The 287,500-nt window shown below is 46.9% G+C and overlaps 8 protein-coding genes, 1 long non-coding RNA gene and 1 other non-coding gene across 12 annotated transcripts; 5 read left to right on the plus strand and 5 right to left on the minus strand.

Moving 5' to 3' along the window:
- Positions 1-8,602: 8,602 nt before the first annotated feature.
- LOC146198993 (uncharacterized) lies at positions 8,603-15,406 on the minus strand. The gene is made up of 3 exons (XR_014704740.1): positions 15,254-15,406; positions 13,918-14,100; positions 8,603-8,875 (listed from the first exon to the last, which is right to left on the minus strand). It is a non-coding gene; the product is annotated as an uncharacterized LOC146198993 (long non-coding RNA).
- Positions 15,407-51,531: 36,125 nt separating this feature from the next.
- Positions 51,532-77,363, plus strand: LOC146198994 (cytochrome P450 1A1-like). The gene is made up of 9 exons (XM_084592689.1): positions 51,532-51,731; positions 55,326-55,505; positions 56,753-56,850; positions 59,279-59,430; positions 61,052-61,260; positions 73,254-73,379; positions 74,068-74,172; positions 75,479-75,610; positions 76,916-77,363. The coding sequence occupies exons 1-9, from the start codon at positions 51,575-51,577 to the stop codon at positions 77,263-77,265; spliced, it is 1,509 nt and encodes a 502-aa protein (XP_084448815.1). The 5' UTR covers positions 51,532-51,574; the 3' UTR covers positions 77,266-77,363.
- Positions 77,364-88,043: 10,680 nt separating this feature from the next.
- On the plus strand, positions 88,044-133,543 carry LOC146198995 (cytochrome P450 1A1-like). 3 transcript variants are annotated; one of them, XM_084594462.1, is made up of 10 exons: positions 88,044-88,197; positions 94,461-94,659; positions 105,037-105,216; positions 113,300-113,393; positions 118,771-118,926; positions 122,191-122,399; positions 126,043-126,168; positions 127,987-128,091; positions 129,764-129,895; positions 131,666-133,543. In XM_084594462.1, the coding sequence occupies exons 1-10, from the start codon at positions 88,177-88,179 to the stop codon at positions 132,016-132,018; spliced, it is 1,575 nt and encodes a 524-aa protein (XP_084450588.1). In that variant the 5' UTR covers positions 88,044-88,176; the 3' UTR covers positions 132,019-133,543. The 3 variants fall into 3 exon arrangements, with proteins under 3 accessions (XP_084450588.1, XP_084450590.1, XP_084450589.1); XM_084594464.1 differs by lacking the exon at positions 88,044-88,197 and adding an exon at positions 92,486-92,573; XM_084594463.1 differs by lacking the exon at positions 88,044-88,197 and adding an exon at positions 94,240-94,375.
- Positions 133,544-135,444: 1,901 nt separating this feature from the next.
- On the plus strand, positions 135,445-137,688 carry LOC146198996 (uncharacterized). Its single transcript, XM_084592017.1, has 2 exons — positions 135,445-137,310; positions 137,664-137,688. Exons 1-2 carry the CDS (start codon positions 136,508-136,510, stop codon positions 137,686-137,688), a joined length of 828 nt encoding a protein of 275 aa, XP_084448143.1. The 5' UTR covers positions 135,445-136,507.
- A 102-nt stretch (positions 137,689-137,790) lies between these two features.
- LOC146198997 (uncharacterized) lies at positions 137,791-154,757 on the plus strand. The gene is made up of 4 exons (XM_084592018.1): positions 137,791-138,835; positions 152,370-152,517; positions 152,986-153,015; positions 154,720-154,757. Exons 1-4 carry the CDS (start codon positions 137,879-137,881, stop codon positions 154,755-154,757), a joined length of 1,173 nt encoding a protein of 390 aa, XP_084448144.1. The 5' UTR covers positions 137,791-137,878.
- On the minus strand, positions 145,109-145,181 carry TRNAS-UGA (transfer RNA serine (anticodon UGA)). Its single transcript has one exon. It is a non-coding gene; the product is annotated as a tRNA-Ser (tRNA).
- A 5,673-nt stretch (positions 154,758-160,430) lies between the features above and the next one.
- On the minus strand, positions 160,431-172,753 carry LOC146198999 (uncharacterized). Its single transcript, XM_084592690.1, has 5 exons — positions 172,550-172,753; positions 170,894-171,045; positions 170,386-170,453; positions 166,656-166,742; positions 160,431-160,660 (listed from the first exon to the last, which is right to left on the minus strand). Exons 1-5 carry the CDS (start codon positions 172,664-172,666, stop codon positions 160,524-160,526), a joined length of 561 nt encoding a protein of 186 aa, XP_084448816.1. The 5' UTR covers positions 172,667-172,753; the 3' UTR covers positions 160,431-160,523.
- A 12,748-nt stretch (positions 172,754-185,501) lies between these two features.
- Positions 185,502-201,450, plus strand: LOC146199000 (doenitin-1-like). The gene is made up of 4 exons (XM_084592691.1): positions 185,502-185,571; positions 186,196-186,375; positions 187,500-187,529; positions 201,186-201,450. The coding sequence occupies exons 1-4, from the start codon at positions 185,502-185,504 to the stop codon at positions 201,389-201,391; spliced, it is 486 nt and encodes a 161-aa protein (XP_084448817.1). The 3' UTR covers positions 201,392-201,450.
- Positions 201,451-231,668: 30,218 nt separating this feature from the next.
- Positions 231,669-233,327, minus strand: LOC146199001 (uncharacterized). The gene has a single exon (XM_084592019.1). It carries the CDS (start codon positions 233,325-233,327, stop codon positions 231,669-231,671), a length of 1,659 nt encoding a protein of 552 aa, XP_084448145.1.
- A 15,441-nt stretch (positions 233,328-248,768) lies between these two features.
- On the minus strand, positions 248,769-275,860 carry LOC146199002 (uncharacterized). Its single transcript, XM_084594465.1, has 3 exons — positions 275,488-275,860; positions 254,440-254,709; positions 248,769-253,664 (listed from the first exon to the last, which is right to left on the minus strand). Exons 1-3 carry the CDS (start codon positions 275,591-275,593, stop codon positions 253,315-253,317), a joined length of 726 nt encoding a protein of 241 aa, XP_084450591.1. The 5' UTR covers positions 275,594-275,860; the 3' UTR covers positions 248,769-253,314.
- Between the last annotated feature and the right edge of the window lie 11,640 nt (positions 275,861-287,500).

Genomic DNA, 287,500 nt, shown 5'->3' on the forward strand with positions numbered 1-287,500 from the left:
CGGCGAAGTCGGTCGAGAGAGTCGTCGATCCGTGGCAGCGGATAGACGTCCTTCTTTGTCATACTGTTATGCTTCCGGTAGTCAACGCAGAAACGAAGTGTTCCGTCTTTCTTTTTAACGAGGACTACAGGCGACGACCATGAGCTGCTTGAAGGTTGAATGACGCCATCGGTAAGCATCTCCTTGACTTGCTGTTGGATATCGTCTCTCTCCCGAGGAGACACAGGATAGGGCGGCTGATTGATGGGTCGAGCGCCTTCATGCGTGATAATCCGGTGTTTAACGACCGACGTTTGCTGCACTTTAGATGAAGACGTGAAGCACGCACGGAACTCCAGCAATAGAGCCTGCAGTTGCCTCTTCTTAGTGGTGGAAAGGCTATAGAATTGATGTCAACAGCTTGTACGGCATCCGGTTCGGTGCTAAGCGCAACTTCCTCGGAAGCAAATCATTCGGCAACTTCCTGCAGATGGTCGACGAAAGCAATGGTGGTGCCACGGAACAGATGTCGATGTTAATTGGAGAAATTTGTGACAGGCACCTCCATCTCACTGCCACGAAGAAAACAAATACTTCATGCTACAGAAACCCCAAGGTGAGTGAGAGGGAGACATTAGGCTCAACAACCCGGATGCTGTGTCGTGGCGCATCGCAGATAACTCTGGCGAGGATATGCTGGAGCGTGGTGGCACTGTGAGGTTATCGTCGGCGACTCGCAGCACGGAGTGGGACCCGCGGTAGTCATGCTTTTCTGTGGCCAGTTTGGAGGAAAATGTCACCAAGCGATTTGGGAAACCTATAGTGGCACCGTGCTCACGAAGGAAGTCGATGCCAAGAATACCATCGCTAGAGAATTCGCGTAGAACAAGGAAAGTTGCGACAAACGTATAGTCTCGCACCGTAACCCGGGCTGTACACATACCCAGTGGAGCAACCACATGTCCGCCTGCCGTACGTATGTCTGGTCTGTGCCATGGCGTCATAACTTTTCTCAGTGTCCTTGTAATCCGCCCGCTAAGGATAGAACAATCGGCTCCCGTATCAACTAAAGCATTGACCTCTCTCGTGTCGACGATAACAGGGATGTCCAGGGAGACCCGGCCCCGACCAGGGCCTGTCGACGTCGGTTTGGAGTACAGCGAGCGGTGCGGCGGCAGAAACTGGGCGGCAGTTGTGTTGTCTGCGTCGGGGCGATTTAAGCGACACGGCGGTGATAACTAGTCGGCGATGAGGACGATGTCGAGGCGATCTGGTCTGTGCGGTGAAAACTGGACGGGTATTCGGCATTCGACGTCGGGGCGAATGGAGCGGTGCGCAGGTGGAAGCTTTGCGGCGAATCGGTGTGCGGCGGCCTCGCCCCCAAAGGTCGCCGGAGCTAGCTTTCCCGCCGAGGGCTCGAAGAGCCATGGTGTGCAGCAGTATAACGTGCCCCAGAGGTTGAAGAATGGCGAGGCGAAGGCGAGTGCAACTCACGATGAGAAGAATGCGGGGAACTACGCTGGCGGGTGACGTACTCAGCAATGTCCTGAGGCCACTGACCAGGCCGTGGACGAGAGCTGTTGGGAGAAAATTCTCTCAGGCCCATCTGGCGATAAGGGCACTGCTGGTAGAGGTGACCTGCCTCGCCACAGTGGTAGCATAGAGGGTGGTTATCTGCCGCGCGCCAGAGATCATTCTTTCTGGGAATCTGGCACCAATCTGCCCAAAGGGGTAGCGGTTCCGCAGTGTACACAGCGACCTCAGGTGCAGTGTAAGCCGAAGGAGTAGGAAGCAGGGCTGGGCGGCGTGTGACTTCAGCATAAGTCATCGGCTGAGTGAGGCTGGGGGCGGCGGTTTAACGACTGCGCTTATCGGTAGCGTAAGTGCGTTCTGCACCTCCTCACGGATGGCGCTGGCCAGAGAAGCCGTACCAGGGGAAATCTTTTGTGCAGTTGCTGCAGCTCCTCGCGAACCACGGTGCGAATGAGGTCGCGAAGGGAGCTCAGATTTGCCCGGAGATAGTAGTCGCGGTGCGCTCAGTCGACTGTAGTGCGAAGATGAAATTCAGTGGCTGAGCGTAATGGCTGCATCGCTGCTGTAGCAGTTTCTCCATAATCACAGCTTCAGCCAGAAACGTCGCGACGGTGGTGGGCGGGTTCCGCACGACGCCGCAGAAAGGCTGGTCTTTGATGCCGTGCATCAGGTGCCGAACCTTTTTCTCTTCACTCATGGACGGGTCGGCGCGATGACAAAGACGCATAACGTCTTCAACGTACATTGCAACCCCTTCGTTCGGACGTTGGACTCGAGAGGTCAAGGCACGCTCCGCGTTCTCCCGGCGGTCATTGTTGGCGTACGTACCGAGGAGCTGGCTTCGTAAGGCCGGCCATGTAGAGAATGTGGCTCGCGGTTTTCGAACCATGTCCGAGCAGCGTCTTCAAGGCTGAAGTAGACGTTTCGCATTTTTGCAGCGTCGTCCCAGCCGTTAAACGTCGCGACCCTGTCGTAGTGAGCGAGCCAGTGCTCAGCATCTTCGAACTGCTCACCGACTGCCTCGCACGAACTCTTGACACATCATCGTTTTTTCCGCTGAATCGAAGATGACGTAAGTGATTTTAAGGTGACGGCATGCACCGTCACACTGCAAGGAACAAACGCCCACTTACGTCGAATCCGTGCATGGCGCATAACCTCGGAATTTTCTCCCTTCATTGTCTCCTACTGGTCTACGTTGTACAGAGGAAGCCGTATTTATAAGGAGGAACTCCCGAGCTCCCGAGAAAGAGCCAATAGAAATTGCCCGCTTCGATCATCATCTATATTCTCTACATGTGTCAATGTAATATAGAGACATACGTCATATGGTGTGTTCTGCCCTGGGAAGGGAACAACCCACAAGCGGCATCTTGCATTAGTCGTTGCCACGCTCGGCAGTGCGGTATTCTACCGAGAGCCTGTGAGGCTTTTCGTACAAGTTTGGTATGTGCTCGTCCACTTGCCAGTTGGACGGCGTTCCTAAGCAGGGTTTGCTCTATGAACGCGGTTCTAAGTACTCTAGGTGGCAGATAAACCGGTAGGTTCCTTTCGTCGCTCTGTCAAACGGCCCTTATTTTTCGACATGGAGCCGCCACGAGCAGTGAGTGTCCCGGATCTGAAATGTAATGCTATACAACCAAAAACGCCTCTGTTGCTACAGGCAAAAAAAAAAAAATCTATCTGCCTCTTCTGGAGATTAAAATTACTCCGTAAAAACTTTGCCTTGATTATTCTTGGCGAGTCTAACGCTGTGTCGAATGGGCAGCAGAAATCGGCTAGAGGCTACTTCGTCTATTCTCACTGCCTATGGTACTTTCTGGGTGCACCGGAGTGAAGTCGGATGATGTTAAACGAGCCCCTGTGCGCTCGCTTCTCTCCTGGAGGAATGAAAGGGGTCCGTCGGTATTGTGGGCGGCACCTTGGCATCAGGTCGTAGTGAGTTTATGGCTGGATCAATGAGAGGATATGGCCAAAATTCCTAATCGTCGTTTCTGGTCTTTTTCTTTTTTTTTAATTTGGGGGGGGGGGGGACGCTTTACGCGCCTGATACGTTGTATCAGGTTTGTTTCTCCTTGTTTACGAACTGCTCGCCTGTGGATTAATGAAGAAGAGTTGGCTATTGAAACTGGTTTCGAGTGTACTGCTGACCGACAAAGCTTTCTTTAGTGCACTGTGCAAGCTATTTAATAGAATTATAATGTTTCTTTCCCTTCTTATAGTAAGCTTTCCCTTCTGTTCCTTGAGCAGCGTTTTGTAACACCTACTATCTATATATAGTAAGTATGCATATGAAAGGCTACCACTCAGTAGCTCGTCGAGTACCCAGCGATGATATTGCTACGAAGATGATGAAGCGGGCAGTGGCGCGGAGCGGAGAGCTCGCGCTATGCCCGCTGGCGATTAAAGCATATTTAATCGTCATGTCATCACGTCGTTCTGTTTCTGTTGTGTCGCCGTGTTACATCGCTTGTCACTGTCATGCCACCCCGTAACATTTGGTTGGAGGTGCGGTTCATCCCCATCCTCGCCTTGCACCGTCGAAGTCAACCGTACGACGGGTCCATCCGCCGAGAGCCCGTGGAGATCGCCGCCCAGCTCTGCCCCAGCCCTTATTGCCCCGAGCCGATCAGCCGCTCTCCTCAGCCCCGTCCCTAGCCCTGACAACACACACACGACGACCACGAAGTGCCCAAAGCTGACCCGACCGATCCCACGACGAAGCGACCTCACGACCACTCGAACGAAGACAGCACCCCCGCCCAAGCCTTTCGGCGTCTCCATGAACCTTGGCCTTCGGCAAACGGTGAAGATTGGGCTTGATGCTCCGGGACAAGCATTCATCCAATCTTCGCATTCATTGTGATGTCCAGCGTTTCATGTCCTAATCATGTTTCTGTGTTCATCCTCACTTCATGCATTGCGTTTCTAGCAATCGATCGGGACGATCGCTCGGTGGCCCCGGGTAGTGCTACGAAGATGACGAAGCGGGCAGTGGCGCGGGGCGGAGGGCTCGCGCTAGGCCCGCTGGCCATTAAAGCATATTTCATCGTCATGTCATCACGTCCTTCTGTTTCTGTTGTGTCGCCGTGTTACATCGCTTGTCATGCCACCTCGTAACAATATTGATGTATACGACTAAAGGACTTTGAAACAGTTTCCTGTGAAACTTCAGTGGAGATATTCCACCTAGCCACATTCAGCGGCATCATCTTGTTGCCTTAAAAGAGGTGCGGCCAGGAAAGAGCTTCGGATGCGCACACGGTGCCGCTCAAAGAATTTGGACGCGAATGAAGTCGGCCACGTAAAATATTTGACTGTGGTTTAGCTTCGCTTATACCTATGTAGTGTAAAGCGATAGATGAATCGACCATCTGTGCTACTAGTCGCTCACTCCTTGCAGCATCGTCGAGGCGGCGTTTCGTAACACGCTCCTTACGTTGTTCCGGCTTTTCCGCCGCTCTTTTAGCTTTAGCCCCTTCTTTTCTACTTAAAAAACTTTCAACTCGCGGCGTAACGTTATCCGGAACGTCTGATGCAGCCAACAGACGATCGTAACGAGCACGGCTGGTCAGCTTGCTCTTACTCAGAGTCCATGGCAAGGCTCCGACCGAGGCGCGCCTCTACATATACTCGAGAATGACGTCAGCGACCATGTGTATCGCCACGCAGCTGCTCACGCGTTCAGCTACTTCCCACATCAGTTGACTTTTGTCCTTGACCTTTGGTGGGAACATAGTTACCTAAAGTGGTTCAGGCTTACGTTCTAACTTGATCTCGAAGGTGTTTGAAGGTCATCGGAAGCACACGGCGACCTTGGCTTTGCCTTGCGTAGTTACTCTATCGTTTCAAATATGCTGGGCAGCAAACAAGCAGTGCGCAATTTCCACTGCCACCAATACCTCAATTTCCTCCAACCTCCTCCTAACAGCTTAGGAGTGAGACATGGGGCCAGCGTTGCAAAAGACAGTAAATTGACTTGAATGTCTCACGATACCTCATCAGAAACATAATGCAAGACGGCGTTAGTTTACTTGCTTGTCAAAATGTCTAGCCTTATAAAAGTCGGGAGAGCCCATGTTTATCGTAACGTGAGTATTCCAGTGCCTAGCGATACCAATGATAAAGCAGTCAGAGGAAATAGGAAATCGCTTTTTGTGTCCTTCCCGTTCCGAGAGTAGTTCTTACAGCAGTTTGTAAAGCTAGAATTTCAGCTTTTCAGAATGACCACTACGTTACCCGTTGCTGCGTAGTACGGTATCGAAGGAGGGAAACAATTTGGGAAATTAATTTGTCCTTGACGTGTAATATGTGCTAATTGGGTCATATCCAAAATTACTTGATGGAACTGTGCAGCATGAAAAAAAAAAGATTATTTGTGACAATAAAACTTTAACTGTTGCACTGGGATATTCAGTTCGTGAGCTGATTTAGGCCACAGGCTATGTTGCCACGACTCATAGTCCTTCCTGAAAAACGTTGGCTCAAATACGGCTCGAATTTACGTTGTTTCCTCATAATGTGGAATTAGGTGTGGTTGGTCTTTAGAAAATGAAAGGTGTACGTAGGATGAGAGGCTAAAATTAGCGAACGTATAGAAAGTGCTTAGTATGCGTAGTTTTCGATAGCCGATAGAACCCGTTAGGGCGTTTCAAGGGCGCGTCTTGACAAATTCAATGCCGTTTTCGTGACGTAACTTTGGTTTTGTAAGGTAACTTCCAGTTTTGTTGCTGCGTCACTTCAGTTCCGATCACTTACATTACGTAAGTTATGACAGGTCACACGACTCATACAAGCTATTCCGACACATTTCTATGAATAGAATTCAACATTAAACGAATAGTTCATAATTAGGGATGACACGTCTTCCAAGATCCCGCATCGCATGCCATATGTGTAGTATTACGCCGCATCATATCATATAGGAAAGGTAGGAGAAGGAAGAGGCTTTATTTTATCAGAAGGTTCGAAGAACACAGGTCTCCTGGGACCCCGTACAACCCCACTCATGGTCTACATGCTCATGTGGTGTTCGTCCATGACGCATGCGGCCCGGCTGATGGCGATCTTCATCCTGGCTGGCTCCGCTGACAGCAGTGGTGCCTTCCAGTCCTCCGGGTCCAAATAAGCACCACCCAGAGGGTGAAGGCGACGCCAGGATAAGATAACGTGGGTAAGGACGGCCTTGAGGTGGAAGCACAAGGTGCATTAGGGGTGCCAGCTTAAATTTAGAACATTGGCCTGGTGTATGAAGCCTTCTCGTCTGCAGGAGATTCAAGGTTGTCTGTTTTTAGTAGTGGGGAAAGGTTGGGGTGGCGGGTAGATGAGGCGCTTAGCGCGAGATATTGCGATGAGCTCAGAAAAAGAGTGTATACGCTCATTCGATAAATCCCCGTTAAGCCCACCTGTCTTCCCTCGTAAGAGGGTCTTTAAACCCTCTGGCGAAGGATTTGACGGTCTCGTTGCCGATTCCCCGGGTTCGCACGTCATCCATACCCTAATTACCAATCCAATAACTTGTTCCTCTATTATATCCCGCATACTCTGTGATATTCAGTCATCCATATCCTAATTACAAATCCATTAACTTGTTCATATATTATCGCCCGCATACTTTGTAGCATTCAGTCACCCGTATGACAAAGAGCAGCACCCGGCATTTCTATAACGCCCCGCTTAACCAAGCCATTCGAAGGTGCCTGCGTGGATCTATAGTGGTAGCGTGCCTCACTCAGAATTCGAACGTCTCGGAAGGCTGATTCTGATCTCGCACTCGTATCGGAAAGGAGAGGCCCTAGTTGGCACCTTAATTCTACCAACCAAATAGGCCATGTTATAAAGTCGTGTGTCCTCAGTCAACCCTACGACTATTTACTGTCCCGCCATGCCAAACACCATTTTTGCCGTTTTATTTGTCATATCATATAAATTTAAAGAAACGTTAAAGAAAAGAGAAGAAACCCGAACCAGCAAAGCTTTACCGGGCTTTGACAAATATAGGATAAATGAAAAGGAGCTACACGCTACCCATAAAATGCCAAACACCAACTACCATCTGCTAGTTCTGTACCCGTGATTTTAACGCCATATAGCGTTAAAGGCCCCGTTCACCGAAAATCAGGTGACGGTGACGACATCGGCGTTATGAGCGCAAAAACCACGAGCACGGCGCTGGCATGCGGTAGCTAGCAACTGGTGTGGCCGGTCACCGACTGGACGTAGGGTTGCTTGCCATTAGGTCTGGCAAGAGCTTCCAACTCCTGCCTCTCCTTTCGTATCGGAGGCTGATATCAGAATCATCCTACAGTATACTTGTACTCTCGTTACCCCTATGTCGTGCTTCTGCTTTCATACGGCTTGGTGAAAGAGGGACTTTATAAGTGAGGAGGTGGCCTCGGCTATCGCGTCATGTCCGTAAAGCCGGAGCTTAAGTGTCCCCGATAATGTTTTCGCTCACAAGGTCAATGCCCGATTTTCTGAGGAATGGAGCCTTTAACGAAATTTCTTTAAATCGAACGCCACCAAACTAAAGGTGTTAACTCTATCGCTTTAAGTATGTCTAGTTTGGGCGGGTTCTGAAGTTCAGATGATTCCAATGCCTGCGATACTGACTGCTCTCTAGTTGCTTTGTACGAAACAAGTATCATAGTTTTGTTGCGCTTAAAGTGAAGGGGTTAGGTATGCACCTGATGGGGATGCAAAGACTAGAGTAGCCGGCTCTTTATTGCGGTGCTTGCACGTGCTTTGTTATCCATATAAATAATAAAATATTTCCAAGAGCATTAGCGAGAACTTTGTTACTCCTGTTAGCGGACTCTATCCAAGCGTGCCCTAACCAAGTCAGTAAGGACTGTGCCCAAAGAATTAAGGTAATCGTGCACTAAGCTATGGTTATGTGTCCAAACTTGCGTATCCAAGTACGTATATCAATTCGTGTGAATAAAATCTGCTATACAGCCCTTTGTGCAATGCGGGTTAAAATATCATTCAAGATTTAACGCTGAAAAAGCAAGGTGCATTGAGCTCCAACACCATAAAATAGGGTCACAAATTAGGACTCTTAGGAAAGAAGAAGGCTGGAGGAGTTAAGTTCCCTTGCTGTATGTACAAAATAAATGAGTTGGTAGCTTTATTATCCAAATTCATTGATTTAAACCGTTCGTATCGCAATACTTTGAACCGCGATCCCTTTTCCTGCGTTAGAGGCAGGGGGCCTAAGGAATTAAGAGGGATGTATAGAGAGAATTCTGTGTGCCAGTTTTTGCTTGCCTCAGATCCAGAAGAGCCACTTTTCGTAACGGTTTTCTTCGTATAGGGGGATTTTGAAACACGTCTTCACAGTTTCTTTCCGTCTCCTAGGAGCCTGCAAGGAAGCAATGACAGCGCCACAACAGCGATGAGTCTCCCACTCAGTGGTGGTCGGGGAAAGGGGGGGTCTTGGTAGCTAGTAGTTTAGTATATGGATAACGGGATTAGCTGCTAAAAGATTCTTTTTTCTTTCTTTTGTACGCAAAATTATTCCCATTTTGAGCCGAGCGCTTCCTTTTTTTTCTTTCTGTTTGCAACTATTCCCGGAATTCGAGCTTTATAATAACGTTTTCCATCTGTTTCAAGGGGACTGCAATAGATCACAGAAACGTAAAAACGACACCGGTGATATTTATGCTGTACTGACCGGGATATTGCGGTAATCCCCGAGACCTTACTGACAAAGGTCAGCATGAACAGCAGCGCTTGCTTTTCCAGAAAAAGCAGATGACGTCGGCCATTTAGGAAGATGGAATAGCAATCTCATTATTCAGGCGCCACAAGTAAACAACATTCATGTATGCTGAAATGACCTCAAACACAACGCAGGTATTACTGTGTGCATAGCTCCTTATCGGAAACCATCTCGGTCTTTGTACTACTCATAGTATTTACCATAGGAACAAATGCCTGAAACAAAAGCCGCCATAGCTCCTTATCGGAAACCATCTCGGTCTTTGTACTACTCATCGTATTTACCATAGGAACAAATGCCTGAAACAAAAGCCGCCCATAGATCATGGGGGCAAGCGCACAGAGGCGAGCACGACTCTAGAAGCACTGACAATCGATGACTATCGCCATTTTTGTTTCCGCATCGAGCAGGTAAATATGTTGAAATAACAATAAGAAAAATGGACATGGTGGAGGCAGAGGCACAGAAGGCAAGGTACGTTTCTTCACGGAAACGGCGACAGACTGCAAAAGGGATTACAAAACTCTTGATAAGACATCAAATTCTGAAGCAAACAATGAAAAGGTAGTGTCATTCGTGCTGTCTGTTTATCATTTTCTTATGGTTTAGGCTTCCGAGTTTCCACACGCTATTGCGTCTCGATTTCCAGCTAGCACATTTTGCTCAGAAAGTCTCGGGTAGCATTTGGCTACATTGCAACGTGGTGACTAATGTGCTGTTCTTTAGAAACATCTGTGCTCTCGTGCACAGTCCTTGCTGAAAGTGCTGCCGGTTTTGGCTCCACAAATATCAAGTAAATATCGTACTCAATGCCACCAGAGTATTTTTTTTTTGTCGAGTTTTCTAAAGTCTTGTACTTGCGTGCGTGCTTGCTGTTCCCACTATGCTCACACATTTCACCTTTGATGAAGGCACCTAACTCCCTCATGAGTTTACTGCGCTCTTTTCAACTCGTAAAGTGGACAGAAAACATATGGTACATGGTGTAATTTTGTGACTCTAAGTTTTACCGCATTGCACGATACTGTTGTTGGGTATAGCTATTTTCTGTAGAACGAAATTTGGAGTCGTCTTCTACTACTGGTAGAAGAAATTTAATTCTGCGAGGCACAAGCTTCGCTAACACTCATTGTCGACAGGGAAGACTGAGCCTTTCATTCGGAACTTCGGGACATTTATACACTGTATTCTGTACACTGTATGTGGTGCAGAATATAGACACACATTGCACAGAGTGTTTGTCGCGGTTGCCTCTGAAGGAATAACACATACTATAAGCAGTGCAGGAGATTTGCCACAGTCTGGTGCAGATTTAAGCAGGTGAATAATTCTCCCAAACAAAATAATAATAATTTTGATAATACGATGAATTATTCATAGCACGCATTTAATATTCTGGGGGCTCATTTCTGTCGGTTTCTTCTCGTGCACCAGCTTTGTTCCGACGTATAATGTGCACTGTTTATAAAGTCATTGGCGTGCTTTATTTCGGACTGACCAGGGTATTAGATATTGACCGATCTTGCGGGCGCACAGGAAATCTCAGATCTCAGACAGGACTAAAATATGCGAACTAAATTTGAAACACGCGTTTACATTTACAAATTGTATAGTCTAGCGCAGCGTAAATGAGCAGAACTAAGCAGGCAATAATCAAAACTACAGCTCTAATCGGAATCAAATGCGGGAACCCCTTCACGAGCCCGTAGTCATAGGGCACGCATTATACTCCTGATATGTAACCTGCACTTAACGAGTCTTCCGAACAAATATATCTGAAGTCCTCACTACTAGATCCTTTGCGCTCGAGGCTCAACTGAGAACACTAGAAGGTTCAGACAACGGCTCGATCAAACTTACGTTCTGTTTCCTTCTGTTGCCAGCCTATCCGTACACTTTACTCCACTGTGCTTTATAATCGCATTCTTGATTGCACCAATAACAATATTGCTCGATTATTTAGGTTTGCGCAACCGTTTGTGTGAGCTTGGCAGTTTTACTTTACCTAAATGTGTTCAAAGGGTCGCCACTACTGACGCGCGACAGAGTTAAGTTTTGGCTTGAGAGAGAGAGTACTTGGTTCTAAAATGGACGTATCTACGGGTTGATGATGACGATAGTGATGATAAAAAGTGTTGTATGCTCTGTATTTGAAAATACAAACTATAGGTTTCTTATACCTCTCCTCGCTCGTTACACTCAATTTATTTTGTAACTGGTCACATTCTTGTGTAACGTATAACTCTGGCTAAGATGGGGTCCATCATTTTAATATCATGAAGCGGTGGATAATATGTGTGGTTTCGTAATAAAGCGTATAACGTCATGCCTAAAAAGCAATAGGTAATAATTCAATTATCAGAATTCAAAGGAATATGAAATAGCGACTGCGAGTTTGTTCGAAGCTTTTAAGTTTAGTGACATTCATCCTGGCTGCAACTATGGCAACTTTGTAGCTTTGGGTCGGCTGTTTCTGTGCACTAGCCCTCGGGCTCCAACACGAACAACATATTCATACCGTAACGCAATGCGGTGGCTTTATCCCCCTTCTATACGATTTTCATATCAAATTTAATACGTTTTCTCTCTTTCTCTCTCTCTCTCAATATATATATATATATATATATATATATATATATATATATATATATATAGAACACAGGACGTTCCACGTCCGCCGCTATTGTTGAGGGTGGCGCTGGGGAACACTCTCAAGGTTCGTATACAGACAACATTAATACCCAAGAAAGTAGCAGGGGGGACAGCGGCCGATGTAGCTCAGTTGGAAGAGCACCGTACGCGATATTCGGAGGTCGTGGGTACGGTTCCCACCATCGGCACGTTGTTTTTTCTTCTACTTTACATTTAATCTTTCCCCTGAATAGATTACATTACTAATTTATGCAATTACCGAAGTAAACATTAAACAAAGAGACACAAATTACAATGCCTAATACTTTCCTTGGCCTCGCCAACTGTAGGCTTCTTTCCTTTATATATATATATATATATATATATATATATATATATATATATATATATATATATATATATATATATATATATATATATATATATATATATATATATTAAATTTTTGACTTCTTCCAAATTTAGAGAGTGCTAGCTTCCACCTTCTTTACACAAGTCCATAACGGTAATGTGACTTCCAGTGCAAATACACGGTAACCGTTAATAAGGATCCACTACGTTGTATTCAATCACACCACGATAGTTTTTGAAGCTAAAGACAAGAGTCTAACGCTCAAAATATTGGTTGGGAACGCGCAGTTCAGGTCACACAAATATATCTGCGTACTAAGCGATAAGATTGACCGCGAGGCTGACAGTGCACACAGAGACGGACGTCAAGACGGGAGACAACATAGATGATCTATTTTAACCCCTTATTTGTGGCCACTGCCAGTTTGAAAAATTGCAAAAGCTATTCCGAGCGCATGCTGTTGCAAGCCTCTGCACGAAGAAACATGTGTTTCTGTTTTCATGCACGCGACCATGTCTGTTGGCCTATTTCGAGTAGACCTCCGTTTTACTGCGAAAATAGCTGTGTTGAGGCCATTGATCTTTATCTGTTATTTACTCACGGCAATTAGATTATCTGCACGAACAAAGTGAAAGCATTATTATCTGCTTCGCTCCGACGTAGCAGGAATCCAAGGTCACTCACACAGCACAAACTCGGGGCGTAGCGTAGAATGCCGACGATGGTATGGTCTTCAGAACTGCAATTTACCTTACATATATGTTCGCGCATTGCCAGAAGAACGAATTACGGTCGACAGTCAGCGATGGCTCAATGCTTTGTAAATTATCTGTATATATAGTCTTTTTCTCGGCATAACATGCACGTGTAAAAAATACCATGCCTAAAAAAAAATAAAAAAAAGCTTTGCGTGTCCAAGTCGGTAGTGTGTCTCGTTCGGACCCCAGGGGTAGAATACCAACCACAGTCGAAACGTTTTCTTTTCTTCAAGCGCAACAGTAGTAGGAGTATAAAACTTCATTCCGCAAAATCGAAAGGGGTTTAGGGGTTGGGGTCTTGAGCTGCAGCTGGTGTTGCTTGGTGCATGATCGCATTGAAAATTTTCTTATCATGTTATATCGTTTCAGACACGTGGTGGCCTTTACTTCGCATTGAATGTCGTGCTTTATTCACTTTAATTCCGCACGTGACATCACTTAGCATGTGAGAGAGCTGTATGGTGTTTGAAATTCCCGCACGAGGACTTGCGGCCATAACACGACCGAATACCTCGATGACGTCGGGTTTCGTTGCCGATACGCTATACAATGCTATCTATATATACTCACTGGATGGCGAAGGCCTCTCCCATGTTCCTCCAATTAACCGAGTCCTGTGCTAGCTGCATCCACCTGACCTGACTCCTGAAAACTTCTTAAATTCCTCCACACCCCTAGTTTTCTGCCGACCCCTGAGACGTTTTCCATTCCTCGGCTAATAATAATATTAATAATAATAATAATAATAATAATAATAATAATAATAATAATAATAATAATAATAATAATAATAATAATAATAATAATAATAATAATAATAATAATAATAATAATAATAATAATAATAATAATAATAATAATGCTGTCGCCTTCACAAACTTTGAAGATTTCTCCGTCAGTCACCCGTCAAAATAGATCACCTGGTTTGCCGGAGAGCGATCTGAACTCGTGTTTGCGGTTGCCGGAGCAGGATGCGTAGAGGACGGTTGGACCCTTGAGAACGACCATTGTCGGCTTTTCTCGTACTTATTTTGGGAAGGTGTCTCCATTTGCTTTCGGAGCAGTCGGCCGCCTTTCGGATAATGTCCTGGCTCTGTCGGTCACTGCACCAGGGAAACGTCGAAAGGAAAGGAAACAAAACCACGGTGAATCTAGCCCGGAGCTGGGTAATCCAGTAATCCAGTAACCCTCGTCCTTTGCAAAGTCCAGGTGAAAGGCATGTTCTGCCCTGCTTGCACTTATATTATTGTTAGGTTAGGTTTATGAAGGTTAACGTCCCTAAGCAACTCTCACTATGAGAGACGCCGTAGTGGGGGACTCCGGAAATTTCGAGCTCCTGGGATTCTATAACGTGTACTGACATCGCACGGCACACGGGCGCTTTTGGTCTCCGTCGAAAAGTGGCCACCGCGGCCGGGATGCGATCCCAATTCCTTGGGTACATCTGTTGCTCAAAAATTCTGGGTTTCAGCCTGCGAAACAAAATTCTTTCGTGTGGAATAAAAACCTGGGATGAAGCATAAGGCGATTTATTCGTAATAAAATCAAAACAGTGCTCCTAAAGTAGCCTTTGAAGAGTACAAAGCTCGAAACCATACCATACGCCGCACAGCTGTGATATATGTCCTGCGCAGTGAATGGAGGGCTCGAAAAAAATGAACGCAAAGGAGCTCGAAAAAGGGAAAATGCTTGTCTGTTTTTTTTTTTTTTTTTCATTTGTGCGTGTGACGTTGAAAAAAACAACAAAAAAAAATGAGCGTGGTCTGGTGGCTCATTTCTTTCTTTCTTTCTTTCTTTCTTTCTTTCTTTCTTTCTTTCTTTCTTTCTTTCTTTCTTTCTTTCTTTCTTTCTTTCTTTCTTTCTTTCTTTCTTTCTTTCTTTCTTTCTTTCTTTCTTTCTTTCTTTCTTTCTTTCTTTCTTTCTTTCTTTCTTTCTTTCTTACTTTTCGGCATTCAAAATTTCCGAACAAAGCTCTGTCCACTTCCACGGTTCACCATGAACACTTCCTTATAACGCGCTAAATTTGGGTCTCTATATTGAATTTTCCACAAAATCACTACGTTGCAATCGGAGCACGCGTTGGCACAAGTTATCCTCAGTAACGCTACGCGGCGATGGGGAAAACTGCGTCTGCACTTGATGAGAATTATTCTCTACCGCACTTTACGTTAAATGCCAGCTGTCAGGTTTGCAATGAAAGGCTAATGCTTCTCTGAGACTTATTCTCTGCTGTAACGAGAGATCCAAATGACTTACCACCGAAGGCATTCCCCACGCCGTTAGCTGAAAAGGAAATAGGGCATTTTGCTTGACAAACACTTCAGGTGAGGCATCAGACTTGTCGACGAGGAGTCAACTGCGAGTGTGACCCGACCTACGTTCACAGAGAGAAATGCCTGGCATATCAAGATAAGCGATTCGAGCTGTTTCTGCCCGGAGCGGCGCGATAATGGCTGACACGAGATAAACCGCTATAAGCAGCCTGACAGGACTAGACATACACGCCTCGCCTGTGAGAATGGCTGTGGGGCGTCTTGTTAGGCTGTTCACTTTTGTATTCATACACCAGCCTCAAAAGTTTACCGAACGCAATGAGAGTAAGCGTGATACTCACACAGTGCAATGGCGCATGGACTATAAGCTCAACAAAGGGAACGCAGTGATGACTGACATGACTAACAACAGGTTCATTTCGAACGCCAGGTATGTGACCCTCCGAGGAAAATAAACAAAAAACATGTAAGGAAAAAAAAAACGTCAATGTAAGCAGGAGATCCGGAGATTAACCATCAGCAAAATATGTCCGTGCAATGAACAGCGTTCTATTATTTTAAATACCTCCCTCCTCGCTTGACAGTCCGAGAACATAAAAAAAAGACAGCTTGGGTACTGCGGCCTGCCCATGAATGCGTCATCGACTGACGTTTGGTTCGCATACTTCCGTTCATCGCACCCCCCATTTTCCGAAAATGAATTTTCTCTTCCCCCTGCCCCCTGGTTCGTCGGTAATTGCTTTTTATTTTTTTCTGTATACCTTATCATCTGCGTTGACCGCTCAATTGGACCCGAGCTCGAATCGCATTTGCTGGTATTCATACGGCGATGGCCATTGGCAGGGCGGACTCGACTTTAAGGAAACGCAGGAACTCAAAATTGAAGGTGTAAATTTCAGCATATACGCGGGTGACGTAAACCTCTGGATTAACAAGGAGAACGACGCGAGCATAGAAGAGCGTTTGCAGGAGGCAGCGAATACAGTAGTTGCCTACGCCGCCGATCATGGACTTCTCGTGCTCACCGCAAAATTCAGAACTATTGGTCTACAATCCTAGATCCCTTAAGAGAAACATACTCAAAATTTGATATTAAAGTCGAGGGTAAAACCGTTCCTAAAATAGAACAAATCAGAATCCTGAGTTTTCTATCTAGGAAAACGGATACATTGACAGCGTCATAAAAAAGCTAGACGTCTACGCGTCGCAAAGTTCTAGGCATCTTTAGGAGAATCTCCCTTAGGGGCAGAGGCCTTAAAGAAAGAAGCCTATTGAATCTAGTGCAGGCTTACATCTTTAGCCGAGTGTGCTGCGCTATACCCTTCCTAAATCTTAGAGCGGATGAAAAGAAGAAATTAGACTCACTCATCCGAAGATGTATCAAGAGAGCCCTAGGACTCCCGACGTGCACCTCTACGGAGAAACTCCTCTCCATAGGGGTGCATAATAAGAATACGCAGAGGCAGTTCGCATGTCTCAGCTAGAGAGACATAGCAGCACCACCCCTGGCAGAGCCATCTTGCAGATGGCCGGCTTGCAGTCTGACCGCAGGCTGCACCCTAAAACTAATGTCCCCCCTAAATGTAGGGAGACAATAGTGATACCCGCACTTCAGAGGAATATGCATCCGGAGCATAATACCGAGAGGAGGAATAAGAGATCCGAAGTGCTAACAAAACGCTAGGGAAAAATGGATCCCGGAGAGGTCACCAACGTGAACGCAGGTAGTGGGAAGTCTGGCGCGGCGGTTGCCTCAGTAGTCAACGGGCTAGGAGCCCCCAAGTTGGCAGCCACTATTCGCAGCCGCAACATAGAGACGGACGAAGAAGTTGCTATAGCGGTCGCTTGCGTTGAAACGGAAGCAAAATTTTAATCAGCGATAGTAAAACTGCTATCAGGAATTTCATGAAAGGTAGAATCTCGCCCGAAATGGCGAGGATCCTGGCCGGCAAAAAGTTGACTCGCAATGTCAGCCTAATATGGACCCCAGCGCATGCGTCGGTTCCTGGCAATGAAGCGGCACACGAGTTAGCCCGAGCTATCTATTTCCGGGTAACCGTAGAACCGCCGGATTGCCAGAACCTGGATTAACGCGCGCAAACATTGTTAAATCGTTGAGAATTATAGATTAAAGAAAAACTACTGCCACCACCGGATAAGACAATAAGTAATAGAGAGGCGACCGCATGGCGGCGGCTGCAAGCTGGAAATTTCGTTAACCCAGCCGGGGTGATGCAGCGGTAAGACACCCGACAACTGTGCCCGAGTATCCGAGTTCGAACCCTACCTCGGCGGCTGCGTTTCGGTGGAGGCGAAACGGAGTGGCGTCCGTGTGCTGTGCGATGTCAGTGCACGTTAAAGAACCTCAGGTGGTCGAAATATCCGGAGTCCTTCACAACGGCGTCTCTCATAGCTTTAGTCGCTTTGGGACGTTAAACCCCACAAACCAAACCAACCAACCAGTATTGGCCTTTCACGTACTACCAGGGGAACAGGAAAATGATCTTAGTAAAGCCTGTGGGGAGAGGGGTACTCCCGACCACATTATATGGGAGTGCGTCGACTCCTCTAGAGTCGAGGAAAATATCAATAGCAGAGAGAGCTGGGAAGCCCTGCTGCGGAGCGAAGACCCCGCTCGGCAGCAACAAGCCGTCCGCCTGGGGGCCGAGGCCGCGAAGAGACAAAATCTCTTTGTTAGCCTTTAGTCGCGGAGGATCCAGCCCCCATCCCCTAGGCCTGTGTGCCGGGGGTGGGGAGTAAGGGGCCTCCAATAAAGTGGAGAATAAAAGTTGTCATGCATTCATCCATTCGTCCCCGCATATATGAAGCTGATCCCGCCTGGCATTCCATCCCGGCGTCCTTGCGGCACCTTTCATTTGGCGCTTCCTCGAACTCCGCATCATAGAGCATGACGCAGTACAGCAGGCATCAGCGGCGTTTAAGTTGGTTGACAAAAAAAAAAAAAGGCGCAGTATCTGTCACAGTTCTAGTCAATCGCAAACGGTCTCGCAGTCAATGCCTAAGCAGCGCGGCGGGGCCTTGAAGCACTTTAGTGAGCCAAAGTGCCCCTGAATGCTTTTTTTTTTTTTTCGAAGCGAAGAGCTTCACCACGAGGGTCGGAGCCAAACTTCGTGGGGCCCGTAAGCTGCAAGAGCCATATTTTGCCCGAGGCCGGCTGCGCAGCCCCCTCGTCAAGCTCTTCCGGCGTTGCCTAGCAACGCTAAGGAGGTGTGCGACTCCTCCTCATTATTAGCCTTCATCCGGGAATCAAACATCCATCTCTTGGATCCCCAGGCGAGCGCTTTACCGCTGTGCCACGCCCCGGGTCGTGAAACTCTCTTCATAATTCCGCTTGTCTACCGTGAGGATGATAGCGGAATTCCGCGAGTAACAGATACTGCGATTGGCGCTCAATTTGAAAGTACCAAAGACTAAAATAGTTAAGTCAGTAAATTAGGGTGACGTCAAGGATGTGATGTCACCCATCTGGCGTCAGCTATGAGGACCAAGCGGGAATGAGTGCACTCCAACGCCGCCGGGTGGCGCTTCTTGCCTTCCACGAGTGGCAGATGCTGCACCTTTTCTTTCCTTTAAACGAATTATAGAACGCCGGTGAACTTAAACACTCTCGACATGGAAGCCAAGGAGAGTTTAGCAGCTGGCGAATGGCGCAGAAGACTGAAGAAATTAACTTCGTCTCATCCCGAGGTAGTCACTGCTTTTCGCTACGACTATACAGGCATAGCAAAGCTAAGCCATCTTTAATTTTCTTTTGTGTGGCGCTCTTGAAACGCGATCTAAAGTAGAAGTGCGCGATGTTGAAGCTGGCCAGCTCGTGGGCTTTTCGCATTCAGGCGCCAGTACGCACCTTCAGTCCTCAGAGTCCGCAACTATTAATTCTGAACGACTCGACACGAGGCTAGGGAGGACCCCTACCGTGGTCGCCAAGCTCAGGGGTTAACGCAGGGCGCGAGCAGACGACCTTCGCAGAAACCGGAAGTGTGTCCGTAACGTTGTGGCCGTCGTAGCTATGGCTACGGCAAATGGCAGCCTCAAGTGGTCTGTCACACAGCATGACATCCACCGTACCCGTGATGTCAGCAGTCTAGAGAAACAGCTCCAAAATCCGCCACCATGCGTCACCCTATCACCCGCACATTTAAAGAAAGAAGCACTGTTTTTAAAAATTAATATGAACTCGCTGGCTTCGTTCTAAGAAGTTATATTTTGGACGAATACTCAAGAGAACTCGCTTTTACTTATTGAGCGCGTTTATCAGTGGACCCTGCAGCCATTTCATGGTCACTTTAATGCTGTACTTTGTGGTATACCATCGTGGTCCCGCCGCAAAAGACGACGACAGTCTCAGCACGCCTGCCAAGCACGCACAGTTCGTTCTTCGTGGCAGCAGGAATGAATGCCGATGGTTCGCTGTCCCGTTCCCGCCTGGCTCAGCGGGTCCTGTCAAATATATTTGTGGAGACTAGACGACGAGTGTGTCTGTGGTTCATCTCCACAAATTTCGTGAACCGGACGTTATTCGAACACGCAACCTTCTGATACCGGTAAATACAGATCATAAGTATATCCCTCCAATTCCTTCCTGCATTTTTTATACCTCAGTGACAGCTTTCCCAGAGTTGTTCGCAAGCGCAGATTTCGCCTCCGTTCAGGGAACGACCAACAAAAATATATGCCCAACTTTTTGGTAAGCGTTAAGCATTCGCGTGACAGCCAGGGGTGCAACGTGAATGCAGGATGCCGTACTTGCACAAAGTAATCAGACCGTTGCCCCGTAGCAGACACGAGAGCAAGGATCAAGGCATGCCAGGAAAAGAAAAAAGACGTTTGTTTGCAATTTGACCCCCCCAAAAAATAGCTTCGACTTATGTCATGCTTTCTTATTATGCTGAGTTAACCCCTCCTTTATGTATGATTGATAGCGAACTTAAGCTGTAATGGAGCCATTTTCTTTGCTTCTAATGCGTCCTTGAAATTAAAAACCTGCTGGTCACAGAGATGAAATTCTTTCTGGTTCATTTAAAAAAAGGCACGGAAACAATTTCGTGTAGCTGCCAGGTTTCAGTGCCGTTCTCGGCAATAACATCGGTAGTACAGCTGCTCGACCGCCGGTATTTAGGAGAGCAGAACATATATAAATAACTCATGTAGAAAAAAACACCTCCTCTTTGCCGGCAGGATGATACTGACGTCATGAAATTCTAAGTAGAGGTCGTGTCGCCAGCTGCGTAACCCTGATATTTGCTGTGTAATATTTCCTGTAACTCGCCGGGGTTTAGTGTTTCTGCATTTGGTTTTTGCGTTACGGACGTCTAGTTCCGAGTGCAAGGTCTAAGTGCAGTGTGCAAAGGCCACGGTGACTATCGAAGGATGACGTACAAAAACACATCTGCGCTTCGCGACACAAACTTGCGTCAACCTCTTTCTCACTTCATCTTTTCACTCCGCCTTGATTCCTTACTTCTGCCACAGTTCGCATATGTTCACCATGAGAGACAGAGGCGAAGCAGTTTTCACTCCTGAGTCATTTCAATAACCCCAATGAGATACGCATCCGAATGGGAAAATACATATGTGCTCTAACAAGCCATATTAATGCAGAGTAGAGCAAACGAATCTTCCAAAATCTATCTGCGATGTCCTGGAAAAAAAAAAGGACGTTTCAGCAGCTGTGTCATCTGCGGCCTCTGTAGGCGCTAAGCCAATTTAGTTAAACATTTTTTGTATTTCTTGGATGTTCTCGAGCCGTATTACGGTACGGAGACGCTGCAACTAGCACTAGATACAATCGAGATTGAACTTCATTCTACAGGCATGCGTCCATCCCCAGAAAAAACTAAATTTCTGGTCATACATCCACCGCCTGGAGGCGTGGACGTCAACCTTCACTTCCGCGGTCAAAGCATCGCACAACCCCCGGAAGGTTATATCCGGATACTTGGCGTTCCCATCAATCAGCATGGTACTGCTAAGGATTGGATCCAACAGCTAAAATCTCAATGGAGGCCAACGCTCAAATGGCACGTCTTTCTAGCACCAAACAAGGACATTGGATACCACAGCAGGTTGCACTCAAACCTATAGACCTCCCTATAATTACCCTTCCTTCTTCGCTCCCGGATAACCTCAGAATAATCCCCATTCCAAAAACGTTGCACCCGACACTAACACAGGCAGACGTTCCGCTCGCGTTTCCAACCATGATCACCCAACAGATTCCACGATCATCTACACAGATGCATCACGAACTAACGTCGGAACGGCTGCTTACTCAATTCAGAGCTGTAGCGATGTAGTGACGCATACCCTCGGTCCTTACATAGATCCTCTTCCTACAGCGACTCTCGAGACCCTACCAATAGTTACCAGTATTCAAGACCTCGCACAAGCACCCCCTAACTCTTCAGGATATACCATATGCACTGATTCAATACAAGCTATACGCGCCATTCACACGGGTCGCATTCCTGAAGAACTACACGATGATCTACACAGAGCTCTTACCAAACTACGTCCCCACACTGTAGCACTGAGGTGGATTCCTGGTCACGCTGGAATCCCAGGCAATGAGGTAGTGCATCGCCACGCCCGCGAACTTCAACACCGGGCGCCTGGGATTCCCTGGCCTTATCCACCAACGTGGGACACTACTCTTCACTACAAGAAAGAAAACAACGTTCACTACGACAACATTAGAGAAACTCTCCGTACACTTCCTCTTCCTGATAAATCTCTCACTACCACGCAAATCCGCATTCTTAGACGCACACAACTAAATACACTGCTTACTCCTGCCCGATCTTTTCTATACAGAATCATACATTCCCCTGCATGCCCAAATTGCCCAGAACACTATGCAAACTTGGAGCATTGCATCTTTTCATGCCCTGTCCCCCTCCAATCTCCTCACTTTCCACACCCTCCTCCCTCAACGTGGCGGAATTGGTTAGCGTCTGACCAGCTGCAAGATCAGTTGGCCTTGGTAACCCTGGCCCAGGACATTCTTAACGCTTAATGTAATGCGTTAAATAAAGTTGTTTCCACCTCCTCCTCCACTTAATCAAACGGCTCAGCAGCAAGAGTGGGGGCGCAGGGACGGAGGTAGCGCGTCGCCTCACCGTCGCTATTCTGCTCACTAAGCTCCGCTACGGTGCCCCTTACTTTGACCTGACCGCAGCCAATTACAAGGCACTTGGCTTACTTTATAACTCTGCCTTGAGGGTTATAACTGGTCTACCCGTACACACGCGCATCACGGAGCTTCACAGATTCGCTCAGCTCCCACCAGTGGATGCACTTATTGCTACGCACCGAGCCAATCATGAAACTCGCCTGCGTCACACACCCAACGGGCATCGCCTCCTCCCTCGAATCTTTGACGAAGCTAACCTACACTTGCCCATATTGGACCACCTTACAGCACCATGGACAGAAACATTGGTAACCGATCCAAAACCCCTTCCAACCAACACCAGAGGGCCAGGAAGAGATCACCGACAACGCCACATAATTGATACACAAGACCAGCACATCGGTTTCCGCATTTATACCGACGCCGCCCTATGTCATGACGATGACACCGGCATCACGTTTGCAACCACCGCTTACTACCAAGAGGGTTCACATCTGCACGCCACTAGCCACAGTGGTCGCAGGTACTGGTCCGCAACTGAACTCGAATTAACAGCCATCGACGAGGCCCTTCAACACTGCACCAAAGGAACAGATCGTTTCATCCACATCTACACCGACAGTCAAGAGGCTATAAAAACCCTGCAAGCCCGTTCTTACAAGACCTCAGTACAACACAGCATCAAAGAGCGCTGCCGATACCTGCGAGAGACCTCACAAGTCTCGGTACGAATTCATTGGACACCTGGACATCACGCACAAGGAACTGGGAACAGAATGGCCCACGAGGCCGCTGGCGCGCAGCTGGAGGAAGACCGCCGGCATAGCCTTGATGTGGGCCCGTCCAACTCGGACCACCCTTACTGTTCTCCCGTCTCCTTCGTCATACCGGACTCTGTCATCACGCGGCTTAAACATGAGCGGAGGGGTTTGTTGCGGGACCTTGTCCCCGATATTACTCCTCCGATCCCTTCCGGCCTCTCTCGTCCAGCCCAAGTTCTAACTCACAAGGCGCGAGCCGGTGCAGCGTACACACCGGACATCCTGAGTCAATGGCGCCGAACCAAGATCAGCTGCCCCAACTGCCCTGCTGACTCCGTTGACCTGCATCACTTGGTCTGGACCTGTCCTGGCACGGCTGGCGTCCGCGCACGCTACACATCTGCTCACCACATTCAGAGTTACGAAGACTGCCCAATACCAACGCCAAGCGCAAGCTTAGTGCCCTGCTAGACTTCATGTCGGAGTCTGGCGCCCTCAACCTCACCTAACCCACACCCTTCCCCTCTAGGCCTCAGGTCATCCTCATGAATAAAGGTTTATGAATGAATGAATGAATGAATGAATGAATGAATGAATGAATGAATGAATGAATGAATGAATGAATGAATGAATGAATTATTTCTTGGATTTCCAGTGACTTGAAGTATGATCAACGAATCTCAATGTTTTTAACCTCCTGACAGCAAATGTATACTTACTCAAGCAGTGAAATGTTCCTTTTGAGGACCGCGAAGATTTTTGAATTTTGCTTTTTAATCTACGTTCCTAAGCTACAAATCACATCATGCATATATGCTAACGGCCTTTCGTCTAACGATATTTCATTGATTTTTCGTGCTCGCTCCACATTCGCTTGAAGCAGCCATTAGCTGTCCATGTCGACGATTGACGTTAAGGGTGACAAAAAAGGTGCGTCTTGGCACTGCTTCCCTGTTCACACCCTGGCAAATGGACGGTGCTGTAAGGAATAGGCTGGTCTTGATGATAGCTTTTTTTTTTTTTCTTTCTTTTTTTCTTTCTTTTTTTTTTCGACCTGTGGTGTTTTACGCATTCTGATTCCATACATAGCCCGTTTCGTTCGGCTCTTTTAGCAATGGTGTACGACATATAAGACCTGCGCGCTTGCGTATAGCAGTCAAATTTCTTACGGGAGAAAAGTAAGCGGAAAAAAAGACAAACACAAGAGAGGTGACAGTACAGATCAGTTGCCAGTAGCGCGTTGTCTTGTCTCCTCTCTTGTGTTTGTCTTTTTTTTGCGCTTACTTTTCTCCCGTACGATCATGTACCAACTAGCCCAGCAACAAGTTTTACTTCACTTAAGTTTCTATATTGCTTTGTTTTTTCCTGACGTCTTAGTTTAATGTAATTCAACTATCTTTTTTAGTAGCTAAACTTTTCTTTTATGTCCTCCTTCTTGAGATAAATTCTTATTAAATATCGTATGTTTTATTCTATTTTAGGCCAGACTTAAGAAATTTCTTTATTGCAGTTTAACGTCGTGAACCCACCCTACGGAAAAAATTTGGATATATGGGACCTATTCATACCGGATTATTGAGCATGGGAGTTATATAATTTGCAGGATATGGAGGTTGTGGTATATAGGGATTGTAGGATGTACGGACACGCATTCCGTAATAGAAGCTGCAATTACAGACGTAGTCATGCACGAATCTTTTTGCGCTAGAAATGTTTTCGGTAGCATAATCAGCTCAGCGATGTTTCTTTTAAAGCGGGAATACCACTTCGAGTGGTTTTTAACCGGCTCACCATTTTCTGAGTCGTCGAACTGATAGGCCCTGCCAACTTGTACTTCGCCATTATAAGATCGGAGAGTGAAATAAGGATCCAGGACCTTGAAAGACACGCTACTCATATGCCACGCAGACACGTTAGCACAACATGGTTAAAGCGGAGCTTTATATCTGTGTCGTTCGTGGCAACATGATCAACATATATCACAGTCCTTTTCGCGAGCGTGCCTCACGAGGAGAAAACGACAGCGTCAATTAGAATCTACCATGTCAAAGTGGGCGATAACGAGAGTAGTAGTAGAAAATATATTATTAGGAAAAATGGGTTTTAGGTTACGGGCGGGGTTGGTCCGGTCCTCAGCCCGGGATTACATTGGCTGAAGCCGCTGCAAGAGCTCTCGCAAGGAAGGTCCCAATCCACTTCCTAATCCGCCCGCATTGGGTTTTCTTTACGAGGTATGGCTTGGTTTTGCTGGGAGGCCCAACCATATATGGGTAAAGGTCTGCTTTCACATCGCAGAACGTGCATGCAGCTAAGAACGTACCCGGACTAATTGCGTGCAGTCTAGCTGGGCTGTTGTAGGACAATGTTTGTAACCGCCTGAGGTGACACTCTGATTTATCGATTCCTTTAGCAGGGGCTGAGAATATTTGTCTCGCAAAGCGGATGTATTGCAGTATCTCGCGACATGTATAGGGACTGGGGTGGCCATGGGAGGGGAGGGACAGGTTTCCCGGGAGAGGAATGGTTGGTTTGTAGGGTTTAACGTCCCAAAGCGACTCAGGCTATGAGAGACGCCGTAGTGGTGGACTCTGGAAATTTCGACCACCTGGGGTTCTTCAACGTGCACTGACATCGCACAGCACACGGGCCCGGGAGAGGAATGCTCGGGCTGCGGCGTGTGCACACTCGTTTTCCTATACCCCTTGACGACCAGGTACCCATATTAAGTCGTTGTCTGAGACCAGGCATCTGGCCTGGGATAAAATCTTCAGGCCAGGGGACAAACCCGGCCTCGCAGTTTCTGTAGGCGGTGTGGGAGTCGGTAACACGTAAACAAGAGCATATGTTTACCCGATAGCGACTTTATTCACATGAACTAGGAACATTTGAACGTAAGTTGATTATCGCATTTCACTCCATGCACATACGTGAAATTAAAGTTCTTCGAAATTTAAGCTCGTTCGGTGCAGTACAGTTTCTTGAAAACGAATGTTTTCGATTGTTTTGAAAACATTAGTAAAGTGGAGTGCTGGGCTAGCTGGTACATGATTTACAGGGAGGCATAGCGTTCGTCTTGTGTGCCTCTTGTCCTCGTCTGTCTCGCGCTATGCCTGCCTGTAAATCGTTTCGAAAACAGCTTGCTGGTCTGGCAACCGTTGATCGCCGACATCACCACGGAATATCATCCTCTTGACGCCTGCTATTCGCTGCTTGCATGCACGCCGCAGACGGTGGCTACTGATAAAGTTTTTTTCTTAGTAAAACGAAGGTATTGCGTTTTTTTTTTTTCCTTTGGAAGCATTACTATAGCATCTAAGCCTTAGTGATCTTCGAAGAGGGGCTTGCTCAGGCCTTCCGTCTAGAGATTATCGGGGAGGCTGAAATCGAGTGGCATACAATCTAATCAGAAGCATATTGTTCGTGTGCTATGAGAGTTGCCTTGTTTAGCAATCAACGCTCCCGTATATGAAAAGCTACGTGTCGAATGTTTGCTTCCGCCACGTGCGCCTCGAAAAAAAAAAGTGTGTGTGTGTGTGGGGGGGGGGGGGGGAAGGGGAGGAGCGTTGTGCTGCTGATTGCTGAGTTATTGCCCACCACTCTTTCGGTCCAAAACTTAACAAGAAAACCCAAATAAGCGTCACCGACCAGCAGCCGCCGCCGTCTCGCCTTTCCCGCAGCTTAGGGCGTGCGACTGCGACCGGCTCACGAGGATGCACTTGTTTTTTTTTTTTCGTACTTTTAAGCAAATGACTCGTGTATACACTTTGTGAGTGTTTGAACGTAAATTTACGATATTTAGTTAGTGTTTAGTGTGCGCAAAACTGCCGCAGAATTACGCCCATTACGCGCAGGATTACGGCTGTCGCACCAGAATTCGTTTACATAGCTTTTGCGTATAAATTGCCATATGCCACTCATTCGCACGGCATAAAATGCATGCTTATGTAGCATTATCAAAAACAATCTATCTTTATTTCACACTAGTAGCAGTTTCATTTATTTACAAACTGCGACATTGCTGCAAGACGTGCCGAGGATGCTTGCTCGCCAGACAGGGTCACATCGGTGCTCCCGGCTCAATGTGCACGTGTTCCGTGATGTATGCAGTCGTCCATTTGGGTCATTTTTGCCAGAACCACGCTCGATAAACACAGACAACCGCTAAAGCTTGTGAGTGCGTTCTATGCAATCGCCGAAATTGCGGGCCAGAATCCCGCGGACTCATAGGCCTACCAGTCGCGGAACGGGCCGGCGCCGATTGAAATTTCTGGCATTGTTGATGATTGTTATAGAGTGAGCATGTTATGGTCGTTGGCTACAGAATACGGTTAAGCTGCAGACAAGCGCTGCTGTTACGAGCGTTGGCTCATCGGGCGGGAACATCTCGCCCGGCCTCCGATCCGACCAAAACAGATACGGCGACCATCCAGTGATCGGTTCCGTCGGTGTGGCGGGGCCGGAAAACTACGGCGATAGGAGACCGTTGGTCGTGCTGGCGTCATCGTCGGGCGACGATAATCAGTGTGACGATAAGCTGAGCGCACAGCGGCTACCACGCAGAGCAGTGACTGTAACCGTGCTTTAACTATACTGAAGAAAGCATACCTTACTCTATCGTTTTGATGTTTACAGATTTCTGTCCGCCGGCCGCGTCCGCCGACCGCGTCAGCAAAATCGTGTCCGCAGCAGTTGTAATTGATTGAGCGGTAGAGGTTATTGAGTGGTGTGAATCGATAGAGGGTGACGTAATGTTGTGTCTGAAAAAATAGTTAGACCAATAAGTTAATTAGGTAATTATTAGAGGCAAAAGTATAAAATTTGTGCGGAGCAGTTGTAACTGAGAAGTGGTAGAGGTTAATGAGTGGTGTCAATCGATAGAGGGTGCCATAACGTTGTGTTCGAAAAAATAATTAGGCCAGAAAGTAATTATGTAATTAATTAGAGACAAAACACACAAAATTGTGTCCGCAGCAGTTGTGAGTAAATGAAACGTGGTAGAGGTTAATCAGTGCTGTCAATCGATAGAGAGTGACGTAATGTTGTCTCCGAAAAAATAATTAGGCCAATAAGTTATTAAGCTAATTAATTAGAGGAAAAAATATAAAAGTAAAGGCGAAAATGGTCTCATTAGCCAATGACTTGGCGCCATATTTGAACGTATGAAATACTAAAATAGTTAATTAAATCAGTCAGTTAAGGTGACATCAAGGATGTGACGTGACGTGATGTGATGTGACGGATTGGTGCGCAATTTGAAAGTACCAAAGACTAAAATGAATAAACAAGAAGTGAATTAATGTGACGTAGAAGATGTGACGTCATGCAACCGGTAGTGGAGCCGAAAAAAGGCATAGGAAGGGATTGGCGCACAATTTGAAAGTACCGAAGACTAAAATGGGTAAACAAAAAAGGAACTAAACAACTAGAAGCAACTAGAAGCAACCAACAGCAGCATCCGTGCTTTCGCATTACTCCAATGCAGATTGTGCAGTGCTCTTTAATGTTTTGTGCAGTAACATGTTCATCAAACACTACTGCATGAGGGGAGACCGCTACTTCAATAGCCCGAGAAGGAAAAGGAAAGATCTTTGATATTGCAGCCTGCATTGCAGACGACTCTCCGCCGTCAATGATCTTGTGACGTCACAAGAGCATTGACGGCGGAGAGTCGTCTGAGCATTTCAAGATGGCGGTTGCTGTCGGTGGGAGGAGTTTCTCGATTTCGATTCGTATCAACTTTTTTTTCCGCTCCGCGCACCAGGCACTAATGCTTTGATTGAATATTTTATGGGAATCCCCCAAGGGGAGTAGATTTCAAATAAGGGAGTATACTCGTTGACATCCACCGAAGCGCAGCCATGCGGCTACAGAAAGCTACACAGCTTTCTCAGAAACCTCGTAGTTAAAGAAAAAATAGCTGCGGTTTAACCTTGGTTAAAGCTGGTAGGTTGCGTAAGCAAAGCCGACGTAGATTCTCTTTCGGTTCTTTCTTTATTTTCCTCTTCTTCTCTTCTTTCTCTTTTTCTTCCTTTTCTTTTCCTTTTTTTCTTCTGTTCTTTCTGTTTTTCTTCTTCATTTGCTCGTTCTTCTACGACTTATTTTTATTTCACTTCTTTTTTTTCTTCTTCTTCTTGTTCTGCGGCGCTCATGGTGACGGCAGCGCCCCCACTCGGCAGCTGCGCCGCTCCACCTGCTGTGTACCGTGGCTACCGGCCGCGGCCACGCGACGACTTGAGTTGGGAGCCCAGTAGTATCTGCTCCTGTTGCCATGGCGACGGCAGCGGTGCCGCTCCATCTAATGCGCACCATGGCTACCGGACGCGGCCACCCACCGGCTTGAGCTGGGAGCCCAGCGGTAGCCGCTCCTATTGCCATGGCAACGACAGCGACGTCGCTCCATCTAAGGCGCACCGTGGCTACCGGCCGCAGCCACGCGGCGACTTGAGCTGGGAGCCCAGCGGTATCCGCTCCTGTTGCCATGGCGACGGCAGCGGCGTCGCTTCATCTAAGGCGCACCGTGGCTACCAGCCGCGGCCACCCGATGGCTTGAGCGGGGAGCCCAGCGGTAGCCGCTCCTGTTGCCATGGCGACGGCAGCGGCGCCGCTCCATCTAAGGTGCACCGTGGCTACCGGCCGCGGCCACGCGAGGACTTGAGCTGGGAGTCCAGCGGTATCCGCTCCTGTTGGCATGGCGACGGCAGCGGCATCGCTCCATCCAAGGCGCAACGTGGCTATCGGCCGCGGCCACCCGACGGCTTGAGCTGGAAGCCCATCTGCAGCTGCTCTGCATATCACCGCGGCTACCGCCGCGGCTACGTGACGGACCTGAGACCTGGAGTAGTATTGCTTACACAATAAAAAGTCGTCCTGGTCCAGGGATCGAACCCGGGACCACCGCCTTTCCGGGGCAGTCACTCTACCAACTGAGCTAACCAAGACAGTCAGCAGATCAGATGGTAGGACGACAGCGAACTGATCTATAACTCGAAGGGGGAATGGTGTCGATCGAATATTTTAGGGGACTGCCCCAAGGTGGAGTATATAGATCTGTAATAAGGGAGTAATTGCTCATTGACATTCACCCAAGCGCAACCATACGGCTGCAAAGGAAAGCTACACAGCTTCTCAGAAACTTCTTAATTAAAAAGAAATTTCGCCCTGGTCTAGGGATCGAACCTGGGACCACCGCCTTTCCGGGGCAGTCGCACTACCAACTGAGCTAACCAGGACAGTCAGCAGATCAGATGGTGGGGCGACAGCGATTTGATCTATAACTCGAAGTGAGAATGGGTTTGGTAGACTATTTTAGCGGAATCCCCCAAGGTGGAGTAGATTTGTAATAAGAGAGTAATTACTCACTGACAGCCACCCAAGCGCAGCCATACGGTTACAAAGAAAAGCTATTGCAAAGAACAGCAGGACGAATTTTTCTTTAACAAGTTTCTGAGAATAGCTTTCTTAGAAACTTCTCAGAAACTTTCTCAGCTGTATAATTTTAACAACTGGCAGAAGGACTATAGTTCCCGGTGTCAAATAATACGCCTCGCTTCTTTCTAGCATAACGTCCTTATCTGCTCGTTACCACTTTCGTTTATTTCCTTACCCTGCGAGCTGGCACTCGTGTGCAGGGGAGAGAGGGGGTGGACACACCGGCTAACCTCGCCACCTTCCCGGTCATTAAAATGTATTTTAGCGCAGTCAGAACAACTAAGACAGTGTGTGTCGAACTCACCAAATCATGCAAATATGCTTGCAATCAATTGCAAGCTGAGAGTTGCAAAATAAAGGACAACAGTTTGTGACAAGGTTGGCCGTGCTGGAATATTTTGTACATTGGCCATTATTACATTCGGCTTTGGCTTTGCTTTGTCTCTTTAAGTACAGCCCTCTTTGTACTCTTGGAAATAACATTCCTCTCTTCCTCTCTACGTGACAGCTGACAAGCGGCCGGCAGCTTTCCAGTAATAGGATCAGTAAAGCACAAAAAGGTAAAAATAAATTTTCATGCTCAATGCTGGAATGTGCGTGCCAGTAATCCCGATTCTCGCAGGAAGATTCTATCTGGGCCTTTCAAAGCTTGTAGATGCCCTTGCATTATTTTTATAGAGCGTTTTTTTTTTTTTTTTTTGGTATCAAACGCATATTTTAGATACTTTTCTTATTGCTCAGTTGAATTCGAATGCTTCGTAAATAGGAACCACTGCCGTCAGTTTGTCCTTGTTACATTCCATTATTCTCACAGAAGTTCTGGAATGAAAAAAAAAAATACAATGAAAATTAGATGCCTAGCTTGCCCATATGGCCATTCCAGACCTGTAGCAGCGAGACAAATGAGGCAGTTCATGATTGGCCAGCTCGAGTTATCCACTTGTCAAGGAAGTTGCGCATAGAAATATTTTTATCTGGGCCTTTCAAAGCTTGTAGATGCCCTTGCATTATTTTTATAGAGCGTTTTTTTTTTGGTATCAAACGCATATTTTAGATACTTTTGCTCAATTAATGTGTATACCCTACAAAGGGAGTTATAAAAAGCGCGTCAGAAAAACTTTATCGCCATTCAGAGAAATAGCGTATGCGAAAGCTCAGCCCAGGCATGCATGGGGAAAATATGGAACTAAAAGTACTCCAAAAAGAGGATTCGGTTCACAATTCAAGAGGCAAGAGTGGGGGCGATTTACGCTGCTGCTCTTTTATTTTGAACGTTCGCAGTCAGTCATAGAAAAGCCTTGTCCTGTCCTCTTCTTTCCTGTGTCTCGTCCTTTGGCTGGTTAAGTATGAACCCCTACCAACGTGCCCAGTCGTCAACCTTAGAAAAGACATGCCGCACCTTTGTCCTCTTGCCGACCTCTTTCTTTATTAACGAAACTTGAAGCCCAGAAATAGTTGCCTCTGCCTCAACAGAATGCTGGTTTCACTTATGTATGGATAATAATTAAGAATTATGAATAATTAAGAAGAAGAAATGGGCATGGGCAGGACATATAGTGTGAAGAGAGGATAACCGATGGTCGCTTAGGGTAACAAACAGGATTCCAAAGGAAGGAAAGCATAGCAGGGGGCGGCAGAAAGTTAGGTGGACGGATGAGGAAGTTCGCAGAGGTCAAGTGGATGCAGCTAGCACAGAACCGAGTTAATTCGAGCAATATGGGAGAGGCCTTCGCCCTGCTGTGGGTATAGTCAGGATGATGATGATGATGATGATGATGATGATGATGATGATGATGATGATGATGATGATGGATAAAAAATTAGTGGAGCTAAGCTTGCCGGCTTGGCGCATTAATCAAGGTGAGTTGACTGGCATTAGATGCCAAAAGTTGTAGAGTGTTACAATGCTCTGGCATGGCAGCTGTTTGGCTATGTGTCTAGCTCCCTTGACAACATCCACGGCACAGCGTAGACCACAAAGCGGCAAACGCCCGCTGCGGGACATGCTTACACAAGTGGCTCGGGTTACGCGCTCGCCCGATGGATTTTTAGTCTTCGATGAGGCCGATTGGCGTCCCTGTCTGACACCAGCCGCCATTTTCGTCATGGCCCGTTGTTCGAGGGCAAATGGTGCGTGCCGAAATGCTTTCGCGGCTATTCGGCCGCTGACACGCGATCGTAGTCGTCCCGCCGCGCTCGTCGGCAGGGAAGTGGGGGCAGCGAGTGTGCGCACGGCGCTGACAACTCAGGGGGCTCTCTCGACCTAGCGCTCTCCCTCTCTCGCCCTGGAGGGACTTCCGTACCTGAGAACTTCATGCCCCATTGCCTCGTAATTAATTGTTTATGCCTCGCTGCGTCACTGATCGTGGTCGCAGGCAGAAGCTGGTTAGAGGTGAAAAATCTTAACGCAGTTTATTTACGCGGCAGAAATTAAAATCGCAGCTGTCGCGTTTTTATACGCACCTTACCGTCTAGAAACGTGCATGGGTCCTTACGAAGCTCAGTATATATAAAAAAATTTACCCTACACTAGCCAAGGAAACTGTCTGCTACTATAGAAGGGGCCCGCCTCTCACACACAGTGGAACTTTAGTCTGGGAGTGGATGGACTTTCTCGCGGATGTCGTGAAATTCGATTGATCATGAGGATTCACAATGCGCGTTTCTTTCGGATTACGCTACTTACGGCGAATGGCGAAGAAAAGGCCTCACTTCGACACGAGATCAGCCTTAGTTGGGAAGTAATTCGACGACTTTCGCACTCGGTTCCCGCAGCTGAACTGGACACCAACTGTCGTGCAGGCTTCTTCAAGCTGCAGAGAACCTTCCTCCCTATGTGCAATTATGTTCTAGTCAGGTATATTATGCCAATCAGGGGACGTCAATTTAGTCGAATTACAGGGCGACGAGGAGAGAACAACCTAACATGTGCTCCCGCAGAGACCCACCTTTCTTTTTGCGAGAAATTCTCCGAGAGCTGATCTCTACCGTTGAACCATTCCATTAGTTTTCCGCGCGGTCCTGGTGAATACACTCGTGCAATTAAAACCAAGCCGTGTAAACCTTCGGCGCAATCCTTGTTCTATGGTGATCATTGGGTGTGAGCTAGCACATCCCCTCGACTGCGAAATTTGTCTTGGTGCCAAAGATCCCACCGTAAAGCCCATCAGAGGTGGATGAGAGGGGGATCATCAAGAAGGCCATCAAGTTATAGCACACATTATTTCATCACAATTAACCATGTAAGCATATGCAATGTGCAACACAGAGTGCTTGGTTAGAGGTGTTTAACTATACACAAAGCAACTAAGGCTATGGGAGGCGCAGTATTCGAGGACTCCTGAAACTTCGACCATTCGGGGTTCTTTAATGTGCACTGAAATAGCAAAGGACACGCCTCCTTTTCTTCGCTTCCATTGAAAAGCGGCTGTCGCGGCCGGGATTCGATCCCACATCGTTCGGCACAGAAGTTGAGCGCCCTAAACACTGCACCCCCGCGGCAGTGTGTTGTGGAAAGGAAAATGATATGTGTAACATTCAGAAACAGGAAGCCTGCAGAGTGGGTCAGAGAGAAAAGGTTGGTTGGTTTGTGGGGTTTTACGTCCCAAAGCGACTCAGGCTATGAGAGACGCCGTAGTGGAGGGCTCCGGAAATTTCGACCACCTGGGGATCTTTAACGTGCACTGACATAGCACAGCGCGCGGGCGCCTTGCTTTTCGACCCCATCGAAAAGCTCCCGCCGAGGCCGGGATTCGATCTCGCGTCCTTGGGAACAGTAGTCGAGTGCCGTAACCACTGCGCCACCCCGGCGGAGCATTGACATTCCGGTCGAAATGAAGAAGAAATGGGCGTGGGCAGGCCTGAATTGCGAAGGCGACATAGTCGTGGCCGCTGAGGTATAAGAGAGTGGATTCCAAGGGAAGGCAAGTGTAGTAGGGAGCGACATAAAGTAAGGTTGCTGGATGAGGTTAGGAAGTTTGCAGAAATCAAACGGGTGCAGCTGACACAGGACCGGGTTGACAAAAGGGAAGGACCGTTGCCCTGCAGTAGCTTTTGTCAGGCTTATATTGATGGGGACGATTATGACGATGATGCATCTGCCACGAGAAGACATCGTGATAACCTTTATCGCGAGCCGGGATAACGGTAAAACGGATCACCATTGTGGTTTTGATCACTATTGGGATCACAACCACAATGGTGATCTGCTTTATCATCATCCTGCCCCGCGATAAAGGTTATCACGATGTCTACTGTTGGCTTGTTGCGCTATACCGTGCTTGGCTGCGCATGCGCCGGCAGTTCTCGAGGTATTTAACCATGCGCTGATCCATGTACCGTGTTTTCCTCGCTTGAGACTGCCGGTTGGGCACCTCGTAATAAACTTGCCAGTTCTCAGGCTCTGTGCCTGAATACATATGGCGACGAGGGTAGGACGCGCGCCTCTCCTTTAAGATGGCCACTACCGTCGGGACGCTACCGGAGTTCCAGCCGGACAGTGGCAATTTCGAGGTGTGCCCGGGACGCTTCGAATTATTCCCTGGTACCAACGGTATCAACAATGACAAAAGGCTGCAAGTTTTCTTAACTGTTATTGGTGAGAAACCTAATGTCGTGGTCCGGAGCTTGCTGTTGCCGACGGTACCCGCAAAGCCTTCTTTCAAGGAGGTCGTAAGTGCACTGAAGAAGCACTACGCCCCCAGACGCTCGCTTGTGATCGAACGATATCGGTTCAGTCATTTCAGGCAAAAAAAAAAAAAAGCGAGAGCATCGCGGACTTCATAGTCGAGTTAAGAAAAGAATTATGTCATCCTGTAAAATTAGGAGCATTTCTGAACGAAGCTCTGCGGGGCCGGCTCGTCGCTGGACTACGCGCCGAAGCTATGCGCTGGCGGCATGCTGGCTCTTCTAGACAGAGAAATAACATGGGAACGCGCACGTAGCGTTGCCATAGCCATGGAGCTGTGAGCCACGACACTGAGGCCATGCTGCAACCCCCAAGCAACGTAAGAGCATCGTTGGACAGCACCGAAGTTTACTGCAAACGGCAGACCGCAACACAGAGCAATGTATAAACCAGAGAAACCGTTGTCAAGGAACAAGCCAGAACAAGCGCTGTTCGGAAAACGTCGCAAGGTACAAAAACACTGTCACCGATATGATGGGCAGCACTCACCAATGAGTTGCCCTTTTTTTTTTTCGAAGAGTCGCTGCTACAAGTGTAAACGGAAGGCTCACGTTGCAAATATGTGCAGAACTAAAGAGCGCACTGTGTGGAGCCAGATGACAGCAGTAATCAACTGTCGACTTTGGGTCACAAAAACCGGAAGGCTGCTGCGCCTCCTATTATTATGAAGGTTAGCCTAAATGGCTGAACGACTCCCATGGCAATAGATACAGGTGCAGCTGTCTCATCCGGAATTTGAGTGGCCGAAACACTTACCTGATGCCTGTTTGATTGAAGCGAATGTGAAAGTGGTCAAATACAACGGCACAGAGGTGCCTGTTGCTTGGGTTGTGGACGTCAAAGTGCACTGCCAACTTTTGAGATGCTTCTGGCAATTGCAAAATAAATGGAGGGCGCAAGAATGCCAACGTTGTTCGGCATAGCAAAAATTCTAGAGGGCGCTTTGGACCATCTATCTCCCTCTCTTGTTTCACTCCCACCTTTCTCCCTCCCTTTACGGCGTGGTAAATGTTTGGTTTGTGGCGTTTAACGCCCCAAAGCGACTCAGGCTATGAGAAGAAATTTCGACCACTTGGAATCCTTTAACGTTCACTGACATCGCACAGCACACGGACGCCTTGCTTTTCGCCATCATCGAAAAGCGACCACCGAGGCCGGGATTCGATCCGGCGTCTTTGGGAACAGCAGTCGAGCGCCGTAACCACTGCGCCACCCCGGCGGGTCGCGTGGTAAATGTGTCCGCGGATACTGCGCTTTTTCAATTTCAAACGCCGATGATGCCTGCTGTACTAACGCCTCCTAGACATCTGGACCTGCTTCTGTTTGCTCTGTGGTGCGGCGCTCCAGGAAGCGCCAAAATGAAAGGCGCCGCATGGACGCCTGGATCGCCCGGTGGGGTCAGCTTCGTATATGCATGGATGAATGGATAACTTTTATTGTCCACCTTAAATGGAAGCCCCTTGCTCCCCATCACCGCACGCAGGCCCAGAGGATGAGGGCTGGAGCCTCCGCGACTAAAAGCTATCAAAGAGATTTTGTCTCTTCGCGGCCTCGGCCCGAGCAGGGTCTTCGCTCCGCAGCAGAGCTTCTCAGCTCTCTCTGCTATTGATATTTTCCTCGACTCTAGAGGAGTCGACGCATTCCCATATAATGTGGTCGAGAGTACGCGTCTCCCCACGTGCATTACAAAGGTGATTTGCCTGTTCCCCTGGTAGTACGTGAAAGGCCAATACTGGGTTAACGAAATTTCCGGCTTGCAGTCGCCGCCATGCGGTCGCCTCTCTTTTACTTAGTGGCTTATCCGGTGGTGGCGGTAGTTTTCTGTTTAATCTATAATTCTCAACGATTTCACAATATGTTTTGCGCGCGTTCATCCAGGTTCTGGCAATCCGGCAGTTCTACGGTTACCCGGAAGTAGATAGCTCGGGCTAACTCGTGTGCCGCTTCATTGCCTGGAACTGACGCGTGCGCTGGGCCCATATTAATGGCTCATTTTGTGGGTCAACTGTTTGTCGGCCAGGATGCTCGCCGCTTCCGTCGAGATTCTGCCTTTCATAAAATTCCAGATAGCAGTTTTACTATCGCTGACCGCAAATTTTTCTTCCCTTCCAACGCAAGCCAGTGCTATAGCAACTTCTTCGGCCGTCTCATGTTGCGGCTGCGAATAGTAGCTGCCGACTTGGGGGCTCCTAGTCCGTTGACTACTGAGGCAACCGCCGCACCAGACTTCCCACTGGCCGCGTCCACGTAGGCGGCCTCTTCGAAATCCACTTTTCCGGACCGTTTTGTTAGCGCTTCGGCTCTCTTAGTCCATGAATGAATCGCCTGATGACGTATTGACCTGTCGTGACGGTGCACCATCCGCCTGGCGACTGAGGCCGGAAGCAACAATATGTCTTCACCAGACCTTAGTTTGCGATGATGATGATGATGATGATGGTACACCGTGCGCCCTTTTCGAACACAGCCAAAATTTCGTTGAAAGCATCAAAGTTCACCAGCGTTCTATAATTCGTTTACAGGACAGGAAAGGCGCAGTATCTGTCACACGCGGAATCACGCTATCATCCTCACAGTAGAGAAGGGGAATTATGAAGAGCGTTTCACGCTCCGGGGCGTGGCGCAGTTGGTAAAGCGCTGGGTTGGGGATCCAAGGGATGGAGGTTCGATTTTTGGTGGAGACAATGTTTCTTAATTTATTTTGAACTCTCGCTCTCGAAAGCGTGGCACTAGCTCTGCTGACAACCTTCTGTCGACAACGACGGGGCAAAAGGCTTCTGCCCTAAAACTGCGTGTTTCCTGGCTTCTGTGTCTGGATACAACACTGACCTGCAAGAGGCGCGCGACTTCAGGGCCAGAGCAATCTAAACTCGATTCAACTCCGTCGTGGAAAGGACGATACCTCGAAACTGCCGCAGCGAGTGGTTATCGGAACGCGCTCGCGGCTATTTTGCATGCTGGCTTAAGTGCTCTCGCTTGCGAATTCTGCCGCACACAAACACGCTAAGAAACCCCCGAGCTCAGCTGGCGGCGTGTAAATGAGCCAGCGAGCGTCCGACGCCTAGGTCGACCAGCTCTCACCTTCCGCATTACTCGAGAAACTGATTCCAAGAGGGCGCGAGGAGATCCTCCCCCCCCTTCCCCCCTGCTTGCATCGCTGATGAGCCCCGTGCTGCAGACTTTGGCTTCGTTTGCCTGAGGGTATAAAGTTAGCGAGTCTTGGGATCAGCGTGGTATGGGGCAGCGATTCCTGTATAATTACAAGCGGACGACAAAGTAGGACTTGCGAAGAAAGTTATTAAGCTGCTTAAAGGAGGCCAATTGTATTCGGAGCCGCTGGAAGATTGGACAATCTAACTGAAGCAGGAGCGTAGTCGAGAACAACACGTGCAGACCGCAACGTGCATGCAAATTCGAAATTCGCGACAAATTTGACCAGATAAGTTCCACTTGTTGCACAAAGATTCGTTCGCTGCTGGCCCGATATGCGTGAGGTGAGATGGCTTTTAAAGTGAACATGGAATTACATCAGAAATGTTCTTCGTTCTTCGTTGTAGATCGAACGCCCATTGTTTCTCTCACTTCATTACTTCAGCCTGCAAATAAGTAACTGCTTACACATAATTTTCTGCAGGACAGCCGCTGGTTGGTCTTTCCAGTTGTGAGGTATGGATGCGAGAGTTCGACTGTGAAGACGACTGACTGCCGAAGAATTGACGCGTTTGAATTGTGGTGCCGGCGGAGACTCTTGAGAGTTCCTTGGACTGCGAGAAGATCAAATCAGTCGATATTGTCGACCATAAACCCTGACTGCTCATTGGAGGGTCAAATTCTAAAGTTAAAGCTCAGCTACTTTGATCATCTGATGAGAAGAGAGGAGTCGCTGGAGAAAGATTTGATGTTGGAAAAGGTTGAGGGTCACCGGAGAAGGGGTAGGCAGCGAACGCGACGGTTAGATGGCATCCTCGAGGCGCTGCATATGAAGTCATGTGATGTTATGAAGATAGTGAGAGACTGGAAAGCGTGGCGTGATATGGTCCATAGGGTCACAAAGAGTCGGACACGACTGAACAACTGAACTGAACTGATTTGAATGTTTTGCAGGGACCAGAAAAATGTTTGCAGAAAGTGTCGCATTTGATGTGAATATCGATGTTTAAATGTTGCATTTTATTAGATGTACCCTCAAAAGATGCTGAAAATATCTAATTTTTATTCCGAAGATGCACATTCCACTTGAATCTACGAAAAAAACATAAGCAATTTTGGAGTTAGTACTTCTGCGAAAAAAATTAGGGGGAACCTAATTACGGCACATGCTGACAATGCGATAGCGTTAAGCAGTGTCCCCTCAGAACACTTTTCCACCTTCGCCATTGCTGCTCAATACATGTGGTAATCATGTGCTGCCGCCGCTAACCTATCTTCAGCGAGATACTTTCATGGTCATCTTCTCTGCTTCAGTTGAATTTTAACCACTGTAGAAAACTGTGGCGTTGAATCTATTTGGATTCGAACCTGGTACGGGAAGTGCTTAGAAACATCTGCATGCAGCCGAGCGCAGCTGTCAACGCAGAGCGCCACCACTCTCGGTCATTTCGCGTTACCAGCGCACTTGCCAACTCGTCCATATTATGTGATTTCATGACGCCATATGCCTCGTTGATTAATAAAATAATTTTAAGACAGGTGGTGCCACTACACGCCGCCAGATGCAGGAGGGCGTTTTTTCTGCTGAGGGTTTTCATGATACCGCATTAATACATCTGTAAAAAGGAACTAAAATAGTGGACACCATGTTATCCCTCTTAGTGTTTCGCGTAATGTTCTTTACATCTTTCGCTGTACGACATAAAATACCACCTTGTTTGCATCGCAAAGAGTGAAATTTGAATAAAGCAAACAAATCAGTTGTAAATAAGCCACACTCTCCGAAAATTCTGCAAGTTTTCTTACTAGAAAAATGCGTATATTGTCTGAGAATGAGTAAAACATCTTGCAGGCCCTTCGAGAATGAATGGACGAATGAATAAAGCCTTTTTTTTTTTTTTGAACAGAAGAGACGGCCCTTCAAGAATTAAATAAAGAGCCTCACTAATGACTGCACAATGCAGTAAGATGTGTGCTAGTTTTATTCGTGTTTCTGTTGAAGTTACCCACAAACCCTTCTTGCTTAGCGAAAATTCTCATTAAAAAAAAATGTAGGCCAGCCGGAAGAATCCCACAGTATGCAATTTTTCAACGGATTGCTTTGTTGCCTAGATCATGATAATGGTAACTACCTTTTAGTGAACTTCGGCGCACAATCTCAGCGGGCTGTACGAGGATGCTGCTTTCGTTCCACGTATATTTCATGCGCCACGCCAATAAAATATAACATCTAAAAAACACCGTTACTATACAAGATAGCTTAAAGAATATTCTATCATTTTTGGTTTCTCCTGATGCCCCGAAAACCATTCATTTCACTTAGTATGTCTATGAGCTGGTTATTAGAGCAACATTGTCACTCAGCTCAAGTCATCAGTTAGGCACTTCCTAGACGACGTTTTAATAAAAGAATTACTATTTCATTGCTGCCATTATAGAGGATATATATTTAGAAGCTTCAGCTCACATTTGTTGCGACAACCTGAATAGAATATTCGCAATGGAGCGAAACTGAACAGTCAGCGCGCAAATGTTCGTCTCACTCGTTGATTACGTTGACGATATCTTTTCTTTTAGCAATGCATTAGCAACATGGACTGCGGTATGATGTTTTTTAATTAGAGCAAGGTATGTTATCTGTGCTTCTGGAGATCCGAATTTTCTGAAATGACTGCTTGAAAACTTGGTGATAAATACATCTTGCAATGATACAATGAGTGCGAAGAAACACATAGGAAGTGATAATTACATCATGCAATGATACAATGAGTGCGAAGAAACACATAGGTCTGAACGATTAATGTAACCAAACGAGAATCTATGCGACAAAACAAACAGTTCACAATGCCTCTAACCGGTGGCGCAGATGATTTGTGCTTTCTCCTGCGTATCAGTGGGAGGAACGTTGAGTGCCCCACTCCGATAAAGGACGCGAAGATAAAATGAATGCTATGCAATAGAGCTCTATTCGCTTCCGTGTGTGTTTCGCCACCAGGGCTGTCTACGAGTGCTCATAGCCTTTGGAGTACGAGTTTGACGTTGCTATTCTAAACAGATAACCCTTGGACAGGGTAAGTCGTAGAAAGCAGCAGCTTCCTCTTCTTATGTGTTAGCCTTGTTAATTTTCAACCATCAGCTCAACCGGTCTCTCCACGCATAGGCTTGCCTTTTACTAATATTAATATTTATTTGAAATACAACGTCCTCTCTTTGCTCCCTTGCGTTATTCGCATAACTTGAGAAGAGGCACTATATTCTGAGAAGCATACAAATATAGCATATGTCGTAGCCGCCATTTTAGCGTTCCAAGACATGAGAAACGTAGCACGTTATGGTCAACGTACGAAATACCACACAGGTTCATTCGCTTATGCCAGATGATTTGTGTGCGCGCATATTTGAGAGATGCTGAATGTGCTTTAGTAAATGCTCAGTTAACATACTGTCACGTAGCCGTTTAGGCCCGTAACCAGAAGGTTGGTTTTAATAGGGGGTTGACCTAGAAGGCACAGAAAGAGCAGGTCCAGAGAACACTAAGTGACAGCAGCCGACTTCAGCTTCTTCTCGAACGCCACGGGGGCCACTTCTTCGAGTCCGCGCACGAGACTCTCGATGAGCAGCCGCCTAGCGGCTGCTGTTGCACACGCTACATTACCCCCCTCTCTAAAAAAAATAATAAATAAATTCGAGTTTGATGAGTTCGAAAGCATAGAGACAAAAAAAAAATAAATAAAGCAAGAAACATGCGGTAGGCGGTGCGCTAATTTTCTAGCGAAAAGTACGGTTTCATGCGCACGACATGAACAACCTCGGATTTCTGCTGGCGACGAGTAGAAGAAAAGCCGTCCGGAAGCACTTCGTAAGTCACGTCGCTCAGCTGACGGAGCACTTTGTATGGGCCAAAGTACTGTTTCAGAAGTTTTTCGGATAGTCCCCGACGTCGAATCGGAGTCCAGAGCCACACTCTGTCGCCCGGTTCGAAAGTCACCACACGGTGGCGGTGATCGTAACGCTGGGCGTCTCGACCTTGCTGGCGGTTCCGGATGCGTGCCCTCGCCAGCTGTCGTGCTTGTTCTGCGCGTTGAGTGAACTCCTCGGCGCCAACTTCGAGGTCACGGCCGTCGTGGGGCAACATGGCTTCGAGCATTGTCGAAACTTCGCGGCCATACAATAAGGAGAACGGCGTCATTTGCGTTGTTTCCTGCTGCGCCGTGTTGTACGCGAACGTGACGTACGAGAGGATGTCATCCCAAGACCGATGTTCAACATCCACGTACATGGACAACATGTCGGCGAGAGTTTTGTTCAGGCGTTCTGTTAAGCCATTAGTTTGTGGATGGTAGGCGGTTGACCTGCGATGGGTAGTGCCGCTTAGCTGCATGACAGATTCCAGTAGCTTGGCAGTAAAAGCAGTGCCTCGGTCCGTTATTATAACTGTCGGGGCGCCGTGCCTCAGGACTATGCGTTCGATGAATAATTTCGCTGCCTCGATTGCCGTACCACGCTGGAGGGCCTTCGTTTCAGCGTAACGCGTGAGGTACTGTAACGACAATTATCGACCTGTTGCCGGAATCAGATATTGAAAAAGGAACCAACAAATTCATGCCAACTTGTTCGAATGGGTATCTTGGCACTTGAACAGGATGTAGTAAACGGGCCGGTTTCACAGGCGGGGTTTTCCGTCGCTGGCAATCATGGCATGTTCTCACATAATGTCGTACTGCGGCCGCAAGGTTTGGCCAGTAATAACTCTTCTTAATTCGGGCCAGAGTTCGAGCATACCCCAGGTGACCCGCGGTGGGCTCGTCATGACATGCCTGTAAGATTTCTTCGCGAAGAGACTCTGGTACGACGAGGAGATAATCTCTTCCCGTCGGAGCGAAGTTGATCTTGTTTAAAACATTGTTTCGCATGCAAAACGACGAATGCGTTCTGGCGAAGAGACGGGGAACTTCTGTAGTGCGCTCTTCCAGAAAATCGATAAGTGGTGCGAGAGCCGGATCGTTACGTTGCTGCTGCGGAACAGTGAGCGCGTCGACGGCTGCGATAAGGGGAAATTCTGGTTCTTCGTCTTCCCGCGCAGCTTCGACAGGTGAACGGGACAAGCAGTCAGCGTCGTTGTGCTGACGTCCAGACTTATACACGATGGTCATGTCGAACTCCTGTAGCCGTAAGCTCCATCGTGCAAGGCGTCCGGAGGGGTCTCGCAAGTTCGTTAACCAGCACAGAGAGTGGTGGTCACTCACAACCCGAAAGTGCCGGCCATAAAGATAGGGTCGAAATTTCATCACCGCCCATACAACAGCCAGACATTCTTTTTCGGTGGTTGAATAGTTCGATTCGGCACGGGACAAAGTCCGGCTGGCGTATGCGATAACTCGCTCGGCACCGTCTTGCCACTGGACGAGTACAGCGCCTAGACCCACGTTGCTGGCATCTGTGTGGACCAGAGTCTCGGCATTCGCATCGAAATGGTCAAGCACAGGTGTTGTCTGCAAGCGGTGCCGTAACTCGTCGAATGCCTTTTGCTGTTCGTCCGTCCAGGTGAAGGTGACATCACCCCGGTTGAGACGTGTCAACGGAGCGGCAATGCGTGAAAAGTTTTCAATAAATCTGCGGTAATAGGCGCAGAGGCCCAAGAAACGGCGAACTGTCTTCTTCTTACATGGAGTAGGGAATTTGGTGACGGCAGCTGTTTTAGCGGGATCGGGACGAACTCTTCGATGGCTGACGACGTGGCCCAAAACAGGAGCTCTTCATAGCCAAAGTGACACTTTTGTGGTTTTAACGTGAGGCCGGCAGATCTGATAGCCCGTAGCACAGCGGAGAGACGTTGGAGGTGTTCCTCGAACGTTGGTGAAAACACAACAACGTCGTCCAGGTAGACTAGACACATCTGCCATTTAAGACCAGATAGAACTGCGTCCATCATTCGCTGGAATGTCGCTGGAGCGGAGCACAATCCGAAAGGTAGAACTTTGAATTCATAAAGTCCATCGGGCGTGACAAACGCTGTCTTCTCGCGATCACGTTCATCGACTTCGATCTGCCAGTAACCGCTCCTAAGATCAAGCGATGGAAAGTAGCGCGCGTGGCGCAGCCGGTCTAATGAGTCATCAATGCGTGGCAGCGGGTAGACGTCTTTTTTTGTGACCTGATTGAGCTTACGGTAGTCCACACAGAACCTTAAACTTCCGTCTTTCTTCTTAACGAGGACAACAGGCGAAGCCCAGGGGCTCCTCGATGGCACCGTCATTTAACATCTCATCTACCTGTTGAGCAATGACTTCGCGTTCCCGCGGTGACACTCGGTAGGGGTTCTGTCTGACTGGTCGGGTGCGGTCGTCGGTTATTATGCGGTGCTTGGTCAAGGGCGTCTGTTTAACCGCGGAGGCGGATGAGAAGCAGTCTTGAAACTGAAAGAGTAGCCCGACGAGTCTGTCCTTCTCTGCCGGTGATAGACCGGGATTCGCATCAGGGTCGAAGTTGGGCGTTTGGCTGGCAGACGTGTTGGTCTCAAGAACAAAGCAGTCGTGGGCTGCTTCTGCGACACCTTCAAAGTAAGCTACCGTGGTGCCTTTAGCGATGCGTTGCCGTTCGTTCCCGAAGTTCGTAATCAGCACGTGAGCTAGACCGTTAGTGAGATTAACTATACCGCGTGCAACACAGACTCCATGATGTAACAGAAGCTCTGTGTTCTGCTCGGCAACACCGGCAGCACAGGACTGGTCGTCGCAATACGAATAAAGTTATACTCAACCTGCACACGTTCGCGCGTAATTTAAAGACAAACGGAAGAACAAATAGTGGCGCATTTCTAATCTTTAGTTAAGGCATTCACTCAAATTATAATTATAATTCTATACACCCTATCCCAGGACAGACTCTTGTAGTAATGCAGCTGAAGGCTGTGCACTGCAGCACCTTGAAATGTACCACAATAACATTTAACACGTTTACACACGTGTACTGTTTATTACAGATATACATTGTTCATTCATCTTCCTCTCTCTCACACACAGGCACACACACACATACACACGCACGCACGAACGCACATACATACATACATACATACATACATACATACATACATACATACATACATACATACATACATACATACATACATACATACATACATACATACATACATACATACATACATACATACATACATACATACATACATACATACATACATACATACACACACACACACACACACACATACATATACACACACACACACACATACATACATACATACATACATACATACATACATACATACATACATACATACATACATACATACATACATACATACATACATACATACATACATACATACATACATACATACATACATACATACACACGCACGCCCACACAAATACACAAACACACATACACACATACATACATACATACATACATACATACATACATACATACATACATACATACATACATACATACATACATACATACATACATACATACATACATACATACATACATACATACATACATACATACATACATACACACGAGCGCGCATTCTTTATGTTGCTGCCTGATCTTTTCTCTTCCCCGCCTTCCGTGCCGCATCTTTTTGAATTGTTTTTGCAAAACAACACCTTAACCGATGGATTCTTTTTTACATAGAAAGCTTGTATAGGGAGCTCCCTCAAAGTGGGTCATGCGTGTCGTCAAAAGGAATGGCTTGTCGACTAAAAGGCTGTTAAAATGTTCGACGTTTAGGATTCCGCTTGGAAGCGTTGTTCATTGAACACTGAACGAAAATATTAAAGCACGAAGCAAAAGTGCATCGCAGTAGTCACCCCACAGGTCTCGCTCTTAGATGGGCGATCCCTGACGTAGCGATCAAACCCGCTTTTTGTTGTCTGCATTATCAGGTACTTTATAAATGGGTTTGACAGCCGATTGTTTTCCCTTCAGATAATTCATGCTTTTTCCCCAAAGATACTGCACTCCACAGCTACCACATGCTCTGCTACCGCGTTCGATGCGATGTGTTTATTTCTGATTCATTATATAGTCTCCTCCTTTTTTTTTTAAGTTCGCATTCTCGCTTATGTTAGAATAAACGCAGTTTGAGCAGCCAGCCTTATACGTGACACTAGGGGCCCTATTCTCGACAGTTAGCCCCTTTTGTTAGTTTTCTGACGTACACGTGACGTGTGCAGCAGGGTGGTGTCAGGCTACATAAGCACACAATCAATTTACGCATTCAAATGAAAAAGAAAAAAAGTATTAAAAAAAAAGCGCCGCCGTCTGCTACTATAGATTGGAGACAAGTATGAAAAACATCAATGCTCTAGAAACCGAGCCGCTGAGCTTCATTCCGCGATGCGGACGCCTCCAGCTGCATTGAAAGCGAGTGCACTTTGTTGCAGCGTTGCGTTCTCAGTGTATCATGACATATAAAATTATGTAGTCGGACATTCTCCAGCAGCTATGCGGACAGAGAGGCCGAACGAGTTTACGAGACATGAGCAGTGCTGCAGCTGAATTGCAAGAAAGGCACCGGGATATTCCAAGTGGCTTGGCGCAGAATGGGAGCGGAAAGTGGCATTGCTCCTCATAAGCGCCGATGACATATCATATTCCCTTATTAGCGACATATGAATGTCGGCACTAAAGGGCGTATTCATAATTGTCAAAACGATAAAATGGAAAGCAGTGAAGGGAGATTATTTCCTGGCTGTATTAATCAAAGCAAGCATAACAAAAAGATAATTAACAACATTACGTGATTATAGCGTACCTTCAAAACGTGCTGTGAAGTACTTATTTTTGTACTATGAGAAATAAAACAATCGGTGAGCCTACATGCATACCCGCAGCAAGCATTCGCATGGAGCACATCACACGTGGAAAGCAACATGTGATACACACATCACACCCCATACGTTACTCTATTAAAATAAAAAAGGGTGTCCGCATTTCTCTTTGACTTTTCTATCGTGGGAAGACCTTTAATTTCATCATTCTCGTGAACATTTGAAGGGAATGCATACCACGAGTCAAAACCAGATAACTACCTTCCCGTGCGACACGAGTGAAGACAATTGTGAGATGCAACAAAATTTTGTCCTGTGCGCTCAGAAAATGCCTGCTTGCCCTGCTCTCCACACACTTATAGTGACTAAGGCATAAGTTTAGATATCATAACAAATGTGCACCTACCACAGAACCAGGTGTATGCACCTACCACCTACCAGAATCCTTCAATACGTGATTAAGAGCAATACAAAATGGGTCTTCGTAATAGAGCGAAGTTTATTGCCAGGATGTCAGGAAAGGTGACGTCAGCAATAGAAATATGCCTTCTCCCCCTATTCTACACTGTAGAAAGGCAGCAACATGGAGGTAGAATGACGATAGGTGGAGATGCCATGCTGCATTAAGGCAATGGCCGTGAGGCAAGAAACTTGCTTCATTTGCATAACTCAAGTGATTGCTTTTTAATGCACGCCTAGTCATCAACTAAAAAACGTAACAAATACTGGAACATGTGTCTTGATGTCAAACATCTCAGATGGTCTTGCACGTAATGGTGTCAGATACAACTAAGTGGCACTAATAATGAGCTCGGAGAGAACAAAAACGACTAAACCCAAGAGCCCTGCAAATAAATAAAAAAGTTATTCTGTTTACTTTCATTATTTCAAGGCTTATAATAATTTATATAGACAGTGGGGGAACAGATAAAATCGGCACCCGCTTCTTCACATTTAGTGGTAAGATTGCAGTGATTAGGGCAAGAATATGATGGGAAAGCACAAGCAAGCAGAGTTATGCAATAAGAAAGAAAAAGGCAATAGATTGAAGGCTGATATGGCCCACAACACAATATTTGGGAGGCAGGAATGAAGACAGCAATAATAATTCGGCAAAGGTACTACTGGAACAGAAGTATTGGCAGGCAGACAACTCAAGTGCCACACTCTCACTACTCACGTAATTAACGATCTGTTCAGACATAGAGTACTACATTGAGAGGCTAGTAGTTAAACTAATGGATGTCAAGACTTCACCACAGCGATCATGCCGTGAATCACCGCTTATCTGAGCAACAGCCAGAACACACACAGTCCGAAGTTCGGTTATTTTACAACAGCGTTAGAACATGGACTGATAGCAAGAGTAAAACACACATTGCTCTGAACTGACAATTTAATTTTTATTCACGAAGCGTATCTCTTTTATACACAGCAGTTGATAAAAACTCGACAACCAGTTCCGTCACATACCTTGATACGTCACCCTCTTCCTTCCAAAAAAACCCGTTCTTTCGATTGGAGTAATAGGGAAGTGCTCGAAGTAATAGGAAACATGCGTAAGCAGCACTTCCCTATTACTTCCAGAGAACGAAAGGGCTTTTTTGGAAGGAAGATGTTGACGTATTAGAACATGTGACAGAACTGGTTGCCGACTTTTTAACAGTCGCTGTGTATAAAAAGATATGCTTTATGAATAAAAACTCAGTTCTCAGTTCAGCGCTATGTGCATTAGTCTCTTTCTATTTGCCCGTGTTCTAGCGCTGCTATAAAATAATGTTCAACCAATTCACCCAACAAGCCACTCTGTCGAAGTTTAATGTAGTCCTTGCGGATTCGTCGAGAAATTTCTTGCGCAGCCACCATGCCTTGTCACTCCTCATGTTGTCGCACTCACAAACCGTACACAAAGAATTCGAAAGCATCGTTGTGCTCTCTGAAATGACCCGTCTCGCGCAGCAATGGTACTGTAGCCAAGGTGGAGGATGCAGACTGCCATTGCTGCGCTTCGCAACAACGTCGCGGATCGATTATATCTCTATGCGAACGAAGCGCTTGCAGGGTGTGTGTGCATATAGTACGCTCTTGCGGTAGCAGATCTGTTTGTCCTGTCCGCCTACCCGCCGTGTGTGTCGTCCTTGTGCGCTAGCACCATGCCTGAATTCGTTCACCAACTAGCCCAGTTAAGAGCATTGACAGCAGATCTGCGTCTGCATTACTGCTCCTCTGAATGGTTACAAAGCTGAAAAGTAGACCTATGATGTCTTTTCAATGCTCTCTACAATTCCAACAAAGTATCTCAGCTTACTTCACCACCCACAACAAGTTCTGCCAAACTGCGGTGAGTTCACAGCCGCCTATACTCCAACTCGAATTCGCTATGTTTTTTTAGGCGGTCGCCTCAATGTGTTCCCAAACGTGGCGCCCAAGTTTTGACAATTATGGCAATGTTAGTCCTTCCTTGACGCCATGAACCATATTTTTACATAAACGTGTTATTTTTTTTTATGGCGTATTTCCCGCTACACAATGTCAGCCAGTCAGATTTCCGGAAACGCCCCTTGACAGTCGGCAGTTCCTTCCCCCCCCCCCCCCATTCTTACGACAAGCACAAGTGTTTTCCTTTCTACCGTTTATGCCTTCTTTATTACTCCATAATTATTTTTATTTACCATCAAAGCAGCATGAATAGCTCTCCTAAAAATCCATTTTTAAGGTCACGTCATTTTTATGTCACCGCAAAAAGCCATTTCGAAAGATCACAGTTTGGCACCACAAATTTAAAACACGTGGCTATACTGAAAACCAATCAGAGAAACAATATGGCACCAAGCAGTAGCCATGCGTGTCGAGAATACCAGTCCAGGAAACGTAGCTCCTCCCAGAACTCAGAACTTGTCCTAAAACAGTTCGACAGCTAGTTCATACCGCGGTGAAACTTCCATCTTTGAATGGGCACGCTTCAACACAAGTGTTCAACACAAGGGTGAATCTGTGGAAGACTTCGTAACTCCGCTTCACACGCTTTCCAACCATTGTAAGTACGGCACACTTCTACAGCAACTGGTTCGAGACAGACTGGTCGTCGGCATTCAAGATCAGAAATTGTCATCGAAACTGAAACTTGTACACCGATCTTACTCTTCAGAAAGCGCTTGAGTAAATCAGGCCGGCCGAAAACGTACGTCAGCAACAAGTGGAGCTTCATCCCGGAACACAGACCGTTCAACGAAGTTGCGTCAGACATACAGCACGTTAGGCATCCCACAAGCACTACTCATGTCAACGAAGGCTTATTTTTTTTTTACATGAACAAGCTAAAATACACTACGCAGAACATAAATGATTTCCCAGCCTCCTTTCCGGATCGTAATCCAAGAAAAGCTGGTAAAGCTTCCCGTAGAAAAATATTATTAATCAATATGTTTCCTTCTCGGTAGATGACGATCGTTTTTTGGACATTATTCTGAACATGTATCTCGCAATTCCCAAAGCCAATCCTCAAATAAAAATTTTCACCCTTCAATCAGAGTTAATAAATTTGCAGAAAAGGCCAGGCCGGTAAATATATAAAATTTTAGCACAATGAGTACCGACTCGCCCCCCCCCCCCCAATAAAACGTCTAATCAAATAACTTTAGGCAACTAAGATTCTTTATTGTAAATATAAACTGGCGACGCTTCCTTGCTAAACATACTGTGACATCGATAAGCACAAGTTGCATGGAAACCTGGGCTCAAACAATCTCATGCGTCTTATTTTTCGACTGTTCAGGCATTTGTCTCTTCGACTGCAACCAGGGTGAACACTACATCTGTAAATGGAAACCACAAAGCGCTTCGTTCGCCCACACTGTGAGGGTATCATTCCGACAAGACAGTGCACGGCTCCGCATCTGTATGTTCTGTTCTTTTTTTTTTCTCCCGTAACTCCATTCTCGCCGTGTTCTCTGGTACATTTCAATATTTGTAACGAGTATATGTAAAAATCTGCTGCAAATACGCGCACTCGAAGCTTGTGCACACAGCCGGCGACCGCGTACGCGCTGGAAACGTTGGCAGCGAGCCTTGCAAGGCGCAGCCCAGCCGATGCGCACATCTCCTCCTCCATTGTGCAGTTCCGGCAGCCTGATAAGGACTTGCCTTACCGTTACTGCTGTCGCGAAAGCTTTGTTCGGAGTAGTCGCTATTGTTTGAGGCCTCCTTTTTTTTTTCGTGACACTTCACCGTTTTTTCTATCAGAGAGCTTCAAACATTCCTCCTACGCCCCAGCCAACCGGGTGTACAGCGCTTCCTTCACTTGGAAGGGGCCACCATGAGCGTCCGACTCGTCATCTCCTCTCTTTGGGACTGGCGATGGATCACAACGGCGCTGGTGTTCGTCGTGGCGTACTTCGTGGGAAGCTTCTATCACAAGGTTTCCAAGTACCCCAGGGGACCTTTCCCGCTACCACTAGTCGGAAACCTACTCAGTGAGTGTACATTGGCTAAGAACCTACATTCAGCACCGTGCTACCGGTTACAGTGTTTCTCCTCTATAAGCTTGTTTCCTCTTTTCGCTTTCTTTCGTAATCTCTTTCTTTGATTCTTAACTTATCAGTTGACTCTCTCCTATCTCAGTCAGGCAAATATACTCATTCGATGGCGTGAGAGAGCGTCTTGCTTGGCGATATTTCGACAGTGACTTGGCCTCTCTGTTTTCATTATTATACGTACGGTGATCTTTCTACGCATCACAGCAGGCCACGACGGACGAGGAGCACACGACGCAATTCTAGGCCAAGCTGCGCAAGTACAAGTCTCGCACACACACAGTAGATCGAAGCAATCGTCGTGTGCAATATATGCTTTAAGAAAATCATGTGATGTGGTTTCGGCTTAGTGTAATTGCCGGTTATTGCTAACGCTTATAAAAAATAATAATGTGCTGATGAACACTTCGGATTAGTGATTTTTTGGTATAGCTTTTGAGAACATACCGTTGGCTATATAAAATCAAATTCTATACTCAAGAGTGTGGGGCCCTGCGCCACATATCTGTAAGGCCCATGGCACGCCGCGCATTCGAAGGCCGCGCCACTTCCCAAGGCTCCCTGCGCGGTGCCTGTTTCCTTCTCCCCGCTCGTTCGGGGATAACCGGTCCCGCGCGAGGGGGCTATAAAGGAAGGCACGCGCCACCGTCTCTCCTCTCTTGGCTCCTGCTCTTCGTTCCTGCTTCGCTCCTGGCGCTTCTCCACGGAAGACGACCCGCAGGCTGCAGCCCCCCGGACGACAACCCCGCACCGCCTTGGACGACCCCCTGTGAGATTAAAGATGTTTTGTTACACGGCTCGCTGTGAATTTGTCGTGCGCATCCCTCGGGCAGAGGAATCGCCCACAAGATACATTCGAAGCTTGGGATTCTTGGTTAATATATTTTAGTGCAACAGTAGTGTATCAAACATAAAAGACGGAAAACGACGCAGACATGCACAGTGCTAATTTTCCAACAACTTCACTAACAAAATGTGCACCTAGATGTCTCGACACAGTGAATAATATGTGTAAGAAAATACGCATCTATCCCAATACATCGAATAATGTTTGTAAGAAAATGCGCACCTATCCCGATAGAGCGAATAATGTTTGTAAGAAAATGCGCACCTGTATATCCCGATACAGCGATAACGTTTTAAGAAACTGCGCACCTATCCAAATAAAGCGAATAACGTGAGTGTAATTGGGAGAAGCAAAGGCGAATGTATGTTTTTCTGAATATTGGCAAGGGGTGTTCACGCAACCTCCGTAAATTTCGGAATATTTTCTTCTTCGAAACTATCTACCGCGTGGCTATGGCTATGCTTTTTGACTGAATATTGCTAGGAAAACGTGTGTAAATAGTGTGAGCTGCTATTGGGCACATCTCTTTTATGCAGAAAGAGTAGATGTAGTTGCGCAAGGGACGTAATCGAATTAGTAAAGATGTCCAGATTAAGAAGAGCTTGCGTGCGCTCTCCGACTTCCAATCTTTATGAAAAAAGATAACAGGCAGCTTAGCTCACCAAACTGCGAATTATCGTGCGCTAGCAATCTTGTACCCTGGTTCAGTTTCTTCGCTCCTGTTTAAATCAGCCTCGGAATGAGACCGACACCGGCTGTCCGAAAAGACGGCAACGACACTTCGGCGAAGTGGGAGCCTAAGTGCTCACACTATATAAAACCTCATACCTTCGTTCGGCTCATTGGACGCATGTTATTTGGTGCCCCGGAAATGAAGCATGTTTGTAGATTCGCGTTTTTAGAATACATTTGCTGAAAGTTGTTCGTTTGGAAATTAACGTCCCAGAATGCCTCAGCTAAGAGGGACGCCGTAGTGGGGGAAGTCGCATAATTACGACCTTTTTGAGGTTCTCAAACTTGCACTGACAACTGTACACGGGCCCCTTTACTTTCGACTCCATCGAAAAGCGGCCACCAAAGTACGCCTCGATCCCTGGGCCACTGCGGCGGGGCGTATACGTGTTACTCATCGTTCATCAACCCCTTTCTGTCCAAGCGTTATATCTATTCAGAATTCTATGCTCTAATTCACATGTGTCGCAGTTACCTCTGCTATAGCGTCTACAATGAGTTGAAGGCAATTATTGGCCATTATGCTTTAGATGAACCCATTAAAGTGTACGAAGCTCAGCTCACTAAGTAAACGTTTGCGTACAACAACGGACTCATGCTGAACATGGTTATTAAAAAAGAAAAAGAAAACAGTGTGTAGAAATTACGGAGATTAAATAAATTTGCTCTCAATACAAACGACTAGTTGAAAGTCGTGCTTTTACTGGAAGCAGCGTAATTATATCCTCAAATTTCAATAGAAAAATATGGGGAACTATTCAGGATGTAGTTGACGGAAGTGGCGGGAGTCAGTAAGAGAAGCTAAAAGCTGTTTTTAAAATCTGTACAGCCTGCTGGTTCACTGTTAACGCTAAAATCTACGTAGCTGGTAGAGTTTCGTCGTTGATGGCTCGTTACATGTGCAGCAGAGAATACAGTCGATTACGGATATATCAAATCTGAATACATCGAATTATTGCTTATATCGAAGTTTCAGAATGTCTCCTTGAAAATTTCATGGAAAAGTACAGAAGTCGTGCTAGCATTCACTGAGCTCCCGCTGAGCGGAACATTCGACATATCGAACTACGCGCTGCAACCTTCAATATACGCTTCCTAATGGCGCCCCGCGATCAGGTTTTGCGCGGGAAGCCAGGTCGGCTGCGCAATGTTGGGCACCACCTGGCAGAGCTAATGCTGCAAAATCACTTGATGAGGTGAACGTCAAGTCCGCTTGAAACATGGTACGACACTGCTGTCATGCGAGAAAGACAGAGTTCAACGCACAGATTGTCGTGCGGTGAAGCGAGCCTAGCTGACCGAAGGCTTGGCAGTTGTCATGTAGCTCACTTCGCTGCCTAAGGAGACGGAGAAATTAACTGTACCCGACTGTAACTGAGATTTTATACCGTTCTAATGCGCCAGTAACGTAATTACACCTCTTAAAGTCAGCGGTGGCGTTTCTCAAAGTACTGTCCGCCGCAGCTTCAATGTGAACACCATTGCAACTTCGACGGCACATGGTAGGAACAGCGGGAGTTTCGACGCTCCGATCTGGCTACCATATATTTAGAGCACTCACTCGCGTCCATATAGAAGGCACATGAGCGTGTATCCTCTTTTTGGTGCTTGGTGCGAGCTTACTCTCAGCACGCGGGGGCGCGTACGTGTGTCGCGCAGGTCGCCACGCCCGAGGCGGTCGGGGGCTGCCGGTATACATCGGGTGCAGCGTGTCGCTGCAGTAGGCGTGCCGCTAGCGTGCGTAGACCACACTGACGCTTGTGTGTTACAGCGGGACTCATCTCTTTGCATGTTTTCTATAACGAAGTATCAATATATCGAACTTTTTCACGATAACTTTAGATTTCGGCATAGCCGTGATCGACTGTAATATAGACAGAAAACAATGTTAGAATTCTTTTACACATGTTGTGCACATAACCGAGTAGTCGTCCTTGTTAAACTGCTTCCTCTAGCGCTTAGCAAAGTCAAGTACCTGCACTGTGAAGTCACCGAGTGGTCCAAAAAGTACGGCGATGTCTTCACACTCTGGATGTCCCATAAACCCATGGTCTTCCTCAATGGTCACAAGGCCATTCGAGAAGCGCTGCTCGACAGGAGGATTGACTTTGCTGGACGCTTTCCGACCAAGATGGGTGAGTGCGAATAAGCCATTATACGGTATAACGTCCGAAAACGACACATACGTGCTTGGCACCCACGCACAGCCTTTAATATGCTCACATCGATCCCAGAATACACTCTTGTAACAGCTTTAAATTCGAAACAATATGTACAAGCGACAAAACATATGGCTGTGAACTTCTCCAACACAACTCCATATCGGATAAGCTTGCAGTTATTTCGCAAAAAAGAGAGAGAGAGAGAGAGAGACAGTATTTAAAACGACATTAGTGCGGTATTATTTTCCGAGTGAACAAGCATACACTCATTAACAGATATGAATGCAAATAGGTACGCTTTGAGGCCACCTTGGCACGGCCGTCTGATGATTATTAATTTAGCCTTGAAGGCTCCCATGGTTGCCTCTCAATCTCACATTTCTTCTTTTTTTTTTTCAGAGAACAATGATTCCGAAAATAGAAGGGGTGGGGGTTACTTCTTAAATAGATCTTAAAGTCACACCTGTCCCATATTTGGTGAATATACTGTCATGGGTCACTAGTCAAATGTGCTCAAGTGTGTCATTTCGATCGGAATGAATTCACTAAACCCAGCGCCAATATACTTCCAGCCAAGCAGTGCCAGGGCAATAAGTGATTTTTATCGGTTTCGCTTGGGAATCGCGCGGTACTCAACCTTACATAGGAAAGTGGCTGTTTTTTTTTTTTCTTTTGTAATTGTCAACTTTCTGTCATGTAAATTATTTGACATTGTAATATGTTTTCTTGCTATTTTATGGGCTTATACAATCTCTTTTTACCATTACCATTTATAGATGGCATCCATTTTCTAGTCTTGTTCGACGCTAGGTTGTTTCAGAGAATAGAGATTCGAACCGATAATGTCCGACTTTAGCCAAGACATACGGACGTGCCTATATGTAACCTAAACGTAACTATCTGTCACGTTTGAAGGAGCCGTAGCCCACTCATTTCCGAAGATCAGGCGGATTAAAGCGCCAAAACATATTCCCAGTGCTTAAATATATTTCCTTTATGCCGCACTTGAAAGCTTAGCATCGCACGAGTTTTGAGTTTTGAATGCGTCGCGCGAACGGATCATAACTAAAGGATGATAAAGAGATGCCCTGATTATCATATATGGTACCTTAGACCCAGCCCATATATGTTTGACATTATGCAACTCGTGGCTACTTAGGAAATGAACTTGTAAATGTGAAACAGCAATACAAAGCAAAACTTCCTTTCTCACTTTACAGGTGCTTTGCAAAACCAAGGAGACCATGATATTCTCTTCGAAGATTACACGCCATGCTGGAAAGCGCTTCGAAAGGTCTTTCACCTGGCTGTGAGGCGAGTAATGCCCTAAATAACTGTGGGGGACACTTAAACTCCGCCTTTAAGAGTATGGCGCGATATAGTGTAGGCTATCACCACACACATAAAGCGTTGTTTTAAAAAAAGCCGTATGAGCGTACCTGCATAGCGTAGGGGTAACGTGTCTGACTCGGAATGTAAGGGTCTTGGCAAACTGATTCTGACATCGCCCTCCAACATGAAAGGAGAGACCTGAGTTGACAGCTACTGCAAAACGTAACTTGAAACAATCCCTTCTTGGTCCAGTCATTGCGCGGCATGTCCGCTGCCAGCAAACACCTTCCAGCACAATGCTCGGAATTTTTCACTCACGAACGCCGACGACGACAACACCAACGCCGGGTTTTCTGGTGAAAGGGGAGTTTAACGCTATCTCGTTAATAAGCGGTAATTGATGTTTCACAGCACCCACTCCATCGCCTACCTTGATCACGTGACTTCATAAGGCGCCACTCGACTTCGAGCGTCCTTGCTCAATACACAGGTGGTAGTCACTTTTAATTTTTTTACATGTGTCGTTGATGTGCCGCGTGGAGCCAACAATGTTTTTATGATTCCAACACTCATCAGAAAGACTGCGAACAATTACTGCTCTTTAAAAAAGGTTAAAAGCCGTAGCTATGACCAGAAAGAAAACTAAAGAACACTGACTCCACAAAATGTGTCGAAAATATACCGGACTGTTCAGCCTGCTAGCAATAAAAAAATATTTAAAAACATGCAGTTTTTCACTCGCGTAACGCAGATGTAGAAAACGCTGTAATATACGCGAGCACCTCTGCACTATAATGTAACAAATCGACACAATATTTAAAACGTACACCACACCAAAACATATTCGTCATGAATTAGGGGCGTTCCTTTAGAAAAACAAGGGAAGCGTGTACTCTCCACCAGGAGTGTGGATGGAAATCATTGAGCCTTTCCAGTAATGATTGCGCTGCCCAGACGAAGACAATTTCACTTGTCGAAACGTTGGCTTGCGAAGTGAGGCTCTCCCTCAACGCTTGTTGGGGTTTCTCTCATATTGTTGTAGTGCAAGCCATTTACTGGCTTCGTCTTCAGTCGATCATAACCGAGACCTACAAAGGCTGCAATTTCATGACGTCCATGCGGCAGCCGTGCAGTTGTTTTAGTGTAACAAAAGGCGTCAAATAAAAGTTTGGAACCTATATACGTTTGGCAATGAAGAACAGCCGTAAATTCTGCCCAAAAATATGGTGCCAATGTCATAAGGTGCTTCTGCTGGGTTTGATAAGCCCTTCGTCAAGATATCGCCAGATGACTCCCACACCTCTGAGTTCCTCTCGAAGCAGCAGCGGTCACGCTCAAAACATTTTCCGAAAGTTGCACTTTGTGGGCGCCACACAGGATTGCTCCCATGCCTCCTCTCCCCTCGGAAAAAATAAATGCTTAGAACAATGACAACCTTGACATTTGAAGCTAAGAGAGGTGCGCCTGGTGAATGTACAGTTGTTTTAAAAGCGAAGCAACACACCACCAAAAAACCACACGTAGGCGCAAATGTTTTCGCATTATTACACCTAAGCATGCTTCAGTGCCCCCCAGACTTTTTTGCCGGCCCGAGCCGCTACCCTGGAGGAGAAAAAAAGAAATGTACCGCATACTGGTGGTGTGAGTTATTCAAACCTCCAGCACAAGAGAAACGATTAGGATCATCATGGTTAGAGCTATAGTAACATAATGGTTTTATTTACTCTTATTCCTACCTCCACTACGTAGTGCTTCATTGATTTTTGAATATATGGGAAGAGTGAATTCCCTTAAACAATTAGAGTTCATTTACATTTTTTTCCCATAACAGGACCGCCCCGGCCAGAACGTATGGCGCGTCTTCCGCTGTTGATGGCGCCTAAAGCATACATAACCGCTTTCACGAAGATTGCTGTGGACGGCACGTTCTGAGTGGATCGGCATGTGTGAAGGGGAATATCAACATACCAGGAACCCTGAATGTTCCTTACTGTCTGTTAATGTAAAAGCAATGAAACCCCAATAAACTTCGCCTCTCTAAAAGGTCCTTTAGCGCCAATGACCTTTATCTAAAAGGTCCGAGGAAAGAGGGATTTTTCTTTAACTCCTTTTTTCCGCTGCCAGCCATGGCAGGTACCAGTTGGCTTGTATATAATTCAATTTCAAATGACTCCACTTAATTTAATTGATTTTATTGATTGATTGATTGATTGATTGATTGATTGAATGATTGATTGATTGATTGATTGATTGATTGATTGATTGATTGATTGATTGATTGATTGATTGATTGATTGATTGATTGATTGATTGATTGAGGCAAACAACGGTTGGTTTTATGGCAACCGGGATTCCAATGAGGAGAGTAATGCTTTCGCATAATAATTAGATGTCGTTCTGACAAGTGCAGGAAGTACGCCATCAGCGAGGCTCTGGAGCGACTGTGCACGGAGGTCGTGGACAGCTTCGTGGACTCCATGCAGCACGGGCCGCAACTTATCGACTCTAGGAAGCCGTCCTTCCACATTCTGTTCAATTTGGTAGGGACATCTGTCTACGGAACTGAGTACGAGCAATCCTTTCTTCTAATAAAGCACAGCAGCTCTGTACGGAGCGTTTGTTAACCAAATGCGGCTAAATCTGTCAAGGTGCCGGTCAGAGCCAGTTGATGATTCATAGTGAACACAAAGCGCAGGTAAAACAAATACAAGAGAAGACACAGAGGGACACTTTTCTGTGTTCAATTTTACTGCGATTTGGGACTGCATGACAGCTGATGCGATCACAACGGCGCTTTGTATTGCTTTCACTGCATAAAGAAAAAAATACACGAGCGCCAGCGTAGAATGCCTAGTGCGTGAACGTGAGGAAAGTGACTGGATGACCATAAGTGTTAGCAGGAGTTAGAAAAGTTAACAGTGAAGTAAGCGAATGATCGTTGTAACGGCAGGATATTTTTCCGTCCGAAAAACTTCATCACAACAGACTAACAGGCTCATTGTTAAATGTTTTCTGCATAAATGCGTCAACGTCGCTTCATCTCCTCGTTTGCAGTCAGGAAGCAAGCTTTAATGGTTAGAAAGCGTGTAAAGAGGGTTAAACAACCAATTGCACTGTGAAAAATTCTGAGAGGACTGCCGAGTCTGTGCTCTCGACATCTGTCAGACTGCAGTCAGAATTGCGAAAGCCTGAGTGTTGGTCCTGCACACAGTACATCACGCGCCCCGTGTCAAACACAACCACCGTTTCGTTGAACACATCAAAGTTCAGCGACGTTCTATAATTGGGTTACAGGAAAGGAAAGGTGCAGTGTCTGTCACTCGCGGTATCCTGCTGGCACATCTAGCGAACAACACAGTAACGCGCAGGCTTATGCATTTCTCCAAAGGAGATTCTGCAGTGATCTCGGAAAAGATTTCCTCCTTAGTTGCATTCATAGTGAACCATGTCGAAATGTTTCCTTTTGTTTGTTTGAGACGTTAGTAGGTATTTTCAGGTGTCAGCAACACCCTCTGCCTTCCTTTCCTTCCTTCTTCGTTCAACTGCTCTGATAAGAGTTATAATGTTTCGGTTAAAGGCCCGAAGCGAGATCGGCTGTGAGGGACAACGAAGAGGTGGGCTTCGCATTAATTTCGACCACATGCATTGTGTACCTTTCAACGTGCGCTGACATCGCAAAACACACGGTAGTCTTACGTTTCTCCATCGTCGAAACGCTACCGTCGCGGCCGGGGATGAATTCGTGTCCTGGGCTGAGCAGTCTAGCGCCCTAATCTCTGCAGCACCTCTATGGGAATTAGCTTAAATTTAGAAAGAAAAGTTTCTTTTGTGATGCTCTACATGGATTTTTCGTTTCTCGAGATATATATCTACGCTGTAGTGATTGTAGTAAGCGTTTACGATCAGCTATGTATGTGCTGGCAGCATGGCAAAATTAGGAACGGTTTTCTCTTTAAAAATTGAAAATGAAATTTTAGCTGGTTATGTGGCTCTTTATTTTCGATGATTTCAATACCAAAAAGAAATCTGCAGCGGGAAAAAAATTAAAACGATGAGCTGTCGTTTCTAAAGTAATAAACGCAGTCTTAAGAAGTATTTGTGGCTATGGGCGCTACTATTTCAGCTGTTTTACTGCATCCGAAGAACAGAGGATTCCGTTACTCTACATAGAGTTTTTTTTTCTACAGGGTAGACAATAAGAGCAACGATATCCGACGGCTGGAAGAGATTGGCCAGGAATTTCATACGCTATTTCCCAACGGCTTGCCAAGTGATGTTGCACGCTTACTGGCAGTTGTGGACCGCCGGAGGGAGAAGAGGGTTGAGTCCATATTCCGCGAAGCCACAGAAATATTTCGCGGCCTCTTCGTCAAGGCGAGAGCCACTTATGTTCCAGGTACGTGCTCACTTGCCTACAATCGGCTACTTTTCTCCTTCACGTCACAGTGCCCTTTTTGAAGTGCAGAAGGTGTTGTTCAGCTAACCTCGAGATATGAACCCTAAATGGACCTATAAGACAGGCTTTGTAAGCCTGTTGTTTATAAACAGTTCACAACACAGAGCCTAGTTTTACAAACGCACTCATAACACAGAGATAGGAAATGAAAGGCATTCAATTTTAACCAAACGCAGAATTTATACGAGTTGAAACTTGCTAATACAAGATTTCCTGCATATATCGGGCGTGGCCATGCGAAATATCACCGGAAATCCGTTTCCAATAACATGCAGTGTTTAGCTTGAGTCTTGTCGCGTGAGAGGACGCAGGTGGTACACAGACAGGAGGGCGCCGCGAGGCGCTGTGCAGAGCACGCAAAGCCATTTAGAATGACGAGCGTTACTAGCTGAATGACAGGCAGAGAGTCTTCGAAGAGGGAGACATAGACGGCACTGTGCACACCAGCTTGAGCGAGCCGTCTCGACCCCGCAGTCGCAGGTAAGACGCCCATTTACCCCAGCACCTGATGAAATGTGGTGGCGAGCACCTAATAATGGCTGTGGCGACAGGTGAGCGGTGGCAGAGCCACTGACCGCTCTTTTCGTTTTCTCTCTATTTTGCACTACTAAGCCGGAGTGGTGAATGTGGCAAGTCACTGCAGGCGAGGGGTAATAGACGGCGGCTGTCGGCCGGGAGACAACATTACTCATTGACTACAACGTTGTAAAGGCCAGGTGCACAGTGTAAGGCAACGCTAATAGAACTAAGATCAGTTGCCAAACTGAGAGCTGTTTCGCGGCGCCGCCACCGCTGGCTGCTTTGAGTGGCGCTGCAGTTCTACCAGGCTCTCGTCGGCCCGAACGACGTGGGTTGAACACGTGCAGTGCGGGCAGCTTGAGTAAGTACAGTGCGTTCCCTACTCGGCTGCTGCAGTGATCGTTTTTGTTTTTTTGCTACCTGTGCTAGCAAGCAAAGTTGAAGAAAGTTGAAGGGGCTACAGTAACCATGCCGACGTGCTGCGTGCCGGGCTGTGCGAGCGGTTACAAGAGCGACAACACAGCAAGGCGTTTTTTCTCGGCTCCGCGTGACGCGGCTCTTCGTGCGGCGTGGGACCGCGCGATTCCGCGTGTTGACAGGAAACTTTCTGACAAGTCACGTGTGTGCGATCTTCATTTCTACGATGAAGACATTCTGAAGACGTACAGTCATATCATTAATGGCAAGGAAGTGAAAATCGATAGGGGCAAATGGAACCTCGCTGAAGGATGTGTTCCGAAGGTTTTCCCTAATCTGCCTGCATACCTATCAAAGCCACCGACAAAAAAGCGAAAGCTTCCAGACAGGAAGATGCAGCCAGTGAAGAAAAACGAAGTCAATACGGTCTGCTCTGAAGAAGCAGCCTTACACTTCGATGTTCCTGTGACGGACGGCGAGCCCTCTTTAAAGGACTTCGAGAATGTTTCTTTACCTTCGTCACGCTGGCGAAATATAGCAGAAGGTGATGGCGGAGACAGGTTTGTGGCATATTTCGTGCTCAGAATGGTGCAGAAAGTACTGACAATAGATAAGTGTGTTATTATCACAGAAAACCGATCTGTCACTGTTAGCGCACGCGGTCGTGTTTTGAAATCTTGCAGAACCATCGGCACTGTTTTGCAGCTGGCTGAACTCCTGACAAGTGTGGATCGACTTGAAGTGTGTCTTGGCTGTCAAAATGCATGCGCTGGCAAGCTCCCAAATGAAATAAGAAGCAGTCGATGTGAAGTTCTTGCAAAAAATGTACACTGCAGCCCCTGCCTAAAACTTGGTCTGAAGTTGTCAAAGAAAGCGACTGAAGAACAGCGCAAGCAGAAGCAGCAGAAGCAGAGGCTGAACATCTTTCAAAAACGAGCTGTACGTGCAGCACTCAGGAGAACAAAGCTGGTGAAGGACGTGAAAGATTTAAAAGCGAAGTTGGTGACTGATCCACAGGACAGTCTCACAGAGACCCTCGGCAGGCTGCCTCCACTTCAGAAAGAAGCTTTTCTGTCATCAGTAAAAAAAGTGAAAGCCAATGGTCCTCAGGGCATACGCTACACAAGTGCATGGATCATGAACTGCCTCCTGTTGCGAATTGCAAGCCCAAAGGCGTACAAGCTCATCCGCTCCACTCAGCTGCTGGCGCTTCCAACTTGCAGTCGCCTCAACCAAATCCTGAGAGGAATGCCATGTGAATATGGCTTCAACAAGGTGGCACTTGATGCAATACAAGTCTACTTCTCCACCAATACAGATAAGATGAATTCTGGCACATTGTTAATTGATGAAATCAAACTCCGACAGTGTGTGGAGTTTAACCCCTCCACATACAAGTTTGATGGCTTTGTTAACTTTGCTGGAACAGCACCAAGTGAAGATGGGATGCTGGCTGGCCATGCACTTGTCGTGATGTTTGTTCCCATTTTTGACTCCTGGGTCCAGCCTGTTGCCAGCTTCGCAACCAGAGGTGCTGCACCAGGAGTTGTGCTGGCGAAAATGGTGATAGAATCAGTTCTTCAGCTTGAACGCCATGGAGCAGCAATTGTGGCAGTTGTTTCAGATGGAGCAGGAAACAACCGGTCCATGTGGACTCACCTGGGAATCTGCGGTAAGCTTGACAAGGCCAGAAACAAGATTCCACATCCATCTCTAGAGAAAGGGCGATTCCTACATTTTTTATGTGATGTGCCTCACATAATCAAATGCATCCGTAACCATCTGCTGACTCACACATATGGCATGGTAAGTTTTTTTTTTTTTTTTTTTTTTTATAACTAGTGCTTGTTTTTTGCTCTCTGGCTTGAGGACATAAATGACTACATATCTTTTTTGTTCAGTTCATCTTGACATGTGATTTCTTCTGTTCTATTTAGGCTGGCACGCACAAAGTCAACTTCAGTGATTACAAGCAGCTATACAAGATAGAGGAAGACAACCAGCTAAAAGTTGTGCCCAAGCTCACAGCCTCCCATGTCAATCCAAGCAATCTTCAGAAGATGAATGTGAGGCTGGCGACACAAGTAAGTATCGGTCATTCGTTTTGTACTGACATAAATTTAGCACACAACTAGCTACAGGAAGTTTGCACGGTTGTGCAATACTTTGATTTCAACATTGAGCCTGTTCCTTCATTTCGTGCTTTGACAAGGAGCTGTACGTTTCAATATGTATTAATCTTTTTTGTTGCTTGTCTTTTATTCCAGCTTTTCAGCAGAAGTGTTGCAATTGGCCTCAGCTTATACAGAGAGCAAAAGACGCCTGGATTTGAGAATACACATGGCACAGAGAACTTTACATTGCTGCTCAATAATTTGTTTGGTGCCTTAAATGCAAGGACACCTGCTGAAGGGATTCGAAAGAACTCTCCAAAGATTCAAGTAAGAAATGTCGTCACACACAACTCGCTAATAGCCAACAATATATCTCATTGCATGGGGCCATATTATTTCAAAACTGAGCTTTGCATATGAGAACAATGCTGTGATGAGAGATGTCTTTCATGACATATGCATATGCATGCTAGCAAGAGCCATTACACATAACCAATCCTTATTACAGGTAATCAAGGAGTTCCTTCAGCTGCTGAATGCAACAGAGGAGGCTTGTAAACATAGTGGCAGTAGGATGTTTGCCTCTCAAATGACAGCCGAGTCGCTGCGCGTCACTCTGCTTTCTGTTCTTGACATCACCGAGCTTCTTCACACTCAAGGGGTACCATATGTGCTTACAGTGAAGCTGAACCAGGATCCACTGGAGGTATGCATATTTTCCTCTCTATTATTTTGCACAGACATTATTTTTACGCTGCATAAGAATCAAGTACAGAGAGCGGTGAAATAATGGCTCGGATTCATTTCTTAAATATAAAATGAGTTGTTTTCTTTTGTTTCAGCGCTTCTTTGGGATAGTTCGAACGTTTGGTGGCAACGAAGATCACCCAACAATCACAAATTTTACCCAGATATTCCGTCTCCTAAGCTTGCATACACCACTGAAGATGGCTGTGAGGGGCAACAACTGCACAGGTGTGGTGGATCCTGTGCTGATTTCACTGGAAGAGACATTGAGGAGCCAGAAGAAGGTAGCTTTCATTGAAAAGCAAGCAAGAAATGAAAAGCTTCATGACCTGCTCAAGGCAGTAACACTTAAAGAGCACTCTGAGAATCCCCGTGATCATGGCTACAGCCGCCCCTCCACTAAATTCACGGTCATCTATTATCTTGCTGGCTATGTTGCAAAGAAGGCTGACAAGTTTTCCAAGTGCACCAAGTGCAAAGAAAGCATGACAGATGTGGAGAATGTGCCTGCAACTGCTCTTCTAACTGAAAAGCGCTCATTTGTCCCTGGAGTGCTCAAGCACCCTTCAAGCTCCCTCACTGAACTGGTGACTGGCACTGAGTCAGTGGTCGAGCGACAGACAAAGACAGAAAAAGTTTTTGGAAATCTGTTTTGGTCGATTGTTGACCTGCTTTTGAGCAGGAAGCTACCCCGAATAGGTTGTAGCCTGCACTCTGAAGAGTTCACTGTGCAAGTGATGAAGTTTTATTTGGTAATGCGGATGCATTTTTACACACGATTCCTATCCGAGAGGAGCAATGTGAGTAGTCAGGTAAAAAATGCAAGGAAGAAGTCTCGCCTGCTGTAATTTGTGCATTCAGTAAAATGTGAAAAAGTGCTGTGAATAAAATGTAAAATTACATTTACTTGTGTGTCTATCTGTAGCAAACTGCGTGAAAGGTCGCAAAAAAAAAAGTACTTGCGACGTGGGCGCAGGCCAGTAACGATAAGCCCACAGTTGGGAATCCCAAAAAGACTAAATTTTATTGTCTCGAGTTGTTGGCGTCTAACCTCCCCTGTAAGCTCTCTTCTCTTGCTGGAAGAAAGAAACCGACAACTCACGAAGCAGAGGTTCGCTCTTTTCGTGGCACAGATTGCGCGCGACGCTCGGCTAAAAGTCACATGAATGCTTATTGACGAAATGAATGCAATGCGCAAAATTCGCTTGTTCCGTTAAACTGCACCACAGACAATGCGGCTCTTTGCTGCAAAAGTGCTGGTATTTTTTTTTTTTTGTTGTTGTTAAACATATGTAGATGCATGCGGTTGAGCAGAAACTGCAGAAATATACTTCGAACTGACAGCGAACCTTGCAATGATCATATCTCTAACATTATTGCACGTGTCTCATATGCCACATCGGGAAGAAGCTAGCAAAACAACTTTCCTAAAAAAAAAAAAATCCAACTGTAGCGTTGCCTGAGCAGCGCTCACCTGTATCGCTCGAGTTGCTGCAGTAAAGTTTTGCAGCACACACGGTTCAGACTTGATTGGTGTGTGTGAATAATTAACGATAAGTACGGCATTTAGGACACCAAGTAATTTAACATTACCAAATGCTACATGCTACGCCGAACGGCCGGGCCCGCGGCGTTTGATTGTGCTTCGACAGCGGCCAAGCAGCGGCTAGATAGAGCCTGTTTCGACGGCAGCGCCACCTCGCGTTAAAATTGACGCGCCGCTTCAGCAGCATGGAGAACCCGGGGAGTTTGGCAACTGATCTTAGTTCTATTAACGTTGGTGTAAGGTAGGAAGGACGTAACCCTACGGGTTTTGCTTTCCTTTTTTTTTTTTCTTTCAGTGAGCTAGGGATGGTTTAGTCCTCTTAAGGTTGACATGGGAGCTAACTGTACGTCGCAACGAACCAATGAGGTTGATGCTGGTTTTGATTGGTCGTTGCGGAAATTAGGGCTGGACCTCAGGGGGGTAAAACCGAGCCCGAGGGCCCAGTCCAGCGCTCTGGGCGAGGTTAAGATGCTTTGCCTCTTCGGCTATGCCGAGGTGGAAATATTTTCCTGTTAGCCAGTTCCACCTTGTATCTCTGTTGTACATACCATTAATGTTTGCTGAGTATATAAATATTAAGTTATTCTTCTTGTAAACTCCTGTACTGAAGTCTTCGCTACATACCGTCTCCGACGGCGCGCCTCTGGTGCAAGGAACCTCCGCTGCAACACGGATACCGTCTCTGACGGGGCACCTCTGGTGCACAAGGGAAAATGAACAAACAACGGAACTTTACTCCAAGTAAAACTGAAACGTAGTTTTTGCCATATACACGGGACGCATTTCCTCTGCAATGGAACAGCAGTCTAGATGATAGACTTCTTTATTTTCTGTCACAATATTCCTTCTAAAATTTTGTTTTCACTTTGTAATTTTTGTGTTCACTTGTAGTAATAAGATCCCAATTTTTAAATAAAAATAATTGCTGCTCCTAATCCCTTCACCAAATCTGAATAAAAAATTGGCAGGGGTTATCACCGTTAAACCAATTATAATAAGAAAACACGATTTTTTTTTTGTCGCACTTGTTTTAACTCAGTGTTGTTGCTGTTTTCTACACAATAATTACCTGATACGAACTTTCTCTGGCTATGAGACTGGTGAGGTTCAGTTTCAGGAATACATTAGCCGCCACCAGGGAACCGCCGCTTCAAATAGCGGAGATTTAACCCTGGTTCCCCGTAAGCTTCCATGACGGCGCTAATGGTTTCAGAGGCCACGGGTTTAATCCTACTTGTGGCCAGAGCTCTTTAATATTACCTATTGCGAAACTTCCCTTAGGTCCCATGTATTAAAAAACGGCGGTTTTGATTGGTCAAACTTTGGGTGTTTACGAATAGTGGCGGCGCCTGCGGCCATTTAAAGGAAATTATGTTAAATTGCGTGCTGACGCCGAGCTGCGACTGATCATCGACCATCTTGAAGGTGGGCACCCTACAATACCCCGGTATCTAGCTCAGGGGCTATCGTCGTACAGCCTCCGCAATGGGGTGCTTTATAAGAAGAGTTCTACTTCGAGTGCAAAAACATACCTGCTAGTCATACCGGCTGATCTAAGGCACGAAATCCTCCTGGCCTGCCACGAAGAACCAACTTCCGGACATCTTTGATTTACACGCACCCTAAACCGAGTCCGGCAGAACTATCACTGGCCACATCTTTCTCCGAGCGTTAAACGCTACGTACAGACTTGTCGGCAATGCCAGTGGCGAAAAAGCCCTGCGCTCAAGCCATTCGGCATGTTGCAATCTATCGAGCCACCCCTCATACCCTTCGAGCGAATGGGCATGGACCTTTTAGGCCCATTTCCTTTATCCTCGAACAGACACAAGTGGATCGTAGTTGCCACACACTACTTAACACGCTACGCTGAAACGAAGGCCCTTGCCCGAGGTACTGCCGGCGAAGTTGCTCGATTCTTTATGAATGCTTAGACACGGTGCACCATCGACCATCATTACTGACCGAGGAAAGGCGTTTACAGCTCGGCTACTGCGGGACACCTTAACTCTCACCCATAGCGAGCATCGCACAACAACAGCTTATCACCCTAGGACAAATGGCCTAACGGAACGACTCAACAAAACGTTGGTGGACATGATCTCAATGTACATCGACGTTGAACATAAAATGTGGGACGAGATCCTGCCGTATGTCACCTTCGCCTACAATACGGCGCCGGAGGAAACCACGAAGTTTACGGCGTTCCGTATCGTATATGGCAGGGAGGCCCGCACGATGTTGGACGCGATGCTCCCGTGCGGTTATGGATCGGTCGAACCCGATGCCGCCTATTTCGCGGAACAGGCTGAGCAAGGCTGTCAGCTGGCCCGCTTGCACATCAAGGAGCAGCATGCCACCGACGCTCGACACTATAACCTTCGGCACAGGGAAGTCCACTACGAACCAGGGGACCAAGTGTGGGTGTGGACCCCCATGCGCCACAAAGGCTTGTGCGAGAAACTGCTCCACCGGTATTTCGGACCCTACAGAGTCCTGCGCCGCTTAAACAGCGTTAATTACGAAGCTATTCCAGATGGAACTGTGACCGTCAGTGTTCGGCGTCAGCGGCCTGAAATTGTGCATGTGGTGCGCTTAAAGCCGTACTTTTCGCGTGACTGAGCGCTGTGTCAACGTCGCGTTTCGTAACATTGACGCTTCCTGCAAGTAAGACCTTGAGTTATTGTACAGTACACCTCACATCTATTTTTTTTTTTCTCTCACCGTGTCATCGGAACGATGTTTTTCTCCCACAGGGGGGGGGGGGGGGGGGGGGATAATGCTACGTGGCTAGCGCCGCGTGGCCGCCGTGCTTGGTGCCGACGACGACGAAGCGGTTTTTGGCTCGAGAGGCGCGCTGGTGCTGGACTACAGTGAACCAGTATTCTAGTTCACTGTAGCTGGACTCTGTTATCGGAGCTAGAAGCCGACCTTAATCTCGGGTTCTCGTCTACGTATACCTTCACTGCTCACCATGGCTTGAGTTGAGACAATATTTTCTGATTGTTGATAAATGAACAATCACCGGGAAAATAAGATGTTCAAGAGCTGCAGTAGCGAAAATTCTTGAAGATACTAGCCCTACTAGTAATTGAAGCGAAAAAGAAGAAGAAACAAACATGGTTTAAAGAAATTTATGACGGCAATAACATAAAGCTTCTATTGACCGCTTCTAGATGGCGCTATCTCATAGACACGAAAAATGCATACTAAAACCGGTCACTTTTTGAAACAGAGTTTCCTAACAAGTATGATCCAAAATCTCTGCTCATGGAGACGTCTATAGGAGACACAGCTTCAAATGAAAGATATTCAACCCTACTAAAACCTGATTTTAGCTAGAGAAGTACCCGCCGTGGTGGCTCAGCGGTTACGACGCTCGACTAGTGAACCCGACTACCCGGGTTCGAACTCTCGACGGGTTCGAATTCTCTGCGATTGCTTGTTAAGGCGAAAGCCTTTTATGGCTTGTCTTGCCGGCGTGTCCGTCCGTGCGTCCGTGCGTCCGCGGCAGCTGTTAATCACCTTCAGAAGGATTAGAATGGTTTCAGTACTGATAGTTAATCAATGAAGAATGTAGTAGTGTATAAACATTAGTAACGATAATTAGCTCACTCGTCAATCATAATTAGTTAATGATATTGTTACGTATATGCCACCGAAGAGGACGACGATAGAAAATAGAGGGAGAGACGACGAGGCTGAAGAAACCGTTGCTGTGTTCTCCTCTGCTGTGCTGTGAACACTTGCTCATCACCTGCTGTGGTTTTCTGTGCTAGCCTTCTGCCCCGTATAGCCTTGGTGAAGGTGAATCGAGGTCCCCGTACGGACCGATTAGCCAATTTACGCTGCAAAAAGCTGGATTTGCGCAGCGGCCGCCACCTACCTGGGATTCCAACGACGCCACAAACAGCCACGATGACCTCTGAAGCAGACCCTACCACCACGGGAACATCGCATCAGCCAGTTGTGCTCACAAAAATTCGCCACCCTCCCATCTTTAATGGCTACGACCACCCAGACGTTGACGACTGGCTAGATGAGTATGAGCGCTGCAGCCGCAACAACCACTGGGACGCAACCATCATGCTCGCTGATATCATATTCTATTTGGCGGGAACAACTCGAACATGGTTCCAAAACCACGAACAAGAGCTTGTTACCTGGGACATCTGCAAGCATAAGCTTCAGGACTTGTTCGGGAAGCCTATTGGGCGGGCTCGCTGCAAAAACGGAACTTTCTTCTCGAGTTCAATCCCCCACAGAGTCCTACCTCGCCTATATACAGGACGTTCCTGCGTTGTGTCGCAAGGTCAGCAGCTCTATGCCGGAAAGTGACAAGTTATGGGATATCCTCAAGGGTATCGCGGATGATGCATTCAACGTCCTATTCTGCATGGATTGTTCTACTGTCGACTCGGCGCTTTAAGTCTGCCGAAAATTTGAGCAAGCAAAACAAAGACGTCTCGTACATCACTTTGACCGTCTTCTGAACACGGCGGCTACATCATCCTGCGATGACCTGGCCCTTTTGCACCAGCCCTCCCATCCCACGACCGTGACTTGGATACGTAATGCCACCGAAGAGGACGACGATAGAAAATAGGGTGAGAGACGACGAGGCTGAGAAAACCGTTGGGGCTTGCCTGAACACTTGCTGCGTTCCGCTCTGCTGTGCTGTGAACACTTGCTCATCCCTGCTGTGGTTTTCTGTGCTAGCCTTCTGCCCCGTATCAATAATATTTATTTGGTAAACTTTAAGACATTTTAACGACAAGCACTGCGCACGCTCAGTGTCCTCGTGCGCAAACCTCAGCCGACAGCTATAGTAGCCATGACGTCACAATTGACAGTCAGCAGAAATAGTCACCAAACGAACCCAAGCAATGGTCAAGCATAGGGCAGTGACAGTGGTGGTTAAAGGGTTTTGCCTCTGCGCACTTTAGATCAGCAGTGTCCCCCGAATTTTGTTTTAGGATGAAAGCACTAGACGAGGTCGGGGTCAAACCATGGTCAATCATGGGCTGCATCACTCTCTATTTTGGCTGGCGAACTATGAAGACCCATTGGGGTAACTCGTGCAATGGAGGCCACTTAATTGTTAGCTCGCGAAACAGCTTAGCCAATCAGAAAGACGGCGCGACAGCACAAACAAGGTCGGACGAGATTATAGGTCGGCGGTGGTGAACGCATGATTGATTTCGCATTAAAACAAACTTCAGTCATGTAGAACCGTCTCAAAACTCTCAGGAAATCCCTTAACTATTTAAAATGCATCCCCGGTTCACCGCAATCATCGTCGACCCTTTGCCTTAAGTTACGCATGAACCAAGGGTTCCTTCAATGCCACAAGCAGAATCAGAATTGGCTATTTTGAGACAGGGATCCCATTTTATGGCATTTCCTTCCCTCCATCAGTAATTTGTGTCATTGCCATTGGAGATCAATGTCCGGTTTTTGAACGCAAGCTGGCGACTGACATTTTTTCGCCATCTGCGTCGGGTGCCACACTGTCGCCCATTTGGGCAGCAGTGTAGCCCTGAAGTTGGTCAGAGTCGCACACGGATAGCAAAGTTTCAGCGCAGCCTTTGGAACCACTAGGTAGGCGTCGAACGGCTAATCGCGCTCAAGAAATTCTCTAGCCTCTGGACGGAGTTAATTATGCCTTTTATTATGTTTTAGATTGAATAGCGTTTTAAACCAACCTGCTGGTATTAGGGATAGCGGACTTGAAAAACTAAGCATGTGTACAAAACAAGCAAAATTGATTAAAAGGAGTGCATCGTGCAAGTCGTGCTACTACATTCGCTACACAAACACAACAGCTTCAAAATCATGTCAAAACAACACAAGAACAAAAAATAGAAACTTGCGGAATCCTGCACCTTACACAATATGTTGCATGCTTAACGTGAGGGACGGTTGTAAACTTCATCTAAGGAGATTAATGCAATCTGAGTTAATTCTGTTAATAAAAAGAAAGTTTTTATTCATTTATCGCACACACAGAAAAACATCCCTCTACGCATTTGTATGGTTGCATATCGAGAAGAGAAAAGAAACAAATAGGCGAGTTCAGTTTCCAGTTGTATAGCATCCAGTTACCAATGGTCAGACACTGTCTTTGACTGGGAATATTTGTCTCACGCATCAGCTACACCAATGGACGATACTTCCATTGTAACGCCAGACAGAACGTAGTTAGGAGCCATATATCCGAAAAACGCTGGAAAAATAACATTTCTGAGTAATCCATAAACAAATGTGCGCCAACGCATCTAGAAGAAGACAGCAAATTGGCGAGTTCAATTGAGTAGCGTCCAGTTTTCAATAATCATAGATAGTTTCTGCTATTCTCCCACGTATCTGTTGTAGCAGGCGATCTTGCTCCCTCTGCAGCGTCAAATAAACATAATTAGAAGCCATGGTTCGGAGCAAGGCTCGACAAATTATTTCGGAGAGGAATCCACGCATCAATGTGCTCCAGCTGGCTATTACTATACTTATATGCTGTTTATCGTTACGCTTCCTTTGTACTCATAACATCGACCAATCGACTTATCGACCTATTAACCATCTTTTTCTGCCAGGAAGCACGGATAATTTCACGCATGCCATGCTCACTGCACGGGAAGAAGCCATTTTGGAGGAGAAAGGGGACGCTCAGTACCTCACAGAAGGCAACATGGTTCTTCTTCTAAGGAACATCTTTGGCGGTAAGCGCCAACAGGCGTCGGGAGAGTTCGTGCTAGTCTTTTCATTTCTCTTCCTTAAATTTTCAGGCACCTCTTGGCCATTTTTTTTTTTTTTTGTGCCTTGAAAGTGAGCTAACTAATCTCACGGCGAATAAATCTCATAATAAGAGTGCTGCCATGGACAACTTCTCGAGGGGTTGCTGCATTGTGGACGGAAGGTTCGAGGGCGTAGGAGAAAACAAGCTATCTGAAAGAAACATTTCCCGCCCACCTTCCGCCCCATCTTCTGGAAGCTAACACATTATGTTGAATGCTCAATAACGCACGTTCGTATAACGACGTCTTTCCTATACAATGTCGGATGCTCTAAGAAACCCAACAATATATTTTGCTGTGTTGGCTCCTTGATCATATATTCAAGCACATGGTGTGAGCGAGAAAGAACTATATGCATAGGGGCCTCACATTTAGGATAAATTGGGACATGCTTGAACATGTGCGCATGCATGGGTGATGCTTATTCGGTGGGCTGTGGACATGTTTGCATACGTTTAGTGTTCAATGATGTTCCACCGTAGCAATTCAAATGGGCCTCTTAGTGTTTCATTAAGAGTGTCAGTATCCCACATTGGTGCTTTTTTTCTCAAAGCCGGAATAATTGCGCCGGTCTCCACTAATCGATTTTTATACCTTTCATCGCTCCTTACAGGCGCTACAGACACTTCCGCTGGGGAACTACATTGGCTGTTTCTAAGAATGATCAAGGAACCGAGAATTCAAGAGAAAATCCGAAAAGAAATTGACGACAACATAGGCAAGCACAGCGTTTCGTTTTTCCTATCTACAGTGCTTATTAGATAAAGATTTGAAAAAAAAAATAAAGATTAAACTCTGCCCTGTTCGAAGGAGAAAAACACAGTGCAAGAAGAGTAGCCGATAACTCTAAAGCAGCACGGCTGCATTTAATACCGTCAAAAGCAAAACTTGTCAAAATTTCGAGACCTATTTTGGTGCACTAAGACTCAAACAATCAAAATATACGGGCGCATGCCCACTTGCGGCGCATTCTAGATAGTTTCCTGGTCCCAAATTAAGCCCGTAAGTTTCTGAACGAAAATTTAATTGCAGCAATACAATTAAGGGGCATACAGTTTAAGTTTTTCCGTTCGTCCACACAGCGAGCATCACATTCTCAACAGTGCTATGTACGTAAATTCAGGAGGAGATAAAAAATATTCGCGTTAACGCGAAATATCCACCAAACCTACCTCACCTGGGAAACGTGACGCATGAGCATTGCAAAAGAAATAAAATACAAAAGCTTGCTTCGAGATGACGAGAACGCGTGATAGTTCATGATTCAAAGCGGTACACGCATCACTGCTGCCAAGTTGGTACTCAACAGTGGCTCAATGAAAAGTGTGCGGAAATATTTCTTTAACGACAGTGTGCTGCTTCTTGAGTATGCAGGGGATGAGAACGTTGACCAAAACGCACGCATCTCCGAGAGGTGTTTACTATAAGTGTAGCGCGGATAAAACTAATTTTGTTTACTGTTTTTAATGTTGGGAAGTATTAACATCGACGTAAGTTCTCTCAGAGGAATTCATTTAGGAAAAAATAACCGCTGTGGAAAAGCATGCTTGGGCTAACCATAGGAAGGCCGCGGGCAGAGTGAAAAGAAGCAACTGTTAAAATTTTGTTTACGCTGTCATACATAAAGAAAACATATATTTAGTACACGTGCAGAAGAAATTTCGTCGTTCCTCCCAGGTTTTCAAAGACGTCGGGTAGGGCTCGTATTCCGAGTTTGCGTCGTTATCGAAGTGTAACTATCTCACGTTACCTCGAGCCGTCCGATTGGTCGGAGCGCCGGAACCGAATGTTGACACCACGGAACAGGAAGAAGTGGCAACATCATGTCCCAGCATTTCCACCAATCAGATGACTCGAGGTCACGTGAGATAAAGACACTTCGATAACGGCGCAAACTATAGGAATACGGGCCCAGGTCCACTAATGCGCAGACAATATTTCGCGTTTAAATGTGACAGAAACTTCTTTTTTCGTAAGGTACTAAGGAGTGTCCAGAGAATAAACTAATAACAAGTGCGTTCCAGGAAGCACACCTCCCGTTTACAAAGACCGAACCAAGTGCCCGTTCACAGTGTCCTGCCTTTTGGAGACGCTTCGCTGCTACCCTATCCTGCCACTGAGCTTTCCCCACAAGACGACGAAGGATACCAGAGTTGGTGAGCACGCACTTGCCTACCTATAGACAAAATCGATTGAAAGCCAGATAACAGAAGGGCGAAAAGTTCAATTGTGTTACGCGAAATGTTAAGGGTTCTTTATGATTCCTTCCGGAAGCTTCACCAACGGGAAGGAGGAGGAAAATAAGTGTGTTGTGAACCACCGATCTCCTACACGGCTCAAACTGCAATAAACGCAAACATACCACTGAAAACACGTGCTTTAGGTATCTGACGGTTTATTTTTATTCGCATCAGAAAGCCTTGAGGCTTACTTTTCGAATCTTAGTGATGCGAAACCGGAGCTATTGTCGATTAGAATCAAGGAAATTTATACTTTGAGTGCGTGACCCTCGGTATAGAAGCCGGCTGATAAGCCTTTTAAAATAAATGGCGAAAGTTTCTACACTTTTCCTTAATTTTTCGGAGGTGCGTAGATTTAGCCTATGATGCCGATTAGCATAAATGTGAAAAACACACGGAGAATTTCAAGTAAAAGAAATCGAAATCTCAAGAGACAAAAAGATGAGAGACAAATTTAGGCTGTAGACAAACTGTAGACTGGCGTGGCGGTAGCCACCCAATTGAATAAAATTTCACAACATTATCTTTGCTCATACTTCAGTAGGAGTCTCGAGTTTTCTTATCAAGGCAATCAAAATTACAGTGTTTCTTATAGGACTGCGAAATATATTGCCAATTGCCGCACCATTGAATTCTATCGTTCAGGTGGGCCGTTTTACTTCAGTGCGCCAGAGTACGCTGTCAGTTCTTGCGGTGCGCGAAGCTTCAAACGATATACGTAACGAATAAGGGAGCAATTATCTATCAGCACACGCCCAAGCGCTGCCATAGACCTGTAAAGGAAAGCTTTACAACGTTCAAAGAAACTTCCTTCCTAAAAACAAATTCTTTCCAGTCTAGGCTATAGGATCCCTCGCCCCATGTGACTCGGTACAACGGGCTGTATAAACAAAGCCCACTTTTGTAGACAGGTCGCTAAAACCGATTGAAATGATAGCCGCTCAGGCAAAAAAAGATACCATATTTGACATATTATCTGTTAGTAAGCGGAAAGGTACGATCAGAGCGCCTTGGCCGTACAGCTCAGCAGCTGTGCTTCTAGAAATATATACTGTGACGATGTTGTATACGGCTGCTAGGTTATAGAGAAGGCAAATCACTATTAACAAATGTTATCAAATTATTACGTACTTTCAAAATTTCGTTAAAAAGAAAAACTCACACTCAGTAGAAGATTCAAAAAGAATTTATGCTCTTATCCGCGTTCCTTAATTTCCACAGGCGAGGTGTTCATACTCAAGGACACGGGAGTATTCTACAACGTCTATGGCGGAAACCATGACCCGAAGATATGGGATGACCCTGAACAGTTTCGTCCCGAGCGCTTCATTAATCCGGCCACAGGGAATCTACGCGAGGACGCCGAGCCACTGCTTACTTTCGGCATGGGTTCCCGTATTTGCCCCGGAGAGAAACTTGGGCATGTGGACATGTTCTACATCCTCGTTCGACTGATGCAGAGGCTGAGTTTCACTGCACCTGCCGGCCAATCAGATGTGAAACTGGACTGCGTCCCTTCGAGCCTGATTATGCAGCCCTTGAAGCAGAAGATTGTACTCACTAGGAAATAATCGATCGTATTTGTGATTTTATACCATGATATTTCAAAACCTCGAGCACAGACTACTCGCTTCAAAGAGGCACGACAGGATTTCAATAAAAGAAATTTAAGGAAACTGTGTGCTAGCATTTTTGGATTGGTCGCACTGAAACCTCGGCCTGTACTGCAAATGTGTAGCGACGTAATGACCCTGTGGTAAAGCATAACGTTGCAGATTACAAGCAGTTGCTCCAACTGTAGCTCAGGTGGTTCGTGAGGGGATTGATGACATGAAGGCGATGGCGATTATTTTTTAAATGACGAGAACGTGTATTTCTGCGGTTATCCTCTGCATTTATTGGCCCAATGCGTGTGCTTTTCTTGCAATATCATAACATGCAATCATTAGATCATTACGTCAGGGACATGATGCACATGCGGGTAATCTCTTTTACAGAGCACGGTGCTGAACTTGAAATCGTTGCACGTGTTACGTGATCTTCTTGATTTCCGTGGTTGGTTTCAGGAGTTCCATCAAGTGCCCTGATGCGACGTCGAGGACCTAATGTTCGTGTTAAAAGACGTCAGTGTTGCTGTCGGCGGAAAACATGATTTAGCAGAGTCAGATAACACATCATACTGTATTAGGCCAATTTTTTTTCAAAGGCAAAGTTTGGCGGCACCTTGCTGAATCCGCGCGTTCCGTTTGATAAAAATTAGGGTGGGCAAAAAAAAAAAAAGACAACGGGGATCAGTGAGATGCCCCACCTGGTGGCAAAGTGGTTAAGATTTCCAACTACTCTTCCGGAGTACCCTGGTTTGCACACAACTTCCTTTCTACTTTATTGGCTGGTGTCCAACCTCATGTATCTAAAATCCTCCGAAAAGTGGCGTTTATATTGCAGTGGAACTGCGCTGGCATTTTAAGCCTGTTACCTTAACTGAAACTATTCTTGAAAGAGACTGGTGTTCCAGTATTGGCCCTGTCGGAAGCTGGCCTGCCAAGTGGGAGATATTTGACTGGATATGTCGCCCATAAAAAGTGCAGCATAAAGTAATTTCCTGTAGGCGGTGCAGCGCTTTACGTACGATGGGAAATTCCAGATGTTTATTTAACGTTACCGATCTTTGCACGGATGACATCGTGGTAGCGGCTGCGAAAATACAGCTAGGCTTTCGAACTCTTTCTATTGCATCTTTGTACGTGTCCCCGCGGAAAAAGATTGCAATTAATTTGTTTCTGAAGTAGCTCTGCGACAGCTGCCCAGCTCCTCGAATTATCTGTAGGGACTTCAACGCCCACCATTTCGTGTGGAGGGACAGGAACACGGATTCCCGTGGACGCAAACTCGTAGACGTTATTGACAGTTTGGACCTGTGTGTTGCCAATGACGGAAGCCCCTACTCAAGCCTGATTTTAACGTGGAAAAGCAGCCGCCGCGGCGGCTCAGCGGTTAATACGCTCGACTAGTGAATCCGAGTACCCGGTTTCGAATTCACTGTGATTGCTTTTTAAGGCGAAAGACTTTTATGGCTCATGACTCACCGGCGTGTCCGTCCGTGCGTCCGCGGCAGCTGTCAATCATCCTCAGAAGGATTAGTATGGTTTCAGTACTGATAGTTCATCAAGATATGGCCTAGTAGTAGGTGTATGAACATCAGAAATGGCGATTAGCTAATTAGTTAATTATAGTTAGTTGGCTAGTTAACTATAATTAGCATCTTATATTACGACATTAACACATCACTTGACAATGAAATACTTAACGACTCGTTTGCAAATTTTTGTAGATGGTGCAAGGAATGGCAAATGAATATGTATTTCTCTAAAACCGCTTCCATGTCCTTATAGAGGCCCATTTCCTTCACATTTCACGTACAGTTTTTACGGTCAGGATTTAGAACGAGTCACGGTAAAAAATACCTAGGCCTTCATTTCTCTCATGACATGTCATGGTCTAAACACATTCACATCATATGTAACAAAGCTTTTAAACGTTTCGGATACCTCCGTCGTACACTGCTTAAAGCCCCAAAGGATACAAAACTGCTCACATATAAAACACTTATCCGCCCCATTCTTGATTACGGCTGTATTGTATGTAACCCTTATACGAAATCTGATATCAGAAAATTAGAATCAGTTCAAAAGAAATCAGTATGCTTCACTTTTCACAACTACGGAAGATTTTTCCTCTTCTTCCCATTATGCAGATTTAGGTCTCACAGCCCTATCATCTCGCCGACAAATAGAATGCTTGAAGTCTTTGCACATTCTGGTTTACTCTCAGCTCCTTCGATCACTAAATGATTATTTGAACATTAGCAAGCCTCCCATAACTAGAAGTTCAAATAGCCTGAATCTCACCCATTTCTTTTCCCGTACTGAGACATTCAAACACAGCTACGTCCGCTCGCTACCCATTGAAGGATTTTTGACGGCCATTGCTTCCTAGTGCCATTTTTATTTTCTTTGGTTTTATATGTTTGTCTTTTCTTGATACACCCCAGTCGAGAAAAAACTACACTTAATTTTCTGATGTTACGACAGGATTTCTGTGCGGTTTTTGACGGGAAACCTGTTGTGACAAAACAATATTTTGCAGTAACATCAGAAATTTCTGTAGTTACAACAGAAAAGTGCTACAGAACTCCAGACAATAGAAATAGACTACAAAAAACTACAGAACTACACAAAAGTACTACAGAACTACAGAAAAATCGAATAGTTACGACACAACTATAGAATATTTTGTCGTATTTTTGGCACAGTTCTGTAGTTTTTTTCGACTGGGACTTTTCTTTGTTTGCTCACTCTTGCCATATATTAATCGAGGCCGCAGTATGTACAAATAAATAAATTAGTAAGCTTTGAGACATCTTAAAGGCAAGCAATGAGCACGCGCAGTGTCCTCTTGCGCAAACCTCAACCGACATCTATAGTAGCCATCCCAATTGTGCAGCCGCAATGACCTCACAATTGACGGTCAGCAGTAAGAGTCACCAAACGAAACCAAGCAATGGCCAAACAGAGGGCAGAGACACTGGTGGTTAAAGGCTTTCGCCTCTGCGCACTTTAAATCGTCGAAGTGCACCCTGAATTTCGTTTTAGGGTGAAAGCACAAGACGAGGTCGTGGTCAGGTGAACTTGAAAGACCTATAGGGGAGGCTCGCGCATTCGGAGCCACCTATAATAGTGACCTCACGAAACAGATTAGCCAATAGACGGCGGCACGGCACAAACAAGGTCGGACGAGATTATAGGTAGGCGGTGCTGAACGCATGATTGCTTTCGCATTAAAATGTACTTCAGTCTTATAGAACCGTCTCAAAACTCTCACGAAATCACTCAACTCTTTAAGACGTATTACCGATTCACCGCAAACACTCATCGTCGATCATTTGCCTTATAGGTTATGCATGAACCACAGGTTTCCTTCACAGCCACATGTAGAACCAGGATTTGCTACTGTGCGACGTGGACCACATTTTATGGCATTTCCTTTCCGCTATCAGTAATTTGTGTCATTACCATTGGGGATCAATGCCCGCCTTTTAAACACAAGCTTGCGACTGACATAATTTCGCCATCTGCGTCGGGTGCCACACTGTCGCCCACTCGGCAGTGAGCCGAAGTAGGTCAGAGTCGCGTACAGGTAGGAGAGTATTGACAAAAACCGACTCTGTTTCCGCGCAAGCTTTGGAGCTACTCGGTGGACGACGAATGGCTAATCGCGCTCGCAAAATTATCTAGCTTCTGAATGGAGTTAATAAGGTTTCGATTGAATAACGTTTTAGTACAAACTGCTTGTATTATAGCAGAGTTGAAACACTGAGGAAATGTACAAAAGAAGCCGAGCTGTTAAAAGGACAGTACCAGTATACATTGGGCTTCTACATTCGCTAAGCGAGCACATTAACTTTATAATCATGTCAAAACAACACAACAACAAAAGAAATGTTAACTTGAGGAACGCGACAACTTGCACAATGTATGTTACATGCTTAACGTGAGTGATGGCTGTAAACTTCATCTGAGAAGAATATTACAATCTGAGTTAATTCTGGTAATAAAATGTCTTTATGCATTCATTGCGCACACAGAAAATGGTCCCTCTACGCATTTTTATGGTTGCATTTCTAGAAGAGACGGGACAATAAATCGCGAGTTCAGTTTTCAGTTGTACAGCGTCCAGTTACTAATGGCCAGACACTGTCCATGCTATTGTCTCATACATTAGCTGCGCCAGTGGATCATGCTGCCACTGTTACGCCAGACAAGAATAGTTAGGAGCCGTCATTCCGAACAACGCTGGAAAAATAAAGTATGTGAGTAATTCATGGTCAGTGTGCACCAACGTATCTAGGAGAGGACAGAAAATCGACGAACTCATTTCAGTAGCGTCCAGTTTTCAGTCCTCAGAGATAGTTTTTGCTCTTCTCTCACGTGTTGGTTGTAGTAGGCGATCTTGTTTCCCCTGCGGCGAAACATAAAACATAATTGGAAGCCATGATTCATAATAACGCAAAACTAATTCTTATGAGAGGAATCCAGGCACCAATGTGCACAAAATGGTTATTACCATACTCCTATGCGGTATCTGGTCACGCTTCCTTTGTACTCATATTATCGACCTATCGACCGTCTTCTTCTTCTGCCAGGAAGCACAAACAACTTCACGCACTCCATGCTTACTGCACGGGAAGAAGCCATTTCGGAGGAGAAATGGGACGCCCAGTACCTGAGAGAAGGCAATATGGTTCTTCTTCTAAGGAACATCTTTGGCGGTAAACGCCAACTGGCGACGGCAGTTATTGTACTTTTATTTTATTTTATTTTCCTTAAATTTCGACGCATCTCTTCCTTATTTCCTTCTTTGTCTTGAAAGTAAGCTAGCTAACCTTAAGCCATTAAATATCATAATAAGAATGCTGTCATGGAAAACTGCTTCAGGGGTTGCAACACAGGGTGGATGGGAGGTTCAAGGGCCTAGGAGGAAACAAGTTTTCTAAAATAAGCTTCTCGCGCACCCCTTCCACCCCCTATTCAGCAAGCATAATGCATTGTAAATGTTTATTAGGAGACGTTAATATAACGACGTCTTTCCTATAAAATGGAAGATGCTCTAAGAAATCTAAATATATATTTTGGTCTCTTGGCTACTTCATCATATATACAAGAGCATGGTATGAGCGAGAAAGAACTATTTGCTACAAGAAGGGTCATCGCAAATTGGATAAACTGAGGCACACATTAAAACACGCATGTAAGTGCATGTGCATGTAGATCAATCAAGGGGAAATGAGGGTGCTCGTTGTAATGCATGAAGGAAAGAAGCCAACAGTCGGCGAGGCCAAGGAAAGCGTTGGGGATGGTACTTTATGTCTTTTTTTTAATGTTTACTTGGATAATCACAGAAATTAGTAATGTAATCTGTTAAGGGGAAAGATAATTAGACACAAAGTAGAAGAAAAAACAACATGACGATGGTGGGATCCGAACCCACGACCTCCGAATAACGCGTCCGGTGCTCTTCCAACTGAGCTACATCGGCCGCTGTCCCCCCTGCTACTTTCTTGGGTATTTATGTTGTCTGTATACGAAACTTGAGAGTGTTCACCAGCGCCACCCTCAGCCATAGCGGCGGACGTGGGACGTCCTTTGTTACCGCCTGTATCACGTAGAACGTGATCAAGAGCGAGGGCGAAAGCTGTGCTAGAACCCTCTTCCGCTACCTATGGCTTCAAGACTGCCAGAACCGAGACCCCCGTAAGCTACAAGCAGATCAATCAAGGGGAAATGAGGGTGCTCGTTGTAATGCATGAAGGAAAGAAGCCAACAGTCGGCGAGGCCAAGGAAAGCGTTGGGGATGGTACTTTGTCTTTTTTTTAATGTTTACTTGGATAATCACAGAAATTAGTAATGTAATCTGTTAAGAGGAAAGATAATTAGACACAAAGTAGAAGAAAAAACAACATGCCGATGGTGGGATCCGAACCCACGACCTCCGAATAACGCGTCCGGTGCTCTTCCAACTGAGCTACATCGGCTGCTGTCCCCCCTGCTACTTTCTTGGGTATTTATGTTGTCTGTATACGAAACTTGAGAGTGTTCACCAGCGCCACCCTCAGCCATAGCGGCGGACGTGGGACGTCCTTTGTTACCGCCTGCATCACGTAGAACGTGATCAAGAGCGAGGGCGAAAGCTGTGCTAGAACCCTCTTACGCTACCTATGGCTTCGGATCCCACCATCGGCATGTTGTTTTTTCTTCTACTTTGTGTCTAATTATCTTTCCCCTTAACAGATTACATTACTAATTTCTGTGATTATCCAAGTAAACATTAAAAAAAAAGACATAAATTACCATCCCCAACGCTTTTCTTGGCCTCGCCGACTGTTGGCTTCTTTCCTTCATGCATTACAACGAGCACCCTCATTTCCCCTTGATTGATCTGCTTGTAGCTTACGGGGGTCTCGGTTCTGGCAGTCTTGAAGCCATAGGTAGCGCAAGAGGGTTCTAGCACAGCTTTCGCCCTCGCTCTTGATCACGTTCTACGTGATGCAAGCGGTAACAAAGGACGTCCCACGTCCGCCGCTATGGCTGAGGGTGGCGCTGGTGAACACTCTCAAGTTTCGTATACAGACAACATAAATACCCAAGAAAGTAGCAGGGGGGACAGCGGCCGATGTAGCTCAGTTGGAAGAGCACCGGACGCGTTATTCGGAGGTCGTGGGTTCGGATCCCACCATCGGCATGTTGTTTTATCTTCTACTTTGTGTCTAATTATCTTTCCCCTTAACAGATTACATTACTAATTTCTGTGATTATCCAAGTAAACATTAAAAAAAAAAGACATAAAATACCATCCCCAACGCTTTCCTTGGCCTCGCCGACTGTTGGCTTCTTTCCTTCATGCATGTGCATGTGTGAGGCATGTGCGGCGGGCTGCGCACATGTTTGAATATGCTTAGAGCTCAATCATATTTCATAGTTGCGGTTAGAAGCGGCCTCACAGAGTCTCATTAAGAGTGTCAGTATGCCACAATGCTAATATTTGTCAAAGCTGGAATAAGTGCCTGATTTCCACAAGCCTCTTTTATACCTTTCACCCTGCACACAGGCTCTTGAGCCACTTCTGCTGGGGAACTGTGCTGGCTGTTTCTAAGAATGATCAAGGAGCCGATAAGAAAAAATCCGAATAGAAATTGACGACAACATAGGCAAGCACAGCATTTCGTTTTTCCTACTGCGGTGCTTATGAGAAAAAGGTTTTGCAAAATTTAATGATCACAATTTACCCGATTCGGAGCACGCGAAAAGTACAGTGAAAGAATAGCAGCCGACAACTCTGAAATAGTTAAGTTACAATCAATTCCGTCAAAAGCGAAACGCGTCAAAATGGCGACACCCATTTGGTTCACTGAGACCCACACAATCAAAGTATACGGGCACATGCCCCACTTGAGGCGCATCCTACAGAACAACACCGTGTTTACACCGCAACACCGCAGCCGACTGGGGGTGAAAAATAGAGTTAGCGCCCATAGGAATACATGGAACCGAAATATGTCTAAGCAGTTTTTTTTTTTAATTCCACGTGACACCTAAGATGTCCTTATTAGGTGCAGAGTAACTGTACTCGCTTCAAAGAGGCACGACACCATTTCAAAATTAAAGGGCACTGCAGATACTGCATTGGAGTAAAGCGAAAGCATGGATGCTGCTGTTGGTTGCTTCTGGTTGCTTTTAGTGGCTTCTAGTTGCTTAATTCACTTCTTTTTTAACCATTTTAGTCTTTGGTACTTTCAAATTGTGCGCCAATCCCTTCCTATGTCCTTTTTCGACTCTACTTCCGGCTGCGTGACGTCGCATCCTTGACGTAACATTAATTCACTTCTTGTTTACCCATTTTAGTTTTCGGTACTTTCAAATCGCGCACCAATCTCTTCATATGCCCTTTTTTGGCTCCACTTCAGGTTGCGTGTCATCACATCTGTGACGTCACCCCAACTGACTGATTTAATTAACTATTTTAGTATTTGACGAATTCAAATGTGGCGCCAAGACATTCGCTAATGAGACCATTTTCGCCTTTAATTTGTTCATTATTAGCCTCTAAATATTACTTAATTAACTTAGTGGCCTACTTAATTTTTCATACACAACATTACATCACCCTCTATCGATTGACACCATTCATTGGGTGGCTATGAATTATAGCGCCACCTAAAATCGGCCAACAAAAACTATTTCCTATTGCCCTCGTTGTCTTGAAAATCGCTCCTTTTCGTTTTTTTTTTTCTTTCTTAACTATCCTTACGTCTATCACGTCTAATAATTCTGTCCCTACATATTTTCAATGATTCTCTATTCTATTCTTGATTCTCTATTCTCTGAAATAATCTCACTGATGCCCGAGATGCTGCCGTGATAAGGAGCGAAGTTTTTCCTGGCTTTGTTCTGAACGTTGTCTCTAATATTCACCGCGCATCATCAGCTTGAAAACCAGGCAGCCATAGAGCAGGTAAGGTAGATGCGTAGTTCCGACAAAGACAGGCTGCTGCAAGAGGTACAAGTTCACGCTTGGCATACAGGATGACGCTCCCATAAACATCCTCAACTATCAGCCACGAGGACAGAACCAGTGTTAATATTCTGAAAAAAAATAGCGAACTCCTGCTTCCATGCCAGCAATAAGCTTGTAATAAATCAGTGGTAACTAGATATGCGTAGAAAGTTCCCATACTTTTCTGGAATCACCGTTTGCAGAGTTAAAATAAAGATGTAATTGGTTTCCCTAGTCATTCTGTTCCTTTGCCAATGAGACCGCTCGCGCGAAGAATCGCTAAAAAATCGACCGTTACACAATAGAAATCGCTACCTTCCTCTCCTTTTGAAGCAGCAGTAGAGCAAACACTTCCCTGGAAGAAAATGCAGCCCCAGATAGAAATTGCGCTGTGCATATTAGTGTCAACGAGGCACTTTACAGTAATACTTCTAAATGAGATGCTTTGTTATCTTTTTTATTCGTTAACATATGCATATTGGAATCTTCTATAAGGGCTACTAGACACAGTCCACTAATTCAGCGAGGTCATCATCATATTCAATATCATCATCAAGCGAACTACACGAACTGCAGGGCGAAGGCCTCTCCCATATTCCTCCAATTAAACCAGTCCTGTGCTAGCTGCTTCCACCTAACCCCTGCGAATTTCTTAACCTTCTCCACCCATCTAATTTTCTGCTACCTCCAGCTTCCTTCGATGCATATGGCACATACCCACAGTGGGGGATTGGCTAGAGTTCATCGCGGATGTAAGAATAGAATTTATGATCTCGATTTAGACTGTGCGATATATGACTTATTAATTAGGAATTAGTGTTAGTAAAATAGTTTAGAAAATTATAAGGTGATAGGAATAGGAATCAATCAAATAAAGGTAAAAAAAAATAAAAAAATGCAATTTATATTTCTAGGTGTAATTCAGACAGATCAGCGCTAACACAAACCTTCCGGTAGCAATATTATAGCTATGAAGTAACTCTCACACCGGTTTTAGGGCATACCCTTTTACGGTTGCTCCAAGGGAGAGGAGGACAGGACCACTAAACGGCAGTCCTTGGCGAGCAAGAGGAATTTCTGAATAATCTTAGTAGCATACCTCCCACAAGAGAGGATATAATGCTCAATTGTTTCCACTTCATCACATGACGCAGAAAGATTCTACGGTGTGAATCTCCAGCGACATAAAAGCAAGATTGAGGCAAGGAATTCTACAACCCATGAGCGCCATGGAAACCTCACATTGCCTCGAGTTACAGTACCGGATGGCGCAATGGAAATTTAAACGTTCGAAATCCGTATTCGCAAGGGATGGCTCGTGGCTCAAGGAGTGTAATGGAGTGTAATGGAGTGTAATGGAGTGTAATGGAGTGTAACCCAATTTTCTGCCATCCTCTGCTACACTTTCCTTCCTTAGAATCCAATTGGTTACTCTTAGAGACCATCGGTTATCCCCTCTTCGCGCCGCATCTCCTGCCCATGCCCATTTCTTGATCTTATTCGCTGCTTGATGTGAGGTCATCAAGCAGCATATAACCTACAACGATCAGTTGCAGAGCAATAGGATGCAGTGCCGCACTGGCCAGCGACCACTGGGAAGACCAATCAGGTTTGATACAGCGTGCTCTATGGGCGGCGGAAGCAAGTGCAGTCTTGGAATAGGGACACCAACCAGCGCTGAAGGCTCCTCATAAAGGAGGACAAACAGGGAAGTATACTCCCTCAGCAATAAAGTTATTCTGTCAATGGTCTTAATGATTAATCCCCAAACAATAATAGCCTTGCCTGTGTTGCCCCAAGAGGGCATGTCAGTCACGTCTATATATACAGGTATCTTATACGTCTGACGCCTCTTACGAACTCACGGACGCAGTAAGCTCACTCCGTTTACCAAAGGGAGATTGCCAATTTGCTAAGAAATTAAAAATAAACTTTTATGTTTTGTATAGCTGCGCAACGCGTAACCTGTTGCCTGTCATAAAAGCTAAGACGATGATTCTACATTCGAATTAGCTCATCAGAAATGGTCTGAAAATTGCACGGTGTACATGCATTTATTTCGTTAGGCACCATTGTAACCTTCTTTGAGCCTAGCGACACCGTCCGGTACATTATCACCGACCTCAACTGCCCGGGCGAAGGTACTCAGTGATATCAGCGAAGGTCGAGAGGAAGGAAAGTAACCTCAAGGCACTTCTGTCCCAGCCAGTGAAGCAAGAGTTATCCCACCAGGAAGCTCTATTGAGTTCGTTTTATTTGTCTGTATCAACAGGCGGAAAGCATGCATGGGCGATAGAGTGTACACACAAAAGTAGCTGGGGAAAAGGGGGCCTCAAAGTGTAGGCTGCACTTGACGCAAGAACTGACGGAAAATGAGTCTCTTCTTTCTCACGGTAAGTCAGCGATTCCATTCCTCGTCGTACTGAACTCAGCCTACAAATAACTAACCCAATATGACGATGAAACCTCAGTTATCAGCAATATTAGAACCCCATTGAATGCGCTGCTATAGTAGCTCAGAACAATAATTAAAGCTTCCTTTTGCCTCCCAGTTTTCGCTTCGAAAATAACCTCGCAGTTAAGTCATAACAGCTCCAGCTATGCCACATGTTGAAAAGTAAGGTAATAATTCGAATAACGAAAAATAGAAAGCCCTCGTGGAGCCTCATCCCCCCCCCCCTCCCCCTTTATTTCATTCGATCTACAAGCCTTTTCTCATTTATTTAACAACCTCAGTTTTTCTTCTTAACTTATTTTATGCCTTGAGGCAATAAGCAACGTACGTTATAAAAAAAAAAAGAAAGCCCCCGTGATGACGCAGCGGCTCTAACGTTGGTTGCCGAGCCCATGTTCGCGAAATCGAATGCATGGCCTCAGCCCTCGGATGTTAGGTGAATGTGACCCAAATGCAATCTTTCCCGGTGGAAGGGACCATGTTCCTTCAATTCAATGCGCTGTCACCGAGCATCATTTTTCCCCCCTTTGCCAAAACCCCTTTGTGGATGATGATGATGATGATGATGATGATGATGATGAGCTCTTTATTTACTCCCAAAGAAGGGGAACCAGTCGAAAGACTGGTTGCACTACTTAGAGGGATCCCTTGGGACTCTGCGGCCCAAAATGAGCTGGCGCTGTTGGGCGAGCTCGGTGGTACGCAGAAGGGACTCCCACGCATCCACTGTAGCTGTATTGTCTGCATTGTGTCATGTACATGTTCACACCATGTGAATGAATGTGGCCTGTTGTAAGCAGTGTTTGCAACTAGGTGCAATGAGATTTGGGAAAATTTTGCTATATAGCCATGGGTTCGGAAAGGTTCCTGTTCGTATTTTGCGCCAATGGACGGCCTCGCGCCGGGATAGTTCCCGGTGTGCAGAGGGCTATAGACACCGTTCGAGCCGATAATGCTGGAGGATGTCCGTGTATGTAACAAGGCGTAAATGAGTGCCTTGGGGAGTGTCAGAGGAAGCGGCAGGCTCAGGAGGGTGCTCCGCCCGGTAGCTGAGTTCTCGGGCTAGAGCATGCGCCTGTGCGTTCCCGCTGAGCGCCTCATGAGCTGGGGCCCATATGAGAAGACGAGGTGTAGACGGTAAGGGGAGAGATCGGAGGATAGTGTGCGCCTGTCGGGATATACGACCTGCATCGATGTTACGAATTGCCTGTTGGGAATCCTTAACGACTACTTCGATGGAGGGGTCGGTCAGAGATAACGCGATGGCAACCTCTTCCGCGGTGGTAACAGTTGCGGCGTTGAGGCTTCCAGGAGAGATAATGAAAGGATCTCCTGAGCCGGTGTCAAGTTGCACTGTGCAGTTAGTGAGAAAGTTGTGTACATATGCATACGTTCGTTGTCCCACCCCAAGGGTCTGGAGGTTCTGCAGGATGGCTTCGTGCCGGACATTGTCAAAGGCCTTCGCGACATTTAGAATAACTACGACTTTGGTGTCGAAAGTGCTGTGTGTCAGTACCTAATGCTTGAGCAAAAGCATGATGTCTAAGGCCGCAAGGTGTGGTTGAAAACCAAACATCGTGTCTGGAAGTAGGTGATGTTCTTCTAGGTAACAAAGAAGACTGGTCTGAATTACATACTCCAATAGTTTTCCCACGTAGGACGTGAAAGAAATGAGGCGGAGGTTCGAGAGAGTAGGTGGTTTGCCCGGCTTGGGGATGAACACGAGGTTGGTGCATTTCCACTCTTGCGGGATGACTCCCCGCTCCCAAAATTTTTGCAGAACGTCTGTGAGCGCATGAATCGAGGCATTGTCGAGGTTCCGAAGCATACGATTAGATATCCGGTCCGGGCCTGCAGCTGAGTTTGTCTTGAGACGATTGAGCTCGGCTTGTACCTCCGGTAAAGTGATGGGAGCATCTAAACGGACGTTTTCCTTCCCCTGATAAGGAGGGAAAGATTTCACCGGTCCTGGGCGGATGTAGGTGTCTACTAGCTCCTGTATGAGGGTGTCTGAGGTGCCGGGAAATTGGTGGAAGATACGCTGGAGCTGCTGGCGAGCTTGGAACTTGCTCCCTTCAGGGTCGAAAAGGTGATGGAGTAGTTTCCAGGTGCTTCTGGCGTTAGGAGCCTTATCCATCTGGTCACATATATTATGCCAGTTTTGGCGTGTAAGCTCTACGGCATAGTTCTCGATGTTTGTATGGACTCGGGCGAGCCGTCGTCGAAGATTCCGATCCCACTTGCTGGAGGCCCTGATGCAAACTCTTTGTGGAGCTCAGCCACGCAGTGAGTGCCACTGCGCCACAAGCGCCCTCCCGTTGCCGTCTCGACCCGAGTAGCCAAGCGTGAAGGAAAGAGAAAGATGGATGTCGCAGTAACGGATACCCCGACACAAGCTTTCACCATAAATTAGCAGCAGTCGTGAAATCAGCGAGTCCGGCGTGCGTAATATGAGTCCAATTATCTATAGCCAGCCCCGTCCACTTTCAGCGGGCGGCTCGCGCGTTTTCTTGCTTAATTTGTTTCGGAGCCGTCCAACTCATGCTTTCTTTGGACAGCACTATTCAAGGACAAAATTCGGAAGAAATAAGCACTATTGAAGGACAAAATTCGGAAGAAAATACAAAATCGGCGAGCTCTAGAAAGCACCTAGGGTTTCCCTGAGGCTACCGTATGCTGGCCTATTTGCGGTTCACTCGCCGATGCCCTACTGGTCGGCTTCAAAGAAGGCGAATTTATACAAAGTCACTCTAATCTGTCACTTCTCTGTTATTACCTTCCGTATGCTCGAGGGTAGTGGGTCCTGGCCGGCTCTTGGAGACAGAAACCGTCACAGGGGAGCCGCAGGCTGCTGCATCAGGCCGCTGATAGAGAAGAGAGCTGAAATAGCGGGTGACACTACACTAATCCCTAGAAAGCGCGCTATGCAGAAGCTGGTGTGCCTCGCAGCGACCAGCTCATCGACTGCTGCCAGCTATTGAGTACACAGGTCTGGGAAACAATTGTTACTACTTGCATGTGGCACGCATGCACGCACGCACGCACACACACACACACGCACACACGCACACACACACACACACACACACACACACACACACACACACACACACACACACACACACACACACACACACACACACACACACACACACACACACACACACACACACACACACGCGCGCGCGCGCGCGCGCGTACACTTTCTTATTGGGAGCTCCTTGAAGCTGTAGCCTGGACTTAGCCCTCCGCCGTCCTGAAGTTAGCATAGCTGAATTGTTCGTGTTAAACTGCATAGTTGATTTATTTTTTACAGGAAAAAGCTGTTCTTTGCAGCTCCCATGCGATAGGTCATTTTTCACTTTAAAAGGACAGGTTCTGTGTCTTGTTAAATTGTTTGATTGCAGCTTCCTATCGTCAAGCGTGTTTATTGAGCACTCAATGACGTTTCAGTGTATAAGAAACTTCAATAAGCAGTTGTAATCACACAGGTGAAAGATTACTGACGTTGCGAATTGCGGCGTTCTTTGTTGTTGGATAATCGAGGACTCCAGATATTGGCTACGATGCTTTTTTTCTTTTTTTGTCTTCCAATAATTCATGCTTCTTCACAGGTCATATTGTGCTCCGCAGATACACGTGTTCCCACAGGGTGGTTGATGCGATAACACTGTTTCTGACGTCATTTTGGGGCTTCCTTATTCTTCTCTTAAGTTCCCACTATCGCCTATGTAAGAATAATACCTGTTTGAGCAGCGACCATTGTAAGTCACACAAGAAAGTCTCTATTTCGTTCATTTGTCCTTGACGGGCGCCAACTTTTGCCCCAGTTTGTACCCCTAACGTGCGTGGCATACACGACGTGAAGTCAAAGATCGCGAGCCAAATATTCGCTAACTCCCGGAAAATGTATGACGGCAGCGCGGGCTCACCAAGGACTAACAGGTTCTGATAGACGTGATGACGTTGATCTGACGTTGATCGGAACCTTGATATCATCCGACCTTTTGCGAATCTTGTCCGCACGGAGGACGAGCAGAGAAGTGACGGAACGCTTTTGGTGCGTTGGCTGAACATCAATAAAGATAAGATACTGGCCTGTGTGTGAGTGCGTGTCCTTCCTGTATAGGGAACTGAACCTCAAGTTTGAACGCGCAACGGCGACACAGTTTATCTGAACAGATGCTCGGCCACGGTGCAAGATAAATACTCTTGCACCATGTGCTCGGCTAACTTCCTGCCAGCGTGCGTGAAACCAGTTGCACGAGGAGGTATTTGGCAATCACAAAGCTGTCCCGCCTAAGCTAAAGTGAGGTAAGAAGCACTTTTGTGTGGCAGGCTGGGGGCTACAACAGTACACGACACGCTAGATGACGATAATTTCTATGTCCGCCTCTCCGCAAAGGCTTGTATTCCAAAAGAGGTCTCTTTTCGAGATGTCTCGCATTCTTTTTGGGAAGGAAAAAATCCACGTTGCTGAGACATGGATTAAACACTCAGCTGAATAGATGGCAAAACATATAAAAGGTGCGCGCACACGCGCGTACACACACACAGGCAGATGTGTGTGTGTGTGTGTGTGTGTGTGTGTGTGTGTGTGTGTGTGTGTGTGTGTGTGTGTGTGTGTGTGTGTGTGTGTGTGTGTGTGTGTGTGTGTGTGTGTGTGTGTGTGTGTGTGTGTGTGTGTGTGTGTGTGTGTGTGTGTGTGTGTGTGTGTGTGTGTGTGTGTGTGTGTGTGTGTGTGTGTGTGTGTGTGTGTGTGTGTGTGTGTGTGTGTGTGTGTGTGTGTGTGTGTGTGTGTGTGTGTGTGTGTGTGTGTGTGTGTGCGTGCGTGTGTGTGTGTGTGTGTGTGTGTGTGTTCGTGCGTGCGTGCGTGCGTGCGTGCGTGTGTGTGTGTGTGTGTGTGTGTGTGTGTGTGTGTGTGTGTGTGTGTGTGTGTGTGTGTGTGTGTGTGTGTGTGTGTGTGTGTGTGTGTGTGTGTGCGTGTGTGTGTGTGTGTGCGTGCGCGCGCGTGCGTGCGTGCGTGCGTGCGTGTGCTTCCGCTATGTTTTGTCATCTGTTCAGCTGCATGTTTTATCATGACTGGCCGAACTAGCTCAACGTTCTACTGCATAATTGTTCCCCGTTGCTAAGCAATATTTTTGAACAGTACAGCCGACTGAAGCGGTGTCACAGGAACGCGGGAAGAATTGCAGCATCATCGCATTAGAAATCGGCGAGGAATCCCGTATTCTTTCCCTATAATTATAGTCTGAATGCAAATGAAATTAAAAAGAGGCAAGAGAGGAAGAGGAAGGGGGCGCGATGCAGCTGCATAGGAAGAAAGGAATGAAAGTGGCTACTACGTTCTTTACATGAAGATGCTGAAATCCACCCAGCAGAACAAATAACTTTCTCAGCCTCTTATGCGGCTCTTCATTCAAGAACCGCCCGCTAATCTAACTCCTTCGTCGCAACATAGATTTTTCTGAATATATGGCACCTCAAGCTTAACTATTTTCCTCGTTACATCAGTGAAAACAACCTCAGAAAGATGTCCGGGAACGTAAAGTTAGTTTGTATTAAATTTTATGTGGTGAGTAGAGACTCATATATCCATATAAAAACAAAAACAAAGCCCAGGTACCTAAGAGTCTTTATTGAAAATAGAAATTGGCGACCTTCTCTTGCAGATATTACTATAGTATGCTTAAGCGCAGGTTACATTTAAACTTAAGGACAAATAAGCCCATGGGTTTTGTTCTTCTACTGTTGATAGATTCATCATCGACTGCAGCCTGTCTACAAGCCACACTCGCTTCAGCCTCATATCTAAAAATACAAAATTAAAATACCGCATTTCGCTCGCTCCCCCTTTGCACGTATCATTCCAATTGGATAGTGCATGGCTCCAAGCTGCCTTTTTTTTTCTGGTAACTTCATCCTCGTTGTGTTCTCTGGCACACGAGAATGTCTGTCGTGTGCAGCTATGCGCGTTCAAATCTAGTAAACACAGCCGGCGGCAGAGTATACGTGTACGCACAATTGGCACCGAAGCAAGGCACAGCCCAGCAGATGCGCCTGGCTTTCCATTGCTGCTGTCGCAAAAGCTTCGTTCGGACTAGCCGCCATTATAGGTTAAGGCCTCTCATTGATTGCAACACTTGTAAGTTCTCAGTACAAGTGAGTTTCAAACATTTCTACCATATTCCTCGCTAACAGGGCGCACAGAGCTTTCTTCACTTGGCAAGTACCACCGTGAGCGTTCGACTCGAGATGCTCACCTCTTCTCTTTGGGACTGGCGATGGATCACAACGGCGCTGGCGTTCGTCGCGGCGTACTTCGTAGGCCGCTTCTATCACAAGGTGTCCAAGTACCCCAGGGGACCTTTCCCGCTGCCACTGGTCGGAAACCTGCTCTGTGAGTGTACCGGGGCTACACACTTCCACGCGGCACCATGCTGCCCGTTGTAGTGTTCCTCCTTCCTTGGCTTGTTTATATATTTTTTAATCTCTTGCTATTTAAGTTATTTGCTGATAGTGGCCAAGCTAATACACGTTGTATGGCGTGACGGCGATATCTCAGTATTGACTTGGCCTCGCTGTTTTCAATACTATACGTACGGTGTTGTCCTACGCATCACAGCAGGTCACGACGAACGAGTTACACATGACGTCATTCCTAGCCGAAGCTGCGCAAGTACAAACCCGTCTGGCACACACACGCAAGCAAACGTAGTGTGTAATGTATACTTACAAGAACACTTTGTGACATGGCTTAGATCTGATGCAACTGCCGATTATTATTAAAGCTTTCAGTAAATATATATATATATATATATATATATATATATATATATATATATATATATATATATATATATATATATATATATATATATATATATATATATATATATATATTGTTGTACTAATGAACGTTCTAGTTTATATAGTTTTCAGGGTAGCGTTTTAGATTACACTGTTTACTATGAAATGGAATTCGGTGTCCCGAGTTACCGTCGAAACTTTTATTTGTTGATTTATATTTAGACAGCTGCAGCCCATCAAAAGGGAAAAGGCAGAGAACGATGGGGACGCATACAGTACTGATTTTCTAACAAAATAAAAAAAATCAATAAAAAATGCAACAATTGCATTACAGCAAATGACGGAAGAGTAATCGAGAGCAACGAAGACGCAGAAATTTCTTTAGAAAGACTTCTGGTAGGGTGCTAACGCCCTCTGCGTCGATTTCAATGCCCTTTCCCCTTCAAAAACACCTACTCTGCGCCTATTCGTACTCTTTGCGACTGAAACACGCTAGCAGCACGCATGTAAAAATGTAAACAGCCCTTGGATACGTCTCTTTTATTCAAAAGGAGCATATACAGTTGCGCAAGTTAATGTCATCGAATTAGTAAAGATGTCTAGATTAGGAAAGGCTTGCACGGGGACTCCAACTGTGGAAATTTATGAAAGAAAATACCAGGCAGTTAGCTTGGCCAATGCGAAATTTTCATGCGCTAGTACTATTGCGCCGTGTTTCAACTTGTTCCCCGCCTGTTCAGGTCGCCACCGGCAAGGGACTGACACTGGCTGTTGGAAACTCCTTTCTGTGGAGTCTAAGCTCAGACTTATTGCTCTAAATAAACTTACTTATCTTCATTTCTGTTCATTAGAGGCATGCTATTTGACATCCTGGCAGTGACGCGTTTCTGGATGTAAGTTGTTCCTGCAACTTCCTTGAAAATTAGCGCTATGCACTAGTTTAATTAATGGGTTTCAACGCCCCGAAACCCCTCACGCTCTGAGGGCCGCCGTAGTGCGGGGCTCCGAATAATTACCACCCCTTATTTTCTAAATGCGCACTTACATGCCAAAGTACACGGTCGCCTTTCATTTCGTTTACATCGGAACGCGGCCTCCGGGCTGGGGAAGGAACCGGATCGCCAGGCTTTAGTCGAGCGCCCTAACTCCAGTCCTTGTATGTCTATGAGCTATATTTATGCAAAACTCTCTATTCTACATTGCCTCTGTCGCAGATGCCCTTGCAAGGGGCACCTATACGATGAGGTGCATTCTCTTATTGGACAGTGCGCTATGATTTAATTGAACCCAGCCAAAGCTACTAAGCTCATCTCAGTGTCCAAATGTTTGTGTATACAATGCAAGACTAGTGCAAAGTATAGTCATTAAAAAAAATAAAATGGAAGGCACAGATTAGGAAGGTCATATATATGGGTGTGTTCAGATAACGGTAATCGAGGTCCCATGAACATTTTTTTTTTCAATAAAAATTTATGTGTGATGGGCACATCTTTTAGCACAAAGGAACAATCCTTTGTTTTGCAAGATAAGCTTTTGTTTCCGCGGAAAAAAAGACCCTCTTAGTAAAAAAATCTCGCTTACATGTTTCATTATTTCGCTTTCGTGCTCTGCAACGTTCTAAGAGCGTCGTTTCACGTCAACGTTTTTCTTGTTTTTTCACTTCAGTTGATATCTGTACACCATCCCATATACATTCTGAGTCACTTCAGCATCAGCAATTCATTGCAAAACACGACTACTTTTGCACGAGCTTTCTTCCTCACAAACATAAAATTCTTAATTTCCTGGGTCGCCTTCTCTTCGTATACGCCAGCTGGAGCGACGAAGCCCCATTGTTTGTCAGTTTGAAGAAGACGAAATCAATGACTTTAAATACCTTCTATCTGTACCAGACTAATCTTCCGAGACGTCCTCAGTAAGTCTTCAAGCCCATCCAAAAAGCATTCCTCATACACCACACATCCCTCGCATGTGGTGCATGAAGAATGCTTTTTGGTGCTTTTTGGATGGGCTTGAAGACTTACTGAGGACTTCTCGGAAGATTAGTCTGGTACAGATAGAAGGTATTTAAAGTCATTGATTTCGTCTTTATGTGATGGGCAAATTTTTTGGCACAAAGGAACAATCCTTTGTTTTGCAAGATAAGGTTTTGCTTCCGTGGAAAAAAAAAAAAATCATATATTATTAGAGCCGGAAAACGCTTTTTTTTTTTTTGCCATTTCAAAACGTTGCAAGTTTTTAGCCCTGCTGCTAGCACAGTAAAAAATTTTCATGCATTAATTTTACCCAATACATTTACTCAACATTTACCTTAAGGAGAGTTATTAAAAACATTCTTTTCCTGCCGTACCAGACTCCGTAAAAATCGCAAACTTTGCTCCAGGAGCAGCGCTCCGCAAGAAAGTCGATTTTCAATTGTACGTTCTAGCACGAAGAATTGAGTTCTCATTAAAGCTTCTTACCTTGATTATGAAGGCTAAGTTTGATTATGCTTGATTATATATAAGGCTTCATTATAAGGGCTAGATGCAAGAAAATGGCTTTAATTAACTCGCTTTAAAGTGAAAGTTGCATAGATTTACTTAGTAAAAAATAATCTACGACAAAACTTTGGTGTGCAAGCAGCAGCAATCCAAACTTTCAACTTTTGAAATGGCAAAAACGGCGTTTTCACCTTCAGTGATATACAGTTTTTTTCCTGAGAAAACTACAATATATCTTGCAAAACTATAAAGTTCATTCCTTTGTGTCGAAAAATTTGCACAAAAAATGGCTATATGTATCGGGAATATATATTATATATATCGGGCTATATATATCGGGAATATATATATATATATATATATATATATATATATATATTGAAGTGAGTCGGGTTCAGGGGGCGAGCTTCACCGCAGTGGGCTCAGGAGGCGACGATGCATCGAGGCGGAAGATAGCCCAGGGAGGAGAGGCAAAAAGTAAAGTTTATATACACTTTTTACGTACTGAAGAAGGTACAAGTCATGAGAGGAAAACGGAGCTATCTGTCCAAACAAAATCCGTCAGTTAAATATGGTTTGTTATCCCCAGTTCCCTAGCTGGGGACACAAAGTTCATCGATACTATCCAATCAGTGGGGGCAAGGGATCACTCGAGGTGCCGCCCACTGCCGAGGGTGAACCTCCTTGCACATCGTCCGGTGGCGAGGGCAAATCTTCTGATGTCGATGACGATTTTGTGCGGGCGATGGAGTTTTGGTACCAGGGCAAAATGGTCCGAGAAGTCGCCTATTGACGGTGGTCATTCACCCCGCGAAATTCCAAGGGGGCCACCTGCTTGCCTCGAGAATTCGGTGAGCGGGGTCAATGCTGCTCGGCGACGCGTCTCGTGCCCATTAAGCACAAGAATAGGTGCCCTGTTGTCGCCGTCGTGGCGCCACAGGGATTAAGGCTCGAAGGGCAGCTGGTCTTTATCCTGAAGGAGGGGGGGGGGGGGGGGGGGGGAGGGGTAAGGGTTGGTCGTCGAAGCCTGAAACACCTGCCGTCGCCGCCGCTTGGCTGCTTTTGTTCGCGGTCGCTCGCCGGCGTCCGCTAAGTACGCCTCCATTGTCAGCTGCTGGAGTCTGGCATACAAGCTTATCACTCTGATTCTGGACCGCGTATTAGTTCCGTAATCTTTCTTTGTTAATGCTCGATGTCGCGAGTCACACCTTTATGAGCTTCGTTGTAGCGCAAGATGCACCGAGATCTGCCTCGAAGGTTCTGGCCACTCGGGTGTCTTTCCACAATGTTCCAGCCCGTGCTGGTAGCTGTTTGCGACGTTATCTAGATTGTTCTGTGCAGCCTTTAAATTGAGCGTTGACGAGTGTGACGGGCATTCTTTGTTCGACGATCGACCAACACGTTTGATGCTATCGCCGCCGCCGAGTTGCTTAGTTCTTTTACGGGCGCAAGTCAGCCCAATAAAGAGTTTCTTCAGTGCAATCATCGACCCTTCATTTGTGTCGTCGACCTTGTCACCCCTATGTGACATCTGGCGGAGGTGCTGCCTTTGATCCTTCAAGCGAAGACCCAAGCCGTGTTTCTGTCGCCCTGGAAGACCAGCCTACAGGTCACCGAGCCAGCCGCCGACTTCAAGGCCTACAACCCGAACACGGTCTGCCGCCTGACCCCATTCGATCTCGGAAGGCATCGACGCTGACAATGGCCCAGAATACAGCACCGCTTGTTTTCGTCCAACCCCGTGAGCCCCCCTGCACCCATGGACGACCGGATGAAGATGCTGGAGAGTGGATGGACCTTTTCGACCGTGTGGCAGAATGCAACGGCTGGAACGACGCTGCGAAACTCAGGCAGGTCTACTTTGTTCTTCAAGGACATGCCCGAGTTTGGTTCGAAAATCATGAGGCAGCTATGAAGGATTGGGACATTTTCAAGGAAGCGTTTTTGACTGCCTTTTCAAGCGTCGTCTGAAAGGAAAGAGCCCAGGCTCTCCTTCAGTCAAGACTTCAACTCCCTAACGAGCCTGTCCTGGCGTACGTTGAGGAGATGAAGCGTCTCTTTCGCCGCGCCGCCGCGCCGACCCTAATATGACCGAAGGTGACAGAGTCAAATTTTTATTGCGAGGCGTTAAAGAGTCGCTCTTTGCAGGTCTTGTGCGAAATCCGCTAAGAACTGTGGCGGAATTTGAAACAGAAGCGTCAACCATCGAAAAGACGTTGGACAACCGGATGCGACATTACGAGCGACCACTTCAACCGGACTACTTAAGCAACTGCCCCAGCGCATCTGCAAGCGGGGAGGACCTTCGGGACCTCATTCGGGAGATCGTGCGAGAGGAGCTCCGCCGATTGATGCCATCCTCGCAACAACCCTATAGGTGGCGACGCTTGCGGACGTCGTCCGTGAAGAAGTCCAGCAGGCGCTGGGCGTACCTCAAGCGACGGCTGCGACTGTTCCAGCACAAGAGGCAACAGCGATGAACTACGCTGGTGCATTACGTCGCCCTGCGCCCCGACGTGATGACTTTCCGAGCTCTCACCGTTACCGCCCCTTGGCCCCCGCCCGCCAAGCCTACCAACGACCCCCAAGCCCCAGAAAGTGCGACGCTTGGAGGACAGCAAACAATTGACCGCTCTGCTTCCATTGTGGTGAGGCAGGACACATCCTCCGTCACTGCCCGTACAGGCGGATCGGCCTCCGTGGTTTCGCTGTCGACGCCCCACGTCCCCGTCCTGGCGAGCGACCACAGGAAATCAACGACTTCCTGCGCAGTGGAGAGCACTCGTCGCCAAGGCGTCTATCACGCTCCCCATCGCCGTACAATGCCTGATGTGCGTCGCCGTGCCGCAGTTACGTGCAAGGACAGTCTCCTAGGCCCCGTAGGGGAAACTAAAGGCAGGAACCTTTGGAGGTGAGGTTGCTCAACGGCGAAAAGACGAAGATCCTCCGCAGACGACGACCACTACCGACGACGCAGCTATTTCATTGCCGCTCCTCACGACGACATCGACGACCACCCCACCAGAGTGCAAGCCGACACCGCCGCCCAGCGAAATAATAACGGTATGCCCCGGCCATGACCTGAAGAAATGACGGAGCCGAGATCGGACACCAAGGCCCACGTGCAATGCGAGGACGCGAATAAGCGACCTTGAAGTTGATGTCGACGGTCGCAGAGTCACTGTTCTAGTAGACACCGGAGCTGACTATTCAGTCATCAGTGTACCGTTAGCCTCTCAGCTTAGGAAAGTTACCAGCGCTTGGGATGCCCCGTTGATTCGCACCGCAGGTAGCAGCCTGATTACTCCATCGGGACGATGCACTGCAAGAATAATCGTAAATGGGCGTACCTACCCCACCAACTTTGTGGTCTTGCAGCAGTGCTCCCGAGACGTGATTTTAGGCATGAACTTCCTAATTGAACATAGGGCTATGATCGACCTCCGATCCAAGCTCATCAAGCTCTCGGCAGACAGTGCCATACCTGCTACAACGACTTCGACGCAACACGTCGCTCTAAACGTCCTCGACGAAGAATTGACCGTGCCGCCCCGATCAAGCGTCGCAGTCAGCGTAGGTAGCGCAGACATCGAAACCGCTGAAGGCATCGTCGAAGGAAATATCCAATTGCTCTTGGAACGAGGTGTCGGCATCGCAAGAGGCATCGCGAAATTTCAGAGAGGACAAGCTCAGGTGCTGGTAACAAACTTCACTGAAGAATACCGGCATTTCAACAAGGGCACGACGATCGCTTTTCTCGACGAATTGGAGGACCTCAATGATGTATTCACCGTCCACGACCAAACGCTGGAAGACGCACCGAACCTGTTCCGTCAGCCCACATTTGACATCAACCCTGCATTGACCCACAGCAGGAAAGACCAGATTCTCAGTCTGCTTCGAAGCTACGGGGAGTGCTTCTCGTCATCATCGAATGTACGACAAACACCACTGGCCAAGCACCGCATAATAACGGACGCACACGCCCGACCTCTGCGCCAAAGCCCTTATCGTGTATCGCCGCGAGAACGCCAGGCCATTCGCGATCAAGTTGAGGAAATGCTGCGTGATGACGTAATCCAGCCATCGAACAGCCCCTGGACGGCACCAGTCGTTTTGGTGAAGAAGAAAGACAGCACACTTCGCTTCTGCGTTGATTACCGCCGCTTGAATAGCATAACGAAGAAGGATGTCTACCCGCTTCCCCGCATCGACGACACTCTAGACCGGCTCTGCAATGCAAGGTACTTCTCATCGATGGACCTGAAAAGCGGATATTGGCAAATTGAGGTCGACGAAAGAGATCGCGAGAAGACCGCATTCATCACACCGGACGGTCTTTTTGAGTTCAAGGTGATGCCATTTGGCCTCTGCTCCGCACCAGCCACATTTCAACGAGTAATGGACACAGTCCTGGCAGGCTTGAAGTGGCAAATTTGTTTGGTATATTCGGACGACGTTGTTGTCTACTCGTCAAACTTTGAAGACCACCTAAAACGACTACAGACAGTGCTGGAAGCCATCAAGTCATCGGGACTAACGCTAAAAGCAGAGAAGTGTCACTTCGCGTACGAAGAACTCCGGTTCCTAGTTCACATCGTTAGCAAGGACGGTATTCGCCCAGACCCGGAGAAAACAGCTGCAATCGCACAGTTCCCACCGCCTGCCGACAAAAAAGCTGTGCGCCGATTCCTTGGGCTGTGCGCTTATTATCGACGATTTGTCAGAAACTTTTCGCGGATCGCCGAACCGTTGACGCAGCTTACAAAGGCTGACGTACCTTTTAAATGGGAAGCGCCGCAAGGAGAAGCCTTCGACGAACTTAAGCGCCGCCTGCAATGCCCTCCTGTACTTGGCCACTTTAATGAAAACGCCGAGACCGAAATTCACACCGACGCGAGCAGTGTGGGCCTAGGAGCCATTCTCGTCCAGAAGAGTGGCGGACAGGAGAAAGTAATCGCCTACGCTAGCAGGTTCCTCACAAAAGCCGAAGTCAATTACTCAACGACCGAGAAGGAGTGCATTGCGATCATCTGGGCTACTTCTAAGTTTCGTCCATACCTATACGGCCGACCATTCAAGGTTGTAAGCGACCATCACGCGCTCTGCTGGCTGGCTAATTTGAAAGATCCCTCCGGTCGCCTTGCCAGATGGAGCCTACGGCTTCAAGAATTTGACTTGACTGTAGTCTATAAGTCGGGCCGCAAGCATTCCGACGCAGACTGCTTATCACGCGCTCCCGTCGACGCTCCCCCGAAGGACGATGACGACGACGCCTTTTTGAGATCGGTAAGCGCCAGCAGTTTCGCAGAACAACAGCGATTAGAGTCTACCCTGAGCTGAAAGCGCTAGCCGATTACTCAGAAGGAAAGACCACTTCCCCTCCTGGTGTGTTCAGGCGACATTTATCATCCTTCACGTTAAGGAATGTCCTCCTAGTTAAGAAGAACTTCGCAACCAACAAGACCGCGCAGCTTCTTGTAGTGCCTAAAAACCTCTGGCAGGAAATTCTGCAGGCGTTGCACGATGAGCCCACAGCAGGCCATCTCGGATTTGCGCGCACGTTACATCGAATCCAGGAGAAATATTACTGGCTGCGACTGCCTGCCGAAGTTGCCCACTACGTGAAGACGTGTCGTGAGTGCCAACGACGCAAGACGCCGCCGATCAGACCAGCAGGACTACTAAACCCGATTCCGCCCCCAATCCTGCCCTTTCAACAAATTGGGATGGATCACCTCGGCCCCTTTCCATCTTCGTCTATGGGTAACAAGTGGATCATCGTGGCCACTGACTACCTTACCCGTTACGCCGAAGCAAGAGCACTACCAAATGGTACCGCGGCAGAAGTAGCCAAATTTTTTGTCGAAAAAATTCTCTTGCGACATGGCGCCCCAGAAGTGCTCATCATGGACAGGGGAACGGCGTTTACGGCAGAGTTGACGCAAGCCATCCTGGAATACAGTCATACAAGCCATCGACGAAGAACTGCGTACCATTCCCAGACCAATGGCCTTACGGAGCGCCTGATTAAAACTATCGCGGACATGATCGCCATGTACGTCGACGCTGCACACAAGACCTGGGACGCCATCTTGCCGTACGTGATCCAGGAGACGACCGTACGTGATCCAGTCCAGGAGACGACCAGAGCGACCCCGTTTAAGCTTGTGTACGGCAGGGAGCCCACGACGACGCTCGACGCAATGCTGCCGCACGTAACCAGCGAAGACAACCTTGACGTCGCCGCCTACCCGCAGCGTGCAGAGGAAGCCCAACGACTCACACGGCTGCGTATGAAAGACCAACAGCGCACCGACAGCCGACGATACAATTTACGACGACGTCCGCAGAGTACAATCCAGGAGACCAAGTGTGGGTTTGGACACTAATTCGCCGTCGCGGATTAAGTGAAAAGTTGTTGCGTCGATACTTTGGGCCGTACAAAATCATTCGCTGCGTCGGACCACTGGACTATGAAGTCATTCCCGACGGAACGTCAGCATCACAACGGCGACGCGCACGACCACAAATTGTACATGTTGTACCACTGAAGCCATATTACGCGCGTTAAAGAATCTGTGGTGTTTAAACTTTGCAGTGTTTATGTTTCAGTTTCTTTGTTTTGGAACATCGAGGCGATGTTTTTTTTTTAAGGGGGGAGTAACGCCGCGAGACCTTCAAAACTGTATTTGTTGTTTTTTAACAGCCGCCGGCATACGAGCTTATCACTCTGATTCTGGACCGCGTATTAGTTCCGTATTCTTTGTTTGTTAATGCTCGATGTCGCGAGTCACACCTTTATCAGTTTCGTTGTAGCGCAAGATGCACCGTGATCTGCCTCGAAGGTTCCGGCCGCTCGGGTGTCTTTCCACAATGTTCCAGCCCGTGCTGGTAGCTGTTTGCGACGTTATCTAGATTGTTCTGTGCAGCCTTTAAATTGAGCGTTGACGAGTTTGACGGGCATTCTTTGTTCGAGGATCGACCAACACGTTTGATGCTATCGCCGCCGCCGAGTTGCTTAGTTCTTTTACGGGCGCAAGTCAGCCCAATAAAGAGTTAATTTCCGTACTTATATATATATATATATATATATATATATATATATATATATATATATATATATATATATATATATATATATATATATATTAATTTATTTGACTGGGTAGAAGTGGCTAGTTTAAATTGCTGCTTCCATCGGAAGCAGTGTCAATAATGCCACGGATTACAATACTAAAGGATGAGGAAAAATCATCAAGGTAAGTTGTAGGAAGTGGTAGGTATAAGCAAGGAAATCAAAAGACTGGAAACCTGCTGGTTCACTGTTAAGGATAAGATCGAGCTGGCTTGTTTTCCATCTATGCTGCCATATTCTACGCCCAGCAGAGGAGAATAATGCGAAGAGTAAGCATTTTTAGACATATGGCGCACTGTTCGTGCACGTAGCCGAATAACCGTACTTGCCTAATTCTTTCGTGCAGCGCTTCGCAAAGTCAAGTATCTGCACTCCAGCGCCACCGAGTGGTCCAAAAAGCACGGCGATGTCTTCACACTGTGGATGTCCCATAATCCCATGGTCTTCCTCAATGGTCACAAAACCATCCGAGAAGCGCTACTCGACAGGAGGATTGACTTCGCTGGACGCTTTCCGACCAAGATGGGTGAGGACGAATAAGACATTACACGGTATATTGGCTTTAACGATCCAAAGCGACATCAGCTGTGGATTAGGGTACCAAAACCGTTTTTGGTACACCCACGCATACAGCTTTTAATAGCGCAGCAGAACAAAATTGTAGCGGCCTTAATTTGGAAGCAATGCGTGTAGGGAACACGACAATATGGCCACGAACTGTTACAATATAACTCATTGTCTGATTAGAGTGCGTTATACCGTAGAAATAAAAATATTAAAAAGACATAACCGCGTTAGTATTTGTCGTGTTGGAAAGCATATTATCATAAGCAAATATGAATGCAAATATGGTAAGTGCTGAGGTCGTGTACGGGCAACCATTCGATAATTGTACGTAGTCGTCATGTCTCCCGCGTTTCCTCCCTCAATCTCATTTATTTTTGTTTTCAGGAAAAGCAGGATTTTTCAAAAAGATATAGTGGGGAGTTTGTCATTCAATAGATCCTAACATAGGCAGATTTCAGCGCTTCATATGTTTTAGTTAGATTCATGGCTCATCAGCCAAATGTGCTGAAGCATGTCATTTCGCACAGAATAAATTAGATAAATCCCACATCAAGGAGTACCAGATGTATGAATGAATTTTATTGCTTCACTTGTTTATCTAGGAATTGCGGAGCGCAACCCTGCCGAGCTAAGTGACGATTTTTTTTTTTTTTTTTGTTCGATCTTTTGCAACTTTCAGTCCAGTTATAATTTTTTGGCAATCTGGTGTTCCGCCTAAACTATTTTCTCGCTATTTTTTAAGCTTTAATCTGTTCTTAAAAGACGCCCCCCGCAAACCTTCCCTTTTGCTCTTATTACGTCAATATTCTAGCGCTATTGTGATCGTCTCGGCTGCACTTCTGTTAGTTTTGACGTGAAAGCAACGCGAGTCTCATCAGACGGAAGTCCATCGGCGACCGTTATTGGGACCGAGAGTTGGTCCGAAAAAGATGATTCATCACGCCGTCGCCGGGTACAACTCACACGCCCGCACTGCTAGACAGCACGGGGAATGCGGTCGAACTAAGCGCATGCTTTGTGTGAAGGCGAAGCGGGCTACAGGAGGATTAGACGGCGGCGCGTCTGAGCATTGCCGCGGCAAAGAACATTAGAGAGGCGAAGTGCGCTGCAGTGCACTTCTGTCGCCAAACGTTGAGGACGCGACCGTGACTGCGGCTGCACCGGTTGTAGGACATTCTACGTTTCACCATCCCAGTGACGCGCTCAACGTGGCATCATAGAGAAAGAGACTGGCATTCACAAACGCGCCGTTGACAGGCAGGCGAGCGACTATCAGCTAGACGAGACGGAGGTGATGCGACAGAAGCACGCAGCAAGACGCATTGTTGCGGCAGCTCTGCCGCGCAAGAAAAACGTTTCCCCATTCTCACGCGCAAGCAGTCTTGTGTATAACTGATCTTAACTGAAAAGTATTACTAGCTACATTATACGAAAATCTGTCTGGTTTTGTTACGAGCGCTCAATGAAACAAAGATGACAGCCAGTGAGGGTATCACTAACGGGCCTCCAAGTAGCGCCAGATGTTCCGTCTTCCGTATCAACGTTGTTACGAAACCGTTTTTCGGAGTGTTCCTCGTGGTGTAATACCATTTCGATTTTGATTTAGTATGCATGCACTATTCAAGTGAAGGAGATACAGATTCGAACCGGCGGCATATGTACCTCGAATTTACGCATTAAACCGCTCAACACACCATGTGACCTAACTCTGTTGGCAAGTTAGATGTATGAACATATGGTACCAAAGGCTCCATAAATTTCTATACGTTCTGAACATGGTGGCTCATGGCAGCCGCATAGACCCTTGATGCTAGAGGGCGTTTCAAAGTCTTGACGTTGAATTTCGTCACGCCTACGTAATCTATTCCCTTGAGGTTTATGTGCAACTTTTCGGGAACCACCCTACCATGTTTACGAGGCTGTCGTTTTCGGGGGGCATTTCAGCGCTCGATAACTTCTGCCACTGAGACGCGCTCGAGTCCGACTATTTGCGTGAAGTTTGCGATCCAACAAATGTGGCTGGTAAAGGAAAAGGCAAACTAGCAACTCTTCCAGACGGATAAGCTCGGTATATACTTATTTTTATAAATTGTTGCACATATACGTTGCCACAGAATACCCCAAGGTATGACCTAAAAAAAAAATGCTGAGGCTTAGCTAAGGTTAAGCCTAGTCAAATGCGAAGCATATTGGTGGCTAGCCTTGGAAATGCATGTTTTTTTCCTTGGTTAAACTCGGAAATACACGGTTTTCCTTGGTTAAACTCGGCAATAGAATGACTCGTTCATCTCGAAAATACGGTAGTATAACTGTGTTAGCGACACACAACGAACATGACGAACCCCGGGCCAACGTTGATCGATTACCACTACGCGAATATGTACGCGTACCAAAAGCTCTTAGAACATCGACGTGCTGAAGGGATCAACGATTATGAATTTTTCGGCAACAACACGGTCATATGGGAAAGCCTCCCCGTAAACTAACCATGTCTAGCTGGCTTGACATGCAGCAACGGTCGTTTCGTCTTCACTAGGCATGGTTGTGAGGTCACGTCATGTATACCCTTCGAGTCATATCACCGCCACGGTGGTCCTTCAATTACACCACCGAAGCCCATAAAGCGGTCCTTAGGAAAACTGTTCAAAACCGAATCACGCAAAATGTTTTGTTACCTAGACGAGGAAACGATAGGTAGTGCATACGAGCGCGTGCCTCGCTATAAGAATGCCATTATGAGAAGAAAGATGAAACTGCCAGCAAACGATGCCGCTACCAATGACATACCCGATACACAAATGCACAATTGGTTCAAACTGAAGATGACCGACGAACGGTGGAGGTGTTATGCAGACAACCCGGCTGTTTACAACTTGGCTGCAATGTACAAGTTACTCTTGGTTCATCTCGATAGTGACTCCGAAACGTACGACAAGCTTTATCGTATTTTGGACGGAGACAATAATTCAAGCATTTATTACGGCTTACCGCTACCTCGCTTCAACGAACGGTATTGCAAGCACCGGGTAGGCATATCATACGACCCGGAAAACATGGAGTGTTACCGAACGGTAAGGCAAGCAATATCGGAAGATTTTGTGATGGGTACTCTCGTAAGGGAATTGTTTGTCTCTATACACGGTTTCGATGGTTGACACTACCCAGTACCTTACCGATCCGACGAATAGATAGAGACAAACACACGTGTTACTCTGCTTCTTCCTTTATTTTCTCCAAACCAATAAACACACTCTTGTGATCCGTAAAACTATGACTCTTAGTTTGTACATCACTTATTCGGTATTGTTGCCCACTATTCCTGTACAACACCAAATCTAGACTGTTACCCCATTGGGTTGTAGACTTTGGTTGCAGTTCACACAAGTTGAGGCCATATCGTTCTTCAACAGCGCACCTAACGGTAGAAGGGGGAAGCGCATTGGTAGCGACGCCGCGCTCGACCGCGCGAGCCGGCTGCCCATCTCTCCTCTGCTCTGACGTCACGCATCACGTGGTACTCCTTGGTAGCGACGCCGCGCTCGACCGCGCGTGCCGGCGGCCCATCTCTCCTCTGCTCTGACGTCACGCATCACATGGTACTCTTTGGTAGCGACGCCGCGCTCGACGGCGCGAGATGCAGCCCGGTCTCTCCTCTGTCGTGACTCACGCATCACGTGGTTCTCCTTAGCGGCGACAGCGCGCTCGACGGCGCGAGATGCAGCCCGGTCTCTCCTCTGTCGTGACGTCCCGCATCACGTGGTAGGTCATGAAAGGTCAATGGTGGCGACACCGCCGCTCTCGAGGAGCTGAGGCTTAGCTCTAGTTATATGCTTCGCATAAAATAAACCCGGGGGCAACCGCGCAATTCGCAATGCAGTGCCGAAAAATTATATATTCGCGATTTATAGTATTAACCGCAGAAATGTAATGATAACGCCTTCTCAATGGCAACCCGGCTGATGTTGAAGATGAAGTTATACGCACCTTTTTCCCACACGCCAGCCTAATGCCTCCACCAGCAGTTTCCATTTTCCCAGTCGGAAACCCTGATCCAGACCTGGATCGCCCATTCTCAAAGGGAGAACTGCAAGCAGCCCTCGGAAGAGGCCGAGCTCGCGCCACACCCGGGCACGACCGAGTTAGTTGGCAGGAGCTTAGCAATCTCGACTCGGCAGCCCAGGATGCCCTTCTCGACATCATTAATTCTTACTGGGAGACCGGAACGGTACCGGATAACCTCAAGCTTTCTCTTATTCTTCCTATCCCTAAACCTGGCAAAAACCCTCGACTTCCTAGTAATTTGCGTCCAATTGCACTGACTTCACATCTCTGTAAACTCATCGAGCGCCTGCTGCATACCCGGATTAGTCACTACATTGAATACGTCAGTCCTGGATTTCATCCAGCTCAAGCCGGCTTCCGCCCTAACCTCGGAACGCATGACTGCCTTTGGCTTTTGCGAAGAGTTCTGAATAGAGCTCATCGTAAAACGCTACCTGACTATCTCCTGGCTGTCGATATACACAAAGCTTTTGACAATGTTCGCCATGAGGTTATCCTGGAGGAACTCGCCAAACGCTTTCCTAGTAATCGTGTCCAAATCTGGATCCGCAATTTTTTGACATCTAGACCCATTCAGCTACATGGCAAAGCTCCGGGATGGGTGCCCAAAACCTATTACTTGGATAGGGGTGTACCTCAGGGCTCCATTCTCGGACCCATATTGTTCAACTTGGCCATGACACGCGTCGCCGAGAATCTGGAAATCAGCACAAGCGCAAGATTCGCTATATATGCCGATGATATTACCGTCTGGACTGAGGCAGCGGATTACGTAGACAAATATTCTATGGAGACTGAACTTCAGGCGGCCCTTCTTTGTCTTGAAGATACACTAACCAAAATTGGCCTCGAACTCGCACCACATAAAACAGAATTGATTAGTATCGACGGAAAACATAAAACCAACCCCAGTATGCAGATCCATCTTCACATCGGAGGCAACACCATCACCTCCTCAAATGGGCAAATCCGCATTCTTGGCCTGCCCATATCAAGCTGTAACAGCCCCCAGAAATGGGTTCGTCAGTTACAACGCCTTTGGCCAGCACTGCTACATACTATTCGTCGCCTGTCCAACCGGCACGGCGGTGCGCGGCAGCATGCCTACCGTGCGATGGCCAGAGCAGCGGCGGTCGGAAAAATCCTCTATGGCACACCGGTCCTCCAACTGTCGAAGACTGACTTCGCTAAGGTCGAACGCCTTCATCGCGCTACACTACGCACTATTACCGGTCTACCTAAGCACACTCCTATAGCCGAACTTGAGCGTTTGGCCGCTCTTCCACCGCTCACTACCATCGTTACCGAGTCACAGACGCGTCATCGAATACGTCTAGAGAACACTGTCCAGGGGCGTCGCCTGCTGGCCTGGGATGAACAGCGTAACGACAAAACACCAGCCCTATATGCATCACTTCCCCCTTGGGAGATGCCAGTAGTCACACGCGTCCATCGCCGACCTATAAACCGCGATTTTGTCATTCCCCGGGAGCTCCTAGCTGCCCATCACCGACAAGAGCGAATCCCCGATACGACTGACATATACACCGACGCATCCATTACAAGCGAATTCGCATCTATGGCCTGGGTATGCGATGACAACCCTTCCCTTTCAGGCGCTTATGCCTGCCATCTACCTCAGGGTACCCCTCTTCACGCTGAACTCCTCGCGATTTGGGAAGCCTTGTCAGGAGTGCCTTGCACCGGAACTGGGTCACTACGTATTCTTACTGATTCCTTTGAAGCTTACAAGGAAATCGCTACTCCGGGTTCACAAGATGCAACAGCTACGGCTATACAGCGCCTCCTTAAACGCCACCAACTCGCGACCAGAACTGTCGCTATTCACTGGACCCCAGGTCACTCGGACGAATCAGGGGGCAATGCGGCGGCACACGCCGCGGCTGCCTTGGCAGGTGGGATGTCCACATTTACTTCCCCACCCCCCTTGCTTCATCCTTATTCGACCTTGGGCGGGCAACTCACCCCTTCTCTTGCCCTTATGCACTATACTCGGACCAGTCTTCGTAGCCTCAGTCAGCATCGCATGCAGGTGGCCACACCAGACCCACCTTTTACGAGAAGAACCCACCTCACCCGAAGTCAAGAAGTCTTTCTGAATAAGCTCATCGCCCATGCGGCTTACACGCCACGTATTATGGCCCGCTGGCGTCAGTATAAGGAGAAAATGATTACGTGCCCCCACTGTACGACTCTAACCTGCGGCGGCATATCTCATTTACTTTGGGAATGCCCTGCTTTTTCTACTGGACGCCCCGAGATCGAACCCTACCGCCTGAACTACCGTTCCCTTCTAGAAACTGATGCAAACACACAGATGATATTTGCCAAGTATGGCTCGCTTAGTGGCCTGGTTAGAGCAATGTGATTCGAGTGACGACCTAAACAATGAAGATTATGTCTATTCCCCTTTATCCCCATCCATGGTCATGAGCCTTCCCATTCAATAAAGGACATTCAATCAATCAACGCCTACCTACAAAACGTGCGCATAAGTCAAGTAGACAGCACGTGCAGACAAACGCTCACGCGTGTGTCCTGCGGGAAGCGATGTAGCACGACACTGACAAAGAGTTCTCGCTCTAACGATGTGCTACGGTACATCAGCTCTTGGCATGCATGCTCTGAGCTCGGTTTCATAAGCGCCAACCGCTTAGAAAGAAACGAGAAGCGTGCGACAACGGCGCAACAAGACTTTGCGCTGGCAGTACGTAGAACGAGAAAACAACGGACTAACAAAACTGTAAACAATTATACCGTGCACGACGAAAGCTTCGCAGCCGAAACATCATTAGAGAAGCGAGTTTACTCGTACTATTCACTGAGCCACCAGCGAAGGCAGAGATAAGAAACTGATTCGTTGTCTGATTTGCGATCAGCGCCACAAAGCCTGAAAAGTAGCGCTGACAATGTATAGTTATAAACAGGGGGCGCAATAAGTGTGCTGCAATAAAATTGCAGAATTCAGCGCAATGCTTTGAGCAAACCATTTTACGTCTGTGCAAGTGTGTGCTATAGACAGTGAACAACGTATGCCTCTGAACCACCGTCTAGAAGCTAGGCTCCACGTGCATGACAGGCCTCGCAGAGACGTCGAATCCGAAAGGACACAGCAGCAGCGAAGAGAAGACGTCTCTTCGCTTCGCAGCGAGGACACGCGAATATCACCGCTCTGGTGCGTAAACATATGTAGATACATTTGCACCTATATTGAAGCCATGAAGAGTAATGCTTTGGCGTTCCCACACGCAACCAATATTAAATGTCTGATTGGTAATTATTTTCTTTCCTAAAAGCTAGAGCTTCAGGAACGCGGCCTGCTTCTTCTGTGGTACCCGCCGATATAGCATTACTCTCGACGAGCCTGAAGTCTAAACAGTCTGGCAACAACGCTTTAGCGCCACCTGGAGACACCCGGAACCACTGCAAGTGCTGTTGCTATGCTTTCCTCACACTTCGTGCTGAGAAATCCAGGTTGTTGCTGCTTAGAAAGGTTGCTACTGAACTGAATTTAATGTCATTTTTCGTGCTTACGAGTTCAACTATAGGCTATTCACTACCAGTCAGAAGATTGTAAAGTAAGGTAGCAATAATCCGGTCACAATGTCCTACTTCAAAACTCTATATACGGCGGCACCGCATACTTGCTGGTCTGCGAAGACCAGCCCAATTTAAGTGCCTCTCCTCTATCTCTCTGCTACGTCACCATCCTTGTAAGCTTAGCATTTAAAGGGGTTTTAAGTTTTGTATACTTAGCAACAATATATCCTAACTAACGGAGAAAATACAAACCCTGGCTATAATGTCTAGTACTTTGGGCCCAATCGATATCAACGCCTCATAATCAGAACGTCGCGGTTAACTACGTGCGGGTATTTATCAAATTATCCTTTGGTTTTCAAACAGCGCTCCGCGCTCCGTAATAAATTTTAGGCGAAGATTCCTTTCTCTTTTTGCAGGGGCCCTGCAAACTCAAGGTGACCATGACATTGTCTCCGAAGATTACACGCCATGCTGGAAAGCGCTTCGGAAGGTCTTTCACCTGGCTGTGAGGTGAGTAATGCCCTAATAGGCAGCAAACGACGTTTTACAGCACCCACTATATCGCCTCTCGATCAAGTGAATTCGTGTGGCGCCCTGGCGACCAAGGTCCGCTGGGACTGTAGGTCATGGCAGCTGAGCAGCGCCGCCTCCCAGGCCTCCGTAGAAGGGTGGGTAATGAAGGATTTGGAACGGTGGGGATTGGATGGACAGGCCCAGACCATGTGGAAAATGTCCGAGAAGGTCGCTCCACACAGGCTGCAGCCCCCATCAAAGTCTGTATTGAAGTGCTTCAAGACTGCCGGCCACAGCATTGTGTTTATAAAAATTTTGAGGAGGCCTTTCCTCCGCTCTCCGGAGACCTTTACAAGGTTCCGGAAATCGGCAATGGCTGTCCTTATAATATGTGGTAATTTCTTTGAACGTAATAATACACTGAGTGGGCTCGGAGTAGACTTCCCGAGCAAGTTTGAGTGCCCGGGGAGAGAGAGCGCGGGCAGCCTGATTGGCTAACTCATTGCCCAGGAGTCCCTGATATGCCCGGGAGCCCAGATGAGATTGCAATTTTGAGGGTCGCTGGACCGACAGCAATTTTGTAGGAGGTATCTAACCCAGCCCATAATTCCGACAGGCCCCCTTAGAGTCGGTAATGATGTGTTTTACTTGTGGGAGTGAGAGGGCGAGCGCAATCACGATTTCCTCCGCGTATGTTATGTTGTGGTGAGTCCTGCCCCTGTGTTGGTGTTGTGGACCACTGCCGCGGTCAACCACCTCTCACGGTAGGGACCGGCAATGTCCACGTAGTATACATGTTGTTGTCTACCATAATGCCGCCCCAGTGCTTCCGCACGTGCCTGGTGACGGCCATTATGATCGGAGTGTGACATGTTGCGGGGAATGGGTCTGACCCTGAGGGCGCGTCTCCAGAGTTCTGGCGCTCGTACCCGTTCCTTAAAGAGGGTGGTACATTGGATGTGTAGTCGGTCAAGAATTCGGTCACCGGATGGCGTTTGTGATAGGCGCGTGTATTGGCTGAAAAGATGAGCCTCTCGGAGTTCCCGATAGGTGTTGACCATCCCAAAGTCCAACAAACGCTGGTTGGATGTGGCAATTGGGAGGTCAAGAGCCCATTTGATAACTTTGCGATGTATGACCTCGAGTTGGTTCTCGTCATGTTTGCGCATGTGAAGGTAGGGGGTTGAGTAGAGGATTCTACTCGTAACGAATGCATGTGCCAGCCGCAAGACATCTTTACTTCGTAACCCCCCACGCTTATTGGAGATCCGGTGGGCCACACGGCCCACCTGGTCGCCATACATGCGGAGTTTTGTTAGTGTTGTGTCCGGTCTGCGTTTTTGGTGAATAAAAAGACCAAGAATGCCTTGGCCTCTCTAATCGGAGCCGAAGGAAGTATAAGGTGAACGGATGTGTCGTCTCGAGGGGAGGGATGGATGTGGACAAATTTTGATTTGGTGGGGGCACATTTCAGACCACAGTACGCAGCGTAAGCATCCACCACCTCCGCTGGCTGTTGTAGGCATGTTTCCATGTGTCCAAAATTACCTTCGGTTGCCCAGATAGAAATATCATCCGCATATATGGCATATCAGATGCCAGGCATAGAGCTTAATTTTGCGGAAAGGTTTTTCATTACAAGGTTGAAGAGGAGAGAAGACAACACTGCGCCTTGTGGTGTACCCCGAGATCCGATGGTATAGGGTCCATGTTCCGTGTCTTGAATTCGAATGTAGGCGTGTCGACCCGTGAGAAATTGTCATATGTATCGATACGTATTCTGACCACAGTTGGTATCTTGGAGATGATTTAGTATCACTTCATGTTTCACGTTATCAAAGGCTCCTTTCAAATCTAAGGCCAGGACTACCTTGTCATTGTGAGGGAGTTCTTTAGGCTCTAATATGTCATGATAAATTTGTAGAAGAATATCTTGTGCGGATTTCGGCGGTCGGAAACCAAACATATTGTCCGCAAAAGTGTGATGTGTTTCGAGGTAAGTGGACAACCTGTCTCACACCATAGTCTCTCCATCAATTTGCCAACACAAGATGTGAGGAAGATAGGGCGCAGGTTTTCCACATCAATTGGCTTGCCTGCAGCCTTAGGAATAAATATCACTAGGGCTGTCTTCCAATCCTGGGGGAGAGGAATCTCTCCCAGCCAAATTTGGTTGGTAAATTCAAGAAGGGTATGGTACGCTGCATCCGGAAGGTTCGCGAGAAGTTTGGCGGTAACCTTGTCTCGGCACGGTGCAGTACCGTGCTTCATTTTGGCTACGGCCTCCTTCAAATCATGGAGCTGAAACGGGGCATCCAGCTCCAGATTTGCTTGGCCTGCGTATGAGCATTGGAAAAGACAAGGGTCTACTGTGGTACACAGATACGGTGTTGATGGTCTCTACTGTTGCTCTTGGATTGCATTGGCCAGTAAGGCGTGTGTGTTTAGGTTCAGAACGTGCTTTTGAATGGTTTTGGCTTCATCGGCAATACTGTTGGTGAAGCTGCGGAGGTAGCCTGCTTTTAATCCGCTTCTAAGAGTTGTTATAGCTGTTTTACCCTATTAAGGTATTTCTGTTGCTCTGGTACTTTGATATTTAGTTGTGTACGTGCTTTGCTTTTCGAGCACAGAGCAATCCTGTTATGTACCATGCCTGTTTAGAGAAGTGGGAAGATTAAACATTTGTCACTGTGAGGTGGCGAATGTCCCTCGGGCCTCTGGTGTTGAATCTACTCCTGGACCAGGTTCCTGGTAGAATGAAGTAGCATGGCGGGGATGGTAAACTGGAAGGTGGTACACTGGATGGTACAATGGTGCGAAAACATTCGTGCTTGAATGACCTCGACCTCCCGTGTGCGCAGTCAAATGTTAGCTAAGAGCTCTTCTCATGGACTGCTTGGATATACTCCATGAATAACTCCTCTGATGACTTCGGCAGGCGCCGCCACGCAAATAGTTTCTGCGTAAGCCTTGCCTTCCAAATGGCTCCCGCAGTCTCTTCATATGGAGTACTGTCGATAATGATGTTTGGCCCTGTGCGGGGTCTCACGATAAATTTGGAGAAGAATTGGGAGGGCAAAACTTTCTTAACCTACATGCCCTTTTTTCTTCTCATAATTATCTTGTAGTCGGCCTTTGGAACAGGTGGTAATTTCTTCCTCTTCTGAAATGTTCGCTGATGGTTGGCGATGCAGCTGCTTTATTTGGTGTTCCTTTGTCTCAAGCACTTCTTTCGGGAGAGCATAGACTTTTCCTGCAAAAAAATTAACGTATGCTGGTGTTCTGAGCGATGTTTAAGCCTTGAGACAAGAGAAACGGTTAGAATCCCCGTGGTTAGAGTGTTTGTAAAATGAGTTTTCTTTATCTTTCTTCTGCTGTGCTTGCTCACCGCAAGGTAGCCTTTCATTGGCTTGGGCATTTGTGCGAAGGGTTTGTTGTGTGAAACTAATACTAAGCTTTTAGTATTTTTTCCGACATAAAAAGATCGCGCACCCAGTCCTAACATATACAACGCATCATTAGTTTTTGATGGAGACCGGAGTGTATCTATCTATCTATCTATCTATCTATCTATCTATCTATCTATCTATCTATCTATCTATCTATCTATCTATCTATCTATCTATCTATCTATCTATCTATCTATCTATCTATCTATCTATCTATCTATCTATCTATCTATCTATCTATCTATCTATCTATCTATCTATCTATGTATCTATCTATCTATCTATCTATCTATCTATCTATCTATCTATCTATCTATCTATCTATCTATCTATCTATCTATCTATCTATCTATCTATCTATCTATCTATCTATCTATCTATCTATCTATCTATCTATATATATATATATATATATATATATATATATATATATATATATATATATATATATATATATATATATATATATATGTATGTACATACATAAACACACACACGCATATATATATATATATATATATATATATATATATATATATATATATATATATATGAAGGAAAGAAGCCAACAGTCAGCGAGGCCAAAGAAAGCGTTGGGGATGGTACTTTATGTCTTTTTTTTTAATGTTTACTTGGATAATCACAGAAATTAGTAGTGTAATCTGTTTAGGGGAAAGATAATTAAACACAAAGTAGAAGAAAAAACAGCGTGCCGATGGTGGGAGCCGAACCCACGACCTCCGAATATCGCGTCCGGTGCTCTACCAACTGAGCTACATCGACCGCTGTCCCCCCTGCTACTCGCTTGGGTATTTATGTTCTCTGTATACGAACCTTGAGAGTGTTCACCAGCGCCACCCTCAGCCAAAGCGGCGGACGTGGAACGTCCTTTGTTACCGCCAGCGTCACGTAGAACGTGATCAAGAGCGAGGGCGACAGCTGTGCTAGAACCCTCTTACGCTACCTATGGCCTCAAGACTGCCAGAACCGAGACCCTCGTAAGCTACAAGCAGATCAATTAAGGGGAAATGAGGGTGCTCGTTATAATACATGAAGGAAAGAAGCCAACAGTCAGCGAGGCCAAAGAAAGCGTTGGGGATGGTACTTTATGTCTTTTTTTTTAATGTTTACTTGGATAATCACAGAAATTAGTAGTGTAATCTGTTTAGGGGAAAGATAATTAAACACAAAGTAGAAGAAAAAACAGCGTGCCGATGGTGGGAGCCGAACCCACGACCTCCGAATATCGCGTCCGGTGCTCTAGCTCAGTTGGTAGAGCACCGGACGCGATATTCGGAGGTCGTGGGTTCGGCTCCCACCATCGGCACGCTGTTTTTTCTTCTACTTTGTGTTTAATTATCTTTCCCCTAAACAGATTACACTACTAATTTCTGTGATTATCCAAGTAAACATTAAAAAAAAAGACATAAAGTACCATCCCCAACGCTTTCTTTGGCCTCGCTGACTGTTGGCTTCTTTCCTTCATGTATTATAACGAGCACCCTCATTTCCCCTTAATTGATCTGCATATATATATATATATATATATATATATGCGTGTGTGTGTTTATGTATGTACATACATACGTAATCGTTGGTCAATGCACACTTACTGAGAACCCTGAATACGTCTCAGTGGTTGTTACTGCAAAGCATCGAAGCACCTTATCTTAAACATTCCTTCTTCTCTCAATGGCCCTTTATCTCTAATGACATTTATCTCAATTTTTTAAGTAAATGTGATTTCTTTTTCTCAGCTGGCTTATGTATAATTAAATTGCAAATCTCTGTACTAAATCAATTTGATTTATTGAATCGAGTGACTTGGTTTTATGGCGCCATTTTTTTAGGGAATGCGGGTTTCCTTCCTAACCGGAATTGTAACGCTTTAGCATCATAATTAAAGATCGTTTTCCGGAGTGCAGGAAGTACGCAATCAGCGAGGCCCTGGAGAGACTGTGCACAGAGGTCGTGGACAGCTACGTGGACTCGCTGCAGCATGGGCCGCGGCTCACCGATTCCAGGGAGCCGTTCTTCCGCATTCTGTACACGCTGATAGGAGCCTCTGTCTATGGCACCAGGTACGAACAATTCCTTCCTATAATAAAACATGACGACAACGTACCAAAATTTTGTTAACCAGTGATGACTGTAAACTGATTAGTGTGTGGGCTTGGGCTAGATGGTAATTCACAGCAAAGCGTAACACAAACACAAGAGAAGACACAGGCGAGCGCTTGACCGTGTCCTCTTTTCATGCCCGCTTTGACTGCATGGCAGCTGATGTCATCCCAATGGAGCCTTCTATTGCTATGACTAACTGCATCAAAAAGTGCCATTGCCAGCATAGACCGTCTAGTGTATGAACGTGACGAAAGGGATTGGATGACCAAAAGCATTAACAGCAGTTAGAAAAGTGCACAATGAGGTAAGTGAACGAGGAACTTGTCATAACCGCTGAATATCTTTGCGTTCGAAAAGCATTCATCACAATAGAATAACACTCTTTGTTAAGTGTTTATGCATCGAAGCGTTATCGTTGCTTCATCTGATTGCGTGCAGTCAGGAAGCAAGTTTTAATAGACCGCATGGAATATTATCATTAATGCCGTCTGTTGCATCATAGACCGCATTTTATGCGAGCTTTCTGTGATACTTGTGCAGCAGCAAAACAGCGGCCGGTAGCCTGCAGCAATTGGGAGAGCTTAATCGTGATTTTCGTAGTCCAGTTACTTGCACTGATTGCGCACGATGGCAAAAATGTTTATCTTTATTTCTCCTAGACATAATCAGGTATTGTCATATGTTAGCAACCCATTCTCCCTTCTTTTCCTCATTTCATCGCTCAATTTAATTAACAGGTTTAGTGCTATGGGACTTTAAAGTCCAAAAGGGAGAGCGCCTTTGAGGTACGCCGTAGTGGTGGGCTTTGCATTAACCTCGACCACGTCCGTATTGAAAACTCCTGTATCAATTTCATATCAGAATTCGGTATGCTGTTTTATCGTAAAGGCCTAACCGACATGAAACCTAGTGAAGCTGATTCCGGAATTGCCTGTATGGTCGGCGGCCCTCGTTTCTGGGTGAAAAACGGGCTCAGGCTGAAAAACGCATGCAGAGCTGTGAAATAACGCGAATACATGCGAAAAAATAAACATAAACAAATTCTAGAGAGCACATCGAACCACTAAAGTGCGATGAGGCGAAAGCCACTATAGCAGCCCTCCACGACGGCACCTATATTTCCCTCTCTTCTTTTATTCCCATCTTCCTCCCTTCCTTTACGGCGCGGTAGCCCCGCCGGGGAACCCGACATCGGCGGCTGCGTTTCGATGGAGGCGAAACGAAGAGGCATCCATGTCATGTGCGATGTCAGCGCGCGTTAAAGATCCCCGGTTGGTCGAAATTACACCGTAGCCCTCCACTACGGCTCCTCTTTCTCTCTGTCCACTTTCACTCTCACCTACCTCCCTTCCCTTACGGCCCGGTTGAGGTGTCCACAGAAAACAAGTGAGAAAGTTATGCGCCTTTCCCTTCCTATAATTTCATCAGTTTACGGCGCGGTACATGTTTCCGCGGGAAATTGTGACAGTTGTTGTTGTTGTTGTGGCTGTAGGAAGAAGGAAAAGAAAAGTGTAAAGAGAGAAAGAGGAGCCGTAGTGGAGGTCTACGGAGTAATTTCGACCACCTGGGGATCTTTAACGTGCGCTGACATCGCACAGCACATGGACGCTGCCACCTCCGCTGCCTCGCTCAGACAGAAGAGAAAGTAGAGAAGAAAGAAAAGAAAGATGGAAAGGAAGACGCGCGCCGCAACAACAGCCGTCGTCCACCACCGAAGTGGTGGCGGGTGCAATGACGGCCTACAACAGATAAAAATTCGGTGGCAGGCTATCCCCCGCCGCAAGCGGCGGTGACCTACCTGTCCCAGCCCCATCAGGCAAGATGATCAGATACTGAGCCTTCTCTTTTCTATAAATCAATTTGAAACACCGCTGATGCCTGCTTTACTAGCGCCTTGTTGTTCGTGTTGCGACTGTAGGAAGAAAAGAAAATGCACGGACCTGCTACGTACTGGCTCTGTAGCTGAGCCACCTCCGCTGCCTCGTGCGGACAGAAGAGAAAAATAGAAAAAAAAAAATAAAAAGAAGAGGGAGAGAAAGACGCGCGTCACAACAGCCTGCGTCCACCACCGAAGCAGTGGCGGGTGCAATGACGGCCTACAACAAATAAAAATTCGGTGGCAGGCTAGCGCCCGCCGCAAGCGGCGTTGACCTAACAGTCCCAGCCCCGTAGGGCCAGGAACAGCCACCCTTCTCTACCTCCCCGCGTCGACACCTGGTCGACACCTGATGTGCGCCGCAAGGGATGGCAGATAAGGAGAATGAAAGTAGAGAGAAAGAAATAGGTGCCGTATTGGAAGGCTGCGTAGCAATTTCTACCTCCTGCACTTACATCGCACAGCACACGGAAGCCTAAAAATATTAAAAATTCGACAAGTGAAAACCCTTGTTCCGTCATATATCCTTGTTCAATCATATATCCTTAACGGGGGAGCTTAAACGTGCTTCTAATTTTCTTCATCGTGTGCTGATACAGAACACACGGGTGCCTTGCGTTTCGCCCCTATCGGAACTCGAGCAGCACAGTCGGGATCGAACCCGTGTCCTCTGGACTCAGCAGTCGCGCGACCTAACCACACTGAACACCTTTGTAGGGTATAAGTTAAAAATTAAAAATAAATCTTTGTATTGAAATGCTTAGCCTGTTGTTGTTTTTTTATAGTCTATATCTCCACAGTAGCGGAGGTGATAAGCGACTAGTGTGTGCTAATTACGTTTTGGCAGCATGGCAGAATTATGAAGCCTTTCTTTTAATAATAAAGACCAAATAAAATGCTAATAGGCTTTCTAACTCTTTGTTAGAGAGATTTAGCTTACCGTGATCCGCGATCCGCTACAGTGATCCGCCACCGCGCGTTCCACTACGCATGCCCAGATCCCCTCGACACCGATAGATGGCGCCACATACTTGATGTCGGCACATATACCTGCCGCGGCGGCACCAATTAGCTTGTGCGCCCCGCCCACTCGCGGTAGAGGGTCGCGGTGACGGATCGCGGATCCCGGTAAGCTAAATCTCTCTATTTTCGGTAATTCCATGAGCAAAAAATCCTGAACGGGCAAAAATATTAAGAGGACCACCTACCACCTCCAAAGCAAACACAGCCTCAAGAAGTATTCGCGGGTCAGCAGTCATGTAATTCTGACCGCGATCGTCTGAGCTATGTTACTGCGTCCGCAGAACACGAGACTGCATTTTTCTACAGAGAGTTCTTTGCGCAGGTTGGACCATGACAACAAGGATATCCGACGGTTGGAAGAGCTCGACCACGAGTTTCATTCGCTTTCCCCCGACGGCTTACCAAGTGACATCGCACCACTGCTGGCAGTTCTTTACCGCCAGAAGGAGAAGAAGATCGAGTCCCTCTTCCTCGAACGCACAGAATTATATCGTAGCCTCTTCGTCAAGACAAAAGCCACTTATGTCCCTGGTGCGTGCTCACCTCCTTTCGCTCCTTTAGGTCTCCATATTGCCACACTGTATTTTCGAAGTGTAGAGGGTCTTGGCCCACTAACCTCAAGAATTGATCCAGAGACATAAGACGGGCTCTGTAAGCCTGTTTTATAAGCAAGAAAACAACAACCTCGAACCAACGCTGATGGCGGGTGTCTCCAAGCGTGACGTAACTTCCGTAATTCCAGTGCAGCAGTTTAGTTAATCGGTCAGGTCTAAAACAGTCTTCCATACGCAAAACAGCTGCGAGTAGGCGACAAAACTGAAAAGTTGAAAACAATAACATATCATGATGTCCGGCTAACTAATTACTGTACATCATGTTAGGCTCCCTGAAAGAAGTTTGTTTTTAAACAGAAAGTTTTAATCCTTTCAGTTGCTACGTTCTGTTTGACGGAACGCACTGTACGTACAATTTTGCGACTGCAACCCCCATTTAAACATTTCTCAGCTTCTCCAACAAGCGTCGGCCTTCTGGCTGCAAAACACGGTCCATGCCCTATTTCATAATACCTAGAGAAGAAGCCAAAGACACTCAATTTTAATCAATAGCAGGGTTTATACGAATTTATTGTTGCAAATACATGCAAACGTACTTCCGGTTTGCGAAGTTTGCGCTGTTTTGCGAAGTATCTTCGGGAAATCGATTCTCGAACTGAAGCAGCAGTGGGAGAATAAGATTGGTGCCTTCATTGTTGCCGAGGCAGTTGTTTAGACCCTACGGTAAAAGAATTAATCATCAGATATTGCTTCAAATATGGAAGGTTTCGAATACGCAGTGGTTAGGGCGCTCGAGTGCTCAGACCAAGGATGCGAGATCGAATCCCGGCCGCGTCGGTCGCTTTTCTATGGAAGCAGAAAGCGAGGCACCTGCGTGCAGTGCGATGTCAGTGCACGTTTAAGAACTCCAGGTGGCAGAAATTTCCGGAGCCCTCCACTACAGCTCTTCTCATAGCCAGAGTTGTTTTCGGATGTTGAACCTCATAAGCCGAACCAATTTATAAATTCAGATTTACTTATTTATTTATTTTGCACAAAAAGGTACAGAGTAAAGAGTCTAGAGCGTTTGAGCGGTGTTTTTCGGGGCAAATTAAGCGAAATTATAACCCAGCCGCTTTGTCAGGGCTGATGCGCTTTTGCCTGTGCGGTGCGCATGACTTTGCGGCTGTGCTGAGGCGCGAGTATTGTCCGCTAAATCTAGTATATGCCTTAAGATGTCATTTTACCTCCTCCGCGGAGGACTGCTCGAGCGCTGTAGGCAATTGTGATCGACTCTCGCTGTGATCGAGGGGAAAGAAAGTTCCCATGAAAAAAAATGCAAACGGCATAATTTCTGCAACACAAAACAACTCATATAAAAATTACCCCGGCTAACTATTTTCTTATAAGAATGTAAAAGATTTCCTGAACATTAATATGAAGTGGGGCACCAAGCAGCACAATAAATCAGGAATGAACACGTTCATAATACTGTCCCGCCACGGTGGCGCTGTTGTTAGGGCGCTCGACTGCTGGGCCCAATGTTACGAGATCAAATGCCAGCACCGGCAGCCGATTTTCGATGGAGGCAAAGAGCAAGGTGCTCGTAGACTGTGCAATTTCAGTGCCGTGAAAGAAACCCAAGTGGTCCTAATTTCTGGGGCCCTCCGCTACGGCGCATGCCATAGACTGAGTGCCTTTGGAACAATAAACCGCTAAACCGAACCAAAACAAACTCAGTACTTATTTAATTAGAGTTGTAAGGGCCTTTTTAAACTGAATACGATTATTGATTCCAGCTAATAATGCGGATAAGCAATTCTATTCTTTACAATTTCTTGGAAAATATCACTATGTACCTTCTTTGCCAAAAGTAACCTGGCTGCAGGATCTGCTTCTTAGCCATGTGGTAGTAAATTCGCAGCATGTCTGAACCTCTAAGTCTTTGCAATGTGAAGGCGAGCGCCTATCCTCACTTCTTATTTAGTTGTGTATCATCTGGGAATACTTATTGGGGCTTTATAATACAAGGGAGAAGCAAAACATGCAGCCTGGTTACTTTTGGCAAAGACGGCACTGATACGTTATTTTGGTGAGTGCAGCGATGAGAAATGAAGGGTGCTGGCTGAATTCATCCGGAGGGACATTTGGTATGATTGTAGAAAATATTACGGGACAGGCAAACGCAGGCGTGCTTTCAGCGGTTAGCTAGTGAGATGCGATTTAATTTCATTTGTGTGACCCTATCTGAACGATGGTAGTGGTATTTGTGTCGGACTTAATTCCAAGTAAATAAAAATAGTGCCTCTCCCACGTGATCGACATAGAAGTAAGCATTAAAGGGTAACGGATGCAGCGCGTTGTCGGCAGGGGCAAGCAGTCTTCTGCTGTGGCGTATAAATCGAAAAGCGATCGCTCTCCGCAAAACACTTCTCACATCTCCTCTCATCAGGCTCGATTGCTCGGCTTGAGCAGCTGTGATAGTGATACGTAGAGAATTGAAAGTTGCAGAAGCGTACGTGACCACGACGCGACGCAGGCCTGACAATAATGTAGAAAAAGCAGCGCGTTCGAGTGCTCCCCGAACGTGTACACATCCGACTGCCATAAGGAGAAACGCCATGATTTGAAGCCGAAGTAAAAGGCTTAATTCCAAATGCCCAAACACGCTTCGAAATTTTCCTGACTGGACCGGGAGCTTTGGGGGGTCTTGCGCGTGCGTGAGTGTGTGGGACCGTGATGTCATCATTAGAGAGATTTAGCACACCGTGATCCGCGATCCGCTACCGTGATCCGCCACCGCGCGTTCTATTGCGCATGCCCAGATCACTTTGATGCCGATAGATGGCGCCACATACTTGATGTCGGCACATTGACCTGCCACATCGGAACCAATCAGCTTGTGCGCCCCGCCCACGAGCGGTAGAGGGTCACGGTGGCGGATCGCGGATCACGGTATGCTAAACCTCTCTATTGAGGACGGCGCGGAAGCCGTTGTTCCGTGAAGCAACCCTCTCAGCTCTCGGAAAACTCGTCTCTTAAATTTCGCTCCGTGCCGTGATGATCATGCTTCGGCTCCTGGATGACGGGAAATTAGTGCCTATATGACAGGAAATTTGTTCCCGGATGACAGAAAATCGCTGCCCGCACGTTGGCGTTAGAGTTTGGCTGATCATGATCATGACAACGGGAGCTTGCGACAATACGCGGTAGGCAATACTTCGCAATAATAACGCGTGTGAATGCTGAAACACTTCATTTAATAGATTTATTCCGTTCTTAGCTAATCCAGGTAATAAAGAGCATTCAAGCGTTTATCATGCACACGGAAATATTTATAGTCCGTCATTTAACGCATTTGGGTGCGTATCTAAAAGAGGACATCAAATCAGCGAGTTCAGTTCAGTAGCGTCCAGTTTTCAATTATTCAGCTATTATCTCACATATCGGTTATAGAAGCCGATCCCGCCAAATGAAAGATAAGAAGAAGTCATGATTCAGAACAACGCTCAACAAATTATTTCTGAGAGGAACCCGGGAACAATGTACGCCAACTGATTATACCATACTCCTACGGCTGCTGGTTAGAGTTTCCTTGTACTTACGATATCGACCTAACGCCCGTTTTCTTTTCGTGCCAGGAAACACGGATAACTTCACGCACGCCATGCTTACTGCACGAGAAGAAGCCATTTCAGAGGAGAAAGGGGACGCTCAGTACCTGACAGAAGGCAACATGGTTCAGCTTGTCAGGAACATCTTTGCTGGTAAGTGCCAACTATAGTCGGGTGTAATTGTCCTATTATCTTTATATATATATATATATATATATATATATATATATATATATATATATATATATATATATATATATATATATATATATATATATTCCTTACATTCTGGCGCACGCCCTTATACCCCGCTCCGCCCTTTTTTCTTTTTTTTTGGAGGGGGGGGGGGGAGGACAGAGAACTGAATTATCTTACGGTCTATTAATTTCTTAATTCCATGACAACTCATCGAGGGGTTGCTAGCAGAAAGGTAGAAGGGAGGTTCAGGGATCCTAGGACGAAAACGTTTTCTGACCGTTTTGTAAACGAAACGTCTCGCGTCCACTTTCCGCACCATCTACCGCAAGCAAAACGCATGTGTTCAACGCTTTTCAAAACAGGTGAAAATGACAAGCTTTCTCTACACAATTGGGGATGCTCCAGGAAATGTGAAAATATATTTCAGTGTTTTATAGGCTGTTTTATCCTATGTTCCTGAACGTACTATAAGCGAGAAAAAGAAACTACGGACAAAGGGCCGGGGCATCACGTATAGGATAAATGGAGACGCACAAAAAACACGCATGAATGCGTGGGCTCATGTGATGTGTGCGCAATTGCGCGCGTAAACGCCCACCCGCGTTTTCTGATGTTGTGCTGGTATATGGCACTACCGAATTGCCGGGTATCGCTGTGATATTGGTGCCCGGCCGGCTCGCACGTACTTTCTTGAAAATGTTCACAAGTTTATCGAAGTTTTAGAAATCTCGAACATGTTCCCTGGACTGGTTACCAAGGTTAGAGCCCTTGGTAGCGCTTAGAAAATTTTAATGACTTAAAGCCATACTCGTAGGAGTTGGCGGGTTTTATTTTTTTACTGCAATGTATTTTGATTTATGTTAAAGCTTGGCAATAAATTTAAAAAAGTGTTGAGTACGACAGCTCATATTTCCCCGTTGCGATCCACAGCGGCTTCTCAGTGTTGCATTACGAATATATGTGTGTCACTATGCTGTTCTTGTGTGTGTGTGTGTGTGTGTGTGTGTGTGTGTGTGTGTGTGTGTGTGTGTGTGTGTGTGTGTGTTGTGTGTGTGTGTGTGTGTGTGTGTGTGTGTGTGTGTGTGTGTGTGTGTGTGTGTGTGTGTGTGTGTGTGTGTGTGTGTGTGTGTGTGTGTGTGTGTGTGTGTGTGTGTGTGTGTGTGTGTGTGTGTGTGTGTGTGTGTGTGTGTGTGTGTGTGTGTGTGTGTGTGTGTGTGTGTGTGTGTGTGTGTGTGTGTGTGTGTGTGTGTGTGTGTGTGTGTGTGTGTGTGTGTGTGTGTGTGTGTGTGTGTGTGTGTGTGTGTGTGTGTGTGTGTGTGTGTGTGTGTGTGTGTGTGTGTGTGTGTGTGTGTGTGTGTGTGTGTGTGTGTGTGTGTGTGTGTGTGTGTGTGTGTGTGTGTGTGTGTGTGTGTGTGTGTGTGTGTGTGTGTGTGTGTGTGTGTGTGTGTGTGTGTGTGTGTGTGTGTGTGTGTGTGTGTGTGTGTGTGTGTGTGTGTGTGTGTGTGTGTGTGTGTGTGTGTGTGTGTGTGTGTGTGTGTGTGTGTGTGTGTGTGTGTGTGTGTGTGTGTGTGTGTGTGTGTGTGTGTGTGTGTGTGTGTGTGTGTGTGTGTGTGTGTGTGTGTGTGTGTGTGTGTGTGTGTGTGTGTGTGTGTGTGTGTGTGTGTGTGTGTGTGTGTGTGTGTGTGTGTGTGTGTGTGTGAAAGCTGGAATACGTGCACTTGTCTCCGCTATCTCCGCTAACCGCTTTTTACGCCTTTCACCGCTGCTTTACAGGCGCTACAGGTACCTCTGCTGGTGAACTGCACTGGCTCTTTCTAAGGATGATCAAGGAGCCGAGAATCCAAGAAAAAATACAAAAGGAAATCGACGAGAACATAGGCAAGCACAGCATTTTGTTATTTCTTTTTATCTGCAGTAGTTAAGACAAAATTTTTTGGAAAAGTTTAAAGACTAATTTCGGCCGGTTCGAAGCACGAGAAAAACACATTCGAAGAAGAACAGTCGAAAACTGTAAAACATGCAATTATTTCCGTCACAAGTCAAATTCGGGGAATTTGCGGCACCCATTTCGGTACACTAAAGACACCATAATCAAAACCCACTTGAGGTTAATTTTAGATGGTTGCCGGTTCCCAAGCCGACACAGAAAGCTTGTCATTGAATGTGTTAGCGCAGGAATTTATTTAACGGATGCACTACAAGTTTATTTGGCCCGCAGGTCCATTCAGCGAGCAAATGACTGTCTGAACTTGACCCTGTAAATTCCGGAAGAGGTGACATACTCGCATTGAGGCCAAAATTTCTCAGGCAGATTCCTATAACCAAAGAAAGCTAATTGGGCTGGCAATAAAGCTTGGTTCCTTTGAGTGGGCTGGGAAACTAACCTAAGTCGTTAGGTTTGCAAACGGGCAAGCTGCTTGTTGGTTCAAGCTGAATAAAGGGGGGCGGGGCGATATGCACGATGGAACGAGAGAGACTCAATGGTCCGATCGCGTTCAACTCTCAAGCAAACGGTTATGAAGACGGTGCCACACGTGAATTAAACGTAATCACTTTATGAATGCACTATATATACGTAAAACTATTACCCACAAGGTGTCCTCGTCAAGACGCGTTCTGCGTTCGAGCATCTGTTTTAATGTCCACGCTCACGTTCCTACAGTGGCCGAGTATGTTTTTCATGTGCCTGTTTGGCTCGCCGCGTGCATGTAGTCTGTGCGGGTATACCTGAATCAACGCTATGGCATCCTCGTTGCTGTCATCCGCCAGGCATATCTCACCTGGAACACGTGACACAATTGAATAGTAAAATTAATAAAAAATTCTAAAGACGATTACGATACTCCCTAATGTGAAAGCTGAATGCAGCTATTTAAGTGTTCTTGCGATATATAGAGGCAAAGAATTTGGGAGAAGCTTGTATGTATGTATGTATGTATGTATGTATGTATGTATGTATGTATGTATGTATGTATGTATGTATGTATGTATGTATGTATGTATGTATGTATGTATGTATGTATGTATGTATGTATGTATGTATGTATGTATGTATGTATGTATGTATGTATGTATGTATGTATGTATGTACGTACGTACGTACGTACGTACGTACGTACGTACGTACATATGTACGTACGTACGTACGTATGTATGTATGTATGTATGTATGTATGTATGTATGTATGTATGTATGTATGTATGTATGTATGTATGTATGTATGTATGTATGTATGTATGTATGTATGTATGTATGTATGTATGTATGTATGTATGTGTGGGGGGGGCGCGGCTCAGCCACAGTTAGGGCACATAAGAGCTGCGCTTTAATAAATACTTGCGCCGAGACACTGAAAACAGGCGATGCTTCATGTTTCCACGTCGAGCACGCTACGTCGTCGCTGCTGTCATTTGTAGCTCGAAAAGCGTCGCAATGAAAGCAGTGCCCGAACGTTTCTTCAGTCACCGAGCCATCTTCATAGTTCCTCGCGTTTGCATGGAATCCGAAATACTATATTCAGCGAGAGCATTCATAACATGTCATTTCTAGGAAGCACACCTCCCGTGTACGGCGACAGAGCCAGGTGCCCGTTTACGGTTGCCTGCCTGCTGGAGACGCTACGGTGCCGCCCTATCCTACCCCTCAGCTTACCCCACAAGACGAGGAAGGATACCAGAGTCGGTAAGCACTCACTAGCCTATCTATCGACAAAAGCGAACCCAAACCAGCTGCCGGAAGAACAAAAAATGACACCTGTGTTACGCGCAACGTTAAAAGCCCTCTTTGGTCTCATTCTGCAACTCCAGCACCTGATAGCGGAAGAAAATGAAAAGCGTTGCGAAGCACCGAACTGACCTACGGCACTCACTAAAAACAAATCTACCACTGAAGACACAAGCTTCAAGCATCAGGCAATTTATTTTTCTCCACATCAGAAAGACTCCACTTTACATGACAGCACTTAATGATGCAACACTTGCGCAACCAGAACCACCGTAGGTTACAATCATGGAACTTCGAGCTTTGATCCCGCGACCCTCAGCATCGAATCCGGTGACAAGTTTAAAAGGAATGAAAAAGTCTATATATTTTTTTCTTGCTTTTTCGGAGGTGCGCAGATTTAGCTAATGATACCAGTTTGCGCGTATGCGAAGTAACCTGGAGCGTTTCGAGCAAAGCGAAACACTTAAACTTCTAGTTCCAAAAGTTTGAGAGAACAATTAGGTGTCACGCAAAACGGAGAATGTGGTTTGCGGTAGTCTGCCGATTGAACTGTATTTCACAACATTGTCTTTTTTCTTGCCCTAACAGGAGCCTTGAGTTTTCCCAGGTCAGTCAAAATTGCAGTGTTCCTTATAGGGCTATGAAATGTATCGCGAATTGTCGCACTATTGAATTGCTTCCTTCAGGTGTGCAACATACCCTTATATACCTCAGAGTGCTTTCTTAAGCTGCATGCCCTTCCGGTGTGTGAGGGTACAGCAAACATGCACTTCCGGTATATGAAGTTTCAACCGGCACGAATAAGAGGTCAAATATCGATTAGAATAGGCCCGACGCTGTCATAGAGCTGCAAACAAAATCTTTACAACTTCCAAAGAAACTTTGTTGCTGAAAAGAATTCGTCCCGGTCCAGATAGGCTACGAACTAGAGACCACTACCTGAACGGGACAGTCACTCTGCCACCTTAGATAAGCAACACGACTATAGACTGAATATCTCTCTCATGCTGTGATTCCCGGTTCGTACTCTGGACCAGGGCGATTTTTTTTTTTTTTAATCAACGAAGCCTGTGTGAAAACTCTGCAACCGTATGGCCGCACTTGGTGAATGCTAATAAAGTGATTTCACCCTTCACTGAACTAAATTTCCATAAACTTTGCACCAGTCACGAAAATAACCGGTTGGTATGCTAATCGCTTCTAGTGAGCGATTGCAAGAGTTCCTTTATGTTATTGATATCAAGCTTCCTACATTAATTGTTATTCCTTCATCCGCGGTACGAGACAGGGTAGATGAGTTTCACTTAGTTATATGAGGTGTTATGCTACATAAGCAGTAGATGCGTTTCAGTGCATGCGGCTGCGTTAATAGCAGCCTGCCTTATCTCTACAAAGCCTTTGTGCTCTCCGGCGCCCCCCCCCCCCCCCCCTTCTAAACCTAAGAAGGTTTTGATAAGGCACTAAGATCTCTCTCATCAACCTGGGACTCAGTATGACGGGCTGTTTTTTTTTTTTTTTTACCCAAGCTTCTTGGTCGTACAGCTGAACATCTTACCTTCTGGAATCGTATATTTTGATGGTATTATGCTGTGTTACAGAAAAGGCGAATCGCTATCAAAGGAATGTTACGACTTTATTATGTGCCCGGGAAGTGGCGTTGCAAAAAAGGTCACACTCAGTACAAATCTCATAAAGAAGTTATGCTCTAACCTTTGCTTCGCTCCACAGGCGAGGTGTTCATACCCAAGGACACGAGAATTTTGTACAATGTCTACGGCGGAAACCACGACCCGAAGATATGGGATGACCCCGAAGAGTTTCGTCCCGAGCGCTTCATTGATCCGGCCACAGGGAATCTACGCGAGGACACCGAGCCACTGCTCACTTTCGGCATGGGCTCCCGTACTTGTCCCGGAGAGAAACTGGCGCATGTGGACATGTTCTACATCGTCGTCCGACTGATGCAAAGGCTGAGTTTCACTGCACCTGCCGACCAATCAGGTGTCAAACTCGACGGCGCTGCGTCGAGCCTTATTATGCAGCCTGTGAAGCAAAACATTGTGCTCACTAGGAAGGACTAAGCTTCTTGCGACAATCGTATTTGTGACTTTATACCAGTATATTTCGAAATCTAGAACACTGACTACACGCTTCAAACAAACACGCGACCATTTCAATGAAGGAAATTTAAGAAAACTGTGTGCTAGCATTTTTTACTGGTCGCACTCAAGCATCGGGCTGTATTACAAAAGTTTAGCGACGTAAGAAACCCAGGAAACCAAAGTCCTTATAAATCTTCTCAGGTTTTGTCTCTACCGAGACAGTAGTTTAGACCGCTAGAAAAGGCGTGAGATATTTATTCGGAAAAACTTTGGAGCATTGGTAGGTGTCGTAGATTATGCAACTGGTGCTGCCTAGTTTGTGATGTTCGAAAAAAAAATAGTAGATGGGTGGTAGTTCGAAAGAACTGTTCTGCATCAGGTGAGTGAGAAGAAGACACCAACTTTAAATATCAATTATGCAGAGTGGTTGACTTCGGCGATTCCACGGACTTAATGTGGACATTTTTCCAAGGAACAGATTTTCGCCAGTCATTCTCAAATACTGCCAAAACAAAATACATCTCCCGATATTATTTTTACCATCTGCGCCCGGATACTCCAGAATCTGTTGCCCAAAGTGGCGCCCTGCTAACGGTTTTATGTTCTGAGATATTGTACCACCTATAGCCTCAACAGTTCGATGCCAAATCTGCTCAGGCTATGCTGTAGCGGTAAAAGAGTTAAAGAGGGGGTCAGGTAACAAACATAAGTTAAGGATCGTAGTTAACCTCAATCAAGACAACACAGCAGACAAGAACCTATCCATCTTGTCTGTTAAATAACTATGAGCATGAGCAAACCATCCCCGCAACGCATATTACTTGTGTAAGTTAATGACGTTGTAGTCAAAGTGAAGGAGAAGGAACGGGCAAGGCCTGCAATGGGAAGGCATATTTGTCATTGACAGCCTTCTATTTGTAACGTATGCTGCCGTGCTAGTTGGTCCTGCATTTTAAATTTAAAGCGACAAGGTGCTACACGTAAACACGCACAAAAAAAAAAAAAAACGAGCAAACGGCGCCTGCCCGTCGTCTACTCGTCTTTTTGTGTCTGTGTGTCTGCATGTAGCCCTTTGTGTCTGTCAAATAAAAAAAAAAGCCTTCAATATTGCAAAGTAATATTCTACTTGAAATTAAAATGATGAATACGATCCACTCATTCAGCTCTTGCACGGATATCCGCTTTGCTGTACAACCCACGTACAAAGAAAATGTCGACAGCCTTTAAACATTCGTTATTTTAAAATAGCGCTAGGACTCGGACAGATAGAAAGAGACAAACACACATTGCGCTATCTATCTGTTCGCGTTCTAGAGCTGTTTTAAAATACTGTTCAACCAACTTGCCCAATATGCCACTTTGCTCAAATATTTGGTGAAGATAATGAAAAGGAGGAACTGTCACTCTGCATTTTGACACGTCTACCACGTGGTTTCCTAAAATATTTGTAAACAGTTCATGTAAATAAAGGATATATTTTCAGTGTAATAAATACCATGCTAAAAATGACCTTAGTGCTCATACGTTGCGCTCCCGCCTGTCGCGCAGTGGGCCTGGGTTCCAACCCCAGAGTCCATCAATTTACTTTATTGAATTACTTCTATTTTGCGGCCGTTCTACTCGCCGCCATTTTTATGAGTAGCATCGAGTGTTGACAACGCTACCCACAATAGGTAAACCAAGCTGATTTTCTTATTACGGAGCTAGTAATGCTTTGCATTAATATTTCTTGAACTAAGAATTTGTACATGTAAAAACGAACCACCCCAGCTCTGTGCTTATCGACCAGAAATCGATCATTTAATTAGTCCTCGTCTTACCGCTCAACCATGATATGCTAGGATGAGCACATGCTTCACCACTCCATATACATCGTTCGCACCCCTGACCTCGCTGAACCCTATGGCATCCCTTTCTAAATATTCGCTAGTTTCGCTCACAACCTTGCTGCAGACTAGCCGCACTGAGAGTCACTTGATAAAGTTTCAGCGCTAAACGCTGCCGAGCTCGGTTACCGGTGTCCGCTGGTTTGTTAGCGCCCTCCACTACGCAAAAGGTGACACCGCAACCCTTATCAGTTGGCGGCTGATGACGGCTGAGGGCAGAGGGCTATTGGTGCACTCATGAGGGGGCAGGAGCTGCACAAGAGTGGCCAAATCCTGCTCTGGACAAAAGATGCGCTTGAATGGCAGAACGATTTCAGTGCGAAAACGATATACTCGCCCCATTACAGAAAAGCCAGCGACATACACAGAGTATGGTACTGTTGTGCCTGGCCAAAGCCGCCTAGAAATTCAGCCGGACGCCAAACTTCTTCGGCGAACGCCTCCTTCACAAACTCTGAATACTTCTCTGCAAGGCACCAGTGCACTGGAGGCGAGCCGTACCAAAGGGACAGAAGCGACGTGTTTCAACATGCGCTGAATGTCCAGACAGCACGGCGCGCCGTGGCCCTGACGGTGAACCCCTTCTCGCCCCGCGGCATATTTGAAGCGAGAGCGCAGCAAGCTCTCCCAAAAGTGCCCTGCGAAAGTGCTGCCGTCGGATTGGACCATTTTGAGCGTCAACGGTTCTCGGAAACGGAGTCTCAAGTGCTTCCGTTCGAGACTCCGAGTGTGAGTTCGTCACGAGCGTCCATCGGGAGCATTTCGCCTCCTGACAGTGCGGACGCGGCGGAATCTCCCCGGCCGTCGCTGCGCGAGAACAGTCGCGTACGGCTATGTTAGCTTTCGGCCCCAGAGCCGATCTTGTTGTGTAAATACATGTAAATAGTGTATAAAGCCTTTTCTTCATCTCACCAACGCCGACTCGGATTCATCGCTACCGCCCAGGGAGCTGACAGCCCTCGTTCACGAAACGGGTGACGAGCGCTGCGTTACCAACTCCTTGGCACACCCTGTTGACGGTGGGCTACTGTGTGATAACCCCACCGGCACAACATTGGTGGCAGTTGCGGGATCCACTGGCACAACATTGGTGGCAGCTGTGGGATCCACTGGCACAACATTGGATGGCAGCTGCGGGATTGACCGGCGTCAGGCACCTCGGCGCGGTGAGTACCTGAAGTTTCCCTCAAACGCCAGACTTCTCTAACACACAGGGTAGCTTAGAGAAAGGCTGAGCGTAGCATTGTGTTAACCTTGCGTGTTTCAAGCCTACAGGAAGTGTTTTGAAAACCAGGGGATGCTGAGAAGGGAATCAGTGTGAGAAAGGCTTGCGCATCTCTTGCTAGGAGCGAGATAGCGAACGTATAGTGCACTATTCTAAAAAGGCAAACAACAAGAGGCCGGTAAAAGGATGGAGAGTTACAAGGTCAAAGAACTTCTCCAAATTTGTGAGGAGTTGGGCATCGATGTGTGCTCAACGAAAAGAAAAAAAAGCGATCCTTGAGATCTTGCAGACTAATGACGTGACGGTTGAGGAAGCCGCAGAGGCCTGGGCTGAAGTCAGTGAACGTCGCGAGAAGGCGGAGGAGAAGGAACGTCGCGAGAAAGAGGAGGAGAGGGAACTTCGCGAGAAAGAATTGCGGGTGCGTGAGGCAAATATACAGCTGGAGCGTAAAAAGATAGAGTTGGAGCTTCAAAAAGGCTCGCCAGCACCTAGCTTAGCTTCTGCGACAGTCCTTTCTAACAGTCCCAAAATCCGTGATCAACTACCGCCTTTTGCTATTGGCGAGGATATGGCTAAATTCCTCGTGAAATTTGAGCATGTGTGCGAACGAAATGACATCGAGCCATCCCTCTGGGCACAGAATTTGTTGGCTTTGCTTCCTGGGGAGGCATCTGACGTAATCACGTGCCTGTCGAAAGAGGCTTTCGAAAGCTACAGTGATGTCAAGGAGGCACTACTGCGGAAGTACAAATTGTCGCCTGAGGCCTTCCGGCAGAGGTTCTGATATGCTCATAAGGGTAAGGAGTCGCATGTTGACTTCGCGTTCCGTCTGAAGGCCGACCTAGTTGAGTGGCTCAAGGGCGAAGAGGTTTACAACGATCGCGATAAGCTCGTGGAATGCATCGCATTAGAGCAATTCTACCGTTGTATCGATGATGATGTCAGGCTCTGGTTGCTAGATAAGCTAACGGAGGTTAAGCTAAACAAGGCAGCAGAGTTAGCGGAAGAATATTACGCCCGCCGAAGCTTGCACAACAAGGCAGTGCGCGTAGAGAAAACTGACAGGAAAGATGGCTTTCCGAGGAGGCCCGACGAACGGAAGCCATTCACGCGTCGTGAGTTTCGTAAAGACTCGTCTCTTATAAAAGAAACTGTAAGGGAGGGGCAGAATGAGTCTCAGAGGGCTAATGATGTTCCCAAACAGGGCAACGATGCGACACGTTCATTTGAAAAACGCAAACCGTTGAAATGTTATAACTGCAAAAGGGAAGGGCACCTTGCAGCGTACTGCAAACAGAGAGTTGTGTTGGCGACCATTCGGGAAACAGACAAAAACCTGCGTCTGTTGGAGCCATATATGCAGGAGATTAAGGTAAACGGAAAAAAATGCAGAGCACTTCGAGACTCGGCAGCAACTATGGACGTTGTCCACCAGTCTTTGATATCCCAGAGTGAGTTTACGGGAGAATGCGCTTGGACACAGCAAGTGGCCGAGCAGCAGAGCGTCTGTCTACCAATTGCGATGGTCACCATCGAAGGAGAATTTGGTAAACTAAACACAGAAGCCGCTGTGTCTGCCGCCCTCCCGGAGCAATTTCCCTACCTCTTCTCAAACAGCTCGGAGCAGCTTCTTAAGGAACAGGGCAAATCTTTCTTTGCCGACGTGGCGTACATGGCCCTCACGCGATCCAAAGCGCGCAATCTGTCGAGGCAACTTGATCTTGCATCGGTGAGCGAACCGCGCTGCGGCACACCGGACGAGCAGGGTAACTTGAGTGGTGAGACGGCAGGGCAGGGAACGCGGAGCGCGGGAGAAGGTGTGAGCGAGCCGTGTTTGGACGTGGCTGAGAATGATGCCTGCGCTGTAGACGCGGCGCCGCCAGGCGATGCGGGCTCAACTCTCGCTCCGATTTCCACCGGCTGGCAAGCGCTGGCTGCAGTTGAGAAGGAAACTCTCATTCACGAGCAGCAGGAAGACTGCTCGATCGCCGATTTAATGAAGAGCGTCAAACTGGGTGCGAGGAAAAAGGGAGTTGAATTTTATGAGAGATCAGGCTTATTGTACCGCAGCTACACAGACAAGCAGGGTCTCAAATATGAGCAGCTTTTGATTCCTCGGAAGTATCGCGGGCAGTTACTGGAACTCGCGCACGAAAATGCGTGGGCAGGACATCTTGGCTTGAAAAAGACCAAAGCTAGAATTGCTCAGGAGTTTTATTGGCCGTATTGTTGGAAAGATGTTGAACAATTCGTGCGCTCTTGTGACACCTGCCAGAGAGTGGGCAAATCCACTGACAAATGGAAGGCGCCAATGAAGTTGGTGCCAGTCATAACAGAACCCTTTCGGCGACTGGTGATCGATATTGTAGGTCCTCTGTCGGGATCAACGAACGGTTGCCGGTATGTTCTGACTGCCCTGTGTGTCGCGACCAGGTTCCCAGAGGCGGTACCACTTAAGGAGCTAAATTCTCCCCAGGTCGTGGACGCTCTGCTCTCAATTTTCGCACGCGTAGGGTTCCCTTCCGAGATTCAGTGTGACAACGGCAGCGTATTCACCAGCTGCCTAACTTCCACCTTTTTGGATAAATGCGGAATCAAAGTGGTGCACAGTTCGATCCATCACCCGCAATCTAACCCAGTGGAACGAATACACTCGGTACTCAAGCGAATATTGAGAGCCCTGTGTTTTGAGCGCAAGTGTGATTGGGAGGCCTGCATTCCCGCCGCTATGTTCGCCTTGAGATCTGCTCCCCACGAGACCACAGGTTTTAGCCCAGCAGAGCTTGTGTATGGCCGAAGCTTGAGAACTCCGCTGCGCATGCTGCGAGAGTCTTGGGAAGGCGGCGATGAAGACTCAAATGTAGTCTCATACGTCCTCAACCTACTTCAGAGGCTGGGGAAAACAAAGGATATTGTAGAAAGCCATATGAAGGCGGCGAAAATCTTGTCGAAGGAGTACTACGACAAGTCAGCAAAAAAACGCACCTTTGAGGTAGGCAGCCAAGTGATGCTTCTTCGGCCATCAAAGAAAAACAAGCTCGAAGTTCAATGGGAAGGGCCCGCAAAGATTGTATCGAAGCTTTCTGATACTAACTATGAAGTGAAATTGGGAAGACGGCCCAACAAAATTTATCACAGCAACCTGATGAAACCATACATTCAGCGTCAGGCAATTGTAAACTTGACTTTGAACGCGGCCGATGAGGAAGGGGAGGAAATCCTGACGACGGCCGACATGAGAGCGTGTGGTTTAGAGGTAATATTGGATCAGTTGATGTTGGACGCACGTCTAGGCGCCACCCAAAAGGAAGATTTAAAGGGAATCGTTTCAGAATTTCAAGAGGTTTTTTCGAACCGTCCCGGAAAAACAACGGTCGTAGAGCACGACATCGAGCTGACATCGCAGGAACCGATTCGTAGTAAACCGTATCGATGTTCACCTGTGCAAAAGAAAATCATGGCTGAAGAGATCCAGCGCATGCGTGACTTGGGGGTTATAGTACCAAGTGAGAGCGACTACACATCGCCCCTAATACTAGTCCAGGTTCCAGGAAAAGATCCGAGGCCATGCGTCGATTATCGGCGTCTGAACGCGATAACCCGAGATCAGACATATCCAATACCGAACCTGGAAGAAAGGGTGGAGACAGTGTCGAAGGCAAATTACATCCCTACGCTAGACCTAGTGAGAGGCTATTGGCAAGTACCTCTTACAAAACAAGCTAGCCGTTACGCCGCATTTGTTTCTCCATTCGGAACGTTCCGCCCAGTTATGCTGAGTTTTGGACTCAAAAACGCGCCGTATTGTTTCTCCAGTCTGATGGATCGAGTGCTTCATGGCTTGGGCGATTTCGCGTTACCATACCTCGACGATGTGGCCATCTTTTCAGATACTTGGGAGGAACATGTGGAGCACTTGCGAATCGTGTTGAGCAGGTTGAAAGAGGCGGGCCTTACTGCGAAACCGGCTAAATGTCACCTAGGTTGTGCGGAAGTGACTTATCTGGGCCATGTGGTGGGGCGCGGCCTGTGTAGACCTTCAGACATCAAGGTAGCAGCTATTGTGAACTATCCCCGGCCAACCACTAAGACTGAGATAAGGGCCTTTTTGGGTTTAGCTGGTTATTACCAACACTATGTGAGAGACTACTCTGACCTTGCCAGCCCGCTAACAGACGCACTCCGGAAATCTGAGCCCGTCAAAGTGATGTGGGACTCAGAGAAAGAGAACGCGTTTCAGAGGCTGAAACAAGCCCTGAGCAACAAGCCAGTTCTAACGGCGCCAGACTTTTCCAAGGGCTTCATTATTCAGTGTGACGCGAGTGATCGCGGCATGGGAGCGGTGCTATGCCAAGAAGATGCTAATGGTCATGAACGACCAGTTTTATTCTTGAGCCGCAAACTCAGTTGTAGAGAAGAGGCGTACAGCACCTCTGAAAAAGAGTGCGCCTGCCTGGTGTGGGCCGTTCAAAGGCTCGCCTGCTATGTCTCCGGTTCTAAGTTTATTGTGGAAACGGATCACTGCCCGCTGACATGGTTAAGTAACATGTCGTCTAAAAGCGGCCGTTTGCTGAGGTGGAGCATGACACTCCAGCAGCACAATCTCGTTGTCCGCTATAAAAAGGGGAGGTTGAACGCCAACGCAGACGCTCTAAGTCGGGCCTTCTAGGCCGCGCTTCCTGCAGTAACTCCGCGTTTCTTACCTTCTCTTGCTTCGCGACGGACTGTTATGTTCGCGGGCAGACTGGGAAAAATTAAAGGACCTCCTTGCTTCCTCAGTTATGGTCTACGGTCCAAGCGATTTCAAGGAGACTCTTTTTCATTACTGATTGATAATTTTCCTTGCTACTTAATGTATTTTTAATATGCAAAATTGTTGTTTGAACCTTGTGTACTGCATCCTATACACTTGTCTCTTGTTGTAGTGGGAGCAAAAAGGGGACAACAATTTAGCTAATTGAATTTGAAATTTTGACTCTGTCTGGTGTTTGACGGGTGACCGAGGGTACTTGCTTGTGTTGGGTGTTGCCTGTTGTCGGTCGGTTTCGCAAGCCGCAGAACAGTCTACCGTTACCAGTGGCGAGTGGCAAGGGCATCGGAGCGACCCGGGCGAAGTTGATCGGCGTGCCCCGGCAACAAGGCTGTCGGCAGAGATCCTGACCTGGCGAGTGGAACCCGAGGCACGTGAGGCTACCTGGCGCCCGGACACTGGACGTGAGCTTGGAGGAACCTGGCGAACGAGCGCGCCCGGCATCCGAGCCACATGCGAGCAGCTCGTCTTCCCGGCGCATTGTCTGATGGCGGGGGTGCTGTTGTGCCTGGCCAAAGCCGGCTAGAAATTCAGCCGGACGCCAAACTTCTTCGGCGAACGCCTCCTTCACAAACTCTGGATACTTCTCTGCAAGACACCAGTGCACTGGAGGCGAGCCGTACCAAAGGGACAGAAGCGACGTGTTTCAACATGCGCTGAATGTCCAGACAGCACGGCGCGCCGTGGCCCTGACGGTGAACCCCTTCTCGCCCCGCGGCATATTTGAAGCGAGAGCGCAGCAAGCTCTCCCATTGGCCCTGCGAAAGTGCTGCCGTCGGATTGGACCATTTTGAGCGTCAACGGTTCTCGGAAACGGAGTCTCAAGTGCTTCCGTTCGAGACTCCGAGTGTGAGTTCGTCACGAGCGTCCATCGGGAGCATTTCGCCTCCTGACAGTGCGGACGCGGCGGAATCTCCCCGGCCGTCGCTGCGCGAGAACAGTCGCGTACGGCTATGTTAGCTTTCGGCCCCAGAGCCGATCTTGTTGTGTAAATACATGTAAATAGTGTATAAAGCCTTTTCTTCATCTCACCAACGCCGACTCGGATTCATCGCTACCGCCCAGGGAGCTGACAGCTCTCGTTCACGAAACGGGTGACGAGCGCTGCGTTACCAACTCCTTGGCACACCCTGTTGACGGTGGGCTACTGTGTGATAACCCCACCGGCACAACATTGGTGGCAGTTGCGGGATCCACTGGCACAACAGTACACAAAATGGCGAGCATGTCTTTGGCAGGTGGTGTTTGGCAGCTGACAAGGATAGAATGCTCGGAATAGGCATTCCTGTATGTCTGTCTGCCCGCTCCTCCTAACGACACGGGGTAGGTGGCAGGTGACATGGCATGTCACTGATTGGGCGGCTCTTTCTGTGACGTCGCGAGATCACATTTTATGGTCGAATTCGCAGGAGCTGCCAACCTATAAAACACACCACGACCCCCGGATCCTGAGTCTGATAATCGACTCCCATTCCACGCAGGCGCCTTCATAAAGCTTGGTCGGTTAAGGTGACGCTTATATTGTCACGACCACATGGAGGGCAGTACCACAAACGTAAACGGAGAACGTAGGTCGAGTTTTAATCTCAAGCTTTCGCGACCGTGACCCCGATTCGTCCTCGTCGGGGCTCAGTGCAGGTAGCTCAAGTCCGGTAAGTGGCATTATCTATGTACGCTTCTGGTAACTTGGACAGCATACATCGCGGTGCACCTCACGAGCATCCCTTTGACAGGTGTCTGTTGGCAGGTGACATGGCCAGGAACTGATTGGTGGACAGGTGTCTGCGGCACGAAATGTACCACGAAGTATGCAAGAGATCGTGCACGAATGAACCGTAAATTTCTATATAACAATAATTCAGAGTCATAGACATTGAGAAACGTAATTTCACTCAGCAGTTTACCGGCAACGTACGTTAAGGTGTAGAGCATGTAAGAACATTGTGTACAGCCATGACCAATAAGGCCCTATAGTGCTGTTGTGTTTTCAGATGTGAGCAGTTTTAGGTGTCGGTATCGAATTTATTAATGTTTTGGTCGCGGGACAGGTCTTCTATAAAATCGAAGTTACATATGTGTACTACGCACAGTTTATGTGCATAAGTCGTCACTGACACGTTGGATGGTAACGAGAATCCGAGAACAAGATAAAAATCGTATATTATTTTGAGGGCTACTGCGATGCCTCCTCATAACAGCGCAGTTCGAGACACCGACGCAGTATGAAAACAAAAACGCGTGGCAAGACAACAGCCAGAATTATGATGGCTGGGGGCGCGCTGTGACCGTGAAGCGTGTAAAACCACGAACGAAACTACGCGCCAATCGGCCAGGAGGTCGACAAGTGATATCAACCGCAAGAAGAGCGTCGATGGAAGACAATCCTTGCATTCTTGGGGGAAAATTCATTAATGCAATCTTACACACACCTCATCGTGCGTAGTCGCAAAACGAACATTATCTGCAAGTGCGTTCACTGTCCGCAAGCAATGTAAGTACTACATTAAGCCAATACAGTGTGAGCGTGGAAACTGATATAGCAACAGAAAAACACTAGTAGGTTTAGAACGAACACACACACACACGCGCGTATATATATATATATATATATATATATATATATATATATATATATATATATATATATATATATATATATATATATATATATATATGAAGGAAAGAAGCCAACAGTCGGCGAGGCCAAGGAGAGCGTTGGGGATGGTACTTTATGTCTTTTTTTTTTTTGTTAATGTTTACTTCGATAATCACAGAAATTAGTAATGTAATCTGTTTAGGGGAAAGATAATTAAACACAAAGTAGAAGAAAAAACAACGTGCCGATGGTGGGAACCGAACCCACGGCCTCCGAATATCGCGTCCGGTGCTCTTCCAACTGAGCTACATCGGCCGCTGTCCCCCCTGCTACTTTCTTGGATATTTATGTTGTCTGTATACGAACCTTGAGAGTGTTCACCAGCGCCACCCTCAGCCATAGCGGCGGACGTAGAACGTCCTTTGTTACCGCCAGCGTCACGTAGAACGTGATCAAGAGCGAGGGCGAAAGCTGTGCTAGAACCCTCTTACGCTACCTATGGCTTCAAAACTGCCAGAACCGAGACCCCCGTAAGCTACAAGCAGATCAATTGAGGGGAAATGAAGGTGCTCGTTATAATACATGAAGGAAAGAAGCCAACAGTCGTCTTTTTTTTTGTTGTTAATGTTTACTTCGATAATTACAGAAATTAGTAATGTAATCTGTTTAGGGGAAAGATAATTAAACACAAAGTAGAAGAAAAAACAACGTGCCTATGGTGGGAACCGAACCCACGGCCTTGTGTTGAATTATCTTTCCCCTAAACAGGTTACATTACTAATTTCTGTGATTATCGAAGTAAACATTAACAAAAAAAAAAAAGACATAAAGTACCATCCCCAACGCTCTCCTTGGCCTCGCCGACTGTTGGCTTCTTTCCTTCATGTATTATAACGAGCACCCTCATTTCCCCTATATATATATATATATATATATATATATATATATATATATACCTATATAAGAAGCAACACCGACGAGGCCAAGGAAACCTTATGTCTAGTTTCGATATTAGTTATTGCTGTCATTACGTAATGGGTGACAAATTAAATACAATTAAGTAGGAAACAGCAACACGTGGGTTCGCATCCCCCAGCAGCGTGTTGTTTTTCTTTCTTCTACTTCGCATTTAAATATAATTTGCCCACAATATGATCCCAATCAGAACTAAAAGAAAGACTGGTTTCCTAGGTCTGTCAATTGGCTTCTTTCATATGTCTTCTGTAACTTCCCCCTCGTTTTCCTTACATCTGTATGCTATATACATACGTATACATTCGATCTTGATTCACTTTTCCAACTGAGCCTTTGAAATGGCATTAACTTGTGTTAATATGAGCATTGTCTTCTTAGAATTCCATTAGCACGCGTCAGACAGCCACGGCATCCCTGTTTACAAGAAGCAACACAGATGAGATAAGAGCGGCATACTACTGGCAAGGACGGAAAACAAGTAGAACACGAACGCCAGAATTCGATTTATTACGAAAGTATGGAATAACAACTGTCACTCTGTGACATTATCTAGTGTTAAACTAAATTACAGCTTTCAAAAAACTTCCTTAAAACGTTTTTGTGCACGTGGCTCAAAAGAATCGCTCCCTTGCCCTGACGAATACAGAGAACGTTCACAACAGAAAGTGAAGGACAATTGCCTTGGACAAGTGGGTCCAGAACAGCACAGTCCGGGACAGCTTAAACGTGGTGGTAGTCGTGCTCTAGTGTTGGGATCTCCGTCATCTGCCACTTTTCATTTCCCAACTTTTCATAGTGGCCGACACCGCGGTTGGCTACTTTCGCTGTTTTTGGTGTAACGCAACCGGCGTAACCACGGCGTGCTTCTGAAGAAACCGCCATTCGCAGTATATGTAACGCGAAGGTGGCGTAACTATTAGTCAGGATTAACGGACTGGATAGCAGCGTGAGGAAGAACGTCGGGTAGGCGGACGTGCATCGGAATATTGGTGGCCAAGCAGTTGGAACAAGACAGGGTTAATGGAAGGATATATGGGAGAGGCTTTTTCCTGAAATTGGTGCAGCTATAGCTATACACAGTCATCGAGCTCATACGGATACATAATAAACAAAAGTAAACTTATAAACATTTTAAGAAATTGGAGTAGTTTAACCTTACTCAATAAACCTGTTTATAACGAAACGAAGCATCCGCCGCGGTGGCTCAGTGGTTACTGAACCTGAGTATACCGGGTTTAATCGAAGCGGGCCGCTTCAAATCCGCTCCGCTAGGATAGCTTCTTTTAGTGTGAAAGTACTACTCGCGGACTAACTATATATGTATATATATATATATATATATATATATATATATATATATATATATATATATATATATATATATATATATATATATATATATATATATATATATATATATGCGAAGGAAAGAAGCCAACAGTAGGCGAGGCCAAGGAAAGCATTGGGGATGATGTTTTATGTCTTTTTTTTATTTTTATTTGGATAATCACAGAAGTGAGTAATGTATTCTGCTTAGGGGAAAGATAATCAAACACAAAGTAGAAGAAAAAACAACGTGCCGATGGTGGGGACCGAACCCACGACCTCCGAATATCACGTCCGGTGCTCTTCCAACTGAGCTACATCGGCCGCTGTCCCCCCTGCTACTTGCTTGGGTATTTAAGTTGTCTGTATACGAAATCTTGAGAGTGTTCACCAGCGCCACCCTCAACCACAGCGGCGGACGTGGAACGTCCTGTGTTACCGCCAGCGTCACGTAGAACGTGATCAAGAGCGAGGGCGAAAGCTGTGCTAGAACCCTCTTACGCTACCTATGGCTTCAAGACTGCCAGAACCGAGACCTCCATAAGCTACAAGCAGATAAATGAAGGGGAAATGACGGTGCTCGTTATAATACATGAAGGAAAGAAGCCAACAGTCGGCGAGGCCTCAAGGTTTCGTATACAGACAACATAAATACCCAAGCAAGTAGCAGGGGGGACAGCGGCCGATGTAGCTCAGTTGGAAGAGCACCGGACGCGATATTCGGAGGTCGTGTGTTCGGTCCCCACCATCGGCACGTTGTTTTTTCTTCTACTTTGTGTTTGATTATCTTTCCCCTAAGCAGAATACATTACTCATTTCTGTGATTATCCAAATAAAAATTAAAAAAAAGACATAAAACATCATCCCCAATGCTTTCCTTGACCTCGCCGACTGTTGGCTTCTTTCCTTCATGTATTATAACTAGCACCGTCATTTCCCCTTCATTTATCTGCTTGTAGCTTATGGAGGTCTCGGTTCTGGCAGTCTTGAAGCCATAGGTAGCGTAAGAGGGTTCTAGCACAGCTTTCGCCCTCGCTCTTGATCACGTTCTACGTGACGCTGGTGGTAACACAGGACGTTCCACGTCCGCCGCTGTGGTTGAGGGTGGCGCTGGTGAACACTCTCAAGGTTTCGTATACAGACAACATAAATAAATACCCAAGCAAGTAGCAGGGGGGACAGCGGCCGATGTAGCTCAGTTGGAAGAGCACCGGACGCGATATTCGGAGGTCGTGGGTTCGGTCCCCACCATCGGCACGTTGTTTTTTCTTCTACTTTGTGTTTGATTATCTTTCCCCTAAGCAGAATACATTACTCATTTCTGTGATTATCCAAATAAAAATTTAAAAAAAGACATAAAACATCATCCCCAATGCTTTCCTTGGCCTCGCCGACTGTTGGCTTCTTTCCTTCATGTATTATAACGAGCACCGTCATTTCCCCTTCATTTATCTGCTTATATATATATACATATATATATATAAACCACCACCAAAATGACTAAGTCTAAGTTTGACCTTAGGCGGTCTTGAACCTTATAGTATACCCCACACAAAGGCTCAAGGACTTGAAGAAGACGATGTGAAGTCTCGTAAACAACTCAAGGTCACTCACCGACACTGGGTGAACTCGAGAGTTGCAGTTCTGAGATTGTAGCTTCCGGTCTAAAAACGAATCGAGTGAGACTTGGTGCTCAAAATCTCACAAAAACGTAAGAGGCTACGCATTTAAGGGTATGATGCGAAATCGGTAATAACTCCTGTTTGAAGCTTTCTTTTGTATCTTCGTTCGCGTACACGCACAACCTGCCTGACTTCGTTATTATACACTGATTCTATTGTATAACATATTTTAGGTAACTATTATTTGTTCTCATTGCTTCATGCATTTTATGTACTCCAATAAACTTTTCTTTTTGTTTTTGTAGGTAGTGAAACACCGTTTACGAATACGTTCTGGCAATGATTATTATTGCTGGTTAGTTTCTGCCAGCGTAACGTATGTTTGTTTCCCAATGCTGCCTTATGTAACCCGGGGTTGTGCGTGTTTCAAGCTACCATGTGAAGCTTCCCTCCCCCCACCCCCTTCCCTGTTGCAAGCCGTGGGAAATAAATAAAATGAACGTCTCGCATATTTCACAGGAGTGTTTGTATCTGTTTGTTTGTTTATTTATTTATTATTTCGTTTGTTTGTTTGTTTGTTTGTTTGTTTGTTTGTCTGTCTGTCTGTCTGTCTGTCTGTCTGTCTGTCTGTCTGTCTGTCTGTCTGTCTGTCTGTCTGTCTGTCTGTCTGTCTGTCTGTCTGTCTGTCTGTCTGTCTGTCTGTCTGTCTGTCTGTGTCTGTCTGTCTGTCTGTCTGTCTGTCTGTCTGTCTGTCTGTCTGTCTGTCTGTCTGTCTGTCTGTCTGTCTGTCTGTCTGTCTGTCTGTCTGTCTGTCTGTTTGTTTGTTTGTTTGCTTGCTTGCTTGCTTGCTTGCTTGTTTGTTTGTTTGCTTGTTTGTTTGTTTGTTTGTTTGTTTGTTTGTTTGTTTGTTTGTTTGTTTGTTTGTGTGTCTGTCTGTCTGTCTGTCTGTTTGTTTGTTTGTTTGTTTGTTTGTTTGTTTGTTTGGTTGCTTGCTTGTTTGTTTGTTTGTTTGTTTGTTTGTTTGCTTGTTTGTTTGTTTGTTTGTTTGTTTGTTTGTTTGTTTGTTTGTTTGTTTGTTTGTTTGTTTGTTTGTTTGTTTGTTTGTTTGTTTGTTTGTTTGTTTGTTTGTTTGTTTGTTTGTTTGTTTGTTTGTTTGTTTGTTTGTTTGAAAGGTAATGGCGCAATACCTTCCCGACGTCTTAAGGTACCGCTTGCAGCATCGGCTGAGCAGATACCTTGGACATTTCACTTCCAGAGAGGCATTAAAATTTGTTAACACAGGACCCAACAATATAATTGGCCAAATATTTTCGTGAATTTTTCCTGTGCAGCTAGATGAGACCTTGTTGGCTGTTTCCTCTTTATAGAACTATGCGGCCCGTCTTACAAATGTTTCTCGGAAATCATAACGCGGATGATATTACGTTGTACCCACTGATGAAAACCCAATGTATGAAAACCCATTGTACCCAATGATGATTTGGTGTTTGCTATCGTCTCGTCAGGTCTTATTCTAATTTTAACAATGATTTATATCATACTATACTCAGGCACTATTACACGCATCCATCAACTCCAATAATTTCGGCACATAAGCTGGCAGAATAAGCGGAGGCAGCGGCTGCCAATTATAACACCGCGCTCAAATAACAGCTGGTAAGGCGACTACTACCTCACTCCAAGAAATTTCCTAAGTAATTAATTAATTCCTATTATATTCATTCACAAGTCGCGCCGTTTTTGACAGGGTGTCAATCATTCTTGAATATCTACTTTTTGTTGAAGCTAACTCCACGCAGGCTTCGTTTCGTTCTTACTAATTCCGACTTTATAGGCTTCAAGTTACTTTCGCCTGATCTTAGCGACCCCTACTTGGTACTCATTTTGTCAAGCAATTTAAAATTATGCGTAAAAACGTTAAGTTGACGCAGTTAACAATAAAATTTCACATTTCATTGTTGATATTCTTTCGTGCACCGGCGCATATTAAGAGCCGAAGAATGGGGATACGAATTCACTAGTAAAATAAATGAATGGATAAAGCATTTAAATGAACGAAAGCGATGGCTTTCGGACGTTATTTGGAGAGTTAGGGAATTAGGAGGAATAGGCATGTCGTTCCTTCTCTTCTCGGATCGAACATCTTCACGGTTCTTCACATCCTGTTGACCTGAGCGTTATTACTCGACCTATCTTAGCAACTTAAAGCCGGCAGCTCTCCAAAATAAATAATGAGAATATTAAAACAGTAAAATAAACACAAGGAAAATAAAATTTCTTATGTTGACATGCATAGCAAAAAAATCTCAGCTTGCTCTAAAGCTCCCAGCCTGCGCTTATACTGGGGCTGAGTGAGAAAAGTGAGACAGAAATCTCGAGACAGGCGTCTCGAGATTTGTCTCACGCTCTGATCTGGACTCCGAGTCACACGGCTCTAGAGGAAAATTTTCAACCGGCGCATGCATGTTCCCGCGCTTTTTCTGACCGGGCTGATCTCCGACTCCATTTTGACTGTATATGTGCATCAGATCTTTTCCGGCATTTTTGCGCGTTTTCCTTCCCAAAGCCACCAACACCCCTTGCTCATCCTCGCCTTGGTAGCACGTAGTCCGCTTCTGTTCGCCAATTTCACATCGGTTATTATTACACTATCATGGCCTTTACCCCACACCTAACCATGCCAAACGTGCGTTATCGGTACACCATGACTCTCTACACCGGGCTTTTGGCCAGCTGCATGTGGCCAGCCGTAGAGCGTGTCTTCCGGTCGCCTGGTCTAGTCAATCAACATCACCTCGTTATCCATGCTGTCGTGTCCACCGCAGTCTTTAGTGGCTTAAACTAAGGGCTACACTTTCATACCGAGGTCCCACTCAACCTTGCCTAATAAAGACTTTTTTTTTTTTTTGTTTACACTACCTCCAACGACGCAGAAACTAGACGGCTCCCGGAGATGTTGGAAGACGAACGACGAGGACTGGATGTCAGACTACATCTTCTGAAGCTTCCATCACATCCATCAGTTGCCGTAGTTCGTTGACGTCAGCCTGACAAGCCAGAACTCAGTGAAAGGATTCCAAACGCAACTTTTTATTGGACTTACTTTTGACCTAATAAGATTGAACAGGTCGGCACTGGCCCAGTCATTAATCGTACCCAGGCATTCTAACGAAGACCTCTCGAGATAAGAAGCGGAAAGCGCGTTCGACAATCACGAAACAATGTAAAATCAGTTGCATGTGGCTACAAAAATGCAAATAAATTTGGTAGCAGCTCTCGCAATAAACCAGGGGGTGGAGCGGCATACCGCGGCACTGGACACCAACAAATAAACATTACAAAGCCTTGTGACATCTACTTAGAGTCCTTGGCTGTTCTCGGCGTGTCATTGTAACCTTTGCTTAAATATATTTTGTGAACGTGACGAGAAAACCAAACCAGACACGCAGGAACTATTACACGCGAAAAAAAAAAACGCAGACACTACATGCACGTCCCAGCGCGGAGAAAAGCACTTACGAGGGACATAGCCCCCGAAGCGGGAAATTCTACACACCAAAACGAGGCTTAATGCCCCCGCCCTTTTTTGTTGTTGTTTTGTTTTGAATTTGTGCAATAACACATGTTGGCTTCTGGAAACAAGGTTACCTGCCACTTTTCCAGAGGTCGACAACGTGGTTCAAATACGGAACCATGCAGCACTCAACTAGCCCCTCCAGGGGCCACTCATGGTTCGCCTCTGGCTAGAGAGCCTCTGGAACGCAACAAAAAACGCATCACAAGGACAGCAATCACTGTCCAAAAAAATTATTGACTGCAATGTTTTCACGGAGGCTGCTTTGGTCATTTCTTCATAGCGGTTTAAGGTTGATCTCTCGCACAGTGTATTTTGTATAAATATCTGCTTCCCTTCATGCGCTTCGCTGCATACCGAAGTCGCGTAGCTTTTGCAACGCTGTCGCTTTCCATGTCACACTAGCTACAGGTGGTTGCAAAAGGAAGTGCGATTTGCATAAGCTTCTGCGAAGGTAGGTTAAGTGAAATGAGGGGGGTATTGCAGGTCTGGCTAGTTTTACACATCGATTTGAACTCCCTTCTGTCTGCACGCGGCATACTGACGTAGTGAGGTGAAATTTTAACGAAGTGGACCTCCACTGATCGGCCGTACAACGGGTGTCACGAAAGTGACAGATGTGGGTGGGGATTCGTCGCGTCTTATACCAAGCCAGCTGCCGGATGGCAAATAGAGAGGATTAAAGTCATCGGCTCAGCTAAACGGCTCCAAAGATGGTAGTGAATGATCCGCTGCGGCTGAAAGCTAAGAGGTTTCACGCAGTGATCCCCGCACGCTATCGCATTCACTTCTCATCGAAGTTATTAATGCGCTCTTAAATGTTTAGTGCCAAAGCGCTAGTCCAGAAGCTCCTACATCGAATAAAATCTGGTCTTGCTTGTGGAACAGCTGTAAATGGTCAACAGCTGCATAGCAACGCATTGCAGAGGCAATGGCAAGTGCGGCAGCATGGCCCTACAGTCGCGCAACCAAACAATACAATTCGTGCTCAGAAACAACTACCTATCACCTGTACACATTTCCACTCTCAGTTAAACGCTTGAAATGCCAGGAATATATTTTAAGCACTAGCAACAGGAGCTTGTGAAAAAAAACTCATTCATTCGCTTCCCAGTTTATAAAGAGAGCTGTTTTCGAAATTTATAATTGGTTATCCTAGGCACCGTATATTCAGTACTGTACGATCATTATGATTTCAGAGAATTTTTCCCTCTTAACCCAACATGTCGAGTTATGTTCGCATTGACCTGTGGCCACTGGGCACAGTAAGCGAAGGTAGCAAATTAACAAGACCGCATGGCTGGCATGTGGTTTATTAGGTTTTCTTGGCTGCTGAATTTATAAGAACTCCGTCAGCCAACGCAATTAGGCCTCCAGAAAAATTAAATCGAGCTTGTTTCATCGTTCCTGGGTCGTACGCAGAGACCACGTTGGTGAGGAATAGACGCTACGGGAGGCGTATTGTGCGCTTAAGGTTCGCAGAGCCATGGACATGTTTACGAGGTGGACCGCTCGCAGGCCGCGGCGCATAGCATTCTTCGCGAAGCAGTAACTCTGCCGCCCTCTGAACAAAGGCTCGAAGCGAGGCCAGGATCGACCAGCCTATGCGGCAATGCCGGTGCCGGGTTCATACTTTCGTTGCTCCGCGCTCTGGGCCACAGCCGTAACCGCACTCCTCACCGGTGAGCTCATCATTGCAGTGATTTGTATACTATATAATAGCTGCGACCGAGAGCCTCGCGTGACAGATTCCTAACGCAGGTACCGGTATACCACAGCCTTACTACAGGCTTTGCTGGCAGGTCTCACACAGCTGTGTAAATGTAGAACATGAGTTTTTATGGAGACAAAGGTGTTTGCCTATTAATCTGAAAGGCAACTTTATGCTTGGCGTTGGCAAGGTGATGAAAAATGCACCAGAAAAGAGAAGTGGCTTCTTCAGCAGTGTTTGAAGCCAATGGCGGTCCATTAAAACCTGGCATTTGTCCAGCGCATTCATCCGAAGTGTTAATGACTACGCCCACATTCTGTTGTTCTAGACCGCACTCTGAGACCAAAATCTTTCAAATATATACTGTAGCTTTTTCGGCTAGCCATTCGTCGTGAAGAGTAAAGGGTGGAGTTATTCCCATTTCATAAATTTCTGGCTTGGAGTTATATGTGTCGCATACCTCTTGATGTAGATTTGAGGCCCCATTAAATGACACAAGTTTGCGCGGTCCCAACGGTCTCGAGTCCGCAACTGCGTGCGTCAGCCTGCCCCGTCGTCGACGGTCACATGCAGCGTGCGCTGCGCTGGAGCCCGAGTGACTGCAGCCCCTGGAGCGGGGTTCGTGCGGAAAGCTGCACGGCCGCTTTTTCTACAACGCCAGCGCCCGGCAGTGCCAGGAGTTCTTCTGGTTCGGATGTGCCGAGAACGCCAACAACTTCGAGAACCGAGAGGACTGCGAGAAGGAGTGCCAGTGTGAGTATAGGCACGGTAGAGACATTACACGTATAGGGTGATCCTATAGGAAGCGTCACATTAATGAAGCGTCTCTTTCTGTCGAGCATTTCATGTCAAGTGTGCCAAAGTTGCCCATGAAAAGGTTATATCGTTCGAGTAGTTAATAGCTTCATGGTCACAAACGCATCGTTTAATTTAGTTTGGTTACATTTGATGCAACTGCCTAAACACAAGGGCGCGAGATTGAATTTCGATGGAGGCCAAAAGTAAGACGACCGTGTACTGTGCGATTTCAGTGTACGAGAACTGCTGGTGGGCGAAGTTTTCGGAGCCTTTCATTACAGTATCCCGCAGCCTGAGTTCATTTGGGACGTTAAAATCTTATAAGCCTTAGCTGATACTCAGCCACATACAGAAACCTCCAATATCTAAGCGCCCAAGCTCTTTAATTGAATTTCTTTTGTTCTTTTTTTTTTTTTTTTGCAGACACAGGAACACCACTTCCAAGGCCTAAGGGTAAGTACATTGGCAGATTTGTTCTTACAGAGATATAAATTTCCCCCATGCGGCGCATCAATTTTGCGCTGCTTAGACAAGAGATGACGTAGGACGACCTTACAGTCTACCTCATATATATCGAAGCGGATGAATCAAATTAACGCTTATATCGAACTCTCAGAATATCACCTTTTAAATCCCATGAAAAAACTATAGGAGTCGTATTCGCATCATGGAACTCCCGCTCGACATAGCATTTCATAGATCGAACTGCGCGCCGTGCTCCTGCAAGGTGCACATCAACTTTCGCGCGCGGAGACGGGTAGGCTGCGCTGCCTTGTGCACGTCGTGACAGCGTTAACGCTATAAAACTGCTTGATGAGGTGAACGCTGAGTCCGCGTGAAAATTGTTCTGTTTGTCGCACTTGTTTTCAACGTAAAACTGCTGTCATGCGAGAAATCCAAAGTTCAATGCCACCGGTTGTAGTACAGTGAAGCCGGCATAGCTGACCAAAAGGATGCGGCGTTTGTCGTATGGCCTGCTTCGCTGCTGAAGCAGGCGAAGATATCAGCTATACCCTATTTTACTTAGTCATTACAGCGTTTATAGGGCGCCAGTAACAGAAATACACCTCTTATTGTGGACGGTAGCGTTTCCCAAAGCACCGTCCACCGCAGCTTTGATGTGAACCCCAACCCCAACGGCGCATGCGTCATGCGGCTCCAGACTCTGGGTGCGAGCAGCGTGAACTTCTACACTTCGATTTGCACGCGCTCGCGTCCAGGACGCGGCCCGTGAAGGTCATCATCATCATCCGGATAATCCGGTCTTACGCGAGCTGCATACATTTGACCCCTGCGAACTTCCTAACCTCATCCGCCCGCCTAACTTTCTGCCACCTCCTGCTAGGTTTCCTTTCCCTTGGAATCCAGTTTGTTACCCTAAGCGACCATCGGTTATCCTCTCTTCGCGCTACATGTCCTGCCCATGCCCATTTTTTCTTCTTGATTTCCACTAGAATATAAGTAACTCGAGTTATTTCCCTCCCCTTCCCTATCTCTTAACGTTAGACCTACCGTTTTTCTTTCTATTTTTAAACTTACGTAAAACACTTTTCGTTAGACTCCGATGCGTGTCTAACGAAAAGATGCGTGTGTACTCGACGGACGAAATGAACGCGAAGTGCGTAACAATCACAGGTCTAGCTAACAACACAGAAGAAGCTTGACACCATGAGGTTACAGTAACATACCATCACGCAATATACCACCAGAAATACTCCAAACGCGATTATTTTGCCGTTGTTTACAGCTGCTACTGTGCAGCAACCGCCATCTTCCCACCATCTACGTTGCCAGGTTCACACCTTGTCCATCGGCCAAATTTAGCAAGTATAAATCATCTGGCAACACTTAAACAGTATGATGATGGGGTAATCACTCGGTCACCCCTGCAGTGCATTTGCTGACCAGGCAGCTTTCCTCTAGAGTTTATGTATTATTTATATGCCCTTGAGTGCTCAGCGGGTGCCGTGGCGCAACTATAGCGCGTTGCACAATTACCGGCGCGCTGTAGAATGCTTCTCCCAGCTAAACCGCAGAATACTCGCAACTAAAATTTCGCACAGAAATGGCATTTTGTCGTTTGTATTCTTTAATTCCAAATTTGTTTGGGCTACTCGTCTGATTCGATCAGAAGTTGCATGTTCCCATCGTATGCAGCGGCGGCGATGCAAAAGAAGCCGCTGCTCCAGCGCTAACACCAGAGGCACCGCCTTGTGCTGCTTCCAGCAACTCTGTCACAGCACAACGAGAGGCGACAGAACATTCTTGCACAAGATGGCGCCACCAATATTAGCGTTGGGGCAGTGGTTTCTTTTGTTTCGTCGCCGCTAAGAACATCTGGCTTATCTTGATTGAATCAGGCAAGTGCCCCAGCACATTTGGTATTAAAAATGTTAACAACGAAATGCCATTTCCGTTCGAAATTTGAGCTGCGAGAATTCCGTGGTTTAGCTGGGAGAAGAATTCTACAGCGCGGCGGTGCAACGCGCTGTACATAAGCTCCCTATTAAAAAAAAAAAAATTAAATAAATAGGGTGTGCGCGGGCACGCGTATGTGCTCCGCGCGGTTCACCACGCCTGAGGAGAGCAGTAGGCTGCCTGCACGCCGGCGTGGAGCACATCACTGCAGGAAGCGTGCCGCTAGCTTGGGTGCACTGTATTGACGCTTCTGGGTTACAAGAAATGCTCATCTCTTGGGATTTATTGATATATCGAACTATATCGCAATCCCGTTCGAGTTCGATATTTCCGGGATCGAGAGTAGAGAGGTGCAGCAAAGAAGCCTCTCATATACTCTTACCAGTCCACCTTCCCTCTTTCCTGCTTAACACATTTCATCCTACGGTGACGCAATTTTCTTTCACTATAACACTTCTTATCAGTCGAGCGGTCAGCCATAACCAGTCGCCATGTTTGTCGTGTGCAAAACGCCAACATTCTACGAATGCCTTCAGGCCTTCTATTACTGGAGTCTGATCAAAGTCCGAAGTTCACTTTTTTGGAAGTGCGCCTCAGACTTCCGTACTCAAAAATGCGGACTTCACTACGAGGCTGGAACATTTTTTTATTGATAACGAGATGTTACCTAGTACAAAAGAGTATGGTCATAAAAAGGAAAAATCGGAAGCAATAATTTGTTGATGCATATACTACACATAGCCAGCGCTGGTGAATATCGGGAGTTCCAGCGAACACTTTTGGAAATTCCTACGCAGTTCGAAATTAAAAGAAAAATCAACTTTTCAGGAACGAATTGCCAGCCTCGACGTGCGTTAGATAGTGTAAAACAATTATATTTATTTACTTGCATTTTTAAATTTTAATTACCTTTTTCTGGCGGAGTGTCAATGGGGAATTCGAGGCGATGGACAAAAAGATGCGATATCAGTATTTGAATCGTAGAAAAACGTCATTAGAGAGAGAGACACAGTACTTACTTTTATTTCTCCAACAGTTACTATACCGCTCTTCGGGGGTTAGGCCCGGAAGGTGGGACAGTCGCCTTAGTTGCAGGTCGGTAGTTCTTGGACCCAGGAGGGATCTTCGGCAGTCGAACAATTTCTCTTTGGGTTTTCGGTCTAAGCTTCGCAGAAGGATCTCCCAGGTGTCGTTAGTTATATTTTTAGCCCTGTCTGGTGACTTCGTACATTCCCATATGTGCTCTAGTGATTCCTTTTCCTTACATAATGAGCATAGGTCTGATCGTATTTCCGGCCGTATATTGTTGGCCAGAACTGGGTTCGAGTATGTATTTGTCTGTAGCTTTCTCCATGCTACTGCTTCTTCTTTGCCTAACGTGGGGTCTGATGGTGGTAGGACCCTCCTGTTCAGTCTGTAGTGCGTTGTTATTTCAGTATAGTTAATCAGGTCCTCTTGTTTACCTTGCTTCGGTGGCACTCCTCCAGCCCGGTGTGTGAGATCTCGGGCTAGTTTGTGTGCCGCCTCGTTTTCGGGCACGCCTGCGGGGGCTGGCGTCCAAATAAGGGTGACGTCTCTTTCTATAGGCTTTTGATCGATGATTTTAGCCGCGGTCGTCGCTATGACTCCTGCGGTGTAGCTCCTGATTGCGCTTTTCCTGTCACTGACTATATATATTGCCTCCGTCTGAGCAAGAGCCAGTGCTATTGCAGCCTCTTCCGCTGTTTATATCGCTGCTACCATTTCTCGCTTTTCACTGACTACGACTGTATTCAAATTTCCTATGCCGCAGTATGCAGGTCAACGTATGCAATTCAATCTAGATTTTCCGCCTCGAATCTCCGTGTCTGTGTTTCTGCCCTTTTCTCTCGTCATTGCTTATTTTATTCAGGGTGCATGTTCTTTGGTAATGGTAGGAGATATTGATCCGTTTCCGGTCCTCCCCTCTCAATTCCTCTGTCTTGTCCCAGTATTTCTCTGGGTATGTTCCTTCTACCCTTACTCTTTTCTAGCCTTTATTGTTGTGCTGTTATAGTGCTGCCTAAATTATTTCGTCTAATGTGTTGCGTATTCCCAGCATCATTAGCTAGTCCGTGGAGTTACTTGCCGCGAGGTGGAGTGCTCTTTTAGTGCATCTTCTGATCGTGCTATCGATCCTATCTTTTCTGCCTTCTTCAGATCTAAGTATGGCATGACATAGCCGACCCTGCTTATTTTGAAAGCTTGTATGAGCCTTAATAGATTACCTTCCTTAATGCCTCCTTTTTTATTGACTATTCTCCTTATAAGGTTTGTCGTTTTTATGACCTGTCCTTCCAGTTTTTTTATCGTTCCTCCATTGTATCCGTTTGTTTGGAGGACCATTCCTAGCACCCTCATTTGCTTGACTTTCGGGACCGCTTGTTCTATATTTATAAGTATATTTATAACTTCTATATTTACGTCCACTTGTTCTTCTTGCCTTAATTGCTTCAGATTGTATATAAACAACTCAGATTTTTCTGAAGAACATTTCATGCCCCTCACTTGCATATTGTACGGTGTTGTTTGCCGTCTCTTGCTATTTCTTATAGATTTCAGCGTCGCTACATATGTTTGTCCAAATGGTTATGTCATCCGTATATAGGCTGAATTTTATGTCTTTCATTTGCCTTAGCTTTTCTGGGAGTCCACGCATGGCTATGTTTAAAAGTGCGGGCGATAGCACCGCCCCTTGTGGTGTGCCCCTGCTCCCAAGTTCGAATATCTGAGATTATATCCCCTGATATCTTATTTTCGCTTTTCTGCCCGTTAAAAAGTTTATATATTCATACATCCTTTCCCCTACGTTTAGTTCCGTGTGGCCCTGTAGAATAGCATCGTGTTGTCAAATACCTTCTTCGGGTCCAATCCTAAGATAACTTTACCATCCTTTCATCTTGATTTTACTATGTCATGGTGTAGCCTGAGCCTAATATCTTCCGTACTAATATGTTGCCTGAACTCTATGACCTCCCGGGAACATAGCTCATTCTCCTCCATGTATCTGTTCTGTCTTCTCTGAATCACATGTTCGAATAGTTTACCTACACATGATGTGAGTGATATTGGTCTCAAATTATCGACCGTCGGAGGTTTTCCGGGTTGGGGTATTAGCACTGTCTCAGCAAATTTCCATTGCCCTGGGATTTCTCGTGTTTCCCAGCATCTCTGCATTAGATTAGTTAGCTCAACTATTAAATTAACCCGCAGTCAATCAGTCACGTTACGCTTGCTCCAAACGAACTCATACTCCAACCCCTGGCGCATGAAGCACATCGACCCAGACTACGACGGACAACATGTGTGTGAACGGTGCAGCGAACGTGTAAACTTAAACCATATGCTGTGTGGTTGTGCATCGAGCGACGCCTACGCCAAGAACAAGGTACGTTGGGACAAAGTGTTAAAAAGTGCTTCACAACATGATCAGCTTCGGGCTGTCCAGGAGGCCCGCGCGGCGGCGGAGAGCTTCGGGCTCTCTGTGCCGACGTGGGAGCTGCCCTCTACACCTGGCGACTAGCCGAGTGTCCTCCAGGACCCCTACTGTGGGAAATAAAGTTTTACCAAACCAAACCAAACTATCTAGTCGTTATTCAAGTTCCTTATCATCTTGTTCGTTATCCCATCCGGCCCTGGAGCCGATTTCTTCTTTAGTCTACGGATTTCTGCCACCACTTCAGCTACCACTATGTGGGCATCTAGTCGCTTGTTTTGGTGTCCTTTGTAGTTTTCTAATTTATCTTCACTTAATTCTCCGATATATTTGTCTTTAAGTTCTTTCATGAAGTCCTCATCGCTGCCTCCATGATGGTGCCTAGACTTTATCAACTTAATGGAAGTTTGTGTTCTAGTTTTTTCTGGGTTTACCAGGTGTCTCATTATGCTCCATGTCTTAGCCATACCAATTTCGTTTTCCATTTGATTGCATCTGTCGCCCAGTTTTGCTCGCATAGATATTGAGCGTGTTCTTCTATTCCTTTGTTAAGCTTCGCTATCCTCCTTATAAGACATCTGTACCATTTTTGTTTCTTAAGTCTTTTTTTTTTTAGACTCTGCTTGGCTTCCCACGTGTGCAGTAGCCGGGTGTCTACCACCTCTGGAGCATTCTCCCCTATAAAATTTTGGCGTGCGTTTGGACGTCTGGTCTAAGCCTGTTACTATTGCTCCTCGATGTTTTTACGGGTGGAATTTCCTCGGCAGTTCTCCCATCTCTAAACTTGTCCCATTCAATTATTTTGCTTTTCTTGATCTTTCGTGGCTTCGGTCCTCCTTCTATGTTAATTACTATGATATAATGGTTGATGCCTGAGTTTAATTCCAGGTTGTATCACTCTAGAGCTTCTATGTATTTTGAAAGTGTGAGGTCCGGAGATGTGTCCTTGCCACGGTGCTTGCTGACACTATTTCGCATCCTCGTCGGGCTGCCGGGGTTGTTATTAAGTGTGAAGCCTGGCTCCTGAATGTCTTCCCAAAGTTACCTGCCTTTGTGGCATTCTTTGCTGTAACCCCATGCCTTATAGTGTGCACTGAAGTCACCTACTATCCGTAGCTGTTGCCCTCCGCATACATTTTTAGCCTATTTGATTAATGCTCGGAATCTGATCTTTTTCTCCTTTGTCGAACTGTAGACGTTAAATATGAAAATATTCGGCTCTGTGATGCTCCCAGCTAATACTTCCACGAATACGTGTTCTATGTACCTGGATCCTATCTCGTGATCCAGAGCTGCCACATTTCTTTTGACAAGCGTTGTCGCCCTCGTTTTGTCTCCTTTGTTATTATGGAAAGCTTGGTATCCTGCCAATTTCGTATGACCCCCTGTTTCCAGTAGTGCTATTGCGAGAGGTTGGTTTTCTAATTGTTTAAGATGCTGCTGTAGCACTGGCCTCTTTCTCCTAAAACCTCTGCAATTCCAGTGCCATATTTGATTGTTAATACTCTTCGTTCTGTCCATCTTGAAGCTTAATCGCTTCCTCTGATTTTTGCTGCCACCCTTTGTTGGCTGCCAACTCCATCTGTATTAGACTAATGTCCTCTGTCGGTTGTTGCATCCCTTAATTTAGCTTCTGAATCTGTGCATTTATTTGTGCGTTCATTTGTTTCCTAAAGCTGTGATGTTTGTGATCATACTCTCTAGCTTTTTGAAGCATTTTTCCAATCTTGTGACCCTAGTTTCGAGGTCTTGTGAAGACACCGTGTCATTGCTTTTGCGTTTTGCCGGCGGCGATTGAATAGGTGTAATGTCGTTGTCACTATTAGCTCCCGCCTTGTTTCCTGCTACTGTTCCTGCTACCGCTGTGGGTTGCTGCACGTACCTTACTTGAAGCAGTCGCTGTTGTTAAGCACACTTCGCGTAGCCACCCACAGCCACGTGCCCTCAGGTAGCATTCGTGCAGGTGCTCTCGAAAATACAAAGCTTGGAAGCAAGGTTTTATCAGTGAGAAAGATTTATTCTTTTTTTTTTCGTTTTTAAAGCTGGGCACCTTCAAATTTTGGTTTACAGAGGAGGACATGCCATGCCTTCAGGGGGAGCCTAGCAGCTGGCTGCACGTGTTTTCATCGTACGCAATTTTTTGGCCACCGCAGTTGTCTTCATACTGGTCGACGCAGTACTGCGGATAATTATCTTTCGCCTCGTTGGCAACCCACAGCATACATTCTGCAATAGCACGAACGCAAATACAATTATATATCAAGCCCATCTTGACGACCGCCCCAAAAGTCACAACCTTGAAAAAAAAAAAAAAAAAAAGATGTAAGTGTACATGAAACTCACTTTTATCTAACATCTCATATATTCTGAATATCGCTGAGATTAAGTTGTACAAAATTATATTTCCTGGTCTATTTTATTTTCAGACGTTTTTAGTGAGGACCACTCAAATCATATGGATGCATAGAATGGAGCGAATGCATGTCGCCTCCAGGAGTGAAAAATGTTCAGCTAGCCAATGTCAGAGGGCAGTAAGCATTGAGAGAATATATATTCACGGAAATCGGTCACTGCTTCGGTAATGTGTCAGTTGGAGGATATGAAAAGAAAGCATTCTTTCTTCTCTTAAGCTCATGACAAAACAGATGGACGTTTTGCTTCAGACACGTGAACCTCAAGAACACGATTAGGTGAATGTTGAAAATGTCTCGCGCAGACTACTCTGAATAAGTGTCGTACAGCTTTTTTTTTTCTTTATGCAATATGTACCTTGCAAAAAAGTTAAGCAATTTATCTTTTTTCTTTGCGCCAGTTTTGTAGTCGTGATTAAATATATTTCCAAAATGCAGACATACAATTCATTTCAAGATTTCTTGGACATAAATTTTAATTTTAACGCGACTATGGCATATTGTAAGATACTGATAAGCTACTTATATATGTGAACGGTCCGAACTTCCAGTGCACAGCTGTCACGAAATCGGCGCACATTTTTATCAAGCCGGCACGGCGCGAGGCCCGCGCGGCGTCGCTTGGAAAGCTCGAGAAAAGCCTCCTTCCCCGCGCGAGAGAGCGCGTAGCTTTGTACGTGTCGCCGCCACCCTCTTTCCCATCACCCGGCGATCACGAGGACTAAACTGATTTAAAAAACTGATTTATTTAGAGGAAGGGAAAGGCGCGGTAACTGTGTCACTTGTTTCAGTGGACACCGCAACCGCGCCGTAAGGGAAGGGAGGAAGGTGGGAGTGAAAGTGGAAAGAGAGAAAGAGGAGCCGTAGTGGAGGGCTACGGAGTAATTTCGACCACCTGGGGATCTTTAACGTGCGCTGACATCGCACAGCACACGACGCCTTATCAAGCTGGAATATGCCAGAAAAATCGAGAACCTTCTATGGGACCTAGCCAATGACGACGCGCGGCTCGACAGGAGGAGAAGGGAGCGCTCTAAACGTGACTCTCGAGGCGTCGGACTGCAACAGTGCCCGGTGAAAAATTTTGTGTTTGTTTATGTAACTCTCTCGTGTTTGATCTGTGTTGTAAAGCCTCTGTGTTATTGAATCATTCTGTAGTTGCATGCTTAGCGTTTGTATTCTGTGAACCTCTCGTCTGTGCATTTCAAGGGATCTTGTGTATTCCTTTGTATCGTCTCTTGCTGTGCATAAATTGTGTTTTGTTTGTTACTTCTGACTCCGATCCTTACTCTGGTTTGAACCGGCGACAGCTGGGCGCCAAACGGCCACCCCCTTCTGTCACTACAAGGTAAATGAATTCCGGCTGAGCTTGCCACGCAGGTCGAGGGCATCTCCTTTGCGACCGGAACAGCTACCCCCACTCACTCTAAGGGTATCTGGGAGTGTGCGCACCGTTAAGGGCGCATCGTTAATAATGCCCTTTAATTATTAACGGGTGACAACAGCGAGACCGTTAGTTTGAAGTTTTTTCTTCGTTAGCATCGAGTAATTAAGTCTGTCATAAAAAACCAATAAAGAACACTTATGACTATAGCAGAAACATTAATAACAAAAACTCTAAGAGCCTCCTTAAAGGGCATCGGCCGATATGTCAATTGTTTTGCTCTCTGTTTATCTCTGTTTTGCTTTGATTTGCTAACATCATGTCTCAGATTACGTCAGTGTATGCTTGTCACGTGATCTCAAACGTCATTTAGAGTCACTCCCCTTGCAAGTACGTTAGTCATAGTCAAGCAGTCAGTCATGCGGTCATGCACCAATTTACCATAGCATTACACACGGGTCGAGACTTGTCGCTAGAAAGGCGGTCCCTGTATGACTTTGGCTAACTTCAAGATAACCACGACAAAATTGAGCTGTCACTGGGTTTGTACCTGCAGAAGTAAAGCGTTCATTCCAAAAAGGAGCAGCTTTCTGATTCTGCTCTAAAGAAGGAACGTTCGGCCACAGCATACGTTTGCGCATTCATAGCAAATGTGAGCCGGAGGTCAAAGCCTGCAACTGGCATAACTGCCTCCTGCTTCCCCGTGGCCTCAGTCATGATGCCGAACTTAGTTATTTATCGCACGCTTGAGAGCAACACAATAGCAGTGCGCGAGCTCCCTGTCGCAAGGTTTTCTATTTTTACTGCAGCACCACTACTACCAGCACTCTGAGCGCAACTTGATCTGTGTGTGAAGCCTCCAAGCTCGCTGAGCAATGGCGCTCGCATCTGTGCGTTGTCTGTGTCGGTGGTTTGTGGGGCGTCACGAGACCCCACGTAAGGGTCGAATAAACGTTAAAAACTTCTCCATATCTGGGTTTATAACCGATGCCAGGGCGAAAAGGTTAGCTTGGTTGGCCACTGTGTTAGATCGCTAAGACGAGAATGGGTGATGCTTTGAATGTGTGGTTGTATTGAGACACTTGGCCTAGCCCATGGAGGCTATCCCCTGGCTGGTCCCGATTGTTTGGCGCAAGACATCGGCGTGGTCGATGAAGAGAGCAGTAGCGGGCACGATGGTGGAGACAACTGGAGTCAACAGATCGTAAAGTCGTGGATCAGCAGGCCAAAGCAGTGCAAGACCGGAGCAAGCATTGCCACTGTACGACACAAAAGGCTAAGTTATGGCAAGCAATCCGCCATTTTTTCGCACTTTTTTTTTTTTTTTTTTGCTTTTTTGAAACTCGGAAAAAACAACTGTGAGATATATTGCGTATACAACAATATAAAGAAGTTAGTCATGGTTTTAACCTAGTTAAACCGGCAGATATGTGCCAGGACGGGTAGGCCGAAGGTGAAAGGCAAATACAGAGATCAAAGTTTGGACACTGGGATTGCCATAGGAATAGAAAGAAATCGAGATCTACCGCCGGTAGAGGCGGAGGAGATTGCAATAGCCATTGCCATTGCACGACCAGGCGTGAAACACGTCATCAGCGATAGCAAAGCGGCGGTTAGAAATTTTAGCAAGGGTAGAGTCAGCAATCGTGCTGCAAAACTTCTGAACGAGTCGTCTCTCGCCGAAAGCGTGACCATAATCTGGACCCCAGCACACGCCGGTCTCGCCGGCAACGAGGCTGCCCACATGCTCGCCCGCTCCTCGCTACCTCGGGGTGCTGCGGACGCCTCCACAACATCTAAAACCAAAGAATGTATAGGTACCTTTAGGGATGTAACGGACAACTTGAAGAAAGACCGGAGGATATATCCGCCACCGGTTAGATCCCTGAGTAAAAAGGAATCGTATGACTGGAGAAGACTCCAAGCTCGAAATTTCTTTTCGCCCCTGTGGAGGAGTTGGACGGGTGCCAGAGGGCGGAAGAGGGACGGTGCAGAAACCGAAATTTGTAAATTTTGCGGCCACGTGGCAACATTAGATCATATAATATGGAGATGCGTTCGTGCCCCAGGGCGCAACGCGATTAAAACTAGCGATGAATGGGAGACCACGCTAAGAAGCTCCGACGAAAAAACACAGCGATTCGCCGTCCGCCTGGCGGCCGAGGCTGAAGACCTCTTCTCCTAGACGAGGCCGGGTGTCCTCTGGCCGCGGTGTGACAGACTGCCTCCCCGGACGCCTGCGTGCGGACTCGTAGGTGGCTGCTGCACCATATTCGGCGGAAATAAATGTTCTTCCTCCTCCTCCTCCTCATTTCCATCATGGTGGTCAATGTCCACATGGGTGATCTTAGGTGGGCAGGTGGTGTAACATAAATTACTTGGCTATGGGTAGACTGTTTGTATGTAAGTTTCACAAATGGACCTATCACGGTCAGGTGTCGCTCAAGATTCGGGATTGGCCTTGACCGTGTGTAGTGTTTACGCATTAAAATCAGTCGATATTGTCGTCGTCAGTAGGTGAAAGCGTGAAATGAACAGGAGGAAAAGTGTACTGCATTCAAGAGAGTATTATTTCTTCTTCGGCACGCATCCCTCTGACTCCGTGTTCTTCTGTGATCTCGAAGTCAGAGTACCGGCTAATGACGAAGCCCTCTTCGCTATTTCCCAGAACATCCACAAAGTGCTAATTATAAGCATCTTCGCTGAACATACAGCCAACACCTCCCCTCCAATCAGCGCCGTGTATAGTCTGTGTTAAGCTGCTCCACTGACAGTAGGGCTCGGACTCCGAAGCAGCACCAGTGTAAGTCTCATGCACCGGCATGAGTGTCACGGTTGCTGGAGTAAACTCCTCCTTTTCCCATTTTCGTGCTCTCTATTCACCCCAACCTCGTCTCTGAAGATTCTAAGGAAGCTGACATAGCTCTCGCCATTACGTATACAAAAGCAAATTACATTTTCGACAACTTCGAAACTGCCATTCAAAATCTTACGCGAGGCTGAGTCCGCGGTCCTGTCTTTGGCGTTCTAAGCTCATTTGCGCAAATCTCGCGTCGTGAAGTGGAGCTTATCTGGGAACCGACGCACTCCGAGAATCTCGGAAAAGAGGCTACCAACTCTTAAGTCCGAGATACCACAAACTGGGCACATTGCGATTAGCTCTTGGCATACTGTTTACGAGGGAACGCATGCACGCTTTCAGCGAGCTGATCCAAGCCTGTAGAGACTCGGCAGATCTACCCCTCCCCCCTCCCCCCACTGCGTCATCCATGCACAGGCAATGGATGATGCCACTCTTTGGAAATGTCTCCAAACTCATTTCCTCTGCTTTAAATAATGATATGTACATCTATCGTGCGTGTTAGAAGCGTCCACCAAAGAGTGAGGCTCTTTTGTGCTTTTTTAATTTTATGAAAGTTTGTCTAGGTTCGCCTTTGTGTTGACGGAGTGTTTGAGGTGTCCACCGACTCAGGATTGTTGACAGTTTTCTTGCTCGGTGTAAGATGGCTGTAACAAGTTGTTTCCGAAGATGGTCTTCAACTGCGAATCACACTTAGGGTCCGCAGCCAATATTTAAAGGTTGCTTAATTAAGCATGAATAATCAATTCGTTAAGGAGAAAATGAATATTGTAGTCTTGTGCCAAAATCATGCATCCTATTTAATTAGTGTCCAAAATGAGTTGGATTTCTTTAACTAATGACTCAAGTTATCTGAAATACTCTTCAAAATGCTTCGCTTGTTACCGCATTCTGTTATTAGTTACTTTATACGCTCCAGAGGTTGCGGTACACACCCTGTTCTCTCAAACGTTGTCTGAGTTTAGGTTTCCTTTCTTTATTTTTCCAAGCAAACAGCACGAACATGAAGAAACAGATGGAAGCCAATTATTGCGGCAGCCGCCATAGACGGCGTCATTTTGTTTTTACATTTTTCGTGCCAGTTCCTGTCTTAAGCCCCAGTTTTTAAGCCATCGTACATTTCATCACGTAATGATCGTATGTTCAAAGTCTATGCTCTATATGATTAACTTCCACCTCACTGCGAATGGAACCAGTTTCCTGCTTTAGTCGCTGCAATTATCGATTATGATGGCTTGAATCACACACGAAACGTGCACGCCACACTGTGTGTTCTTTCTCGTTACTAAATTCTTACAAGCAGCCCATGCCTAACACATTCTGTACATAACAATAACAGCGAGTCGTATGTGAAACGTAACCACATTTTCAATGCTGATGCGAAAGCCCTCAAGTTTTCTGGAGTCAGATATACCAGTACGAACTATAATGCATCATCCAGAAAAAAACATGTGCTCCAGGTTTGAAATTTGTCTTCGTGTGATATGGGGCATTTTAGTTCAGGCGATGATTCTGTCGAGAAGTATTTTACTTTTGTTTTGTTACCAGATCAAATTATCTGTTTACCTTGCCCGCCTCCGTACGGCAGCTGAATAACCGTGCACGACTGGTAGTCCGCAAAGACGAAGTTTGCGATTTGCTCAGGGCCTCCCCCTGCAACATAATCAAAACAACTCAGTGAAGTGAGCCGCGATTTGGAGACGCTTGCTGCGAATTTTTTTTTTTTTTGTAAAAAAAAAAGAGAGAAAGAAAAACACAGGATTAAATTCGACCACGTACCTGTGCACCTGGCACGTGCGCCCACGAATAAAAAACGGGCTCGTTTTGCATTTATTTTCTTTTAAAACGTTAGCGAACGCTTAAACAATGCCTAGATAATTCCTAGACAAGGCCTAAGGCGCTTTAAGGGCACTTGTCCTTGTCAGCACTTGCAGATAATGTGAAGTTATATCCGCATTATGTAACCTCATTTCCGGTCTCGAAGCGCCACTCCCGGTGTGGTTACATTTGACTATGAGTCATGGGCCATTGCTGAATGACTTATTCACACTACTCTGCTATACCTGGGTTTTTACACGTCACCACAAAATAAATTAGTCAATACTCATGACATAACACGCTTGTCATCCCAAGCATCGGCGTCACACTTAGTCATGCTCCTCACCATATATCACATACGCGCACTCGTCGCGGTAACCGACACACAGCACACCGAGCATCGACCAAGTGTGATAAGTATAGAGTATCCCTATGACTATACAGGCTGAGCTGTCGCCGACGTCTATGAGAGTGTCTTAAATAACTACATCCGCCGCGGCAGTGGCTGGAAGACGACGCTTTGTGTTGACTTTACTATATTGGGACGAAAACATGAAGTCCTACATAATTACAGGGTATTCAGCGCAACACGGACACACACAAAAAAGAAGACACCACGGGCGACCGTGGTGTCTTATACCGTGTGTGTCCCTGTTGCGCTGAATACCCTGTAATTATTTCTGACAACCAACTAGCTCAGCAGTTAACTCTCTTCTGTCCTCCGAGCGTCTAAAATTAACACGCTTATTTATTTTATTTTTCACTTCGGCAACAAATTTAACGCAATCGTTATGCCGGTATAGAGAATTTCATGGCCGGTTAGTAGTGCTACGACTGAATTCACGTTTTATGCCTAACAATAGGCAAGCCAAATACGAAACATGTTCCCGCCATTCGTGCGCCCCTTCATGTATGACGAAGTGCAGCGGCCCTTCGTCATTCCAGTTTTTACCCTCCAAGTAATACTAAGAAAATATATGGTGACTGCGACGCATCAGCGCAGGGAAAACGCCTCAGCGGGCTCTTTATGTTATCGCATAAGACACAGTCGCCGCGACACGTATTGCGTTGCGTTGCCGCTGGTGGCGCTCTCGCTTCTGCGAAGCCTTAATAGGCTGATGCACCTCGGCCTCACTAAGCCGCCGATCGGCTTCTTGCTCGACATGCGCGTAGACAAGGTCAGGTTGCGCACGCAGCCGAGTTGTCTGCTCACGGCAGGAAATTAAAGGTTAAAATCTTCAAGCGTGTTTTGTGCCCGGAATTCTCACTCTGAAGCATAAGGCTGGCAATGGTGGAGCTCGGAGAATTAAATAAGGATGAGATTACGAGCACCCCTTGCGTGAGGTATGTGCTGCTTATTTTGGAACAGTTAGGCTTATTGTCTTGCACAAAAAGCAGATTTCATTCCGTTCTGAGAGGCGAATGAGCGTTAAGCGAAAGCTGCTACGTGCAACAGGCAGTCATGGACAGTTTTGAAGATACATGTATCTTCGATACTATCTTTAGATACATTTTGTGCATGGGTATTAGGTATCGTGTGCTGAAAATGAAAGTATCAGAGTATCGGTATCGAAAATACATTTTTTAAGTGTCGTGTATTTTGAAGATACTACTCGATACTAAAGAAAACTTCAAATATTTAAACCGCTGTCAGACTGAGTTGACGGCGCTAGCTCAGACGGCAGTACAGGCCCTGAAACAGCTCGGCTTTTAGTACGTACCACCTGAGTTCTCTGCAAAGGCCCCGGCCCTTCAGCGTCAAACATATTTCCAGATTTCCTTTCTTTAAAACTGAAGGAGACAATGGTAAGTATGTGCTTACGAGGAGCTTTACATTTCATCACAGAGTGCGTACCACGAAGCTGCTAAGCCTTTAACAGACACACAGCTAGAGAGATATGAACAAAGCGGAAACGGAAAGCTAAAACGCAGTAGGGATCACGCACACTGATGTACCCCTAGCCGCTCTTCCCACCCATTGCCATACGCCCTCTTGTACGTCTCTGCGGCGTTTGATTATCGCCAAGCAGTGCCCACAGTGTGCTGTCGGATGCAGTACCTTATGCGCAACCCTTCCCAAAACCGCCGGGTCCCCTGTGCCGGACCTGCTTGGCGGCAAGAACACAAGCTTCTAAGGCCTCAGTACACCACGATGCAGTCGGCTAACCACGTTCTTGTAATTACGGCCTTTGACGGAAAACAAATACATTCTTTGTAACTGCACAGGAAACAGGCTTGCACTGGACATTTTTTTTTTCTTGAAAAAATATTACGACCAAAATTTTATGAAATGCCCGACATGAAAGCTACGAATTCAAATTTCGAGCGCAGTTCGAATAACAAATTAAGCATTGTCAAACTAATTTTTTGCGAAAAACATTTGAAGAAACCATGAATAATACTTGTAAAGAGATCTCTATATTGAACAAAGTTAATTTTTGAAATATGCTGGTTGACCCCATATTCGCCACTTTCTATTAAAAAAAAAAAAGATACTTCTATCTTTTATCTACAACCAGCCGTACTTCTCCAACAACGCTAGCGAATCTCAAGTTTCGTAACTACTTCCAAGATGCTTGGGTCAACAACGCGGCTATGGTTCACTCTTACAAGCTGATAAAAGGCATCTTCATCTAATGCAACACTGCGGTGTGCTCGTGTACGTATGTAGAGTGGCTTTTCTCATTTGCGTCACTTTTAGCACGCCCACATCGCGCTCTTTCCGGACTAAACGTTCAGCCATTTTATTTTTCTTGTCTTCCTTCTAGCTTTTAACAATATGCAGAGCTTCAAAAATTTGTTATCACAAAAATGGCAATATATTAACTGCTTAGTTTTCCAAACGGACGCAGTTGCATCTTCGTATTTGTATGTATAGCCCAATGCTCGCTGGTCAGTTCGAATGAAGAGCATTACTTTAAAGAATTCGCTAGGCTGCTTGTGGAAGCAATCGCTTAACTGTAACCATGGCTTCAATTCAATGTAAAGTTCTGACAAGGACAGCTCTCCAAGCAATAACTCCATGCTGGCGTATTCGTGTAAGCCCTTTCAGAAAAGCTACGCTATAGAAATCCTCTAAAGATTCTAGAAAGTACGGTAAAATTTTCTAATGCCGCTAATCATATTAACACCTTTATTATGTTATGATTTCAGTGATGTATCGAAATATCGAAGATACAATGCCGAGTATCTGTATTGAAACTCGATTTTGATCCTGCATTTTGTATCGGCATCGGAAATACAATTTTTCAGGGTATCGAGTATCGGTATCGAAGATACTTTTCGAAATATCTTGCCCAATCCATGGTAACAGGATGCGAAAGGGTATAAAGCCGGTCTCGCACGCACTCACTCGCATACACATGCACGCACACTCGCACGCACACTCGCGCGCACTTGCACCAGTTAAGGATACGGCAGGAACACTGCCTCACGACATTACAAAGTGGCATTTTTGAATGAATGTTTACATGTTTACCATTTCCGAGCGTGAACGCAGGCTTGTCAGGCGATGGTCCAGGTTTAAGATGAAAAGTTATATTATTTCTGAAAAGTACAATGTAGCACATTAGAACATGAATCGCTGTGAACGACTAAATGCATGCATATGCCGCCGCTAGGACTTGTGACCACAATAGTCATCTGCAAATGCCTGGATGATATTTAATGTCTCCAAATCCTGTTGCTAATCTGGCTCCGTATTTTGCCTGCAACAAGTGAAAAGCGCATTGTTTTAACGGAACTCTTTGTCCGTTCAATTAAGTCCAGAGTTGGAATCGCTTTTAGAATGGCGAAGCGACATAGTCGACGCATTTACATATGCTTTGCCACCATGTACTGATGAATTAGATTAAGAAATTTCTCATTCAAGCGTTACACGCAGTAGGCTCATTTGCCCCTTATATAGTAAAGTGCGCTACACTATAAACCATGCCGCGGCGTCGCAGCCAGCATAGGCGCGTAGTGCTATAGTGTGTGTCCCTTACTTCTCCTTGCCGTTGAGTCCGCTCAGAATCCACACATATGTTGCACTTGGGCCATTTTTGTCGAATTCCGTTCGCTTGGCCTCCAGGCAATCGAGATCTCCGTCCAGGTCAACATCGAGCATGGCAACGGCGTCGTCGAAATTCTCAAAAATCTGTCGAGGAAAAGTTTCACTTCAGGGCCATAAAACATCAGATGCTTATTTTTGCTTTACCATTTGTATGAAAAAGCTTTTGACTTCCCTCCTTCTCGAAACGTGCGAGGGATGGGGAGAGATATCCTTCTCTGAGATTAAGCTGTAGTACGGCCAAGAAAATGATACATGTCTTTACTTAACGCAGAGGGCACACAATATGAGTGTCGTTTAACCAAAGTTCTCAATATAGACCGTTGCAAGAAGTGTAAGGAGCTCTGCTTCCACGTGTCCTTCAACCGATTAAATGGTAATGTACTAATACTGTAACCAAATTTGCCGCTCGTGCTGCGAGGGAAGGCGAGCGGATTGTCTTCGTTTTACCACTACGGGTTTTCGTTTTTACTCCGTAGCCGCTCCAGTTCTTTAAGCAGTGAAATGCAGGCGCAGCGTGCCATCACTGCAAGTTTTCGGGGTCTCCAGGTGAGAGTCCGTGCATATCCATATCTACGTTCCTAATATTATATCCTCGTACTTCGAGTTCAAATAAATTCGTCAGTATACGACACGTTAAAGTTAACTTCTTGGTAAATTTACAAGACCAATGTGGATTATTTCATGAAATCACTTCTTTGTATTGAATGCACACAAAACCATGTATGTACTTTGAATTAGTGTGATCAAACATCCATGGCGCCATTGCGCACTTGGCGGCGAAACAAAGTTTAGCGTTTGAAGGTGTTTCGCTTGAGCAGGCATCGATGCCTTGGTCGCCGTCCTGGTCGACGGCACAAAAGATGAACTCAAAGAAGCAGCGTTTTGGTTTGTTCGCAGAAAGCCGTCGCTGCCTATGCGTGGCAACGATAGATGGCGCAGTACGCATGCATTCGTGCAGTCGAGCATTCGAAGGGTAGCCCGGAGTCAACTGCAATGTTTTTCATTAAGTGACGATGAGGAGGACGTAAACCACAGTGGTGTGCGGCGAACGGTTTTTAGAGAAATATAACGCGTCTCATGAACCCTCAGTGCAACGTGTAAGAGGAGGTCAGTTCGGAAGAAACACAAGCACGACACTCTGGTAGCGTGTAATGGAATATGTAAAACAGATAATCTGGTAATACGAACATTGAACTTTTTTTTTTGCATCGACAGAAGCAGGGGGGACGTGCAAAACATGACGAATTAAAGCGAGCACTTGTCAGTGAAATGTGTCGTCATGATAAAAAGAAATATGTACAGTACGGCAGGTAAGCACTCCTCTATTTTATTTTTTAGGGAAAATACGCTAGATTCGTTCACGGTTGTAATACTGACGACTTAGAGGATTTTTGTGCTACCATCCATGTACAAGCGCAAAGTCAAGGAATTCCGACAGCCGAACGTCAGGCGCCGTGCCGTTGGCGTTTATTTTTATCACCCGTGTGCAATGCATGCTGAACCAAAATCCGTTAGGTAAACCGAAATATCGACTAGACCACCACCAATACCATTGTCCATGATTTTTATAAAACAGATTTTCACGTACCTTAAATGCGTCTACGACATCATGCTTCAGCTGGTCCTGCGCCCCGCACTGAGTTACGGAGGGCACTAAAAGGAAAAGAGGAACGCCTAACAAGGCTGTCGGAAAAAACGATTTCATCTTGGTCCCGGAGGAGAGGTCGGTGCTGCGGCCCTCACGCCCTTTTTTTTTTATGAATAACAGCGCGCCCACGCTTTTTGTAGCGATTACGATGCCGCAGTGCTGGCCAAGTTAGTCCTCGGAATGAAATCTAGGACATTTGGTGACGTTTAGGTTGACATACCGTCACATTTTGAAAGCTGTCACAAATATGACCAGATAGCGGACATGCCTGTCTTCCTTTCTGATTCTCTATTTTTCTTGTTGTTCATGCTTCCGCAGCAGGGCAAATTGCTTTCCACGTGCGTATCTACGAAACGCAATAACTGCGGACTGCTAAGTATTATGCATGATGCTGGCGAGGGCGAAATTACACGCCACCTGTTTTGTACAACGGGTACATGCACAAAATGAAAAGTCCGTGCTTTTATCCTCTGTGTGAGGAAATTTCATTTCGCAATGAAGTAAGACACTAGTAATTCGAAAGTATGACTGGTCTTACTTCATGTCACTCCAGTGTCTCAACTGACTGCCAGGTGAGACCCTAGAACGACCTATTAACGCGAAAGGATTTCGAGCCCCATTACGAGAAAAGCCATCGGCGTAAAAAAATGTAGAAAAAAAAAGGAAAGGTTTAAAACGGCGAAGTATACAAAGCGAAAGCGCGTCCAATGCAACCCAAGGCAAAAACCATCTAAATCGCTGACAAATAAAGTTCTCTCTCTCTCTCTCTCTCTCTCTCTCTCTCTCTCTCTCTCTCTCTCTCTCTCTCTCTCTCTCTCTCTCCATAGATGTCTGCGAACCTCAAGAACAACACATCCTGGCCTAGATGACACGAAAGTGTCGAGGGCCTTTTGAAGGAGAAAGTAATGCGCAGTTGCTAACCGTTCAGTGGCATGGTTCAGAACTGGCCCTTCAGGTAGTACCGGCGGATACTTATAGCCATTGTTAACGCTGTATAGCGGGACTTTAGCTTTGAGTAAACTATTCTTACAATCCTAGACGACACGAAGATATCGGGGGCATTTTGAAGGAGGAGGTCCCAGGAGGCGAACCAGATGGGCAGCGGGGGCGGAAAAGGGTAGGCAAGGGACTGGAAGGCTGTGTGGCATTGTGTCAGGCAATGTTTTATACTTGTGGAGATACGTACCGGTACGAATGACGTTTACCAGGTATGCGAAGAAGAATAAGAAGCGAGCTCCGCCTTTAAGGGTACAATGCGATGGCGCTGCTTTTTTTTTTTTTTTTTTTTTTTTTGCTAAGGCAGCACCTCAATGCTCGTACTAATCATTCGCGATAGCGTAGGCTACCACATGGCATATCAAACCCCACTTTCACCAAGCCGTATCAACGTACCTGTGCGGCCTAGGGATAAGGTGAATTCAAATATCATGGCAGGCCGATTCTGATATCACCCTCCCATACGAAAGGAGACGCCCGAGTTAGCAGCTTCTTGCAAACTTAATATCAGGCAACCCTACGGCCCATCAGTGCGCAGCCATGTCAGCTGCCAGTACCACCTGCCAGGGCCATGCTCGTGCGTATGAAACTCATGCCGACCAAGCTACGGAAGAGCTTAGCAAAATCGTTCGCTTTAAAGCACGAGAACGCCTTTGGTAGGTGGTATTTGGCCGCTTACAAGGCAAGACTTCTCAGGAATATGGGAGAGGCATTTGCCCTTCAGTTGGTATAGCCCGGTTGACGATAATGATAATAGCTTGACATTGATTGATTGTCTGTTTTGTGACATCGCGAGACACACATGTCCTGGTCGAATTTTCAGGAGCTGCAAACTTGTGCAGCTCATTTGTAGACATAATCGATCCCACCGGGACCATCGGGTCCCGAGCCAGACACGCTACTCCGAAGCCACGCAGGCACGTTCCTAAGGCCTCATTAAAGGTGCGCTTTGCATTGTCACAAACCGGATGAAGGGCATGTCGCAGACATAAAAAGGCAACGTATAGAAGCCGAGTTTAAATGCCACTATCGGAGCCCAGTTGAAGCGCTCCTCTCGCGGCCGTGACCGATTTGTCCTCGTCGCGGCTCAGTGCGAAGGTCTCTGTAGAGTGCACGCCGGATCTCCAGGCCGATGGCTATTCAGGCTTTGCATTCGTCAGTAAAAAAAAGCAGTGACACCCAGCTACTCAAACGTCCGTCACCTGGACGTCAAATATCATTGCGGTGACCAGGTCTGGGTATGGACCCCTATCCGGCAAAGCGGTCACTCCGAAAATCTCCTGAGCCATTTTTTCGGCCCCTACAGGGTGCTTCGCCGTGTTAGCGTAGTGGGTTATGAGGTCCTTCCTGAAGCGACTGTTCCTCTTCGTCTCGTGCTCCTCAGTCTGACACTGCGCCTGTCAGTAGACTGAAATCTTACCACTCGCTTTAAGTGCAACGTTTGTGCGTGCCGTTCTTTTGCTACATTATACATTGACTGTTCCTCCGTCACCCTTTATTTTATTCCTTCTATCTTTTTGAATCGGGACGATTCTTCTTTTGAGGAGGGGAGTAATGCCACGTGTATTTTGGGAACTGTCTGAGTGGCATAGGTTCTTGCCATTGTGTGGCTCCCCCGTGGGAAGACTAAGAGACCGAATTGCGTTGGTGACCACAAGCTACCTAACCAGCCGTTGCTGCTTATCTATTTTCACCCGTGAATTTATAGTATCTGCTAACATTACGCACAGCCATGAATTATAGTCATTAATCAATAATATTATCAGCAGTATTTTTATCTGGCAAAAGAATTCCTAGATTACTGTGAGGGACGAAGTTAGGAGTAGATGAAAGAAGTGGAGAATGGAGAAGGAGCGCGGGTATGAATACTTATTTATCAGTGCAGCATCGTCCTTGTATGTGTGTATCTTGTGGGACTTGTCGCCTGTTCAGCAGCATTGTTCATCGTGTATTAGCAGTTGTTTCATACCTTGAAGCGTCACATGTAATGAAGGAACGCGCATCGTCCCCGTTCTTATGACGAGAGTCGACATATATCGCAAGCATACTTGTGAGTCACCGGTGTGTACATTCAACAAGGCTATTTGTCTGGGAGTGTTGCGGTGTGGAATGACGCAAATGGCCTGAACAATGGTGCAGAAGATGCTCCCCTACAGCGGTCGTAAACTGGAGGCCCCGGAGGAGGCCCATGACGGAGGACGACGACGTGGAGAAAGGAAAACATCAGCTTTGGTAGCCGAAGGGATGGAGGTAGTTTTACAGTAACGCGTGAGATGATCAACGCATACGATGAACCAGCGATAGCCTTTGGACGAGCGGGGAAATGGGCCTATGAGATCAACACCCACTTGCTCATATGGTGTGGTCGGTGGTGTCACCGAATGTAAGCGGCCCGGCGGAGAGTGGGAAGTTTGAACTGCTGACACTGCACATAGGAGGTCACGTAATGCTGAGTTGTACGACGCATATTTGGCCAGTAAAAACTTTCATTAATGCGGGTGAAGTTCCTGGCAAGCCCTAAGTGCCAAGCTGTGACTTTATCTTGCACTGCGTGCAGCACAAAGCAATAGAGGCTAGCCGGAACGACGAACAGGAAGCGCGCACCGGCAGACGAGTAATTCTTGCAGCAGAGCAAACCATCCCGAATGCAGAAGGGGTTCGCAGATGTCCGATTCCGAGCTTCTTCGAAAATTGGTACCAAGTGTTGTTGTCGTTGTTGTTGTTGTTGTTGTTGTTGTTGTTGGTGGTGGTGGTGGTGGTGGTGGTGGTGGTGGTGGTGGTGGTGGTGGTGGTGGTGGTAAAATAATAGAAAATATGAATGTACGAACAGCTCTTTAAATATTAGCAAAAGCGCTTTTCGACATACATACATGGGAGTAGAAAAAGGAAGGACAGACTGAAAGAAAATTAATGGATCATGAACAGCGACAACAGAACGGAACAAAGTAATACAAACAGAAAATTATAGAGGAGAGAAAAGCAACCTCACTTTATTCTTAAATGCAGATGCACTAAAATTTTCTGCCGAAATTTATTAATAGGTTTTGCACAGGGTTACAATTTAGTTACGTATACTTTGTTTTTCATGGTTCGTTCAGGATCTCTCAGTGGATGGGACAACCACACGTAAGCTATATGTAATATACCTATACAGATAAGTATTATGGAAAAAATTAATTGTTTTTATTTTAAAGAAAATATGAACCACCAAACTCAAATTGCAGGAGTTAAGCAAAAATGCGGACATGAAAGCTTTCAAAAACCTTTGTTTCATCAATTGGGCTTGTACACAATATATATAGGGCTCTCTTCTGAAGTGAAAACAATTTATAGGAATCAGTCTTATTGCAGGTATCCCATATTAGATTGCAATATACTAAGTGGCAATATACAAGAGGAAAATATATTTGTTTTTTTTTAACTTGTTGTCGCAATAGATGTCTAATACGATGGATCCGCTCCAAATCCCTGCGCAAATACACACCAAAATGTCGACAGCTATGCACTTACTCAATTTTCAAGTTATTAAAGTCTACCTTGAAGTGATGACTTAATTGTTCTTAGATAAAAGAACATAAGTCTTGTTTTGTTAATGTTTAGTTGAAGTTGGTTGACAGAGAGCTAAATCGCTAATTCCTTAAGCTAGGCATTAGATTGCTGCTCAAATGCTTGCAGATTACAGCCAGAAAATGAGACTGTTATCATTATCCTACAGCATAATATTAGAAGTTAATGGAACGTGGACAGTGAAGTTAATGTCTATGCTAAAAGAAGGAGGTCCAGCATTGAACCTTGAGGGAAACAAAATTTTAATGCATCGAAACTGGATTTAACACTTTGTATCCGTGTATACTGCGTCCGTGCAGTAAGATAACTTTTCAACAGTAAATCCGCAACTACATAAACAATTATATATATATATATATATATATATATATATATATATATATATATATATATATATATATATATATATATATATATATATATATATATATATATATATATATATACGAGAGGCATGCGAGAAGTACGGGGATCTATAACCCGCACCTCCACCAAGGAAACTCGATGTATTTACAGTGTATTTACAACAGCCTCAAGTGACATAGCAGCAGGCAGCAACACGGAACCAGTCCCACTTCTTCGTCATCACTTTGTCCCTTCCGCGAGGCAAGAGAAGGAAACACTTCGTCTTCCTCACGGCGTTACAATATATATATGCAGTAGTACTGAATGCTTCCCGAAGTTTAATGATTTGCAAAAAAATCTAGAACAATTGCAGCACAAAAAGTATATTTTCAAAATGTTTAATTATGGTGTTTTTAAATCTAACAGTGATGACTGGTCTGATTTAATGGCCTGAAAGCCATACATACTGCTGCTTGTAAGAAGTTGTTCAGCCTCTTGAACAGTGCGCGCTGAAATTACTTTCACAAACAGAGGTAATACCTAAATCGGGACATACCTGCTGAGGTCAATTTTATTGCCTCCTTAGAACAACACGGCGACACGTGCGACTTTTAGCTTGGTGAAGAATGCTCCAGTGAACAGCACTTTTTTTTTTTTTAATTTGAGTAAGGAGGCCAGCGGTAATATTAACAGCATATATAAGAAAGACAGCAACTATATCCTCCGCGGGGGAGCACGTGTTCCTAAAAGCATTAATTATGTAAGCAACTTCATCTCTTGAAATAGTAACAAAAATTTTAAATATCCATTGCAGGACAAGAAATGTGAGTCTGCAGTTCTGGCAATTCGACAGTTAGCATATGCACTGTATGCTCCTATCGCCACATTAAGTTTATTAGCAAAGACGACTTCGGCATAGTTCACCACATTGATTTCTAGCTCTGATAGAATTTTCTTTTTTCTTTTTTTTTTTTTGCTCCCCATGATGGTATTAAAATCATCACAAAGTAATTTAGTGCTGCGAAACATACGCGAAAACTTGTTAGTCTAAAATAAGATCTAGATATCCTAAAACCTGGGTTTATTTTCTAAATTTCTGAAGTTCAGTTAAAACTCGTTATCTCTAGCTATAAAAATAAAACATTTTATTATTTTATACAATTTTTTTTTCAAAACTGCGCCTGTCATACTATATTTTCTAGCCTTGCTGTATTTCTTAATAATCTGTGTCAGAAACGCAGCGTCGTAAGTTTCTACCCAATATTTAATCAAGATATCGTATAGGCATGGGACAAGTCCGCTTCATGATATATATCAGCCAAAATAATTGTAGACCACAAATTACAAAATCTGGTGATTACTTTCTCTTATCATAAACTCTCCGTGCGAGTATGCGAGATTTCGCTTTCGTCTATATGTGAAAAAATGAAAAGGATGACAAGTGATCGCTGATCCCAAGACAAAACATCCGACGTACCGTTGCAATTAGTGAAATACAAATGCAACTACTGTATCGGTGTGCTATGATATGTCAGTGGGCAATTCAATGCCTTTTTCACAGCCATTCGACAACATTAATTTATTTAGTCTCACCTTTAGAGGGTTAACATGAAAAACGTTATTCCTGAAATCACCTAACCCAATAATAAAACGTCATTTATTCAGGTTTCCGAACGTCAGAAAAGAATCCACCGAGAGAGGTTATCTGAATCACCTCGAGAGGATCGATGCACAACCGTTGTGGCGACTGTACGAGAAGCAATGCAGACAGTTTCGAAGTCATCATTAACAAGAGAAACATATTACTAGATATCAAAGCCCAACGTTTCTGGACGTATAAAGCAAGTCGCCACCACGCTTTCCCTCCCAGCACACTGACTCTCCGTCCACTTTTTCAGCAACCTCTTTGTTATCAATATGTGTTTAATATGAACAAGGACGCCAGCTGGGTCAATTAACGTTGCATTTAACTCTAGCCAAATTTTCTCTTCACACAGACCTACTGTGCCATATCTTCCAAGATGTCTAAATTCATGTACGGAAACGTTGCGGATCTGCACCTCTAACTCCTGATCAAATTTCCCATAAACGGCACTGCCAAAATGGGCTGTAAACTCATCAGTGCCTTCAATACAGCAAAATCTTATCACGCTTCAAATATTCGACAACGATATGCCTAATAAGTTTGGCGGTGTCTTCGTAAGAAACGATGCCAATTGTCGCGGGTGCCTTTAGAACAAAGACACCGGAAATAATGCGGCAAACAATGCCTTCAATTTTCGTCCATATCATTTTGGAGTTCTTTGAATTTCGACATTAAGCAAACTAATACACTTTCTTTGTTCAAGATCAAATTAAAAATTTTCTTCTTAATTTGTGATTTCTTTGTTATTTATCTTTTGTGTCGCGGAATTCGTAAGTGTTTTTGTCCCTTTTTCTGTATTCTATTTTTGTATTTAAATCTGTCGGCAATGCACTCTTTACTATGGATTTCGTTTTTTATTCTCAGTGTTGCTTCATAATACAATTTTCTATGCAATAATATTATTTTAATTTTTTAAGTTGCCTATCGAGATCTATTACCATGGGAGGTCCCACCTGCGGTCTTGTACCATGGGACCTCTCGCTGTATATTTCTGTACGTTTTTTTTTTTTTTATTATTTGAAAATAAACTTTCAACTTCACCTTCATCTTCAACCTGAAAACTGCCCCAATCTCGTAATAACCTACAAAAGCAACCACCTGAGCTAAAACATTATTCTGAAGAACAAAAATACAATGTTCACATATTCGAACACAGTGATCAACTTTACACGATCTTCAAACTGAGTCATCAGCACTCTAAAGATCAACTTTCTAAACAATTTGCATTAAACTTCAACGAATGGACGAAAGCTTGTCAATTGCAAGTCTCGCCAAAATATTTTAAACCTGTATGCTAATGCAATGGCCGGCTGGCTCTAAGCGCGCTGTCTGATTTCGAAAAGTTTATTCTTTACGGCCTAACCTGTGGCTCTACTGAATATGTTTAACTATTGCAAGTTCCCAGCGCAGTGTACGGGGCACTACGAAATAATTATCAAGTAGCATTCAGTAACATTCAGGTAGAAAGCAGTGGCGTATAGAACATCCTCCTCGTGCATATGAGGGCCTTGACTCGAATCCCTGTTCCACGTAATTATTTACCGGATTGAAAGTATATATTAACCGGGTATTTTTAGAAGGTTTAAATTTTTAAATGTAACAGATTTAGATTTATTTTAGCCCTGGGACTGTAATGAAGGCTACGGTGGACACGAGGAAAATTAATCTGCTAATAAACTGAATGCAGTAATTAACTTTTTAATTTTATTTTAGGTGGTATGTTGTATTTACTGAGTTGAAGTTCGGCCTCCAAATAGTATAGCTGAGAGCATTTTTTATTCAATCGCAGACGGTTTCACGCCGTGACACAAAGCCAGCGCGCCTGTGTGACATGGATCGCTCAATCTTATTTCGACATTCTGCTGGGAGACGGGCGTGCGATAGTTAGTTGGCAGTTTCGCTTCGACCGTGGCCTCGCTGAAAGCCCCGCGCCCGCTGGACCTGCGTTATGATTCTTTAAAAAAAGAAAAAAAAAAGTTTTGTTGCGAAAGCGACATTATCTGCAGTTTCGTCGTTTCGCTGTAGCTGTCAGTTCGCCAGTTCTGCGCATGCGCGAGGAGCCGAGCGACGGCAGAGCCGAACAGCTGGTGCACCGCGACGACCGCGGAGCAGACACCGCTCGCCTCCGACCGAGGAGTTCCGCGGTCTGCTACGCATGTGCGAGGAGCCGAGTGACATCAGAGCTGCGCAGCTGATAATAATAATTATAATAATAAATTGCTTTACAGGAAAGGAAAGGCGCAGTATCTGTCACGCTGGGGACAGCGTATAATGGACGGAGCATAGCCGCCGAGGTGGGGACTATGGAAGAGTTCAGTCAGAGAGAACCAGCAAGAAAGGATCCGAAGACACGTTGTGTGACTGATCACTCCATTAGAGTTTCCAAAAGTGCATCTACTACCCGGACATTTGAAGCAGACTTTGTGAACAATCCGTTTGGACACATGTGTAGTGTGTGCGAGAGACTGTGGCACCGATAGCTCACCCAGGGAAACGTACCTCTCGCTACGTATATCCTAGTATAGCTGAGCTAAGCTACTGCCATTCTTTATTCCTTTTTTTTTTTGAGCACGAGTTCCAATTCTTCAAATACAACGGACCACCTGAAGTTAAGTTAATTAACGCATTTAGTTAATTAGCTGACTATTTGACGTATTCGGCCTGATACTTGGTGACCACCGTGGCTGGTGTCCACTGTAGGACTGAAATAAATATTTACCTTTTTTTTTTTAAACTATAGACCTAAAACAGCACCTGGCAGATATCACGTGTACACAGGGTGCGCGAAGGATTCGAGAACAGTATTTTTTATCGCCAAAACACCAGCAGACTCACACCAATCTAGACGTGCAGCAAACATGCTAGTAGAAAGTCAGGCGTTCGTTGTGATATCCATAAGAAAGGAGCCAACCGCCTGTGACGCAACTAAACGCATAGGGGATTTTTTGTGTGCTGATGAACGAGAAGTAATAATTAATCATTGAGGTAATCGATTAGAAATTGCAGTCGAAAACAATTACATGCCGTCGGTTGAAAACGAACACAACCTCCGAATTTCGCAACCGCTACTGTACCACCAAGTTACGGTGACGGCTGTTTAATCTTGTACTTTCTTAGGTATTTATGTTACGTGTAAGCAAAGCAACTCATTATAGGGCTTACTTTTAACCTCGAAGGATTGAATAGTTCGGCACTGGCCTAATAAGTAATCGTATCAGCTACATTCGAGCGCTCTGACGAAAAACTTTCGAGATACGAAGCGGAAATAGCCTTCGACAACCGCGAGCAATGCAAAATCAAATGCGTGTTGCTACAAACATGCCATATAAATCTAGTAGCAGCTCGCGTCATAAACGAAGTGGTGGAGTCACGTTCCCGCAGCTCTGAGCACCAGCAAGTAAACATTACTGAGCTTTGTGGCAATATCTAGAGTTTTTGCCTGTTCTCGGCGTCTTATGGTAACATTTGCTTAAATATATATCATGGACGTGACGAGCAAACCAAACACGCAGGAACACACGCGAAGAGAACAAACGCAGACACTAAAAGCACCTCTCAGCGCGGACAAACGCACATGCGAGGGACAGAGGCTCCTGAAGTGGGAAATTTTACACAGCAGAACAATGCTGCCCCCCCCCCCTCTTTTTTTTTTTTTTTTTTTGAAGAGCAAAAAAAAATATGTTGGCTTCTGGAAACGAGGTTACGTGCTACTTTTCCGGAGGCCAACAACATGGTTTAAATAGGGAATCGCAACCCTCAATTAGCCCTTCCAGGAGCCATCCATGGTTTCGCCACTGGCGAGAGAGTCTCTGGAACACAACCGTAATCATATCACAAAGACAGCAATTGCGTTCCAAAAGAATGATTGGTTGCAACGTTTTCACGGAGGCTGCTTTGGTCATTTTGGGATGATATTTTGCATTCATAACCGTTTAAAGTTGATCTCTCGTACGGTGTTTTTTGTATAAATCTGTGTTTACCTCCATGCGCTTCGCTGCATGCCGAAGTCGCGTATAGTTCTTTCAACGCTGTCGTTTTCGATGTCGCACTAGCCACAGGCGGTTACACGATAAGTACAATTTGCATAAGCTTCTACGATGGTATACTAGATTAAAGGAGGCGGGTATTGCAGGTCTCGCTATTCGTATGCGTCTGTTTTAACTCCCTTCTGTATGCACGTGGTATAGCGATATAGGGAGGTGAAATTTTCACCAAGTGCGCCTCCACTGATGGGCCGTGCAACGGATGTCACGAGGGTGATAGCTGTGGGTGGAGTTTAGTCGCGTATGGCAAATCGAGGATAAAAATCGTCGGCTAAGGTAAGAGGCTCCAAAGACGGTAGTGAATGATTCTCTACGGCGGGACGCTAAGAGGTTTCATGCACAGCAGTCTCCACACGCTATCGCGTTCACTTTTGCTCTAGATTATCAAAGCGTTATTAACGCGAAAGCATTACTTCGCCATGTTCACAGATTTCTGTCCGCAGACCGTGTCCGCAGACGGCGTCCGCAAAATCGTGTCCGCAGCAGCTGCGAGTAATTGAGGAGTGGTAGTAGGTTAATGAGTGGTGTTAATTGGTAGAGGCTGACATAATGTTGCTGCAGAAAAAATAATTAGGCCAATAAGTTAATTATGTAATTAATTACAGGCAGAAAATATAAAAGTTGTTTGCAGCAGTTGTGAGTAATTGAGAAGTGGTAGAGGTAATGAGAGGTGTCAATCGAAAGGGTGACGTAATGTTGTGTTCGAAATAATAATTAGGCCAATAAGATAATTAGGCAATTAATTAGAACCAGAACACGCCAAATCGTGTCCGCAGACGTTGTGAGTAATTGAGCAGTCGTAAAGGTTAATGAGTGGTCTCAATCGATAGAGTGTGATGTAATGTGTGGGGAAAAATAATTAGGGCAGTATGTTAATTAGGTGAATAATTAGAGGCAAATAGTGAAAAACTAAAGACAAAATGGTCTCATTAGTGAATGGCTTGGCCCACATTTGAATTATCAAATACTAAAATAGGTAATTAAAACAGTCAATTAATGTGACGTCAAAGGTGTGACATACGCAACCTGAAGTCGAGCCAAAAAAGGGCATAGGAAGGAATTGGCGCGCAATTTGAAAGTACCCAAGTCTAACGTAATTAATTAAGGCAGTAGATTAGGGTGACGTCAAGGATGTGACGTAGCGCAACCGGAAGTAGAGCCGAAAAAAGGGCATAGGAAGAAATGAGCGCGCAATTTGAAAGTGTCGAAGACTAAAATGAATCAACAAGAAGTGAATTAATGTGACGTAGAGGATGTGACGTCAAGCAACGGGAAGTAGAGCAGAAAAAGGGCATAGGAAGGGATTGGCGCGCAATTTGAAAGTACCAAAGACTAAAATGGGTAAACAAGAAGGGAATTAAGCAACTGGAAGCAACTAGAACCAACCAGAAGACACCAGAAGCAACCAACAGCAGCATCCGTGCTTTCGCATTACTCCAATGCAGATTCTGCAGTGCTTTTTAATTTTTTGTGTGTTTAGTGGTGCTAATCCGGAGGCTACTATCTCGAATAAAATCGTGTCTTGCTTGTGGAGCAGCTGTAAATGCTCAATAAGGGCATAGCAATGCATTGCCGAGGCAATGGAAAGTGCGGCAGCATGTTGCTGCAATCGCGCAGCCAGTCAGTAACAGTCATTATTAAAAAAAACTACTTATTACCTGTACACATTTACACCCTTTTTCAGGATTGACCCCTTTAAACACTCATAATGCCAGGATTAAACTTGAAGAACTTGCACCTGGAGCTTGTGAAAAAAAAAAATCATTTCATTCCTTCGTTTCCCAGCTTGCAAGAAGAGCTGTTCTCACAATCTATAATTGTTTATCATAAGCACAATATCTTCAGTACTTTACGATCAGTCTGATTTCAGAGATATTTTCCCGCTGAACCCAACATCTTGAGCTATGTTCGAATGGACTTCACATGTGGCCACTAGCCACAGTAAGCGCAGATAGCAAATTATCAAGACCGCATGGCTGGCATGTGGATCGTTAGATTTTCTTCGCTGCTAAATTTTTAGGAAATCCACCAGCCAATGCAGTTGGGCCTCCAGGAAAATCATCTCAAACATGTTTCATCGTTCGTGCATCGTACGTACAGACCAGCAAAGCAGCATTTCTTTGCTGTGGAATGGACTCTACGGACGACGCATTGTGCGCTTGCGACTCGCAGAGCCAGGACATGTTTACGAGGTGGATCGCTCGCAGGCCGCATAGCATCCTGTTCGAAGCAGTAACTTTGCCGTCCGCTGAACAAAGGCTCGGAGCGAGGCCAGGATCGACCAGCCTATGCGGCAATGCCGGTGCCGGGTTCATACTTTCGCTGCTGCGCTCTCTGGACCACCGCCGTAACCGCACTCCTCACCGGTGAGCTCGTCATTGCAGTAATTTGTACTCTACATAATAGCTGTTACCGACAGCTTCATGTGACAGATTCCTAACGCAAGTACCAGTATACCACCGTCTTACTGCACGCTTTTCTGGCACATTTCACACAGCTCTGTAAATATAGAACATGGGTTTTTATGGGTACAAAGGTGATTACCTAATAATCTGTAAGGCAACTTTATGCTTGGCGTTGTCAAGGTAATGAAAAATGCACCAGAAAAGGGAAATTACTTATTCAGCAGTGTCTGAAGCCATTGACGCTTTAATGAAACATGTCATGTGTCCAGCGCGTTCGTCCGAATTGTTAATGACTGGGCCCCCATTCAGCTATACTAGGCGCACTCTAAGACCAAAATCTTTAAAATATCTACAGCAGCTTTTTCGGCTAGCCATTTGTCATGAGGACTAAAGGACCCATAATATAAATTTCTGGCTTGGAAAGCATATGTGTCGCTTTTGTGCCTCCAAATCAGCACTTTGGCCGCACTCACCTCATGATGTTGATCTGAGACCCCATTATATGGCAAAAGTTTGCGCTGTCCAAATGGTCTCGAGTCCGCGGCTGCGTGCGTCAGCCTGCCCCGTCGTTGACGGTCACTGCAGCGTGCACAGCGCTGGAGCCTGAGTGCCTGCAGCCCCTGGAGCGGGGCTCGTGCGGCAAGCTGCACGGCCGCTTTTTCTACAACGCCAGCGCCCGGCAGTGCCAGGAATTCTTCTGGCTCGGATGCGCCGAGAACGCCAACAACTTCGAGAACCGCGAGGACTGCGAGAAGGAGTGCCAGTGTGAGTATAGGCACGGTCGAGACATTACACGTATATAGAGCTCCTATAGGAAACGCCACTTTAATGTGCCTTCTTCAAAGGCAGCGAGTTGAGTTCGCATACAGCCAGACTTGAGCCTTCCTAGATGCGCAGCATTCACCATGATTTTTTCGGTGCCATAGCAGTGGTACAAAATCTCCACTTCAACAAACGAACTTCTGTGGAGTGCAGTAAATTTGGCGTCACTGAATTAACAGGATTTTATAGTCGTCAGCGCGCTGTGTCGTTCGACGATTGCCATAGGCAGGTTTAAGCGAACAGTGAATTGTGCGACTATTATGCGAGAATATGCGGCACCAAGGAAAAAAATGTATTTACAGCCTGTTCTTCAAAATAAATAGAGAAACGGAGAGAATAGTATAGGGAGGCTTACTGCACGTGTGTTCACATAACTGCTCTATACTTCTACGAAGGGGGATAAACGAAGAAAAAGAAGTCCAGCTTCTCGAAGAACAGTCACTGGATACCTCAAAAAGGTGCACGTCACCTACGCAGCAACATAAATCTGCTCTTACAGCATAGCCTTATGGCGTTTGGGTACTGCTCTGTTCTCGTGTTAACTGCACGCGACATGAGACGGTAGTTGTTTATCAACAGTGAGCAGCGTTTCCATTCAACGTTAAACTAACAATGCCGAGGAACATCTCAATAGGGTCACTTCTCTGACGGTGTTGATAAGTGCCGATCACACTCATAATTGATATATTCCACCAAGCATTGATTGTGAACCGAATTTGCCTATAAAAAGGTTATAACGTTCTAGTAGTTTAATAGCTTCATGGTGACAAACGCATCGTTTATTTCAGTTTGTTTACACACAACTGAAACTGCCTAAACACAAGGGCGCGAGATCAAATTCCGGCTGCAGCGGCCACTTTTCGATGGCGGCGAAAAGCAAAGGGGGCCGCATACTGCGCGATGTCAGCGAAAGTTAAATAACTGATCGAAATTTCCGGAACCCTATATTACGGTGTTCCTAAGCCCGAGTTGTTTTGGGACGTTAAAATGCTGCAAATGGTAGGTACTCAGCCTCCGGCGTCTAAGCGCTCAAGCTTTTTACTTCGAATTTTTTGTTGTTTTTTCAGACACAGGAACACCTCTTCCAAGGCCCAAGGGTAAGTAAACTGACAGGATTGTACTTGCAGACATTGAACTTTCCTCCATACGGAGCATCAGTTTTGCCACGGCCGCTCGATGGGCGCTTCCATCGAGCGGCAGTGGTTTTGCTCTGCTTAGATAAGAGGGGACGCAGGACAACCTTATACAGTCGATCCTAGATATATCGAACCCGGAGGAATCAAATTATTTCTTATATCGAACTCTCAGAATACCCCCTTCAAAATCCCGTACAAAAGTATGGCAGTCGTGTTCGCTTTTATCTAGAAAGGTCGAACTGCGAGCCGCGCCCCTACAAGGTGCGCGTCTGCTAGTGGCGCCCCTGCGATCATTTTTCGCGCGCGGTGCCAGGTCGGCTGCGCCACCTTGTGCACCTCGTGACAGCGCCAGCGCTGTGAAACCGCTTAATGAGATGAACGTCGAGTCCGCTTGAAAGTGGCCTTCTTTTCGTCGCGCTTGTTTTCAACTCAAAACTGCTGGCATGCGAGAAATCCAGAGTTTAATTCATCAATTGTCGTGCAGTGAAGCGGGCATAGCTGATCGAAGGCTTGCGGCGTTTGTCGTGTGGTCTGCATGGCTGCTGAAGGAGACGAATATATCCACTATACCCTACTGTAACTGAGATGTTATAGCGTTGTAGTGTGCCAGTAACATAATTACACCACTTATAGTGAGGGATGGCGTTTGCCTAAGCACCGCCCGCAGCAGCTTTGATGTGAACACCTACTTCAACGTCACATGAACCACGCGGCGCTGGACCCTGAGTGCGACCAGCGGGAACTTCAACACTTGGATCGGACTCTACCAAATAATTAGAGCACGTGCTCGTGTCCAGGGATAGGCTTGTGGTGGTCATCATCATCAGCCGGATTATACTTACTGTAGGGCGAAGGCCTCCATATTCCTCCAAATAACCCGGTCCTGCGCTGGGCTGCATACATTTCGCCCCCACAAACTTGCTAACCTCATCCGCCCACCAAACTTTTTACCGCCCCCTGCTGCGCTTTCCTTCCCTTGGAATCCAATTTGTTACCTTTAGCGACCGTCGATTATCCTCTCTTCGCACTACATGTCCTGCCCATGCTTATTTCTTCTTGATTTCCACTAGAATGTCAGTAACTCGAGTTACTTCTCGGACCCCTTCCTATCTCTTAACGTTAGACCTACCATTTTTTGTTCTATAGCTATCTGCGTTGTTTTAAACTTACGTAAAACCCTTTTCGGTAGACTCCACGTTCCGTCTTTATAAGTGAGTACAGCTAAGATGCAACTGTTATATACTTTCCTCATAAACTATACCGGTACTTGCGATAGCTAGTGGGGGGGACGCTTTCTTTTTTTTGGTGCATCGCGCGAGGTGGCGTACGGTATGCAAGTGCTCTAGGGACAAAGGCATCGAGGCACACTAAAGCAGGGTGGTAAAGTTGAGACCGAAAATCAGTTCCCACACCTAGTGCCACCATCATCAAACTCATCACCGTGGCCATCAGTTTTTTCTCGCTAAATCAAAAATGAGCAGGGTTTGGACTGAAGTTTTAAAAACTATGGTAGATATCGTAGCTTTACAAAATTTCTACTAGTTTTTACAAGTTTCAAAACCGTTTTCAGTCACTGTTTGGGCATAAGGAGTTAATTTATAGGGACGATTGTGAACCATGTTCGCAAGCAGACGTTATTTCAGTTTCGGTTTGAAATATAAATTTTTGAGCGTCGCTTCGGCTTGCAGTTGCAAGATCAAAGCATATATAATAAGAAGCCGTGCGTAACAAAAAGCCACTTGTGTTCTACTGCATCGTGATGGAACCTTCATGCATTATATGTAAGTCAAAAGCTCCAATAAGATCCAGCGTATCGCCTCACACATGTGTGAGCAAACGCGCACATTGATTGCACTTACATGTGCAAATTTCATGACAGGTTTTATCTTCCACAAAGAAAGCGATGCGTGAACCATGGACTGCAATGCGTGTGAGCGAAAGCATTCATGAGACAAATGACACCAAGCGGACAGAACATTTTTATTCACTGATTTTCTTACAGGAGCAGCTGGTCAAGTAGTTCAGCGCCACAGTTTTACCACCCTCTCAGTAAGGCCAGAACAAGCTGTTCTACTCGCAGTTTTCTCAACCATCATTTATGAAAGAACACAGGGCAAGTTAAGTGAACCGTAAACACACGCGCGAGCACCCTTTGACGTTTGCTGTTCAGAGCGATGGCCATCCAGAATAGGCCAGGCAGGGCCACAGACAATCGGCAACACAGGAGATGCGTGTGTGCGCGACGGACGAAATGAACGCGAAGCGCGTAACAATCACAGGGCTAGCGGGCCTTAAGATAACAACACAGAAGAAGCTTGACACCATGAGGTTACAGTAATATACCATCATGCAATATACCACCAGAAATACTCCTAACGCAATTATTTTGCTGTTGTTTACAGCTGCTACTGGGCAGCAACCGCCATCTTCCCACCATGGTTTACTTTGGTTTACGTTGCCAGGTTCACACCTTGTCCATCGGTCAAATTTAGCAAGTATAAATCATCTGGCAACAATCAAACAGTATGATGATGGCGGCAATCATCCGGTCACCCCTCCAGTGCATTAGCTGAACAGGCAGCTTTCCTCTAGAGTTTATGTATTATTTCTATGCCCTTGAGTGCTCAGCCGGGCGCCGTGGCTCAACTATAGCGCGTTGCACAATTACCGGCGCGCTGTAGAATGCTTCTCCCAGCTAAACCGCAGAATACTCACAACTAAAATTTCGCACCGAAATGAAATTTTGTCGTTTGTATTCTTTAATTCCAAATTTGTTTGGGCTACTTGTTTGATTCGATCAGAAGTTGCATGTTCTCACCGTATGCAGCGGCGGCGATGCAAAAGAAGCCGCTGCTCCAGCGCTAACACCAGAGGCACCGCCTCGTGCTGCTTCCAGCAACTCTGTCACAGCACAACGAGAGGCGACAGAACATTGTTGCACAAGATGGCCCCATTAGTATTAGCGTTGGGGAAGTGGTTTTTTTTTTTTTTTTTTTCGTCGCCACCGCATAAAATAAGAACATGTGGCTTATCCTGATTGAATCAGGCAAGTGCCCCAAAACATTTGGTATTAAAAATATTAACAACGAAATGCCATTTCCGTTCGAAATTTGAGCTGCGAGGATTCCGCGGTTTAACTGGGAGAGAAATTCTACAGCGCGGCTATAGTGCCGCGGCGGTGCAACGCGCTGTACATAAGCTCCATATAAAAAAAAAATAATAAAATAGGGTGCGCGCGGGTAGGCGTATGTGCGCCGCGCGGTTCACCACGCCCGAGGAAAGCAGTGGGCTGCCTGCACGCAGGCGTGGAGCACATCACTGCAGGAAGCGTGCCGCTAGCTTGGGTGCACTGTATTGACGCTTCTGGGTTATAAGAAATGCTCATCTCTTGGCATGTCAGTTATTGATATATCGAACTATATCGCAATCCCGTTCGATTACGATATTTCCGGGATCGACAGTAGAGAGGTGCAGCAAAGAAGCTTCTCGTATACTCTTACCAATCCACCTTCTCTATTTTCTGCTTGACACATTTCATTCTACGGTGACGCAATTTTCTTTGCTGTGTTGCATTTTGATCGCAGGATAGAGATCAGATGTCCATCATAGAGAGAGGCATATCGGTTCCCATCGCCTCACTATAACACTTCTTATCAGTTGTTCAGGCAGCCATAACCAGTCGCGATATTTGTCGTGTGCAAAACGCCAGCATTTTTCAAATGTCTTCAGGTCTTCTATTACTGGCGTTTGATCAAAGTCCGAAGTTCGCTTTCTTGGAAAGTGAATGATGTGCGCCTCATACTACCGCACTCAAAATGCGGACCTCACTACAAGGCTGGAACAATTTTTATTGATAATGAGATGTTACCTGTACAAAAGAGTATGATTATAAAAAGGAAAAATCGGAAGGAATAATTTGTTGATGCATACGTTACACATAGCCAGCGCTGGTGAATATCGGGAATTTCAGCGAACACGTTTGGAAATTCCTACGCAGTTCGAAATTTAAAAAGAAATCTACTTTTCAGGAACCAATTGCCAGCCTCGACGTACGTTAGACAGTGTAAAACAATTATATTTAATTACTTACATTCTTAAATTCGAATTAACTATTTCTGGTGGCTGGTGTCAATGGGGAACTCGAAGCGATGGACAGAAAGATGCAATTTCAGTATTTGCATCGTAGAAGAAAAAAGTCATAAGAGAGAGAGACAGTACGTACTTTTATTTTTCCTACAGAGTGACTACACCGCTCTTCGTGGGTTATTAGGCCCGGAAGGGGGGACAGTCGCCTTAGTTGCAGGTCGGTAGTTCTGGGACCCAGGAGATATCCTCGGCAGTCGAACAATTTCTCTTTGGGTTTCCGGTAAGCTTCGCAGAAGGACCTCCCAGGTGTCGTTAGTTATATTTTTAGCCCTGTCTGGTGACTTCGTACATTCCCATAATATGTGCTCTAGTGATTCCTTTTCCTTACATAGTGAACATAGGTCTGATCGTATTTCCGGCAGTATATTGTTGACCAGAACTGGGTTCGAGTATGTATTTGTCTGTAGCTTTCTACATGCTACTGCTTCTTCTTTGCCTAACGTGGGGTTTGGTGGTGGTAGGACCCTCCTGTTCAGTCTATAGTGCGTTGTTATTTCCCTATAGTGAATCAGGTCCTCTTGTTTACCTTGCTTCGGTGGCACTCCTCCAGCCCGGTGTGTGAGATCTCGGGCTAGTTTGTGTGCCGCCTCGTTTCCGGGCACGCCTGCGTGGGCTGGCGTCCAAATAAAAATGACGTCTCTTTCTATAGGCTCTTGATCGAGGATTTAACCCGCGATCGTCACTATGACTCCTACGGTGTAGCTCCTGATTGCGCTTTTGCTGTCACTGACTATGTATATTGCCTCGGTCTGAGCAAGAGCCAGTGATATTGCAGCCTCTTCCGCTGTTTGTATCGATCTTGTTTTTTATAGAGATTGCTGTTACCATTTCTCGCTTGCCACTGACTACGACTCCATTCAATTTTCCTATGCCGCAGTATGCAGATCTACGCACGCAATTCTATCTGGATTTTCCGCCTCGAATCTCCATGTCTGTGTTTCTGCCCTTTTCTCTCGTCATTGCTTATTTTATTCAGGGTGCATGTCCTTTGGTAACGGGAGGGGATATAGATCCGTTTCCGGTCCTCCCCTCTCATTTCCTCGGTCTTGTCCCTGTATTTCTCTGGGTATGTTCTTTCTACCCTTACTTTTTTCTAGCCTTCTTTGTTGTGTAGCTATAGTGCTGCCTAAATTATTTCATCTAATGTGTTGCGTATTCCCAGCATCATTAACCTGTCCGTGGAGTTACTTGCCGCGAGGTGGAGTGCTCTTTTAATGCATTTTCTGATCATGCTATCGATCCTATCTTTTCTGCCTATCTTCAGATCTAAGTATGGCATGGCATAACCGACCCTGCTTATTATGAAAGCTTTTATGAGCCCTAAAAGGTTACCTTCCTTAATGCCTCCTTTTTTATTGGCTATTCTCCTTATAAGGTTTGTCGTTTTTATGACCTGTCCTCCCAGTTTCTTTATCCTTCCTCCGTTGTATCCGTTTATTTGGAGGACCGTTCCTAACACCCTCATTTGCTTGACTTCCGGGACCGCTTGTTCTATATTTATAATTTCTATATTTACGTCCACTTGTTCTTTTTGCCATAATTGTTTCAGGATGTATATAAACAACTCCGATTTTTCTGAAGAACATTTCATGCCCCTCTCTTGCATATTGTACGGTGTTGTTCGCCGTCTCTTGCAATTTCTGATAGATTTCAGCATCGCTACGTTTGTTTGTCCAAATGGGTGTGTCATTCGTATATAGGCTGGCTTTTATGTCTTCCATTTGCCTTAGCTTTTCTGGGAGTCCACGCATGGCTATGTTTAAAAGTGCGGGCGATAGCACCACTCCTTGTGGTGTGCCCCTGCTCCTAAGTTCGGATATCTGAGATTCTATCCCCTGATAACTTATATTTGTTTTTCTGTCCGTTAGAAAGTTTATATATTCATACATCCTTTCCCCTACGTTTATTTCCGTAAAGCCCTGTAGAATAGCATCGTGTTTTACGCTGTCAAATACCTTCTTCGAGTCCAATCCTAAGATAACTTTACCATCTTTTGATCTTGCTTTTACTATGTCATGGTGTAACCTGAGCCTAATATCTTCCGTACTAAGATGTTACCTGAACTCTATGACCGCCCGGGACCATAGCTCATTCTCATCCATGTATCTGGTCGGTCTTCTCTGAATCACATGTTCGGATAGTTTACCTACACATGATGTGAGTGATATTGGTCTCAAATTATCGACCGTCGGAGGTTTTCCGGGTTGGTGTATTAGCACTATCTCAGCAAATTTTTATTGTTCTAGGATTTCTCGTGTTTTTCAGCATCTCTGCATGAAATTAGTTAGCTCCACTATCTAGTCGTTATCCAAGTTCCTTAGCATCTTGTTCGTTATCCCATCCGGCCCTGGGGCCGATTTCGTCTCTAGTCTATGGATTTCTACCACCACTTCAGCTACCGCTATGGGGGCATCTATTGCTGGTTTGGGTGTCCTTTGGAGTTTTCTCATTTATCTTCCCTTAATTCTCCGATATATTTGTCTTTAAGTTGTTTAATGAAGCCTTCATCGCTGCCTCCATGATAGTGCCTGGAGTTTATCAACTTAATGGAAGTTTGTGTTCTACTTTTTTCTGGGTCTAGCAGGTGTCTATGCCCCATGTCTTAGCCATATCAATTTCGTTTTCCAATTTCGTTGTCGCCCCAGTTTTGCTAGCATAGGTTTTGTGCGTGGTCTTCTATTCCTTTGTTAAGCTTCGCTCTCCTCCTTATAAGGCATCTGTACCATTTTTGTTTCTTAAGTCTTTTTTTTTTTTGAGACTCTGCTTGGCTTCCCACGTGTGCAGTAGCCGGGTGTCTACCACCTCTGGAGCGTCCTCCCCCTGTACAATTTTGGTGTGCTTTTGGACGTCTGGTCTAAGTCTGTTACAATTGCTCCTCGATGTTTTTATGGGTGGAATATCCTCGGCAGTTCTCCCATCTCTAAACTTGTCCCAATAAGTTCTTTTGCTTTTCTTGATCTTTCGTGGCTTCAGTCTTCCTTCTATGTTAATTACTATGATATAATGGTTGATGTCTAAGTTTAATTCCAGGTTGTACCACTCTAGAGCTTCTATGTTTTTTGAAAGTGTGAGGTCCGGAGATGTATCCTTGCTGACACTATTTCGTATCCTCGCCGGGCTGCCTGGGTTGTTATTCAGTATGAAGCCTGGCTCCTGAATATATATTCCATAGTTACCTGCCTTTGAGGCATTGTTTGCTGTAACCCCATGCCTGATAGTGTGCACTGAACTCACCTACTGTTCGTAGCTGTTGCCCTCCGCATACATTTTTAGCCTTTTTGATTAATGCTCGGAATTTGATCTTTTTCTGCTTTTTCAAGCTGTAGACGTTGAATATGAAAATATTCGGCTCTGTGATGCTCCCGGCTAATACCTCCACGAACACGTATTCTATATCCCTGGATCCTATCTCGTGATCCAGAGCTGCCACATTTCTTTTGACTGGCGTTGTCACCCTCGTTTTATCTCCTTTGTCACTATGGAAAGCTTGGAATCCTGCCAATTTTGTATGACCCCCTGTTTCCTGTAGCGCTATTGCGAGAGGTTGGTTTTCTAATTGTTTAAGATGCTGCTGTAGCACTGGCCTCTTTCTCCTAAAACCTCTGCAATGCCAGTGCCAGATTTGATTGTTAATATTCTTCGTTCTATCCATCTTGAAGCTGAATCGCTTCCCCTGATTTTTTGCGGCCACCCTTTTTTGGCTGCCAACTCCAGCTGTATTAGACTAATGTTCTCTGTCGGTTTTTGCATCCCTTCATTTAGCATCTGAATCTGTGCATTTATTTGTGCGTTCATTTGGTTCCTAAAGCTGTGGTGTTTGTGATCATACTCTCTAGCTTTTTGAAGCATTTTTCCAATCATGTGACCCTAGTTTCGAGGTCTTGTGAAGACACCGTGTCATTGCTTTTGCGTTTGCCGGCGGCGATTGAATAGGTGTCATGTCGTTGTCACTATTAGCTCCCGCCTTGTTTCCTGCTACTGTCCCTGCTACTGAATTGGGTTGCTGCGTCTGTGTTTGTGCCTGTGTTGGATAGTGCTATTTTTAAAGTCTACGTGTGGTTTCATTTTGCTCTTTTATTAACTTTCCTCGATCTGCCTCACTAACCCTTCTATTTTCTCATCCTGACCATTCCCCTTACCTGGTTGCGACCCTTCTGTGAAACTGATGCTCTGCTCTCCCTGCGTCTTGTCTTTTCCCTATGGCTTGCTCGTTGGCTTGGGGTTGGCTCCGTCTGTGGTCTTGCCTTTGGTTTGTTGTCGGCAACTGAAGCTGGTTGTCCCCTTCGGTTGACTCTTGTCTCTTGACTTGCTTCTCCCTCTGGCTTGATCTCTTCCCCTTGCGGTTCCCCTCGATTTGTGTCCTCCACTTTCCTCCCCGAGTCTTGGTAAAGAATCATCTCTGACTCTATATTCGGATCCCTTCTTGTGGATCGCCTCTTGGCCCCATCCTTGTTCTTGCCTCCATCGTTCTTCCATTTCCATGAATTTCTCCCAGCGCCGCTTCTTGACGATGTATAGGGTACGGTAGATGGATTTGCAATTGCTGTCCCCTAGGATGTGTCACTTGCCGCACATCTGGCATACTGGTTCTCACCTGTGGTCATCCGATGATGGGTTTCCCTTTCTGCATCCCCTGCATTTGATGTTCTTCGGGTCCGGGCATACGTCCGTTCTGTGTCCCATTCTTCCGCATGCGTAACATATATCTCGTACTTCTTCTCGTACTTACTAAAACTCCCCGAAAATTATTCATCTTGGAAGCTCTTCCTGAGCGAACATTATCATCACAACCTTGGATTCTTTCCCTAGTCTTCTGACTCCGTAGGTTTCCGGATTGCCTTGCCTCTTCAGTCTTATCATTAAACCTTCTGTGTAGAATAGCGAAACGTCGTATATGACTCCTTTGCCGCAATTCTCTGATGTTGCGGGATACGCCATAACCTCAGTGTCCTCCCCGTTGATCTTCAATTTCTTCAGGCTCAGATATTTAAATATTCGGCTTTCGCTTGTCGTTGCTATCATAATCGTCTGTTGTTTCATATTTGGCGAGACAAAGTCCTTGTCTCCTTCTTTCGGATTTATACCCGCCGCCAGCTTGATTACTTGATTACTATGCTGCAAAAGGGTATTTGGCGCTTTTTTCGCACAAAACCGGAACTGAGCACGTGGAGCGTGCAGGAAGCTTGTTCCAAACTCAACTTCCAACTTCCGTTCGTGCATGAGAGGCACAGGCAAGGTCTCTTCCTTGGACCTCGCTCTATATTCTGTTCTAATGAAGAAGCAATGCATATGGTGCCCAATTCAAACTGCCTGTGCTACTGTATCCCACCATTCCTACATTCTACGGGACTATCAGGAATTTTCAGCGGTACGGATAATGAAGCTCACAGAGCTTTCTGTTGCGATCCGCCCGACCACCCTGTCACCCGTTAATAATTAGGGGGTATTATTAACGATGCGCCCTTAACGGTGCGCACACTCCCAGACACCCTTTGAGTGAGTGGGGGTAGCTGTTCCGGTCGCAAAGGAGACGCCCTCGACTTGTGTGGCAAGCTCAGCCGGAATTCAACTACCTTGTAGTGACAGAAGAGGGTGGTCGTTTGGTGCCCAGCGGTCGCCGGTTCGAACCAGAGTAAGGATCGGAGTCAGAAGTAACAAACAAAACACAATTTATGCACAGCAAGAGACGGTACAAAGGAATACACAAGATCGCTTGCAATACACAGACGAGAGGTTCACAGAATACAAACGCTAAGCATGCAACTACAGAATGAATCAATAACACAGGCTTTACAACAGATCAAACACGAGAGAGTTACATAAACAGACACCAAATTGTTCACCGGGCACTGTTGCAGTCCGACGCCTCAAGAGTCACGATGTGGCCGCCATACGAGACGAGCGCCGCTCCCTTGAAAGTCCGTGGGCTTGCCAGCAGCGGGTGATCCCCGGGAGTCCAGCCGAAGCACAGGCGAATACGTCGCAAAACACGGACGAACTGACTGACTGGCTGACTCATCAAGCGGCGCGGTCGCTTTAAATAGGGCGCGCCGCGTCTGTTTGTTAACATGCGCCAAAGCTAGCGCGCACACACACATAGCTTCGCTGGTTATAGCTCCCTCTTCTCCTCCCGTTGAGCCGCGCGTCGTCATTGGCCAGGTCCCATAGAAAGTTCTCGAAGGGCCTGGCACATTCCAGGCCGATGAACCACCGTCCTCCCCGGGCAATGGGAAAGAGGGTCACGGCAACGCGTACAAAGCTACGCGCTCTCCCGCGCGGGGAAGGGGCTTTTCTCTCCATGCTCTCCACGCGACGCAGCGCGCGCCTAGCGCTGTACCGGCTTGATGAAAATGGGCGCCGATTTCGTGACACACCCACATCGACTTCGTAAGTAGGGGAAGTGCAAAGCTGGCGGAATTCGTGTCATAAAACCCCACCGCACTTTATGGCAGGCGGCGGTTACCCAGGGAACCAGCCACGGTCGCCGTAAGAACGGTGGGACCACATGACCGCAAAGATGTATCGAGCAAATAACATTATACGGGCTATATTAAAGAACGCGCGTCAATCAATCGCTTCCACGCTTGGTCAAAATAGTCATCGTCAGATTCGTAGTCATCCCTGAGAGTGTTAAATCAAATTAAAGTGAGCGTCATTGTTTACAGTTGAGCAGAAAATTCAATGTCGACGCCGTAGTCATTGAAACAGGTTATCAGACAGTTGCTTTTGCTCAGCGTTTCCTGCGCGTGGCATGTGCTCAGTTTCGGCTTTGTGCCAGAAAAAAAACAATGTTTTTTTCGGGTTTCCCCACGCTGTAGAGCTTTAGAGAATGGTTCTTTCTTAGTTTGAAAAACTTAAATGGCATTCCTTTACCCTTAGCTTCGCACTCGCCATAGACAGAAACTGTGTCCACTGAAAAAAAATCCGTTATTTATATTCCTTATTACCTAATTAGTAATATTTCTGTAGTAAGTGACGTCCGCTGCGGTTGCCGTTTGTTTCGAAAATATTTTTCCTTTATTTCGAACTCCCTGTTCTAACGAATTTTCGAAAGTGTTCGCTGAGGAATCCGGTATAACACCCTGCAAGGCAGCTCCGCTGCTATGTGAGGCAAGCTTCGCTGCATTGGATATGTGCGTTACGGCAAAGGGCTCTTGACATATTGGGTAGAACACAGCATATAGGGACGATGGACAGAGGGCCAAGATGTGTATGCGCATCTTAGTCATCTGTCCGTCGTCCCTTTGCGCGTGTTCTACCCAATATGAATCATTACCAACTAGCCCAACTGACTATCCTACTACATCTCTTAAGATATCCCGATCGATGAAAGCCCACTCCGATGCCACACGGTGGCAAGGTGGCGATGGTGTTTATGCTGCCTGTAAGCACCTTTGCTGTTATGCTATTTTTATTGCAGAAACATTAGGGATGTCTTAAATGTGAAAACTGTCCGCCTTGCGTCTGAAGAATCTGCCACCTGTCCCCTTACACAGTAGGTGAACAGAATGAGACACCTACCACGGTGAACACGTGGAAAATTTGACAACGTAAAACGCCGCCTTTCGTCTCGTAAATGATCGAGAGAGACGAAAGGCTTGAACGCAACTAAAATCCTTAAAACTTTTTACGCCATTTTGTTTGTATCAAAACAAAATATTACGATTCTTAAATATTAAATTAAGTCTTTATGGGAGGTAATTTATCAGTCTACCAATGCAAATTTTCAGCTGTTAATTTTTTGTAGGCGTGGACGAATCTTTGTAGAAAGTGTGATAATTGGTGAAAATACCCAAATGCCGCGCCGCTTGTCAAGTAAACTCCCAAAGAATCGCGGAACTTTTTTCTACTTCGAAGATGCATATTATAAATGAAATTGCGAAAGAAATTGATATTGCTACTAGTTACGTAATATTTCTGCAGGAAAATGACGCGCGCGTGCTAACTCGCCGAAGTTTCAATGAATTATTATTTACTGCGTTTAGCAGAACCACCTTATTTATTGCATGCCGGACACGAAATCATCCCGAAAGAATGAAATCACGGCTAGGCACATAACACTGACAGGAGAAGCTCGAAGTTAGCCTTATGTACTGGCCTGCTTCATCCGGACCTGCTTAGGAGGCCAACTTCAAAATGGTACCCTTGTTAATCTAGGTATATCCCACCAAGGAGGCTATATATAGCACTTCTATATGTCTCATTGTGTCCCACGTGCACCCAAACTGAGTGAATGCGCTTCGACTGGTATAAAGTGTGCCTTGAATAAATTTTTTGTTCCCTTCCGTGCTAGTTTTCATATTCTTAGGCATAGGATATAGCGCGTGAAAGACTTAATGCGCTTCTCATTGCTACGTATAGGCAGAGTCGAAAAGGCGTATCCTTTTGCTTTTTTCTCCGCACCAATCATCCTTATCACCATAAATTATTTATTTTGCCTTTCAATACCTTTCCCGATTATAGCGATTGCCTGGAACCCCTGCCTACAGATGTCCAATGCGCCTACAGGATATATATGCCAGTTGAGACGTGGCGAAAGCAGCAAATTGAGAGTAATATATGTATGCATTTTTTTAATCCTTTAGTAATGTATAGCTCACAAATGTAATTTTCAGAAATAGTCTAGGCACATGTTGTCACGTGGTGATGACAAGGTCGATGACACAAATGAAGAGTCTGGGAGTGCACTGAAAAAAAAAAAAAAAAAAAACTCTTTATTGGGCTGACTTACGCCCGCAAAAGAACTAAGCGATTCGGCGGTGGCGATGCAACAATCGGGCTCGGCAGTTGTCGAACTAAGGCTGCCTGTCGCGCCCGTCAACTCTCAATTTATAGACGACGAAGAAACGTCTAGATAAAGTCGCAACCGGTGACTAGCATAACCTGGAACATTGTAGAAACGCACGAGACTGGCTGGAATCTTTGAGATACAGCTCGACGCATCTTGTGCGACAAAGAAAATGATACAGCATCGTTTCGAGACAGCAAGCATGAATACACAAACGACAAAGAATAGATCCGCTCGCTAGATTCACAGTGATAAGGCCGCATGCCAGCGGCTGTCTAAAAAGAACAAAGATTCGAATGATTCTCAGCAGTATCAATTCGGTCGCGGTACTTCACTCATGCGATTATCTTCCCACAGACTCATGCTTCAAATGAGAGCGCGATGGTTGGTTTTAAAATTGGCTTGCCTTGCCTTGTGCGCGTCAAGGCTCAGTGGCGGTTGATGGAGTACCGTACTCAAACACCGATGTAAACAGTCGGTGACTGATACGCTTTGTTTGGCCAATGGTTACTGCTTAATGTCTGCTTAAAGGAGTCAAGTGGATGCAGCTAGCACAGAACCGGGTTAATTGGAGAAATATGAGAGAGGCCTTCGCCCTGCAGTTGGTATAGTCAGGCTGATGATGATGATGATGAAAGCTTATAGATTCATCAACGCATAGAATCATGCTCTCTCACATGCAGACGAGCCGGGACGTCGCAGCGCGGTCTGCTATCGACGCCCACGGCGTGGACACTGCAAGGCAATCCACCGGCGCTGGTTCTTCAACTACCGCACGCTCATGTGCGACCGCTTCCTGTGGGGAGGCTGCGACACCAACGGCAACAACTTCCATACGCGCCGAGAATGCCGCATGGCCTGCGGCATAGACGCTTCCGTGCGGCCATGACCTGTATATACAGCTCCCTTGATAAAAATAGGGCTCTGTAGCGAACATTTGGTGCAGTAAAACGGTAAACGATCAGGCTCGACCGCCAAAAGCATGCTGAAGCGAGAGAGTATAGGCGTGAAAAACAAATTTATCAAATTTAACCTTAGGCATGGGCAGGATAGATAAGTTCACAATCTTTCGACAGAGTTGACTGTCCGCATAGATCTAAAGATGTAACAAACGCAGAGGTTTGATGGAAACGACTGAAGAGCGCTAACAGATGGGACAGAAGAGAACACAGGCGCATTCGCTGAATAGCATCAAAACGACGCAAGTGATTCATTTGGTTGCTATTCAGCGCATGTGTTTGCGTCTTCAGTTCCGTCTCGTCTGTTAGCGTTGTTCAGTCGTTTCCAACAACATGCCAAGCAAGTCAACTAACCCTTCTTCGTGCAAGCGTTTCCAATTTAAGTTTATGTTCGTGCTGATATCTTTAGGTTATTAAAGATTATTTCAATTCTGGTTATCCAAACCATCCTCCCTACCAACCTAACTTTTCTTTAATTAAGGAAATCGAATGAAATAAAATATGCATGAAAGGGTGTCCAGTACTTGCAGCGCTTTCTCTTGCACAATTTTGACACGGTAATTACTGCCACACGCAGTAGCGCTCAGTTGTGCGGGAGCTGACGCTGCATGGGCTCGGAAAGCCATCGATAAGCGTCGCTGAGTAGCGTCACATTCAGGGCTAAACAAATGTTTCATCAGCCGCAGCTCACAAGTTTGCAGTGAGTTGTGAAAAAAGAAAGCTTCACTTATGCTAAGCATATGCTATTGGCCTAGTCGGTCGATTAATTTTCAATCAATTTAATAAACAAGGCGCTCGTACTGTTCGTTCCTTCCACTTATTTTACATCCTGATCTTGTGTCATGGTCTTCTACCAATGGCTTTTATTTATGTAGTGTACTCATACACATCTACACATTTTTCCACGTGCATTAACAGCTTCACGTATCAATAACTATCTCGCAAGTCGCAAAGCTCTGACGAGAAAGATTTTATTCAGGGTTATATCAAGAGACTCGAATAATTCCAACTATCGCTAGGAGAGCTTGGTAGGTTTTAAGAAAGAAAGAAAATTGTACAGGCTTTTTAAATAATCTTCCAGAAGAGCCCATTTCGTGCATGAAAGGTAGTTGCCGAACTATACAAACCTGTCACAGGTTCTTGACGCCTATTATTATAATTATTTTTTTTTTTGCTTTGTGAAGTCACACCCTTCAGCGGCTAATTGCCGGCGAAGTTGTCGGCGAAGTGATCAGGCATCGCAAAGCTGCAAACTTTTTGAACGAGTGCAAGGTCAAGGAAATCCGCATGTGAGGGTTCCAATGCTGCTTAGGCAAGTGTAGTAATCGAAGGGATTTATACATATATATATATATATATATATATATATATATATATATATATATATATATATATATATATATATATATATATATAATGTGTGAGTGTGTGCGTGTGCGTGTGCGCGTGCGCGTGCGTGTATAATGTTTACACACACATTACAAGCGACCATCATGCTTAGTTTTCTTATGACCCTCAAAAGAACTCTAGCTCCTAGCTCGCTACAGAGAGTTGCTGAAGGGATATTCTTTTTTTTTTTTTTTCAGTAGATGCGCAGCATAACATGGTCTACTTCTTTTACACAGGCATCACGCACCTGAAATGAGGCAAATGCCCCTGCCAGACTGAAAAGGCCATCACTACCTAATATTATGACCAGGCATGTTAACGATTTTAGCAAAATCCGTGCACTACGCATTTTTCTTATTTGCGGCGTGTGACGTAAAAAAGTATAGATTTGCCAAAATTTGGCCAGTCGTGAGTAACGATGGATTTTCGCTGTGACAAACGTTCCAACCTTTCTTAATTCATCTCGAATTTAGAGGAGTGCAGCATGAATCTTTGCATATTAGTGTCATTCATATATCATATTCATTATGTATTATCCAGGACATTAAAATACTTTCATGATATTGCTAACATCTTTATTTTAACCTCATAAGATAGCAAAGAAAAAGATTGTAGGGAACACTTGGGAGACGCGAGAGCCTTAATCGATCCCGTTTGGCGGTCTCTTCTTGCAGATCTATATGTACACGTACCGTCTTTACCAAAAGTAACCAGGCTGCAAGTTTTGCTTGTCGCTTGTGTTTTAAAGCCAACATAAATTCCTAGAGTGTCAGAACTTGTTAATATAAGTGAGGACAGGGGCTTGCCTTTACTTTGCACAGATTTATAGGTTCAAAAGTGGTACGAATTCTCTACTACACGTCTGAGAAGCGGAACGTGCAGCCTGGTTACTTTTGGCAAAGACTTACTTTTAGCACTTCGTTACTCGATTAATCATCAATCTCTTATGCTGTGCTCACGTTATCGCACGCATGATCGCTACCATAGAATCTTGAGATACCACTAAGGCAGACTGAAGTAAAGACCTGCACCGATAGCACTGCTCCAGCGCGCACCTTCTAGTTCATAGCTTTCTCCGCTATAGATAAAGAACACTGCGGGTGGGTACTGTAAAACTGTTAATGGAAAAGTCGTTTTTTATTACTTCAAAGAGGCATTCATTAAGTCATTTTACTACAAAGCTATAGTTTAATCATTTATCCACGCTTTAATGCAAAAGCACTCGTTCTGCGCGTGCTCGCGGCGGGTTTTTACTTAGCTCCACTGCCTTCGCTCAAAGCGGTATGCTGTCTGGCGAAAGGCAAACGTTGTAGCAGTAAACGAATTAACTGTGGTTAAAATACAAAAGAGAAAATTTTTGTGGTTAAAGTTCGTTTATTTTAATTGCACGACCTGATGATGTCGGTAATGACGGACGAACAGGTCGACGAAGGGCCTTTAACAACCAGAAAAGGAACGAAAGTTGGTACGCGCTGTTACTTAGGACCCCCGCTATCTGCGCAAGTATTTACTTCATTCGGTCTTGGATGCCACATTGTATGAAAGACCACACGACAGGATACAGTCTCTCCCTAAATAAAGCGAATGTGCTTGCGTGGCCTAGGTGCAGCGTATCCAACTCGGTATGCAAGGGTGCGGGGAGGTGTATTGTGACCTCATCCGCCCATCTAAAATGCGAAGCTCCATTTGGCTGCGCCTGCCAACGCGACAATGTCATGTAGTCTCGTGCCACCACGTAACCTGAAGACCGATTAGTGCCTGGATATACGTCACCTACCACCTGCCTGAGGCATGTCCGCGCTTTCCCGCTCACAACGCTGACCACACCGATTTCGACAACGCTGATGCCGGAGTTTCGAAGAACGGGGCCTTCAACTCTGTGGTGGTAAAGGTATTTCATTCAGTGAACATGCTTGCAATCATACAAACGCGTTAGCGTCTGGCCTTCAAAGTATCTGTAAACATATACCTGCAAGACCGCGCCGCCGCAGTAATGCTTTAACAAAATAAAAGAAAAATAGAATCTGGCATGAAGACAAATCTTGTTAATGCGATAGCACTGGAAGCCTCATGACGAAAAAAAAGTGTAGAGGTTCAACTATCCTTGAACCAAGTTTCACGAACGTAAGGCATCGGCCGCAGCCACAGTGGCTGCTGCGGCTTCGATCCTGGCTGGCTTCCACACTTGGTAAGCTTCTCGACAACGGGCTAGATTTAAATTTTAGATTTAGGTTTATTTCAGTCAATCACAGCAAAACAAACACAAGCAGACATTGCAACCAGCATCTGGATCCCTAGCTCGCAGGCTAGTTGGGATCCATGCACATAATGTTAAAAAAAATAATAATAATAATTAACAGACAGCACAGACATTTGGCAAAATTTCAAAGGAGTACAAGAGTCACAACCTTTTGCAATAGTGCTACTTTAGCAGTGCAGAGAAGTTAGTATTTTGCTTTATTTCTATTTGGATTTCATTCCATATTTTAGTCCCTACAGACAAAAGAGTTATTTTGTCATACACTTTTCTGCTAATTTGGATGAGAAAACTGTTTTTCGTTGCGCTTCGTGATCTGTATTGTGAGGAGACAAAGTGAGATGAGGGTAAATGATAGTTGATGGTGATCGAACTGTGCACTATCGCAGTTTTATGCTGAATTTTTAGACGAAGGTGAAGTCTCTTTAAAGATTTGAAGAGAGGCGTCGTATGGGCATGGCAACTAGCAGATGATATGAACCGAATTGCTCTTTTATGAATTTTGAAAAGTGGTTCTAAATATGTCGGATAGGTATGGACCTAAGATTCAACACAATATGACAGTGACTATGAAATAAAGAAAAGTATATTGTTGCACAGAATCGAAGTACTGTTGACATTTTAACAGTGTGAAGCAGACACGGGATAACTTTTTGCAGAGAGATTCAATGTGAGGTTGCCAGTGTGATTGCTCATCAAGTATAATTCTTAAGTAAGTGATGTGATCAACTTGTTTAATTAAAGAGCCTTGAATGTTAATATCCAGTTGCTGAGTTGGTGGCAGCCTGCGTGGGGAGCTGAATAGAATGTACTTTGTTTTAGCAGAGTTATAGGCCAGCTTATTGCTAGCAAACCAATGAGAGACAGATTTAAGTTCAAGGTTTGCACTTTTGATCACATCCTCATATGATTCAGTAGCGCAAATCAAGGCAGTGTTGTTAGCATACATGAATGCTGTAAATTTATTTAATGCTTTGGGGAGGTCATCTATATATATGGAAAATAGAATAGGCCCAAGGACTGACCTCTGCGGCACGCCGGCCGCAACAACCTTGTACTCTGATTTTAAATGGAGCAATTCCACACTCTGTTTTCTATTACTTAAATAACTGCGGAAAAAGTCGAGTGCTATATAGCTAAAGCCATAGCACTCTAATTTGCGAAGCAGGATGTCGTGATCCACTGAATCAAGGGCATTTTTAATGTCTAAGAACACGCCCAAGACAAATTGGTTATCGTTTAGTAGCTGACATATGAGGTTCGAAATTGAGAGGACCGCTGTGCCAGGTGATCGATTGCTCCTAAAACCATGCTGACGGGTGGAGAGTTTAGCTTCGCGTTCCACAAAAGCCGTTACTCGTGCCGCGAAAAGTTTTTCAAATAGAGTTTTAATACTGCTGAGGATGGAAATGGGGCGATAATTTTCGAGAGCATTATGATCCCCATTTTTTATATATAGGAATAAATTTAGCTACCTTTAAAGAATCTGGGAATGTAGCTTCATGAAAGGCATGATTAAGGATTTTTTCTAGTGGAACGGCTAAGATATTAATGCATTACTTCCGAAAAAAAATAAGGGATTTCGTCTATTCCATGCTTCGCTGGCATGGCCTTAATCACTGCGACGATTTCATCAGCGGTTATATGAATATATCCGAACAATGCCAAACTGTAAGAAACGGCAGCGGGGTTGTCAACCAAAGGGCATGCGTTCGCTATCCGTGAGCCTATTTCGCAGAAATAAATATTAAATGAAGCAACCAATGAAGTCAGCGTTATTTCCAAAACATCAAAGTCAGGCATTACAAAACCAACAGCTGCAGGTTTAATAATCGAGATAATTATTCGCCATGTAAGCTTTAAATCATTAGAACTTCTGGCTACTAATTGAGAGTAGTATTCTTTTTTACGCTTTCTTAAGACAGCAGTGACTTTATTTCGCGCAACGTTATATTTCATTCTATAGTATTCTTTGGTTTTGTTCTGTTGAAGCTTAGTATGTCAGAAATCCTTCTTTTTTATAAGCGATAGTATCGTTTTGGTCATCCACAGAGAGATGGCAGTGCTATAGTACTTCTTGGAATGTACTTCTGTTGACTGAGAGATCGCATTTCCTATAGTCCTACTAAGCCCGTCATATTAAGCATTTGTGTCTCCAAGGCCTGGTGGCTCTATTATCACCTCTTGCAGACGTTGTTTTAGAGTATTAAACTGTATTTTTAATACTACCATTAGAGGGAAAAAGAAAGCCAATCGGAAAATGATCCGTTGCGGGATAGTCATACGTACTGCACCAGCTCAAATCCGGGCTGAAGTTACAGAGTATGTGTTCAATTAATGAGGACGAGGTCAGGGTTATTCTTGTCGGTATATTTACAACATTGTGGTACCCATCGGTTTCCAGTAAATTAAAGTATTCTGTCGTACTCTCTTTCATTGCATCAATGTTAAAGTCTCCTGCAATGACTGTTTCCAATGTAAGTTACGCTGGAACTCTTCCTTGTCATATGACGCTTGTTCACTTCTTTAAGCGGTCAAATCGCTGGCATTGTGAGTTTAATTAAGTGAATTTTTGTTTCTCTCCAACGCGTAAATCAGTACAGGTATTGATAATGTGATAAAAAGTTTTACCTCAGCTCTCCACATCGAACCCTGGACTTCCTTCTTTTAATTGATTTATACATCGTCAATGACAACTCCTGCCGTTAGCAACGTAGTTTAAATTTAACAGCACGATGCAAACGTGGTAGATTTAATGAAGCATTATTTTTATCCTTTTAGTCATTTTTGTACAAGGTCGAGCCCTTTGAATTTACAAGCACTGTCAAAATTCTTGAACTGACAGTGCAGTTACAACAGCACTGATTGACGAATCGCTTTACTTTTGAGGTACATAACTGGGGTCTGAAATCGGTATTGTATAGCACCCGGACCTTCCTATCGGTCAAATCGACGCACACAAGAATATTTCATTAGTGCATAAGACAGTCAAAAATTAATTTTGCTGAATCATTGCATTGCTTTCGGTTTATCGGTATTGACAGGGGGCATTGGGCTTCTCTTGGTCGTGCTTTTCCTGTAATAGTCTTATGATTCTTTTCAGCTGGATTAAACCTACTGAAAGACAAATACTCTCAGTGCTATCCAGTTAACCCTGCCTTTCATGGCGTGCCTTGACCTTGCCTTGCAAAGGTCGCATACAACCGTGAAATTATCAATGACATCGCTCTCCTTGATTATGCTGGCAGTGACTACATTCATCCCTCTTGATATCCGTTCCGTTGGTAAAACTAAACACTAGTTATAAGTTGTTCGCACCAAAGCACCTGCCCAAATCCGTCAAGTCCATCTCTCTTTGACGCAGTTTTATTATAAGGCAAGTGCAGGATATTTTAAGATATTGTTGGCCCCACGTTAAAGAAGTTAGTGCCAAACAAATCCAATCTGCTGCATTTTTGAACATATTTGTGAGGTAATTGTGGAGTATTTTGTATTTCCTTTGTGGGCATATGGTCTAAGCTTCTGGTACCTAGTAACTAGGAAAATTTTCCTCCAGGATTTTGTCGTGCGCTCACAACGAGTGATCAAGACTGTCGTGAGAAAACCAATAGGATCAGTGCTTCAAAATAAATAGGAAGTACGAGCCTGCCGAAGGAGGATCTGTGGACATATCGTGATGATGTAGATATGCTCGGTGAAAAAAAAAAAATGCGGCTCAAATATTTTACAAAACTTTGTGCAGAAATTCTGGGCATGTTCTTTCCCTTCGATTTAATGACTAGGTTTCTTCTCGGCAGGTAAAAGGACCCTTACTGATTTCCATTTCTCACGAAATCGGCGCACATTTTTATCAGGTCAGCGCGGCGCCAAGGAAGCCCGCGCGGCGTCTGCATAGAAAATTCTAGCACCTTGTAGAAACGTCTCCTTGCACTCGCGAGAAGAGCGCGTGGCCCTGCACGCATCAGAGTCACCATCCTTCTCATCACTCGGCGGCGGCGGTGACTCACAACTGCAGGAAGGTACTCCTCGTCCTCTCCAGAAAGTTCGGCCGCGCCTAACCAATGACGACAGCTAACTGATGTCCACGGGATTTTAATGCAAAACAGAATATTCCTGCCTGCGGTTCACTTTTCAGTTAAGATGTGCCTTCGCACAGTAATGCTGAAGCTGAGCGATTATAGCAAATTATTCGCAGCTCAACAATAAAAAGAAAAAAAAAGAAAAAAAAAAAACGATAACATGCACGGTATATGTTGTGTGTCTCGCTCGGGTTCTATCACATTGAAATGAGTGCTGCAATCTCAGGGGGATGTTTGGCGGTTCTTGCAGGGGCTCCGGAAGCACAGGAAGCAAATTGTCGCCCTCCTTTGGTACCCAATGTTCTCTTCGAGTTGTCCTTTCTTCCTTAAGCTTCGCATCTCTTAATTTTTGCAAACCTGAAAACGAAACAGCGTACATGAATACATGGGCGCAGTCCGAGTTCAACTTGCACAGGAACAGCCGTACGCATTGATTTTTGTTAGTTCTGGTGTGCTCACCAATAGAGTATCATCCCTCGATCTTTCTTCGCTCCATGTGCACATTCATATGCAAACATGACGCCACCATTCGCGCAGGTTAGCATTCATGAGAGTAAAATCAAGTGAACTAACCGACCGCGCCGAGCTAAACCGGCACCTTTTTTGCCTTTGGCAAGATGGTGGCGTGCGGCCTCAGCTCAGCAGCGCCTCCTCCCCTTCAGCAGTTCTATTATAATTATTACCTCCTTGACTGGTCTCCAATAGCGGCTCTGCCGCAGCACGAGGGGGAGAGGAGGGCGCGCCTCTACATCGCCGGCGAGGAGATTGAGGCGCCATGGAGTCTAGCTGGCCAAACGTGTCTGACGCCGAGGCTTCTCCTCACTGTCCCGGTGGCATGCGGAGCAACATCGTTGCTGTAAAGGGGCGTCAGGCGATCGCCGGCATACACTTGGCTTCAGTCGTCAGCCGCTGCAGGAGCCGCGCTAACCGCGGCTAGGAGCCGGATCCTAACAGGGCGTAAGTTCATTGCTTCCGTGAGAGAAACACTTACATTTTCGGTCTATTACGTTAAAAAATCGCAGTTAAAAATTCGACATACTTGTACAGGTTGCAGGAACGCACCCCGAAATGCCGACTGTATACGGTGTGTCGTTTCAAAATAACGGAGTACTTCATTATACCCACCAATATATATATATATATATATATATATATATATATATATATATATATATATATATATATATTGTCACGATATTGGCGACTAGGGCTAGGCTATCAGAGCCGGTGCAGGTGGAATTATAAGGTCCAAGCTTTAGGTACGTCCTTCTAGTCCGGAGCCGATTCACTTCGTCCTCTTTCTCCGAGCGCCACTTCAACGTCTTTCGCTGCGAGCGCCCCCTGGCATTCCTCCCTCCTTAAGCGTGACGCACACGGCACACGTGCACACAGGTGGACAAAAGCAAACGAAAAAAAAAGTTTGCAGATGCCGTCTTTCAGTTACCGCGTAAAATACGGCTTCATGCGTAGGACATGAACTGTCTCTGGACGAGGTAGCCGACGGCCTCTCTGCTCTGGGCCATCTGGGAGGACCTCATAGTTAACGTCGCTGAGGCGCCGCAAGACTTTATATGGTCCGAAGTAACGGCAAATCAGCTTTTCTGATAGGCCACGGCGTCGAACAGGAGTCCACACCCACACCTGGTCCCCGGTGTTGTAGGAAGCTTGTTTGTGGCGGAGGTTGTACCGGCGTGAATCCTTGTCCTGTTGCTGGGCGATGTGGACGCGTGCTAGTTGGCGTGCTTGCTCAGCATGTTGGGCAAAGTGTTCGGCGTCAGTAGAAAGCTCGGTATCTATTTCGCAAGGGAGCATTGCGTCCAGCATCGTCCGAACCTCTCTGCCGTAAACTAGGCGAAACGGCGTGAAGCGTGTCGTCTCTTGGACTGCCGTATTGTACGCGAATGTCACATATGGTAGGATAGCATCCCAAGTCTTGTGCTGGGCGTCGACATACATCGCCAGCATGTCCGCAATGGTCTTATTAAGCCTTTCAGTCAGCCCATTGGTCTGCGGATGGTAAGCAGTAGCTTTTCGATGCGCCGTACCGCTGAGATGAAAAACTTCGGCCAACATTTGTGAAGTAAAGGCAGTCCCTCTGTCAGTAATAATACAGGTCGGAGCACCGTGCCGCAGCATGATCTGGTGTACGAAGAAATGGGCAACCTCCGATGCTGTACCACTAGGTAACGCTTTGGTCTCGGCATATCGAGTCAGGTAGTCTGTGGCGATGATTATCCAGCGGTTGCCCCCGGAGGATCGAGGGAAAGGACCGAGAAGGTCCATGCCGACTTGATCAAACGGTGCGCGTGGTGGTATTATGGGCACGAGAAGGCCTGCAGGCTTTGATTGCGGAACCTTCCGACGCTGACATTGCCGACAGCTCTTAACATAGCGCTTAACGACAGTTGCAAGGTTAGGCCAGTAGAATGTTTTTCGTATTCTAGCAAGTGTGCGAGTATAGCCCAAGTGACCAGAAGTTGGTTCATCATGGCACGCGGAAAGGATTTCCTCTCGCAGTGCTGCGGGTACCACGAGGAGGTAGGTTCTCGAATCGGATCTAGAGCTGTGCTTATAGAGTACACCACTTCTCAGGCCGAAAGTTGAGAGGCTCCGAGAAAAGCACTTAGGTATTGTGGCTGGCTGACCTTCTAAATAATCGATCAGGGCTCGTAACTCTGGATCAGCACGCTGCTGATGAGACATGTCTGAAGCATCAACAGCTCCGAGAAAACTGCCAGAGTCACCCGTATGTGGTGAAGCGAGCTCGACGGGCGCACGAGAGAGAGCGTCAGCATCTTCATGTTTATGTCCGGACTTGTAGACTATAGTAAGGTCAAACTCCTGTAGGCGAAGGCTCCATCGCGCCAGGCGGCCGCATGGGTCACGCAGGTTGGCCAGCCAACACAAGGAATGGTGGTCAGTGACCACTTTAAATGGGCGACCATAGAGGTAGGGGCGAAATTTTGCAGCCGCCCAAATTACGGCGAGGCATTCCTTCTCAGTAGTTGAGTAGTTCATCTCGGCGCGGGATAAAGCACGGCTGGCATAGGCGACGACTCGTTCCACACCCTCTTGACGTTGCACGAGAACCGCCCCAAGGCCAATGTTACTGGCGTCAGTGTGGATTTCTGTTTCACCGTGCTCATCGAAATGGGCTAGAATAGGCGGCGATTGGAGACGGAGACGCAACTCGGTAAAAGCAGCTTCTTGCTCGTGACTCCAAACAAAAGGGGTGTCTCCCCGGGTGAGCCGAGTCAGCGGTTCAGCAAGATCAGCGAAGTTATCGATAAAACGGCGGTAATAACTGCACAAGCCGAGAAATCTGCGAACAGCTTTCTTGTCACGTGGAATCGGAAATTTCGCAACAGCAGTAAGCTTGTCAGGGTCGGGCTTCACGCCGGCAGCGCTTACGACATGACCGAGGAATTTAAGCTCTTGGTAGCCAAAGTGACATTTCTGTGGCTTAAGCGTCAATTTAGCGGATCGAAGGGCTTCGAGTACTGACCGCAGGCGTTTAAGATGTTGTGAAAACGATTCTGCGAAGACCACCACGTCATCTAGGTAGACTAGGCAACACTGCCATTTAAGCCCAGCGAGGACAGTGTCCATCATCCGCTGAAATGTGGCCGGCGCGGAACAAAGTCCGAAAGGTAGAACTTTAAATTCGTAAAGTCCGTCGGGTGTGACAAAGGCCGTTTTTTCACGATCTCGCTCATCTACCTCAATCTGCCAATAGCCACTTTTTAGATCGATTGACGAAAAGTACTTCGCACGCCGAAGGCGGTCGAGAGAGTCGTCAATCCGCGGCAAGGGGTATACATCCTTCTTGGTTACGGCGTTCAGCTTGCGGTAATCGACGCAAAAACGTAACGTGCCGTCTTTCTTTTTAACTAGAACGACTGGGGAGGACCATGGGCTATTTGAAGGCTGGATAACATCATCTTCGAGCATTTGTTTAACTTGTGACTTAATAACTTCGCGCTCGGTCGAAGAGACGCGGTAGGGGTGCTGGTGAATTGGGCGGACATCATCGAACGTCACGATCTGGTGCTTGGCAATGGGAGTCTGATGCACTTTTGACGATGATGCAAAACACTCTCTGAATTCAAGTAACAATGAAAACAGCTGTTCACGCTGGCTCACCGATAGCTCTGAGCTAATATCGAGGTTGTCGAGGGATGTGGACGGTGGCACGGGTTCTGTGGACAAGCACTCGGAGACTTCAGATATGCGTTCCGCGAAAGCTACGGAAGTATTCCGAAAAAGGTGTCGATACTCGTGCGAAAAATTGGTAACAAGTACCTTGGACTGGCCACAGTTAAGATGGATCAAACTGCGAGCCACGCAGACTCCCTGCGTCAACAGTAACGAGAGGTTAGTTTCGGCTATTGCATCACCATCGTGAAGTGCATTGCATTTGACATTAACGAAGGTGCTGGTTCGGGGTGGCAGCGTGACACTGTCCGCATAAACTCGAAGCACATTGAGTGGTCGCTGTGTACTGCTGAGGGCCACTGCTTTCTCAGTTGAAAACGAGACCTTAAAATCCCGGAGGTCAATAATTGCGCCATATTCACGAAGAAAATCTACGCCCAGAATTAGGTCACGTGAGCAGCTTTTCAGAACGAGGCAGCTTACCACAAATGTCGACTCTTGAATTTGAACCCTGGCCGTGCACATGCCTAGAGGAGTAACCAGATGACCACCCGCAGTGCGAACGTGTGTGCCAGCCCACGGAGTCAAAACCTTCTTGAGAATCGCGGCAAAGTGGCTGCTCAAAATAGAATAATCAGCGCCAGTATCCAACAAAGCTCGAACATGGTGACCATCCAGTATTACTGGTATGTCCAACGACAGCTTCTCGCGAATATCAGGCTTCTGAGTGTTTGAGTGCTCTGCGTCGGTGTACGCGGTATGCTTCACCTGCAATTCGTCGTTGTTGCAGGCGCGTTGTTGCGGTGTCCGTTCCACCGGCAATTCTTCGTCGTTGCGGGTGCGTTGTCGTGTCATCTGTTCCACCGGCAATGCGTCGTTGTTGCGGGTGCGTTGTTGCGTCGTCTGTTTCACCGGCAATTCGTCGTTGTTGCGGGTGCATTGTTGCGTTGTCTGTTTCACCGGCAATTCGTCGTTGTTGCGGGTGCGTTGGTGCGTCGGTTCCACCGGCAATTCGTCGTCGTTGCGGGTGCGTCGTGGTGGCGTCGAGGTAGCGTTATAATTGGCAACCGCGGACTTTTCCAATGTCGATTCGTAGAGTTTCCGTGTCCGCGTCGATGGGGGGTCTCCCGCGCAGCGAAGTCCAGCGAGCCTACCCCCGAAGGTCGCTGGTTTCAGTTTTCCCGCTGGGGGCTGGGCGATCGGCCCTGCGCTGCCCATGAGGACCTCGCAGCAGATGGCGAAGGGCGAGCCCTGGGCGACGGTGATCGAGATTGCCGCAGACGAGACGGAACACCACGGCGCTGGTCATTGAGGAAATCTTCAACGGCTCGGGGCCGTTCGCCGTAGCGAGGCCGCGGAGAATCGGCGGAAAAACCTGCGAGGCCCAGTCGACGGTAGGGACAGCGCCGATAGACATGTCCTGGTTCACCGCAGTGAAAGCATAAAGGCCGTCGGTCGGGGGTACGCCACTCGTCTGCTTTCCGTCTAGACTGTCGGGAATCCGTTACGTATTGGATCACGGGGGCCGGTGTTGTTGGTGCAGCTACGTTAGCAGGAATTAGGGTCGGCGACTGGGGTGGCGAGTATTGTAGCACCTCGGCGTATGTGGGACGCTGGCGCTCAGGTGGCGTAAGGGGAGCAGCAGGGTGAGGTTCACCGCTTGGAAACGGAGGCCGGAGCGCTTGCTGCACTTCGTCGCGGACAATGCTCGCAATGGAGGTAGAAGCTGGTTGAGGTGCGCCATACAGCAGTCTGAGTTCGTCGCGCACAATCGAACGTACGAGCTCACGTAGCGCCGATGCGTCCATGCCATGCGATGGTAACTCGGCAGAGACGGAGGTGGCGTGGACGGTACGATTCTGTGCCGAAGCTCACTGCTGAAGCACTCTTTCTATTGTGGATGTTTCCGCAAGGAATTCTGCGACAGTTTTCGGTGGGCTTCGCACCAGGCCAGCAAAAAGCTGCTCTTTAACGCCAAGCATAAGGTAGCGCAGCTTTTTGTCCTCGGGCATTGTAGGGTCTGCCCGCTTGAAGAGGCGTGTCATGTCTTCGATATATGCCGCGACCGTCTCGTTGGGCATTTGAACCCGAGATTGGAGAGCGCGTTCGGCCCATTCGCGGCGATCTGAGCTACCGTAAGCAGCCGCAAGATGACGCTTGAACTCACTCCAGGATGACAGCTGGTCTTCATGGTTCTCAAACCATGTCCGAGCGCCATCTTCAAGGCTGAAGTAGACGTTGCGAAGCCGGGCGGCGTCATCCCAGAGGTTGAAGGTAGCTACCCTTTCGTAGTGCTGCAACCAGTCGTCGACGTCTTCATAGGTGTCCCCGTGAAAGGTCTTTGGGACGCGGGGGTTCTGAATCGTCACGTAAGTAGGGGCCGCTCCAGGCATTGCGACGACGTCGTGGCTGCCGGTAGTCATAGCCGATGGGGAAAACTCAGGTGGTAGGCCTCGTTGCCTGCGGCTGGTGCGGTGAACAGGCGTTTCTTCGAATATATGACCAGCACTCCTGCTTAGCGGAGGGGTACGGGACATCAGACCTGACCTCCACCAGATTTGTCACGATATTGGCGACTAGGGCTAGGCTATCAGAGCCGGTGCAGGTGGAATTATAAGGTCCAAGCTTTAGGTACGTCCTTCTAGTCCGGAGCCGATTCACTTCGTCCTCTTTCTCCGAGCGCCACTTCAACGTCTTTCGCTGCGAGCGCCCCCTGGCAATATATATATATATATATATATATATATATATATATATATATATATATATATATATATATATATATATATATATATATATTGTTACGACGTTTATTTACACAGATGGTAGGATACGCTGGAGATTAGCACACCACAGCGGACAGACCCAGCTTCCTCGTCCTCTTCTCCTTATTCCGCCAAACCTCATCTTCCTTCAATAAGGACCGCGGGAAGTGCGTGACACTGCCCCCTTCGCAGACGATGCCCGCCGGGCGAGTCAAGGTTCGTCACGTTGATAGAAGGGCTTCATGCGGGCCACGTGGACTACTTGAGTCTTCCGAGAACGACGTCCTTGAGTGGTCACGCGAGAGACTACAAAGTTTACTGCGCTGAGGCGTTCCAATACAACGAAATGGCCAGTATAGTGGTGCAACAGTTTCTGGCACAAGCCGCGCTTACGCAACGGCGTCCAAAGCCACACCAAGTCACCAGGGACATAACATCTTGATGACGCTTGTCGTAGCGTTGCTTGTAGCGTTCCTGGGAGGCTAGAGTGCGAAGTCTAGCGAGTCGACGAGCTTCTTCAGCCAAAGAGAGAGTATGCGCTAGTGAAGTTTCAGCAGGGAGTGAGAAAGGCAGAAACGTGTCCAAAGTGCTTCGTGGAGGTCGTGCATAGAGAAGAAAAAACGGACTGTAGCCTGTCGTTTCGTGCTTAGCAGTGTTAAATGCATATGTTATAAACGGAAGGACTTCATCCCAGTTTTTGTGACGGGAGTCGACATACATTGCGAGCATGTTGCTAAGCGTCCGATTGGTGCGTTCGGTAAGACCGTTTGTTTGTGGGTGGTAAGGAGTTGAATGGCGAAAATGGGATGAGCAGAGGCGAAGAAGTTCTTCTACAACTTCTGCCGTAAACTGTCGGCCACGATCGCTTATTAACACACGAGGAGGCCCATGTCGAAGAATGATGGACAGTAGGAGGAACGCCGAGACATCAGAAGCAGTGGCTGACGGTATAGCAGCAGTTTCACAGTACCGCGTAAGATAGTCTACGCACACTATGACCCAGCGGTTTCCGTTGGAGGAACGGGGAAACGGTCCCAGAAGATCAATTCCCGCCTGTTCGAATAGGGTTCGTGGTGGCGTTATAGGCTGAAGATGACCCGGCGGTGAGCAGGTTGGGTGCTTGAAACGCTGGCACTGGAAGCAGCTGGCCACATAACGTTGAGTAGTTTGACGCATCTTCAGCCAATAAAAACGTTCCTTAGTCCTCTGCAATGTTCTTGCGAAACCCAAGTGTCCAGCTGTGGCATCGTCGTGCATTACCCGAAGAACCTGACACCTAAGACTTGTAAGAACTACCAGAAGGAGCCGCGCACCTACTGACGAGTAGTTCTTCCTGTATAGTACACCGTCACGAATGCAGAATGAGGTCGTAGGGTTCCGGGAACTTGCTGCCTCAAAAAGCGGCGCCAACTCGTTGTCGTGCCGCTGCGCAATCTTGAATTCACCAACATCAGGGAAACTTGTAGAGATAGCAGCTATATATTCATCCAAGACCTCATTGTCGCAATCAGTAGTTTCAAGTGGCAACCGTGACAAGCAGTCAGCATCACCGTGCTTACGACCACTCTTAAAAGACACAGTAAAATTTAATTCTTGAAGGCGCAAAGCCCACCGCGCAAGGCGTCCACAGGGGTCACGAAGGTTTACAAGCCAACATAAGGAATGATGGTCCGTCACAATTTTAAATGCACATCCATAAAGATATGACCTAAACCGTTGCACACCGAATACAACAGCTAAGCATTCCTGTTCAGTTACAGTGTAATTACGCTCAGCCTTGCTCAAAGAACGGCTTGCATACGCAACGACATGTTCATCGCCATTGTGGCGCTGTATGAGCACAGCACCAATTCCAACTGCGCTGGCGTCAGTGTGAAGTTCTGTTGAAGCTGATGGACAGAAGTGGCGTAGTACTGGTCCTGATGTCAAAATAAACTTTAACTGACGAAAGGCGGAGTCACAATCGGCAGTCCACTTGAAAGGCACATCTTTTTGCAGAAGACAAGTAAGGGGATATGCTAGATCAGCAAACTTCGGAACAAAACGCCGAAAATAGGAGCAAAGCCCCAAAAAACTCCTGAGCTGTTTTAACGATTTCGGCGGTTTAAAACAAGTGACAGCTTCGATCTTTTTCGGATCAGGCCTGATTCCATCCTTGTCTATAAGATGTCCAAGTGCCAGAGTCTGGCGTTCTCCAAAACGACATTTCTTGGAATTGAGTACCAGACCAGCTTTCTCGATACACTCCAAGACAATCTCTAATCGACCGTTGTGTTCATGAAAAGTTGTCCCGAATATCACTACATCGTCCAAATAACACATACAAATGTGCCACTTCAGCCCGCGCAAAACTGTATCCATGAATCTTTCGAACGTGGCTGGAGCGTTACATAATCCAAACGGCATCACATTAAATTCATACAGCCCGTCTGGGGTGATGAATGCCGTCTTTTCTTTATCTTCCGGGTGCATGGGGATCTGCCAATAGCCTGATCGCAGGTCAACTGAGGAAAAATAGGAGGCGGAATGTAAGCAATCAATGGCGTCATCAATACGTGGCAGGGGATACACGTCCTTCTTGGTAACAGTATTCAAACGTCGATAATCAACACAAAATCGCCATGTGCCATCTTTCTTTTTGACTAGAATCACAGGGGCAGCCCACGGACTAGACGATTCCTGAATGATGCCTTTATGCAACATGTCACGAACTTGTTCTTCGATTGTTTGGCGCTCTGATGGGGATACACGATAAGGCTTCTGGCGGATTGGATCAGCAGTTCCTGTATTGATTCGGTGCTGAGTACGGGACATGGGAATCCGTGGTGGCGAGTCCCGAGAGAAATCGAAAGCCGCAGTATGTTTCGCCAGAACTTCCACTAAACTGTGACGGTCATTTGTTGGCAGGGATTTGTTAATCATGGCAAGAAATTTTGTCTCATCTTCTTCTGAGCATGCGGTAGGCTGGGAATTGTCTGTGCTGAGCACGGCCACTGATTTAAAAGTGTCTTCGTCAAAGTTGGCAAGTTTTAGACCACGTGGTAATACAACAGGTTCGTTAGAGCAGTTAGTTGTCCACAAAGAAGAATGGCCATTCATGACTGAGATGATGCAGCGGGGAATCAAAATACTTTTCTTCGCGCAGTTGAGGGTGAGTGGTTCAACCACAGCGTCGAACGCATCACTGGCACAGCTGGAACTAACAACTCGTATAAACTCTGCTGACATTGCAGGAATGACTATGTCTTCCGAAACCGAAAGCGTGCTAGGATGGGTCCGCGAATTTTCACGCAAAGCAGATTCAATTCGAGTGCTCACAGAAATGTCTCCATTGCGACAGTCGAGAGTGGCCCCACATTGCTCCAGAAAATCGAGTCCAAGAATTACGTCATGCGTTGATCGAGTAAGTACTGCGAATTCAGTTCGGAATGTGTGGCCGGCGATAACAAGATTCACGGAACAGACTCCAAGTGGGTTAAGCGGTTAGCCACCAACACCACATAATGTTGTCGTACTATCCCAAGCAAACATAATTTTACGACCAAGGCAGTTTTTAAAAGCGAGACTTATAATAGAAATAGTTGCACCTGTGTCCTACAACGCCATAGAACGTACACCGTCCACAAACACTTCAATTCGGTTCTTTAACATCGAAACGGGCAGAGGTATGGGTAAGTTAGAATCATTTGCGACCTCACCTCCATCGGCCGCACTCACTAGTTTCCCGGAGGTGGCGAACGTCGACGGGGAGAAGGGGATTGTCGTAGGCGCCGAGATGGTGGTGTCAGGCTACGGTCAGAGGCCGGTGATTCGTTTCGGTTCAGCACCATTCTGCGTTCTTGTCGGCTAGCTGTTGATCTGTACTCATTCCGGCCAGGTGTTCTTCTATATGAATCATCATTTTCAGCAGGAAGCCTTGTACGGGAGTTCACCCACTGTCGGCGATACTGCTGGTACGGACGACCGGCAAAAGCGGGAAATGTGGCCGATCATCCCACAGGCATAACACACTGGCGGCTCACGTTCATTCGATGAATAAGGTTCGTCGTCGCTTGTATTAAACGTTTCATGCTCTGGATGTGGTCGACGAGGAGGACGAGAGTGCTCGCTGTTTTAGGCGTTGATGTTGAGAGGCTGGGTGTTCGGGCGATGAGCAGCAGAGCATCGGGTGTCCGAAGGAGACGTAGCAGAGGGATCATAACAGGTAGAAGATGGGCTGTCGGACGAAGAGGTGCTCCTGTAGACGGGTGTGACGTGGCCCCCAATACCTTGATGCCTCCGAAGCTCTTCGCGGACGATCTGGCGAATTGTATCTGCCAGGCTTGTCGTTTCAGACACATCCACACTAGCGACAGTTGTCACATTAGGCAGCCGACCAAACTTCGGAATGATACGGCGTCGCTTCAAAGATTCAAACGTGCGGCAGTGTCGTCTTACATCAGCGGTGGTATTCAAATCGTCCTTGCAGATAAGAAAGTTGTACACGTCTTGCGCTATTCCTTTCAGGAGATGACCCACTCTGTCTTCCTCAGTCATCCGAACATCAACTATTCTGCACAGCTTGAGGACTTCTTCTATGTAAATTGTGCAGGTCTCCCCCGGTACTTGCGCTCGTTGAGCCAGAGTCTGTTCGGCGCTTTTTTTTTTTCGAGCATCGGCATCACCAAATCCCGCTCTCATTTCTTCCATGAAGCAATCCCAAGTGGTAAGAGATGCTTCATGATTGTCAAACCATGTTAGCGCAGTTTCTTCAAGAAAAAATACCGCATTCGCCAACTTGGTAGTCGCATCCCAGCGGTTGTATTTGCTCACCCGATTGTAGTGGGTGAGCCAGTCATCCACGTCTTCCCCGGGCTTGCCATAGAAGTGCCGGGGTTCCCGATAAGGCTGTGCGGTGGTCGGATGAGCTGCTGGCGTGTGCTGCGTTGAACCATCTGCTTGCGCCATCTCCGTCCGAAGGGGGGGTAGCCCAGCAATTCTTCTGCTCCGGCGAAGTAGGAGAGGTTCCGTGGTGATCTGTAGCCCGCAAACTCCACCACACTTGTTACGACGTTTATTTACACAGATGGTAGGATACGCTGGAGATTAGCACACCACAGCGGACAGACCCAGCTTCCTCGTCCTCTTCTCCTTATTCCGCCAAACCTCATCTTCCTTCAATAAGGACCGCGGGAAGTGCGTGACAATATATATATATATATATGTATATATATATATATATATATATATATATATATATATATATATATATATATATATATATATATATATATATATATATATATATATATTGTGAGGCAGATGGACGCACCAGCAAATTCACCTTTTTTACTTCAGGTAGGCCGAAGCAGCAGCTACCGACTAGCCACAGCTTAGCAACACTTCGTCTTCTTCGCACGACCCGATGACCGATGATCATTACGCTGAGATGAAGATGAAGTTCACTCACAGTGCTTACAACATTCCCCCTCCCGAACGAAAGCGACCATCCTGGTCGCAAATTAAATCTTAAGGTCGGCGGTTAAAGGGTTTCAAGCGCGACACGTGCACAATCTCGGTGCCGCGACACCGACGATCGCGAACAGGCGATGCAGGTGTGATGAGATAGTTTACAGGGGAAGTTTGTTCCAGAACCGTGTACGGGCCAATAAAACGGCTCAGAAACTTTTCACACAGGCCGGGGATGCGAGTAGGTGTCCAGAGTAGCACTTCGTCTCCAGGGCGGAAAGACACTGAGCGATGAGTCGCATCATACGTGCTTTTCCTGGAAGCTTGAGTGGCTTCAGTTTGAAGGCGGGCACGATCACGGCAGTGGGCGATACGAGACACGAACTGTTCGTGGGAAGGCGCGGCAGAAGGAGTAGAAGCTGTGAAGAAAGATGCTTCGAGGGAGAAGGTAGGATGGCGGCCATAAACAAGAAAAAACGGAGAGTAGGTGGTGGTTCGTTGAACGGCAGTGTTGTAGGCGAAGGTTACAAAGGGGAGTAGAGAGTCCCAGTTGTTGTGCTGAGGGTGAATGTAGGTGGATAGCATATCAGAAAGGGTGCGATGAAAGCGTTCTGTGAGGCCATTGGTCTGAGGGTGGTAAGGAGATGTAGTTTTATGCACCGTGCCTGAAGCATGAAGCACTGCGGCGAGGACGGTGGAGAGGAACGACTTGCCACGATCGCTAAGGAGGAGGCGAGGGGCGCCGTGGCGAAGAAGTATGGTGTGGAGGAAGAAGTTGGCGATTTCGGAAGCGGAGCCGGAAGGAAGTGCTGCGGTTTCAGCGTATCGGGTGAGGTGGTCAACGGCAGTAACGACCCAGCGGTTGCCAGCTGGAGTCAAGGGCAGGGGTCCATACAAGTCGATTCCGACGACTTCGAAAGGTGTGGAAGGACATGGGAGAGGTTGCAAGAGACCGGCAGGAGGCGACGTAGACCGCTTGCGTCGTTGACAAGGGATGCAAGACGCTACGTATTTTAATACTGAGGTTGAAAGGCCAGGCCAGAAGAAACGACGTTTGATGCGGTCGTAGGTTTTGTGGTACCCAAGGTGACCTGCGGTGGGGTCGTCGTGAAAGGCTTGTAGAACTTGAGGACGCAGGGAAGAAGGAATTACGGGAACCCATGTGTGGCCCAGTGGGCTGTAGTTGTGCCAAAATAATGTGCCATCCTGTAACTTGAAATTTTTGAGCCGACGACGGAGACGGGCATTTGGAGGTCTAATAACACCGCTGAGACTATCAATCAGCTTTTGACAGTAAGGGTCAGCACTCTGGTGGTGAGCAAGATTGCAGTGTATATCTGGCATGGGAGCAATAGAGGCGGCGCTCAAAGACTGCATAACTGTAGGGTTTAAATGGCTTGACTCCGTTGGGACAGGAGAGGAATGCGAGGACATGGGTTGCGACGGCAAAGCAATAGGGCAACGAGAGAGAGCGTCGGCGTCCTTGTGCTTCTTGCCCGATTTGTAAGTGACAGTAAAGTCGTACTCTTGAAGGCGGAGGATCCACCGCCCGAGACGACCGGACAGATTTTTCAAAGTGGATAACCAGCATAGGGCGTGGTGGTCAGTGACGACTGTGAAGTGACGGCCGTACAGGTAAGGACGAAACTTCTGAACAGCCCAGACGACGGCGAGACATTCTTGTTCGGTAATAGTGTAGTTTTGTTCCGCAGAAGTCAGAGTTCGGCTCGCATAGGCAACAACATTTTCTGTAGAGGTGTTTTGGCGTTGCAGAAGGACAGCGCCAATGCCATGGCTACTGGCGTCGGTGTGCAAAATTGTCGGTGCTTTATCATCAAAATGGCAGAGGACGGGACCCGAAGTCAGAGCACGCTTCAGAGTTTCAAATGCTTCTTCGCAAGCAGGAGACCAGATGAAAGGCGTGTCGTTGTGAAGAAGCGCATGTAAAGGTGAGGCAATAGAGGCGAAATTGCGGATGAATCTGCGGAAGTATGATGCCAAGCCGAGGAAACTGCGGAGATCTTTGACCCGAGTTGGACGGGGAAAGTGCAGCGCAGCAGCGATTTTTTCAGGGTCAGGCTTAATTCCTTCGCTGCTTACGAGATGGCCAAGAACTTTAATGGATTTTGATGCAAAACGGCATTTCTTCGTGTTTAGCTGTAGGCCAGCGCTGGAAAGTGCTGTCAAAACTTCATCGAGACGAGTAAGGTGATCAGGAAATGACGAAGAAAAAATGACGATGTCATCTAAGTAACAGAGACATGTTTTCCATTTGAGGCCGCGGAGGACTGTGTCAATCATACGCTCGAATGTAGCAGGAGCGTTGCAGAGTCCAAAAGGCATTACATTGAATTCGTATAAACCGTCCGGTGTTGCAAAGGCGGTCTTCTCTTTATCATCTTCATTCATGGGGATCTGCCAGTAGCCTGATCTTAAGTCAAGGCTGGAGAAAAATTGGGCACCTTGCAAACAATCGAGGGCGTCGTCAATTCGAGGGAGGGGATACACATCCTTACGAGTTATTCTGTTTAGAGCACGGTAATCTACACAAAAACGAACCGAACCGTCTTTTTTTTGCACTAGCACAACAGGCGATGACCAGGAACTAGACGATGGGCGTATGATGTTGCGTGCAAGCATGTCAGCAACATTTTCCTGAATAACTTTGCGCTCGGTTGGAGAAACACGATAAGGCCGGCGTCTAACTATGCTTGATCCGTCGGTGAGTATGCGATGCGTTGCTGCAGCGGTTTGACCCAGTGTGCCGGAATTGACGTCGAACGAGTCTGCGTGCTTGTTCAATACAGCGAGCAATGCGTCTGTCTGGTCTGTTGTCAGGTCGGTGCTGATCGTGTGGCGAAGTGCTGCACTGAGCGAGGCAGGGGATGAATCAGAGCGATCGGAGGTGGAAATGGGAAGAAGTGTGACAGGCTGGGCGGAAGCAATTGATGCAACAGTAGTGTCGCGTCGCAGAAGAATGGGCTCTGATGTGGTGTTGAATGCGGCGAGAAGAGAAGAACCGCTGGAGAAGCGAAGAAGGGACACGATGATGATAATACCTCTGGACAGGAGACGAGGGCTGGGTGTAATCAGGACGTCGCCATCGGTGACGGCGTCAGAAGTCACAGATAGAATATCTTCGTTGCCCGGATAGAGGACGTGATCGGCAAGCATAACTAAACGGGAAGAAAGTGGTTCTCTATCGGCAAGAATGTTGCATTCAGTGACTTCAATAGTGGGAGGGGAACACGTAATGACTGCTGAGGCGTTTTGGAGGAAATCCCAGCCGAAGATGAGTTGATGGACACAGGAGGATAGGACAGCAAACTCAATGAAGTGCAAGATGCCATCAATGGTGACTCGGGCTGTACACGCTCCACAAGGGTTAATATTCTGTCCATTTGCAGCACGTAAAGGAGGACCGGTATAAGGTGTGCGCACTTTTCGCAGTTTTAAACACAAGTCAAGTTTCATAATAGAAATAGCGGCGCCGGTATCAATTAAAGCTTCCAGTTCATGTCCCTCAAGGAATACAGTCAACATGTTTGATGGGAGCAGAGGAGGAATTGGAGCGACGACAGGCGGTGCAGTTTTACCTCCGGAAACTGCACAGGTTAGTTTTCCGTTTGGCGGGCAGAAGCTGAAGATGGAGGGCGAAGGGGCGACGAAGTCCGGCGAGAGGGTGACGGGGAGCGACGACGCGATGGCCGTGCTGTCATAGACCGGTCAGGAGAAGTCGACGGGGAGGAAGAGGGACGGAGGTCATTATCGGTGTAGTACTGGCGAGGAGGAAGCTGGTAGGCGTCGTCACGTCGAACGTACCCATAGCTCGCACGCTCATCTCGCAGTCGTCGGCGACAAACGCGTGTTACATGGCCGCGGATGCCGCAGTAGAAACATACTGGACGAGGTGGGAGAGGCCGCCAATTACCATACACCGGTGGTCGCGGGGACAGGGCGGCGAGGCTGGGTGGGACAGGCGCGTGATGGACAGGAGGACAAGGAGGAGGAGCCGCAGTGACTTCAGCATACGTCGGAACGTAGGGAGGGGCTGGTGGTTCTGTAGCCATGGGACGATTGAGTGAAGTAAGCTCCTCCTTGATAATGCCACGCAACCCAGTAGATTGAGCAGGTGGGCGTGAGAAGGCAGGAACCGACGAAATATCATTGTGGAGCTCTTCCCGTATTATAGATCGTATGATGGTGCGCAGATCAGTTTCGGGAATTTGGCTCGGATCCCAGGTGTTGTTGAGGCGGCGCGACTGTAGATAGTCAAGTCGCTGGCAAGTGGCACGAATGTCTGCCACCGTGACGGGATTTTGGGCAGCTAGAGCTGCGTAGGCAAAAGAGCCAATTCCTTTTAAAAGATGTCCGACACGTTCAGCCTCGACCATGCCATTGTTAACTCGCCGGCAAAGGGCGAGTACGTCCTCAATGTAGGATGTGTATGTCTCTCCTGGAAGCTGCACACGGGTCTCTAGCTTCTTTTGAAAAGAGGCCGGACCAGCACCAACAGTTCCAAATATCTGGCGGATCTGTGTCGTGAATTGAGGCCAGTCAGGAATGGCGTCCTCATGGTTGAGGAACCACGTCTTAGCCACGTCACTCAGGTAGAATGATACGTTGAGTAGCTTCATAGAAGCGTCCCAACCGTTAAAAGCGCTCACCCGATCGTACTGCTGTAGCCAGTCTTCGACGTCGTCACCGCGGAGACCGGCGAAAACCGGAGGGTCGCGCTGACGTGAGGTAACTGACCAAGTTGGGTGGGTCAAATGGTGCTGAGCAAGTGCACCTTGGGACGTCAGTGGTGCAGAGGTGGCATGGGCAGCCGTGGGATGCCCATCGGTAGCTACAGGCGCCGGAACGGTGAGAGCAGGGGGATGTGACTGCGCCATGGCGGTTGATGTGCCGCCAAGAACACGACCGGAACGGAGCTCCAGGGGGTGCCGCGTTGAGGACGCTGGGATCAGGAGTCACTTCCACCACTTGTGAGGCAGATGGACGCACCAGCAAATTCACCTTTTTTACTTCAGGTAGGCCGAAGCAGCAGCTACCGACTAGCCACAGCTTAGCAACACTTCGTCTTCTTCGCACGACCCGATGACCGATGATCATTACGCTGAGATGAAGATGAAGTTCACTCACAGTGCTTACAATATATATATATATATATATATATATATATATACGGCACGTCACGGGAACACTACAAGAATCATGCCTTCTAAGTTCTGCTTTCCTCCGGTGCAGGTTGCTCTCGAGCTTTCGCTGAGCTGGCTTTTTACTCAGCCTACACCCTGGGCATGCGCTTTCACGGTGTTGCGACCGACGTCACCATCAGCCAGCGACTGCCACTACGAGACATCTACCGGTGCATTTTTCCTGGATCCTTCTTCATTTGGCCAGCCAGCCCAATCGACCACAGCATCATCCCCCGCCAAGCATAAGCCTTCGACTTTAGTGGGCACGGGAACACTACAAGAATCATGCCTTCTAAGTTCTGCTTTCCTCCGGTGCAGGTGTGTAGATTTTCTTTGTACGCCAGAAAAAGCGATGACGTATGTTTATTGCAGTTCCCGTGCCCCGAAGTGCTATATGATACAGTGAGCGAATGCTTTTCTAATGCCCTTTTATTGTTACGCACCGGCGACGTTGAAACTAATCCTTGCCCTACTGCACGATCCAAATCCCTCTCAGAAATTGACTCCCTCCCCGACAGCCCCGCTGAACAAATGTCTCTTCTCTTTCGACTTCTTAAGGACGTACACATGCGGCCATTACAGAGCTCGAACACGCAAGCCGAAATGGTGTCTGATGTTAAATCTATCAAAGCTGGGCAAAAAACTATTGAAACAAAGATAACTGACGTTCAGCAACGCCTAAATGAGCTAGAGGAAAAGTCAAAGATCCTTGATAATTATAGCCACGACTTTATAAGCATGTAGGAGTCGATCGAATTCCTTAACTTCTCAGAATCACATGTTACAGTCGCGGCTAGACGAGCTTGAGGACAGGTCACGACGGAATAATTTACTTTTCCATGGCTTACCTGCTTCTGCAGAATCCTGGGAACAAACAGAAACCACGCTGACAACCCTTGTAAGCAAAGTCGTTGACCCCCTTCCTAATAACCCAATCCAGCGTGCTCACCGTCTAGGTGCCCTTTCCTCTGGCAAAAACAGACCCATAAAAGCGAGATTTAGTAATTACAAAATCAAAGAACAAATCCTATCGCATCGCAGCGACTTTCAGGAGCGCCAAGTCACAGTAAGCGAAGACTTCTCGCCCACTACTCGGCTTGCCCGCAAGAAACTTATTGAGTTTGGCAACAGTCAACGGGGATCGCCTAAGTTTCGTCTACGCTACAACAAATTAGTTTTAAACAAAAAATCCTTCGTGTACAATCAAACTACTGACAGGGTCGAAGAAATCACGCCACGAAGCGATCGAGTTATATCTGCACATGATTCACCCCGGCACGCTGCATCGTAGGGGGGGTGTGAGGGTCAGGGGTCATACATCATCATTTGGCGTATCAGTTTTATACACTAACATCAGAAGTATCTCATGTAAGCGAACTACTCTTTCATCGGAAATCGACGCATGTTCTGCACAAATCATTGCACTAACAGAAACTTGGCTGTCATCACAGAATACTGATAATGAAATGTTTCCTAACGCTCACCAGTTCGCAATATATCGTTGTGACCGAACGAACGGGCGCGGTGGGAGCGTACTTCTAGCAATATCGAAAAACATTACATCATCTTGCGTTCATACTAATAGCGTTCTGGAAACTGTTTGGGCTTCAGTTACACTTGACTATAAGAAATTTATAATCGGAGTATATTATCGTCCACCCCCGCCAGGGTGGCGCGGTGGTTACGGCGCTCGACTATACTGTGCCCAAGGAAGCGGGATCGAATCCCGGCCTCGGCGGCTGCGTTTCGATGGAGGCGAAACGGAGTGGCGTCCGTGTGCTGTGCGATGTCGGTGCACGTTAAAGAACCCCAGGTGGTCGAAATTTCCGGAATCCTCTACTACGGCGTCTCTCATAGTCTGAGTCGCTTTGGGACGTTAAACCCTACAAACCAATCAACCAACCATATTATCGATTACCTTCTGCGGAACGCTCATTCAACAATGACCTACATGAAGAAATTAACATAATAAGCTCCAGATTTCCTTAAGCTCCATTGCTTTTACTTGGAGATTTCAACTTTCCTAACATAGAATGGAATTCCCAGCCTCCTTCTCTATTTCCCTTCTCTTCCGATGCCAGTGAATTTTTAGATTTATGTTCAATTTTTTCTCTTACGCAATTAGTTACTCAAGCTACAAGATCATCCGTAAATACCGCTGACACCTTGGATTTGATTTTAACCAATTGCCCCGATATTGTTTCCGCAATTACTTACTTACCCAGCTTAGTGATCACTCGTTGCTAACTTTCAACATTAAGGCAAATAGTACTAAGGGTGACAAAAAGAAAAAGATCATACGTGACTATAATAGAGCTAACGTCGATGCAATTAACAATGAACTATCAGCATTTATGGAAGTCTTCGTCACGAACTTTAATAATCGATCTGTTCAAGCCAACTGGGATATGTTCGCAACAAGAAGTCACGAACTAACTGAGAAATACATTCCTATCCGAACCATAACTTCGCATTCGCAGGTCCCCTGGTACACAGCCCATATCAAACGCTTATCTAATAGAAAGAAGTGCCGATATCGCACTGCTAAACTATCTTGCAGCAACTTGCACTGGGGTGCATATAAGTATGCGGCCAACGCCTACGTAACAGCACTAAAAGAAGCAAAACAGAATTTTCTTTCTTCCTCTTTACCGTCCACGTTATCAACGAACATTAAAAAATTTTGGCGCATTATTAACCCACCATCCGATGACTCTATCACTTTATTAGACGAGTCAGGTGACTCTATCAACAGCAACGTATGTGCTTCTGCCCTTAACCAAACTTTTGTGAAGAATTTTTATTATTCATCATTCTTGAATCTACCTACCTCCCATCGATATAATTATGTAATTATGCCTCCTGTACATATCGACACATCAGGTGTTGTCAAACTTATTAGCAATTTGAACTTTCACTCGTCTCCCGGTTATGACTGTATTAATGCCGAGTTTTTGAAAAATACGTTTGTCTACTGTTCTGTAATAATAACCAGAATTTTTCAGCAATCACTTGATACCTCAACATTGCGCATACAATGAAAAATCGGGAAGGTGGTTCCATTGCACAAATCAGGCAGTAGAACCTCACCTGCAAATTATCGTCCCATCTCTCTCACCAGTACTAGCTGCAAAGTATTGGAACACATAATTTTCACACACCTTGTTAATTTTCTCGAGTCTAATTCCTTCTTCACACCCGCGCAACATAGTTTCCGAAAATCATATTCATGTGATACCAGCTTGCCTGCTTCACTAACAAACTTCATGTTATCTTAGACAAAGCATCAGAGGTTGATTGCATTTTTCTTGATTTCTCAAAAGCTTTTGACAAGGTATGTCGCCGCTTATTACTTCTTAAACTAAATCAGCTGAACATTGATCATAACATTCTTAAGTGGATCGAATACTTCCTTCTTAACCGATCACAATTTGTTGCGCTAACAATTATAATTCACCTTTCAGTGATGTTTGTTCGGGCGTGCCTCAAGGGTCCGTCATTGGACCACTTTTGTTTCTCATTTGCATTAATGATCTTCCTTCGAAAATAGCATCTAACATCCATCTGGTCGCTGACGATTGTGTTATTTTCCGTGAACTATAATCATCTGACGATACTAACCTTCTTCAGAGCGATCTTTATTACATTTCTTCTTGGTGCAACGATTGGCGCATGGACCTAAACATTGGCAAATACAAAGTTATGAGAGTATCCCGACAAGCTAACACCCCCTCCAGATACTGCCTAAATAACGTGCCCCTAGAATCTGTTACTACATACAAATGCTTGGGTGTCCACATTTCTGCAGACCTCATCTGGTCACACCATATCGAGTACATTATTAACAACGCTAACCGTATGTTGGCTACGTACGCTGAAACTTTATGAAAACTTCGTCATCTCTTAAATTATTGCTTTACAAAACACTAATCCGCTCTAAGCTGGAATATGCAGCTGCTATATGGGATCCCCATCACGACAAATTCATTACTTCGCTCGAGCTGGTACAAAATAATGCCGCTCGTTTTATTTTGGCTAATCTTAATCATGGTGCAAGCGTATATAACCAGCAAAAAATCTTTTTTGTCTTTAGAACCCTTAGCGTGCCGCCGTAAAATTATTCGTCAGTCTTTTTCATAAGCTGTTAATTCATTCCACTCTACGAAACGTGTTCATTCCTCCTCCCCACTACGTGTCGCACCACACCGATCATCGTCACAAGGTTGGAATTCAAAACATTTAACACAGTGTCAGCATTTCAGTCTTTCGTGCCTCGTTCTTCACGAGAATGGAACCACCTTCCTGCTGAAATCGTCGACATCACTGATAACCAACATTTCCGCCAACGCATTAGCTAACATTGTATGAATAGCAGAATTATTTTCATTACACTCACTGTTCTTATTTCTGTATTTTTTATATTATCGTCTCTAATCACTCCTCACTCCCCCCTATAATGCCTCCGGCCCTGAGGGTTCAATAAATGAATAATATATATATATATATATATATATATATATATATATATATATATATATATATATATATATATATATATCGCGATATTCGGAGGTCGTAGATTCAACTCTCACCATCGGCGCGTTGTTTTTCCTTCCGCTTTGCATTTATATTCTTTCTCCCTAAAATCATCACAGGATTAATTCTGGTCAAGACCAACTATAAATACTAAAAAATATAATATCCCCATACGTTTACCTTGGCCTCGTAGACTGTTGGACAGACTGAATATTTTCAAATTTAATTTTATTTTCATTTTACCTTGCGAGTTAGTTTTCGAATGCTTCAAAAGTTTATGTAAACAGACGCGCAACAGTCCTCTTGCCACTGACGGCAATGTTGCAGGGCAATTTTTCAGCACCACAGCTGTATTGAATGACTGTAGACCGAAGATACTAGTGGCTCCTGTCGTACGGACGCGACTTCCGCAGTTGCGGCTTCCTCTTGGCGATATGGAAGACCTCACGCGGAATCTGCTGCTTCGTCTCACGGAGGATCGAAACCATCAATTTAGCATGGCAGCTGTCGGTTGGCGTCAGGAAAGTGTAAGCTCTTCCGGTTCCGTCGGCGCGAGCGCCGTGGGCCACACGTTGAAAGTAATCGTCTACTGTGGCGGGGCGGTCGTAGTTAACCACGAAACGAACGCCGTCCGCATTAAGACCATGCGCCGCCACATCAGTTGTCACCAGTATGGACACATTGCGAAGTCGGAACTCTTGCAACGCCCAGCTGCGCTTAGCATGGCTCATTCCCTTGTGGTTTCCGATGGAAGGCCAGTTGTGATCCCGCATAGTTTGCACAAGATAATCCACTGTCTGCCTGGTTTCGACGAACACTATGACCTGGTCGTCGTCTTCGCAGAGTACGTCCCGAAATAGATCCAAGAGTGCATTCTCTTTCACGTTGTCTTCGACGACCAAGACGACCTGCTCGACACCCTGACATGCATTGGGTGTTATGAACGTAACCGTGACATGGTCTGTGAGCATTTCTTGGGCAAGACGCTCCATGTCCATTGATGAGGAGGAAATCCAAATGAGCATTTGACGATCAGGCCGGATGTTTTCCACAATGGTGCGAAGCTGCTTCTCCATGCCCATCGCCACTATGCGGTCCGCACCATCTACCACTAAATACGAGCAGCGGAGCAGATTCACGTATCTGTCTTCCATGAAAGCGATTAGGCGGCCGGGAGTGGCGACGCAGATCTCTGCGCCTTTCTTCAGCTGCTCGTATTGAGGCCCTTTCGGGATGCCCGATGCGAGACATACAACTCGTAGGTTCGTTCGCTTAGCTAAGTCACAAGCGACCTGCTCAATGTCTTCTGCCGACTTACGGGTGGCGGTCAACACAAGCACTACAGGCCCGTCGCCGTGCTTAACGGGTTCCTGATTCCGGATGTGAGCGATGGCAGGGAGCAGGTATCCCAGTGTTTTCCCATCAGATTTGTCCTTGACCGTAGCAAGGAGGTCCCTGCCGCTGAGGGCCACTGGCCAGCACTGGGCTTCTAGTGGACTAAGCGAGGAGTACAAATCGTTGACAAGTTCCGTCAGGTCTACGGGCAGGGCCACCTCGGTAATGTCTAGAAGAGGCTTAGGCACGTCCCGCCCTCCGACCAAAATTCCGTTGGCCTCACTGTAGGCGTCGACTTCGCCCGGCGACCTCTGGGCAGTCTTCGAACGTTCTTTGTAGCACTTCTTTATGGGCGGTATTTGAATGTCGTTCCAATTTGGAGGTTGCAGCTTTCGGCTACTTAGTCTTGCAAAAAACAACAAATTTTTCAAAGGAGTGTCAGATGGGGTCACCGGTGGCCCGCCAATTACCCCTTCATGGGGCCCGTTCAATCCAGTAACCAAATTGGGGTTCCACTCTCTCCCACCGAAAATCCCGTCCAACTCGAAAATCCCGTGGAACACACCGAACGGCGACGCAATTAAGCCGATGTTGAATTCTTTCAATGCTGCATTTGGCTGGAGTCGACCGTCTTGGTTCAGGGCGTTGAGCGCGGCGTTAAGGGGCGGGAGTGTTTTGTCGACGTCGGGGTGGCCGAACATCTTGGCTTGCCTTGTCAGGTGAAAGGGAAGATGCACCAGGTGCAGTCCTCCTGTGAGGGTACAGACATCAACCAGCGAACATCTTGGCTTTGACTAAGTTTCCCTGCCCGAGCTCCTGATCACCGCTTCTTCTTCTTCTTCTTCTTCTTCTTCTTCTTCTTCTTCTTCTTCTTCTTCTTCTTCTTCTTCTTCTTGTTCTTCTTGTTCTTCTTCTTCTGCCTTGATATATGGCACATACCCACGAAGGGGGATTGGCCAGGGTTCAGTGTGGACTACCAAATATCCTACACAAACTGAATTAGTGCGTTAAAGTAATTGTGAAATAAACAAAAACTTAAGATTTAAGATCACAAAATTGATTGAGAGGAAAAAAATGTGAAGCAAAAATTTGGAAGTTTGTAAATTTGGAATACAATTAGCAAGGGAATCTGTCCGTAGCTGGAAGACTGAAGAAGAAGCCGACGGGAGCGGACGCACTTCGATTGGGCTCGGCTAACAAGAAAGGAAATTGTCTGGAAAATCCAACAAATCCTGGAAAGTTTGTTTCGAGGACCTTCCTGAAGTCATCCGGAATTCACCGAGGCCTTTCTCAAACCCGTGAGTGTTTTATTGGACATCGAAATGGGCTTTTGAAGCTCCTCGGCGGCGGCCATGCTAGGCGATGCGAGGCCTAGTAATGCCGATCCAGAGCGCATGGATACCTTAGACCAAGTCGAAGCGGGATCTAGTGGTCTGTGTTCAACAACCGCTAACCCAGCTCACTCTGCTAAACACCAGGGAATGGAATTAGACGTCCAAATCCAAACTTCTAATGACATGGAAGAGGGTCATGCCTGGACGCCGGATGACCTTTACTCCAACTGGCACGTAAACATATGCAAGAAGAATCGTCAAAGGTTAGCAAGAGGCGAACAAGTCGTGATCGCAGGAAAGATCTATGCTCCCCCGACGCACTTGCTGCAGACCGTCGTGAAACCGAAGAAAACGATAGCATCGCCAGTACAGCCGGCTATGGATCAAACAACGTCTCAGAAGAGGAGGAAATTACCACCCCTTCCTAAAACTGACTATAAGGTGATAATAAGACCCAAGAAGGGCATGGAAGTCAGAAAATTCGTTCCTACCCAGTTCTCAAGAGCCATCGTGGCTGCCTGCAACAACCCAGAATTGTGCGACTTCTCCAAATTTATTGTGAGACCCCGCACAGGATCGAACATCATCATAGTCAGCACTCCTTACGACGAGACTGCGGACGCCATACGGCACATCAAGAGTCTGACCTTGGAAAACAAGGCTTACGAAGTCAACGTCTACCTGGCGGCGCCTGAGGACGTCATCAGAGGAGTTATTCATGGAGTGGATCCAAACACACCATCAGAGGAGCTTCTATCAAACATCCGACTACGCACACAAGGGGTCGAGCTCGTTCAAGCACGAATGTTGGGAAAGTCTCGCACGGCAGTGCTAACATTCATAGGCCCCATTCTCCCCCGCTACGTCATCTATTACGGGGGAGAGACGGCATGTTACCCATATCGACCAACCCAACAGATCTGCCAAGACTGTCTCAAGGCAGGCCACAGAGCGGATGTCTGCCCAACACCCAACGCCAACGTATGTCGGAAATGCGGCCTTCATGAACCAGATGAAAACCACACCTGTGAAGCCAAGTGCGTGGCCTGCCAGGGAAACCACCCAACGGGAGACAAGGCCTGCAAGCAGCGCCTCAGGGCACATATCGGACGTTACAATAACAAAGCTAAACAAAGCAATAACAATCAGCAACAGAAGCCCCCCAAGCAGCACGTCAGCCGGAGAGATCAGCAGATCAAGCCGATGGAGCGCCGCTGGTTTTCATCGGAGGAGGAGGAACAGCAGCTGGCAGAGAAACAGAGACCCCAGTCCCGATCGAGATCCAAGGGACGGGACTTGACAGCCTACTATTCCCAACAGAAGACACAACAGATCAGGCCCAACCAGCAGGGACCACCAGAAGCGATAGGGGCGACGCCAGACAAGCTAGACCACGACAGCAAAAGGGTAAGCTGGGCTCAGGTTGCCTCTCCCACTGCTCTAAACGGGTATGGTCCATGCCAGGATTGCACTAGGCTCGAGGAGCAAAATAGACAACTGAAAATAAAACTATCAGAACAACAGAAACGCCTTAATAAGGTGGAACAACAACTACAACAACTGCTACAAATGGGTCAGAAGCGAACTGCCCCCCAACCCTCATCAATAGTATCGATACAGCCACAACCGGTACAAAATGCTGTAAACACCTCCGCATCTCAACCTCAACAGGCGAGTGTACTCCAAACGCAACGGCAGAAAACGCTTACGCAAACTCTCGGACTTCACACTCAAGAAAACGCACCAAGCATTCTTACTCAAATGCAACAAATGATTATTCAAATGCAGCAGACCATGACACAACTAACCAAACAACTCCAAGACCAACAAATTGCCACGCAAACTCAATTTGCGGCAGTTCAAGAAGAATTCAATTCGAAAATCCAAATAATAACTCAGGGGGTGCGAAAACGCACGGGAGTCCCCGATGACCCTCGACTAAAAACCCACCGAAGGTCCGCTGTCATGACAGATCTCAGCGACTGCGAGTCAGTGGCGAGTAACGCTGATGACTGCCTCCCCTAACCGGCAACCAAACCACCTAGAGCTCTGGCAGTGGAACTGTCGCTCCTTCAAGAGGAAACGAAGCTCCCTGCAGATGTTTATTCAAAATCAACCGATACCTCCGGACGTCATCTGTCTCCAAGAAACAGGATGCACAACATATACCTCAAAGGATACCTCACATACACCCATGACACGGCACCTAAAATAGCTACACTAGTGGCCCCCACACTAACAGTCATACCGCACGACCTTCCCTTCAGTGAAATTAATCAAGTTCTCATCGAGATCATCTCTCAAAAAAGAAGAAAGCAGAGTGTGTTTGTTCTAAACCTTTACAGTCCTCCAAGCAACACGCAGGAAGATTTCAAGCCACTTTTACTGGAATGCACACGCATAGCGGGAACGAACCCCCTCATTATTATTATGGGGGACCTAAACGCTGTACATACGGCATGGGGCTACCACAAGGACACCCCGAAGGGAACCAAGTTGTTGGAAGCGGCTGAGCAGCTGGACCTCTGTCTTATGAAGGACACCATGTCCCCCACTAGAATAGGAAACAGTGTAAGCAGAGACACCTGCCCAGACCTAGCTTTCACCAAAAACATAAGACATTGCACCTGGACCAATCTAGAAGAAACACTCGGCAGCGATCACAAAATCCTTAGCTTATCCCTAATGACAACACGTATGAAAAGGAACATTGGCTCTACTAAAATAACAGACTGGGATAAGTTCAGACAAATTAGACGGCCACACGACGGCATCACAACAATTGAAGATTGGGTTCAAAGCCTGAAGGATGCTCATGCAAAAACGACCAAGACTATCAACACAACGACAAAAACACAAGAAGTAGACAGACATCTCCTACATTTATGGGAAGCCCGAAAAAGTCTATTAAAACGGTGGAAAATGCAAAAATTAAATAGAAAACTTAAAATGAAGATAGCACAGGTTACGGCTGAAGCACAAGAGTATGCTATAAAGCTCGCCAAGCAAAACTGGGCAGATTTCTGCAATTCGCTGAAAGGTACCCTAAGCACGGTTAGAGCATGGTCAATATTAAGAAGCATGATAGACACATCAAAAACCAAAACGGCCACAAGAAGAACCCTCCACACCATAGCCTATAAATACCCGGGCACAGATGCAGAGTTGATTACCGCCATGCACAAGAAATACATAGGAGACCCTACTCCGGCTTGCCAAACTTCATATGCGGGTCAACCAAACCCCTCCCTTGACTCCCCCATAACACTGGCGGAGGTCTACTCAGCCGCCCGTACATTTACAAGAAACGCTGCCCCTGGAGGAGACAAAGTCACCTACGCTATGATTAGGAACTTAAGCACCGAACATCTGCAAGACCTAACGAAGTACATCAACGAAGAACTGTGGGAGAAGGGACAGGTCCCATCAGCTTGGAGACACGCGGATATCATCACCATACCAAAGGCTGGAAAGCCACCGGCTGTGGAGAGTCTCCGTCCTATCTCCCTCACTTCTTGCCTGGGAAAACTCTATGAAAAAGTAGTCCACCTAAGGCTCCAAAATTACATCGACGAAAACAACATCTTTCCTTCCTGCATGCTGCGCTTCCGCAAGGGACTCTGCACGCAAGATGCTTTCCTCCGGATTAGGGAAGAAGTCATCAACACCATACCCCGAAAAGGCGAAAATTTCATTCTGGCACTAGATCTCAAAGGAGCATTCGACAACATTGGCCACCAAACCATATTGCAAGAATTAAACAATATCAACTGCGGGGAGAAAATTTTCAAATACGTGAAGGCTTTCCTATCAGATCGCACAGCCACCATAGGAATTGGAGAGATCCGATCACCAAAAGTACCCATGCCGAACAAAGGTACACCTCTGGGTTCTATAATCTCTCCAATGCTATTTAACATAGCAATGATAAATTTAGCAAAAAAACTGTTGACCCGCACTGATATTGGCTTCATTTTATACGCGGACGACATCACCATCTGGGCTACTCAAGGATCCTTGGCGCAAAAAGAAGCTCTGCAAGCCGCTATAGACCTAGTCGAGGAATTTGCCGGGGAGAGTGGTCTTCAATGCTCCCCAGAAAAATCCGAACTTATCACGCTACACAGAAGAAATTACAAGTCCCCAGGAGAAATTCAGCTCTCTCTAGGAGACCAGATAATTCAAGATAAGGACAAGATCAGAGTTTTGGGGCTGTGGTTGCAAAGCAATTTGAGAGTGGATTATACAATCAAAACGCTCAAAACCACAGTCAACCAAATTTCCAGAATGATTAGAAGGGTGACCTGGCACCGGAAAGGGATGAGGGAGGAGGACACCCTACGCCTTGTACAGGCCCTAGTCGTTAGCAGGATTACCTACGGGCTCCCATATCACGAAATTAGACTCACTGATAAAAGGGCCATTGACACTATCATAAGAGGAGCCTATAAAACGGCCCTAAACCTCCCGCCAACAACATCAACGGAACGTCTTTGGGCACTCGGAGTGCACAACAACTTTGAGGAGCTCAAGAAGGCGGTTCTAGAGAGTCAGAAACAACGCCTAACAACAACGCAGGCGGGTAGGGAAATCCCGTCAAAACTAGGGCTATGGCAGGCACTAAGAACATCTGAGATCAAATCACAAATTCCGACATCCACAAGAAACAACATCTATGTGAACCCTATACCCAAGCACATGCACCATGAGTTACAAAAGGGTCGAAGGAAAGCCAGAGTCAAATCATTGGAAAAACAATTGTCTAAAGACGCGGAAGTTGTCTACGTGGACATAGGGGCTTACGGCGAACCTGGCAAGTTCACAATAGCTGCAAGTGACCACAAGAAGAGGCCAATTATTCAGGCTTCGATCTATGCCAAGGATCCTGCGGAAGCGGAATCACTGGCAATAGCCATCACCATAAAAACACAAGACAACCAAAATAAGTCATCACACGTAGTGACGGACTCCCGACCAGCCTGCAGGGACTACCTGGCCGGAAAACCTCACAAAAGATCGTGTGCAATATTACGTTCCATCTCCCAGACGCACACAATTACATGGACACCTGGACACGAAGGCCTAGAAGGAAATGAGGTAGCGAATGATCTAGCCCGAGCTCTCACAAACCGGACGGATCCCCATCCCTACCTCACCCCTCTCCTAGGACCCTACGGCGACAGGCTGGAACACCTACGGTTAGAAAGAATTTTCTCACCACCACACAAACACCTTCCTTCCTCGGACGCTATAGACTGGAGAAAAATACAAACAAACACATTCCCTAATCTTCAAATTTTAAATAAGATAAGCCCAACAAAATACACGAGTTACTGTCCTTGGTGCGGTGCAAGCCCCACACTCTTTCACATCTCTTGGGAATGCCAGGACAAACCTGACCCAACGTTAATAGTGCCATGCCCGACACACGAGCAGTGGGAGGCGGCCCTGACCAGCGACAACCTGGACCAGCAAGCCTGGATTATCCAGCTAGTCCGCAAGTCAGCTGCTGCCAGCGGAGCCCTGGACTAGGGGCACCGACCACCCAGCTCCTGCAAATATTTACTGATTATATGCTCATTAAAAGTTTTCTCTCTCTCTCTCTGTCCGTAGCTGTTATGTACTTATGTAAGTACTTGCAAAATTGAGGCAACGCAAATCCTTTCGCACTCGCACCGAAGGAGAGTAGAAGCGGGACCCACAGCGTAAATCCCAAGCGTGCAATTGGAGTTTCTAAATGCACCCTCCTCTGATGTGAAAACGTTCGACAAGCGAGAAGGAAATGATCCATATTCTCCATCTCACCGCAAGCCTCACAAAAGTTTGTAGGGCTGAACCCGCATCTACATAAGTAAAGATTTAGGCAGGGGATCCTGCATCGCATGATAGTCAGCGTTACCTCGCACTGCCGTGATTGACATGAACGAGCTTTCCATGAGTATATGAGACGTTAGTATTCTGCTGTGTTGGTTGGTATACATACAGATGTTGGTATACATAGCCCCCTTATGCGAGGGACCATTGCATAAGGGGGCTATGTATTGATAACACTGAAAACGGAACATTCCAAACATGATGATATTAGAAATGATACATGAAACAAGTGCATCAAGAACTGATTTAGCCTATGGAAGTCGGCCGCTTCATTGTGGAAAATAACGCAGTGACCGGGGACCCAGATGAAGCGTATTTCTTTCACCCATCCCGGTATGATAAACATTAGTGAGCGGCTCAAAAGAGCATCCCGTGCTAACTCCGGTGACAATAAAACAGAGAGTCTGATAGAAAAGTTTATGCCGCTAATTCCAAGTGTACATCTTCACCGAGATGCGAGACAGAGACTGCGCCTTTCCTTTCCGCACAGCCAAACCAACAAAAGATGTTTAACACTTTACCGAACTCTGTGGTAGTCTCTCAACGCCAAAGCGACCAGCAAAATCATGCCAAACGGTGCTTTCGCATGTCGCAGAGAACATCCTTCAATGCATGCGCGCGGCATTATAGAGATAGCGTGCCTCACCACAACAAAGCGCCGCAGTCGAAGCGAACATTTCAGAACAGAAATAAATGGACGTTACAACGTTAAAATGTGAAGGCTTACGCTGCAGCTGGTAAGTCAAAAACGCACAAGAGATAATTATTGTAGAGCGAGAACCGGACATGTTGGAGGTGGTGCTTTTAGAACGAAGCTTGCGCTTGCGCTAACGCTGAAAGAGCTACGCATTCTGGGTATTCTTGTGTAGTCCGCCATACTCATGTACAGTGCAACAGTCGACCGCGTGGAGCGGGCCGCGCAAATAGTGCCGAGGCGATGGTCTACCTGTGCGGTCGTGGACTGTAATAGCCGAACGCAGACTAAAGTGCAAAAGCTGATTGATTCGATTGATTTATAGGAAGGGAAAGGTGCGGTAACTGTCTCATCTGTTTTATGTGGACCACTCAACCGCGTCGTAAGGGAAGGGAGGAAGGTGGGAGTGAAAGTGAAAAGAGAGAAAGAGGAGCCGTAGTGGAGGGCTACGGAGTAATTTCGACCACCTGGGGATCTTTAACGTGCGCTGGCATCACACAGCACACGGATGCCTCTTCGTATCGCCTCCATCGAAACGCAGCCGCCGAGGTCGGGTTCGAACCCGGGTACTCCGGCACTGTAGTCGGGCGTCTTACCACTGCACCACCCCGGCGGGGCGTGCTAAAGCTGAAGTCCGCACAAGAATACCAAATGTACGCTTGCACGCAAGCGACGAGACCAAGGAGTTCTCGGAATGTCGCCAGCGAGAATGGCTTGCACGCATCAACAGACGTGGTATTCACAGCAGTCCGGACAAATACCGAGTGTGTGCACGTCATTCCATGTCTGGTATACGTAAACGTCTATTGATGTACGGCAGCCCGTACCTCACATTGGTTAATTTGTTTACTTTTTCGCAGCCGCGCGTCTTGCGATTTAAGTCAGGAGCGGCATATTTCCACCAGGATTTGGGAGCTGCTTCTGTTGCTGTTTATTTCCAGATTACTGGATGGATCCGCCATTCGCAGCGATGGCCAATTCAACCGGGATTCCGAAACAACTGCATGCTCGGGTCAGGTGGCCCTTATAGATGTTGGCCATTGAGTCAGCAATGGTGGCCTGCGCCGAATATTTGGGGTTGCATGGCTTTTTCTTGGCCTCCCTCACAAGGACACATCGAATGTAGTATATCCGAGCTGATTCAAATCTAGAGAACTAGGTGGGCACAAGTTGAGACTGAAGTCATCGTAGAAGTTGTCGGCCAGCCTCTCCTGGATAACGCACGAGGTGTGGGCAGGAACTGAATCTTGCTAAGCGACATAAGGTCTTCGTTTTGAAACAGTCTTTATCCAGGGCTTTACAGAACCTTCACATACACAGCGGCATTGAAGAGGAATATTTCTGCAAAAAAAAAAATAAAAAGCATAAGCGATCGTTGCTATGACAGCTAACACCTGGTGTTACAGAGGTTAAATTTTGGTTTTGGTCAAAGTTCTTTCCATATGAAAAAAAAAAAAAAACAGCCCTCCAGGCTCCTCAGGCTTCTTCAGCAGCAAGCACTTTGACCGGAGCAGACGATTCTCCCTAATTTTACCGAACATGAATTGCCTCCTCCTCATGACATAGGAATGGTACCTCAAGTCCTCGTGCACTGCGAGCCTAACTGTCGACTCTGCTATTCGTAGCTCCATTGCAATGACCCTCATTGACTTTTCCTGGTTATGCGCCTCACGATATATAAGTTCAACCGCTGAAGGAAATCCCGTGTGCTGACGACATCTGACCGCGGATTGTGCTTTTTCTTCAAAAAGTGTCTTAAGGTACGCCCGACGCATCCATTCAATTCTCAGTAGAGGTACGCCGGACGTCAATATAGGCACATGGCTAAATAGATGGATTTATTTAAAGGAAAAGGCAGAGAGGTTGGCCGGAATAATTCAAATCTGGCCTGCTACTCTGCACTGGGGAAGGGGAAGGAGAGAAGAAAGAAGATCATGATGGGTGACGATGTGGGAGAAGGCATATGGAATATATATATAGGCGCAGTAGCTTGCTTTACAAGCGCGAATCAAGTCCGCTGGCGCACAAAAACGGCAAAGAGCACGCACTGCCTTGACACCCTTCCCCTTGTCCTGCCAAGCGCTCAGCAGCAGTTCCTCCGACAGAGGCCTCTTGTCCAAACGCTTCAAGGAAGCGGCTAGCGCACTTCTTTCGAACGCATACGCTGGGCACAGCAATAATATATGGTCCGCAGTCTCTGGGATGCCACAAGTTAAACATGCCTGCGAGTCCATCTGTTCAATTAAATGTAAGTACTGTTAAAGCCACGTCTGACGTACTCCGCATTGCGCTTGCTAGCCACGCGTGCATGAAGCTCAGCCTTCGCGACTCTCGTGTATGTGGTAAAAAGGATTTGCCCATTCTTGCGCAGTTTCAATTCCCACTATGACAGAGATCATTGTCTGCACTCAAGGTTGTATGCGGCGAGCACCGCTGTCACGCGGACAGGTTTCATGCGATTGCGACGGCGGCAGGCGACGCGACGTGCAACATTCAGATACGCACGTTCACGATCGAGCAGTTTTCGTTTCGAACTAAACTGTATTTAAACTGCCACCTCCATCTGCTCCTAATGAAGGCGAGCTATTTCTAGCATCTGCGCTTTCTTCGATCCTTCACCGACCTCCGAAGATCGAGCGCCGACACAACAGGCATATCGCCGTGCAGAACGCTGTAATCCGTATGAAGCACTATGCTGGTCCTTCTTTACATGCAGACGGAAGGAATAGGATTTTCTCATTCAATATTTTCTTTAGAATCTACCTCACAGCCTTGACAAAATGCATGCCAAATCTCCTAGAGGCTATATAGCTGGTACATCGGCGATGCCCAGAAGACCGGCGAGCCGGAAGAGGCAAGGACGCGCTGCACCGCAATACATGAGTGTAGAACTGGAAAGCCGGAAGCGCGAATAATCCGATTCCGTGCAAACAGCGATGTTTTTTGGATATTGACTATTTAGTGGCGAACCAGCCAATTTAGTGCTCGGCGTGAAGCTTTGCCTTCCCGTTAACTTTCGCTGACATGGAGTTTAAACCCATGTATACAATCGAGGTTAACGTGAGCCACCATGTCGTCAAAGAGCTGAAGATATATGCGGAGCTGGACTTCGGTACACAAGCAGATCACATATTCTTGCATGAAAATAACAAGAAGCAAATAACTGCCCACGGAAAAAAAATATGGGATCCGTCAACGTATATTCAACCACAGCATCAAAAAAGAGCGGTCAAATCCGTCCGGCGTTAATAGAGTCGAACGTTGAGCTAGTTGGTCGCACATCTCTTGGAAGAAGGCAGCAGAGCAGGTAACAACACAAAACATAAGAAGCACACAGAAACACAAGGACAACGCTGCACTGACAACTATATTGACAAGAGCCCGAACATCTTGTTGTCGTTGTTGTTGTTCTCCTCTAATTTGATGGCACATACCCACACCCCTGTGTGGGTATGTGCTAAAGGGATGTGTGTGCGGGTTAACAACCAGGACTTCAACTCTGGATGCAAAATTTCGCACCGGATTAGGTACTCTAAGTGTATTCAGGGGGTTGTTTATCAGATTCTCTTGCATTGTGGAAAGGAATATATTGGACATACAGGAAGATGTCTCAATGACAGGATTAGAGAGCACGCTATGACAATATCGGACAAGTCTGGCACTAATCTCGCGGTGCACTGCAAAGACTGCGTTGGTTGTAGAGACCAAAAATGTCCAGCTGACCTTCACAATGTTAAGGTTATGAAAAGGATGAAGGATAAGTTAGCAAGGGAAATTTATGAAGCATATGTAATCTGTGACTCGGGAGACCAATGTGTCAGTATGCCTTCAGTGGCTTTGTTGAAAAAGGAATTGGAATTTCTGCGCAAACCGGCAGGATGTTAAATACAAGGAAGAAGTTGGCTGCAGACGTGAAGTGAAGGGAGAAGACGTGCGAGTTCTTGTCAATATAGTTGTCAGTGCAGCGTTGTCCTTGTGTTTGTGTGTGCTTCTTATATTTCGTGTTGTTACCTGCTCTGCTGCCTTCTTCCAAGAACCGTCCGACGTACCCGGGAGAAAATTCATCGGGTCCGTTGTTTAGTCACTGCCTTGTAATTAGTGAGCACCTGATTGCCGGTGCGGCGCTGGACACTTACTTAGCCCGATGATTTGACCAAACCGCCCTCGCATTGTTTGTTGTAAGTTTTAAATGTACAATGGTGATTGGAGTAGCCTTCTAAGGAGCCTTAACACATACAGTCGTGAGTAAAAGTTGTATACAACACTCAGCCGGGGGCGGAGCTCGGGAAAACTAGAGAGCCGGGGGTCGCGCGCAACATAGGCTCCAGGGAAAACTGCATTGAAACGTCATCTAGCGACAGCGACACATGTATGACGATAAAATGGAGCACTGCTACGGTTGTCTCGATCCCAGATAACTGTTGCTAAATGGCGTTGCAATGCAGTTGCAATGCGACTCCACCTGTGAGCAGTTCGCAAAGGGAAAATTCTACTTTCGAGTTTTTGCAGTGCCATTGCCGTTGACGCTCTAGAAAGAGAGAGCGAGAGAGAAGACTATTTACACCGACATGGACCTCAGGGCAGGGGCTCAGCCAGGTGGAGGGTCTCCTTGCAGGCCCTCCTGCGCCTTGACGCGCTACTACCGGAGCAGTTTGTGCGATTCAAACAACGCGCCTTATGCGTCGGAAGATGCCTGACCTATTACGGACCACTTCTTATGACTTTCACAGGAAACAGACTTCGCACTGGACTATTGCTCTTAAAATTTACGTCAGGCATGCAGTTATGTAAGCTCAGTTAATGGCGCGGAAGTTAGGTTGCTTGTTATTCGCGTAGCATTCTTTAGTAACTTTTATTTTTAATAGATGGCGCCACAAGAACGCACTCCTCCAATCTTCGTTTGTTTTATGTTGGTCGCATTTTTGAGCGGGACATTTAATGCATCCTCAAAAGGGCGCTTTGGATCTACGCAACTCTACGCTCAGAAGACTTCACGAGGCTGTTAAGAATTGCCGTCAGAATGTCGGAAATTCGTCAGCAAAAGTAGAGAGAACCGAGGCTGGCATCGGTTCTAATCCGGCCGCATACCTTCAAGGTTTTTCCGGGGACCATACCTCAAGGGGTACAAGCACTGAATTTTTAAGTTCCGTACGTGTTTGGTTTTATTTGCGTAAAAAATTATTGAGTAGTCAACAACCGATTAGCGGTATTCGATTATGCCCACTTGTATTCATTTTCGTTTGCACCAACTGAACGCTGGCGATGACATCGCGGTTCGTTTTGCTTGTTGAATGAGATGCCTGAAAAGTAGAGTTATGTTTGGCCGCTAGTCATCCCTACTTTCCAGGAGGGCTGGCAATGAGATATGGAGCGAAATAAAACTGCGAAGCCGCATTCTTGTTGCAGCGTTTGTGTGTATCACTTGATCTTTAACCCGACTGTGAAGTCCAAGATATCGTTGGGGTGCTGAAACAGAAACGATAAAGAAGAAGGAATCAGATTAGGCGCAATTTTTGTAGCGTAGGTCTGCTTCCTGATGTTAATTAATGCCTGAGAATGTCCTGCGCAGCTTTCGAAAGAAAGAGCTCAGGACAGAAAATGAGGTATTTTCTGCCTTTTCAATACTTGTTCCATCAGCACGAGTTTCCTGTCGCCCATGTCAAGCAGAATATTTTATCTAGTAAGACTTGGCAAAGAGCAACTACTGGTCCTCTGTGTCGTTCTTACATAGATATATTAGAGCATGCAAACAGTCTGGCAACGCTAAAAACTTAATGGAGTCCTCTTCCAATTCATTTCCCTCTTTGTTCGCACTTCTGCCGCATAGGAGCTTTATTATTTCTTTTTTTTTTTTTTTTAGGCTACCTTAGGAAATAGGAGCCAGCAAGTCGAATGCAAAAATACTGACACTGAGGTAGACGTGTTGCAATTTGCAAAATATACTAGTCAGGATTTCATGTATGCTGCCGACCAGTCTGTCATTCCATGTTATTGGTGACCGTCAATCTTATAATACGTCATGTACCGCGTTCAATTGATTCCGCATTCCCGCATGGACCGCGTTCGTTGATTTAGTGATCATTTATTCATTGAAACTTGGCACCACCTGTGAGCTGTTCGCGTGGTCCCTCCGATTCATAATAAAAAGGTGTTCGAAGCCAAACAGCTTGTCGTTGCTTAAACTCGAAGGGTCATTTGATCTAGGGCTAAGTGATTCGTCGACGTCTTCATTTGTGCTGCGGGTGATTGAATTGGTAGTTAATCTTATAATAAAAGAAGGAACACTTTGAAGCATGACGTGCCTCTTCGTCCGCTATGCTTACACGTTCCGGCAAATTGGCTAAAATTTCAGGCCTCTTTTGAGCTGTTGCCTAGCTGTCCTTCATTCAGGCATCTTACCTGTGCTTTTAAAGGCTTCGTTGCCCAGAAAATCCGGTGGTGGCGTTGAAGGCAAAATATTGCGGTCCTGGCGCTGGCTAGTATAGTAGCTTGCAGCTGACATTGCCGAGCACCGATTCTTGTTTGCGCGTCCTAAATATATGATATGGGAGGAGCTACCAGCTCGGGTTGCTTATCTGATGTGGGAATATGGAATAAAAATCTAACTTTTAGTGTGCTTGGATGTAGACTCAGGCTCGCAACTCCTAGGCCAGGCAGGCACGTTCACACGGCTTAGCTAAAACAGGGCTTTGTATGTAGGGTGATAGCCTACACTATCGCGTTACACCTTTACAGGCGAAGCATAATTGGCTCTCATAATTTTTAAACTTATCGTTATATACTGCTTATTCCTGGTCATATCAAAACTATACACATGCATAAAGCAGGCTCTCCTGCTAATGACATCGACTGATTGTCATAATGTCATGATAAATAGCTCATTTGCACATGTTAGTGTAACATCGCTGAAGGCTGGCAGGTTCTAAAGTTGATTTACCGTAGGTTAACAACCAGTCGACACTGTTGTCGGGATCGAGGGCATCCTTTGAGCAGTGACGGCGCCGAGGTGAGGTAGAGGAATGTCTGACGCCATCCTGAAAATTTCTCGAGTCGCATCAAAAAGAAATGCTCCGACAGCTCCCTCTACCCTTCCTTACCTAATCGCATCAGAGCAGACGGATCAGGTGAACGCTGGCTAAAACTCTGGTTTCGACCTACTGAGAGGAAAACTAAAGCGTCAGACATGGCCAGCGCTAAAAAAGCTCGCCTTGCCCGGCGCTTCAGGGTACGTCTCCGGATGCCACCTGTCTCTCTCCTGTTCCGAGGTTTTTCTCTCTCTCTCTAAATCGCTCTCTCTATTAAGCGTCCCCCCATTGACAGACAGTAGCCTGCTGTTCCTGGCTTTCGCTTCTCGGGAATCTACGTCTAACATACACTGCCGCTGAAAGGAAAACCTTTTGCTGCACTGCACACTTGTTTACTTTGTTTTATTTATCTCCTTACATTTAAAGTGACATATCGTCCAGGTGCTGAATCTAGTTTAAAAAAGAAATTAAAGAAAAAACGAAAATCCGCCAGCACACAATAGCGTGAGTGGATGATGCACTTTTTTATTTGTTTTGCTGCATGCGCTGCGCCTAAAGCGCCGGCGGCCGCAAAATGCACCTCCTGCCAAACGGCAAGAACAGGTAGAGGGCAGTCTTTTCTTTGTTTTGATTTGTTTTGCTGCACACACGTAATTTATGTATGTGTGCGGCAGAAGACGAAAAGAGGTGGCCGAATAACACGCTTGCTGCCGAGAAGCGTACATTTCACGTTTTAACCGCCGCCTCTCTCTGCCACGCAAATGTCCGCTTGATTTCTAGAGTCTTGTCAGCAACATTTGCGGTGCCACCTTTCTAGCTCAAGACCCTAACCCCTAAACCCTTTCCCATTTTGCGGAATAAAGTTTATACTACTACTCGCCTGCGATTCGAGCCGGTATGCGAGCAGGACAAGTCGCTTCGCTCGCTCCATCTCTCTCTCGGGACGGTGGGAAAGTTAGCCGCGCGCTTCCCAGGTGGCGTCACTTATTGCACTCGCACGATGCTTGAAAGCAACACTCGCTAAGAGAGAGAGAGAGAAACAACTTTTATTGCCAAAAGAGTGTGATCATTAAGGCATGCCGGCCTGGCGTTGCCCCCAGGTGGGGGTACGAGGTACGCCGTAGTGGAAGGCTCCGGAAATGTCAACTTGCTGAGGGGATGCTTATGAATTGTCGCGCCATCTGGAAGCGGTCAATAGAAGCTTTTTGCCATTGACTTTTGGAAATCACATTTAGCTCTTTTTTTCCATTTTAATGGCTGTTATTGTTAAAAGTTTTAGCTACTGCAAGTCTTCAACTAATAATATTTTTCATAGTGGTTGTGCATTTATCAATGATCTGAGAGTTTGCAACTTAGATGCAGTTTTCTTTAGTGGCAGCGGGCGCCACTATTCGTATACAGCCGAATTTTGACCAATCAAACCGCCGTTTTTTGATACATGGGCACTGTGCGAAGTTCCGCAAGTGGTTGTATTGAAGGAGCTCTGCTTTAAAGCGCAGTAACATTGCATAGTAGACGGACGCATTGAGCTCCACCTCCGTCACAACGCAGCCGGGCTCGAACCCGCGTCCACGGGATGAGCGGTCGAACGCTCTAACCACTGAGCCAGCGCGCGGAGACACCGTAAACCACCGGCATCAGCTCCCAAAAGTGAAAAGACAACACTTTTTTTCTTTTTTTGCTTTTTTCACAATCGTGTTCATTCATCTTGGCAACTGTGCATATAGACATTTGTACAACAACGCGCGCAGACGTATATCACTCTTATGTACAACCACGCCACCGCCATCAAGGTGAGAGCACATCAACATTCACTGAGACATGTTCAATAGAATAGCATCTCTCTTTGTATATAATAATAATATAATAGACGAATGATGATAACACAATAATATGGGCATAAATAAATAAGTTAGGACATTTTTTCGTGCAAAGAACGCATGACTTGAGAAAACAAGTTGGAGGTGCGGAACCCGTTCGCACTGAAGTGAATGGACACAACGGTCACTGAGTGCAACATGGGAGATTTGAGTAGGCGCCAACAACGAACCCAAATTCACAGCACACTGGGCCAAATGCCGCGCTATTCGCTTACAGTCTTTTTAAACACAGGTGCGTTACCACAGGTGCAAAACATTTTCGCATTCTAGACAACATAGCGCCAAATTTTTTCGTTCAATGAGAACGTTACAAAGCTTATTAAAGGACTCTCTGCGGAACATAATGGCTTCTGCAGGCACGTATGCAAATGACTCGTTCGAGTCTCCCTTTAGGTACGTGACTGGTTCCTATACAGTACGTGCCAATCGCCGCCGTCTTTCGCAGGACGAGCGATATACTTAAAGAAAACGTTCGCAGTAAAGCCTTTTGAACGGTACAGGTCGCCAATAACTTTGTATAGGAACAAGCCTAAAAGTGTTAATATTATAATGTGGAGTAGAATTACGCGAAATTTCACGGTGCAGTGTTGCTGGGAAAGTGGGCTCGCAGTGACACAGTGATTGACGCGGCAACAGGAAGAAAACGCGTCAAGAGTTACTAAAAAAAAAAAAAAAAAAAAAACGGCGAGATTCAAACAAAGGCACATTGCGACCATTCATTCTTCGCGCATTTCACAGCAAGGATGATGACACAACAAGCAAGCCATGGCAAAAACGCCGCGGCGAATCAGAGAACCGAGTACCTGGTCGTGTTCAAGTACTAGCCGCAAAAAAGGAGTCAGAAGAAAGGAAAACAAAAAGAAAGGTCACGAAGAAGACGCCTATCGGCTGGTAGGTAGAGATGCAGGCCGGCAGGACACAAGGTATCACTAGTGGCGGAAGTTGTCTCGCCCGCGTCCTTACAGTATCTCGGGCCCTTTTAAAAACAGCGCGTGCAAGCGCACGCGGATTGCGATCAGCGTGCGCTTAGAGAGAACAGAAAAGAAAAAGTTCATTGGCAGCGCAAAGCTCGCGCGCACGCGCGATATCTGGGAATGTTTGTGTCGGCCCGCAAGTGACCTTGGCTGAAGGAAAACGGAGGTGGCGCCAGTTGGTAACGGTTGTGTCGGGGTCCAACTGGACGCCCCGCTCCAGGCACTAGAGCACATTTGCGCCTGGCGAGGGCTGCGTACGCAAACTTGTTTGCTTTAGATTTGTTGCGATTCTGACCGGCGCCTTATTTCTTGCGCTTTTCTGAGTGCGTCAGGGCGCGTAGTTTCGATTTGGCAGGGAAACACGCGCTGGAATACGCATACGAGTACGAAGTTCCTCGCATCACAAAGCAGGCTTCGTGCCTAGAACGATTCGTAAGATGAGAAATGCTGCGAGCTATGCCTCCCCGAGAAAATATTGCTACGACAGCGCAGTCTTAACAAATACAGAGCCAACGTCAGAAGACAAAGCTCACGGCTAAGGCACAACTGAGCGCAGGAAACTCTGTCCAAGCGTTCCGTGACGGAGAAGACAAGTAGAGGCGCCAATTAGGAGAGATGCATGCGTGGCTCGTCGCGTCCCTGCATAAAATTCGGCTTGCGGACCAGACTCTGCAGGCAGTCATCTCAATCGTTTAATGTATTTCAGGCGGGTGCTTAGGCGCGAGCAATCGGGGCAACGGAATAAAACTGAACTGGGCCAAATGGCGCTAGATCACAATTAAGTTCTTCTGATATTATTTAAGTGTCCTTGTGGCTGCTTTACAACAGACGGAAAGCAGCGTGTCGGTGGTGTTCGTGCCGATGAGAAGAATGGATGCACAACAGAATCGAGGATAGAATGCCTGCAGAATCTGCAGCCTAGCTGTCAGACGTTAAGAGCAGCTGAGGGTCTTGGCAGGCCAGAGATCAGATCGCGATAAAGCACTCGCCATTAGCTAGGAAAGCGTGCGCGAAGGCAGGTGAGGCCAAAGCGCACGGGCGGAGCAGCTACAGTCATAGCAGGCAGCACACAGGTACCAGACTCCCGGCCTGCCGAAACTCTCTATGGTCCTATACCTAGCCATATATTAAGGCGACGCTGACAGGACCGGTCAGGTAACGAGGGTGCACATTGTTTAACGGGCCCGGCAAAAACACCGAACGGTAGGGCCGGCGTTAATAAGAGTGCACGAAGTGAGTCAAGTGTGTATATCTGTCCTGTATACTTTCGTCAGAAGATGTCGCTGTACATGATGTGTATACTCCGGTCAACAATACGAGAAAACAACAAATTCTACAGGCACTATAGGCACACAACCAAGGGTCGGAACAGGTTCCCGGGGCACCCTGAACAACAGACAGGTGCTCCCAGGGTAAAGGCAGCCCAGCCCGACTACACGGGCGGGCAAGTCGGTGAAGACAGCAAGTGGAACATTTTCACGCATGTACATCCATAGCTCGATAACGCGGCAATGACGATTAGTTAGTTGATCCCTGAATAACGAGACTTCTCGCTGCAGCGCTGGATGAAAAAAAAATATGCGCGGAACGTTGACGTAAACTGAAGTACGATTCTGTTTCTACACTTCCTCATACCGAAAAAAAAAAAATGCATTATAAAACAACTGCTTTTGTATAAGTTACATAGGAATATTTGCATTTGTCAGAAAATGCAAAAATATTTCGCTTCGATCTCTACCAGCAAAAACCTACTATTCCTTAAGCAATCTGTTCTGTATACCTATTCCCGCTGACTGCACATGCGTTTCTTTAGGCTGCCACGCTGACCTGCCGAAGATGCTTTCACAAAGCTTCCATTAACAATTAACAATTTTGGCCCCTACACGTTTGGCCCACTTAACCGAGAGAGGATCGCCTGCGAAAAGACGCGCCTCTCGGCGGAAAATTTGAACTACATGAACACAACCGCCCAATCGAATAATTAACAGACCACACCGAAGGTCGATGCGCGGCAGTAGTACGTCGATAAACCTGCTCCGGATCGTGACCCGCGAGCGTTCAGGCAGCTAGGCCATGCGAGCATGCCATAAAAGGCTGCAGTTCTTGGACGCGATGCGGGCACAGGAAACGGTCACGAGCGTGATCGCGATCTGGAGAACGCCCGCTCTGAAGGCCGCATCGCAGTGCACTCAGATGGAGGCGCTGCTGCCTTCCAGTGGCCGTGTAGAAACAACTCGTCTTGTCCCTGCCCGACGGGACACGGCTTTCTCCTAGAATTATTTCTCTTTCCAGCAGGACGGTCGGCAAAGCAGTCGGTTGACGCACTTTTTACCGTCCTACGACGCTCGATTTCGATGTCTTTCAACTTCCGGACTGCTGACGCAGCGTTCTTGTTCGTACTCCTCCAGGAATCCTCTCCGCGCATAAACGATCGACGCGTTATTGTAGACACGTGTAAGCCGCGACTGGCCACGGATCAAAAAATCATCGATTGGAATTGGGCGAAGGTGAAGAGACATCGATTGTGCGTACGCTAGCACCACTTCGTGGCATGAAAGGCGTGACCCTCGGAGCAGCGCTTTTGTAGATGATCCTGAAAGTATGCACCGACGGTGAGACCACTTTGGACAACCTCGCACCCTCAGGCTGGCTCCCGTTTGTTTAGGACATGGGAGCCAGGAGATTAAAATGGTCTTCCACAGCACACACTCCTGCGGCCGTTGCCGTCGCAGCGCGACCTGTCTTTTCTTCCATCGATGTGCTGTCGATTCAGTGTCACACTCGACGACGCACGCCGGCACCCATCCTAGCGTCCACCGGTCGGGGCCACCCGAAAAGTCTCTCTGTGTGACCCCAGGCGCAGGGGAGAACTACACCAACACGCACACACAACAGTCCTCCGGCTCATCAGGAGACGACGGCCATCTTGTTGTCGTAGGTGCCTCCGTTAGGCGTGCTGTCCTCGGAGGTGCTCTGGCGGCGGCCCTTGATGTAGTTGCCTCGCACATAGCGCGCGCCCAGCAGCCCCGCGTGCCGCCTCACCAGCGTCACGACGACGAGCAGGGCGACGGCGAACAGGGCGCAGGCGCCTACAGACAGCACGGCCACGTGCACGGGGCTCAATAGGCGCTCGTCGCTGCCGTCAGCCGGAGGAGACCGCGGTGGTGGCGGTGGCAGCTCGGTGGACAGCGGTACGCCGTCGATGCCACCGCTGCTGGCCGCCTCGGGTCGCAGGGCGGGCCACGAGGACGCCGTCTCTGCAAGAGGAAAGGTTGCACGTCAGGCAGTGCTTCGAAAACGCCACACAACTAAAAAAAAAAAGAAAAAAACAAAGAAAAGAAAAATGAAAAGGGCAACACGGCCGACACGGTCGACGATTATACAGAGGTCGGTACGCCAACACAAGCCATTCTGAACTCACCGTTCCATTCAGTAAGCCGCGGTCCCATAACTACACTCCTAATCTGGTTCCACATACGCGTTAAAAAAGTTCCAGTTATAAGTGGCATTTCCACTTATATAAATTGAAGTTCCACTAATAACTGGAACATTTTTTTTTACATGTACGTGAGAGTGTACCAGAAGCGGAAACTATTCTATAGTAGGATACAACTTAAGAAGACAGCAGCTATTGACTAACTGCCATGGCACGTGGCGTGTGTATTGCTCCGCAGAACAGCAAACAAAATCAGTTGTGGATATCTAATTAGAGCAAACAAGAAAATAGTATTTAAATTCTGGAGCTCATAATCTGGTCTGGCGGTCAGCTTTTTATTCAGGAAACAACAAACGCTTTAAAAGCAGACTTTTTTCTTTTACAGAAGAAATGCATGTGGCGGCTACCGCGTACTTGAGTTGTATACAGTTCCTTTTGTTTGTTTGTTTTTTCTCGACTCAGTTTATAGCTACCTGTTAATCACATCTTTGATGTTCTCACCACAAGAATGTCTTGTTGGTCTGGACGCATAAGTTTTCCTTCCTTAGCCTCTAAAGAAACAGAATGAAGACGGGGGAAGGAGGGATGACACTGACCATCCGACGAGGGTGGCACCAGCACCCCCTGGTTGCAGAGGCTGGAGCTGCAGCAGATGAGCTGCGGCCATCGGGCGGCCGAGTGCACCGCGGGCCGTCGGTTCTCGCACAGCAATGGCGTGCGGTTGTTGATGCAGCCTCGCGTGATGGGGTCCGTGTTCGGGTCGCGGCTCTGCAGATACTGCGTGTAGCACATGAACGTCGTGTTGCACCGGCTGGTGCCCTGCTCGCGACAGTGCTGCGTGGTGCACGCGCACGTGATCTGCTTCCCTGCACGGCACAATAGAAAAGAAGAGCATAATGTCATTCACTGCGACAAAATCTGCTTCACGACGGCAAATGCAACTTTAATAGAGACTGCAGGCGGTTGCCGCGCTAAAAAGGGGCAACCTTTCTGCCCCAGTGTCTCTCAAACATTAAAAAAAAAAAAAAAAAAAGAAGAAGAAGAAGAAGAAGAAGACAGTCTCCTAAGCACGAGTACTGCGACCTAAACCTTCTGTCCTGCTAGTCCACTTTGATAAGACTCGCAAGAGACCTGCATGCATGCCCGAGCGATGCTAGTCACATATTGATTATTCGAACTCGAAGAGGATTAGACATTTGTTTGAATTATATAAAGTTCGAGAAGAGGGGGGGGGGGGGGGAGGTGGGGGGGGGGGGGGATAATAGTTCTGTATTACTGTCTTAAATAAATAATTGCAAGCCAACGCACGCAATGCCGATGGGACAAAAGTGACCAAGAGTGCGCTGGCATACGTCCGCGAATTCGGCGTGTTCGCCACACTACTATATAGGATCAGTGATGCTAACTCGCAAATGTTTCCGTACGTAAGCAGAAGTTGCTATTTAAGCGGAGCGAAGAACAGCAGCAGGCAGTCCATGTTAAACATTTGACTATCATAAATAAGAATGAAGCGTAGGCGACGGTCTAGGAGCGAAATCCAGACGAGTGCGCTTTATTGCGATTCTTGCACCGGTTTACCGTTCCTTCCTCCGACTCGTGTGATGCACGGACAAGCATGAGCCGTCCGTGCGGATAAGCATGAGTACAAATAAGCATGCGGATATGCATAATGCACAGAAACGAACTATACCATATGTACGCGATAACTGCGGAGGACAAAAGCCACGAAAAGACCTGGAACCGATCCTTGCATACATTGTATATGTAACTGTAATTGCCGCAGCTGTGCTTTGTATGCGCGATAAGAAAGAAATAAAACTGAAGCAGGGGATTAAACAAATTTAAAACCATACATGCAGAACTTTCGTAACCACATTATCCCGCTTTATGTTTTTCATGAAAAATACTGAACAAATGCAATGACTATAAACTGGCCAGCACGAACCCCTCCCCCCTACAGTCACCAACCGCCAGCTTTAAAGAGTCGATCATAAATCTGCCCTTGCTACTTGCAGTTCTATTTACTCCCAATAAGTAACCACCGACCGACAGCCTCTGCATTCTGCAATCGCATTCCCGCAAGGGAGGGAGTGAAGCAGTGGCAACTTGGCTGTCCGCCGCCCGCCAGCTTCCTCGGCATATTCCCACGCGCAAGACGCGGCCAGCTTCTTCTCTTTTTCTTGATTGAAACAGCTCTAGCGAGGAGTGCTCCGACAGGTCACCGCGAGTGACGAGCCGTCATCGACAGCGAGCTACCGGCACCCGCCAAGCGCCCCACTGCAGTACAGGCAAACAACGGAGACAGCTCCGCGACGGTGAGCCGAGAGGCCGGCGGCATCCCACACATCGTAAATCGGCCGCAGCCGACGAGGGGCCGCCCCGCTGCGAGTGAGCCCCCGCCGCCGAGCGCGCCGCCACCCCGCCGAGAGAGCCCGGCGACGCGAATCCTTTCTTGTTGGCACAACGGGACCTTGGGGCGCGTGCCGACCTGAGAGCGGCGCTTATAATGCGGCGACGACAATCGACGCCTGACACACTGACACGGCGGCGCTCTCCGGGCGTAGTACATTCTGTGCCGCTTTACACGACCCCCGGCGCTGAACGTTCTTTTTTGTGGGGGACAGAGGGGCAAGAAAAGAGCGACACTTGTAAGTTATACTCATGCATGCTCGAAGTTAAAGGGGGAACTGACAGATTGTCAACAATGAGGTCGCTCTGTAAATAAGCGGGGGCAGGAGAGCAGGAGTAAGTACTTCGCATCGCGATCCACACGATGCTGCGAAAAGAGCGACACTTGTAAGTTATACTCATACATGCTCGAAGTTAAAGGGGGAACTGACAGATTGTCAACAATGAGGTCGCTCTGTAAATAAGCGGGGGCAGGAGAGCAGGAGTAAGTACTTCGCATCGCGATCCACACGATGCTGCGCTCTCAAGGACGACGATAGGCAAACAGAACACGCCCATGAAGTAGACGTTACTGCGAGCGGAATGGATTTCTTTGTGAGCTCTACAGTACGTCGTAAATAAAAAACTAATGACGAAAATCAGATGTCGGGTTCCGACTCATGATAAAAGATGGCGTGGCAGGGGATATTATAACCCGAAATGAAAATTATGGCGCCGACAACAGCCACGGTGTGCCCACCCTGCGCAAGAAAACTACGGGTGCGGGCTTTAAGCATGCTTGCCGATTGTATTTAGCGGGTGTTACCTGTGCACCCACATTACACTACTTCCTTTTATTTTTTTTTTATTTTTCGCGTGTATTTAACAGTAATTTATGAGCATAGTATAACTTCTCCCGCGAAATAACCACTGCCCATCATTAAGATCCTTTCGGCGATTGGCAAGTAATGAGTAGAAGCATCAGGGTAAATCCAACACCCATGCGTGCACTGAACCATTTTTTCGCTCCTTCGTCTTTTCAACATGCAAACAAGGCAACAATGCAATAGGTCACAGCATAAAGTTGAGTGCCAGTAGACCTGTACGTGAAACTTGAGACCGATGGAACGCTTGTATCCACTCTAGATTGTATTTCCTCACATCAATTCATCATCATCATCATCAGCCTGATTATACCCACTGCAGGGCGAAGGCCTCTCCCATATTTCTCCACTTAACCCGGTTCTGTGCTAGCTGCATCCACATCAATTACTGGCCGACTATCATCGCAAAGCACAGTTCTCACAAAGCGGCCTCTTAATCTCTTTTCATTCGGGACTCCAAGCCCACCCTGGTCTTGCCGTAGAACACTTTCGCCAGGGCGAGCACGCACGACTGGTTGAACGCCGCGAAGCGCGCTGACCAGTCGAGTGAGCAATCGCAGCATGCCCGAATGCACCGGGATCGGAAATCGCGCGTCTGGTCCCCCGAAAAGCCGTCGTCGCATTTTTCGATGGCTTGTCTCTTGTCCCAGAGAGGGCGAGCACGACGGCGCGCATCTGGTCCTCGCGGCGTCGTCGGCCCTTATCTCCCCGGACCGCAGGCCCCGTTCGCCAGAAGAAGTGGCACCGCGCGGCGTTCGTGGGAGAAAGCGCGCCGCCGACCGCCTATCGCTCGCCGCCATCGCCGCGGGGTTCCTCTGCGGCACCGGCCCGGTGTCGCCCCGCGGCAGACCCTCCCCGCGCGGTTCCGCCATCCTCTGGTCCGAGCCTGACAGCAGCGCAGTAAAGCAAAAGCCAGGAGCGTCAACATTACGTACAGTCATGGACAAAAGTTTGTGGGATGCCAGTTCGTGGAGAAAAAAAATATTTCTATGCGGTCAGGCGACCAGCTTGAAAGCCTGGAAGCACGGGGGGACTTGCGCGCTTAAGTTGCTGGGACCAAAGCGAGGCTTACGCAGAATATTTTTTTTTTCCCCTCCTTCCATGTGCCAAGTGCTCGAACATATGAAGCGCGTGTACCTCAAAACGGTGGCGTACGCGCACGGCAAAATGCGAAGCCTGCCAAAATACAGCTGCATGCGTTGTGATTTTTATCATGCAAGCAGTGGCAAAATGTGCGAAGTTCTTTCACAGCCAAGCTCGGTTTACGTAAATGGCACTTTTTTTTTTCTTTCCCGACTGGCTGTCTTAACTGCCGTTGCAGATATCTGAGCGCACATAGATAGAGCTCTGCCCAAAAACGTTGCTAAATATTCGGTTTACCACGAGCACCGCAGCTCGTTGCCAGCTGCACCGTACGTAGTAGACATGTCAGGGCACGGCAGTCAGGGCACGGCATATCAGTCAGAGGAAACGGATCGAACTACCACTGCTCAAATGGCCGTTGTATCACACGGACTTCGAGAGACAGCGGCAATGAGCCAGTGTTCTTGACCTTAGCCGCAACCGCCGTGATGCAACAGGAAATCGAACCAGCGACCTTCGCTCGAACCTAACCGACTAACTCCCCTTCCCCACCCCTCGACAGCTACCGCAACAAATGCACGCCAGGCCGCAGCGCAAGCGACGCTCACCGCAGAGTGCACTCACCGCAAGCTCTCCCTCCAGCGCCACTCATTAAATGCGCCAGCGAGGGCGACGGACTCTCCTTAGGCCTATCTACGTCCGCTCAAACCCCCTCCCCCTCTGCGTCTTCCTTCTAATGACCGGCGAAAACGTGACACAGGGAAAAACAAGATGCCTGCGTACGCTGCACTTTGGACAGGCTAATGTGCGTACCACCGTATCCCCACATTTTCTTTTCACACGATAAACAGCGTTGTTAATCTCATCAGGAAGATTACATAATGCAGGACTACAACCCTTCTGAAGACTACTCCGACTCTGTTTCGCACATGCCTTACGGAGCTTTTGTTGGACTCTATAGGGATCCCAACCTGGGCCAGGCGGCGCTCCAAGAGCTAGAGAAAGTTACTATACGATCAGCGCCCTCTTCGGCTGGAATATCATGACGCGGGAGGCGGGCGGCTGAGGCGCCTCATTTCGCAATGTAAGTGCTAAGTGCGGCTTTTAGAAAATACGCAACTTTGAAGGACATTTTCGATGCGGAAATCTTAGAAAATAGGAAACACTGCTTTCTAACGTGTACAGTGTGTGTCGTGGAGAAAGCATAAAAACTCCAGAATTGAAAGGGGTGTCAGGAGAGGGCGGTTTCATATCCCTGAACGCCATTTCTCGCGCATGTGGTTTTGGACTCTTTTTTTTAATTCCAATTGGTCACATTAGGCTCGTGAGCATATAAGCGCGCTTCAGCTCACTGCGACCTCTAGCTCGCGTGTTTATGTGTGCACACGCTGCAACATCGCCGATATGGTCCCCCAGAGTGGATTCCTAATAAAAATGAACACACCGCGCAGGTGTAAAGACTGGGCTCTATTTTTGTCCGCACGAGTATACTTGCGCGCTTGTGTAGACGTATGTTTAGTGCAATTTATTTTTAAACTGTGAAATGTAGATTAATTGCACTTAAATTGTAAATTTCCGAATACTCGCAGTTGCAAACGTTGCGATAATTACCAACAATTATATCCTGCCAATTGCATGCGGCACTGTCAAATTCATTTAACATTGCGGCAAACTGCGCTGTCTTCTAATGCGTGAAAAGCAGCGAGCGAGTCGGTTTTTAGGTAGGGAATGCAAGTTTTCGTTTAAGAAAGCCACCCTTCGAAAGAGGCACGACTGCGATTACTATATTATTGCTACGCGATACGAATTATATTGACGCTGTAGCAAAGGAGACATTTACTGCCTTCTACGGACCTATCCGCTATCCGCGCCTCTGCCACTCATACCACTTGCCGGGGAAGCGGCAAAATCTTACCCGCGGATCACGGTTCTTTGTGTTGCGCAGACTGTTGTGGCAGTGCACAACACAATAGTAATGGCTTTCTGCTTTTCGCTAAGACGGGGGGACAGATATCAGTGCTACCAGTTGAATAATATTGCGAACAAAGCACGTTTCAGCACTGCTCAATGTGTTGCCGCGCCTGATGCCATCCGCGACTCCGCTGCCGGCCGGCTCCAGGCAATAGAGAGATTTAGCTTACCGTGATCCGCGATCCGCCACCGTGACCCTCTACCGCGCGCGGGCGGGGCGCACAAGCTGATTGGTCCCGACGCGGCAGATCTATGTGCCGACATCTATCGGCGTCAAAGGATCTGGGCATGCGCAGTGGAACGCGCGATGGCGAATCACGTTAGCGGATCGCGGATCACGGTTAGCTAAAACTCTCTAATTTCGCCTCGCGCCGCTCTGGCGCTGCTGTCGCGCCTCGAAACTTGAGGTTGGGAGCCCTATGATGAGATCGTCGACAAGGGAAAACCGAAGTTGCTCCTAGACACGTTAAGCTCTGCCTGCAATACACGAGAGCAATAACGACTTCTGCTGGTGTGGCTGGTCAAGATATCTTATTGATTCATCTATCCACAGTTATGGGCGCTCTCCTGCGCAACAGAACTTTTTCAGCACATATGCAAAGCGTCTTGGCACTCACGCTTTCGACGAGAAAAGCACCGTGACAAAATGTAGATTAGTCACGTATAGGGAGGCTCCTCGCATCATTAAGGTATTGCGGGTAAGTACCCTGACAGAGAAACCATTGTACGGCGTTGCCGCTTTGCTACGCTGCACAAAATCAAATTCATAGTTTCATCGGGAACAAGAAAAGCTTTAATAACAAACAGTTAAGGAGTTTACGCAGGTACGTAAGAACTATGTAGAGGCAAGAATGAGGAGTACGCTCCAAACTTGTGGGTTTCTGGTCATTACTCTTGAGCGCTCTCGAATGGTATTAAGGAGGAGTCGCCCGAGTGCGAGTCTCAAAAGCGGCTCCGCAACAGCCACGGCCGACCACAACATTTGTAAAGCGACAGGGCGCGCGGCTCACTGTGGCGGCGGTCAACTACTATTACTGCCGCCTCAGTGCACGTAGTCTTGTCCGAAATTCCTCCGCGTTCCCTCGGGGCGGCCCCAACCAAAGGAATAAAAAGCGAGGACGGGGGGGATGAAGAGCTATCAAATGGACGACGGTGGCACGAAAAGTCATCGCGTGCACACCGCCGCGCGAGCGGTTGTCTTTTTTTTCGGCCCCTGCACCCCCTCCCCTTGATTCGAATTGGGCCCTTTGCCGGACGCTGGCCTCTCACCACGCAACCCTGCGTCACGATCGACGTAGACGCAACTCTGAACCAGCAGCAGCGGCACAAAGAAGTGCGCCAACAGCCTCCCTCCCTCCGGCCGGAGTGAAGGGATGCATATCTGCGGGCCCTCATGCCAGCACCGCGAAAGCGAAACAGCGGCACTCAAGAAAGAATCCCACTGCACGGCGGGCAACCGGCACCGAAGAAAGCTGCGACGGAAAAGGGAGGGAGGGCAGGAGTTTGAGTTCGCTTCACCGCAGCCAGAACCGGTCTCCGTTATTATCCTAATAACCCGTGGGGAGGGTGGGGGGAGACGAGTGAGGTGGAAGGAAGGCTGCTGCTTTGGCCGAGGAAAGAGACCGAGTACACGACGCCGCGGCTCACGCACGCTCCAATGGCTTCGGAAGACGACGGCGACGACCGCCGGCCGGCCGGCCGGCCCAGCGACGGCGGCCGGGAAACAGAAACACACGCACTCCTCGGGAGTCCTCTTTCGCCCTCCCTTCCTGAGAATGCCGGTCGTGCAAACAGACGAAGTGGGGAGGGGTGAGCCATTCAAAGCAAAAACAAGCACCCAGCGAAGGAAGAGGAGGGTTGGAGAGCTGCTGCTTTCTGCGGAGAGCCGCCGCCGCCGCGCGCTCACGACGCCGTCGCCGATAGCATCGTGCGGGCCCGCCGCGGGCGTCGTCTCTCCGCGCCGCTGCAGCCGTCCAGGAGACGAGGGGCCCCCGTCATTAGACGCTGACGGGCCCGCAGAAATGGGAGGCCCGTCACACGCCGAACCTCCCTTCACGCAGACATTCAAATTTTTTGCCTCGAGACGACAGGGCTAGAAAAGCAGATGCTTCTTTCCTTTCCCCCCCCCCCCCTTCTTTCTTCTTCCCTCACGAGTTCGGCGGCGGCTCGGATGTGGCGGCGCGTGTAATTGCCCGCACATTTCCGGAGAAGTGATGCGCTCACGGAGTGCGCTGGAAATTGCAGGGTGTCTTCTGTTTCCCCTGCTCCGCCTGAGGGACAGATCCACCGCAGATTTTTTTTTTTTTTCGCTTCTCATTCATTTGGCCCGTCCGGTGATCGCGGCGGGCCAAACGAAATGCCGCGCGTTCGCTCTGTTTTGCAGCTCCTCTTCGTCACGATCGCGCGTATTTTCCTTCAGCTGTGCGTGACACGGTCGCATCTGAGGACATGATGGCACACGTCACGGAATGCGACCAGCACACGGCGACGGAAGCGCGGAAGACAAATAGTCTCAGTAATCGTCGGATGTCCGCGTGCAGTGTCGCAAGCGTTTCCGTCTATGCTCACAAAAGTGATGAAAGACCTCATCCTTTCGCGTACCTGATACAAAACAGCCTGGAACTTCACCGAACGCTCGTCAAAGCTGGTTCCTGTGCGCGATCTGGAGCCATTTTCCTGGTGCAGTTCGGTTATGCGTCTTTGCCACAGGCGCGGCATAGCTCCTACACCAGACTACTTTCTAAGGCTGCTTATGAGCCACAGCACAACATGCATAGCTGTGCTGATATGGAGGTTAGAAAATCGATCGAGAAACAATTCGTTTTCCGGGGTAGAGTGCCTCTTTCAGTACGCAACGACAAAAACAAGAACGCATGCTACTCTAAATCGTAAATTAGATTTTTCTCCGGAGGAAAGCTCCGATCGCACCTATTTGCTTTTTCGCCACAGGTTATCAGAAGCCTTCAGCTTTTTCTATTTTTTCAAAGCCTCTAAAACGTCGCTTATTTTCTTCAGTGTTCCGTGTTGTGGTAGACACTGCCTACGCATGGAACAGCTGGAAGGCCCGGAAACTTAAGAAGGCTGGACATGTTTCAGCACGACTGGCGACCATGTCTGACAACGTGAGACGAGCCATGGTGTTGTAATAACACTGAACAACGCCTACACAACCGTTCGTCCGAGCTCGCATTACAGAGCCAGGCAGAAAGAAACAAGAAACCTCGTTAGCACAACACCGTTGCTTCACAGCCGCGCTGGTCCATTTCCGAGACACTCGCGTCATGCCAGGGCGGCGATTACACGTACTCGCACACCGGGCCGCCAAATTGCAACCAGAGAGGGGAATCAGAAAGGACCCGCAGAGTGAACGCGGCATAATGGGCACCGAGGAGGGAACGACGCGCCTCCATTCCGAATGTGCGGCGCGGCCTTGAAGGAGAAAACAGTCCCATACCGAGCCCCGCGAGCATCGAAAAACCGAGTGAACAGCTACAAAAACGAAGACGCCCTTCTCACAGGCCCCGAAGAGAAACTTTACACTGTTGTTTGTTTTGTTTCGCTTTCTTTCACTCGGGATGCGTCGAAAGAAGCGCGCGCAGGGAGATAGCGACTGCCGCACAGAGCAAAGGGAGGGCCGAAGGAGACGGCCGTCTTTTTCTCCTCCAGTGCTGGGGGAGATGTAATGATAGAGCAGTAGGCACATGCGGCAGGGGAGAGGCAACAGCAGAAGCCCCGCACAAACGGAACTCGGCCATTTTCCCTCCTCCCACAGCCCGCACGCATCACAGCACGGCTGTGTCTTTGCTCTCGGGCGCGTTTCTTTCCTTCGACTGCTGCCAGGTCGCCCCGTCGTAATCGCTTCGTCGAAGTGCCGGCTGGCGGCCGTGCACACTGCCACCTCCACCGCTGTAGAAAAGACTCGAAGACTCGACCCTTGTCATTCTTCCTACGGCCGACAAGTAAAGAATGAGGGTGTGCGCGCCGGGGGGAAGGGCACTGGAGAATTCAAGCGCCCGCTCGTCCTCCCGACCACAGCGGCCAAGTGGCTCCGGCGTGTCAGTGGCAGAAACCGCGGGCGACTTGCAAAAGTGGGCACACCGTTTCCTTTTCGTTATCATTTCGTGGGAGCCCCCCCGATCCTCCTAGTTTTACGGAGAAGCCGGACAGGAAACTGCGCCTGCATTAGGACTCTCATTAGGGAGTATTAGCGGGGCTGCCAACCACGCCTCGCAGTGCGCCAACGGTTTGCCCGCACGCCATGTATATTCCAAATACGCGAACAGTTTCGAATGGCGAGCGCGTGGGACGTATGCAGTGGGGCGGTCACTGAATATGTTGGCATTCCGCTGAATCCGCCTCCAGGAGATGGCGAACTGGGATGGGGAGCACGTGTGCCCGCTATGAGCCGGGGGCCAGTCGAGCGCTTCCATGAAACGATGCCCACGCAAGGACACAGAGAATGCACAACGAGCACAGGTGCGGTCCCTGCGCGCCATGTGCTGCCACAGGCGGTCTCGTCTCGGAGATCGAATGGTTTCACTGAGCATTCGCAAAATGATCGTCGAGAGGAAGATGTTACAAGCCCGGCGCTGGCCGTTCCCCTTCTTCATCCACTGTCTGTTCGTCCTCTGAATAAACCCATCACCTTTACGAGCCTTCGACCTCCACCTGTTCAGCCAAATGCGGAAAGCCGCGCAGCATAAGCGGCGTCATTACTGCGCATTAAGGATGTCAACTTACAGAGTATGCAATATAGTGTAAATGACAGTTATGTCAATCGTGAGAAACCCTCTGGCAGCACCTTGACAAAAGTGATCAGTTCACTCGCTGTGAAAAGCACTGTGATCAATAAACATTGATATAAGGGGTACATGCCACATACTAAACTGAAAAGGTTGCGCTGCACGAGAATACAACGACCAAATGCTTCTCGCAAAATAAGGAACCGCAGAAGAAAAGAAACCCAGCTTTACGACAGTGGGGAATTGAACTCGGATGGCACCGAAAGGAAACTAGACAAGGTCGGTCATCTACTAAACATCACAAACGTAGCAGTAGCGTAGATTTTTGCTGGCTACTGCAAGAAGACCGCGAAATGTTGAGTCAGAAGCCAGACAACGAGGCCCCAGAAGCATTTATTTTACTTATTTCCAATCATCGCGCCAAAAGCGGGTCCACTAATGAGCTACTCCGGCGCGCTCATTCCGGGCAGCAGCCGACGTCGGCCGTTTAAGTGAAATCAACGCTGTGAGCTGGCGTAACCCCTCAGACCAGTTTCCCTCCGAGCTGCAAAGTACCGCGTACGATCTCGGACAGGGCCCCGTCACACCGTGGCACAGCGCCGGCGTCGGTAAAACCGCGGCGTCGTCGCGTCGGCGTCCGCAGTCGTCACGCCCCTCCGCCACCCCGCTCATTGTTCACGGAAGCTTGGGCGGCTTTCCCCCGCAGCGGCCTCCCGGCGTCGCCAGGCCCAAACTATTGCCTTACGGCAGGTCTTCGCTAATTCTAAAAAAACCGCCGTGGACATCAGCGCAGCTGATTCGTAGTCTCCACGTAATACTCTTGGAGCTTCTAAAACGCTGACGAGTGAGCGGCAAAAAGGTTCTAGAACTTCGGAGAATGTGAAGTGTTGCTGAAGACGAGACTAAACGGTCCGGCAGCCGGCTCCGTTCACGTACGCTGCGGGATCCTCACTTCTGACAGGCGCGGTACGGGAATCCACACGAGTGCGTGGGCAAACATGAAGAGGCGGCGAAGCGTTACTTTCCATCTCGACACCCCTTCTTCCTCACTGGATCTCAAACTTGGCACGTGCTCACCGCAGACGTGTTTACTGGCCAAACAAGCCGTCAGAAGGGCAATCGGAGGTGTTTGTATCCTCTGCAGAAAAATAGTAAACAAACAAATGGGATGAAGAGAAGCGTCGGACCTTTGTCAACGTCCCTGCTCCTGTACGCTTCGAAGCACAACCGCACATTGTCGTACGTGTGGCGCACAACTCTGCTGTCATGTCGTCGTCCACCGGTCAGTGCTCCTCCTCCCTCCCACAGCCGCGCAAGTGGCCGAGCCTTGCGCGTGTCGTTGTGAGCCACTGATCCGGCGTCCGTTTTGCCATCCCGCTGCAGCCCGATTTCCCAGCGCGGGAGGGCTCTCTCTTTTCAGCTGCCGCTCTAGCCCAACCGCGGCCTATTCACGACCGCAGGTGCTGGCGCCGGAGCAGCTGCCACGAATGCGCGAAGGACTGCACCCTCCTCCTCCGTCCATTCCCTTCCTCGCCTGACAAGGAACTACACCCCCAGTGTTGCGTAACATGCGGTGACTAGTCCAGGGTCAGTTCTCGAAATGAGGTTTGTGATGCCGGTATATCTCGCACCGCGAAAAGCGCTCTTCCGCGCTTCGTCTTCGGCGTCAATGCGCGGCAATTAGACAATCATTACCAACAGCAATTACGCGCTGGCTGTGAGCGAGGAACGCCGGACTCTTAATGGGATGTTGAGCTGAACGTGCCTGCGGCTGTACTGCATCACACGAGGGTTCTTCGGGGAGAACAAAATAAAAGCAAAAGCTTCATGCCAAGAACAATTGGGGTACACACGAAGGGCAGGGTTTTGTCCCTGGAATTCTAGCGAAGCCACTTCTCTCGTCTCGTGATCATTTCGAAGCGCCTGGCCTAGTTACAACGGTGCTGTTACTGCATCAAAGCAGTAGCGCCAGTAGCTGCACCCAGAACGCAAGAAAAAGGCAAGGGCACAGACCGACCAGTACAGGGCGGACGCTGAACTGCAACTTGTTTTATTTCTTCGAGACAATAGCGAGAATTATCTGCGGTTTCGTAGACAGTGGGCGATGTAAACGCCCCCTAACACCTTCACACTGCAGGCAGGCATACGAGCCTCACTTCTGAGTTGGGACTTTCGCCAATAAGACCGAGGTGTCACTGATGCAGACCGAAGCCAGCCTTTTCATAAAAGAAACTTCGAGCAATTCACGAGCGTGTCCTCGACTCCTCGCTTCTGCTGGCAATTCTTACTTACGCCAGCTTTGGCTCACATTGGTTTGAAATCACAAGAGGCCGGGTAGATTGTTCTTTATGGAACGCTTTTGCTTTCCTGCCCGATCATTCACACATCGGCCGGTATGGACCGATGTAGATGTAAACATTCGATTTTGAAAAGAAGGCCGTAGTGGAGGACTCCGGAAATTTCGACCACCTGAAGTTTTTTAAGCTGCACTGACATCGCACAGCACACGGGCGCCTAGCTTTTCGTCTCCATTGAAGAGCGGCCACCTCGGCCGGGATTCGATTCCGCACCTTGGGCACAACAGTCGAACGCCCTAAGCATTGCGCCACCGCGGCGGGTACTTTCTCACATTTTAAGATCTCACAAATGACCCCGATGGCACACTCGACATGCGGCTTAGCATGCTTCTTGGAGCAGCCTTTGGGTTCTCCTTTCATCGCCTGTCACTCCAGCGCACTGGTTAGCCAATTTCCAAGGGGGCAAGGGGTGTGTGCGTGTGTGTGGAGGGGGAGGGGGGAGGGGGGGGGGGCATTTTGACGGCGTGTTTGCTGGCGACCTTGTGAACACAATATGAGGCTACACGTCTGGTCGCGACCCAGTTGGTTTATCTGCTTACGGACCCGTTGTTTCATACCTTGTATGAGGGACCCCGTCACAGCCATCGCCACAGTGTCGAAAGTCTTCTACTGAGTTAGATTAGATAGAGGAGTTAAGAAGTGAGGTTCATCGCCAAGTTTTGTTGCATACGTAGAAGGTTCTTGCTATTACTTATCTCGAATAAATAAAACAAGCTGGAGTTCAGCGCCCGTCCTGTCTTCGTCTATCTTTGCGCTCATCTTTTTTAGCCCTGTGGAACTTTTCCTTTATTTAGAATGCGTGCAGAAACTAGTCCAGCAATTGGTTTTACTAGCAAGAAAAACCCATCGATCGTATGCGATCCCGTTCGTCAGCGCAGTGTGCCCGTTTGTCCTTTCCACACTGCTACAAAAAATGCCCGCTAACAGAACAAATGCTGACGCTGACCTGCTATGCTGACCTGATATCCCTATTATTATTAATATTGCTAGCCTTATTATTACAATTAAAGTAGTATTAACGGCAGCAGTAGTAGAAAGTTGTAGTAGTGTACTAGTGGTAGTATTAGCATCTGTAGATGAAAGATGTGCGAGGGATATTTTTATGAATTTTAAGGGTGCTGGATGATAGCCAAATATAAAAGCTTTTAACGGACGTCGCCTTTCCAAGCGACGATTAGCTGACTGTTTATCCAGTTATATGGTCACGAAGTCACTGGAAGTTGACGCTATGGAAGGGTGAGGGAGAGGCGGGGGGAGTGAGTTGAATGACAGAGAGAACAGATAGGTGCGGAAAGAAGGGGTAGAGATCAAGGGGGTAGTACAGATAATCAGCAATGTGAGCTGACGAGATATATGAGCTTGCTCCCCGAACACCTACTGCAATAAAATAAAGCACGTCCATTAATTAAAGCGCAGGGCTCACCACTGCACGGCATTCAACTGAGAGCGGCGGGAGATAAAAACGAGCCAGCATGTACACTAAAAGGGCAACAGTTTTCCTTCAGCTACGCGCATTGCTCTTTTTATGAAGCTGCTTTAGCAGAATCTTGGTCAACTGAACCACGAGCGCCAAGTTTTAAATTTTCTGCACGGCTGCAGTCTTCCACAACGATTTTCGATAACATACTGGCTCTGAGACAAATACGACGCCCACGCTTAGCTCTAGGAATATTCATGAAGAAGCGAGAGAGTCGATATCATCCCACCTCGCGCGCAGCTATTCACGCAGCCTCTTTACCGCGCTAGACCCACGGATAGACGAGCGGTACGAGATACTTCCTGAAGTTACCAACTGCGCCGCCATTACACGAATCATACTAATGAGCAATTTTCACGCATCCCCTTTACCGAGCTATACCCATGTATGGATGTACGAGCGGTAGGAGATACTTCCTGAAGTTGCCACTTGGGCCACCATTACACGAGTGATACTAATGAGCAGTTAATTATCACTAATACGGGATACTCAGTCCCCGTGCAGTGTGCGCAGCATTTGCGATTAAAACGTGGCATGATGACAAATATTTTTTTTTTTTTCTGGTAACAATACCGAACTACATTATACGCCACTGCGAAGCGAATGTACGAACCGGGCCATAACAACCGGCGCATGCATTGACGATAAAAACTTTTGTCCCGCGTAATCTATATGTATAGCGAATATCAGGAAGTGCCTTGTACTTTAACACACACTGCAGGTGCCCTAGCGTAATGAACCCGAGTAACCATCATATTTTCTCTACGGAACGCGTGAGAAAATATCCAACAGAAGCATGCTCTTTAACATTCGGGCCGCACCTGTGCACGAAATAATTTAGTATTGAATACACAGTGAACGCCTTTTTTTTTTTTTTTACTGAAACGTTGCGAAGGAGTGAGGAGGTCATGGTGCAAGGAATGAAAGGAAAGGCGGCGACACTGTCCCAGTTGGCATACTCGTTTGCGTGGACAGTTAAAACTCGATTTAACGAAGTTGAGGGGAGCAGCGAAATATTTCGTTAAATCGGGAGCTTCGTTAAATCGAAAGAGGCATTTCTCGGTCACCTAATCTGATACAATGGATTAATATACGGTGTCGTAGCATCATCTTTGGGAAGCGTAAATGCGGTGAAAATGAAATCGTGTTTTGAAAGGAAGTAACAACGCAACTGAAACAAAGGTATAGGGAAGCTGTAGTGTTACGTCATGTTTAAATACAATACCAAGTTGTTATGTTGCTACAATGAAATTGCGGAAAAAAAAGGCAAGCCTGTCGGCAATCGGGATCAGTTTTAGGCTTCATGCGGAAAGAACAGCAGAAGTAATGGATAAAAAAGCCGCCTCAAACATTATAGCGCTCTGAGGAGCGAAAGGGCTTTATTAGAATCCCTTCTAATAAATCCCTTCCGCTCCTCACAGCGCGAGTTTCTTTTCTTTTTTTCCTAACATTTTTTTTTTTTTTTCACCTCGTTCTTTTCCTCGCCAGTTTTGTTTTGCACGAGCTCCTCCCCCCTCCACCTCTGCCGTCAACGCGTTCGAACTCGCCTGCGACCTCCAGCGTTATTAATCCGGGCCGCGGCGCACCTGGAGAAGACGCGACAGTCGACGACGACGACGACGGCCCGCTGTCGCCGTCTCTGCTGCCAGCAGCGGCAATTCGTTATATATGTTTGTGCGCGGCCGAAGGACGAAGACGTGTCGCCTTCGCATTCCTCCCCTCCGCCGATGGGGGGAAAAGAACCGCTTGTTTTCGATCCACAGGACGAAGGCGGCCAACGTACGCTGTTGTTCGTGTTTGCCCGACACGGTTCACCGCGCGTACTGCAGTTTCCCGCATTGTTTCCGAGCAAGGAAGAGCGGCCAAAGCGCGCCGACGCAACCTCATTTAGCGCCAGTTAGTATCTCGCGCGGTAATGAGCTGCCGGTCCGTCAGTCGCAGCATGTTGGCTTCGTGAACTGAACACGTGCTGGAAGAGATTGGGAAGACTCACTGATTCCTGAACTTATGCTCACGTGCAGACGCACGAGTTACGTGGCTCTGAGCGGAGTTCGACCGACCAGGGCTCACTAATATGCTCACTATTTTCGTTGTAATCACGATGACTGTTCAGCATGGCGACAGTGATACTTCAGCGGGGTCTCTAGTCGGCGCAAAATGTTGGTCTTCAAACACTGAGCAAAAATGCGTGGACGGTTTGGTTTGTGGGGTTTAATGTCCCAAAGCGACTCAAGCTATAAGAGACGCCGTAGTGGAGGAGTCTGCAAATTTCCACCACCTGGGGTTGTTAACGTGCACAGACATCGAACAGTGCATCGGGCGTCTTCCTTTTTGACTTCGCCGCGGATGGGATTCAATTCCGCGTCCTTGCATTCAGTATCGAGAGCCCTAACCAATTAGCCACTGCGGCAGGGTGAAATGCGCTTAATGGAAAGAATAAGCAGTGCCATGTGTGTTTAGCTTCACTTGCCTGGCCCACCTCGTTGTATTTCCGCGGAGCATTCGAAGATGTACTTCTACGGGCAGTGAGACGTTCACACTGGCATTAAATTAGAACTGATTGAGCTTTACCACTACTCTCTGGGGAAAACCCCACATGACCTACAAAGCGTGAAAAAAAAAAAAAAAAAAAAAAAAGCCAGATACTAAATTTTAACTCCCCTTTTTTACATAATACAGGCACCGTGCACTTAAAATGACCGAGGTTGTGAATGCTGAGCGTTCGATGTACCGCAGAAGCGGTCGCAGCGCGACTTTGCTCACTAAAGTCACAGAATAATAACAATAATTGGTTCACAGGAAGAGAAAGATGCAGTATCTGTCACACTGCCCCGCCGGGGTGGTGCAGTGGTAAGACGCCCGACCACTGTGCCGGAGTTCCCGGGATCGAATCCCGGCCTCGGCGGCTGCGTTTCGATGGAGGCGAAACGAAGTGGCGTCCGTGTGCTGTGCGATGTCAGCGCACGTTAAAGATCCCCAGGTGGTCGAAATTACTCCGTAGCCCTCCACTACGGCTCCTCTTTCTCTCTTTCTACTTTCATTCCCACCTTCCTCCCTTCCCTTACGGCGCGGTTCGGGTGTCCACAGAGCAAGTGTGACAGTTACTGCGCCTTTCCCTTCCTGTGAACCAATCTGTCACACTTGTTTCTGTGGACACCTGAACCGCGCCGCAAGGGAAGGGAAGAAGGTGGGAGTTAAAGTGGAAAGAGAGAAAGAGGAGCCGTAATGGAGGGCTACGGAGTAATTTCGACCACCTGGGGATCTTTAACGCGCGCTGACATCGCACAGCACACAGACGCCTCTTCGTTTCGCCTCCATCGAAACGCAGCCGCCGCGGTCGGGTTCGAGCCCGGGTACTCCGGCCCAGTGGTCGGGCGTCTTACCACTGCACCACCCTGGCGGGGCTCACTAAAGTCACAAACGTGAATTTTTTTGAACTAATTTTCTTACAGCTCTCTTGCCAAAAACTTTTTGTCCTGCTATATTTCTCATATTCAATTCTGTGCTATCCCAGATTTTTTCCTTTTTCTTTTTACAACTAACAAAATATTTTAGTGAAATTGACAGAAATTATCCATTATATGTTTTCAGTTTTTGCTTTTCCGTCAGTTCACACGTTTCTGACCGCAGCTAACGCAAAAATGTATGTGATGTACATATTCCTCTGTTCTCATTCTTCTGTTATTTCATATGTTTTTCTGTCTGCAAACAACTGTAAAAAGAAATACGCAACGCTGTCTGATGTCATTTAAAAGCGAGGCGAAAGCCTTACTAACCCCATGATGCGACTATCGGCGTTAGCAACCTTGTATGACCTTGCAATAGCAGTTGTCTAGCCACTGCGAGTGGAAGCACGACATGCACTCTCAGTCAGTGCTTTGTCATTTTGCTTCTAATTTAGCATGCATCTGCTGTTCACGTAAGAATCAGTTTGCGATGGGAAATTGAACAGGGGACATATGTATGCCTTGAACTGTATGCGTTCCAATCAAGGTTTCTGCTCAAATACAGAGAATTACCGCTTTTTCGCGAACTTATCTTCGTGAACATCTTCGTGCATTACAGTGAACATTATCTTCGTGAACTTATTTTCGTGAACATATCCTCGGTACAGGGACGTAACTTTTTCTTCCAACTGCCTGCAATTTCACAAATATTTATTATAGTGTACAATATTAAAATGCTTTTCAGTGTTAAGAAACCGCTATGTTCGCTTAGTTTCCTTTTTACTGCTATGCATTGCGATTGTGTGTGTGTGGTCCCTTGAAATATGATATGTAAATAGCCTGTGTTTATCTCGCTATGTGCTAAGCTGGGCGTGATAAAGGACAAACGAGGCAAGGACCTCACTGAAGCCTCAGAGATAAAGAAGAGGTGGCAGGAATGCACAGAAGAACTGTACAAGAAGGACCCGAATGTGCAAACCCAACATAAGATGGTGATCTCGAGCCGGGCATCCTGAAGAGTGAAGTTGAATGGGCCTTAGCCAGCCTTGCTAAGAACAAACCTTTCTAGTCTACCTTTTCCAGTTCAAGCGGCAACAGTTATAGCGTCCGAGCGGGGACAGCGGTAGCTTCTAAAGGCCCTTTTTTTTTTTTTTTTTTTTTTTTCACTAATAATTCCGATGCATCCGCCAACTTGGTTTGTACAGCAAGTTTTCTTTTGACAGCGGTGATAAAGGGCACGCTGCATTACATTTCATTGTAGCCATGTCTGCTTATCTCGTTCTTAGCCTTACATAATGTAGCGTTCAACCTTTCATTGCCCTGGCCACTGGAATACTGAGCAAAATAAATACTGGCGTATAACGGTCCACAATCATCAAATGAACAGTTAGTAAGAATGAACAGCGGAGTGTGATATGAATCCTCTTTTTCCTGCTCAAAGAGCTCCGACTGCGCTAAGTCTAGGTAGGGGTTCATAAACTGATTCATAAACCAGGGAATATCGCGACCACCGCTTAGGTGCTGAGCCACTGCGCCACACAGCACGTATATTTCTTTTGACCACAGCTGCGTCTGGCACATTCACGATATTTATTTATTTTGACCAGTGAAGCTACCGGAAGCGCTACCAAACGCAGATTGTCTTTCTGCCGACTACCTTTGCTATCGCGAGTTTTGAGCCTACCTCCACTAACGCCTGCTTGAAAGAACCCCTGTGCGTCTTTTGCCATGACAACCCAGCGCGCCGCCGCGGCGATGGTCGTCGCAGCGCGCGCTGACACCGGCTGTCAGCGACGGCACGGCGGGCGCGCATTGCCCGGCCGTCGACTCATCCTCCTCCCAAACCCGACCCCCTCAACTTCCCGAAGCCTCGGCGGGCGCCGGTCACCGAAGCGCCGCCGGGAGCATTCCTCGGCGGAAGGGGGGCTCCCTCCGCGCCACCCGACCCGTTCTGCCTGCTGCTGGCCTCGGGCGGGGTGGCGCAACTCGGAGATCCACGAGCTAGCTGCCTACCCGTGCTGCGCTGATTATTCATTTTTACAGTGCCACAAACTCTAAGAAGTCGTGCTGAGCGGTTAGTACTAATACGAAAGCGACCTGTCACTGGCGTTGTTGGAAAGTAACGAATAGCGGCGGACTGTGCGTGCAAGGTAAGGACTGCTTATGACTGCATAAGGATGTAAACGCTTACAAAAAGCTCACAACACAACACTTGTGGACTTTGCGCACGTCGAGCACAAAACAGAGGCGCCGAGGACAGCGAGTCGCGGAACTCCTGCAAATATACAGAATGCTACAGACTCCCTTGCGAAGCTCTCAGGGAGGTTGTCAACTTATGAACGGTTTGAAGACCTGGAATTAAAGAAGGCGTGTGCGTACAGGGTCGGAAGTGCACGGACAGTAAGTATCCCGACCAGACAGTCAACAATTCCCACAAGCGCCAGCTCAGCCTTGGGTGCAGGCAGGGCTGCGTGTAGCACGTATAAAGCGCAAGCATGATGGACGACCGCCTCGGCCACGATGATCCCGGAAAAGGGAAACGTGCCGGGCTGGTTCTGTGGCCGGCCGGTCCTTCAGAAAACTGGCTGCGTCGACCTCGATTTCGCGCCTTCTTGCTCCACGCAGGCGCTTCACGCAAGCAAGAAAAAGGCAGCGTGTGACCGAGGCAAGGACGCCCGCTCTCCTCGCGACAGTTCAGCAGCAGAGCCGCACGCCAGGTGCCCGGCGTCGGCTCCAACTGTTTCACCTACTGCCGCGGCGCCACGGACGTCGCGACGCCAGACGACTGTTCGCGCATGAACGATGCTGACGCAACGCCGCCGGGCCCAGTAACGGAACGGTCGAGGGAGCGGGCGCGCGTTTTCATGTTTCTCTTCCAGGTCACGTTCCGACTCGTTAACGCACGCGTGGCCAAACGCGGAAGGAGCGGAGCGCCGCGTAAAACAACGCGCACGCTTTAACAATGGTTCTTTGGGACCTATCGCTGCGCTGATCACAAGTGGTGATGCGGCCTGTCAAGGAGGCCAATGTCATGCTCACTGTCACCTTCGGCATAAATAGTTCGAAGGTGTCACATATTAGTACTCCACGATGTAACACGCATGCTCACATATCATAAAACAAATGAACCCTGGATATATAGTGGGCTAAATCTTAGGAAGTAGAAAAGCATCTGAATGCGAGGCTCATGTAAATTCGCCACACGGACGCAGACACGCTCAGTACACTTGGCGCACGGAGAGTGCCACGCAACATTCCGTTCAAAGCCATGTGTTCAAGATGAGAAGTGAACTCACCTTGAGCGAAGACGACGCATTTTAGCAGAGTACACAGCAGCAACCCGAAGACGGTCCTCGCAAGTAAACTGGCTGCTCCACTCGCAGTAGGGCCGGGCGCTGCCATCTTGGATCCTCGCTTCAAAGCAGACGACGCGTCCTCAACACTCCCGGCGCTCTGCCGATGACACGCACCAAGAAACCGTAAGGTGTCGAGTGGTTAGTTCTCAGGCCAAAGGCACATAGCACTAGTCGTCGAAGCACACACTCTGGCGAGAAACGTGCCGATGCGAATCGGTCGAGTGACACTGGTGAAGTGAGCCTCCACGATGCGTGCACGGCAGACCTGACGGCCTCCGACCACGACCGGTCTGATGAGCGAGCGCGCCGAGGCTGGCCGACGGGCTAGCAGACGACGCGGAGGCGCCACAAGCGCCTTGAGAACAGCGCACTAAAGTTTACCGCTCTCCGCTCTCTGATTGGCTGCGTTTTGCCAAAGCGCGCTCTCCCATTGGTCGATGGTCGGAATAGAAGGGTCATTTGGTTCCCTTAATTGCCCTATTATCTTTTCGTTTTCTTCTGCCCAGGCGCCGGTGGTGCCGGCGGCTGCCGCGTGGCTCCGCGTGATGGCGCTTTATCAATGGCCGCTGAGTGGTACCGGTGCCACGGCAAGGCGCGCAGTTCGAAGTGAGGGCGAAACAGAAAGCAAAGCCAGCAAAGAAAACAGTCACGTTGATGTTGCACTCGTTCTGTTTTGTTTGAAAGCGTCTCTCGTTGCCAGTCTCTCGACCTTCTCTGTCGGTCCGTTCCGTGTCTACTCTACCTCCTCCTAAAAATATCTGTCCGTCGTGTGCGTCTGTGTGCTTGCATAATGAGAGTTATCAGGGGCACTTTTCTTCACTCTCCTTCCTGCGCGCGTGAGGCGGAGGAGGTGATTTCGCCTGTGGTCCTGTGGTCGACAACGAACCGCGCGCGCTGGCAAGTGTTTGTGTGTGTGTTATTCACTTTTCGGCACGGGTTGGTTTCGGATCCGGATTGCGGTCGCTAGAGCGACGAAAGAAGAGGCGGCGGCGGAGGCTCTCTCCTTTTGTTGTCGTCTTCGTCGTCGTTGCGGTTTCTTGCGATCACAGAGCTACAAAGCCAGGAGCGTCGCACTTGCTTATTTGCTCCGGCGGGACCGCCCCGCGAAATTTCAGTTTTCCCATCGGACCGGGCCGACGCAGGATGTCATTTGGGAGCGCTGGCCAGATCAGTGCTCCGAGGGGCAAAAAGAGCGTGAGTGCGACGGAAGGGGAGGGACCATTGTCTGCGGCGCCGCCGCCAACGCCGGGCGGGCTCTCTTCCGAAGACCATCTGCGAGGAATGCGGGCTTCGGTGCAACGCCAGCGGCGGCTTGCATCGCTTATCTGCGCACTGCGACTCCTGCGGTAGGACGAAGGAGGGGCGGGTATCACGACTGGAGGAGGCGCCCTGAGACGACGCGCTCCACCGAATGCGTCGCGTCCGTCGGCGCGGGTGTAACCGCAAAACAACATTAGTAGGACTCCCTCGCTCTGCAGTGGTGCATTCTGCCGCGGCAGCCTTGAACTTGCTCCGGTGTTGCATTAGGCACGGCTCCGTGCACGGAGGGACACTCACGAGCTGGTCTGAGCAGATGGCAGAGCCGGCGTTATGACGACTGCTTTCGAGAAAGTCATTTTCGGCGCTGCGCTGGCCATTGATATGTGAGGCACCTGCGTCGGCAAGGCAGAGCTGAGGGGTAACAACAGGCTCCCGCCTTTATTCGTGGAACCGGAATGCGTGCATCGCAGAGCTGTAGTTATCGCCTACACCGCGCCGTCCTACGCGCGGGACAATTTCCCAACAATGGCCTGGGCTCGCATGTCTCGTTTGCAGCAGGTCCCGAGATGAACATTATTCAAAAGGAATGCAGGGAACGGCAACTTGTGCTTTCATTTCAAGCTGGAGCCGGATGCGCTGTCGTCCTACTTTTTTTAGCACTGCTTGAACGAAAGACATGATCTGTCGCCTCGCTATATACACAGATTTTCTCTCTTTTAATTTGATTGATTGATTGATTGATTGATTGATTGATTGATTGATTGATTGATTGATTGATTGATTGATTGATTGATTGATTGTAAAAGCGTGTGAATATCCAAAATTTTCGAATAACGAATCAAATATCGTATTCGCATTTGATGATGACCGAATCAAACTTGCATACTATTTTAGATCACTTGTACATATTCGAATATGTTTCGAAAAACATTCGGGACAAGCAAAAAGCGCTGTTTTCTTCGTTGGCAATTTCAAAAACGGATTCTCCTGCCGCCGCACTTCCCGATGCCGCACTCTGTAGACGCGGGCAGGAAGATCCGAAATCGCGACGCGGGGCTTTTTGAAAACTGATTTCATGAACTAGAAAAGTCGAACAGTGAAACTGGAATTTTATCTTTTACATTTCATTTTATTTTGAAGCCAAAATTTTGCACTAAACGATGTATCTTTTACTTCTAAATGAACATCTAGTCAGAAAAAAACATGCAGGATCCCTGTTAGGTATGGCTTATAATGTTTAACATCCAAAAGCGACAAGCTACGAGGGATGCCGTAGCACCGGAGGGATTCAGATAAGGTTCGACAACCTGGAGTGCTTTCATCCACTGCCGTCGCACAGCGCACTGGCGCCAGTGCATTTCGCCTCCATCGAAACCCGACCACTGCGTAGAATTCATGTGTACTCAGAACAAAACGTAAAATGGAGTTGTCCTTATGGTGTCATTTTATTATACTCATTGTGCTACGTCCTCCAAGCGAAGAATATAATGCAGCATCCTTTGGTAGCCATATATATCACTCCGTGAGTTACAGCGGCGCCGTTAGCGCCTCGATCGCTGTTTTCGCTTCTGCGCTATGGATGTCGAATCGAATATTCGTATCGTACAACTTTATTCGTATTTGGTACGATTCCTTCAATTTTACCTGAACTATTCGTATTCGATCAGGGGGAAAAGGGGGGAAATATTCTTATTCGAATCAATTTCGAAAATACTATCCGCACATCCCCGATTGATTGATCGATTGATTGATTGATTGATTGATTGATTGATTGATTGATTGATTCATCCATCCATCCATCTTTTCAATAAATCGATCATTTGATTGATTCGTTGGTTGACTTACTGTTGCATTGCTGAGTTGATTGAGCTCATTCATTTGTTCCAAATAAGGCTGTTCAGTTATTAAGCCAGCCGATACCGACAGATTGTGTTACAGATGTGTACCGGGAAGAAGCTTGAATCAGCTCATGCAGTCTGAAGCATGAAATTCTTTAGCTCTTACTTTCGGCAATTTCAGGAAACATGTCGATGACGCGGCGGACCTGATACCGAACATGAAGCAGAGCTTATTCGAAACACTGCGAAAGTTTCCATCCAAATAACTACAGGAAAAAAGAAAATGCACTTTCTAATACTATAGCTACGAGTGAGTCAAGAGCCACCAAAGAAAGCTTAGGGCGTTTTATTCTGTTATTTTTTTTTCGTCTTGATTGATGAAGAATAATAATTCAACCATTTATCTGCTTTCTAAGTAATCAATTACTCTCACGAACATATTATTTCGCATTGATCAACACGCATAAGAATCCACGGGCTTTCCTTGGTGTCGGTAATTGTAGCTCCCTTTCTATGCTTCCCGTAAAGAGCTCCTCGTTTTCACTACATCTGTTTGCTGATAGTTCCCAGCACCAAACGCAGTGCAAGAGGCTGCGCCGATGGTAACGTACCGGCACACCTCTTGGACTGCGTGTTCCAACTGTGGGCCTCATGTTTGATATCGTTGCCTGTCTCATCGTTCATCCTCTCGTTTCGCGCCGGGAATGTTTGCGGGGGCTGGTGAACCGGAGGAATCGGCTCGTCAAACCGCTAAACATCGAGAGACGCCGAGCGCGCCCTGCCGAGTCCGAATTAACATGAAGCTGATGAGCGCGGCTGCGTGAAGGACCTAAGGAAATGGAGGAAGCCCATGTGACGAGTGACGGAGGCTTCGACCTCGAAACCAGCCACAGAGACCATGCAGTTGTCCAACTCCAAGGACACGGATGGCGATGGCGGTGCACGGTCAGCATGCAAAAGCCTGACTAATGCAAGAGCTTATTCACGTGACCTCATTGCAGCCTTCTTGGCAACCATGGAACGCATAACGAAGCATGAGAGAGGGAGAAAGAAAGAGAGAGGGCCTACGGCGAATCATGACACGGCGTCGGTGAAATCCGAGCTGTTGGATGGCGTTCCAAACGACGTCTCAAGTATCCGACAAATGAGCGACGCACAGCTGGGAGGACGCTGGTAGACGCTTTTTAGTTTCGAACCGCCCAACGTTATAGCGTCTCTGAAATGCAGGGTTGCCACAACCACCTGCTAAACCTGATATAGTGAATAGGGTCTACATAGGGTGCCAATGCCAATACGAGCTGTACTATCGAAAGCCCTATACATAAATGATATTCCTGCAATCTGTTCCATGCATGCTTCCGTGCCTATTGGCGGCACGGTGCACAAATTCTAAGTTTTTGAACTTAAAATCGTTAGCCCTCTTTCTCTAGAAAATTGGGCGTCAATGTCAGCGTCGGCCTCTGTGTTTTGGCAAAAAAATTACGGCGTGCCTCTCTCAGGATGGCAGCTAGCAGGCTTCTGTTTGGTCGGTGGACTGCATGCGATGTCAAGAAACCACATGAAATGGCCGAGGTGGCAATAGCTGCCGATTCAGGTAGCTCATTTAAGATAAGGGAGGAATTGGGGATGTCGAGATGGTAATCGTACCCACCTGAACACTGAGCCCGAGTCAGGCGCTACTCCAGGGACAGCCTGCTAGGACCCTGGCATTCACGTTACCCCTATAGGCCACTAAGGCACGTTCATATGGGTTGGTTAAAGCGGGGCGTTATATGTGGGCTGAGGAAGAATAAAAAGAGAAGAAGAACGCTCGGTCACCCGCAGCTAATGCTTTCGCTCAATATTCGGTTCAGCAGCGTTGAACCCTTGTATTATTTTCTCATTTACTACTTATTGGATACTGCGCTTATTACGTACTTTTGTCTTGTGGTTAATGTGGGATTCTTTGTTTGTGTCTTTCTTTCTTTCTTTCTTTCCTTCTTTCTTTCTTTCTTTCTTTCTTTCTTTCTTTCTTTCTTTCTTTCTTTCTTTCTTTCTTTCTTTCTTTCTTTCTTTCTTTCTTTCTTTCTTTCTTTCTTTCTTTCTTTCTTTCTTTCTTTCTTTCTTTTTTTCTTTCTTTCTTGTTGCGTTTAAGTGTGACCGTTTGACATTGTTGGATTGGTAAAACGTTTATTCGGGGCCTGCAGTAGAACGCGCGCTCGCGCGCGCGCGCTCCGGACGGGGCCTACGTCGTCCTCGGACCTCTGGGCACCGGCCGCGCGGCGTGGGTCCCCGCTCGCCGTGGCCGGCTCGCTGGTTCCCTGCCGGGCCAGCGCCTTGATGACCTGCTGGACGGCCCAGAGTTGCTCCTCTTGATTGTCGCTCCCTGCGGCTGCTTCCAGTCGCGGTGGGATCCTCCCAGACTTAGCTTCTTCCTGGTACTGGGTACAATTCCACAGCATGTGTGCGAAGCCGGCAGTCTCCGTTCGGCAGACTCTGCATTTGTCTGTCGGGTGCGGCTCGGGATACATTCTGTGCATCAGCAACGGACTGGGGAGTGAGCCCGTCTGTAGCTGTCTGAATAAAACGGCTTGCTCTCGACTGAGTCCTGAGCAAGGGGGTGGAAGAGTTCTGCGAGCTAGGCGGAACACCTTGATTATTTCGTTGTAGTCGGTCATTCGGTCTTTGGTGCTGAACCACAGCGGCCAGTCGACCGAGGCGCGGTCCGTTAGCGCGCGCGCCTCGGCGTGTGCCGTCTCGTTGTGGTTGGCGTTGCGGTCTGACGCCTCGCCCGCGTGCGCCGGGAACCACTTGATTCTCAGTTGTCTGCTGCCATCTTCGTTTTTGGTTGCCTGCAGTATGCGCACAGCTTCTTTCGCTATCCTGCCTTTGGCGTAATTTCTCACCGCCTGCCTCGAGTCGCATAGCACTGTGTGGCAGTCGCGGTCGGCGATGGCCAGGCCGTTTGACAAATAATTCTTCCATGAAAAGCGGTCATTTCGCCGTCATTCGATCGTTTAATGCCTTGCTGTTTCACGCTTCCTTCTCAAGGCTATAGGAAAAGCTGTCGCAATGGAAGGTTTTAGCAAAAAAATTCACATATGAACATTATTGTTTAGACACAGTCAACACGCAGCGTCTCTCGGAAACCCTCAGGAAAGATTTTTTTTTGATTTCGTATAGAAAAATCGTGCTGAGCTACATTGATCTAACGAAAAAAGTCGATTGAGATGTGACCCACCCCTCGCCCTATAACCACGTGAAACAGTACATCACCACCGATACTCTAAAAGGCCAGAGCATCACTCTTTTCCAGCAACGAACTTCAGTATACTGCCTGATGGGTGATGAAAGGGTCAGCAGATTAATGTGCGCGCACGAGTACGAGTAAAGTGGCGAGGGCCACCTCTGAAAACAAATGTAGGGAAAATGAGGTGCTTCGTTATGTTGTACATACAAAGGGGGCCTCGTCAAGGTTTTGGTGTTGACAATCAGCATCGATAATATGTGATTGAATTTTGGTCGAGGAACATTCCGAAGGCTGCGCATGAAGGATGATTCCTTTCAAATATTTTCTCAAAAATGCGGAACAACCGAAACAAGCATGTAATCGTATACCAAGAACGTTGCTACCGCTTTAATCAAACTTTCTGGAAATTGCAGGAAAATGAGTTTGAAGAGTGAGGTCATAACTGTGCGCCGAAAAAAACAACTACTTTGGGAAGGCTATGCTTAACTGGCCTATTTTGAATGAAAGTCAAGACCATGGGTTTTAACTGCAACTGGCATAACAGGAATAGATCTCTATTTTGTCAGCTGAGTCAACAACAGTAATTCCGACGCCATTGTTCCCAGAATGCCGGATATTTCTGCGAATTCTCCGGGAACGTTGTTAATGGCAGTATCACCTGATTCAGCATATATCTGTTAAAAAGAATTTGAGAAGCTTTGTCCTAACATAACAAGACTGCCAATTCCTCGACTTGTTGAGGATTGACAGTGTAACCCTTCCATTTTATATCGCAGATGCTTCTATTTTTCTCTAAGATTTTCTGGAATAGTATAAATTTTCGCATATGTTTTCCTTCCTCACATTATTGCGAAATAATTTATGTTCAGACGTATCGGTACTCTTTGTTCTGATATAAAGCCCATGAGAAAATTGTTTTGTATTATGAAGGCGAATAAGATCTCGGCCTGGACTTAGCAAAGGCCTTCGATAACGTCAAACACAAAGCAATACTTGAAAACCTACAAGATCTCGGCGTAGGTGTAAAAACTTACAACTACGTAAGGGACTTTTTCTCAAAGCGAGAAGTAACCATCCAAATCGGAGAACACAAGTCGGACAAATTTACACTGGGCAGAAGAGGAACCCCATGGGCTCAGTCCTCTCACGCCTGCTCTTCAATGTTGCACTCATCAAGCTTCCATCAAAGCTAAAAGAAGTTGAGGGGCTAAACCACAGCCTCTAGGCAGACGACATCACACTTTGAACCACATGAGATAGTGATGGACAAATTGAAGACATCCTTCAGGCAGCTGTGATAACTGCTGAAGAATACGTAACCCCTAGAGGCCTGAAATACTCTCCCGAAAAGTCCGAGATGCTCGTGTACCAGCCACGTACCACGCAGCAGATTGGACAAAGAACAACCGAGAATCGAACTATAGGCAGACGGAGTGCCGCTTCAATGCTGCTCTGGAAGAGGAAGCCAGAACCTCTCAAGCTGTCTATACAGCTTTATACCCACCGACAGATAGGACACTAATAAGATTCAAGAAAGCATTTGGAGTCACTTACAAACAAGGACTTTTCCGAACCCAGCTACCCTAAGTCAGTGGTACCCGAAAGAATTCTCAGATAGGTGCAAACTTTGTCAGGATAAGGCGGATCTGGTACATACGATATGGGTGTGTCCAGAAATAAAAAATATAAATGAACAGCCGAAAGCGCATGAATTTTGAGAGACTGCTGTTGAGCTCACACCCTGAGACTCGTGTAATCTGACTGGCCTGGAGTCCTTGGCCGCCTACATGATGGCCAAGGACTCCAGGCCATCATGTAGGCGGATAGGTTGCACGCCTATCCTGTATCTGTTAGATATTAAAGTTTTACCATCACCGTGGTGTACGCGTATTTTAATGTCATATATGTGTGACCTAAATCAGATGAAAACGACCATTCATCCTCATTATCATCATCAGTGTGTCCCAAATTTCCCATTATTCAAAATACGAAATGTAAAACTTAATATTTGATTTGTCGCTTTTTACGTCAATTTGCTACTTGCAATTGAATATCATGAGCCTAATTTAGCGGCATCTCTGCCTTCCGCATTGTGAGGCTGTGCCTATCGGTTGCGCCTCTTTCGAAAATGTCCTTTTAATAATAATAATAATAATAATAATAATAATAATAATAATAATAATAATAATAATAATAATAATAATAATAATAATAATAATAATAATAATAATATGCCCCGCCGGGGTGGTGCAGTGGTTACGGCGCTCGACTATACTGTTCCCAAGGACGCGGGATCGAATCCCGACCTCGGCGGCAGCTTTTCGATGGCGGCGAAAAGCAAGGCGCCCGTGTGCTGTACGATGTCAGTGCACGTTAAGGAACCCCAGGTGGTCGAAATTTATTGAGTCCACCACTACGGCGTTTCTCATAGCCTGAATCGTTTTGGGACATTAAACCCCACAAACCAACCAACCAACCAACCGATAATCATTGCTTCACAGGAAACTCAAAGGCGCGGTATCTGCCACAAGTGTTCTGTGGACACCTGAACCGCACCGTGAGGGAAGGGAGGAAGGTGGGAGTGAAAGCGGAGAGAAAGGGGTGCCGTAGCGGAGGGCTCCTGACTAATTTCGACCACCACCATCTTTCATTTTTTTGTTTCTTGTGGCCTTCATAAAAGTTGAGCGTACTCACGCATGATCGCTTCATATGCGTCCCAAATCTGTTCTCTCTTCAGCCTTCGCTGTCTACGCCACTCGCGGCGTCTCGGCGCAGGGAATATAGATCCAAAAGATGGCCGCTCTTCTGTCCCCCTCTCATTTTCCTATCTGATGTACACAAATATCTCCAGTCACGCAAGGACCATTTAGATGCAGATGCTTATCCTGAAGCCGCCCGCCACAATTAATGGGTTTCTAAGTGAGGAAATGCGCAAGCGAAGTTGTGATAGAGCCAGACCGCAGGACGTGGCTCTACTATATTATAGTCCATGCAGCACTTTTCGGCTTGACACGAGCCTACGATGCTTGTTTGTTCACGATGTCACTTATTCCCATGAACCTGATCGAGTCTGCCAACGGAATGTTTGCCGAGGCATTGCGGATTAGAAACTGTACTATTTTACCAACAGCAGCAGGCCATTTGCTTCGCCAGGAATAATTGGTGCACTGACTAAACTTAATTACTTTGGGGTAGTAGCGGCCGTGCGATGACGTCGCCGTTTTTCTCAATCATAGCGACTACTCTAGAATGACCAAGCTCGATACAAGCTCGATACAGCGATACAGCAACAAGCTGGAGGACGTCACATGTAACGTCCTCCAGCTTGTTGCTGTGTGACAATGTGCATATCTGCTGTAGACAGAGTTACAGCGCCTCAATTTCAGTGGATCTGAAAGCGTCTTGTTACGTGGGCAACACTGGCCACGAATTTTATGACCCGATCCAGATTTTGTGACCACCTGTACTGCAGGGGAGGCATCAACATAAGCATACCACTGGCCAGTATAGTCGGGAATGGAGATGTGGGGAAAAAGGACCTTTCCCTCCTGCAGCCTATCGCCACTTTTATTCTTTCGGTGCGTGGGACGTAGCGTAAATCTCAGGGGTGACTCACCCGGTCGTAGAGAAAACGCATTCTCACTGTTCCTTTCTTTCCAAGCAAAGTATTCCTATAACCGCTATAGCGACGCAACGCGAACAAAGGGTGTGTATAAAACAGTCCACAGCAATAGAGATGCGACGAAAATGTAACAAAGAAAAAATGTCTTGGGAAAAAGCAGTAAAAAATATGAAGTTTCTGGTGCGGCCAGCGCGGGGTCGCGCGTTCTGCGACATCTGTGCTTACAGAGAGGTTCAGTCCTGCACTTAAACATCGACACAGCGTCAACATTTTAAATGCATATTCCGTACAAAACAGTAGGGCGGGGTCTTTTGAACTGAACATTGCTTTCTAGAGATTAAAGTTTGCACCCTGGGATTAAACTGTCGGTTTCTGTGCATTTCATTTTTCTTTCGATGCCATGTTACGGGCGACACCTGGATGCCTCCCACAGAGCCGACTTCTCAGAATTATTCAAACAAGTTTTAAGCACACCCTTCAATTTGTTCCCGCTGTCCCCTTTTTGACCTCGCATTGAATAAAATTTAAAAAAGGAAAAATTACAATTGATCAAAGGTTCCTGCAAGTTGCCAACATTTGAGGACAAATTCGAAATTAATGGACCGATATACAAGAAAGGACAAGACCTCGGAGCGAGTCAGGCACGCGCTGCGGTATTATACATGCTCGCGCCTCTGCTGTATACAGATTTCCTCCGCGGGAAAAAAAAAAAAGAAATTCTAGTTTTGGTTATCTTTGCGTTTAGTTTTCTGGCACCTGCTTGCGAGCAACGACAGGGCGCGGCCGCGTGCGCGCGCGCAGGTCTTGGCCTTTCGCCGCGCTCTGCATTGAATGCAAGGTACCGAGTTGCGGCACGCCCCGACCAGCACAGCGGCGCGACGCTATGTGTACGCCTTTTTTATATCAGGGCCCACGCATTGCTCCTGGTTGACTTCGCGCGCGTATCTCAGCGCCATCTCTCCAATGCCGAGGGCGCGCGATACGCTCGATGCAGACACGCCGGGACATTCAGCTCACGATTGTTCCGCGCAGTTTTGCTGCGCTTCAGACGGCCTTGGAGTGACTTTTTTCGCCCGCGGGCAAAGCATTCAGCGACGCCGCCAGTATGTGTGTACCCTTTACACCTCTCACCCCAGGGTGGTGTGAGCGAGCATTGAAGAAAGTGTCCCTGAAACACCCTGCGTTGGCGGGGCAGTTTCATTGCTTTCTGTGGATATTTCTTCACCTTTCATCGGTGCTGGTGTGTTCTAGTGGAAGCTACTGGAGCATACCCAGTGTAGCACGGCACCTGCACAAAGCTAATCCTCGCCCGGCTATGCGTTCTTTCGTTGCGACATGTTTCCCCTTTAGTATTTCCGGAGGGTGGCGCTACTAGCGGAACAGCTACTCTATCTTATCCATTCCCTTGGTTAAAAAAAACAAACAAAAAAGAAAGATCACTGCGGGTATTTTGTTTATTTTCCTCAAGCGGCATACGACGATTCATAAGCTACGATCCAAGTGCAGATTAGGCCACAAAAATGTTTCATGGCTAGTTCAAGATGGAAGCTGACAGAACACGCGACAGGGTGCAAGTTGCCAGAATTGTTGAGCAGCATGTCGCTGTATTCAACTGATATATGATGTAAGGAAGACGTTCCAGCAAGCGCTATATGCTACGATGAGGCGCTTTAATTGTCAGGTACACGTTTTATATGGCCCCGTCGCGGTGCCTCAGTAATCACTGCGTTCGACTGTGTAACACAAGGACTCTGGCTTGCAATGCTCATATAGTCTCTTTCTCTGGCTGGTCTCTATATAAGATGCACGTCATGAGATAGTGAATCACGTTTCCAGCCAGCCGTTGACTTTAATAGCAGAGACTGCGTCTTCTATTGTGGAAGTATCTCTCTGATCAACTGGACAGAGATGGAGAGGCGCGGTTTCTGCAGCGCTGGCACACCCGTTTCTTCGTCGTTCGGGACGACAGGTTTGTTATGCTAGCTTTGCCATACTAAACCCCCC

Source organism: Amblyomma maculatum, chromosome 2, assembly GCF_055883805.1.
Source record: "Amblyomma maculatum isolate TAMU_Amacu chromosome 2, ASM5588380v1, whole genome shotgun sequence".
NCBI lineage: Eukaryota > Metazoa > Arthropoda > Arachnida > Ixodida > Ixodidae > Amblyomma > Amblyomma maculatum.

Bases quoted from the DNA above. Each gene is read 5' to 3' on its own strand.
- LOC146198994 (XM_084592689.1), top strand. From the start codon at position 51,575: ATGAGCGTCCGACTCGTCATCTCCTCTCTTTGGGACTGGCGATGGATC. The intron at 73,380-74,067 runs GTAAGCGCCAAC...CGCTCCTTACAG, and splicing joins TCTAAGGAACATCTTTGGCG to GCGCTACAGACACTTCCGCT. The intron at 75,611-76,915 runs GTGAGCACGCAC...TAATTTCCACAG, and splicing joins GACGAAGGATACCAGAGTTG to GCGAGGTGTTCATACTCAAG.
- LOC146198995 (XM_084594462.1), top strand. From the start codon at position 88,177: ATGAGTCTCTTCTTTCTCACG. The intron at 113,394-118,770 runs GTGAGTAATGCC...TCCGGAGTGCAG, and splicing joins GTCTTTCACCTGGCTGTGAG to GAAGTACGCAATCAGCGAGG. The intron at 122,400-126,042 runs GTGCGTGCTCAC...TTTTCGTGCCAG, and splicing joins AAAAGCCACTTATGTCCCTG to GAAACACGGATAACTTCACG.
- LOC146198996 (XM_084592017.1), top strand. From the start codon at position 136,508: ATGCAGGAGATTAAGGTAAACGGAAAAAAATGCAGAGCACTTCGAGAC. The intron at 137,311-137,663 runs GTGGGCAGGACA...TCGCACGCGTAG, and splicing joins GAACTCGCGCACGAAAATGC to GGTTCCCTTCCGAGATTCAG.
- LOC146198997 (XM_084592018.1), top strand. From the start codon at position 137,879: ATGTTCGCCTTGAGATCTGCTCCCCACGAGACCACAGGTTTTAGCCCA. The intron at 138,836-152,369 runs GTGAGAGGCTAT...GAGTGACTGCAG, and splicing joins ACATCCCTACGCTAGACCTA to CCCCTGGAGCGGGGTTCGTG. The intron at 153,016-154,719 runs GTAAGTACATTG...CATCGTATGCAG, and splicing joins ACCACTTCCAAGGCCTAAGG to CGGCGGCGATGCAAAAGAAG.
- LOC146198999 (XM_084592690.1), bottom strand. From the start codon at position 172,666: ATGAAATCGTTTTTTCCGACAGCCTTGTTAGGCGTTCCTCTTTTCCTT. The intron at 171,046-172,549 runs GTACGTGAAAAT...TTTCCTCGACAG, and splicing joins ATGTCGTAGACGCATTTAAG to ATTTTTGAGAATTTCGACGA. The intron at 166,743-170,385 runs GTAAACATGTAA...ATTATGTTGCAG, and splicing joins TGCGTTCACGCTCGGAAATG to GGGGAGGCCCTGAGCAAATC.
- LOC146199000 (XM_084592691.1), top strand. From the start codon at position 185,502: ATGCCGGTGCCGGGTTCATACTTTCGCTGCTGCGCTCTCTGGACCACC. The intron at 186,376-187,499 runs GTGAGTATAGGC...TTGTTTTTTCAG, and splicing joins CTGCGAGAAGGAGTGCCAGT to ACACAGGAACACCTCTTCCA. The intron at 187,530-201,185 runs GTAAGTAAACTG...TCTCACATGCAG, and splicing joins ACCTCTTCCAAGGCCCAAGG to ACGAGCCGGGACGTCGCAGC.
- LOC146199001 (XM_084592019.1), bottom strand. From the start codon at position 233,327: ATGTTCGGCCACCCCGACGTCGACAAAACACTCCCGCCCCTTAACGCC.
- LOC146199002 (XM_084594465.1), bottom strand. From the start codon at position 275,593: ATGGCAGCGCCCGGCCCTACTGCGAGTGGAGCAGCCAGTTTACTTGCG. The intron at 254,710-275,487 runs GTGAGTTCACTT...TGTGCCGTGCAG, and splicing joins ATGCGTCGTCTTCGCTCAAG to GGAAGCAGATCACGTGCGCG. The intron at 253,665-254,439 runs GTCAGTGTCATC...TTCCTCTTGCAG, and splicing joins GGTGCCACCCTCGTCGGATG to AGACGGCGTCCTCGTGGCCC.